The sequence below is a fragment of the Dermacentor andersoni genome, chromosome 3 (genome assembly GCF_023375885.2).
Source record: "Dermacentor andersoni chromosome 3, qqDerAnde1_hic_scaffold, whole genome shotgun sequence".
Taxonomy (NCBI): Eukaryota; Metazoa; Arthropoda; class Arachnida; order Ixodida; family Ixodidae; genus Dermacentor; species Dermacentor andersoni.
In genome coordinates, this window is record NC_092816.1 from 153092282 (window position 1) to 153380639 (window position 288358).

Sequence of the window (288358 nt, forward strand, 5' to 3'; positions counted from 1 at the left end):
TTGATCCTTAGTGATGGAATTAAGCCTGCGGTAGTCGACGCAAGGACGAGGTTCCTTGCCCGGTACCTCAACTAAAATCAAAGGGGAGGTTTAATCACTCTCACCCGCTTCAATAACACCGAGCTGTAGCATTTTCTTTACCTCCGCCTCCATAATATCGCTCTGGCGGGGTGACACCCGGTACGCCTTGGATCGTACTGGCTCTGGGGAGGTAAGTTCTATGTCATGAGTAAGGACAGAAGTCCTACCAGGCCTCTCAGAGAACAGACCTTGAAACTCTTGTAAGAGCTGGTGTAGTTCGGTTTTCTGCTCAGGCGACAGCGATGCTTTACTTATTAAGTCACTAATGACTTGATCGGTGTCTTTCCTGTTCGTCACTGAGCCTAGTCCCGGAAGCTCGACCGGAAGCTCTTCTAACTTTCCCGCATCGGGAATTTCCTCTCCAGTATCTGGTGCCTTTAACGCTACAGGCTCAATTTTATCCCGTTCGGGCGTGCTCTGAATACCAGCTTGCTGCGCCTCTGACCCTTTTTCATCGTTCAACAACGTCGGCCCCGCAACTACCGCCTTTGCAGCGAGCTCCCGAACCTTCGATCTGGTTAAGGCCTGAACGCTAGCCTCACCAAACAAAAGCCCCTTCTCGCGCAGGAGGTGATCGGACCTGTTCGAAAATAGGTACGGGTACTGGGGGGGCAGCATAGATGACACTGCGGCCTCCGTCTCAAGTGCTCCGAAAGGTCCTTCAATAAGCACTTTTGCTACCGGCAGACACACGCTATGAGCTTCCACTGCTTGCTTGATCCATGCGCACTCGCCCGTGAACATATCGGGTTCTACGTAAGAGGGGTGAACTACATCCATTGTAGCTGCGGAATCGCGAAGCACTCGGCACTCTTTCCCGTTCACGAGGAGGTCTCGCATGTAAGGCTCGAGAAGCTTCATGTTCTCGTCAGTGCTGCATAAAGACAAAAACACGACTTTTGTTTTTGTTTCTGGACACTGCGCCGAAAAGTGACCCGGCTTCTGGCACGTATAACAAACGCGCGTTTGCCTCGTCTCGAACCGCTTTCTGCGTTCGGCTTCGGTTGCCGCCGTCTCCGTACGTTCGGTCGGACTGCTTTCACTCGCATCCGCACTACGTGTATCCCCCTTTGCTCTCATGGGTGTGAACTTCGGCCTCTCAAACTTGGAGCCAAATTCACCCTTTTGACCGTCCTTAGCTCCGCGAGCCCGACGCGTCACAAACTCCTCGGCTAACTCAGCGGCTCTAGCCACCGTACTAACGTCTGGCCTATCCAAGACCCAGTACTGCACGTTCTCAGGTAACCGACTATAAAACTGTTCTAGCCCGAAACACTGCAGAACTTTCTCGTGGTCACCAAACGCTTTCTCTTCTTTGAGCCACTCCTGCATGTTTGACATAAGCCTGTAGGCAAACTCTGTATATGACTCACTTTTGCCTTTCTCATTTTCCCGAAACTTCCGACGGAACGCCTCCGCTGACAGCCTGTACTTTTTTAGCAGACTCGATTTCACTTTGTCGAAATCCTCTGCCTCCTCTCTCTCCAAGCGAGCGACTACGTCGGCCGCCTCGCCGTGTAGCAAAGTGAGCAAGCGCTGTGGCCACGTTTCCCGAGAGAACCCCTGCTTCTCGCACGTTCGCTCAAAGTTAACCAGGAACAAACCAATGTCCTCTCCAAGCTTAAACGGCCGCATCAGGTCAGTCATTTTGAACAATACTCGTTCTCCTGCGCCGTGTGCCTGACTTCCATTACGAGCGCGTTCCATCTCTAACTCGAGACGCTTCATTTCCAAAGCGTGTTCGCGCTCTTCTTTTTCTTTCTGTTCTTTTCGTTCACGCTCATCTTTCTCTTTCTGTTCTTTAAGTTCACGCTCATCTTTCTCTTTCTGTTCTTTAAGTTCACGCTCCTGTCTTTTTGCCGTCTCCCTCTCCTCAATTGTCTCAAGGCATTCCGACAGCTCGTCATCCTCAGCTTCTAACTCAAGAATAGCCCTTAGCAGTTCTGGTTTTCTGAGTTTGTCTGAGACATCCAGACCCAACTCTCTCGCAAGCTCCAGCAATTTCGGTTTGCGCAACGACTTCAAATCCATGGCTGCTCTGAATGCTGCTTTCTCTACTGCCTACTATTGTCTTGCCGCAAACTAACCCGGCAGCAACGACAACCACAATTACCAGCTCTGTTTCTGACACTAACAAAAGCCTGGCAAAACTCAGAAGAAGAAAGTCCCGCACTCACCAAACCTCGCACCCAAGACTTCAGCGCAGTCGTTCCGCTGCAGGCAACCAGTCCTCACACAGGGCTCGTTGCACTGCTCCCGGATGGTCGTTGAGCTGCTCAGCATACAGTCAACCGCATCTCTTCGCTGCTGGCCTCCGTTGTCGCGATCTCACCGCTGGCAACCAGTTGTTGGGGTCTCGGTGCTGACGCCCGTTATTGCCAATGGGTCGCAAGCCCCAAGGGTAGCGTTGGCCTGGCGGCCTGGGGCACTGGAAGCATCCGAAGGTCCCGGCAAAGGAAGAGAAGACTGGTAACAGAACAACTTGTTTATTCTAACATAGCAAAAGAGCGGCCGGTCAGGTCGACCGAAGTGGAGAGACGGGAGAGCACGTAACTCAACAGTACAAATCGGAGCCTCTCTCCCGGCGTCCGGGGGCAGCTGCTCTTATACTCTCGGCGTCGCGGGTCAGAAGGAAGGTCACGGGAAGAGCCCACGCGACGGCGGAGCATGAGCCCACGACGGCGCGCACGGTCGAGCCGAGAGACATGGTGAGCCGAGTGTAGTGACGCATCGCCAACCCGCCGACGGACAAACCTGCTGGCTCCTCACTTGGGGAGCTCCGCTCCCCGGCTGCCGCGCTTTGACAAGCGTGGGCACACACACACACACGAAGACACGTGGCACTGAAACACGCCTGGACACGCTTGGCGGGGAGGCGTTGCGGCGGCGTCGCACGGGCCAAAATGTCCGCCGCTTTGAACGAAGCCCCGGCGTCCGTTGCATCCGCGCCGGCATTACCGCGCGTTGTAGGCGAAATGTAACAACCCGTATGGATTTGTTAGAAGTCGCTAAGTCCGTTTCTCTTGCCGGACGCCGAGAAACGACTACGGAATGTTAGGCATATACAGCTTTCGCTGTAAAAAATTTAGTCCCAATCCACTCTGTGAAGGTGCATGACCAGCGAAACTGTGTATGTGGGCCATTTAATGGCGAACTGTTCATTGCCGTGCGTCAAACGCCGTATGCATATAAATGGAAGGCGAGGTGCAACTAGTCTCTCTTCCCCGATATTGAGCCTCGGAAGATGATGACGCACCGAGGGGAATACATACCCATTGTTGCAAAACGCGGCACCACACCTTTTACTAACGAACCCCGGCACACAGAACAGAGACGCACGTCATCGCTCTCCGAGGGCAAACATTGCTTCACCGTAGCCGAGGCGATCGTGCGTTGGTCGACGTCCCGCAGTGCAGTAATGGTTGTGAGGTACCTAAAAAACAAAAAGCAGTCCCACACAACACAGGCCACGCAATATTGTTTTCCCACAACCTCCGTCTGAAACCTGGCCGTTGCTCCGGTGAAAGATTCCAAGTTTGCGGGATAAAATTATGGAGTTTAACGTGCCAAAACCACTTTGTCACAATGAGGCACGCCGTAGTGGAGGACTTCGGAAATTTCGGCCACCTGGGGTTCCTTAACGTGCACCTAAATCTAGTTTGCGGGACTGGGGCCGCATGGACAGCTTGCATTTCTTTCCGACTTGAGGTCCTGGCGTGCAGCACCTTTACGGGACTGCCACCACGGAGGAGCGGAAGGAAAGGAAAGATGTGCAACCGCTTGCAACACCGACAAAGATAGGGCGGTAGAAATAACGCGGGTCGAAGTGTAATATCTGTTCTTGTGAGCTCCATATTTGACACGAGTTGTATTCGGACCTAACATATTAAACTAATTTTTTTCAACTTGGCGGAGTACTTCAGGTTCGGCAAACGTATGGGGAGAAATTCTCGATCTACTTCGGCTCGATAGACGCACGCAATGTTTTCCAGAACCCATCCATATAAGCTTCCCTGTAAAGCGGCGTCGCAGGCATGCCTTCACATTTCACAAGCATCACCCGGAAACTTCTGTGCGCGCGCTGTGGTGCGAAACTCACAGCGCGCTGGACCATTTACCCTAAGTCTCGGGTACAGACAAACTGCGGTCGAGGTTCTCATCCTCACTGAAGCGCCAGAACACGGGGCCTGGGAAACTAAGACAGATGTTTTCAGGAACGTCTATTTGCACAAATGAACTTATCGTCCCTTTCTGAAGCCCCTATTTACCAACTGGTATTGTGGGTGCCCTTAAATTGTCAACATGTTCCCTGTGACTTTGTTGACCACTGAGTCACGGCTTTGATTGCTTCTATGGCACAGCCCTCATGCGCGTCTTCCTTTCCTTGTTGTACCGATATCTTGGCGAAAAACAAGCACAAATAGTAACTCCGTATTGCGTCCGGTTGGACTTGATATAAACAAGCTATAAATATGCAGTTATTTTGCGGTCCACAAGCGATCCACAGTGTATTTGCTAAAAAATTATGCCCAGAGAGCGAGTACAAAATTGTTACCGGCGCTTCAAGCCTGCTTGCATTTGGCAGACGTCAGGACTGCCCTGCCTGCTATGCTCAAGATGAAGCGCTGGTCAAAGCTTGAATGCGCCGTCCCCTGCTTGACCATGGCGCTATTACATACAAAAAGCACCCAATGCGATATCAGCATGCTAGAACATAATACTAAGTATATGACTCGTAACTGTAGTGGCAGCATGAATTGAAGTGAAGGTAAGGCTAATAAAAACGAGCTGTTTTGTTAGGGTTCATCTGTTTAAATCATGCCATCGGATAACTTCCTTTATGTTTATTAATAAACTCAAACGTCTTAGAGAATGCAACACCAATTTTTGGTATCCGGTATGTTTCAAACCACTTTCGCTGGCCGATCCCGCAGTTTTGCACAGACGCGCCAATGAAATTACATCATTTCATGGTTTGGCCTCAGCTATTATTTCGCACATTTAACACTAATTTCTGAGAAAACGGGATAAAAGGCCTGCGCGGTGGGTGTTTTTTTTTTTTTTTTACGACATTTGCTTGTGGGCTGCATTCTAAAACTTCTGAGCAATTATATTCACAAGAATTTAACAACTTGTATGAGCAACTTTAGTGAAAGGATGGAGTGGCAATAGAACACGCATATACCACTCGTAATATAAGCAGCAAGGCGTGGCACATAGCATAAATATACCTAAATGAATGCGAAACCTTACTTGACGACCACGGCATGAATTCGCTTGGACTGTCCGTATACGTATTTGACATCGCAACAAAATCCTGCAAATTAATGCAAACAAATGAAATTACACTGCATCTAGATGCGACCGCCGACTTTTTCGCTCTAAGAATGTAGCGACTGACCCGATTTCCAAAAATGCTGGCGAGAATGTGTGAATACTTCTTTTAATAACGAAAAAATAAGCGAATTATGCTGCCTAATCAGAAAGCTGATCCGGACAACTGAAAATGTTAAGCTTCTTGCATTTAATGCTTGTGTAAGAAACAAGCGTCAATACGGTTCCATTCTGCGGAACCCACGTATTAAAAAAGTATCATTATGCTGATTGCTATAGAAAAGGAGTGGTTCATGTTTAGTAAGTACGAAAGAGAGGACTTACTGTCTCATTTATTGAAAAGGAAAAGCACCCAGGCGCTAGAAGTTAGTAGTCCTCTTGAATAAATTTAAAGCAAAAACACCTGAATGTTTCAAACCTCTTCTGAATAGACGAACTCTTCAGACCCACAGTTGCTCCTTGCCTCAGTATTAGAGCGCAGCTCCTAGGTGCCGAAAGACGTTCATTTGAGGGATCGCCAGTCGCTTTTGCGCAGGCGCCAGTAAGAGCGGGCGCGAGAGACGAAGCGTGGGGGCTCGTGCTCCTCGAAGATGTGACTCTGCCTAAGCACTACGGAGGAGGTTTCTTAGCGCGTTTAGTATGCGTCTGTCCCTAGGCGTGCCGGCATTGCGGAGGGGGGTCGATTTTGTTTACGCTCGAGCGCTGGCTGCCGGCACAGTAAAATAGGTGAAGCAGCGGGCACTGACGCCTCATTCGGCGACAGCTGTGTCCGACACACTATCGCGCACCTGCGGCGCTCGTACTAAGCCACTCATAGCTGATCATAGTTTTCTAGCGCCTTACGGCGATGTACAGTCGTAAAATTTATGAGCGTGAACACGGGAAAGCGTGCCGAACTGTACAATCAGCGCAGTCTAGCGCTCGCTGGCAGTAATTTCGCGAACGATATATTCGCGGCTAAGGCTGTTAGATTAGCGGATGCACTCCCTGCCACCAATGCGGTCTGTTGTCCCTTCTAGACCCGCAATCTGCTGCGTTAGCTATCTGCAACACGTGGTGATAACAGGTCAAGAAAGGCGCACTGATATGAACCCTACATGCCGAGCGCGTAACGATAAGAATACTGACGTGCTGTCCAACTCTGGAGTTTTTGTGCTTTTGTTTACAGCGCAGCTCTTATGCGCCCGTCCTTTGGTTTAACCGCGCCGCCGTCGGCGTTCCCGGTGTAACCGAGCGAAAGGGCCCGTGCAGCTAAAAACGGCCGAAAGAAGAGCCCTGCGTCGCTCGCTGGTTGAGACGTTTGTGATTGGTTGAATTTCTTGATCATAAAATAAAACACACATGCTTTGATAACGCTGATACAGTTTTGCGTATAAAAACATTCCTTGAGCGGTTTTCTTTCACTTCATCGGGAGCCACACCATGGCGCGTGTACCCGACGAAGAGCGACGGCACATCATTGACCTAGCGTTGAAAGAATACAGCCAACGGTCTATTGCGGCCATGACCGGCCGACCGCTCAAGACTGTCAACAGAATATGTCAAGCCTATAAGACAGAAGGAAGAATCGGCGATGCTCCACACCGGCGCCGACCAAGAGCAACGACGGAAGAGGAGGATCAATTGATCATTGCGGCTGTGGCAGACGATCCTTTTCAGACAGCGAATGAAATCATGGAAAATACCGGAGTCAATGCCCACCCAGCCACTGTGCGGAACCGGCTGAAAGAAGCGGGCTTGCACAGTCGCGTCGCCGCACAGAAGCCCTTCCTCAACAGTACGCACAAGACCAAGCGACTCCAGTTTGCAGAACAACACGCGTCCTGGACGTCTGAGGAGTGGAAAAGAGTAATATTTACAGATGAATCCACCTTTTGTACCAAACAAGCCCAAAGGAAGAGAGTCTGGCGGCTAGAAAACGAGATGTGATGCTTGCATTTGTATGTTATTTCCCGCTGAGTAGTCTCAATAGAATTATCCTAAATGTAGGAGGAGGAAGAGGAGAAAAGCTTCACGCAATCAATGACTTCTTAATTAACGATGTCGACTGCAGCTCGAAATTGAAATCTTCGGCTGCAAATGCTAGAATGAGTTTAGTGTTCGCCAGTCTCATTCAAGAAGCTTTATATCCTCTTTGCACATTTGTGCTTATTGTCCGTGCGCGCACTCTTTATTTGCAGGCACCATCCGACCAATATTCAAAGCATAGCCGCAAGCGGCCGCACAACAGTAAATACCTGGGGAGCCCTCTCGCATCTCGGACTGGGACCGCTGGTCCGTATCGAGGGCCACTTGACATCCGCCCGTTACAGCGAACTTCTAAAGGACGTTATGCTGCCTTACGCTCGCCAAGGACCCTTTCCCAACGGCAGTTTCATCTTTCATCAGGACCTTTTCCCCTATACACACGTCTCGCCGTGTCAAGGAGCTGCTGGAAGACGAAAGTGTAGAGGTCCTGCAGTGGGCTCCAAAAAGTCCTGACCTGAATATTGTAGAGAATGTTTGGGGGCGGATGAAGCAACGCTTGGTGCGGCGTCCACTTCAAAGTACGAATGCTGACGGCCTTTGGCAAGCGGTGCAAGAAGAATGGGAGCGGCTCCGTGAAGATGCCGCATTTGTTGCCTCCCTCTACTCTTCTTTACCGAAGAGGATGGCTGATGTCATTCGCCTAAAAGGCTGTGCTACTCGCTACTAGAAGCAGGCGAAAATGTTCACAGTTACCTTAAGTGCAGGATGCTTTCCACAGTTCTCACTGTAGTGCGAGTAGCAGTTGATTTTTGCTAAATTCTTCTTTCTCCTCCACTCTCAATAAAATGATTCTCCTAACTGCAAACTGTGCAGTGCTTGTGTTTTGTCTTTGACATATATGCACGCAAACTAGTCAGTAGTGTTTTACTTGAAAACATATCTGTATATATAAAATATATTCACACATAAGAGAACGAAAAACGTGAGCGTCTTTGCAGACTTAGCTTATGGTCAATTTTTCACACAACTGAGGCCACTACAATGCGAAATATTGAGAGAAGCAGCAATGGCATTCCTCGAGATGTCAAAACGTATCTTTAGTTGTAGTAGTGCATGACTGTTGAAGGCGCCACCTCGATGAAACCACTGGTAAAGGTTATTTTAAAACGTAATTTTATTATTTTCTTTTCGCACCCGGAAAGTCGATCTGCAATTATAAGGTATACCGTACTCCACTGTTGAGAATATCTGAGCGGCGATGAAGTGGTAATAACATCAAAATGACCATATGCATAGATTTCCTTGCCATTGGTTACAAATTCGCACGCCCAAGATCCAGGCACTCCTTTTGGAAAGGAACACATGTTGCTTTAGCGGCTGGGAACCCATATCAGATTATCGCTTTGCGCATGCATGGGAAAGTGACAGCCGCTTAGTGCCCGCGCCTTTGTTATTAGTTATCCGTTATCGCTGTGCGAAGTAGACAGTGAGCGGGAGCTGGCTGGGAGTGCATCTGCTGATCTAACAGCCTTAGCCGCGAATATCTCGTTCGCGAAGTTACTGCCAGCGTGCGCTAGACTGCGCTGATTGTACAGTTCGGCATGCTTTCCCGTGTTCACGCTCATAAATTTTACGACTGTACCTTGAAAATAAAAAAATCATCATAATTGTTTCCGTGGTTGTAGTAGGGCCCGTAGTAGAGCCCGGGCCGCACATATTGAACATCTTAGCAACCGCGGTAAAACGCAAGTGGTTGAAAGGTTGCCTGTGACGCTCGACGCCCCTGCAACCGCTGTGAGAATGCGTTGCGCTACCCTAACGTTAACATAAGCAAACGTGGCTGAGACGAAAAGACACTAATACTCACGGCGTAGCCGCTGCGAAAATACGCCGCGCCACCCTAACGCCTTTTACGCTAACCTAGCCTAGCATAACGTTAACCTAACCTAATGTGCCCGAGGGGCAAGGACAAAAATCCGCACGGCGTAACCGCTGTGAGAATGGGCATCGCTATTCTAACGCCTTTTACTAGCTTTAATGTAATCTAACGTAACATAACCTAACCTACCTAAACCTAAGCTAACGTAACATAACGTGGGTGACACACAAAGTCAATAATTCTCGTGGCCTGGCTTCAAGCGGTGCTATTCAACTGCGGTTCCTAAGACGATGTGCGTTTATTTCACTCAAAAGGGATCACTCAAAAATGCTCCTGAAAAGTCGCGGACAGCAACATACGAAAAGCCTGCCAAGAGCGAAAATACTGCATCAGGAGAGCAGGCCGGGCCTCTACTATGACCCCTACTGCTCCCCGGAAAAATCAGTGATGTTTTCTTTCTTTCTTTAAGGTAGAGCCCCGAAATGGGCAACAAAGGTTTAATCCGGGATTAATGACTCAGCACCAGCGCCGCAGGCGCTAGAAAGTTTATCCGACGACCATCCGACACAGCGATCAGCAAATGAGGCGTCCGTGCGCACTGCCTCACCGCGTGAGCAGCCAGCGACGGGGCGTAAACAAAGTCGACCCCACTCCGAAATGCCGGCGCGTCTAGGGGACAAAGGCATACAACAGGCGCTAACAAACCTCTTCCGTAGTGCCTAGGCAGAGTCATATATTCAAGGAGCAAAAGCCCCCAAATTCTCTCCCTTGCGCCCACACTTACTCGTGCTGCGCACAAATGGCTCGCGGTCCCTCAAATGAACGTCTCGACTATGTGCCCCTTCCTGCGGCGCGCGTCCGCGTGTCCCGTGCGAGAGGGTACATTCTAAAAATGTTTACACCCTTTGGGGCTATCTTGTCCCCAAGCAGTAATCGTCATGTGCCTTGCTTGCGTTTCCTCTCTTCAGTCTCAGAAAAGTTTACACCCTTTGGAGTGCCCCCTCTGCCACACAATAATAATCGTCATCTGCCTTGACGCGTTTCCTTTCTTTAACGCAGCGAGCCCGGTACTTTCCAGTAACGAACGGCATGCGCGTTATCAGCATGATAGCATTCCCTACAGGAAAGTAGCAGGCGCGGCGATTTCTATAAAGGAAACCCATCAAGGCAAATGACGATTATCGTTGTGTGGCAGAAGGGGCACTCCAAAGGGTGTAAACTGTTCTTAGGGTGCACTCTAAAAAACGTTTACACCCTTTTCGCTGTATATCCGCCACAAATTAATAATCGCCATCTGCCTTGCTTGCGTTTGCTTTCTTGAAAACGCCGCCCCCGCTACTTTCCTCTCGGGAATGCTATCTCATGCTGATAACGCGCATGCCTTTCGTTACTGGGAAGTACCGGGCTCGGAGCGTTAAAGAAATGAAATGCGGACAAGACTGATGGCGTTTATCGTTGTGTGGCAAGACACGACTCAAAGGGTGTAAAATATTGTTAGAGTGTTGGAAGTACCGGGTTTGCACACTTAAAGAAAGGAAATGCGGGCAAGGTAGATGACGACTATCGTTTGGGAACAATGTGCAACCCAAAGGGTGTAAACTTTCTTTAGAGTGTACTATAACTGTCAAGTGACCCGATGGCGCCTCGCTGCCTAAAGCGTTTTGCGGTGACCGTAGCGGCGGCGCTTCAGTCATTAACTACTGACGGCGCACTGCGCCGCGCGCAAAAAGTGCTATGCGCTTCCGCCGGCACCTGGCGCTCTTTTTGATGCAATTGGGTAATTGGGGTTTAATGGCGGGAAAGGGACTAATGCCGTGCTACGCAAGTCGCAGCATAGTACGAAATCCAATGTTAGGGCAGCAAAAGATGCTTTACATTAAAATCGATGTAAATACGCATTTTTATCTAAATACTCGTACAAGTCCCTGAATGGCAGCAGCGGGTCATCTCTCTATATTAAGGCAAGGTGTAAAGGCATACGCAAGTTATACACATTGTGTAAATGTTTGCGCCTCTGTGTTTTAGAGCGTGGACATGCCATAATGTAGTGGTTTACTGAAAGTGACTCATGGCATTTTTCGCAAACGGGTGGGTTTTCTTCTTGAAATAGAAAATTGTGCGTTAGATGTGTGTGCCCAATCATAAGTCGACATAAGATTCCCGCATAGAATCGTTATTGGTGGCTGCATGATCTCCACTCCCCAAGCAGGGGTTTACTTACATGTCACTTGTTATTTATGCACGGGTTTCATTCTTGTTGCCATTGTGGTGCCAAGGCCTTACGAATCACTTGGATAATGTCTTTGTATGGAAGTGTTGTGTGAGTTGTGCTCTTGTGCGCTGACCTAGTCGCGTATCTATCTACTTCTTCATTCCCTAGTAGGCCAACGTGGCTTGGGAGCCAGCCGAATCATATGGTTCTTCCGTCTTTGTTATTTAGGACCATATTTCGGATATCGCCAAGCACGGCTTCAGAGCCGGACTTTAGAGCTCTGAGTGCACTTTACGAATTGGCATGCATAATAGCATTCTACCGCTTGTCGGAGGTAATTTTTTTTTACCTGCCGTCCATATCGCATAAACATCAGCGGTAAGAACTCAAGCAAAATGACTTATCCTAATGCTATTTTCGCAATTTTTCGTTATGGTTCTGATACCCACCTATTCTTGTGTTTTAGAGCCATCAGTGTAAAATTTTGTGTATCTTTATATTTTTCTTGAATAGTTCGGGACGTTTGCATTATGTGTACTTGTGGAGTTTATTTTTTCTTTAGATGTGTTAGTGTCCAATCACATACCTGTGTAAAATTGCACCATGGGGACAATCTTTGTGGCCTTTCAGCGACCTGCAGGACCTATTGAGGAGCATCGTAAGTCTTACAGAATTTCTCGTGTCGTAAGAATTGGGGCCAAATCCTGTTCGCTTTTTTTCTGTAGTGTAAGAGTGAGTTGCATTCGGTGATGGTGTTGTAGCATATGTGCTGCGGTGGTGACTGAATTCTGAGCACGTAGGAGAAAGTGAGTAACACTTGGCGCTGATGTAGGGAAGCCTCATTGCAGTCAACCTATAAACTTGGGACATATGATGTTCCGTAAACACCACTTGCCAGTCGCAGTCCAAGGTAAAGTACTGGATCAAGTCGCCGAATTTAAGACTGTCTGGTTGAGCCATGGACGACGCAGCCGTATCCAGGAGGATACGCACAATAGTCCGGTAAATACCTAAGGGTCACTTTTTGTCAGAACCCCAGTGCTTATGGGATAACACTTCAAGAATATTTAACACTTTATTTGCCTTAATTCTTGTTGTTTTTATATGGGGCAGGAAGCTTAGTACTTGGTCAAAGATTACTCCCTAGAATTTATATTCTTGTTTTACTTGTAGCGCCATATCACTCAATTTTCGAACCGGGTCAAAGTACAATCCTTGTTTTTGCGGGTATAGCATTGTACCAGTTCTTTTAGTAGAAAAGCGAAAGCCAGTTTTCTCAGCCGATTGTATGAGCTTGTTCATTGTGATCTGCAGCTGATTTTCGCATGTTGCTAAATTCGGGCGCGGCATGCTATTTGCAGATCATCGACGTATATGGATTGCACAACAGAGGAGGGATGGCTTTGTTAAGGGAGTTCATTTTTACTATGAAGAGTGTTGTGTTAACTGTGAAACCTTCTGGTACGCCGTTTTCCTGGATAAATATGCACGAGAGCACAGTGCCTAAACAGATTTCGGATGTTCTGTTGTACATGAAATCAGTGAGACAGCTTAGCGTTTCGCCACGGATTCCTAAAGCAGCGAGGTCACGTAAGATTTCGAATCTCCAAGTAGTGTCATACGCTTTTTCTAGATTGAACAACACTGCCAGGCAATGCTGTTTGTGTAACAGTATCTCATGTTCAAGTCGAACAAGGTGGTTAGTAGTTGAACAGCCTTTTTTATACCCGCACCGATGAAACTCAATTGAGTTCTGTATGCCAAGTGATTGTCAATCTCGCATTCACGACACTTTTGTATGATTTAGCCAAACAGCTTCTCATGGAAACGGGTCGGAAGCTGCTTCGGGATGTCGCGGATTTACCAGTTTTGAACGAAAGCACAACTCTTTCGTGTTTTCAATCTTTTGGCATCATTCCAGATTCAAATACTTTATTCAAACTTTTAAAAGAGCAGCTGCGGATGCTTGGGACTTGTGTGCAAGCATGGAATAATGGATCCGGTCAGGACATTCTGCAGTTTTTTTTTGCCAATGCAGAATACCATTTTCTCCTTTTCTGCTGGCAGTTTGTACTTTAAGAACGTGTTTGAATAGTTCGCCGAGCTGGAGACGTTATAGAAGGGCTCCCCAAGTATATTCGCTTGTTCATGTATACGGTGGTCTGATTGCCTGAAGGTGTAAGTACGGGTATCGTGTATGATTAGTAGTCCTCCCTAAACTTCCTGACCTGCTCCCACATCCTATTGGATGGAATGGTGCTATTAGTTTTAGATATGTATTTGTGCCATGTAAATTATTCGGCTTGTACGTATCCCAATATATAGAGCTTTCGCTTTGGCTTGTTAAAAATTCAGAAAGTTGCTATGTGTTGGGTATCTACCTAGGCTTCCCGAGGCCTTATTTCGCAAATTTTTTGCTTCAGTGCATTCATGCGTTCAACAAGGATTCAGCTCTTTACGAACAATGCCAAAAAGTTGAGGAATACCCTCAATTTCGCTTCGACAATTATACACTTAGTAAACATTTAATTTATTTCATATGCTTAGATCTGTCAAAATGAGCTTCTCTAGCGTTGCACTTTCTGTGAAAACAGACCAGTCTACCATTTGCACTTTCTAACGGCGCGATTTATGAAGTATGATGGGTAGCGCTGATGTGAGTTTGATTAAAGCAGATAAATCATCAAGGCCATATGATCGTCCAGTACTTCCAATTTAACATCCGTAAAATATCCGGTTCGCAATATGCTAAATCACGGAAGCTAAAATTACGTGAACTCGGTAAAATAAATGTTGGCGCACCTGATTTTAAAAGACAGATGTTGTTTGTTAAAATAAGATCTTCGATAAGTTGCCCTGTTCGGTCACATTGAAAGCTGCCCCAAAGAATGCAAGGAACATTAAAATCTCCTACTAAAAAAAGCTCCGGTAGCTTGTAAGTCACATTTTCAGATCTCGAGTAGTCAAATGGATATGGGGAGGAATGTACAGTAAACAGATGGTGACACTCTTAAATGATAAAACAGTGACAGCGGCAGCCTCGTACGGAGTATTTAATAGAATGTTCCGTGTGGATGCCGCCTTGGGCACCAGTAGCGACGCCTCCTGATAGACGGCTGGAGTGGTCAGAGTCCTTTCGTACGACATTAAAACCTTTAAAAAAATGTGTATTTTTGGGGCCTAAGTTGATTTCTTAAAGGCAGAATGCTACTGGCGATAATTTGTGATGTCTTTGATGTCACCTAGAATATGGATTACGCCTCTGAAAATCCAGTGTATTATAAAAGCCGTTTTAATGGAATTCAAAATATTTACTTATGTGTGTGAGCTTACAAGTTGTGGGTGAGATGTATAAAAAACTTTATTACTCTCATCAAGGGCGGTAACTGTTCAGGTTACCTGTCCCTTTTTCGGCCCACTTACAAGAAATTCATCCTTGTTGGCGCCCTCCAAGGAGCGAGGATCTTTTGGCGTCAATGTCACCGGGGTTTGCGCGTCGACCTCCGTCGCCTTCTCCGAGGCGCTGGATAATCGAGGGCCGGCTCGGGCCGTGGAGTTCGGTTCAAGTTTGGGCCCTGCGGCACTGCTGTTTGCCGGCGCGTTTTCGATGATGATTTTTGAGCACTGGCTGCAGCCACAAAGGGGACGGATCGAGTTTCTATAGGAATACCGGACGTGGACCCTATAGACTGCTTAAACCAGTGGGGCGCTGCCCTTTGCTGTGCCACACTAGCCTAATTTACTTGAGGCAAGTGCCCTAAATTGTTTTCGATTCATAGAATGAGCTCTTTTCCTTTCAAATTCACAAATTGTGCGGAAGCATTGCAGTTATCGGAAGGATGGGCGCTGACCCTGCACTTCGCACATGTTTCTTTGCCTCTGCATGATTGTGATGCTTGCCCGAATGTCTGGCACTTGAAGCACCGCCTCGGGTTCTGTATGTAGGGACTGACATTGATTTTCAAGTATCGCGCATCAAGTTAAATGGCAGCAGTGCTAGTACAAAATGTCAAGAGCATATGTTTCGTTAGGATCTGTTGGTCATTTCGTCGTAATGGGATTCTTTGTATCATAATTACGTTTTGCTCTTGAAATCCTTCAAGAAGCTATTCGTCACTGAGGTTCAGGAAGTCTTCTTCTGATGTAACTCCCCTGTTTGGGTTGAGTAAGTGATGTCGAGAGATTGTCACTTTAATGTCACTCATACTGGTGAGTTCAGCAAGCTTTTCAAGTTCAACTTTCTTGGTCAGTTCGAGGAGAACGTTCGCTAGCAATTTATAAACAAAGAATGGCGAGAGTTTTCTTACAGCTTTATTGCCTTCACTGTGAAGAACATGGTATTTTGGAAATGTGTCTTTGTTTCGTTTCAAAAAGAACTGGAAAGTTGCTTCGGTGCGACCTCGTTTGAGGCGCCGATCTGAATGTCCGGGAGCACTTCTGGAATCACATGGTTTCAAAATTGGGTGGCGGTGGTAGCCACCTATCCATTGGACTGCGAATATCCTCTGGATATTCCGATTAGATACGAACGTCCAAGTGCTGGTCAGGATATCAAGTGAATAACATGTGGGTAATATCTTCAGGATGTCCTATTTAAGACGTTCTTCCGAAATTCACAGGATTGAACTTATGGAATGTAATCAAATCCCAAAAGTTTAGTCGTATGTATGTGCGAAGGACGTTTTCAACGGGATGTCCCGTACCGGCCATTTGTGGGACGAACACACAATCCGACCCGTACTACGTTATCAGATCGCGGAATGTTAAGTCTCTTCCGCGGCCGCCTTGAGCGAACGCTCTTCCAAGAACACGTCAGCCAGCAACGTCAAGCTGCTGTACTCAGGTTCAAACTTCCAATGCAGAAGATAAAAAAAGATGTTGCAATGAACTACCGAAACTGCACAAGCGTATCGGGAGAAAACGTCACAAAGCGGCAGGCAGAGCACCAGAACAGCTGCGTATTAGCACCTACAGCAAGGCGTAACGGAATCAATCGTTTGCTACGTTCGTGCGCTCTGCGAATATGCCGAGAAAGCCGAGTACTGCAACCTCTTCAACAGTTGCAACCCCTGCCGTAGAACGGAGCAGTGACTGCCTTTACCCATTCTAATCGCCACTGCCTGCTGCATGCGCGCGCACGCCTTGCACTGGTTTGCGCGTAGTCGATCACGCGACTTAACACGTCCTTTTTATTGGATCTCTTCGCCCTTCTCTCTAAGTTCGGAATGCCTGAAGGTTGCAGGTTTGGTGCGCTCGGCGCTCTCACACGCTCAGTTCGCGCGTTTTCTCTGAAAGTGGTGGTTGTGTCATGTGTTCACGAGTTCCAGCGTGAACGTTTCTCAGTTCCAGGTTAACGTTTTCGTCAAGCGCTTTGCAACTCTGTTTCCGCCGCGACTGTACGTCTTAGGCCTATCAAGAGTTACGTTACACATGATGAAGTCAATGTTTTTTTTTATTAGCAACCCTGTAATCATTTCAACTAAAGTGCTATGTCGCCGCGTAATATAATGACGGCCATTGTACATACCCATGGCTTGCGCCGACGCTAAAATGCTTCGGTGATTGACAATCGGTTGTGCTCTGTTTGATCGCATCCGACTGGTTTTCTGTAAATTTCCGAGCTTACTCTGCTCTATATTTTTGCAGAGTGCTGAGGTCCGCCGAAAAGAAATTTCTAAATGCGAAATTTTAGAACCACTGACTGGGTCCATCTAACTGGCATGAGTCCGCGAGAGTTATCACTGTGTCTTTGCTGAACAGCGGCGAATAATATTAAAAAGAATAATAATAATATAAACTTCCCGACACACACTGTCCCAAATAGCCTTGCTTGAGCTTCGTTTTCGTTTTGTTTGCGTAACCGCGATTGCAAGAGCAATCAGTCGTAGAACTCCGTAATGTTGAAATAGCTGAAATTTTGTACGCATTTATATCACAATCGTGGCACATGCTGCACATTATGGCCGGCCACATTGCTCGATTTTAATACGCCTGTCGTGAGGGCTGCTATATTGCTCTTGCCAAAGAGTGCCATGCACATTTCTTGGAATAACGAAACTTTAGGGCAACTTGTTAGACGTCTGCTTACTTACACTGATAGGATGCTAGTATAGTGGCGATATCAAGGGCAGTCTGCTCCTCGGCGGTTTCTGATGAACTAAACGTTTGCGCCAATTGATTCGTTCATTCGCACGTGGTCGTGTCCTTTAGTACGTAGCAGTGAAACACTTTCTGAGTTGTTTGATGCTTTCGCGCGCTCGTTGTGATAACCGTGTTTCTTAAACTTCGGTATGTTCGCTGTTGGCGTTCTGTTTGCGTAACAGAGATTGCCAAAGTAATCTTAAGACTGCGTACGTTCGGAATAATACAACTTTTGTTGGCGTTTGTATAGCGCTCTCAGAATTGTCTGTCCGTGATGGCCGATAGCGCTGCTCAATTTAAACACGCGTGTATTTAATGCTGTTGTTGTTTGCTAACATTGTCGTGCACGTTGTCGTAATAATGAAACAGATGGAAGACTTGTTAAACTTCTGCTTATTTACACGGGAACGGATGCATGCTAGTACGGTGTTAAGGTCAACTTCACCTCCCACCTTTTTAACGACGGAACATGTGCGCAGACTAGCTCGCTCACAACTCACCGCATCTTTTTTAATATGAGAGTTTGTCAGAGTTGACTTTAACACGCTCTCGTAGTGTGTAACCGCGTCGTTTAGGGTTCGTCAACCATTGGTTATTTGTTTGCTTATCGGTCACGATAGCAATCGTAAAAACTACGTAAGGATGGATTAACTGAATTTCCTTTAGTTATTTATTTCAATACTCTGAATGTCACGTAGGGCGTCATAAAGAGGGGCGGCAGTCCATTCAATAAGTGCAAACAGTGGTTTTCAAGGATGATGGAAGAGCTTCTCGCTGTCCATAAAATTATGGAATACGCGTGCATGTTTGTACGTCAGCTTGGGACGTGGAAAACAGATGAAGCTATCTGTATCACGATCGGAGCACTTGCTGCACGTAATGATTAATTGGCCGTCCACACTGCTGAACTTTACCACGCTTGTCGTCACAGCAGGTATACAAGCCATAATATATAGTATATATATATATATATATATATATATATATATATATATATATATATAATGCAGAGGAAGAGAATACGACGTACGTTGAATTAGCACAGTATATTTCACTGACGTTTCGGATGATGGACCAGCCTTTGTCAATGTAATATGTACAGGCCTTTGGGCTTCCTTATGAAACCGCGATACATGGGATAAAGTTCTTGTGCAATAATAACAAGAAAAACAAAATAAAAATAGCGAGACTATTGGCCATAACGATACCTCACACATGGCGCGCAGTACGGAAATTAATCGTTTGTTTACTCAATATTACAATGTACACCTCTTGAAATCAAGAAAAATTTAAAAATAATAAAATAATAAGAAACATGGAGATAACAAGGCACCGCGCGACAGTACATTCACGGTGCAGGTGAAGCGTACTCCTCAGTAGTCGTCATGGCAAGCAGGATGAATGATCAGGGCTTTTATTGGCATGTGTACGGTGGAATACAGTGTCGTGTGCAGACTATGGACGTTATGTGACACAGAATTGACGCAACAGCAAAAAAAAAAAGAGGGAAGGAATAACGGAAGGTTCTTGAAAGAAATCTGCGTCTCATCACATACCTGCGGAGCCACGGCTAAGGTCAAGGATGCTAAGTAAGCACGCTGGCTAGTGTGCATGTGATGTCGTTAAATTACAGATGACATGTTTTTAACTTATAAATTAGGTAAGACTCGCGGACTTCGCTATCATGATGAGAATGAAAGCCTTATTCAAATATAGTGGCACTGAGCTTTTCGAAAGAATGCCGTGGTATGACGATATGTCTTGATAATGGTAGGTTAGGAAGCGTATTAACATGCGATCTGTGGTTATTCCGCGCCTGTCCTGTATGTTTCATGCGTATGCGTTCCAATATCGACCACCAACTAGCCCGCCTCTCCCTTTAAATATGTTATTAAACCAAATTCGAAATCAGCTTCCTGTGTGGCCAACATGCTGTTTTCTGTAGACTGCGCACTCAAGCATGTATACAACATTCGAAGTATCGAAATTGGAAGATCCGCGAAGTTTTAGGCTAAAGTCTGATGGCGTGCTAATCACTATCTCTGTGGTTTGCATATGGACGCACACCTTGCAACGTGCTTTGTTGCGTGGGGCGCAGCCAGACATCTTGTTGTGCTCATTTAATTTTGAGGATATTAACATATCGCGAAGGTCCTTACACAGTCGGTGCACGACGCGAGGTGGTTCACGAAAGATATCGAGATGTTCAATTTGGGAAAGGATATTGTGGTGGCGTTTCAATATAGAAAATACTTTTGGCGCTGATGCGGAGAATGTTAGTACAAGATTGGTAGTGTTACGTTCTACGGTAACCGCTATCCGCTAAAATATCGGCTCTATAAAATTGATCTGCTCAACACATTTACGCTGCTTAGGCACATTTACGCTGAACACATTTACGCTACTGAGACTATAGCTCGTACGTGGTCGTATTGTTTCGTATTAGTAATAGTAAACATGTGTTGATCTTCGTTGACTTCTAAATTTGTGCCACGCGTCCGCTTTCACTGATTAACCCTGTCGCTTGAGTTTTGTCTGCCGTAAGAGTGCTCTTTGCGTAACCTCGATTGCAAGAGCGATCGAAAAATGGCGTATGGTTGAAATAATTAATTATTTGTGGCCATTGTATTGCCATCGCAGCACTTGTCGCCCGTGATGGTTGGATGGCCGTGCTGCTCAGTTTTCCCAGGCGTTTCTGTCAAGCAATGTCGTACACGTTCGCTTCTGGGAATAACAAAACTGCTGGGCGACATCTTGTGAACTGGTGCTTATTTACACTTTCTCGGGTGCATGCTAGTATGATGGTGAGGTCATCTTCACGTGTGAGCTGTCTGTAATGATCGAAACGTTTGCGCTTCGTATTGGACTACTGCTCCAATTTCGCACGTTGTCGTACTTTTGGTAATGTTGTCCCAGCCACGCCGCCCGCATTTCGATGAGTGCGAAATCGGAAGAGACTGGTGTACTTAGGTTTATGTGCACGTTTAGAACGCCAGGTAGTCGAAATTATTCTGGAGTCTCCCACTATGGCGTGCTTTAAAATCATATAATGCTTTTCGCATTTAAAAACCAAACTTTTATTTTTTTTTTTGGTCATGGAGAACGTTTGTCTTTTTTGACTATTAATTAAAAGCCTGTCAGGTGATTTACCATGTCGGTTAAGGTTCGTCTAACATGTGAGTTTTCTCTTCGTAATCGCGATTGCAAGAGTAATCGTACAACCACGGGAATTCCGAATAACGGAACTTTATTGTAGGCGTTTGTATTTTAGTAACAGCGCCACTGACACAGAGCGGTTGACCAACCGTGCTGTTTCACTTTTCTTCTCGCATTTGCTATCACGTGGGCAAGCGTATGTGTGGACATGTGTGCCCGACGCGCTGGACAAGATTACGAGCCTGTTGTATGCCCATATTGTCATTGTATCTTTACTGAAGCTATATAGTCGACATTTGCCTATTTCTTTATTATTGGTATAGAAACTGGGGAATCCCCTGACGAAATTCCTCTGACGCGGACGCGCGCCGCGGTGGGTTCTAGCTTCGCAGGCGTTGTTCCCGCGCAGCTTAGTGTCGAAGGTCGCGTGAACTTGGCTCTCGAAGCGCATTGTAGCTGGGAGCAGCAAGAAGCGATCGCTTGTCGCTGCTGCCCTGCTTCATCACGCCAGCGTTCATACATCGTGTTTACCGTCAGTGAGATGTGTTCATGTTTCGCTTTGCGCACGACACCAGGTTTATTGATATAATAAGGAAGCGATGGTTTGCTGTGGTGATAACACGTACAGCTGCTTAGTTATAGCTGTCTGGTAATTTGCTATCGCAATCACTGTTTCGCTTTTCGGACGAAACTACGAGATTTTTTACTGTTATCGCTATGCTGACGTAGAGAGCACGAGAATTCCTTTTATCATTGTACGGAGTTGAAATCATTACTTCTTTTCTGATAACTCTTAGCTCAGCAAGAATGTATAGAGTCACAAGGAAGCAAAGTTGTCAGAACCAGCAGCTTGCTGTTAAAATTCAAGTTCTTAACATGCACATGGAGGGCTAATGCACAGCTTGCATTAGCCCTCCTACTAACTACTTTTGTGACCCCACCCTTGCAGAGTGCTTTTAAAGTTCTTTTAGTGGCAGAGGTGCATCTGCTAAATATTAGCTCGACTGAAATGGTCTCGTCACTACACGAAACTGTTAATGTTTGCTCTGGTGACCTTTGCCAGATCTTGGATGCTTAGCGCATTTGCTCTATAAATGGATGATAATCCAGCAGCTGTTTGTATCTATATATGACGCCTGAACTAGTTTCAAGTAATTTTTTGAGTGCGTATTGTAGTTGTGAGATATTTAGCATGACTCGTGTTAGTGCCATTTTCATACATATTTCAAACACATTTTTATTGCATACTGTGCCGCCATGATGTGTTCCTACCATCAGCCTGGTGTCACTTTGGATCGACATCATTCTTCGTTGATGATCAGCACAGAAACAGGGCAACAGCAATCTTCTTTCTGAGTACCTGTGATCTTTTCAGAAGTATTTGTATCTGCTGCCATGGAGAACAGCTACGCTCTGCCTCTGATAACTTCCACTGATGCTCTCTGATAGCCGTGAATTTTTAGGATTAACGTGTGTTTGTGTGTGGCCACTGAAGAAAGCCCACACAAATCCTCTGTTAACTTTTGGTACGGGTGAACTCATATAATGCATTCTTTCTGCTATGACTGCTGAAGTGAGCATGCTGCCAGCCATTAGTTAATTGTGTAGTCGCCGAGATATCTGTGACGGCATCAGCAATATTTGCCTGCGCCCACGGAAAGGTAGCATTCAGCTTCTGTTTACTTGCTAGTAGGCCTTCGAGCCTGTGAACACTTATGGTGAAACTGCGTTTGTGATTACCCAAGTACAGCAAGTATCTTGTACCTTCTAGTACCTGTAAACTAGGTTTGGTTTTGTTCTGAAGCAAGTGTCTTGTAACTGCTTCAGTATCTGTCAACTCTCCTGTAATGTTCCTCTCTGCAACTGCTCAAGTGATCTTTTAGTAATTTTATTAATGTCCGCTGTATCAAATCTTTAGTACTTCTACTGCATGAAGCCACTGAAGCAGATCCGCAGAAAGTCTGGAGTAACTTCCTTCATGGATGGACACTTGTGAAGTGTCCAGCAAATATTGCATCTGTGTGACTGCGACCGTTGAAGTGAGCCCCCCCCCAGCTTGCATTAGCCCTCCTACTAACTAATTTTGTAACCCCACCCTTGCAGAGCGCTTTTAAAGTTCTTTTAGTGGCAAAGGTGCATCTGCTAAATATAAGCTCGACTGAAATGATCTCGTCACTACACAAAAGTGTCAATGTTTGCTCTGGTGACATTTGCCAGATCTTGGATGCATAGCGCATTTGCTCTATAAGTGGATGATAATTCAGCAGCTGTTTGTATCTATATATGACGCCTGAACCAGTTTCAAGGAATTTCTTTAATGCGTATTGTAGTTGGACATCTTTAGCATAACTCGTGTTAGTGTGTGTAACTAGAGAACATGGCCTAGGAAAAGGCTCTGGCCAATTATAGTGGCTAACATATCTGAACTGTTCTGCAAATGTTTTATTTATGTTCCTGCGACCACGGATGTAAACGCACAGCAGGCCTCTTGATAACTTCCGTATTGGCCCCTTGCGCATTCTTACATTTTCTTGCTACCCAAAGTGCGTTTGTAAACAGTTTAATATATGCACACTTTTACTAACTATGGTGCGTCATAAATAACTCCTAATGGCTGAGCTTGTGTGATGAAATTATTGAGTTCTATTGATTTGCATTGATGCACTTTACCGAAAACTGCTGAGTGCATTTAAAAGTTGAACTTGTAACCTTCCTGCAACTGTTATGTTGAAATAAATGCTGTAGCTTTATTGAGATTGTCAAGTGATTCAGCAGCCTGGAGGAGTTAGTTCTGCAGCTTCTTTCTTGTTAGCCCCCAAAAGTAGAGCGTATGTATCTTGCATATGTATGTATATGTCTGGATTTATTGCAGTCTAACAAGTAGGTTGTAATGTATTAGCTTACCGTAGCAGGGAATTGTGCGCACAAAGCTTAGCTGCACTGCAGCCTTCTTTAGCATGCTTTGAGATGCGGTGGGCTGTATTCCTGGCCTGTCTCCTGGTCCTTCAGCTTTTGCATGACAAAAATGTTTGGTCGCCTTATTCGACCACTGGGATGGATCTACAAGAGCCAAGCAGAACACAACACCAAGCCATACTTACTTAATAATAGTATGTAAAATTCAGCAGGTCTGCTGCACTGCTAGGGCCCATGAGAAACATATGTTAATTTATAAGTTATAAGGACGTCCAGTGGGTAATCTCAATGCACAACTAAATGTCCCAGAAGCGTCCTACATAGTGATAAAAATGTCCTTAGAACGTACTCGGGATTATGCAATAAAAATATTCCATATTTAAATATCTCGTGGACGTCCGAATTTGCCAATTTGACGTCCATGGGACGTTTCTATGAACGCGAATTCGCGTGCATGGGGCGATCCCATGGGCATTTAAGAATGATCCACAGGATTCTTAGATATGTCCTAGTGAGGTTCGAATGTCCCGCTTCGGATCTATGCTGGACATCTGTAGCACAATGATGGTCCAATGGGTACCACCAAGCTCAACAAGGGGACGCTACAGCTTCTGAGACACCTGCAGAGGCCAACTATACACCGTCACTATAGCCTCATGCATCTAACCAAAACTGAATACATTAAGCACGAGTAACCCTTGCCGCCCGGCAATTCAGAAGTAAGGATAAGTTAGTAGAAAACAGGAAATATGCAAAGTGAGAGAAAAAGAAAAAGATTGAAAGGTTGGACAGGAAAACGTGCCTGCCGATTTCCCCCACTTGGGTCAGTCTGGAGGTGTCTATGTGAAGCATAGGCCAATGAGGTGTGTTCCATCCGCAGGGGGGCTTTAATGTCCGAAGACCTGGCATCGGCTGAAATCTCAGGATCCCCCCTTTGCCCAGAGGGCTAAGCCTCGCGCGTCAACACGCAGGAGCGTCCAGCCCTTATGTGCTAGGGTACATGGTATTACGTCACACCAAAGGTATGTGGGCTTTTTGATGCAGATGACTTTGTGCCTGTCTGTCATTCATGCAGTGCATGCTTTCGTAACACTTGATCAATGATACGTCAAAGCATTGAATGCCATCTTAAACGCCCCCTAGAGATATTGGAAATCATGTCTTGGCTGGATGTCAGGACGATTGCTGGAAGGTATGAAATATATGGAAAAAAATGCCGACTGATCGGTAAAGTGAAGCTTCATAATCTTGGCATCATTATCCGTGCCATCTGAAGTTAGATGTACCTCAAATAGCTGTCGTGCTGTGAACATTTTCATGTCGTAAGAACGTCGGGGAAGGTCGTGGTCCTTTCACAGAGAAAGCGCTGTTTAAAAATGGCTTGTTTTTTGCGTTATGAGGAGGCTCAACAACCTTATAATTTAGGATCTAAAAGCTTTAGGATCCACGGCTATACTTAGAGAGACGGGTTACACATCGCCATTCTTTAGTATGCTCGGGAGAACCACTCGTGCAGTTCGTGTCTCGGAGGTATCGGAGCTAAGTCATCACCTCGATCTTCAGGCGCCTTCTGGCTCGGCTCGCGGACAGATATGAACGTACGTCCTACGGAGGCCGCATTATCGAAGCACAGTAACTAGCGTCTGCTATGATGTACCAGTGCTCAAAGTGAAGCTCACAAACCGCACTGTCTTCAGTGAGCGATTGTCAGGCCAGTGCGAATTCCTCTCCCATTGTCTTCTTTGTATATCGGCAGGGCACCTAAACAGAGCACTTTTTTCGGCATTTTATGACCCATGCATATTTCATCATGCACACTGGCATTCGGCAGCAGTTCAGACGCTTTAAATGCGTTAAATGTGCCAAAACCTCGCAAATACACGCTTTCGCCGGCCACTACATGCGTGCGCCAAGTGGAGACACTCTCGACAGCTTTATGAGTGAGCGACGACAGCGCCGCCACTGCGATCGCCTGTCGGCACGACACGCGGGACTTCCACTGCCCCTTCTAGTACACTGTACCCTTGGTGTCCTCGTCCCAAGTGCCCAAGCAGAGCGAAGTGTGAAAGAGCCAACACGGAGCACGGATGAAGGACGGCGATGGTGAAGAAAGTGGGAGGAGAAAAGCGGACGAGGAAAGTGTAGCAGAACCAGGATGCGGAAAACGGAGGCGAATGGTGCAGCGGCACTATGATGCAAAAGCAGAGGAGGAGGGCATGGCGAAAGCGTGAGAAGAAAAGCGTAGTGCCGCTCAAGACGGACTTTGCAGCGACGATTACTGCAAGATGGAGCCAGAGTAGCGCGCGTCGTGTGTTCACCAATGACACCACTGATACCATATTTTGAAACAAAGCGCTGCGTGAGCGGAGGCCTGTCTGTGGCGGCTGCTGTAAATGGCGCCCAAGCGTCACCTACGCGGTGCCTCAATCTCCCGATTAGCGAGGCAGTCGCGCCGCACTTGGCTCCGTGTGCAACTTGCAGCACGAGACAGAACGTCCGCGGCAGCCAGCATATCGCGAAATGAGAGCACTATAGAGCTGCGCTCAAGTTTCGCATTAGGGAGTATCGTAATCGTTGGTGAGATTTTTTTTGTTTTTTGCAGGAACGAACCGTCAGAAGCAGGTGACTACTTCGTAAGGGCACTGGAGTGCCACTTCTATTATTCTCAGTGCGCTCAGGTTGTGGACCTGTTATTTCATTTGTTGCGAGTGTTTAAGTCACTTGCTATTTTCTTATATAACTTCTAATTTGGGTGGACTCCGGACCTGCAGTATCTTGAAATTAATAAATATATACCGAAACAGTGGGACACAAAAACTTTAAAGATAATAAATGATCTCTATTTTCGAAAGCTTTCCTTTAAAAATGAAGCGAGACAAAGGATGAGAAGCATTCACACAATTAGGACACCAGATGAAACTTCACGCGAATTAATAAATATAAGCAGGGTAATATTTGTCACTGGGCACTAGCACCCTTATTTAAAAACTGCAACATGAATGTGAACGAAGGAGTCACTTTCTAAAGTTTTCAAGCGCGTTCGTATGTTTGCCATGTCTAAAATGCTGGCGCAAATGGAAGACATCTATTCACAAAAAAGACAGGAAACGTAGCCCCCGATATGAAGTAAATTCAATATATCATGCCTCAAGTGTCAGACGCATCCTCCTAATTGAAATTGGCAAAAAGACATCGAGTGAGTTAATATATAACCACCGATGTCACTTGTTTGTACTCTTTCCTACTTTATTACTTTTCAATGCATATGCATTCTAAGGATCCTAGGCAAATATGTCCGTCACGCGAAAAGTGTAACGCCTTTATGTCCACAATAATGCGTTATTTGGCAATACATTCATTAGCTTTATTAGTGTAAATGTAGTTTATTGGCAGTTTGAAAAACGATGAGGCACAAATGAAACTGAAAGACAACTGGATTGATGAGAGCGAATACGCATATGATGATATTTATGCGTGTTCATAGGGATACGTAGGGCTCCATGGAAAACGCATTGGGAAGCCTAAAGTAGAGGTGGGCCAACTGCAATTTTGGGTTTGACCAACTTTAAATTTGGGGTTGGGCCAACTTGACGTATGAGTGTGGGCTAACTTGATATTTGGAGGTGGCCCAACTGAAATTTTGGGGTTGGCCAATTTGAATTTTCAATGTGGGCCAATTTGAAATTCGTCGGTGGCCCAAATCAAAGGGGGGGGGGGGCAACATGTAATTTTGGGATCCAAGTGAAATATAGGGGTGCTGATGAAATTTGGAGGTGGGCCAACTGAACTTTGAGAGTGGGCCAACTCAAAGTTTGGGCATGGGCGAAGTTGAATTTGGAACTTGAAATTTTCGGGCGGCCCAACTGAAATGGGGGGGAGCAACTTCTTATTTAGGGGGCCAAGTGAAAGTTAGGATAGCGCAACTTGAAATTTGGCCATGTTATTTGAAAAGTCGGTGTGGGCAACCTTGAAATTTAGGGGAGGACCACCCTGATATTTGGGGGTCTGTCAACTGAAATTTAGAAATGAGCCCACTTAACATTTGGCCATGTGCTAACTTAAAATTGGAAGTGGACTAACATGAAATTTAGGAGTAGGCCAACCTAAATTTTTGGTTAGGTCCACTTGATACTTGGGAATGGGTGAACTGAACTTAGTGGTATACTTATGCGCACGACTTAGTGGAGTTTCTTGATAATTTTTCTATGTGGACTATGGAGCTAAACCACTGACCTATTCCAGTACCTTATTGAGTATTGGGATATTTTTCATTCTTTAAGTTCTTTGAGGCATTCATGAAATTTTCATCTACGTATGCTAAGTACTTCACGCAAAATTGTCGTGGGGTTCACTACTATGGCCAGTGGTATCGCAAGCTGTGTCATGTATTTCATATAAGCTCCACATCTACGCATGGCGGTGACATCATTCTGGGGCGTGCAAACGAAAGAAAGGTGTGTGACCGGAGTTAGTGTCATGACGCAATAAATGGATGTAACATGTTAATCATGTCACCTAAAAATTACTGCTACAGTAGACGTGCTAACAAAGCACAGCAACAAGTGGCAGAACATTTTCCCTCTAAACACTGTTTACATTGCACGCAGACAAGCAGACCAAACAAACGCTTGACCCTTGCAGTCGCCTCATCTTCACGTCAGATTCCACGCCCCTGGCTAGAGTTCCGGTATGTCTGAGCAAGCATCAGAACATCATCTCTCATCTTTATTACAAGTTCCCCGTGACTGCCATACGTAAATTACAAGCCAAGCGGTGAACTTTGTAGCTTTTTAGGCAAATATCAACAAAGTAAAGCCTTGGTCAAAGATTCTGGTAAATATATTGCAAGTACTCTTAGATCGGGAAAAGTCATTTGGCCCATGTAAGAATGGTGCCTGCGTTACCTACAGAAAATTTGCTGCAGTGCAAGTGTGCTGAGGGACAATCTTATTGTACAAGTGTCGCAGCAAGCGTTTTTATTCGGAACTCTTAAAAGCAGCTTTTGCTTCAGCTCGGATGTCTTTCCAGAGGTCCATGAAAGAAGACTTCTTTTCTGCCTCAAGAATTCGCTTCTCCATTTGCCGTAGGAGTTGAGGGGTAAAGTACTCCTTCCATCCTCCTACCTTGGCCTTTCTCACTAACGCGTATCTATTCTCGTCTCCTTCGTACCCTTCCTTGCAGGTAGCCTTTGTTTGTTTGATCACCTCGTCCCAGTGAGGGTTCGGGCTGCCGTTGAGATTAATCACCACCACACTTCGCATGTAATCTGGCTGTGACCTCTGCAGGAGCACTTGAAGCAGCGTTTCGTCATTTTCGAAAGCACGGCCATACTCCTCTCCCAAAAAATACGCCAGTCTCAACACTACCTCTCGCGTGTTCTTCTTCATCTCTTCATAAGTTACGAAGAACACATTCGGGTGCTGCCTGAGAGCATAACCCGACGCTACGTGTTCGAAGTAGTCTCCGTAACCGAAGTTGCCATTCAGAAAGCTGTCAACGAATTCTGCGAATGTGCCATCATGAAATTGAAAAAGACTCAAGTTGCTCGCCATGTGGTAGAACGAAACGCAGACATCCCATGGATTACGGGCGATGTAAATGTACTTTCCCTCTTCTGTCATTGCGATCTCGTCCAAGGCCAGATGTGTAGAAAATGTTCTCAGTGGCAGAGACGACTTCCAGTCCTTGATGTCCATGTACTCCAGAAAGCGCCATTCTTTACTGAACTCGTCGTGTGTGGTTATTGGTTGTCCTTTCCTCAGGATGAGCTGTGTGATGTACATCAACCAGTGCGTTCCACTCTTCGGAAAAGTAGATTGCACGACGTCTCCTTTCTTCGCTCTGAATTTAAGATTTTCTCTTAACCGGTCTGCATTTATGTTGATACATCTAGGCACTCCGTCTATTATTTGGTGGGCCGGTTGTCGGTGGTCCATTACCTTAAGGTGTCCCTGAAAGCAATAAAATTACTGTGTGATTAGAAATGTTTTTTTGGTGCCTGTTGTTTTTACTTTCACGTCTTTTGTTTCAAACTGTTCATTCTTTACAACTGAACCAAGCACGAAGTTTTCAGCTGTATTATCATAATTTCCTGCTGTGGGCTGTTTGCGACAAGCTACTGTTCTTTCGAACTCAGTGGATTGCACTGTCTTGCGTTGATAAGCAAAGCTGATAGGTGTCCTATAGCTGGTCCGGACAAAAACGAAATAGTAATATTTGGTAGAAACGCTGTAATACGAGTTACCTGCTCTCTTGCAGCGCTGACAGGATCGATCTCTCACAATGCCTGTGTCGCAAATGGTGGTGCATACCTTCTAGTATATTTTCCAATACATCACCTCATTCGAAAACTTGCAGTTTCGCCTGAAAGGCGAAGCATACACAGCTATAGCAAAGTAATAGCCAACTACCCGACGTAAGTTTAGTAGTTTCATCGCTTATATAAAATGCAGTAAACTTTTCTTTCTCATCAAGTAACAAGCATGTTTCATGCACGTACAGGCAAACCTCAACAGATCCAACGTGATGACCGCGAACACTCGCTGTAACAGTGTTGACGTGATGAGTGAGGCAGTGGAAGCAAATACCCTGTGCTGCCTCTCGCTTCAAGCCATCCCTACAATTTTAGATTACGCGACATCCTGCACCAAGCGCGCGGGAAGAGAGCGCACATGAAGACATCGTCCCTAATGGCTAAGCGAAGCTTTGCGCAAGCCGCCATTTACCCAAAATATAGGCTGCACGAGCACCGTAAACGCTCACTCGTGCCATGCATAGCCGCGGTTCGGCTAACGGAACATCTTATCGCTTTTTGACTTTAAGGAATATCACAGTGACGTTGACGACGCCGGTGGCGACAGGGGTGAAAATTCGTTAGGAGTGTCCCTGTTTTCTATCGCAAAAGAAATATAAAAATGACTCGGAGGACACATCCTTTCCAGGTACGATAGTTTTTGCCACTCATTTAGGGTAAAAAAATCCTTCATTCAGTATAGATTACGGTTACTCTTACGAGACATTCGAACCAGCGATAGACACAGGTCGCTGGCTGTCCACAACTTCCTAATAGGCAGGGAATGACACTGTTGCATCCTACCAGTTAGGGCCTTCCTGGTTAGTGAGTGTAAAATGCTAAAAACAGCACCCCCTTGTTCAACAGAAGTCAGTATACATTCCTGCCTGTAATGATCAACAGTTGCAAACTTTGATCGCACAGAAGCTCGCCACTTGCTGGTTTTCATTTCTTCTACTCTCTTCATCACAATACCTATTGTGATGACTGCACTGTTAAAAGTTCTAAAATAAGGAGCTGCGGTGCCCGTTGTCGTTTTGTGGGGCCTATGCGACGAAACTGGAAGAAAAGAAAGCGGCCGTGATATGTGCCTTCTGTCCCACCATTCTCCCCATGCACAATTAAGCCTGAGCATTTCCGACATGCAGGTCCTACGCCTAGCTGATTGCCTCATCACCTTTGAGGATCGAATGGCGAAGGTAAACTGAGCAGCTAGCGAATGACCCGAAGCGGTAGCTTTACGACCGAACACAAAAGAAACCATTTGCGGCCATGGCTTTGAGGCTATTTTGTTCGTTGGTGCTCGCTCACCTGCTGGTGAGCGACCGAGCTCACCTTCGATCAATTTGTGCCCCTTTAGCTCATCGTCAGCTTCCGGGGATCCGTAATTGCGAGTAAGTGCACGATGGCGTATGATGCTGCATTTAGGCTCAAAATTAGTGCGTACGACGTTGAACCCAGCAAGTAAGAAGCCGGTCGTAACTTCGGCGTCGACGACATGTGCGTACGTCGGCAGCTTATGCAAAAAGGGAAGCTCGCCGCAACAAGCAAATCGAAAAAGCGTTGCACGGGAAAAGGCGCAAGTTGCCACATCTCGGAGACGGAAAAGTTACACCAAAAGACCTTGCCCCGTGTAAGCGCCTCCCTTTGGCAAAGTTGCGAATATAAATTGCAGCCTTTACAGGAGTCCATACAGTACACGAGATATGGAAAGCAAGGAAGTTGTGGGAGCACGAATGAATCTTTTCACATGCGCTAACAAGGACATCATTTTCATCCCTGGGCAGTTGGCCTTAGCGCAATCGAGCAGTTTCCCCGATGACCTCCATCCACTGGCGGACAACTGCGTGGCTATAGTGAATATAGTGGAGATCACGGCGACCAACACATGCCGTTAGAACCTGCGATGCTGTGCACAAATGATAACTTTGTCTCTGAAATCAAGAAACTGTGACGATAAGAAAACCCTCACGAAGAAAACAACCTTATAGTCAATTTGTGTAATGCAGATTCCTTGCAGGCAGGTACCAACTATCCGCCGTAAGGGAACGCTACAAAACAGCACGGAAATGAGTTGCGAACTCACGCGTGCTGCTTCGGTTGCAAATTTTTATATATTTTATCATTACTTCTCTATTATTCTTTATGCTACAGCGGTAAGCTAACATCTATTTGCTAAAATTGCAGGCTCCCGACGTAATCTCCGGCGTTTGTAAATTGGTGTTTGCCTTCCTAATCAGTGAGTCCTAATAGTATAAAATAGGTTCCATCATGAGAATCCTGTATCTGTCATTTTGCATTGTGCAAAACAGCGCCACCAATGTAGCCTATTCAAACAAACGCTGCAGATGGCAGGTCCACCCGTTACTGCTCAGGCCAACAATACCTTCAGAAAAATAGAAAGACATCCATATTTTTAAATATATTATCGATGTGATAACACTCAGAACACACAGCTACCTTAATGCGATAACAGATCGAATATTAGGATGGTAGTAATTCAGTAAAAATACATTTACTGCTCACCTTTTTTTTCTTCGTAAGCAGGAATTTTCAAAGCGAATGTCCGCACTGTTCTTCGTCTGCGAAGCGCTCGAAACACGTAATGGGGCCTTCTCTTCGATATTTCATGCAACCGTCATCATCTTTCTATGAAGGATGGCCTAGCTTCAGATAGTTCAGTTGAAGGAAATGAGTCGTGTGAGTGTCCTGTCAGCGGCTGATCAGCAGCTTTATAGCGGACGGCTGCTTAGCTCATGACGTCTATCCTCCAATCGCCAAAGTCACGAGCAATATGATTATCTCTGGGTCAGGCGTTCATAGTGTGCTCTTGTGGGCGATAGTGTGAGAGACTCTTTTGTTCCGGTGCGTCGTCTTAACTTGCCTCGCGATTATTTGGCCGATAAGGTGCTCAAACACACTCGTGTACGTTGTGCGAAATAAATAAAGCAGATGCAGTGATCTGCGTAGCACTTATTTACTTTGACCGCAGGCAGCTCGCACAGCGGGTGCCATCATCGTTGAAGCTGTGACCTGGAAGCATCCTTAATAAATTCGAGAACGCTAGCCTTGTAAGAAGGTGGAAGGCCCTCACTTAGCGACAACAAAGGAAATAAACGTTTTGGTGCACAATAAGCGTAGAATACGATATTATGGCACAGAATATCGCACCATGGACGGCATTCCAAGGAGCGCGATTTTTCCTACTCATGGAGCAGGTTATGCAGAGCAGATTGAATAGTTTCGTGACTGACATCTAGCGCAAGTGCACTGAACGTCTAGAGATAGACGATAATGCTAAACGTAAATGGTCAAAGGGAATTACAGAAACAATTGTTCGAGGGTAGGAGAGCTACAGCAGTACATAAGCAAATGATGAAGATAGTTGAATGGGTGTTCCTCACTGAACTGGTGCAATCCACTCTGAGGGATTGGTACCGTCCGATCAGTACTGGCAACTTGAACACGTGAAATTAAGCGTCACCTGATGTAAATATGGTGCCTATGATATGCACATTACAGAAAATAAGAATATGAATTACAAAAGAAAGACGACAAAGAAAATTTTAACATGCTTCAGAAAAGAAATTGCAGAAGGCCTAACAATGGTTGATTTCCCTAAAACCCAGTTCGGTAGCACCAAAGCAAAGGACCACCGGAGGAAATCCTATCCAGAAAGTTAATTTCTTCGTTTTTGTTGCTGTTGTTGGTGCTCCAAACTACTTCATACGATGAACGCAACATCATCCTCTCGCACGACAGTAGTGCCTCCTTTCGCCCCGGGAATGGATGCAGAGGCGTCACCACCAATTTCCACGTGACAGTGTGGCGTGATAGCGCGCCTTCTTTTACTTGGCTGGGAGCGTTATGTGCAGTGCCTCACACTTTTGTGCAGGAGATTGCTCATTACTTAGCAGGCAGCACTCTCCAGCCTCTATGACATTGAGAACGTGTGCGGGCGAACGAGAAACACTTGAGAGGAGGTACTATTGCTTTTCTGCGGCATCGGCCCTTTATGCGAATGACTGAGCCCGAGTATTCCTGCAGGAGAATAAACCACTTGTCTTCTTAGATTATCAGCCTTTTATAGGTGCGGCCCTTATCCTTTACCATATAAGTGCTCGAATATGGAAATTCCCAAATCGATCCGAATGCAAATATTTCAGAAATGAGGCTTCTGAATATCAAAATTGATATAAAAAAATATTTTTCATTACTAAATAAAATATACACGTGTGCCAGAATACTGTTTTGTAAAGAAAACCACAATAGGTTGTTTACAATTTTTAATACATATTCGCCTATTACCATTCGCAAGTGGACGTCCGGTTATTTCTGCTTTATGTAAGAGACAACTGAATTCACTTATATATGAGACATGAAGAGAATAACGCTAATAAAACAAGGGAACATAACGACTCAGATGCAGGCGGAGCGTCGTGTTCAAGGAGGGAAATCTGTTTCTTCAGCGCCGCACGTTGTTTTAAACAGATGCAAAAATTACGCGACTGGCCAATCAGACACTGCTTTGCCTATATGAGGCAACAAAGTTGTACATAGGCTGCCTGGAAATGAGACACTCTTACTGCATGATTAGAGGTTACTGAGCTGAAGTTACCTGCCGCGTGCTTTCGCTGAACATGTGGCGTGTACGCGCAACAATAGTGGTTCACCTTCTGCGGAATTAGTTGGAAGAGTTCCCATATACACCAGCCGACTCTCCCTGGGCACTGCAATACAGCTTGCTATAACTTCAAATCGAACAGAAACGAGTATTCGACCGTTTAGAATAATGAGATGAGACATTCGCACACAATCTGAGCGTCTACTTGCACCATATTGCCGAGAATCAAGTGATGTGCGGAGTCCCTTGAGAGACTGGACACTCTCACATTATCAGAACAAAGAGTGTGAAAGATTGCAGGCGAACTGCCGGCGGAATGATATATCTCAATTGCTGGAGTTCCTGAGGTCCATGATCCGCAGCGCATAGTAAGCACCGACGGAGAAAGAGATGCCCAAAGCGTTCTTACAAATAAAACTTGATTGGGAAACAAACGTGACACGCATATGTGGTAAGAAAAACAGCATCAGCTAGAAAAAATGCAAGAAAAAAACGGGTATACGCTGGGATGCAGTGACAGAGGGGTACTTGCAACGTCTTGTCCGAGTCGCAGACGGCGTATGATCACTAAGGTAAAGAAATGCCGCAGCCAAACATACAAGTTGCATTTACAGCGTGACATCTATGGGCGCATTAGAATGGTTCTGCAACCGGTTCTCAATTTTTGCGACTGTGATCACTCCCTATGTGCAGCGGCTCCCTTTGTCATCTACGTTCATTGTAGGCGTAGGCCCCCGCACTTGCGGCGCTGGGATCCCGCCGCACACGCAGATGGTTGGGGCTCAGGCGCTTGCGTCAATCTCCTGCGCTTGCGCTCTCTGTGGGCGCGGAAAAGTTGCGCCGTGATCGAAAGGGTTGAGTATCCCTCTGTCTTGCTGCCCGGTTCCCTTCACGCCATTTCTGGACCGTATACGTGTCGAGTGCAAGAGCACCAATGCGAAGCAAGCGTGAACTATCTGCACCAAAAAGTAGATATTTAGGCTTGTGTCAAAGATTGGTGGTAATACATTCGCGCTCCCCGAACAGGAGGGGATGGGGCGACAACAAACCCACCCCGAGTGCATTTACGGATGGCTCGACTGCTGACCGGTGATAAGAGCCAGGCCTGATTGACCGTGAACAAGAGGCATGAAGCGGGAGGCGACGTAAGAACACACGCTCAATTTAATAAACAAAATCAGGCCAGAGACATGGTGAAAAAAAGAATACGCAAACTGAAAGCAAATGTTGGAAAGCCTCGTGGAAAGCGTGCGGGCCACAAACAACACCAACACTGACGCGACGCGCGACACAAAGCACACCACGTGGGAATTTCTAGCACTCACGAAATAATAAGGAAAGTACGCAGCGTACATGAAAAATACACGCCACAATAAACTCGGCAAACACTACACTAACGAGAACATACAAAAATTAACACGCGATGAATACGTAAATGAAAGATGAAACGCGATTAAAAAAAAGGGTCCGGTGGAATGTTCTGAGAGCAGGTTGGGACCCGAGGCTTATCTGTGGCGTGCTTGCCGAGATCCCGATCTGAAGGAGCGTCGGGCTGCTGGTACCTCGCTGCTGAACATCTTGATGGACTTGCACCCTCTGTCGATCTACTGGCGAAGACTTCGGCCTGGGACTTCAAGCCTGCCGACCAGATTTTCAACTGTCTCTCGGCGCACGACCAATCTGCTCCGTCTTGCAATCTACTCTGCCCGCTCGCCGTGGCTAGCCCGTCCCTCGTCATGCTCTGGCGACCCACGTGACCAACCGGTCTGGCGAGCTTAAGAACAATAGGGAGCTTGCTTTCCTACCACAATGTAAGCGGCGCTGCGACCATGTCGAGATGACCACGGGCACGTACTTTGTGACAGCTTGGTAACTCGTGATGATCGCCGGCTTAAGTTCGATGGGTTGTACCTACGATGAAAGACTCAGCTCTGTCAGACCCTAATATTCCCGCTGGGATCCACGAACGTACTGCCGAGCTAGACCAAATTTAGCTCAGAGTGCATCACTCGCGCCGCAACCGATGCATCATCGAGTGAGGGCTTCTTTCCCTCAGACACTGATGTCAAAGTAAGGCGCCGTGAGCAGGACGGCTGCAGAGATACGAAAGATATAAGTGTTTTGTATTTACGTTACACGTGTTTTAGAAAGCGGCCCCCTATACTGACCGAAGTGAAAGACACTTTACACGCACAAAAATAGAACAAAAAACAGTGGAACACCGTTGTGAGGCAGTTAAAGTGAAGATTAGAAATAGAAGTTATGAGCTGTCAAGGACTTATGTGTCTGCCTTGGCCAGAGCGATAGAACGCTGGCTAGCAGATATTCTTTGCAGCCTAAAGAGCCAGGGCGGTTTGGTAAATATTATTATTTGTTTTGAACACATATGTACAATTAACAGGAACGCGAAAGCGAGGACCAGGCTTGCAACTGCCACCGGAAGAGGCACAACGCCTGCCTACTCTTCAGAAGGGAGGTGACAGCAACACAAAATTGAAGATAGGAAGGAGGGGAGGAAACAGGAAAGAGCTTCTGTAATTTCCAGCGTAAATCATGAATAAGTTACCACTCGTCCAGTTCCTCACCGTCATGCATTTCCTTAGGTCCAAGGGCCTACATAATCTTGCCTTTCAAGCAGATAGTGCGAGAATACTATTATTCTACATAGTGGTCACTGATAAGACTACCTGCGACCTTTAATGCCGCTTGATGGTGGACGCGGTTTCCGTTGCACGTGCTCTATTTTTAGTTGGTTCCTAACCCTTATCATCCAGAACCACATCTTGTTGACTTCCCTGCCTTTATATACGCCCTCTCTTTCTCTACATCTCTCTCTGTATCTAGAATAACAAATTCTCGCACTGAATACAAATCAAATATAGCAAACACATTTTGTATGCTATTTGAAATTTCTTATAATGCGGATTTTTGTTAGACGCCTAAGTTAGGATAGCCTCGCTTTTCTCTGCAATAAAAGAAAGAAATGCTTCCATAATGAACGATGCACCAAGAGCATACTTTCAAGCCAATTATCGAGTTTCACATTCAAATGCTCACATTCAAATTCAAGAGCAGTGGGGTGTGTTGCGCCGCATTTGATGGCAATTCAGGAGGAAACGCTGAAATATATAACGGCGCTTGTAAGGAAAAAGCACCATTTGAGAACATTATAATTATAACTGCTCTCCATTACTCTAACGGTGCCTACTGAAATTACAATTACGCAGTTCTGAAAACCAGTCATTCATTGAACGCCAGGATCGCTGTACAAAGTAGGTGAAGCTGACATCACAATTTTGATACACTTGTTTGCTTAGTATCCAGTTACGTAATAAGGTATAGCTTGCCCGATATGCCGATGTAGCGAGTTCCCGTGGTCAGATGTCAATGAAGACAACGAAGTCCAATAAAAGTGGCGAATGATAGACAAATAGACTCATGCGTTGCCCATGGATGATTAAACCACGAAAAAAGATCGAAAACTGTGATGTAGCTAGAATAGATTTGGCCCATGACCTAAAAGCGAAAAAGTCGTGCCCCAACCTTTTTTGTAGGCTGCTGCCATGGGGTTTCAATTCTAGAAATATTTCCAGGAACTCCAACACATGCTAGGCTGGCTATAGCGGCAAACAGAGTGGATGTCGTAAACAGTGAATATTTCGCTTGCTTAGTGCGATTAGCGCTCTTTGCCTGCTTTAAGCGTTTCGAGCTGGCTTGCCTGCCTGCTTTGTCGGTCTGTCTGTTTGTCTGTCGGTGTCTGTCCGTCTGTCTGTCTGTCTGTCTGTGTGTCTGTCTGTCTGTCTGTCTGTCTGTCTGTCTGTCTGTCTGTCTGTCTGTCTGTCTGTCTGTCTGTCTGTCTGTCTGTCTGTCTGTCTGTTCGTCCGTCCGTCCGTCCGTCCGTCTGTTCATCAGGCGAACCAATTGCCTGCTAGGTATGCCACGCTAATCTCGCCTGTAGCAACAGGACCACTACTACCACCATCCCATTACAAAGCATATACCTGTTTTTATTTCGATTATAATTAGGCATAGAAAAAGAAGAAAGCTACATAATAAATAGTTCAGATTGCCTCCAAGGCAAGGTCACAAGTACCCTTGCGATTATCGGTATGGTATGTGATCGCGCTGCAAACGGTTGCAGGTGCGGTTCAAATGCCGCATAGAGACTCAATATCAGCTTCCTAGACAGCCGGTAACGTTTGTAAGAAACGACAACGACACGCCCGCTACCTTCTGCTCAGAGCACAGAAAGCTATAAACGCAGCACTGAAAGAGAAATGCAGCTCTTCTCGAAGGTTCCTTGTTGTGTATAAAGTCTTTCGAATTTTATTAGCAGTTTTCTGTCCTACCATGAATGAATCCAGGAACAGTGCGTTCAACCCCTATATGCCACTAAAGCTGAATCAAGTTGCATATCACTCATGAAGCTGAAGATAAATATAGAAAAAAGGTCCCTAGGGGCAACCACAAATAAGGATGACACAAATGAACAAATACTTTGGGGCCATATAGTCAAATTTTCTTGTCTTTATTCGTATTTTTTACCAACCGATTAATGGCTGATCCACTATGGTGGGTATGCGCCACTAACACTAAGGTCAGCAGCAAAAAAAAAAAAAACATAGCCTAAATAAGGTATCCAAGGTGCACCGTTTAGCTAGATACTTACCTTTGCGCAGTCGACTACTGAAGAAAAAGATATTAGTGATTTCTACATGTTAAAGCTAGATGGCTGACATATTGTCACGGCTACCGACTCAAGGATGGATATTTCACGTTTACATCAGAGGAGACGACAACCAACGCTCTTATGGAACTATGGCTGCAAAGCGAACGCGACGTACGACGACGCCATCATCTAGGATCAATATAGGTGAGAAATAAAGGTGAAAAGGAAAGGCACGGAGGTTAACTCGATATTAGTCTCCGGTTTGCTACTCTACACTGGGGTTGGGGGATAGGGGTTAGAGCACAGAGCGCAAAGGCTTAAAAAATGCACACAGAGAGACACACACACCAAGGGCGTTCCATTCAGATCCGTTCGCAAAGGCCGGTAGATAGTACAGGTGAGAAGTGTAAACTTCAAATAAAGACGATCTTTCTACCATTCATAGCCGCACTGCAGTTACGTGTTCTTCAACGCTGAGCTTGCAAACGCGTTGTGACAGCACCCTAAAGTTCTAAACGAGCAAGCCCAGTGCAAACGAGCTCAGAATACACTTGCAGCATGTGGCAAGAACCAATCTCAAAAGGGCCAGAAGTGTTGGATAACATTCTCTGTAGTTTGGAATACATGGTTTGTGTATTACGAATGTGCATGAGAAAGAATTTGGTGCACGTCTGTGGAACCCGTATTCAACATGCGAAGATGCCTAAGCGGGAATGCAGGAACGTTGTTTAGTCTCCGTAATGTCGAGCATAAAAAGCAGTGCTAGCGGGCATATGAAAATAGTAATTTGCTTTTTTAAAGAGAAATTCTCTTGAGCTGTTTGATAAGGCGCTCATACATGTGCGAAAAGAAAATAAACTTCTGTATTACTTCGAAGAGCGTCGTCGACTATACCTAGCCGACACGAAGCTTAAATTCTGGTCCAGTTTGACGCTAATAATGATTGGAATGACAAGAGTGTCCGAGCAGCAAATACACTTTATATAAGCAAGCTCTGTAAATGACCTTCCGCACACTTTTTTGTACTTCGCTGACAGATGCCAGCAGAGAGGTGAGGGCCGCACACCACGGAACTACAGAGTTTAATATACTCCAGATACTACAATGGAAAGCACGCAATAATGTTATTCCCATTAGTTGCGTTCGTAATAATTCTAAAAAGAACCGCTCAAACGCTTTCAACAATGGGGATAAACACCCACAGATATCATACATAACCCAGTAATGAACAAATTAACAAGAGACCATGTTGCTCAGAAGACAAGCTTCCTATATATTACAGTATTAGTAAAAAATCAAAAATTGTCTGTGCTCGAGTTGTGCAGACATGACTGTCGTTACGAAACTACAGCCGTGCTCTGTCGACATGACCTAGTAAGCAGCAACAAGTAAATGAACAATATGTGTGCACACTATCAAAGGCTCATGTGAACTTATAGACACATCTAATAAAGAAACACTTCCAGTGGTAATGGCTTTAAAATACTTCAAGCCACCCAATCAAGTCAATAGGCAAAACTGAGGTTTTCAGAGAAAACGGTAGCTCTCAATCACATCTCAACGATAAAATACGCTATAAAGGCGTAGACGAGAAATAGAGAAACGACAAACAGGGGCGCTACTCGCAACTAACAGTTTATTTCCAAAGTAATACTATTTCTCTGGAAATAAACTGTTAGTTGCGGTATAGTCCCTGTGTTTGTATAAATATTAAAATAAATATTATTCATTTGGAAATAAACTGCTAGTTGCGAGTAGCGCCCGTGTTTGTGGTTTCTCTCTTTCTCGTCTATGCCTTTTTCGCGCACTTTTCCGTTCAAATGGAACCACACCAACTCGCCCAGGTCTGAGTTTCTCTTAATCACATTGTGAAACTAGCGGAGCATGAAGAATGACTGGCTCGATGGAAAAGTGAGATCCAGCAGTTCAGCTTTGAAGTGTCGCAATGCCAGGAATAGAATCATCGGGACCCTGATGCTCTTCTAGGATTGAATTTGCCAGGAAAGGTAAAACAGGATTGTATAAAGGTGGCAAAGCTTCGGGAAGGCACAGAGGATTAGCAAATAAGTGGCTGAACACACGTGCCTCAAATGAGTGTGCCAATATTTCTCAGACGATATCAAGCTAGGCCTGAATCAGGAAGGCATAATGACTTTTGGAGGACGTGCTGAAAGCTAATTCAGATTCACATGGAAAATTGTGAAAGTGGACGTAACCGGTTGGTCAAAAGTGGCCACTCGTATCAAGTAAACAACACTGTAAACGAAAATAAACCCACCTGGGAGTTTTTAAGAGGTGATGTGCCCTAAAACCTCCCCTCCTCAAATATTTACTCCGATGTATGGGAGCAAAACAGCGCCATTCCCTCGTTTCACTCCGCTGGCTAGCTGCGGGAGTATTAAAGCGACATGACGCGATTTTACTCCGCTCAAAAATCTTGTTCTCCCGTGAAACTCCGACAGGGAGTTTTAAAAAACTCCCCTCCGCCGATACAGGTTGGTCACGTGGCGCTTCCCATGAGGCTGTGCGCCTCGCCAGCGACCGGGCGCGTTCGGCGGAGCGGGCAGTGCTCATGGCTGACGGTTTGTTTACGTGTGTGAAGTGTCGTTCCGTGACAGCGTTTCGTCAATTTGTGTCCCGTATTTTCTCCCAGAAAGTGTTATAGGCATGCCTGAAGCTCACTGTAGCTCAGCTTCAAGTACATTAGCTGTGATCACTTTGCTGACAACGATGATTGCAAGAGCCACGTTTTCAAGTGCGGAAAAAGGCTTAGGTATACCTCGAAGCTGCTCACTGGCTCGTGATGTCGGCTCACGTTCTGGCTGTGTTTTCGTGCTGCGTCACCCTGTCTTGTGTTCTTCAGTGCGTGAAATGCGACTTCTATGTCCTTTTGAGTACATGCTGACAACGTCCAGTGTATAGTGTTTGAAAGGACCGCGTAGAAATGGCAACAGCAGCCACTGTTCGAGCGACGACATCCGTGCTAGTCGCGCATGAATGGCGTAACCCAAGTTCGTTGCGGTGCTGTGTTGCCAGTGAGAAAGACCGGAGTGCAAGCAACTGTTTTTATGTATCTGAACGGATATCCTCACCCGAAGAAAAACGGTAGGATGCATAAGTATGCGTACTGAAAATAAAGCTTCTTATTGAGCGATGTGAATCGAATTGTTATCGCGCATATAGGTTTTGGTCACGTCTTTGCTTCCAATATTGCATTAACATTACGCTCTATCCGAGACACTGATTTAGGCGCATGCCTGCTGGCTCCGAGTTTAGGGATTCACTCGACAGATCAGCGATGTAGCTCCTTTTCGCAACCGAGACAGATTGCTTGGACGCAGAGAAAATAGTACGGTGTATAAAATGTATGACTGCGCATTTTTCGGTGTTACGTCGGCTGCTGCGGGTCAGGCTCACACGTAATAATTTCTTGCTACGCTACCACTATATGGCAAAAATTTAATTTTGCTATGCAGCACATGCACTTACATTTTTCTTGCTTACTGTAACTAACGCACTACGTTTTGGCCGCGAACGCCGGCAGTGTGCGAAGTCGCTTCAGCACTCACAGAATAGCATGATAATTTTGAAAAATTACGCCAATAACTTTTTCTCTCTCACTATTTTGAATTAACAGTTTTGTGTTGATTAAGGTATCCTGTTAATTTCAGAGAGGCAGATCTCGTATGGACGAGCATGTGAGTCGTAATTCTGAAAACAGCACAGCTGCTCCCTAGGCGGTTTCGAGGCACACAGTATCGTGGCTATATATACTGGCACCGTTGCTTCTTGAGTATCGCGTGTACATGGGATGTCTTTCAAATTTCTGCATTGGGCGTTTCTGAAATGTTTATGTATGTCATGATATATGTGCTTTCATTGACTTGTTTCGTCGAATTTGACGCGGTCTCGTGTGCATATTTCGAAATTTGACCAGCAGCCTCTGCATGTAAACATGTTCGCGCAAACTCAGGCGATGCCTCTTTTTATACTCCCTTTGCACCTCGAAAAAACTCTGTCAATCGCAAAGCAAAAAATAAAGAAAAGACAGAAAAAAACACCCATAATTCCACGCAATAATTCCGCTCTTACGGAATAAAAATTCTACTCCGATCATACGGAGCATAATAAACTCCGAACCGGGGGGTCGCTAGAGGACAAGCAGTATACTCCCACCTCGGAGTGATTTCCATTTACAGTGAAGGTAATGAAAACTAAGCTTGATGGTTTCCTTACAATTGGATGCTGAGTGGTACGCGAAGTTCCCCTATCCAGCTGTTATGTGGCCAGGTGGACACAACGTTAGATGATAACTATCGCTGTCCGCAGGCCAATTACCTCAAATTCAATAATTTTTGGTGACTGCAGTAAGCGGGCATGTTTATACGGAAAAGTTAGCAGTTAGAGGCAGTCGTGGTTCTACACAGTTCCACTTCGTAGAATTCTTCTAGCATGCCCATGTTCAGAGATATCCGGCAGCAAATTATAATTTCCGTTCGCATGATTATGCATGCAAGAGAGGGAGGATCGGCGCAAAGCTCCTACCTGTGACGCGGCTGTTGCGTGCGGCGTTTAGTCCGAAAAGGGGGCAGTGGATTACGCAAGGATGATAAGTGTTCCCCTTTGAATCTCGGCAGGCGAAATCAAGGAATGGCTGCGGTGGGACGTACGCAGTACGCATTATCCTATCACGGGCGATAACGGAAGCTCATATTTCGGCACGTTCTTGTAGGAATTGAGATCGCACTGGAACATTATCATGTCAACACGTTATCTTCACTGCCATCTACTAGATTGCTTCAGCCATGGGGGCGCCTCTGGCAGCACAGTAAAAAAAACACCTTAAGATACACTGGCGATGTTATGGTTTCTTCGACGAGGACGAGATATTCTACCGAAAACAACAAAGACGCGGTTCTTGTACTGGTTGAAACGAACAGCAACGCCTGATTAGCGATGCAGCTGCAGGCGACTCGCCACCCAGACCGTCAACTTCCGACTAAACCAACCTTCATAAAAAACTTTCGGCGCTTTCCAGCAACAGGCTCAGTCCCCCAGCACAGACACACCAAGAAGATAATTGTCGATGACGACTTCGAAACTGACCTTGTCGTGCACGTTACATTGATCCCAGAAATCCATATCCGACAATTCGCCTATGAGTGCTGACAGTCGGGACAGTCACAAATGTGGTAAAGCAGGATAGGTTCCACCCATACCTTGTTGGACTTCACCGGTACCTAATTGAAACAGGCATTGAAAAGCGGTTTGACTTTTGCAATTGAATTCTCATGGAACTGATAACGAAGAGGTGTTCCTGTAGAAAGTTTAATTTGGACAGATAAATCTCGGTTTTGCTGGAATGCCACCGTGAATGTTCACAACGGCTATTACTTGTTCCAAGAAAATCCACACTGGCTACAGCAACACAAGCACCAAGTTCGCTGGAGTGTGAAAGCGTGGTTTTGCATCCTCTGGGACAGGTTCATTGGACCTAACTTTTTTTCAGGACATCCTGAACGGAAACAAGTACACGCAAGAAATACTATTATCGACAAGTTCGCCTCCAACCTTCCTCCGAATGACCTGCGCCAAATGTACTTCAAACATGACAGAGCTCCACCACATTTCTCCACCTATGAAAAGAGCTGGTTGGACCATCAATTTTCATGGATTGGGCGCAGAGTAGCGAGGTTTTGGCCACCGCGATCTCTTGACATTTTTCTGTTTGACTTTTTTTTTCTTTTCGGGCTACGTTAAAGATTGAGTTTATGCAACTGAGCCCACTAACGTTAATGCTTGTGTGAGCATCGGCCCAGAAGTAGTGCATGGAGTGATCGAGTAAACGCGAAAGCGGTTTATGCATTGCATTGCTGTGGAAGGAAAGCATTTTGAGCATTTTTCAAGCATTGACATCTTGATAGGTGCCGTGTTTCCATGAAAACTAAGATTTGTGCATAAGCACAGAGACTTTACAATAGAACAAAATATGTGTTAGCACTGCTAAATATGTTCTTGTTGTTGCTGACGATGTTAATAAAAATTTGAATTTTTAAAAATAAGCAGTCAATTTATTTGCGTCACCCAGCCAAGGATAATGTCCGCTCGTTTAGTCGCCGCTACGTATGCACTTTTCCGTGCGGCTTCTCCACTGGCTCAATTATCTCGGCATGGCAGCTGCCGTCATCGTTAGAGGCGGCGCCGTTGTTAGTTTAGACAGAGGTTCCGAGTTCTCCGATTTTCGAATTCGGAAGCCGAGAGTGAAAGGGAACATCTTGCATATATCTACGCTCCTTTTTCAGACTAAACGCCGCACGAAACAACCGCGTCACATATGGAAGATTTACGCCGATCCTGAGTGTTTTCTTCCGTAATCAAGCGATCGGTAATAAAAAATCTGCAGCCGGATATCTCGGAGCACGGGCATTCTAGATGAATTCTGCCACGTGCAACTGAGTAAAATCCCGACTGAAGCTAACTTTAGAGTACAAATATGCCGGAAACTGGACTCACTAAAAAGGTAATTGTTCAGTCTTAGTGAATTGGCCGGCAGACATCGGTAATTATCGTCTCATTTTGTGTCGCCATGGCCGCATAACTTGGCTGCCTAGGTGAACTTAATGTACTTCAAAGCGCCTACTTTTTAAAAAACCGTAAAATCAAATTTCGATCCACCTGCATAAATCAGGTTACAAGTCCAGAGGAAACAATTTCGTCATGCCAGCGTATTCGGAGTTCTCTTTCGAGTGTTTCATCTCGCATTTGGGGAGTCAAAAAAGGTGATGGCGTTAGAGACGCGCATGTTTTTCTTGTGGCAGTCGTTGAATGTACATGGCTTGTGGCGGCAAAGTTTGAAAGCAAAGACGCCAACTTCTTGAACGAGATGTGTTCTGGACGTGAAAGTAGAAATTTCTAACAACGAAACTGTGACCTGAAGTGGCAGGTCTCGCATTTGGGCGGAAGAAAGTGTTATAAAGCTCCGTTAGCTTGCTTCCATATCTATCCAGCAGCCAACTCTTTCACTGAAAGTGTAATACATGTTTTAAAGATGTTCATAGCCTGTTGCCCGAGCTTCTAAAGTTGTTGTAAGTGTTCACTGACGCTCCCACTGCCACACAACATTTGCTCTGTTATACTGCGGAACTAGGATGCAGCCCACGTTATGCAGATTCAAGAATTAGCCCTTGACTGGCAGCCGATAAAGAGCAGGCACTGTTGGCAAAGTTTTATCTCGGAAAACACCGCTATCACATCTGAAACAAGACACGTACCGGTGTATCATAAAGAAAAGCTTCCACAATCTACGTGAGCCAAGGACGCCGGGTAGGATGCCCTGAAATGTCATATTCGTGCGAAAAAGTATGAACGCGAAGTCCGTGTTCTCCAACTAGTAGACTGGCCTTAAGACCGCAAAACAGCTAGAAATTTTGACAACGTATAAGCCAGTACTGAGAGCAAAAACCGAAAAGCTTCATTAAGAAGTGTTCTTCCGTACCATTTCAGCAGGGATGAAAGCAGAAGATTGCGAGGATGTAGATGCCCATGCAAATCAGCAATGTGAGACCAATCGGCGTTGAATATTAAGAAGGAATGAAGGATATCCGCGAATGATGATGATGAAGAACCTCTGTCATGGTTCGTATCCAATAAGGGGGTAGGCCAATTATCGGGCCGCAGGAGGTAGCACCTGAAAATTCTCGTTTAAAAATAGCAAAAAAATTAACACATGACAAAGGAAATATTGGAATAACTAAGAGGCAGACATGAGGCAGAACCAGAAAAGGAAGAAAACATGGTGACTACGTAGCACCAACAAATATCAGCCACGACACTGGAAAACCGTAACGAAGTAATGAATAAATTAAGAAAAAGCAAGATTAAATGAGGATGGAAAGCATGTTTTTCTGTATATATTAAGTCTAAGAAGCGCGACGTGGGCGATTTTCAGTAGTGCACGGGGCCGCATTGTTTACGCTGCGCCATCGTAAACGACGTACTACATAATAGAATGTTATGGGGTTGTGGTTTAGTCGGCCAAGCGAGCTAGCGGGCCAGCGTAGACGCCACAGCGCATGTGTGGTGCGCAGGGGCGGTGAGCGTTTTTACGGAGCGCGTCGCTACCTCACTGATATCCTCTCCCCAGCGGAGCGAGCGCAGCGGACGAGCGCAGCGGACGAGCGTTTTTGCGATGCGAATGGTGACCACTCCACGAACAGCGACATCTCGTCGGCGTCTCTATCCGATGCGGCGCTAACTCACCTGCAGGCGAAAATGTTTTCGAGGTGTGCCAGCGCTGTAGAGTACCTTTGTATCCTGCGAGAGGTTTGAGCAACGAGGCACTTCGGTGACGATTTGAAGTGGGCAACTGCGATAGAAAACCTGAAGCTAGTGCTCGGCAACGAGCTGACGCTTAGTAACCGTAACACAAGCCTTTTGCGACTCGTGGCAAAACAAAGGGATCAGCTTTAATGCTGCGTTCGTACGAGTGAGAGATCGCAGAGCTAAAACTGTTGCTTTCGCGTGGCGCTCCACTACCGTCTCCGCTAGCCCGCTGGCTCGTAATCCCGCTGAGCTACAACTCTCCACTCGCGGACAACTCCGTGTCGCAGTGAAGAGAAAGCTACGGGGCAGGGGCTTCCACACACGTGTTGTTGTGCCAAGTTATCAACGTCGCTGATTATTGCAGCCTTGTACAGACTTGAAGGCGCGTCACACCAGATGCCTCGACAGATGTCATTGACATAGAATTTGCTAAAAAAAGTGCCATGGTGACTCTGTAAAGTGCATGTATTGTTTTAATAAAATATTCTAACCGCAAGTGTACTGAAGAAAAACCTTACTGCTGAATTCCCGTAGCAGCGGCTTTATTCAAAACTCTCAAAACAATTAATCGCTTCAGCTCGGATGTCCTTCCAAAGGTCCATGAAGGAAGACTTCTTTTCTGTCTCAAAAATTCGCTTCTTCATTTGATGAAGGAGGTCAGGTGTAAAGTGCTCCTTCCAACCTCCTACCTTGGCCGTTCTCACTAACGCGTACCTGTTCTCGTCTCCTTCGTACTGTTCCTTGCAGGTAGCCTTTCTTTGAGTAATGAACTCGTCCCACTGAGGGTTTGCGCTGCCGCTCAGGTTTAAAACCACCACGCTTCGCATATAATCGGGCTGTGACCTCTGCAGGAGCTGCTGAAGCAGCATTTCGTCATTGTGGAGAACACGGCCATACTTCTCTCCCAAAAAGTACGCCAGTTTCAACACGATCTCTCGCGTGTTATTCTTCAATTCTTCGTACGTAACGAAGAGCACGTTCGGCTGTTCCCTGAGAGCGTAACCCGATGCTACGTGTTCAAAGTAGTCTCCGTAACCGAAGTTGCCATTCAGGAATGTGCTCACGAACTCTTCGAACGTTCCATACTGGAAATCAAATATACTTAAATTGCTCGTCATGTGGTAGAATGACACGCAAACATCCCACGGATTGCGGGTGACGTAGATGTACTTTCCTTCATCCGTCATATTGGTCTTGTCCGGGGCAAGGTGTGTAGCAAATGTTCTCAGTGGCAGAGACGAGGTCCAGTCCTTGATATCCATGTACTCCACGAAGCGCCATTCTTCGCTGAACTCGTCGTGCGTGGTCATCGGTTGCCCTTCCCTCAGGATGAGCTGTGTGATATACATTAACCAATGCGTTCCACTCTTCGGGAAAGTATATTGCACAAGATCTCCTTTCTTCGCTCTGAATTTCAGGTTTTCTCTTAGCCTGTCTGCATTGATGTTTATGCACCTAGGCACTCCGTCTATTATTTATTGTGCTGGTTGTCGGTGCTCCATTACCTAAAGGTGTCCCTGAAAGCAATAACATCAGTGGGTCACAATGAATGTACTCCGTTTTTTTATTTCTTCCAAAATCTTTGTTTCGATGTAGTCGTCGTTTACAGATAAACGAAGTCCACAAGTTCATAGTATTATTCTTCCGATTTCGAAGTTGAGGGCTGTTTGCAACAAGTCAGTGGTGTTTTAAGCTCACTAGGTGATACTTTCATGCGTTCCTATGCAATGCTTATAGAGATCGTACACTTGTCCTTCGTAAAAAACTAAACAATAATAGTTCGCAGAAACGCTGTCATACCAATTATCCATTTCCTTATAGCGTTGACTGAAATGATCTCTCATAATGGCTGTGTTAGGAATGCCGGAGCATAGCCTCTAGTTTACTTACAATTGCAGGCTCTGGCACAAGAAACCGAAACGAAATTGGCTCGGATATCGCCACGCCAGTTTACATGGCCATAGTTAACGCGAGGCACTTTTATAAACAACTACCTATAGCTAACTGCTACACTTTGGAGGCATTCACATTCGCACTCGTGGTCGGCCGACATAGGTCGCGCGACTGTTGGCAACTCCCGAATACGCTCCCACCAATGAATTCGCACCTTAAGAGTTCGTATTTACGCGGTTGCGCAGTGTAAAAAACAGCGAACATAGGAGCATTGTTTACCTCAAGCATGTAAAAAAAAAATGAGGCACAACCCATCTCACGAGTACTTTGATGCGATTAGCATTCAAGCGATGTAACGAGAATGCACATTGTTAAATCACGCTTAATTCACATCTGCAGTACATATTCATCAGATACTTCGGCTGCTGCGGCTATAGCGGCGTACACAGTACACAGATCAGACTGGCTTCGCTATGCCACTCGCTTGCCAAGGTCGCTCATGAGCATGACGGCATGACGACCGCTCTGTGTGACGACGCAGTGACGATGGAAGGACGAATAATGGATGACATCGAGGGAAAGACATAAATGGTAGGATGACGACAACAAGATGATAGTGAGATGACTATCTCGAAATGACGACGATGGTATAATGACAACCGGAGGGTGAAACTGGTATAACGGCGATGGCAAAACTACCACTACACCATGGCAGGACGGCAAAGGTATGATAACGGATGCATGACAGCGAATGCCTGATAACGACATAACGACGATGATAGCATAAAATGGCGACATAATTTCGATTACTTGAAGGCAGGGTAATTACAATAGAATGACGACGAAATACTGATGTCGATGGAATGGCAAAAGCTGTGTAACGATGATGGCATGACGCTAGTCAGATGCCGTTTCTGGAGTGACGACAAATGTATAACGACATCATTGTGACGATGGCCGATTAACGGCGACCGGATGACGATGTCTGTGTGATAATGATGGCATGACGACGACAGCATGATGAAAGTAGGATGACGAATTTAGCATGACGAGTATGGAATCTACCACCACGTATGAGGATAATGGGACGACGAAGTCGTTTTGATGGCGACGGCAAGAGTGACGGCGTTTTTCAAGTGATACCAATGGTAACACGACCGTGTGACGTCAACGGCATGATGATGACAGAGGATGAAATGACCGCGACTGGCCGACAACAAAGGCATAGAAACAAATCTATGATGACAGCACAATGATGCCTTTGGTACTGCAATTGTATGAGGACACTGACATGAGGATGAACGCATTACGATGATGCTGTGAGGAGAACTGTATGGCGACGACTGTATGGTGGGATGACGAAGCGTAATGACGTAGACATTAGGATAGTCGGATGGCGAAACTGGAGGAACGACAATGGAGCGGAAGCAGTGGCACCAGAACTGTATGATAATGAAAGCATGGCGACTGTACGAGGAATTAATGCATAATTTGCCAAGGTAAGAAGACTCTCGGCATACGTTTTGTTTGTGGATTACTCATTGCTTTCATAGTTAGCAATAATTATAGGGAATACATTCCTCTATGAGAGCACTGTATATGCCTTTTTGCGATAGTTTTAAGCTGTACCATCAAAGTAGCCTATATACGCGTTGTGCGCGCCGATGGACGCGCCACTGGTGGCGGCCTTGCGCATAACATACGGGAGAGGAGCCAGCCCCGCGCCGTAGTTTGCTGTATCGTTGATAGTGCTTCTCTGTCTCATTCATGTTTTCAGAGCAAAATAGGCAACACCCTTCGCATGTGCTGGGTGGGCAAAGCTTCAAAGAACGTCGAAGAAGAATTGTTGCGCGGTGGGGGGCTCAAATACCGGCGAATACGTGCCGGCGATACGGTTCTAATCATTTCTTGAAAGCCTCATCAGTGGGAGCAACGGTAGCAATGGATCGTCGCTTCGGCGGGAAATTTCTTGTTCTCATCCTTTCCTTTGTCGCTTCGGTGTTTTTTTTTTTTTTTCACTCGATCGTAGTTAGTCGCGTAAGCGATGAAGTCCTTCTGCAGTGCAGCATGTGGTTTAAAGGCATTTCGCTAAAGCTCGGAATGCCGTTTGCCGCTTATATTGTTTTCCGATTCTTTACCGCGTTGGGCTAGCTAGGCGACACGACTGCGCGAGTGCATTGTGTTGTATGTTACAGCTGCAGAAATTTGCAAGAACCGAAACTGTTAGTCTTATGTGGCCCGGTAAATCATCACACCAGCTGTCGCGCACTTTATTTTTTTACATCTATTTTATGCGTGGCTTCGCACATGCTTAACTGTTGCTAGTTGCTTCATGCATAAATCTTGTTGATTCGTTTGAGCTGCGAGGTTTTCACCCTGCCTAGTTTCTAAAGAGTATAAATCACGCTGTGTCTTATCGGAATGATACCAAGGAAGTGCTTCTTTAACAGCTTTATTCTTTTCGCCCGAGAGCATCTTAGATATTGTGGTCTTTTGGGAAATGTGTTTAGAAAATAGGTATTTCTGGGCGAGAATTGCTAATAGTTGCTGCGTATGGTATTTTTGTTTCATTTTCGCTGAAAAGTTCACGTCACGTTTGGGAAGTCATCACACCTCGATGCTGTCTGAGCAGACTTAACACAGCGAGTGATTTGTTTGTTTCACAACGTAGTCGCTTCTTGCATGTGAATTTTGTACTCAACTGAATTGTTTCTTATTACGCTTACGCCACAGAGGACTAAACCCGGCCTTGCCGCCAGCGCTCATCTACTTTGACTGGCGCTGCTCTGCCTTTAATTATATCATGTGCCACCTCTCTCTAGTAACATTTAAAAAAAGTACCGAAAAGTGAGTCAGACTTTAGCTTTGTACATTTCCAAGCAGCTCCCTTGGAGAATTTAAAATTGCAAAAACTGCAGCGGGAACGGCGGTTCATTGGCGGTACAGCGCTAACACGCGCTCTTATTAAAGCGTGCGTTTGGTGGCTTCGTTGTCTAGTTTACGCGTTTCCATCAATAAATTCGCAATTACTCTTCTTGAGGCGACTTTGACGGCACTTATTCGGCGATATCCCATGTATTCATCGGCAGAAATATCCCAACGGAATATGCAGACATCGCACCGTGCGGATTTGTTTCATATAAGTCTGCACTAACGACGGGTGCTTATTATTGAGGCACAGAAGCATCATTACGGCAAAGGTAAAATAAAAAAAAAACGATCGAGACATCGCATTAGTCAACAAAATTTATCGGCTAGTTCACATGAGCTGCACTTTATGTAAATTGGGTTCACGGCGTTTGTCTGTGGGACGCACCTGGCACGCATGTGGACCATGTTGTCCCAAACACCGGTAACATCGTCTTCATACCCGCTCCCACAGAGGCCATCCTTGCTGCAAAGGGTTGTCGTCTGCTACTGCTCCCGCGAGTACTGTTGGAAACGCCCGCTAGGTGGCTATCAGTGGCGCCTCTATAGGCGGTGCACGAGATGTATAGGCAAACTTCGAAAATGCGGAGTTTTAATCCTTAGTGAACCGACTAACACTAACTACAATGAAGAAACATAAAGAAATGCGTATTTCTAGACATGTTCTTTATGAAATGACATTCAGATCATGAAGCTAGCTTACCGCGGTAACAGAACCAATATTCTGGTTCTGTTGCACCGACCAAGAACAATGCTAGAAGAGGAATCGAAAAAAAAATTTGCTTATTTCTATATATGCTCTTCTTTGGTTGACATCCTGAATACTAAGCTAGCTTATAGCGCTCATAGAAACAACATTACGAAGAAATGCTTTGCTAGTAATTAAATCGGAATTCTAACTCTTAATCTGATTACTTCTCACCTGACTTCTTTTTCTTCGTACTTCGTAACTTTCGAGACGGAAATGATCCTTGGTTTTCGTCTGCAATGCACGGACCACTCCGATGGACGTGGCCTCATCCAATGTTTGCGTTGAGACTTGAAACCAATTACGTGGCCCCTTTTGTGTTTGGATGGCATAGATTGTAATGCGCACACTTCACTTCAATGATATCATTTGTGCAAGCGTGCTCCCGTCGGCTTATCAGCAAGTTTATAGCTGACGGCTGTTTTCCTGAAGACTTCTTTTCCACAAGCGTCAGTCACGAGGAAATTCATTATCACTGCGTAGGATGTCGCCAGCGTGCTCTCGTAGGCGATTGTGGTACGAGCTCTTTTGTTGCGGTTCGTGAACTCATTTGCTGTGACAGCAGCATGCTATCATAGCTGGCGCCATCATCTCTGACCCCAAAACATGGTAGATAGCTTTAAGAACAGCCCTTAGAGAATCAGCTAAAGCCCTCACTGGCGCTGCGACGACTGTGCGATATTTGATTGTATGAAGACAATGGCGTGGCGACGACGGTATCAAGCGAATGAAATGAAGCTGAATGACAGCGATGAAACCACCACGATGGCAATATGACAGCGAATGCATGACGAAGAGTGTATGACGAGGTTGGCAGGAAAAGAGAGTCATAAGTACTGTTGGATGACGATGGCATGGTTGCGTTGGAATGATATGAATGGAACGGGGACCACGGTTAACAACGACATCCAAACGACAACTGTGTAACGACGGTAGTCTGACATCGTATCTATAACGTAAATCGAATGACGACGATCATGTGACCACGAGAGCATGTTGACGACTGTATGACAACGATGGCCTGGCGATGACAGCGTGATGACCCCGGCGCGATGACGATGCCACATGCCCAACCCAGTAAAATTGTGCCGTTAGGTACATACCCAAAGAACCTCTAGACTGCGATATCTCCGCTCTTCGTGACGGGCCCAGCATTGGGGACGACGCCAATGGCGCAAAACTGAGCTGATAGACTGATATAATGCCTTATTTCTGTTCCCTCCTAATGTGTGCAACAGATTAATTATCTCTTGGAATGGAGTGCTATCGCGTAGCTGGGGCATTCGGCAACTTTCCGGGGAATCAGCCAGACAGCTGTCAGACACGGAAGCCACCTTTAAGGTCAGGGATCTGGCTTCAGACATGATCAAGCTGGCGTCTAAGGAGACGCCACAAGACGCAGTTATTTCCCCTACCATCTTTAACCTCGCCAAGATTGGTCTACGCGAAAGACTCTCTGATATCGACGGTATCAGTCACACCATATACGCAGACGTCGTCACCACCTGGTGCACGGGAGGCAGCGACGGACAGGTAGAGACGACCCTGCAAGAGGCGATTGATGCTGCCGAGCCGTACCTCGAGCCCACGAGCCTTCGGTGCTCGCCGCACCAAAGGCCCGTGTGCACAGAGGCCCCAAACCAAAGGAATGGAAGCCACTCGCCGAATGCGAAATAAAACAGCGCACAAACTATGGAGGCTATATACCGAGGGTGGATGCCATCCGGATTCTCGGCATAATGATGGAGTCGAGTGGCGTTAACAACCAGAAAGTTTTACGACTATCTAAGGAAGCGGTCATTGCCATCAGATTAATGAGAAGAGTCTAATACCGGCAGGAGGGCCTCAGAGAAGATAACCTCGTTAGATTGGTATTTGCGTTCGTGTTGCGCCATTTCACTTGTGCCATTTCACAAGTGGCAAAGATCAGAGCGGGATAAGCTCAGCGGATTAATCACGAAGGCTGTCAAGAGAACCTTCGTCCTCCCCATATACACGCACAGAGAGCGCTTACTTCAAAACTCGGCGCGTATAACACGCACCTTATTTTCTTTTCTTTAGGTTTTGAAAGTCGCACCTAATTCGACATATTTGTCATCGCATTTTACCAGTAAATCCAGGCGACATTGAAACCGAACATCGCGGGAGCGTAGAAAAGGAGGCCTCTCTATCATATAGGAACGAAACACTTCATCACGACAAGAGCGAGGAAGTTGGAAACCAAACGCCTCGGCCAGACGCGGCAGCTACTGATACATCACGTTTTCCCTGGTAAGTATGTGTGGCGGCGTGCCGTGTCAGGATTTGTTGCGGATGCTTTTATTCAAACTTTGCCCCACACTTCTTTATGGGGCGTTGTCGTCTGACGTCCAGCAGGACGCGCTCAATGTGATTATGGCCTCGATTGAGCTCTAAATTTTGATGAACATTGGAAATTAGGTGTAATTTTCACGATATTTGACAGATGGGTGTGCATGAAAATGTCACTCCCTCCAAAATGTGCTATTTAGGCAATTGACCCCAAGGCACTAATAAAAAAGCTTATTGATGGAAGTTTGCTGTTTATTCTTCTGAAGCTGACTTTATTAGCTGAAAAGTTGGTCCGTCTCGCCTTGGAACTCGGCCGCAAGTACGTGATGTTCGGTGTGCACACAGCTTTTTTGTCGATATTGTCTTAAATAAAGAAGCGCCCTGTATATTCATGATTGTATTGCGCTTAGTATCACACTGACGCTGCAACTAAAGAACGAACATAAAAGAAGAAAAAGCCAACGAACGTGGCGCAACCTGCGAACTCCTTTAATACCTTTAAAAATACGCCTATCTTCATGGCGATAGACGGGCAGGGGGGCGTAGGTGTGAAATATAAGATACTAGAAGGTGGCGACATGTGATGGTGCGGTGGGCACCCATTGGCCCTTGCAAACTCGATCTCAGATTCGATGAGCGTGATGGACTTAGTGATTATGCATTTCCCTTTTTCTTTTGCTATCGCAACGGCTTCTCATATTTCACCCTGTCTCTTCGTTTTTGCTGTGCCAACGACTTTGTTGCTGTGTAGCTGCATAGAGCATTTGCAGTGCGCAGCCAAGTTGCTAGGCGCGGTCAGTAGCTGGCCCGTGAACTTGTGCTGCATGTTTCAAACAGTTTAAATGCTCTCCGCGACTAGATAACACCGAAAGACATTGGCACAGCACAAACAACAAAAGAGCCAGAAATATGGTAAGCACTTCGAACAAACATTTAGAGGGCGCTTAAGCTTCGCCTTTAAGAATGGAACGCGATAGCACTCAAATATCTCTATTTTTCACGCTTCCCGGCAACTGCAGCTTATGTAACCGTAATGTTTACTGGGAAACGTTGGCTGCGAACACTATGCACGAAGGGGTGCGTTCTCTTAGAAACGCGGCCTCTTGCTTGGGCCGACCTTCTGTTATTGTTTCGCACGTTTAATAGTTTAGTCTGAGAAGATTTAGCACGAAAGCACGCACGCACTGTTGGTGTTTTGGTTCATTGCATTTGTTTGTGGGCTGTCATTCTCAAAATTCCGGGGAATAACTTTGTAAAGAATGTAGTGCAAGTGTGAACAACTATAGTGATAGAAAAACAACTACAGTGCCGTACAGATGTATAGGGCGATTTCGGTCACAGGACGCCCGGCGTCGAACGCCGACACCGTAATTTCTGCGACGCGGGGCCCTTGACGCTATCACGTCAAAAAAGATAAGCGCGCAGGCACTCCGCCCTTCACGTTTATCGAAGTTGAGGTCAAGTTCGCTTGGGCCAACGGGTGGGGCGGGCAAGTCCGCTGTTCCGACCGACCGCATGATCACATGCCATTATCTTATCATATCTTATGTTGCAGCAAAGCGTTGCCCGCGTTATCCTCTAGTCGGCCTGGAATTTTCGGGGGCTTGTTCTGCGCTCACCCAAGAACAGTACCGCCACCTAGCGGCCACGCCAACTCATACGGACCTCAAACTGGAGATGGAAAATGGCTTCGTCTTTGTGTTTCCGCGTAACAGAATTATGTTTTCTCGTGGCTATAACGTCTGCAGCCTGTGTTTAATTCGTGCTTTACAAGTTTTCTAACGCAATTTACTTTGAGAAATTCAGTTAGTTCAACAAAGCACTTGCGCTTGGTGGAAGACCTAGAAGAATAAAGATATATGGCACTTGCGTGCACGTGCATGCGCGTGTGAGGTATGTGTGCACACAATGTATTTGTTTCACCCCTCCCCCCTTCACTCACAATTTACGAGTATATAAGCATGCAGTACTAAATGAGTTGGTAGGTGTGCCACGTACGTGCTCTTTTTGTTCTTTTGTATTGGTTCTTTAGACCCTCCGTCGATATAATACTAAGCGCAATACAATCATGGACGTCCACTAAACCGACCCGTACATTGCTTTACTAAATATCTTGTAATAATACTTCCTCCTTAATTCGATACAGCAGATTAGGTGGTCTTAAATATTGCTCGAAAGCACACTAGCTTGCATACCTTGGCGACGTAAACAGCCATATTTGAAGGGATGGCCACTTCACTCAGCTTCTTCTTTGCCTTACGAACACATATATATTAAAAATAATAATTTATGTTATTATATTTATTGTATAACATGTATAAGTTTTCCGGTTGCACCCATGTCGCCTGCCTGTCACGTGAAGTCCTAAATCTGCGAAAGCTCACCGCGTGAAAGTTACGTGCACACATTAAACGTTCAATAATATACCGAAAAAAAAGGAATTTTTTTAAATATAGCCGGACACAGACTTGTTCGGAAAGGAACACACATTGTCTGCCTGCTGTCATTCGGACATTGGCTTCTCGGGGCTGCCGTGGACAATTAATTTATTTGCGCATAATAAACAATTTCGCATGGTAGTGTAACGTTGTCAAAAACTTTCGACACATTTACGAGTTTGCTCTGGCAACTGTTCTTCGCTGAGGATCTGTTTTAGCGGCATTTTGCCTTCGGTTGCATCACGCTGCGATTTTGGACGAGCCACCACAAGCTAACCAAGGGGAAGCGTGGTTATTGCAGCTGCTGGCAACACCCTCCTCTTCCGCTTGTCTACTTTCACTGTTCTAACTCGACCCTACCGGAACCCTCACCACTGCTGCATGCTTCTCGCCTCTCGTGAGCCGATTGGGTAAGAAAGGGCTGCCAAGATGTGCAATGCTGTTTCTTTTGAATGCAAACAAAAGTGACCTCCTATAAACGAGGAGCGCGCTTCATTGACTGGTTCAAACAACGCAGTGGGTCACCGCCGGATGGTTGCGCGCGTGGTCACGTAAATTTGACGTGTGAGGATTCTGGAATGAAAACACACTGGAATACGTTTACGTTATAGTGCCCCTTGTCATAATCTTCGTGGCTTGTGGTTCGAAACGTTCCTGCCACTAAAGAACATTTCTTCTCTTACCCTCACGGGTTTTGCGTGGACATTTGTTGCTTTCTTCTGCTAAGGCGGTCCGTATCTCGGCTGATATGCTCATGGATATATACATGTAATGTTGCACAATTCTCCAGTATCGGGCATTGTGCAAACTGGCACCAGATTTGGCGCGAATCAAGTCGACGCCGGGGGGCAAATGATGTAAAGTTAAGCGCGGACATGAGCTACAGCAGAAACACGTCATCCTAATATTGCTATCATTGCTATTTTATTTCTTTATTTTGTTGTGATAGATACTTCGTTGTGATACCGTCGCCATCGTTCCGCTATGTTCATTTTGTCCACCTTCACTGCGTTTTCACTTCGTCGTCATAACACCACCGTCGTTTGTCGTTATCATCCTTTCGTTGTCTTCTTTCCTTGTCATGTAGCCGTCGTCATGTCATCGTCATCACTGTTTCTTCGTCGTACAATAATCGTCATATATTCGTGGTGATGCCGTTGTCGTGATGCTGTCGTGGCCATTCAATTGTCGTTATTCCAGCTTATTGATCTAACTGTTTTCAGGACCCGCATATTCCAGAACATATATAAATTCCACTTCGAACAAACAAATCTTTGACCTCGTTTTAGACTTACGTTTCCGAAAACAAAGATTTTCGCACATCGTGGTATGATAGACGCTCGGAAATGAAAATAGGCGAGAAATGCGTGACATGTACATGACTACTAAACAAAAAAAAGCTCATAGAGTGAAATAACAATAAAAATAAAGCTCAAGAATACGCGAAGGCCGTTTTGTCTACACAAATAAAAAAAACACATACAATACCCACAATACCAAAGTGTAGAAGGGCTGATATGGGCGCATAGAGCTTCTGTTACACTCACTAAGATATTGCACAAAAGTGGACGACCTGTATGACATGGTCATGACAACTAGAGAAAGGGAAAATTCACTGGTAATGGTAAAAACAATAACACGTAAAATACCTAAAACATTGAATAAATGTATAGGATTACTTTATTGACAGCTGTACCAAAAAAAAAACAAGAACTTACCTATGTATACCTGCACAAAAGTATATGAAATGCGTGACATGTTAATTACTACTGAACAAATTAGAAAAGACATGGCAGAACAAAAGTAACATTGTACTGAAATCAGAAATACACATTTTCACATTATTTTGCACCTGGCCACAATTTGCGTAGTGGTGGCAAAGGGGAGCAGAAGGTAGTCAGCTTTTGCAGCAACACATTGAAAAATATTCGCAGAAGCATATTCCTCAATCAAAGACCAGGTTAAATAAAGGAACACGACTTTTCTTTCACCACGAATGCAATGCTTAGCACAAAAATTACGTCACTTAAGGTATACTAAGTCATACCTACTGGGCACTTTTTTGCAATAAACACCACCTGCAAAAAATCTGCATATAGGACACTTGCAATGCTCATGCTTTCCAGAGGAAAAAAGAAAACGTATTTTGCCTACACAGAAGGTTGTCCGCGTGGTTTTACCACCGGCAATTACTCAGTAAATAAATAAACACGAACAGTAATTTTTCAGTTGTTGGTATGTTCGTAGAACGGTGACACACAGAAAAAGCAGTGAGGGCGGAATGAAAAGCTAGGCGAGTTACTGAAGTTGCAGAATGAGACTTGGCACATAAAAACACAAGTCATAGACCAGGTGACAATGAGGAGGAACATCTGTTTGTCAGGTTTCTCTACCGGTAAGAAGGAAGTGTAGCACAATCAAGGCGAAATAACGTCCGAAGACTCGTGGAGCGCACAGATGGACAACGCCGCGTTCACACACATGGGCCTTCTGATGTCCTTAGGTGTGAGCGCTCACCTGTTGTCTTTAGGCACCCGGAAGAACTTTGCAGGGCTTGTTTTTGAGGTATTCGTGCACCACTGCACGACGCGCGCGCGTTGCGAGTCGTGAAACGCTGAAACATCGCGGAGCACAAGCACACAGCCATAGAGAAAGGGTTCACCAAGAGTGGACACTTCCGTAAAGCCCAGCGGCCGAATTGACTGCAGCGCACCAAGCCTCCGACATTAATACCTGAGCAACACTTTCGCTTTCTGGCGTGCGCGTTTTGAATGCTAGCTGGTACGCGTTACGGCGGCTGCGCTCATCGGCGCGTTTTCTTTTTTTCTTTTTGGTTCTACAGCTTAACCGCGTGCAGACTTCGTGCGCAATCGTTGTATTAAGTAAAAATGATTTTGGACAATCTTCACAAGCCTCCATCGAATATGTTCCTCATGCTGTTTCATAAAGAAGACGCAAGACGCCTTGTGAAATAAGGAAATGCTTATTTTGTTCTATGTAAATGCCAGTTGCTGGCTTTTTATACATTCATCCAACGTTGTGGGACCAGGTAAGCAGCAGTAGTTGCCATACGAAGCGCCACCGGGCTACCTCAGCCGAAAAAAGTAAATTGCAAGCATGTGTCATTTTGGTATTAACACATACTGATAATACGTGTAGAGGCGAAACGTGCGAAAGTGGTGAATGGGCGGCACTGCAAACAAAAGTGATTCGCTTTTACATACACGGCGTAGAAAGATCCCGACTCATCCCACACAATACCGTACTTACCACGAAATCATCCGATTTCCAAGCTTTCCCCTCTTTCCGGGCATTAGTACGTACACTTTAAAGGACCCTGGAAACGGTTCGGGCAAATTTTGTACACGCGTAGGCTACAGCTAAAGTAAATCATTCGCACCCCAATTCGTGTGAATCGTCTCATATTACAGAGTTACGGACGACTACGTGTTACCCTCCTCCATAGTTATGCATTTTCTGCTCAACTGATTCGCCGAGAGATCGGGGCCTATAGCTCCGCCTTCATTGGCTCTGCGTGATGACACATCGTGTCGTCTACTTCCGGTTCTGTACGAGCGAGCGCGCGAAGCCTCTCCAACCTCTCCGCCAGCTGCTTGGCAGTCGACGCCAAGCGAGAGCTATCGAAGCAACCAACGTGCGTTGCGAGCATTCTGCAGCAGCGCTGAACGTGTCTGGTATTTCAGTAACTACAGGTGAGCTGGGCGTTTCGACGGATGGCTGGATGCATAATCTCAAGGTGATGAAGCAAATTGAGCGTAGGTGCACGTGAGCGGCCTGATTGGTCTGCACGTTCCAGCCAACCTGTTGGTGCAGATCTTAACCAGTCAAACAATGAGCTAATATTGCTCGAATCAAGTGTATAACATTAAAAACATTTACAAAAACAGCATGTCAACGACTACGCTTCTGCGAAAAATTTACGCCAGTAGCAAAGAAGAATACACTTTGTTACTTCTACTGTGTTTGGTTGAGCTCTATGCCCCCAGGTGGCTGAAATACGAAGAATGCGAAGAAATACGAAGAAATATCATAGGCTGAAATACGAAGAATCAAATCCAACTGGGATGGTCGGGGGCTGCTCTCTTCGGACTCATGATACCTACACACAAAATTCCCATTTCGTACCTATCCCAAATGACAGCGATAACTTCTGTTTACAGAAAAACGATGCTCTTCACGCTGCACTTTCTTTTGTTTCATGTTTAGGAACCGGAGTGAAAGGCAGGAGGATAAAACGCCTTCCCAACATGAAATATTCTGAAGAACAACCATCTGTTATACTGCTACGTGTATTGCTAGGGCTGATAATAGGCATCAGCTTTGAGGCGTTTTCAACGTGCAAAGGTGAAAATCAAGGACCCCTTATTAATTTTGTGGAACTTCTTCTTATACTTCTCATAAATAACTGAGAAATAAGCATTTATGTATGATTGGCTCTTAAGCTGTCCAGCCAATAATGCATAACCAAGTTGCCATCTCTTTCCTAAATGTCAGTTGTCAGATATAGTCAGATATAGCTTGCCTTTAATGCCACATAAGTGTGATGGGGAACAAAAAAGACAATTCCAAAAGTAGCGACATTTGCTACCAGACCGAGCGTAGCGCTCAAAGCACAGCATATCAGCGCAATGCCGTCCGTCGTTGGAATCGCATCTACAGGTCACGGCGTTGCTTCATGAGGCATAAATCAAGGTACATTCTAGCATTCTCTTGCTATAAAATATGCAAAACCATACTGAAAATTCCGTGTACAAGCATGCGCACGTTGCGGCGAACGGGACTTTTGTAACAGCTCTTGAAGAAAAGTTTTCGGGAAAAGATAAACCCGATGTAGTATAGTCGCCTTAAATGACCGAAGGGGCCGCTTATACGGAGCTTCTGCGCCGACATACAAGAAATTGAGGGGCTGAACGTTTTTACGATTACTGGTGTTTAATAAACCAATATTTTTTCCGTCAATGTAGCCGTGCAGTCTTGGGGCTGCTTCCATCATGGGCAACGCGTCGCAGCCAGTATTTAACGTGACTGTCGTATTACCATGCGCGTCGAGCACATGGAAATGATGTCCCAATAACCCTGTATTTTCTTCTTTCGTTTTGAACCTTAGACAGTAGCTGCCGTGGTCGAGTACTAACTTTAGCTTGGTGCTGCTAAGCTAAAGGGCGTGGGATCGAATCCTGGCGCTACAGGCCACATTTAGATGGAGGCGAATTGGAAACAAAAAGGCACGTCTACTATGCATTGGGTGAACGTGATAGGCAGTCGGCGTCAGAGTGTTTTCTTCCGGACTTGTAGACTATCGTGACGTCATATTCTTGCAGTCTGAGGCTCCACCTCGCCAGCCGTCCTGAAGGGTCCTTTAATTTAGCTAGCCAACACAACGTGTGGTGGTCGCTGACGACTTCGAATGGCCTGCCGTACAGGTAAGGGTGGAGTTTTGCTGTAGCCCAAATGATGGCGAGGCTTTCCTTTTCAGCTGTAGTATAATTGCCTTCCGCTTTTGACAGCGACCGGCTAGCACAACATATCACCCGTTCGAGACCGTCTTTCCTCTCGACTAGGACGGCACCGAGACCTAGGGTACTGGCGTCAATGTGGATATCGGTATCGGCGTCCTCGTCGAAGTGCGCAAGTACCGGCAGCGACTGCATGTGTCATTTGAGTTCTTGAAATTCGTCGACCTGCGACATTTCCCACTTGAACACGACATCAGATTTGGTTAGGTGTGTCAGCGGCTCAGCGATGCGTGAAAAGTCCTTGACAAAGCGCCTGTAGTAGGCACACATGCCAAGGAATTTACGCACTGCCTTCTTGTCGATGGGCTGCGGGAACATTGCGATGGCAGCTGTCTTCTGCGGGTCCGGGCGTTCTCCAGATTCGCTGATGGCGTGGCCTAGGAAAAGAAGCTCATCGTAAGCGAAGCGGCGCTTTTCCGGCTTTAGAGTGAGCCCTGATTAATTGATAGCCTCTAATACCAAAGCAAGCCGCCTAAGGTGATCGTCAAATTTTCCGCCGAAGACAACGACATCATCCAAGTAAACAAGGCACTTCTGCTACTTCAGTCCTGCTAATACAGTGTCCATGACGCGCTGATACGTTGCAGGCAGCGAGCACACTCCGAATGGCATGACCTTGAAATCGTAGAGGCCATCTGGCGTGAGGAAGGTGGTCTTTTTTGGGATCTCCCGTGTCGACTTATATTTGCCAGTAGCCAGACTACAGGTCCATCGACGAGAAGTATTTAGCGTTGCAAAGCCGATCAAATGCGTCGTCTATCCGCGGAAGGGGGTATACGTCCTTCTTTGTGATATTGTTCAGTCGACGATAACCGACACAGAAACGTAAGGTTCCGTCCTTTTTCTACACCACGACTATAGGAGATGCCCGCGGGTTTTCGACGGCTGGATGATGTCGTTGCGCAGCATTTCGTCGACCTTTTGCGTAATAGTTCTCGCGTCGAAACTCGGTAAGGGCTCTGGCGGAGTGATCGAGCGAACTCTTCGGTTATTACGCGATGCTTTGTGACTGGTGTTTGTCGGTTGCTCGATGACGTCGAAAAGCAGTCTTCGTATTGTCGGAGAACACTTCTGAGGTGCTGCTGCTTACTGATGGGGAGACTTGGATTTACGTCGAAGTCTGGTTCGGGAACTATGGTAGTCTGGGTAGATGCGGCAGAATCCGAGAGTACAAAGGCATTGCTGGTTTCCACAATTTCCTCAATGTACACTATGGCAACGAGAACGAGAACGATAAGAACAACGATAGCGGCGAGCACACTCGGCGATCGTTGAAAATATGATCAGCGGGTCAAGCGCTTGTCCCTTTATACATCAGTTGTTGAATGTTCCAGAGTAATTACTGGGACCCGCGTGTCTTCCACAAAGTTCTACACTATTTGCGTCGCGCATACATGCAATCATATCACACAATGTTCCGCGACAGACAGTGGGTGGACCGATATATGCAGGCTCGTCCTGCGATGTGCGATAACATTTGTTCGGCGGTGAGACGTGGTCGCCCGGTAAAGATAAACAAGTACAAGTATCAGTATAATTTCCGTTTTTGGCCTCCCTACGCGTGTGTAGAACCTGTAGACATCATCAGAACATCTTGTCTGGCTACTTAGCAAATTTTCACCAACGTTGCATGTTGAGTCGAAGAACACCACACACAGGCCCACAAGACATACGCAGCACCCTTTCTAAACTTGATTGTCATGTTCCACTGTAAAGGGAAATTTTTATGGGAGTGCGCCAAGTCCCGAAAGGAAGAAGGCGACAAAGTGAGCCTTCGATCTGATACTCTGTTCATGAATGGGCAGAAGTATATGTATGACGACGGGGCGAAACAAGTAGTACCGCTGACTTGACCATCCCAAGAAAGCTACGCAGGGCTTTACTTTCTTCTAGTCAACTGCAGAAGTAATAAAAATAAGGTAGATGATTTGAATTCTTTGTTTGAAACAGTCAAGCCAACTGTTATCTTGGCGACTGAGTCGTGGTTAGATGACGACATTGCTGACAACGAAGTATATTCTGACGGTTTCCCTGCCTATAGAAAGGACAGAAATTATCACGGTGGCGGCGTGTTCATTTTAGTAGATAGCAGTCTTTCGTCAAGCACGGTCAACGTTGACGTAGGCGCTTGTGAAGCGGTGTTCTGCAGGCTGATACTGCCTAATAAAGTATTGCTTGTGGGCAGTTTTTACCGGCCACCGGGCTCCCCCGTGAGCGCACTGTTAGAGCTTGCGAAAGTACTTGAAACACTGCAGATAGACACGTTAGTAATCGATGGTGACTTTAACTTGCCTTCCCTCGATTGGCACCAACAGCCTACTATTGTCACCACAGCACATAGCTGTAGTCAAGAAATGAAAAACTTAATCGACCTTTTTGCGCTTCACCAAATGGTGTTGGAACCAACACGTTGAGAAAATATTTTAGATTTAATTCTGACAAATCAACCTCAACTAGTTTTCGCCAGTGTTGTAGTACCTGGTATAAGCGATCACAGCGCTGTGGTGTGCGAGACGTGTATTAGTTAAGTAAAAATAGCAACTGGTCCTAATAGGCGGATTTTCAACCTTAAAAAGGCTAATGTGGCAGAGATTAACGGGGCCTTAGATTTCTACCTAACCGTTTTTGAAACACAAGCTGAAACTTAAAGTGTAGCTCATCTGTGGACATTATTTCAGCAAAAAATGCTAGAACTAAAGCATCAGTTTGTTCCTTCGTGAGTGTTAACCCCGAGGTGCGCTAAAAGTAAACCCTGGTTTAAAAACATTTGTACAGACTAACCCAGAAAAGGCAGAGATGTTATCGCAATTTTGGAGAAGTAGTACAAAAGAGAATAAAGGAAAATTGCAGGATATAACTTGTGAAGTGAAAGTTGCTACTCGTAATGCAAAGGATTGTTATTCCGGCTCTATGCACTTTAGAAGAAACCAAAATCCCAAAGAATTTTGGAAGCATGTTAAAAGAAATGGTAAGAACAAGGTAGTTGTTCCGTCGTTGGTCGTTGTCGGTAACACGGTCGAAGAGAAATCAATTTGCAAGCAATGGGTATGTCTAACTGGGTGTATGCCCTATCCCTGCCAATCTTCCAGTGTGGCTATGTGCTACTGTTACACAGGAACTACAGAAACTTACAACGAAATTACATATGTGTCGTACTACTTTATGCCTACCCCCCTATTTGCCATTCTTAGCTGGACAACCATCACACATTGCGTTGGTCCTCAAGACACAGACACAGTTACAGGAGACATGTGATCCACTACTGTAGCTACCTCTAGAACTAAAGCCGACGCCTTAATTTATTTCCAAGATTAAGCAGCAGATTCAACAACGTTGGATCTGCCTGTTTTTATTTTAATTCGTAAGTCCATATTTCTTTGCGTAACGTCCCATCAAGCATCGCCTGAGCATTTCTCTTGATAAACCAGGGCTACTCAGTATACCTGATCATTTCATGATTCAAAGATAAATGTATTTGCCGTAGGTCCTCACGGATTTCCAACACAACAGCGATAGCGGCTAACACAGTCGGCGTCCGTCGAAATCTGATCTGCCGGTCAAGCGCGTCGGCTGTTATACACGAGCCATCGAATGTTCCAGAGTAATCGCTGGTGCCAGCGTGTCTTCCAGAAAATTGTACCCCATTCGCGGCGAGTACACGTGCAATCGGACTACACAAGGATCGGTGACAACACACAGCGAATAGAGCCATCGATAATATTCCAGAAACATCCGATACATGCAGGCGGGTGCCGCGCTGAGTGGTAACATTTGTTAGACGGTGAAAAGCGCTCGCCCTTAAAAGATAAATAAGTCGACGTATCAATATAAGTACGACTGGTCCTGCCTTACATGCCAGACCGCGTCGCACATCGCCTGAGAATCTCCGTTTGGCTTGCCAAACTTTCGATCACATGCTCGAGCTTGGCATCATCTGACCGTTGTCCAACCCTTGGACATATTTGCTTCACATGGCGCAAAACCGGCATCAGATGACGGGCGGTCATGTGGAGATTACCGGGCACTCAATTGAGCAACTATACCGGATTGCTTCCATGTGCCACACATTGTTGATATCATTTGCATGGTGCTACAATTTTCTGTAAGGTGGACCTCGTGAAGGCATAGTACTAGGCACCAGTGGCAACAAAGGGCGTTCGGAATACCGCGATAGCAACACTATTCGGTCTATTTGTATTTCTTCGAGTGCCATTCGAACTTCACAATTATGGGCATCCAAAATCAAGAAAGGGGCTGACAGATGGAACAGCACACTGTGGTATAAAATTTTTAAACAGGAATAAGGTGCCTCAGGAAGGCTGGCCAACGTTTATATAGGAGGACCTATCTTCGTCAAAGGCGGCCTCGTCATCCTCGGCATGTCAGTTTTAAAGGGTTAGTGCAGTGACGTCACGTGCGTTTGTCGTTGGTGGCGGTGGTTATAAAGTGACAGACTTCAGAGGTAATGAGCTCTGTCGCCTGACGTCTGTGCGCGTCGTTCCCAAGACGAGGGGACAAGAGCGGACGAGTGTGAAGGCGGGCAGAAAAGAAAAGAGAGAAAAGGAGAGAAAAAAACATGGAGGGGGGACACCAAGAGAGAAAAAAGGGGGCAGAAGGAACAAGAAAAACAAGGAAGGGGGGCATGGGAGGGCGTTGGGGAAGCGAGAGCTTAGGGAGCATTCAGAGGTGTCGTCGGCGGCATGTTCTTGTGGCATTAGAAGAGCTGGTTAGGCGGTCAGTGCGCGAGGAACACAACAGGAAAAAAAACCTGAGTTGAAAGCGTGACTTTAGTAGCATAGCAGCAATGCGTCGAGTAATTTTGAACTAGTTAAGACGGCGACAAGGAGTCTGGAATGCAATGTATGACATATCTAGAAGGCAGCGGCATGGTCCTTCAAGGGCCGTTAGCCCCAGTAGCTCAACGTAGGTGTCGTTACGGCACTATACAGAAATGGCGATTCCCTGTGTGGCTCAGGCGCCGAAAAACGTATAATGACGTCTGGGACTTCGGAATGTGCTGGTGAGGGTGTTTCAAAAACATATAATAGAAAACAGACAAAAGAAAGAAATAGGTGGGGGGAACAGAAACCGGAATAACAAATAGGAGGAGACGTGCGCAGAAGCGGGCGGGGTCCGGTGTACATGGGAAAAGGGGGTCGTACAGTGTCTATAAACGTAAAAACATAAAAGAGTATATTAAATTGTGTAATAGGCAGGAAACGTTTTCGAAATGAAGGAATAGGTGAGGTTAAGAATTAGGGTTATCTGGTGGCATAATGTTTTGTGTCTCGGTTGATGACATACGAATTTCAGATTTAGGTTACCGCTTTTAAACATTCTAAGTTGCCACGTACCAAATCAATTCCCGTCGGTTGTAGGCAGTTAAACTTGTGTATGAGGTATGACTCCGTATGTTTCCTTTCACAAGGTGAACGGGAACTTGTTTGTAGTATGGAGAACTTTGCTTTGTCAAATAAATGACCATGTTTATTAAAGTAGCTGGCTACTGCTTAAGGTAAATTGTGTTTTGTGTCCGCGCAGTAAACTTTGAGTCTTGTATGAATCTGTCGTCCAGTCACACCTATGTACTGTTTGCTTCAAGTGGCACATTCTAGACAGTAGACCACGATGCCTGATGTGCAGGTGAAAGCCGAAGTTACCTTGTGTGCGTAATTTGACGCTCTACTTTTTACTGTAGTAGTAGACTGAACACGTTTGCATGTAGAGTGCCTGGCGCGGCCACAGGGACCGGTTCCCAGCTTCTTCACTGTTCTTAATTTGGCAGGCACAAGAATAGCTTTAAAATGGGTGTTGCGTCCGTAAGCTACTCTGGGCGGGTCGGGAAAGATCATATGAAGTTTCTTGTTGCTGGGGAGAATAGGGTAGTATTTACGGAGGATGTTATTTACGTTTGGGAGTGCGTTTGAGAATTTAGAAGTAAGAAGAGGCGTTGTTGTTCTTGTGATACTCGGAAGGGGCGTGAGGACCTCGGCTCGATCAAGTTTGGTTGCAGTGGTGTAGGCTTTTTGAACGTCACTGTTTGGGAGCTTCCTGTTTGATAAGGTTTCTTTAAGATGATCGAGTCTATCTATATACTCTTGGTTCTCAACGCAAATGCGACGTAGTCGTGTGGCTTCGCCTTTAAAGATGCCTTGTTTGCAATGTCTGGGATGGTGGCTAGTATATTGTAGGTACTGTTGTTGGTCGAAAGGTTTCCTATACAGCGTTGTCTTTAGCGCCCCATTGTCAATGTATATTGTTGTGTCCAGAAAATTTATGCGCTCAGTTAAGGATCCTGGTGTGAATTTTAGTAGGTACAGCGCTAGGTTTAGCGGAAGTAGGTACAGCGTGGCGTAGGACTTGCGGATACGACTGACGTTTGCGCGCATGCGCGAGTAAGAGCGGGTGCGTGAGAGGAAATGTGGGGACTTTTCTCCTTGGAATATACGACTCTGCCTAGGCAGTATGGAGGAGTTTCTTGTATGCACTTGTCCTTAGGCGTGCCGGCAGAAATCTCGGAGCGCGGTGCTGCTGAACTGAGCATCACTAGTTGGCGGCTCGACGCAATTATGTTTATTCAATCGTGTTTTATTTTACTAATTAAGGGAACGTGTCATTATTTTGCATTATTGGCGGCGCCTCCAGGACACCAAAGTGGCAACGGGGACATCAAAGCTAGAACCCCGACTGGTCCGTGGGTTGGGGCCCTTAAAGGCCTGCGCTGCCCAAGCCACGGGCCGCCCTGCTTCTAGCTTTGATCCCCCCGCTGCCGCTTGGGCGCCCTGGAGATCCTGCGCCGCCTGCTTTGATATAACCTGAGGTGCTCCCCTGAGGCCTCCGTGTGCCGGCTACATGTGCCCTCCTGGAGCAGCGCTTGTAAAAAGTACAATCTATCATCACAACTAAATAAGCGACCCGCGACTTATACAACACAATTCAGAACCTTGCCCCTTCAGACACAGCGATCACCAAATGGGGCGTCCATGCCCACTGCCTCACCGCGCGGGCAGCCAGCGGCGGAGCGAAAATTCCTTAATGGTTATTGCGCAGTCACTCATGGGCCATGTTATACTTTGTTCTTGCCCATATAGCACAGCCTTACTGGCTGCACTGTCTATCCGAACTTAAATTTGGCAATCTCCACTAAATGACAAAAACTGTTGCAAGCAGCATACACATTGGATTCCAACAAGTTCGCGTGCTATGATCAACAAAAAAGTACCTCATCAAGAATGGGACCGTGCCAAGCATGTATTGAATTCTATGGGAGAATAGTGCAGACGCTTTAGGTTCATGTTATTCCATAGTCAGCAAAGCAGATACACCAGTTAGTTGTGAGCGTCGAGTTGAGCGCCTGCCTTCACTACCGGAACTTGTGAATTCATGGGCTCTTCTTGTAGCAAGTGTGTTACAAGTTTCTCGTAAATACAAGCTAACATGCACATTCAGATTGACACTAAAGTTGCGTTTGAAAGAGGATCTATATGATACGCAGCGAACTGGCCAATATAAAGCAGCTTGCAGTAACACTCAGGAAACAATTTTGTCGGAAAATGTGGACGTTTTCATTTATTTTGCGGTTACCACATCTCTCTTATTAGCCACGCGCATACTACTCATAATTTATGAGCTTAAATACCCCCCTCTACCTTTATCGGCATACCGGATGCTCATTTCGATATGCGAGTTTATTTTTGCAAACTGAAAGTTACATTTCCATAAATCCATGAAATTTATTTCGGCTCAGTGAAACAGGCACTCCTTATCAGGCACCTTACGATAATCTGAATGCCTCGGCTCGCATATCCTTCCAGAGATCCATAAACGATGACACCATCTCTGCCTCACTTATCCTAGCTTCCATGCGTCGGAGCAGCTCTGGCGTGAAGTGTTCTTTCCACCCTCCAACTTTGGCTGTTCGCACTAGAGCGTATTTCGTTTCATCTCCTTCGTAGCCCTGCTTGCATGTTACCTTTTTTCCATGAGGGTTTGGTCTATTGTAAAAGTCAACTACCACGACACTTCGCATACGCTCTGGCTTGGAGCTCTCCAGCACCTTGTGAAGCAATGTTTCGTCTTCTAATAAAGCTCGTCCATAGGGCTCTCCCAGAAAGTGCGCTACCTTGAGAATCACGTCGCGAGTGTCCTTCTTCATTTCTTCGTAAGTCACGAAGAGCACGTTCGGTTGCTGCCTGAGCTTGTAAGCCAACGCCACGTGTTCGAAGTAGTCACCGTACCCAAAGTCCTCGCTGACAAACACGTTAACAAATTCTTCGAACGTGGCATCCTGGTACTCGAATGAGCTGAGGTTGGTCACCATGTGGTACAATGAAACGCACACGTCCCACGGATTGCGGGCAACGTAAATGTACTTTCCTTCTTCGCTGATGGTATCCTCACTCAAGGGCAAGTGCGTGGAAAATGTTCTCACAGCCAGGGATGACTTCCAGCCCTTTATGTCCGCATAGTCAATAAAGCGCAATTCCTTAGCGAACTCTTTGTATGTAGTCATTGGCCCACCGTCTCTCAGAATAAGCTGGACAATGTACAACATCCAATGTGTACCGGCCTTCGGAAATGTTGACTGTACCACATCTCCCTTCTGCGCTCGGAACTTGAGGTTTTCTCGTAGAATCTCTGGCACTACGCCAACGCACCTAGGTACTCCATCTATTACTTGGTGCAGTGGCTTTCGAAGCTCCATTCTGTGTTGTTCGCTGCGAAAGAGGAATGTATAATAAGTAACAAGGCAGTGAATATCAATTTTATACGAAATTTTTAGGTTTAGTTGAGATGTCTGTTTGTGAGAAGTCAAAGAGAAAAAATGTGCTATCCATACGTTTAAAATCACCCAACATGTTCACTGACTGGAAGGCGCGATAAGACAGATCCTTTTACATTTCTGGAGCGGTTATAAAGCTTCACTTTCTACACTATTGTCATGATTGTCATCTTCAACAAACGCTTCTAATCAATCACAGTGTTTGCAGGTGTTCAGTGCGTGATGCTGCAGATCAGCACTTTGAATGCCAAATCTTCCCCGAAGTGTTCCATTATATGTTTCGCTCAATGCCACTCCTACAAGGCTCAAAACAATGTTTGCATGCGCTTTCCGTGAAGCAGCCTACACTACATTAAATGCACTACTGTTTCTCAGTTACGATTCGTTCCTACGTGTTTTACCTGTGGAACGCACTGGCACTTTATGAAACAGGAGCCGCGCTAGTTTAATTAAACTGAATGATCATCTTGGCATTACTCGGCTACTTCGGTCTTGAGACGTGCTAATGACTTGCGTTTTGTGTGGTTTCACATGGGTATTTGACGATGAGCGAGATAATGGCACTGTAGTCTGTCTCGTATACGCAAGAAAAGAGGCAAGACACAACGAACTCTAAGCTCTGAAAGTTGCGGCCCTCTCTAACACAGCTATGCGCTCATATGCCGGAATGCGCCTTAATTTGTAATGGCCGCGATACATTTGTTTGAAGTTTTCTTAGTTTAGTTGTGTTTTAACTACAGTGCAATAAATAAATAGATTGACCATTCGTTAGAACGGGTCTTTCTAGGCGCTAAATTTCTACACCAACATCTTTTTCACCTATCAAGTAGATTTATTGATGGCAGCAACGTTCTATCTGAGGCTGAATATGAACCTCTATGTTGTAGTCGCCTTACATGCCGATTATCGTGACTTGGACCTCACTGCTTTCTTGATGGGGTCGGAATTTTCTATTTTCAAAGAACAAATGTTGACAGTAATTTTCATCACCATCATCATCAGCCTGTTTTATGCCCACCGTAGGATGAAGGTCTCCCTTTCCATCTCCAATGAAACCTCTACTGCGCCAACAGAATTAAACTAGCGCCTGCGAATTTCTTTTTTCGTCACCTCACTCCCTCTTCTGCCGTGCTCGACTGCGTTTCCGTTCTCTAGGCATCCATTCTGTAAGCCTTATGCTCCACCCGGTATCAAACTTACGCACTACATGGAATGCCAAGCATCATTTTTTTGTCTCAATGTTAATTAGTACATCGGCTATTCTCGTTTGTTCTTTGATCCACACCGCTCCCTTCCTGTCTCTTAAGGTTTCGTCCAACATTCTTCGTTCCATCGCTCTTTGCACCGACTTTAGCTTGTTCTCGAGCTTCTCTGTTAGTCTCCAGGTCTTTTCCCCATATTTTAGCGCTGCTAGAATGCACTGATTGTACACCTTCCTTTTCAATGATAATGGTAAGCTTCCAGTCCGGTCCCGACAATGTATGCCATGTGGGCTCCAACGAATTTTATTCTTGTGTAATATTCCTCCTCAAGATGAGGGTCCCCTGTGAGCGATTTAGCCAGGTAAACGTGCTCCTTAACCGACTCTAGATTAAACAATAAAAAAAAAAACACTGAACTACCACGCCCAAATTTTCTGATCGCCTATTGCGAACTGTGCTTTTGTACGTCTCCGTCTTTTGTCGTTTCCCTACTTTTCTTCCACCAATCCTCCAATCGCCTCTTGCTAATGCCTATTGCGAACGTGTTTGCTTTACGACTGCTCCCGCTGAGCCCAAGGGCTTCAAGGAGGCCAGTGGTGTCTAAATCGACCGCTGGGCAGACATCTTACATTCTAATAAAACATGCTCCGTCATTTCCCTAGCTTTACCGCAGCAAGCACATGCTTCTTCTTCCTTCTTATATCTCGGTTTACAGGTGCGTGTTCTAAGGCATCCCGATCTCGCTTCGAAAAGTAATGAGCTTCTCTTTGAGTTATCATAAATGGTTTCTTTCCTGATTTCGTATTTTCCTCTTAAGTAGTTACTCATGGCAGGTTCCTTTTCCATTGCCGCCACCCATGAGATTATTTCAGTCTCTCTGACTTTCCGCTTGACCTTCTTTGTTGCTGTGTTGCCCACCCTACAGGCCGCATACTTGCTGGTAAGCCTTCTAGTTCTTTTCCTGCACTGTGAATCAATGTTTTTCCTGTACAGATACCTGAATGCTCTCCTAGCCCATTTACTTTTTTTCCATATTCCTCAGCCGTTCTTCATACTCAATTTTACTGCGAGCTTTCCTCACTTCAAAATTAGTCCGGCCCATATCACCTTGCACAGCTTCATTTGTAGTCTTCCCGTGAGCGCCCAATGCGAGGCCACCCACTGACCTTTGGTTCCCGTCGAGTCCTGATTGTACCCCTGATTTAAAGCAAACAACCGCATTTCTAAAAGTAAGTCCTGCAACTATTACACCTTTCCACATACCTCGGAGGACCTCGTACCTATTGTATCCCCATAGCGCTCTGTGATTCATTATGGCTGCATTTCTCTTCCCCTTTGCTGTTATGGTTTTTTCCTGTGTTTCCATATATCGGCTTCGTTTATCCATATACCAAGGCATTTATATTCTGTTACCCGAGGTACTTCTTGGCCCTGTATCTCCACTGTCTGTTCACTGTTTTCATTGAATACCATAACACCTGATTTTCTAACACTAAATTTCAAACCTAATTTGTTGCCTTCCTGTCCACAAATAATCGGGACATCGTGATCGGGACAGTGATCGCGACAGTGACCACAGTGATCGGGACATCGATCACTAGCGCCATCTGTCGGCTGAGGCTTCTTTGCGACTGCATCACTGTATGGGAAGCGACTTTCAAAAATGTACTATAGTGCTGTGATTCAAGATTCGCCAGAATCACTTCATATATATAATCTGGGGATCACTTCAGTTTATTTATGTTTCTTTAATAATAATAATAATAATAATAATAATAATAATAATAATAATAATAATAATAATAATATTAATAATAATGATAATAATAATCAGCGTGGCTACGCCCACTGCATGGCAAAGGCATCTCCAACTGACCCGGTCATGTACTAATTATGGCCATGTTGTCCCGTCAAACTTCTTAATTTCATCCGCCCGCCTGACTTTCTCTCGCCCCCTGCTGCGCTTCCATTTTCTGGGAATCCAGTCCGTAACCTTTAAAAACCATTGGTTATCTTCTCCCCTCATTACATATCCTGCCCATGCCCATTTTTTTTTCTTGATTTCTACTAAGATGTCATTAACGCGCGTTTGTTCCCTCACCCAATCTGCTCTTTTCTTATCCCTTAACGTTACACCTGTCATTATTCTTTCCATAGCTCGTTGCGTCGTCCTCAATTTATGTAGAGCCCTTTTCGTAAGTCTCCAGGTTTCTGCCCCGTAGGTGAGTACTGGTAAGACACAGCTGTTATACACTTTTCTTTTGAGGGATAAGGGCGACCTGCTGTTCATAATCTGAGAATTCCTGCCAAACGCATCCCAGCCGATTCTTCTTCTTCTGATTATTTCAGTCTCATGATCCGGATCCGCGGTCACTACCTGCCCTAAGTAGATGTATTCCCTTACCATTTCCAGTGCCTCGCTACCTATCGTAAGCTGCTGCTCTCTTCCGAGACTGTTAAACATTACTTTAGTTTTCTGCAGATTAATTTTTACACCAACCCTTCTGCTTTGCCTCTCCAGGTCAGTGAGCATGCATTGCAATCGGTCCCCTGAGTTACTAAGCAAGGCAGTACCATCAGCGAATCGCAAGTTACTAAGGTACTCTCCATTAACTCTTATCCCCAATTCTTCTCAATGCAGGTCTTTGAATACCTCCTGTAAACAAGCTGTGAATAGTATTGGAGAGATCGTATCTCCCTGCCTGACGCCTTTCTTTATTGGGATTTTGTTGCTTTTTTTATGGAGGACTACAGTGGCCGTGGAGCCGCTATGGATATCTTTCAGTATTTTTACATATGGCTCGTTTGCACCCTGATTCCGTAATGCCTCCATGACTGCTGAGGTTTAGACTCAATCAAACGCTTTCTCGTAATCAATGAAAGCTATATAAGGGTTGGTTATATTCCGCAAATTTTCAATCACCTGATTGACCTTTAAGTACACCAAATATCAACTTTAAAAACAATGAATTGGTAAGATACAATATACAGGCGAGGGTCCCAAAGTCAAAGACTGCAACGGAATCCTCGGTTAATAATAACAATGTAGAGAAGTATCAACGAAGAGCGAGCTAACTCATATAAACGAACACAATCGCGAAAATGCAACGTAGAAATATAAGAACAATGAAAACAAATTGTAGGTATACAAGCCTATATTGTATAAAAAATTGTCAATGCATACAAATGGCAAATGTAGAGTAATGTGGCGTAAACTTACTTACACATATAGAACAGCTTGAGGGCATGACCAAATGTATGAAAAGATGAAGATTTAATGCTGACGGGTAAACCATTCCACAGTTTTATAGCAGCGAATGATGATGTCATTTTTCCATAGTTAGAATGAACCATAGGTAGCAGAAAATTGGAGTTACGTGCAAACCTGGTATCATTGTTATTGATGAGGTGCCTAGAATCAATGAATTGGTATGGGAGCTTTTTATTAAGCAATTTATAAAACATAATTATTAGATGATAGTTGAACAAGTTCGTTACAACAAGGATGTTATTTATACGAAGCAGTGGAGTAGCACTCGTGAAAAACCCACTGTTAGTGATAATGCGTATTGTTTGGTTTTGCAAGCGCTGAACAGACGATATATGACAGTTATATGTGTTTCCCCAGGAAACAATGCCATAATTAATGTGATTCTGAATGAAGGCAAGGTATAATTCTAATAATGCGTCTTTAGAAAAGTATTTTCTTGATTTGATAAATGCTCTAATACCGACGGTACACTTTTGCTTAATGAATGCAATGTATGGAGAAAACTTAAAATTAGAATCTAATTTGATGCCCAAAAATGATGCACAGGCCGAGACGGGGATGTGATGACCATCTAGAGTTATCTCAGGCAAGCCAGGTAGTATTCTTTGGCTAGAACTGAAAATTATGAATTGAGTTTTTGAAGGATTGATAAATAAATGATTGGACGAACACCAAGCAGCAATATGGTCAAGCTCATTGTTTAGTTTAAGGATTAAGGTTGTTAAAGAATTGTCACGCAACGAAGATAGCATTGTCGTCCGCGTATAGTACACAATGCGCCGACTTAAGACAAGTGGGTAAATCATTAACATAAATAGAGAATCATAAGGGACCTAGTATGGAGCCTTTTGGTGCACCTTGGTTAAGAACTTTAGTATAAGAATGAACACCTAAAAAAACTGTTTGTTCTCTATCACGTAGGTAACGTTTTGGAGTTTTAGTACTAGAGCGGTAGTTCCCAGTGCTTCTTGCTTAGTATAAAGTATGTTATGAATAATTGTATGAAAAGCTTTAGTGATGTCCAAAAATACCGAACCAACGAAGTTACCCGTATCATCCGAGTGACGAACTAAGCTAACTTAGTCGACCTGCCTGCGCGAAAACCAAATTGAGAGATTGCAACAAATTAAATTTCTTAAAGTAATTATTCAGACGCTTACAAAATAAATTCTCATCAACTTTAATAATCGATGATAGAATTGAAATAGGACCATAGTTACACACCTCAATTTTATCACCTTTCTTATGTAGAGGAATTATATTTTGTCCTTTTAAGTGAAGCGGGAAAAAAACCACATTTAAGAATATTAATAATTATAATACAAAGTGTATCACAATTAGGCGGTGCAATAAGTTTTAGATGAAATACAGAAATATTATCTAAGCCAGGGCTATTATCTTTCAGAGCTAATACCTTGGAACATACCTCGTCTGCAGTTACGAGAAAGGGAAAAAAGAATGATTGAAGCGATAAATGGGATAAGTAGTAGTCATATGACGACTGCTGTATATATTATAGAAGTAGTCAGCGAAACTATTCGCTATGGTGGAAGAATCAGTATGAGTTTAATTGTTTTAGTTTATTTTATCAGCAGTATTACCGGACTTAGGCAAGTTCATGAACGCATTAAGAAGTTGCCATTGTTCTTGGGATTGTTCTTGTGTTTTGCAAACTCATTTTTGTAATACTGTCGTTTAAGCCTCTTTAGCGAGTTATTCAGGATGTTACGATAATTCTTATAGCGTGCCGCTAAGCGTACCATAAAAGGTTTCTTTTTAGTCTTTTTGTATAGGTTTTCCTTTTTTTCTCATACAAGTCAGTAAACCTCTCGTTACCCAAGGGTTACCGGAAAACATGAAATGTTTCTTGCATCTGGCGGTAATAGTTTTAGCACGAATGGCCTGTAGAAAGATGGAACAAAACTTTCCAAGAGCTTGATCGGGATCGTGCAGGAAGTTGATTAGATACCAATCAGTATTTGTTATAGTGTTAACAAAACTATCTCGGTCAAACTTGGAGGAAACGTAGCAGCGCTCGCACTGAGGTATTTCGGCCTCAAATGAGACCAATATTTGGAAATGGTAAGTGATCTGAGTATCTAGGACGCAAGAGTTTGGAGTTGGCGCGATGTTTGTTAGAGCATGGCCAAAAAGCGTGTTGGTACCATGAGTAGAGCACCTAGTCGGACAGATAATAATTCCAGTCCGAAACCAGCAAGACAGTCTGTATAAGCTTCCACTTCCGTGGTCGACGTCAAGTAAGTTGAAGTTAATATCACCGACATTTAGGACTTGCTTATGTTCAAGAGAAAAGTTTTTCAAAACTATGGAGAGTTTGCCCAGAAAATCTGGAATAGATGAAGGGGAGCGGTATACACAACCGAGCATAAAACTGTTACGAATATGACAATTCAGCTGTAAGTGAGTTTCAATCCATAACTACTAACAGTGATTTACCTGAAGAAAAAGATGAAGCCTACGCTAATATTTAATATGAGGTGAAACAAATATAGCGGAACCACCGTATCGATCCGAAAGACGATGGCAGTATTCTGCTTGATATGAACGAAAACCGTATAAATTGCTATCAGCAATATCAAGCCATGTTTCAGAAACGCAAATAAATAAAAACGAATGATTAAGTGAGTCAGTAAATGCAGTAGTGGTATCATGGTTCTAGCGCAAACTTCGCGCATTGATATGAAGAATAGAAATATTAGCAGATCTAAGAAATGGTTTGACTTCGGCAGCTTATAGAAAAGAAATGATGAAAAGTATTCGGGAACGAGTGTGCAATCAGTCCTCAGTACAGGAAATCTAGCAATAAGTTACGCCTGCGCAAAGATGCGAAAATCAGCCGCGAGGTAATGCGGAATGCTTTTGGTTGATTTACGACCTTTAATTTCGCAATTTTCAGTCCATAAAAACTGCCAACTGTTCTCTTTTTTCAGTGCAAGGGGCTTGCTGAAAAAAAATGTTTGTTGTCGCCCGTGAGGTGTTCGTTAATGTAAATGGGATAATCTCTACTACCAGAAACGCCAATCTGAGAGCATCGCAGACGAGCTTACGACCCTTGCGACGAAATTAATTCTCCTTGTTACGTGTACAAAAACGAACGATGATGTTCCTGTCCGACATCTTGTTTGCCACAGGATGAACTATGTCAATGTCTCCAGAAGAATGTGTGCACTCAATCGCATCGGCAACCTTCTTCAAGATCAGAGAGCATTCCTCTCTTTGTGATGGTGGAATGCGTTTAATGTCGATGTTATTCATTCTGCTTTACAGTTCCATATCTGCGATCCTCTTTGTTAATGCTTTGATTTAGGGAAATGAATGCTTTGTTAGTACTTACCAGTTCATTGAATGTCGCTTTGAATTTCTCGTACTGTTCACTCATGAAACGCGCGCTTTCAGCTAGAAAGCAGGGTTGCCAATTCCCTGATCATGAAACCTTTTCCCAATCATGGCAGCCAGACTGTCGACAAGTGCATAAAGCTTATCGTTAAGCAGCGATTTGAGATGCTCAATTTTTTTATGGAGTTCAGCGTTGGTGGGCATCGCAGAAAACAGACCAAAAACAACAATAGCATAAGATGCTAAGCAACAATAGCATAAGATGCAGTGAAAAGCATCAAACCTAACCTGAAGTCAAAATGTTGAATGGTTATACTGCGTCCTGTTTTGTTGCAGCCGCTGCCGCGATGGTGCTCTATATAGGCTTCTCTAGCCGAGCAACCGCAGGCGCAGTAGGTCCAATGCCAGGGAAGCTGCAGAGTCAGCCTGTTGAGAGGGCGCAGTATACTCTGCTAGGCAGCTGGCAGGATGAGGCCGTCTGCTGCGTCAGACGGAAGGTACGCGGATATGTGCTGCAGTATATGCCAGCAGGAAACACGAGCTGAAGTCAAAATATTGAATGCTTAGACGGCGTCCTGTTTTGTTGCAGCCGCTGCTCACCATACACAAAGCGTTCTTTCTATTGCAATAAGATTCCTCGGTTATAAAACCACTTTTATGTGCCATAGGGAGTGTTGAGAAATTTATAAAAGAGAATGTGCCTTCAACCGCTTTAATAGCTGAAGTTGCGTAATCTCGGTACCTAAGTCTTTGCACCTGAGAAGTTTCGCTTATGTCGGTAAAGTTTCCGAGGATAGACAGGCGCTTTTGCGAAATTGCGCTGCAGTGAACCTGCCGTATAGAGCACCTCCATGTGATAATGGTCTCGGACTCCCAAATAAACATATAATTTGCGCAGTTAAGTGCTAACCATTTTTTTGCAAACCAAAGGCAGTTTTACCTCGCCTATCTATCTATCTATCTATCTATCTATCTATCTATCTATCTATCTATCTATCTATCTATCTATCTATCTATCTATCTATCTATCTATCTATCTATCTATCTATCTATCTATCTATCTATCTATCTATCTATCTATCTTTTGTCTGTCTGTCTGTCTGTCTGTCTGTCTGTCTGTCTGTCTGTCTGTCTGTCTGTCTGTATTGCCGCCTTCATCTTGATGCTCTCCTGGTTCTTTCGTTAACTCTATGCCAAATTAGATTGTGTGGTACAGCGCGAGGCAGGGACCAGGTACGCAAGAAAACGAGGACAAGTGCTTAATGCCTACTGAAATTTTATTTCCTGGTGCAAGGTGTTATATATAAAGAAATTGAGGGAAGATTACATAAAAATATACACCTAAAAACAAACAATACACATGGAAACACAGATGGAATGTAGGTGGAAAATACAGATGGAAGTTTTTTTTTCATCTTTACCAAATCCGGCCTGGTCCTTTAGTCAACAGAACTCTACGTTGTTCCTGATTATATTTGCAATTGCCTTAGTAAATACTTTGTAGGCAACGGAGGGTAAGCTGATCTGTCAATAATTTTTGAAGTCTTTGGCGTGCCCTTTCTTGCGGATTAAGATTATGTTGGCGTTCCTCCAAGATTCTGATATGCTCGAGGTCATGAGGCATTGCGTGTGCAGGGTGGCCAGTTTTCCTAGAACAATTTGCCCATCATCCTACAACAAATCTGCTGTTACCAGATCCTACCCAGCTGCCTTCCCCCTTTGCATAGCTGCCAAGGCTTTCTTTACTTCTCCCGGCGTTACTTGTGAGATTTAAAACTCCTCTAGACTATTCTCTTCCATGATCGTTGTGGGTACCACTGGTACAGTATAAATCTCTGTAGAACTCCTCAGCCACTTGAACTACCTCAACCACATTAGTAATGATATTGCTACGGAACAGTGTTTCCAATGACGAAGAGGCGAGTATTGAGAAGACGACGACGACAATTAGAGACTAGCGCGGGTTGTTGCCTCTTGGCCAAGTGCGGCGTATTCCCTTTTAAATATACTTGCAGATAGCTTTTCGTCTGCGTCTTCCTACGTAAGATATCTGGTGGAGGTGGACTTTTTCTGTACCTTGTCACGGAGCTTCGCAGCGGATGGTACGTCGAGCCGTCCTTGATGGCTCCCGGCGACGACCACTCTGCTAGTGGGACCCTGCTATAATGCTCGCTAACGTAGTCTTTTACCACGGTGGCACACCTCGAGTTTGGTTTGCCACCGAGGTAAAAGACTACGTTGGCGAACATGACAATAGGGTCCCACCGGTTATTGCGGCTGACATGTTCGTACAGGCTGATCCAGTCATCGACGTCTTCGCCATCTTGGCCCGAGAATACACCAGGATCACGGGTAGCGGGGAAAGTGATGTAGGCCGTCGAAGTGGCAGCATGTGTCGCAGTTTGGTTTTTGAGAACGCAGAGCTTGCTGTCATTCAACTCGGGCGATCGTCGCTTTTTTTCGCTGTTCCTTCGCCTTCTACCCGTGCGCGAGAAGAGGCTCTCTCGCAGAACAAGATGGTTTTCTCGTCGCCCGGAGAGCGTCCGCCGCACGTTCGCCACCGTCGCCACGCAAGCTTGAGCCTCGTGACACTCGGCCCCGCGTCCCTCGACGAGCTCCGGGCAAAGGAGGACTTGGAAATCCGTGCCACTGAGTGGCTTAGTCAACGGGCCACCTCCATCGATCTGCCTGTGTCCCCCCCCCCCCCCCCCCCCCAGTCTGCGGATACCCCAGAAGACGCCACGAAGCCGGCAGCCCCCGAGGTAGCCTCGGAGCCCCCCGAGGACGGTTCCCCAGCACATGAGGAGCCCCATGCTTCAATCCCGCTCCCTCCCTCTGACGACGAGGACATGGACCTGTCCAGTTCCCGAAAACGCGAAGCTTTGCACCCGCCGCGATTTACCTAGAATATAGGCTGCACGGGCCCTGTACACGCTCAGTCGCGCCATGCATAGCCGCGATTCGTTTAGCGGAACATCACGGCGACGTTGATGACGCCGTTGGCGACGTGGACGAAAATTCGTTTGTAGTGTTCCTGTTTTCTATCGCAATAAAAATAGAAAAATGACTCGGAGGACACAGCCTTTCATGCCACGATAGTTTTCGCGACTCGTTTAAGGTAAGAAAAAAACACCTTCATTAAGTATAGATGACAGTTATTCTTACGAGGTATTCGAACCCACGATAGACAGAGGTCGCAGGCCGTCCACAACTTCCGAGTACGGAGTGCATGACAATGTTGCACCTTATGAGTTCGGGTCTTCCTGGCTACTGAGTGTAAAATGCTAAAAACCACACCGTCTTGTTTACTTGAAGTAGGTATACATTTCAGCCTGTACTTGGTGAAGAGTTGGCAAGTTCTATTGCACAAAAGCTCGCCACTTGCTGGCTTTCATTTCTTTTATTCTCGGCATCTCAGTACCTATTCTGATGACTGCACTGTTAAAATGCCTAAAAAGAGGAGCTGTGGTGCCCGTTGTCGTTTTGTGGTGCCTATGCCACAAAATTAGAAGAAAGCGGCAATGGTATGTGCCTTCTGTCCCACCATTCTCCCCATGCACAATTAAGCCTGAGCATTTCCGACATGCTGATACTACGCGTAGCTCATTGTCTCATCACCTTTGAGGATCGAGTGACGAAGCTAAATTGAGCAGCGAGCGAATGACCCGAAACGGTAGCTTTACGACCAAACAAAAAGCAACCTATTGCGGCCATGTCTTTCAATCTAATTGCTTAGTTGGTGCTAGCTCACGCACTGGTGTGAATACTAAGTTATAATTACATGTATTTTTGAGTAACGGCCACACCCGTCTGCTGTCCACACCAAAACTTGGTAGCGCAAAATTAGAAATAAAGAAATTCAACGATTTCGATACTACCCAATGCGAAATTTGGGCGCAGTTACTTAGGATTTCTGAATTCCACCGGTTGCGTAGCTCATTGTTCAGAAAGGAAGCGTGGACACGGGAACGCATTCTCTAGCTACGGCGCCGCAGTCGGTTTGAAGCACACGCCAGCACTTTGTTTTCATGTGTAGTATCAGTTGAGGCGTTCGCCACGTGCCTTCGTAATGACGTCATTGGCACCGCGTGGCGGCGTACGCTACTATGGCGCCGTCTCGTAGCGGGTCGCCGCCATAGAGCACGTCTCGTGTAAAACCCCTCCATCCACGCGTCGACGCAGCTTTTGCTAAGTAGCGCCAACCTTTGTTGCGCGCCGCTGTTCCCTGATTCGTCGCTCATACCAGTTGCGCTTCCACAATTTCCGCTTCCGGGGTTTCCGTTTCCGGTCATTCCGTTTCCGGAATTTCCGGTTCCTGAATTTTCGCTTGTACGCTCGCACCTCTATGCAGAAGTGACGTCACTTCCGACTAAATGAGAAGCTGGGGCTACGCAAGTTCCGCTTGAGGCCAGAAGCTGAGCGGGTGAGCGTGGAGGATGAGGGTAGCTTGGCGGTACTTGACCTGGTCGGCGAAAACGTGTATGGAGGGGCTTTAGTCTCGTGTAGCACTCCTCGCCCTACTCTCCAACTCCGCGCGCGAAAAAAAGCTGAGGAGGAGGCTACAGGCCATAAGAGCGGAGGAGAATGGTAGGGCGAAAGCGTGAGAAGAAAAAAATTGACCGATGACTACTATATTCCCTAAGGCGAAATTTGGGGGTAGCGCTGTACGTATTTTCATTTTGCGATGTATTGGCTGGCGCCAATAATCTCTCTTGTGTGGCACGCTGCGGACGGAGCGAAGTCCGGTGCGACTGCTTCGCTAATCAGAAGGTCGCGAGAGAGAGCGCGTCGACGAGCCGTGGGCGAGATTCATAGCAGACGAGCTCTCAACCCTGCGTCCAGCCTATCGCTTATTAGGAACGACGGCGCTTCCTTCCGTGTGCCACCGCCAATTATGCTGATGCACTGTGAAGCCGGTGCCTAGAGCCCCAGCCGCTCACTTCGCCATGGTCCGCGCGCACGGTCCTTTCACACGAACCGCGATTGAGAGCGCCGCAATACGATAATGTTGCGTGAACGCAGCCACGTGGTCTTATCAAAAATTTTGCTTGCTTTCTTTCAACGCTGAAAAATATCGCCACAGAGCATTTCTGTTGCGACAAAAAAATGGATTGGTCGTTTCTGAATCCCCTCTACAACGCAACGAAATGCGCCTGGCCCTAAAGTGATTATTAAAAATCTTGCGCAATTCATCTTCCTTAATGAACTAATTAAACGGAATATAAGGATACTCTGAGGAGTGCCACATGATGGCAACCCATATGCCGTTGGTTTCATTAAACTGCGGCTAGCAACTTTATTTTTAAAGTACTTGGCACTGGTTACGTGACATATCCTGTATAGTATGGTCGGACGCGCTTACCGCAAACCATCGATGAGCAGGCAACGCGCGCTACTCTAGCGCCATCTCGTAGCCATCAACGCAATAGAGCGGCACTACGCTTTTCTTCTCAGGCTATCGCCATACCTTGCCTCTCCACTTTCACCTCATGCTGTCACTGTAGCCTCCTCCTCCGCTTTTCTGATCGTGCTCTCTTCTCTTTTCATCCGCCGCTGCACTCCGCTTTCGCTCTTTCTACCATCGCTCTGCTCGTTTGCTCGCTTACGACGCCCATGCCGAGGCACGGCGACGCTCAACGCAGCAACGGGCTCTGCTGCGCTTTAAAAATCGCAGTACCGCTCTGCGGCGACGATGGCTACGAGATGGCGCAAGAGCAGCGCGCCTCCTTTGTTCACCGATGGCATGTGGCGAGCGCGTCCGACGATACTGTATATGTAACCACAGCGCTACATTAGCGAAGGTCTGTTTGTGGCGGCTGCTGTGAATCGCGCCCACACGTCCCCCACGCGCTGTCTCTCGCGCCCACTCGATTAGCAAAGCAGCACTTGGCTCCGTCCGCAGCGTACCGCGGAAGAGAGATTCTCGGCGCCAGCCAATATATCACGAAATGAAAACATGTACAGAGGTGCCCCTAATTTTCGTAATTAGTATCGTAATTGTCGCTATTTTTTTATTTGTGCATTTAGGTTGAGCTCCTTTCGCTCACCTTCGTTCAATTTGTGCCCCTTTCGCTCATCTGTCAGCTTCCGGGAATCAGCAATTGCGAGTAAGTGCCTGATGGCATACGTCACTAGATTTACGCTCAAAATTATTGCGTACGACGTGGAACTCCGCAAGTAAGCAGCCGGTTGTAACTTGGCGTCGACGACATGTGCGTACGTCGGCGGCTTATGCAGTAAAGGGAGCTCGCCGCAACAAACAAATCGAAAAAGCGTTCCATGGGATAAAGCGCACGTTCCCAAAACTCGGATATGGAAAAGTTGCACCAATAGGGCTCGTCCCGTGAAAGTGCTGCCCTTTGGCAAAGTGGCGAAAATAAATTGCGGGCTTTACCGAAGTCCATACAGTATACGATATATATAGAGCAAGGAACTTGTGGGAGCACGAATAAAAATTTTTACATCCGCCAACAAGGACATCATTGTCCTCCCTCGGCAGTTGGCACTAGCGCACTGAAGCAGTTTCCCCAATGAGCTCCATCTACTGGCGAGCAACCGCTAGGTTATTGTGGAGATCCGGGTGACCAACACATGTCGTTAGAACCGGCGATGCTGGGCACAAATGATAACTTTGCCTCTGAAGTCAAGCAACTGTGACGATAGGAAAAGCACTCACGAAAAAAACAACCTTATAGACAAGTGTGTGTAATGCAGATTCCTTGCAGGCAGGCACCAACTATCGGCCGTTAGGGAACGCTACAAAACAGCACAGAAGTGAGTTGCGAACTCACGCGTGCCTTTTCGGTTAAACATTTCTACATATTTCATTATTACTTCTATATTCCTCTTTAAGCTGTAGCGGTAAGGTAATATCTATTGACTAAAATTGCAGGCTCTCGACGTAGTCTCCGTCATTTGTTGATTGGTGTTTGCCTTCCTAGTCCTAATAGTAGAAAATAAGTTCCATTATGAGAGTACTGTATCTGTCGTTTTGCCATAGTGCAATGCAGCGCCACCAAAGTAGCCATTTTAAACAAACGCTGCAGATGGCACGTCCATCTCTTAGTGCACAGTCCAACAGTAACTTCAAAAAAATAGAAAGAAATGGGTATTTTGGAGATATTCTGGATGAGATAACATTGAAAACACGTAGCTAGCTTAATGCGATAACAGAAGGAATATTACCATGGTAGTAATTCAGTAAAAATTTGAGTTACGGCTTACCTTTTTTTTTTGTCTTCGTGAGCAGGTATTTTCAAAGCAAACGTCGGCCCGGTTCTTCGTCTGTGAAGAGCTGGAAACTCCTAGGAGCGTAACGTAATGTGGCCTTCGATACTTCAAGCAAACGTCGTCATCGGTCTGTGAAGGATGGCCTAGCTTGAGACACTTTAGTTCAAGGAAATTAGTCGTGTGAGTGTCCTGCCAGTGGCTGATCAGCAGCTTTATAGCGGACGGCTGCTTAGCTCATGACCTCCTTCCTCCTAGTGCCGTAGTCACAAGCAATATGATTATCACTGTGTCGGGCGTGTAGAGTGGGCTCTTGTGGGCGACAGTGTGACAGGCTTTTTTGTTCCGGTATGTTGCCTTAACTTGCCTCGTGTTTACTTGGCCGATAAGGTTCTCAAACAGACTCATGTACGTAGTGCGAAGTAAGTAAAGCAGATTCAGTGACCTAGCTGCGTAGGACTCATTTACTTTGACCGCAGGCAGCTCTCGCAGCGGGCGCCGTCATTGTTGCTGCTGTGGCCTATAAACACGCTTAATAACTTCGAGGAAGTTAGCCCTGTAAGAAGGATGTAAGACCCTCACTTAGCGAGAACAAAGGAAATAAATAATTTGGTGCAGAATAAGCGTAGAATGCGATGATATAATACAGAAGATCGCACCATGGACGACATCCCAAGCAGCGCGGTTTTCCGACCCATAGAGCAAGTTATGCAGACCAGATTGAATGGTCTCGTGACTGACATCTAAGGCAAATGCACTGAACGTCTAGATTTAGTTAGTCGATAACGCTAAACGCAAACCGTCAAATGAAATTAGAGAAACATTTGTTCAAGGGTAGGAGAGCAGCAGCAGGACATAAGGAAATGATGAAGTTCGCTGGTTGGCTGTTCCTCACTGAACTGGTGCATTCCACTCGCAGAGACCGGTCATGAATCGGCTTGAGCAACGGTTCATAAAATATTACTCATCTTGAGGATTATATATCCAATTGATACTGGCAACTGGAACATAGGAAATTAAGCGTCACCTGATATAAATGTGGTGTCTATAGTAAGTGCCCTTTACAGAAAACAGTAATGTGAATTACAAAAGAAAGACGGCACAAAAAATTTTAACATGTAATTCTTGTTCCTTCACAGAAGAAATTTTAAAAGGCATCACAATCGTTCATTTCCCTAAAACCCAGTTCGGCAGCACTGAAGCAAAAGACCATCGGAGGAAGTCCTCTCCAGAACGATATATTCTTCTTTTTTGTTGCTGTTGTTCCTGCTGTAAAATTTCTTTATACAATGAACGCAACATCATCCTATTTCACGACAGTAGTGCCTCCTTTGGCCTCGAAAATGGGGGGATGCGGAGGCGTCACCACCAATTTCCATGTAGTAGTGTGGCATGATAGCATGCCTTCTTTAACTTTGCTGGTTACGTGCACTCCCTCCCAGTTTCGTGCAGGAGATTGTTCATCGCATCGTAGGCAGCACTATTGCGCCTCTCTCGCATTCGAGAACTTGTGCGGGAGAGTGAGAAATACTTGAGAGGAGGTACCATTGCTTTTATTCGGAAGAATGGGCACTTTATGAGAATGACGGAGCCCCAGTGTGCCTGCCTGAGAATTAATCACTTGTCTTCTTAGATTATCAGCATTTAATCAGTGCTGCCGTTACAGTTTCCCATATGAATGTTCTAATATGGAAATTTCCAAGTCTATCTGAATGCAAATATTTCAGAAATACGCCTTCTGAATACCAAAGTTCATATCAAACAATATATTTCATTACTAAATAAAGGAACGCGTGCCAGAAGACCTTTTTAAAGCTTGATTACAATTTTTCATACATATTCGGGTATTACCGTTCGTAAGTGGACGTCCAGTCATTTCTGCACCATGTAAAAGACAACTGGATTCATTTATTTATGAGGCATGACGAGAATGACAATAATAAAACAAGGCAACAGAACGACTCGGATGCAGGCCGAGCGTTGTGTTCAAGGAGAGAAGCCTGATTCTACAGCGCCGGACATTGCTTTAAACAGATGCAAAACTTATGTGACTGGGCAATCATACACTGCTTTGCCTGTATGAGGCAACATATCTTTACGAAGGCTGCCTGTAAGTGAGACACTCATACTACATGATTAGAAATTACGGAGCTGGAGTTACCTGCCGTGTGCACTGGCTCTACAACTGGTGCGTAAGCGCAGCAATAACGGTTCACCTTTGGCAGAATTAGTGCGAACAAGTCTCATTTGCACTGCCCTCTTCCTCTCATTTGACACTGCAGTACAGCTTGTTTTAACTTCCAATCCAACAGAAAGGAGTATTCGACCATTTTGAATAAGGAGATGAGACATTCGCACACAATATGCAAGTCTACCTGCGCCATATTGCCGAGAAGCAAGTGACGTGTGGAGTCCCTTCAGAGACTGGACACTCTCACATTATCAGAACAAAGAGTGCTCTGTCAATGATTTCAGGCGAACTGCCCGCAGAATGCTATACCTCAAGTTCTGAAGTTCCTGAGGTCCATGATGGGCAGCGAGTAGTAAACGGTTACGGAGAAGGATAAAGATCAAAAACGCTGTCTTAGAAATGATGTTTGACAGGGATATAAAGGTGACATACATATGTGGTCACAACAGCATAAATAAGAAAACAAATACAATATAAAAAACGGGTAGGCTGGGGCGCAGCGACAGAGGGGTACTTGAAACCTCTTGTCCGAGTCGCAGACGGTATATGAGCACTCTGGTAAAGAAATGGCGCAACCAAGTATACAAGTTATATTTACAGCGTTACATTTATAGGTAAATTAGAATGGTTATGCAACCAGTTCCCAATTTTTGCGATCGTGATCGCAAAATCGTGATTGCGACCGATCGTGATTGCGACCGTATGCGCAACAGCTTCATTTGTGCCTACGTTCATTGTGGCCTTAGACCCCCGTATTCGTGGCACTGGGATCCCGCCGCGCGCGCAGATAGCTGGGGTCGGGCATTTGCATCAATATTGGTCACGCGACAGAAAATAAATAAATAAAAATGTATAGGGCCCCCGACTTTAAGGGGGCAGCCATCAGCTGCAACGTGAGCTGGGCGCAGAGAACAATCACACCCCGACAACCAATTCTGGCAGTGCATCAGACGTTGCGGCTATGCGGCGTCAGTCATACTAAAGCCGATGGTAAAAGCTTGGAGAGGCTGCGAGCTAAAAGGGACGTGCATGCAAGAGCAGACGTCTCGACACCAGGCGCCCTTTTCACTAGCTGGCACTGGTCCACGTTTTTTAACCGAAGCCATCCTTCATTTTATTTGTCCTCAACTGCACATCGCCGACAAAAAAAACACATCGAGTTTTTGTCCCTTCACAGCACGGCGGTACGATGGCCTGCGGCGGTACGCTGCTGCGCGACAGCGCTACGTTATGGCTAAATATTGAGCTACTGGCGATCCACGCGCCCCTTCGTTCCGACCATCAGCAGCAGAGCAGCCGAATGTCGCACTAAAAATTTATCAAGCATAACAAGCACGAATGCGAGAGAGAGGGTGCGGAGGAGAAGTTTGACGTCACTCGGGGTACTCGTAGTGAGCGCTCGAAGCGCGATAGCAGCGCTGGCCCTCTAGCCGCTCCGGCCGCCTTCGCCGCGGTACGCTTTAATCTGTCCGCGAATTTACTTTTCCCAGCTTTCTCTCTTTGCACGTCGACGTGTTCTCCGGCATGTGACTTGACTTGTTTGAAATTAATAAGGCTTTCGCGGTTGGACAATTTCGAAGTTATCTCCAGGCTTTATTTTGATTTTCTCGTGCTTTCCGACATTCGTCGTTCCACCATGGGATGCGGCATTTACTTGCCTGTCCGTTAGTTTGCTTGATACATTTAGTTGCAGCGTCAATAATAAAGCCTGTTAGATATGCCACCGCGTCGTCAAGAGTAAAACTAGCAATGTTATATCTGTCTAAATACGTCACCTCTCGGTACAGTTCGCAGTTGGCTGAGTACACGTTCCATCGCGAAAAATGTGGCGAGCATCTATACGGTTTCGTTATTGTTAAAATAATAAGAAACTGGTCGCTCCTAAAGGGTTTCTTCAGAGCGATCCATTGAAGATACGGGATTAGTGTACTTAATACTATACTTAAGTCTATGGACGAGTACGTGTTATGTGGCACACTGTAGTACGCTGGTTCTTTCTTATTAATTATACATGCTCCCGAGGACAAGAGAAAGTTTTCAATCAACCGACCTCTCCTGTCGCATGGTGAGTGTCCCCACATCGTGTTATGAGCGTTAAAATCTCCCACGAGTATCTAAGGCTCGGAAAGCTGATCAATGAGGTTATAAAAGTCTGTTCTTTTGAGATGTTGGTTCGGCGGTATATAAATGGAACACAGAGTTACCAGCTTATTAAACAGAATGGCCCGAATTGACACTGCGTCAAGAGGTGTCTGAAGGGCGACGTGTCGGAAAGCTGCCGCCTTGTCGGCTACTATTGCTACCCCGCCGGAGGCATTAGCCGCGTCACAGTATTTTCGAAAGATGGTGTAATTTCGAAGAAAATTTGTGTTGGTAGGTTTCAGATGTGTCTCTTGAACACACAGTAACTTGGGATTGTGTTTGTGTAGTAGTTCGCTATTGTCGTCGAGGTTATGAAGAAGACCTCTAACATTTTATTGTAGTATTTGTGTCTCCATTATGGTAAATGTGTTGGGTTCTGTGTGTTCAAGACATTCAGATTAGTTCACAGGCCCTTTGGAGGCGCCGTGACGCGAGTTTTGTCTTTTTTTGGAGTGATCTCGAGAGCCTCGCCGCTCCTTAGGCGCTGGTGGCGCCGTCTTGCTGGTTGTTTTGTTCATCGCCTTTTGCGAGGCGCTAGACACGCGCTCTTCTGGGCGCTTTGTTGGACGAGAAGTTCTTGGAACGTTGGATGAGACCTTTGAGGCCACCTGTCCGGAGGTGGATGTCCCCTTTTGCTGGGGTGGCGGAGCAGCGCTAGCTGTAACCGCCACGGGGGCAGATGGCGGAACTGCTGCCGACTCACTGCTTGTGGGTCGGACAGCCGCCGGTAGCCGTAGTGTCGCTGGCCCCTGACGCATCACATCGGCAAAGATGTTCTTGGGCACGTATGAAACGCGCCTGCGTGCCTCCTTGAAACATATTTTCTCTTTTACTTTAATTGTCACAATTTCCTTTTCTTTTTTCCGGGATGGGCACGACCACGAGTACGCGGCGTGCTCCCCATCACAGCTTACACAGTGGAGAGTGTTCTCGCAAGATTCGGAGGTGTGTTCATGGACACTCCATTTCGCACAAGCTTCGCGGCCTCGGCCGCTCTGCGAACTGTGACCGTAACGGTGGCATTTGAAATATCGGAGAGGATTTGGCACCTATGGCCTAACACAGAGCTTGATGTACTAGGCCTCGATTGACTCGGGCAGGGCACTTGAACCAAAGGTGATTATTTGGTGCTCGGTTTGGATTTCTATGTCATCCCGCTTCACCTTAATCCTTCTTACAATGATCACATTTTGCTCACTGAAGCTCTCCAGAAGTTCTGCTTCAGTTAGCTCCAACAGATCATCATCTGAAGCCGCGCAACGTGGCGTTTCATAGTGCGGTGCGGGGTTACAATTACTTGAGTTTCACCAAGTAACACTAGTTTCGGCAGTTTCTCGTATTGCTTCATAATCGCGGAGCTCCAGGAGGAGATCACTGCTTGCGATCCTCGTCGCCTTATAACCGGAACCAATAACATCAGTCAAAGACTTTGATACAAGGAACGGTGAAATGGTGCGCACTAGTTTGTCGGGTTTTTCCGAGTAAACTATATGGAAACGTGGGAAGATGTGGACTTGGCGTCCGGTAAACTGAGACATCTTCGGTGCGCCCTCGTTTCTGAGGGCAATCAGGGAGTTTAGGAAAAGCATTTTCCATAAGTATTGATGGGGTCTTCGGCAGCGATGCCAACCACCCACCATAGAGCCCAACAGGGGGACGTGACAAAGGTTTTTTCAAGAGGAGCCCTGCCTACGCCAGCCGTTCAACGCTGCTATAATGAAATACAGCAAGCATAACCAAGACTAACTAGCCGCAAAAGGTTAAGCCTTGCCGCCGGGAAACTAGGGATCGATAAAAAATGAAGAGAAGGCAGGAAAGATGAAAAAAGCGAGAGAGAAAGATGAAGATCGGAGAGGAAGACAGGAAAAGGAGACTGCCGAATTCCCCCAGGTGGGTCAGCCTGGAGGTGCCGTCTAAGTGAAGCAGAGGCCAAAGAGGTCTGTTACCTCCGCCGGGGGGCCTTAACGGTCCAAACGCCCGGCATCGGCTCAACCCCCCGGATCCCCCTTTCCCCGGACACGGCTGCGCCGTGCACGGCTATACGCGGGAGGGTCCAACCCTCGTGTGCTCGGGTACGTGGTGTCGCAACACACCAAATGCCTGCTGACGCAGGCGCCCCTGCGGGCATGGATCAATTATTAAGGGGTAACTATTACTTGTGAGTGGCGACAATTTGTCAAGCCACCAGCTTGGTGGTTTCCGCGAATGCTTCTCGCCGGCCACATTTCCCGCTTTGGATGGCTTCGAAAGGAGAGATAAATGAAAAGTGACATGAACGAGACTTCATAATCAGGACAAAGCAAATGCATGCACGTCATGTTCAGCTAACAAAGCAGGATCTAAGTTTTTCGAATGCATATGGTATCACGGGTGAAAGCTGTCTGAGCTCACTTGACCCATTTAATTTAACCAAAGGCTTGCCACCAGATGTAATGCATGGTCTATTTGAAGGCATCATTCCATTTGTCATGAAGCATGTTAGACACGGGATCTCAAATCGTGTTTTCCCACTAGAGCAGTTGAATAACAATCTTGCTACGTTTGCTTTTCAAGGAGCAGATAAAAAGTCCAGGAGATCCCCTTTGTCGCGGCAGGCAGTATTTGGAACCTCAGTCATAAAAGGTTCCGCGGTTGCGAAGTTGTTTCTTTCACTTCTTTTCTTGTTTTCGGTGGCACTGTCCAAAACGGAATTCTACATATGAGGTGTACCTCATGTTGCGCACCGCAGTGGACATAGTTCTTGCGCCACAAGTGCGCCGCAGTGCAGGCGCATATTTGAAAGTCCCGATAGATTATTTCTACGATGCATTTAGAGGAACATTTCCGGATGTAAACATAATTCCATAAATGGGCTACCTAATTCTCTACCTGAGGCTACTTATGCGTGGCCCCCTTTCTAAAATGTTATGTATGCGTTTCGAAGCTAAGCATCAATTTTCTAAATCACTTGCGAATTTTTAACTTCAAGAACATATGCTCAACACTAAGTCACCGGCGTCAGATGCACTTGATGTATGCCTTAGCTCAGTCCCAAGGTGTATATGTCACTGTAGGGAGCAAGAGCATTGGCCCAAGGTCACTACATGACATTTAATGGATAGCCTAAAGGCTCTGTGGCTGCTTACTACAAACATGCACTCTGTAGCTTCAGTTACTCTCACTGAAAGTGAAGTCAGTGTGAACCGCGTGCTACCTATGTTTATACCAAATGATGGCCTCCCATAAATTGCTGAAGTAACACTGATTGCAATATGTGGCTCAGAATTGTTTGTTCTTCCAACATTTCTCAACACAAAATACTGTGATAACCACATTCATGCTTTTTTGTAGAACGGACGACTCGCAGTGTTGCAATTGAGAACACTGCACACTATGGACAGTTTTTGGCCTCTTGTACGTGTAGAAACAAGAAACAGTTGCTGTGTCAGTCCTCGTTTTGCCTTCTTCGGTCACTCAGATGACTAACATACGGTATACATTGATAATAGCCAAACTGATTTTCTTTAAGGATAAGCAGCAAGTCATTGCATCTGCTTCAAAACTGAAGGGATCTAGATATTCTCTCGGCGAAGATTTTTCCCTGGCTACATGACTGCCAAGGAAAATACTGATAAACGTTGCTAAAGCACAAAAAAAACATCTAAACTCTCGATTGGCAGGATGCGCATGTACGGCAAACTTATATACGCGACCGTGTCACAAAAGCTGTTGTTTTATCGGAAAGATAAAAAGAAATACATGCGCATGAAAGCACCACGAGAAGCCCACACCACCTTTGATCCCTGCTTTTCTGATACCATTTGCTGACATTCGAAGCATAATGCCCAAGCTCGACGCTATCTGCTCTTTCCTAGAAGACGATGATTCAGACATCCTCGTGCTCACAGAAACTTGGTTGTACCCTGCAATCGCAAGTAATAAGATTCTTGATAATAGTGAACGCTATAACATACTGTATATCGCGAAGGTTGCACCGACAAAACAACGACAAAAAGCGTCGGTGTACTTCGTGTAAAACAAACGCTCACTTCGTACGTGCTAAGTCGTGACAAATATGTCTGCAGCAATAAAATAGCCTCGTTACCATCTTGATCACCCCCTTAACATATCACAGAGTATGTTCCAACTCTTATGACAGCTGTCTGACTAAGTAAAACATTGTTCTTTATTCTCACTTTGAGCAAGTAGACAGAGTGCAAGGGGCGACAGATGGATGTCTTGTCGGCCACTCCAGGATGCAGATAAGGCCAATTGTACCGGGTGCCAAAGGTGTTTGAGGACTTAATGAGGACTTCAGAAATAGCATCAATGTTTGAGACAAAATTTGGTATACTCATTCCAAATATAAATACATCTTGTTTTTGCTGCTTTTATTATAAGTCTGTTAATAAAACCATCTTCAGCCTTATTTATTCAGTGAATTCAGTTTTGATAATGTCGATATACAAGCATCAGACAGTGCGTATTGAATTTGGCTAGTTTTTCTGCATTAGCAGGCATTAGCAAGATTTTCTAGTTGTGTTGCTGCTTTTTGGTCTTCCTCTCAGTAACGCCCGCCATAGATATTGGCACACAAGTTTAGATATTTGGTACCAGGACGCCGTATGGAGAGTGACAAGATCACTGAAGCTCACAACCAGGCGTTCTTGGGTGGCGCAGGCACTGTGGGCGAGAACCAATTCATAACTTAGAAGTGGTGCTTCCTAAGGTTATGCAAAGGAACGTAGATTTTTTTTTATTCTGCCACTTCAAACTCATTGTCAGCCACCGTAACCATCAGGGTTCTCACTCATCACGATCGCCCTCTGAAACAGAAATTCCAACGTGTGAATGACATCTGACGACTGGGAGCGTATAAGTGTCCTCTTCACAGATGATAATTGGCCACGAACTCTTCCTCACTCAAAAAAAGAAAACCTTTCGGGACATTCAAGAAGGGGGGATCAATAAGTCGACGTGGTCGGCGTGCAAGACTACTAGGGTAATATACTGCTTCATCTCCAGAGTCCAGGTGTCACAATAAAGCTTATGCCCTGAAATAAATGTGCTACATAAATGATCGACCGTGTGGTACAGATGATGTTAAGCGCGTATACAGAAGGGGAATGTTAATGTCTATGGTGATTGACAGCCATGTCCTGAATACCTCGCATACAAGGTATTTGAAATACCTGTTAAAATTATGTGTTCCTAATCTAAATGCAGCATGCAGACAAAGATGTACTAAAGGAATGTTCCGAATTGAGCGACACAAACGATAAACCCCTATCATAAAACAAATATCTTTTACAATATATCAAACTATTATGTTAATACAAATTTGTACGATAAATTTTCACTAGAGTAGAACTGTGTTCTTGGGTATAGGGAATACAGTAACTTCTAGAAAATATTTAATGATACAACATGTATTTGTCCTCTATAGAAAAAATGAAATTAGTTGTTGGAACGTATGCAGCTGCTAATTTCGCGTTTGTGCTGTGGGGTCCTCTTCCTGGGGGTATTCTGTAAGTGTCCACGTAGTGAATATGTCCATTTCATCTGCTGCTTAAGTTCTGATTCGCTGGGCTGGGCAATGCATCGGATTGAGACAGGCGCCGCCAGCCAATCTGTACTTCAGCAGCAGACGCAACGGCCAGATCCACTAGGCAGACACTTGCAAGATGACCCCCCGTGCCTGCTGTGAGCTGTTCTGAGAAGCAATACACCTGTGACAACAAGCTTGAGGCACTTTTCTTTTCTTTGATGATATATTTTGCAACAACGAAATAAACACGCATGTGTAATTATAGCCGACATAGCCGCGTTTACATACTACGTGCTGTCATTAAGGCGATTAGCACCCTTGGCGTACTTTATGCACTTTTCGGGGTCTGACTCAGTCTATGTCTCAAGCATTTTCCCGCCAACATGGGTCACTGAACATTCTATGGTCTAATGTTACAGCATGTGGCTGCTATGCTGAGGAAATTCGATGCGAAACCATCCTGAGAGCCTACCTGGGTTATACGTATGTGCTCCTCTTCACTGAACTTCTTTCACTGCAACTTGGGTCACTTGGTATGTGCTGCTCTTCAATGAACCTCTTTTGCAGCCAACTTTCGTCACGAAGTGCTACTCTTCAATGTAGGGCTTTTACAACAAGTTTGGTCACTGGGTACATACCAATGTTCAATGAAAAAAACAATCTTATAAATGTTCTGTAGTGCAGGGCAGAAGTGAACCTGCATTGTGTTTACATTCAGACAGTCTTGCGTGAATATATTATAAAGCAGAAGCCATGCACGGATTTTGTGGCAGCACTGCAAGATGGTGCAGCGTGTCCAGAGGGAAGCGCGAGAGAGGGGCCCGGCTGCATGCACACCTCATACATGACATGCTTCTGCATTGGAGAACAATGCGTGTCGCTACAATGCTTCAATACTAATTGCATTAATATCGACCGTAATCGTAAGATTGGTTGTAAAGCAAGTTTTACCACTTCCTCGTTATTGAATTTGGTGCTCAAGGTCAATACTAGCGTCCACGTGAAAAATTTTAAATATACGTTTAGCCTACGATAGCAAATGTATTTCAAAATGCTGGAAGCGCTAGTTTTGCATAACAACGTGACGGAGATTGTTGATGTGCTTTGGGCTCTCAATACACTTCAAACACTTTCCACGGTGCCTAACCGTCTCCCGCCAACTTGGCTCACTGGGTATGTGGCACTGTCTATGGCTCGGCTGGAATCGAACCCGCGTTAGCTTTGTTCAGACGAGCTTGTATGAATATATATATATATATATATATATATATATTTTAAATATACGTTAGCGTTATATATATATATATATATATATATATATATATATATATTTGGCATAGCCAATGTATACGACACTACTTTGTGTTTTCTTGGCAACTGACATTTCTGGCAACCTGCTGAGCTTTAAAAGACTTCAGTTTGGCCCAGTTGGTGTTTACTGCATATCATATTGACCAATAGCCTGTCGTCATTTTGTGTTCTCTACCCCTGCCGTCGTCTTTATTAGTTGCTGAGCATCAGCGAGGGCTATCTGTCCGACAGAACTTGCGAGAGAAAGAGAGAGAGAATAAGATTTAGTCGGCAACATTCTGTCCCCACCATGCACGCAAGAGACTGGTATACTCTAAGGTAGTGTGCCGTTAAGGGTACCCAGTGGGCGAGTTGGTCGTAGGTGATAACGGCGGTATTACGTAGCGTGCGAATACAGGAAAAAGGGCAGTGTAAAGAGCGCCCTTTACTCTTCTCTGTCCTTTTCCCTACATTCGCATTCTACGCAATACCGCCGTTGTGATGTGCTAAGTTCCTGCCTTCGAACTGTAAAAATTAACTCTTTGAATATTGTCATAAGATGTGCAAAGCATTATTCTGTATGTGTGAAAAATGTGTAAATTGCAATAAAATGATTGAATTATGCTATCTATGAGGCACAAGTATGGCTTGGCCTAAATAAACTGTCTAATTGGGCGATTCTAAATGTGAATCCATTTCTCAAAAAATACCCAGATTTTCTTCTCCAACAATAGGTATGTCGCGGGATTTCATTATTGACCTCAACGAAAAATAACTATCCTGTAAAGTCTCAAAATATATATTTTTTTCATTTTACGTCCTTACTAAACAAGAGTGAATTTATTTCCCTTCTTTCCAGTAAAAAAGAAAATCTTTCGCAAGTAAACTAAAAAATGAGTGCCCAGTTGTCGCGGCTCACATGAGTATGTTTAGAAAAAGTAAAAGTGATGAAAAAATCTGTGAAGAAAACATAATGTTCGTGGTTACTGCACTTTCATTCATACTGCAACAAAATATGCACTTTGATAAATCAGGATAAAAGTAAAGCCACTACAAGACTTAACCCGAACAATGAAAGCTGATGTAAACAACTCTAACAAAAGTTGGCTGTAAGAAATAAATATTCAATTGCGCTGAGTTACTGCTGCACCACAGACGCGCATAACTGATGATGCCAGGATACTGCGTGTTGTTTTTCCAGAGTTCCACAATATGTTTCCATGTGCTTGGTGGCCCCTTGAGCATAGGTGGCTCTTCCAAATCTGCAGCTGCTGACATAGTCAGCCATACCTATTTCCATTTCTTCACAGCTTTCAATTTACAGAAAATGTCCACATCGAGCTGCAGTGTGTAAGTTTACAATCTATCTCCCGCTTTTCTTGTCTGGAAGTCGATCTACCTAGCGATCTTGAATGAGGTCATCTTTTAGAGAACCACAGTCACATCTTCTTGCAAGCCCCCTTCTCTTGTGGAGGTTGGTAATAAGTTTGTCTATGCATTTTTCTACCAGTTGACTGACTTTAAATTGGTGCTCTCAGATATGACATTAGTGCAGAGAATAAGGTAGTCTGGAAACTTGGCCCTTTGCAATGCTGTAGTTGTGCAGCGATGTGTCCAGGAGTTTCAAAGATGTGAAAGCATTTGCCATTTTACCCCATGTTATAGACAATAGTGCTGAATCGTGTTGCCCTGTTGTGCAGGTAAAGGCCACAAATCAGTTGGCAGCAATCCCACTTTGCAATACTCCGTCTCTGTACTCTATTGAATCTGCTTGCTTTGGTTGTGAAAGTGCAGCTTTACCAGCAACGCATAGTCAAATACATGAATAAACTGCCTACGGTAATGCGTTAGTGCCGCTGCCAGTTCCGATATGGCCAATTCTTTCTCACTGACCATAGAGAATTGCTCTAGCTAATGATTATGGAGGTTGGTTAATTTTATTTACTAGACCAAATGGCCAGTGCTCTCATGTTACGTAAGTGAGGTAACCAATAGATCATGTGGCAACAGGATAATTATTTATTCCGGTTTGAGAATTCGCAATTTCGAAAATGGCTCTGGCTTCACATAGTGGTTCAAGAGCACCAGTGCTCATGTTATTGTGTAGGTAAAAACAAGAGACCGGTTGGCAGAACTCTCACTTTACAATACACTGTTTCTAGTTTTGCTAGCGACCTGCATTCCTCTGCTCGCACGTCCTCATATGACAGCCTTAGAAAGTGACCCTACCACCCGTTGAGACTGTGAAACTACACAAAGTGCGCACGCAGCTGTGGATTCCAACTTCTCATTCATATATATTTTTATGAATTCGCTCTTCACTAGTTCTTTCGGGAAAAAGCTCCCCACTTATTTCAGCATAGTGTACAGTTTTATTTACTCAAGAAACTGGACACAGATTTTCAGTGGCCGATAACATCCTTGGTTTCTTTCATAGAGTTTTGCTAAGGTTTCACAGATAGTGGGACAACAATGTGGAGGAATTAGGACAAGAAGTTAATGCTAGGGATTTTCTCTACATTAGCTCATATTGTGCCCTGCACAGGTTCAGAATGTCCCAAGAAAAATTGATTTTGTGTCACTGAAGCCAGGATTCTGGGAAAAAAAATTGAATGAAAGCTCTCTTAAGTTCATGAATTCTCAATCCCTACATTGTTTGGTGTTTTAGTAAAGTGTATCGTTAGAGTATCGTTGTGTATCAGTTAAACACTTCTTTTGTACCTTATAAAATGTTACATAAATGTATTTTACAACCAACCTTGTCATTCTCACTTGGTTATGAAATCTCATGTAAGCTGGGCACCAGGGTGCAACACGACAGTCTATCTTTGTGCCATGACTGGAGCAGCATGGCTAAAGTAGGAGCCTAGATGCAACAGTCAATTCTTGAACTTGTTGGAGAGCTAATGGGGAAACATTTTTCACCTTCGAAGCAGGGTTGCACTCTTCTACCATTCCCAAACGTGACAGCAGACTTAGCAAGTTGACCAAAGTTTAACCTCGTGATGTATGTACTGGGAGACAAATAATGAAGCCAAGGAAATAGAGGAAAAGCTAGAATAACTTATGTTATCACTATTAAAAGCGTCTGAGGCTTTTTCAAGGATGCGCAGAATCGCTTTTGTTATGGCTGACAAAAAGCTTCTGCGACTTGCGGAAAGGATGCGGAACCTACTTTCGCAGCAGCACAGGTAATCTGTCTGACGGCAGGGAGGAAGCCAAAATTTCGCGGTGCTATCCAACTGCTGTGATTATAAATGCATTGTAATCATATGTCACACACTATCAGTCACGTATGAAGGGAATCTGCTGTCACAGTCCTGGATTAATGCATGCATTCCTCCTCTCATGAGTATTCCTTTGAAACTATGTGTGTGCACTGGAACAAAATTCTAATGAAACATATTTGTTGTATGTTTACATGCACTAAGATCCACTGGGAGTCATCTTTGAGATAGTACCAACTTTTCGTGCTGATCTGCTCTCAGCTTGCCTGATACATTCCTGCACCATGAATTACCCTACACGAGCCCGTCTGTGCTGTATGGCAATTCCTATTTTACATCAGCCTATTTTTATGTACACAGCAGGACGATGGCTTCAGTGTGAAATCTCTAATTACCCCTGTCCTGCGCCGACTGATTCCAACATGCGCTGGCAAATTTCTCAATTTAGTCCCACCACCTAGTTTCCTGCACTTGTAGACTGTGCTTCCCATCTCTTAGCACCCGTTCTGTCACTCTAATGGTCGACCAGTAATCCAATCGTAAGTAAGTAAGTGCTTTAGTTCCCATATACCACATACAATCGAATATGGACAGGTCTTGAAGAAAAAAGCTGCGTGAGCAGCTTGACTAAGTCCTAACTTGACTAACTTGAGAGCTTGACTAATCCATCCTACGCATTGCATGGCGTGCCCAGCTCTATTTTCCCCTTAATTTCAATTAGAATATCGGCTATCTCAGCTTGCTGTCTTCTCCACGCCGCTCTCTGCCTGTCTCTCAGCGTTACGCTTAACATTTTTTCCCATCGCTCTTTGCACAATCGTTAACTTCTTGGCGAGTTTCTTTGTTAAACTCCAAATTTATGAAGCATACCTTAGCACAGGTAGAATTCTTCTCAAACGTAGTGGTAAGCGCACAGTCAGTATCTTGTAATGCCTATCTTATCTTATCTTAGAGTATCTTGTAACACATTTTATTCTGTAAATTTGATTCTCATAATCAGGGTCCTCTGAGTAATTGCTCTGGATAAACGTACTGCTTTAGAGACCCTAGAGGCTGACTGGCGATCCCTTTGCCTTGTTTCCTTGCCAGGCTACTAAACATTATATTTGTCTTTTGCATAATAATCTTCAACCCCACTCTTGCACTTTCGCGAACCGAAAGTTGCTGAGATATTCGCCGTTGATCCTAACATCTTAGCATTCCCTGTTTAATAGCTTGAATACTTCTTTGAAGCATAGAGCCTTGAAGAGTTTGTGTCTCCTTGCCTGACCCTTTATTGATATAAACTTTCTACGAGGAACTTTTGAAAGTAAGTTTCGTCATTTGTTTTCAAATGGAACCTTTATTGCCAAAAAATACATCATGGCATCATGAACAATACACCTTGCAATATTTGTCCGTATGGGCAGGCCCAACATTGATACATTTGTCGAAGTGCGTAATCAGTTTCAAGAAATAACTCTGGTAAAACTCGCTTGCCTTCGATGAAAGGGCTGAGACATGAAGTCTTACACCATACACGATATGTAGGCGTTCATGGTTGGCCGATACACTAGTCACACGTGCCCATTCATGACTTATAATAACACGCGCTTCCAGTTGCGAACACGTTATGAGCACACGACTGTCTGCCATTGTGATTTGTATTCGAATCACATCGGTCATGTTGCTCTGCTGCTATTGTGTCTTCATCGGTGCTCTGCACATGCGCCATTCCTCCACCGCTGACGCTCCTTCCATCGTTGAACCAGCAAAGGGCCTGGATTTTAATCGAAATTGTCTGTTTAACCTGGTGTGCCAACTTCTTGAAAAAAAATGACGAATCTTACTTTCAGAACATCCCTCGCAGATTTATTGTGGAGAACCAAATTAGCTGTCGAATCTCTGTAGATATTCGCCAAGATATTCACGTATTGATCCTGTGTTTCTCGATTACGTAATGTCTTTATGACTGCTAGTATTTGTACTGAATCAAATGCCTCTTAATAATGTTTGAAAGCTATATGGAGTGGTTGATTGCACTCTGAAATTTTGTTGATTACGTGATGAATGACATTTTATGTGATGTGTTGTACAATACTCGTTCCTTAAGCCAGCTTGTTTTTTTGTTTCACTGAAGTCAAGTGTTGGCTTTATTCTATTGGAAGTTATCTTGGTGAATATTTTATACAAAACTGAAAGCGAGATAATGGGTCTTTAATTTTTCAGCTCTTTGTCTCCTTTCTTGTGGATTAATATGTTGTTGACATTCTTCCAGCTTTCTTGAAATCATGAAATATATTTGGCATTGAATGTAAAGAGTCCCAAGTTTTTAAAGCATAGTATCTCCTCTACAATTGAATAAATCGACTGATATTCCATCTTCCTGAATGGAATAGGAGCCCGCGTCTTGTCTCGCAAGGCTATCTAACTTTATCCCTAATTACAGAAGGAGCCTCTGTATCCTGCTAATTACTACTACGAATGAAGGTAGCGTGCCTGCTATGGGTGCTGTACAGGTCAGTATAGAATTCCTCTGCTGCTTTTACTATATCTCAGAATTTGCTGATGATATTACCTTGCTTAAATTTCAGTGCATACACCGTGGCTTGTCCTATGCCAAGTTTTCTTCTGACTATTTCACGCTGTGTCCATCTTTTTACTGCTTCCTCAGTCTTTCTCAAGTTATTCCTGTTGGTTACTCCTTAAGTCCCAGAGCGCCACAGGTAATGCGCGGCTGTAAGCTTGACCAGGTCTAATTAATGCTGCCAACAGCCTCTCAGTCTCACAATGTCAAAAGAAGCCCTTGCGGATGAACGAGATGCTTCAAAATGAAACATGGGAATTATTCATACAAAGGGCTTGCGCAATGAGACGGGGCTTTTGCCAACACGTTCCTTTGTATTGCTATGTGGCAAGGATCTCTGAGATTTCGTCTGGCCGAGTCCTTTCATGGCAAGAAGCTTTCGTGAAACGTTGGTCACTTGACACTAAGAATTTTTATCATTTTATTTGGTACTTGGAAAAATAATGGTGCTAAGACGAGGCAGCTCTCATTTATGTGGATCACGTATACATCACGAATTATTCAATAACCTGAAACTGCAATATTTGTTAAGTACCTGTTCCGTACCAGTTCTTGGGCTGACTAGTTTATTTTTTTTTCAGTGCATGTTTCTCACTCAGCGAAAAAGAAAAAAAAACTTCGAAATCCGTCTGCAGTAGAGTAGTGTCGACAAGAAAAGACTAATTCGCCAGTAGGAACACATTCATGTTTTACAGCGCAAATACATGCTCCTGTCAGCCATGATTATTTTTACTTTTTAAATCCTATGGTGGCCTTGATGGCACAATGACAACATGCAAGTCTACTCTTGCTCGTGAGGACAACGCTCAGGAAGATACTCTTCGACTAAAGCATCTTCATTTACCGCGCTTCTGGATGCACACACAGTGAACTCAATCTTACGGCAGCAGGTTTTGAGAATTAAGAGCAAATTAAGGACTCCTTCCCTGTCGGCAGATAGTTTCTTCTAGGCTAGTTGAGTCACTAAGTGCAGGGAAACACACGGGGAAGGCGGAAGATATAAATTCAAGACCATGAGCAAAACGAGAACAAGATAAAAGCGCGAGGCAACACTTCGACAAGTGGACTTTTTCAAGGTGACATATGCTTTCCTCGGCACAGCATATATAGGTAGGACTTTCGAAAGCGAGTGGGGATAAGGCGGGTGTGCAAGGCAACTATGGAGGGTGTGTTAGCGGCGTGCGCGTTGAATTGAAATGAAAGGTGTGCTATTCAACGTTGGTGGAGACTGTGAGGTAGCGTCGTGTGTCAGCCAGTTGACGTGTGACGGTAGGTACCTTTTCTTCGTGGAAGGGCCAGGACGACGCGGGGGGGGGGGGGGGGGGCATTATCTGCTTTGCTGCAGGTCAGCGAACTATCGTCTCTCTGCAAGACAGAATAAAAGAAGGGGGATATAATCGTGCTCGTGGAGAAAATAAAATAAAATGGAATAAATATACAAAGAAAAGAACAAATCAAAGGGAGAAAAAAACACTAACAACCCAATGAAAAAGAGCTAAGTGCTTTGCCTATAGTTTAAGATCTAACATAGCGAATGGATTCTGAAACAGCCTCTGAAACGTTTAAGCCTTTCTGTTGCAATGTCATGAACTTATGGAATAGGTACAATTCTCTGTATTTGCTCTCTCGCAGAACTGAAATTTTATTGTAGGATGTAGAGTTTAAGCTCATCAAAGTTATGACCTGGTTGGTTGTAATGCTCGGCGAAGGCTTTCGGAAGCTTTTTAGCTGTGTCCGCACGATGTCCGCTTACCTGCCTCTCATTCCCTGTCTGGATCACCGATATATTATTTCTTATGGAAGGAACATACAAGCATATAAATTACATAGGAACAAGTGCAAGCTAGTTTTCACTTCGTGTGTATAGCTATTTGCGGTGATATTAATTTTATTATCAATACGAAAGTGCCTTCAGGTTTGGCAGCTAGGGCGAGAACATGCTTCAATTACGGGGGAGTGATGACATCCTTCAGATATGGTCGGTTTGCCCATATCTCCAAGCGAACTCGACTCCCACCAATGATCTTGGGTTGTAGTGATTTATTTACCTCCCTCTTAATTACCCGTTTCCATATTTAACTTTGCCTTCATTAACACCCCACATCATGCTGATTCGGCTTCTCCGGTTCGTCTTCACGCCTTCTTATAAAGGAGTTGAAGGACTAATTTACCCTAAATACACCAAACCTCGTTGGTTCGACGAGGTGGACGTTTCGACGTTCTATAAATTTGGCGCCATAATGCGAGACATCAAATTTTTTTACTCATAAGCGATCTGAGGCTTTTGCCTTAATAAGTTTTTGAGATCACTGGCCATACTTGTTTTTCACGCGTTAATCCCTCGAACTTTGGCATCAGATCTTCATCGAAGTCAATGGTCTTATAGACGGCACACATTCATGCCTGAAGAGGCACAGCCGGACATCCTTAAGAATTTTTTGCATGCATAGTAGCACTGGGGACGCTTGGTGCGTTTTCCGAACGCCGACAACTTCTTCGACTTCAACTGGAGTTTGAATCGTCTTTTTATTTCTCCCAACCGAAAGTGGACCATCACAAAACCGCAGTGCGTTGAGCCCGAACCCCTGCCGAACCCGGATATATTTCGGTTCAAAATCCTGGTCGTCACCAAGAAAGCAGATAGTTATCGAACAGTCTACTGGCTTGAAAAACCTTTAGCCCCAAACGCTTCGCGTAGACGCTAGTGAGCGTTAGAGTGTGGTAATATTAAGGCTTCGCTCTTTGCTTACCATGAAATTTTCGAACGCAATAATGAAGCGACAACAATCATTTGCGATGACGTAAAATTCTTCACACGTAAGGAATCGCAATGAACCTTGCACAACTTGTCAGAGGGAAAAGCAAGCACGAGCCCACTACAAGCAGGTTCAAGTGTCATGAAGTGAAGTATATTACAACAGCGCTGTCATTTTTTAATTCATAATGGAAGTGATGTCTGCCAAATTCTCTTCTGTAAAGTCCTGCAGTAATAGCCCAGTACCACATTTCAGAGTTCTTCCTTTCGTGCACATATTTAGGAATTTTCAAGAACGCTAACACACACATGATAATCATCGTCACAACTATTTCAAGGGGCCATTGCTTCTGCCCGATTATTTACAAACAACGTTCGCTGGTACTGCCCCATTGATGTGCAGTTAGAGACATTCCTACAGAACTAGTGGCGCAGGTGTACGTCACCATGCCGAAATATCCAATAGCTTCACGGGGTCTCCAAAGAAGCAAGGTGCAAATCTGGGCTAGTCGCTTGGACATGATTAGAGTAACAGCGCCCCTAGATATTGGCAAAATAAATAGCCGCGTTCCTTGCTTTCTGTTGTCGAAGTTCTGTCCTTCCAAACGTTAGTTGATTTCTTACGAAGGCATTTGTATGTTCACACATCGAAGGGTAAATTTGCGACGCGAAATATAAAGGTGCAGTCGAGTGGGCGTAGCACTGTCAAGGAGAAAGCGGCACAAAATACAGGACATATATAGCTGACTGTGCTGTGTATTGCATTGCCTTGTTTCGTCCGTGATTGGTCAACGCAAATTTTAGTTCGCTTACGAAAAAGCTAATTCAAGCGCCTCTTTCCTGATGTCTGCCCACAAATCCATAAACGAAGCTTTCTCTCCTTCCGCCTTAATTTTCGCCTCGAAGCGTTGAAGCTGGTCAGGCTTGAAGTAGTTCTTCCAATCGCCAATTTGAGCATTCCTCACAATGCTGTACTTTCTGCAGTCCCCACCGTAACCGTCCTTACAGGTCATGTTATTTCTAGTCATCATACCCTCCCACTCCTTGCTGCGCAAGTTCATCACAATGACACTCTTCATTTGGCTGGGTGAAGACAGTTCCAGGATCCGGGCTAGCAAGCCATTTTCACCGTCCTCTATAATCTTGACATGGCGATCGCCAAGAAAGCGTGCCAGTTTTAGTACGGTGTCGCGGGGCTCCCTTTTCAGCTGCTCGTAAGTGAGGAAGAGTACGTTGGCCCTGTCTCTGAGAGCGTATCCCTTGGCTACGTGGTCAACATAGGAGCCGTATCCAAAGTCCTTGTTCAAGAAGTACTCAAAGAACTCGTCGAACGTGCCGTCCTCGAAATGGTAGACGCTGAGGTTGGTGACCATGTGAAACAGAGACACACACACGTCCCAAGGATTTCTGGCCACGTACACATACCTGCCGAAAGAAATAAAGAAATAAAAGATAGTAGTACATCGATGAGTATCAGAAACTTCACTGACGCTCATTCATGCAGACTGAATCACACAAAAAAAACTCGTGAAGAGTGAAACCGCTTTCGGAGTAACATCAGTAAAGCGATAGAAGCCGCTTAACTTATAAGAAGTCGGGGGAAAGAAGTGGTGTTCTAGCTTTTCCCGAAAGAAAGTCAGTAAAAAATTGGTAAGGTGAAGGTTTAACTAAGAAATAACATCGAAAACTAGAGGTTTACTAAAACCCACAAGGTGAAGGATGCATCACGAAACTGTAAAATTTCAACCTGCGTAAAGGGGCAGTAAGGTACGAAAGGCTTTGGTTAGGGTAAAGGTATGTCCGACGTATTATAACTTCAACTTTCCTTGCAGGCGCGTTAGGCGGCATTATTTTTTTATATGAAGCACGTCAACGAGCATGCCGTTTGTTTCGGCATGCTTCATGCAGCCACAGTTCCTAAACCACGTGGAGCAGCTAATTACGGCTTTCCCTTGTATTAACGCTCTCTCTCAACTTGTGTTGTGGTGGAGCGCGCCAAGGTTAACGCAGCCGATCAGCTTAAATGATTGGTACAAATACGTCCGTATTTCAGCTGTTCGTACATTTCCCCAATTACGAACATGCCGATGTGGAAGATGTGTTTCACAAATTAATAGAAACTTTAACTATCTAAAGTATCAAAGTGAACCTCCTCACCTAACTGCCAGCTCGGCTGACCAGCCTTCGTGTCACCTTCATTTTTCGTTCGCGAACATGCGCGGGTGACCTTGTCGTGCCGCGTTGTTTTGATGCCCTTTTCAGGAGGCCTGTGGTTTATTCATCACATTTTGCGGACTACTAACAATGCAAGAACTTCGAAATTGGTAGCGCGTGTATACGGCGTCGTATCACACGTTCAGCTTCCGCAGCACACGTTAAAAAAAACACACTTGGCCTCCTTTGTTTGTGCGGAGTTATGCTTTGATGCAGCTTCATCTATTAAAAGCAGTGAATACTGCATTGTGAAATAGTGTATAATACTGGGTTTAGCGCAAACATGAGTCAAAATCTAAACGTGCAGTAACCCATTTTAATTTCAATGAGTGACAGCGCGTGTGAGGACTCGCTTTTCTTTCAAAATAGACGTTTAAAAGTCGGTGTAGGTATTGAGTACATCACACATAAAATATTAGAATAATATGATAATATGCACATACAGCGCGCAAGAATTGGCCTTCAGAAAACTCAAAAGCCCGATCCTGAACTTAGCGCGGTAAAAAAGCGGGCCTACCCGAAAGTACTGCTGGGCAAAAATATGGGTCGCCCTCGTAGGTATGTGTCGTCTAAATATCTTGGCTGATACCAAAAAGGTTACCGTCAAGACAAATAAGCAGTTCAGCTTTCCTTCCACTCCCCCCACGTGAGGGGTGACGCGATAGAGTGCCGTGCACAGTGACTCCATCCAATTCTCGCCCCCAACTCGCTCAGGACGACATTGTCTCTGATCAACTTCAAATTAAGGTTGAATAGACTTTCACATTTTTTATACTTTCACGAAATCTTTAACACATTTCTGGAAGAAGTTCTTCCAGCGCCGGACATATTCCATACGCCTTGTCCGGTCCTATTGTCATACTTTAAAAATGTACTTTAGAAGGGTCCTAAGGGGATGTAATTCATGCTGCTTCATGCATTCAAGTGAAATTTTGAAGTCTTTACATAATTTAGGTATCAAGGTGTTCGTTACGGGTGTTGCCGATGTATGTTTTCTTCCTTGCCATATCACAACTCCACATTCGATAACCTTCCGTTGCCGAATTTTCACAGCGCAGTACCAAGGCGCCCGTTCCTGTGGTGAGCGTCGACGTCGGTCTCGGCGTAACCGAGCTAACGAGCACAACAGCGAAGGCTTAACGAGCGAACGCGTAGCGGCATACGAAATAGTACGCGAGCCGCGAATGGCGGACACTAATGGCGGAAAACGGTTTTATGAGGATCCGCCTGACAGCTCGACGCGTACTCGTATCTGGTTTCAGCAGGACCTTTAATTTCTTACTATGGTGTGCCCACGCCAGCTCTCGCTTGCGCTTGTTACTTGGTACCCTTCATGCTTGTTTCGTTTGTCATGGTTAGCCAATTTTTTGTAATCGGAGTGTATGCGCGAAGCGAATTGTGTAGTACTTTCCGGAAGCCAAATGGCACCAGCGATTAGACTGGAACCATTCGACAAATCATGTATAAAAGCCGATGACCTTGACCCGCAGATAAGATTTCCCACAATTTACCGACTCTGCTACACGTCTGTCTCAAGTTTTTTCCCTAAATGTATTGCGAAATAAAAATAAGTATAGAGCTGCACTCAAATTTCGCATTAGGAAATTAAATAATAGTCGGTGAATTTTTTTAATCACTTTAGAAAGGCGCGTGTGCTTCTGGGAACAAAATACTTTGTTTTTTCAACTTCATACTTGGACCCTACCTCTGAAGACGCAACAGAAGGCTAAGGAAATATTCGTTCCCTGGGACACATATTTCAGGTTTCGTCTCTTTGAATAGTGTTTAAGTTTGCCTGGTCATTACCTTATGATGTCTTTAGAGCAAGTGCTTAAGGTTTCTCTCCCTGTACTAACAAAAAAAAAACGAATCTTTTTCCATCATTTGCATACTGAAACCTTGATTGAGAACCCATGTTTACAGCTGCGCATATGGTACAACCAAAAAGATTCTTTTTTCCATCACTCGACTGCCGAGTCTGTGACAAGCCTTAGCCAACTGGCCATTTTCGTAGACTGTTCGGATGCTGTATATTTATGGGATATCTTGCAGGAAACATTGGAAAAGGAATCACCCGTCACAGCCAATGACATAAGATTGCTTGCTGTAGAAAATGATAACGATGTAGCAATATAGTAAGAGAGAGATACATAATTTATTTGAAAGAAGTGAGAGATACTTGACATGAAAACTGTTTACAGCGCAAACACATGCAACCACAAAGTATAAGGGACAGGACAGAAGCGCTTGTGTCCTGTCCCTTATACTTTGTGGTTGCATGTGTTTGCGCTGTAAACAGTTTTCATGTCAAGTATGCACCAACTCGCCCAGAAAGAAGTTTTAATGAAGTGAGAGATATCGGCCTGATATCCCGTTAATACACAGAAAGGGCTTTCCGTTTAAAGCTTTACGGACATTTTACTGTATTAATACAGTGGCTACGCTGTTTTACACGAAACAGACAGAATTCCGTATTTTTGTTATGCGAACATCCGTATTATTGCCAGGAAAACTATACACGCTGTCTGGGGGGGGGGGGGGGGGAAGGAGGGGGGATGAGCGCTTGTACTTTGTACTTTGTAATGCGTACGCAAACTGTACGCATTATGAAGATACGTACGAAATGTGAGAGTTAGCCTTCTACGAAAAGCTGCAGTAACAGATCGTATAAATATATATATACGCATCCTCTATTCACGTCGCGCTTTGCGCGCATACAGACCTTGTAACGCTCATCATATGCGCAAACATATGCGTGTGCTTGAAATGCTCTCAAATTAAGCGTTTCGTAGTTAATAATGCACCATATATGTTTAAGTGAACGAATAGCCGTGGGCATACTTGCCTATAGGCAGGTTGCGCACGTAGTTCCCGCGCCTACTAGGGCGCCCCTCGCGGCGGCGAGCGCGGAACCGGCAGGATACGACCGGCTCGCTTGCGTTCGGAAAGCCTCTATGTGCGCTGTTTCGCGCGTAGCTGTTGCCTTTTCTGAGCAATGCCGAAGTGCAGCCCGAGCTGTTGAGTAGTGGGCTGCAACAGCACGTACACCAACTCACGAGGAACAAGGTTTTACAGGTTTACAAGCCGACCATATGAACCAGAGCGGCGTCAACACTGGATAGCGCTCGTCCGACGGCATAAGCTGTTTTATGTTCCGGCGTTATGCCAAGTGCGTTATAACGCTGAATTCTTTGCTTTTACAGCAATGATGGCAGCAACGGGACACCTGCAGTCAGTGGCGTAGCTAGGTCGTCTGGCACCCGGGGCCCATAGGTCTTCTGTCCCCCCCCCTCCCCCGGGTTTATTCGAGGAAGGCGAGGATATCAACAATTTCCGCGTGTCTCCAGACGTATATGACACCCCCACCCCCACTGGCCCCTTGCACCCGGAGCCCACGCCCCCCCCCCCTCCCCCCCTTGCTACGTCACTGCCTGCAGTCCGTACCGGGATATGCAGCAAACAAAGTAGTTTGTTCCCACACTATACCGCAGTAAAACTGTGGAACTCTTTCCCAATCCTCTCCCATTCAAACAGCGCTAGGGCTTGCTGAGAGATTTAAGGAGGGGTTGCAACCGGCTGAGCTGGCATACACCCTTCTGCGCCCAGCATATCAACGAAGGGGCAGATGAGATCACCAAAATTTTTGACAACGTGGTTTATTGGAACCTCCTTCGCACGCACTGAAAAATCGCAACATAAAAGTATCGCACTTCCAGTAACTTGGGCGAAAATATTTTCCCAGCATAGTCTAACAACTGGTAAGTTCATCCCCTTTTTTGTGTTTGGGGAGAGCAACGTTAGAATACCTCTGGTAGGTCTTACGAGTCGTTCGTACGCCCCACGTTCTTGGATGAGATGTTTTGGATTCGTATTTGCCGTCCTGTATGTACAGGGAAACTACCGCGGCGTCCTTGCACTTCCCAGCGATACCAGCATGGCAATCGCAGCTCCCCGCTAGGATTTGTCTGCTGTCGCCGATCTTCAAGAATTAATGTCGCCTATAATTTCATGCGTCAACACCATAGATAACGAAGTAACTTAAGCTGAGCTTCACGCATCTCGCTGGTGCATTATTTTTCGTTTGCGGAATAAACCTAGCAGTCACTTCCGGTCAGTGCGATTTCAGCACTTCGCTCACGCCGTAGACGTGCCCCACTTCAAATAGACGACTTCCTTTCTCTAAATTCTTTTCCCTAAAAAAGCTATGAAGATCTTGTAATTCCCGAAACCCGGTTAAAATTAATATCGGCACGCTGTTTCGCGCCATCGCTGCCGTTTGACAGGACGCCAAACACGCAGCGCGGGCTGCTGACGCCGTGAGTAATCCTACCACATTCGCGCAACTATTCGTCAGATGGCGCTAGGGGTCGGAAAGACAGGGTGCCGCCTAGCACTTGCAACGTGCCCCAGGCTCTCAGGTGCTGGTGCACCGGGAAAGGCATCGCTGCTCTACGCCAAAAATTGTGCGCACTAGAAATCAGTACCGAAACGCAAGGAATGGTATAATGACTGTAACTGCGTTTACACTTAGCAACAAATTGCCTCGAAGGGAACTGGCGGCCTGTAGATCAAATAGCAACGGCCGGAGGAAATTTTTGAATGCGGGAAGCAATTAACCGAAGAGTAAAAGGGCTTCGCAGAACTATAATTTAGTTGGTTTAACTCAGTCCCACAAGATTACCAGAATATCTCGTCTCTGTCAGTAACCGTCCATTCATTGACAAACAACGATTAGGCATAATCTTCCTTGTTCTTGTGCTGTCAATTGTTGCGGTAAGATGTAATCACAAACATTTGGCGCTTCACCTTGAAACAAGACCGTTGTGGACGCACGTTCTTGTACGGCAAAATAAAGATCGCGAGCATGCGCCGATATGTGTAGAAATTACGGGAAGGTGACTCACGATGAAGGACCTAGTACCGTGGCAGTATTGCGTGTATTATAAAGCAGATTTATTGGGGTTCGTAGCGACCGCCGGTCCTGGGATGCACCGAGCAGTTCCCGAGCTCGAGCCACTGCTGCGCGCTTGATGCTGCCGATGCTGCTGACTTTGTGCGCACGTTCGTCATCTTCCTTACAATGACCGCGCGGAAATAAAGGATCCATCCTGGCGACTTAGTTTTCTGGAAGGACGGTAGAATGGTGATACGGCTTGAGACGCTGAACGTGAACGACTTCGCGGTTACGACGTCGCATGTCGGACGGCGGCGCTAGCGGCTCAATCAGGTAATTCACGGGTGATGTTCTCTCGAGAACGCGGTATGGCCCGTCGTACTTCGGAAGGAGTTTGGAAGCGAGCCCAGGCGTGCGGTGTGGCACTAACAACCAGACGAGAGCGCCCGGGAGAAAAGTGGGAGTCGACTTCCGGGCATCGTGAACGGCTTTTTGACGGTTCTGGTCGTCCGAGGTGAATCGGCGGGCCAGCTGGCGACATTCCTCGGCGTGTCTGGCGGCTTCCGAGATCGGCAGGCATTCAGATGGGTCAGGCCGGTAGGGTAGAATGGTGTCAATTGTGTGCGAAGGATGACGGCCGTAAAGAAGGTAAAAGGGTTAGAATCCGGTAGTGGCCTGAGTCGCGGTGTTGTAGGCGTAGGTGACAAACGGAAGAACTAGGTCCCACTTAAAGTGGTCAGGTGAGACATACATGGTGAGCATGTCACGAAGAGTTCGATTAAAGCGTTCCGTGGTACCGTTAGTCTGTGGGTGATAAGCAGTGCATTTACGATGAACAATGGCGCATTCAGCAAGCAGTCGTTCGATGACTTTAGATAAGAAGGCGCGGCCTCTGTCGCTTAAAAGTTCACGTGGACCTCCGTGACGCAGGAGAAAACGACGAAGTATGAAATTGGCGACCTCCTGCGCTGTAGCATTCGGTAGAGCAGCAGTCTCCGCATAACAGGTTAAGTGGTCTACCGCAACGATTATCCACCTGTTGCCGATAGGAGTCAACGGAAGTGGCCCCTAGAGATCTATGCCCACGCGATCAAAGGGTCGGGATGGGCATTGTCAGTGGCGTAGCAACAGGGGGGGCCGGGGGGCCGTGGGCCCCGGGTGCAAGGGGCCAGAGAGGGGGGGGGTGTCATATACGTCTGAAGACACCCCTCTTTCCGCCGGCTACACCCGGGGAGGGGGGTGACAGAAGACCTAGGGCCCCGGGTGCCAGACGACCTAGCTACGCCACTGGGCATTGTAAAGGCTGGAGTTCACCGGCGGAGTTGTGCGGTGGCGCTTTGCGGCGTTGGCATTCATGACTAGAGCGGACGAACTTTCGAACGAAATTGTACATTCCCCGCCAGTAATGGCGGTGTCGAAGTCTTTTGTAGGTCTTGAAGACTCCCGCGTGGCCACACTGAGGGTCGACGTGGAACGAGGAGCAGAGCTCTGATCACAAGATTCTCGGAATGACGAGTAACCAGGTGTGTCCCTCTGGGGCATAGTTGCGTCGGTATAGTAGCTGGTCGCGAATCGCAAAACGAGGAACTTGGCGCCGAAGCGTACGTGACGCCGGAACTTTCGACGTATCCGAGAGAAGGTCTAGCAGAGATGCAGTCCAGGGATCATTACGCTGTGCAGCAGCGATAGTGTCAACGTCCAGAGAGGATAATGTACAATCGCAGGCGGAGTGGTCACTGGCCTTCGGGGGAAGCGGCGATCGGGATAGCGCGTCAGCATCTGAGTGCTTTCGCCCGGAACGGTGAACCACGTGGATGTCATATTCATAGATTCGCAATGGCCAGCGGGCAAGTCGGCCCGATGGATCTTTGAGCATCGACAGCCAACATAGTGCGTGGTGGTCGGTCACTACGTCAAACGATCGGCCGTATAAATATGGGCGAAACTTGCCAAGCGCCCAAACAATGGCCAAACACCCCTTTTCTGTAACGCTGTAATTCGTCCCCGCCTTGGTTAACGTGCGACTCGCGTATGCGACGACGTATTCTGTGTGGCCAGGTTGACGCTGCGCCAACACAGCGCCATGGCCTAGCCTACACCGCTTGCATCGGTATGGATTTCGGTTGGTGCTTGAGCGTCAAAATGGCGAAGAATGGGTGGCGTCGTGATAAGGCGTCGTCACACGCTGGAGACCATGATGAGAGTTCTCTAGCGCCACCAAGGAGCTGCGTGAGAGGCGATATAATTGACGAAAAATTTCGAACGAATCGCCGGAAGTAAGAGCAGAGGCCGATAAAACTGCGTAGCTCTTTCATACTGGTAGGTTTTGGGAACGCAGTAACAGCACGTAGTTTCTCGGGATCCGGGCGAATGCCCTCCTTTGACACGACATGGCCTAAAATTGTGAGCTGACGAACAGCAAATTGACACTTCTTCAGGTTAAGTTGCAACCCGGCGTTCGTCAAGCAAGTGAGTACGTGCGCGAGGCGGAGCAGGTGCGTTGCGAAATCAGGGGCGAGCACCACAATGTCGTCAAGATAGCAAAGACAGATTTCCCATTTGAGGCCACGCAGAACATTATCCACCATTCTGTCGAACGTAGCAGGTCCGAAAGGCATCACGGTGAATTCATACAAGCCGTCTGGTGTAACAAAAGCAGTTTTTGGGCGATCGGCCTCTGCCATCGGAACCTGCCAATATCCTGATCGCAAATCCAGCGAAGAAAAGAACTCGGCTCCCTGCAAACAGTCCAGAGCATCATCAATGCGTGGAAAGGGGTAGACGTTCTTCAGCGTGATCTTGTTCAACCGTCGAAAATCAACACAGAAGCGTATGAAACCGTCTTTTTTGTGATGAGGACCACGGGAGAGGCCCATGTGCTTTGGGAAGGTTGAATGACGCCTCGACGGAGCATGTCATCGACCTGGTCTGCAATGACGCGACGTTCCGTAGCGGACACGCGATGTCGCAGCGGTGAGTGAGAGCCAATGTCGATGTAATGCTCGACCGTCGATGCACGGCCAAGAGATGTTTGCGCAACGTCGAAAGAATGGCGGAAGTGCTGAAGGACTGCGAGAAGTTGAGATCTCTGCGAGTGCGTCAGATCTTCGTCGATGAATGGGCTGAACACACAAGTCCATGTTGAGTCGGGTACGGAGAGGGCACTCAGTTCATGGTCGGCAGTAGAAGGCACTTCGTTGAGGACGGAGACCATTCGTGTTGAATCGACCGACTCGACGTAACCAAGGCATTCGCGGCGGAACAGTGATAGCGGCGACGAAAGATGATTGGAAATGGGCATCGTGCTGACACCAGCGGCAAGGTCAAGAGCTGCAAAGGGCAAAGGAAGCGCTTTTCTGGTAACAAAGTGATGAGAGGGCATGAAGAAGACCGTCCCGTCAGATATGGTACTACAGAAGACTGGTACGAATGCTGAAGAGCACGAGGGAATACAGGTGTCTTCTTTCACGAGAATTTTAGCGGCAGGATGAGCATCGACGGAGGCCAGGTCACCAAAGTGGAAAAGTTCAATCTCAGCCCGAGCGCAATTGATGATGGCATTGTGGCGTGAGAGAAAATCCCATTCTAGAATAACGGCGTGGGAGCACGATGAAAGAACTATGAATTCAAGTATGTACAAAACGTCCTGTGTGGTCACACGGGCAGTACAACCAGCGGTAGGGCAAATGGGTTGAGCACTCGCCGTTCGTAGCGACAATCCAGACAGAGACGTCGTCACTTTACGAAGCGAACGGCAAAACTTGGCATCCATAACTGAAATAGCGGCACCGGTATCGACGAGGACGACTGTGGCGACATTATGATAAACACATCAATCACATTGGAAGGTAAAGGAGGAGGACTTCGGCATGTCGACACTTGCGCAGTTCTTGCCTCAGGAACTGCGTCGTCTAGTTTCCCTCTTCGTTAGAGACGGGTCGTCGACGCATAGGGGAAAGCGATCGGCGACGTGGAGAGGGTGATCGGAGGCGTTCGAAGCGAGGACGGCGATCAGTCTGGGAGCGAGCTGGTGAGGGGTCGAAGGGTCCGTAAGGCGCATTTGAATCAGGCGGCACATAGGGCGCTCGGCGATCGTCATCGAACGCCTGCGATTGGCGGCGGCAGAACCTTGCGACATGAGCAGGACATCTACATGCGAAGCATATAGGGCGATTGTCCGGTGAACGCCACTGGTTAGCGATGGCAGTGGTGTTCCATTGGTTGGGAGGGGGAGGGAGGGTGGTGCACAGGCTGCTGGAAGCGACGCACGGGCACAGTGCGAGGGGCCATTGCAGAAACTGTGGCATAAGTGACTGGTGTAGTCACGACATCCTGCTGGTGAACAGCCGGCAGCGCTTCTGTGACCTCTTCGTGGATCACGTTACGGAGATGAGACGGTAAAGTGCTAGCAGACTCCTGAGTGACGGACACCAGAGACAGTTGTCGTGCGACTTCTTCGCGGACGAAGTCCTTGATTTGGGTTATCAGGGAGCCTTGTTCTGGGCCGGTGGTGAGGCTGCAGACTGACGCCGCATTTGGTGTGGGATGTCGCCTTGTCAGAGCCCGCTGCTTACGTAATTCATCATAGTTCTGGCACAAGCTGATGACGTCGCCAACAGTGCGCGGGTCCTTGGCCAGAAGCATCTGGAACACGTCATCATCGATTCCCTTCATGACGTGCTTGATCTTTTCCGCTTCCGTCATGGCAGCGTTCACACGCCTGCACAAATCTAGCACGTCTTCTATATAGCTGGTGAAAGTCTCACCCGTGTCCTGTGCGCGTGTACGCAAACCCTGCTCGGCTCGTAGTTTCCTGACGGCGGGTCGGTCAAATACTTCCGTAATCGACGTCTTGAACGCCGACCACGTTCGGATATCCTTCTCATGATTTCTGAACCAGAGACTGGCCACGCCCGCGAGGTAGAATGATACGTAAGCCAGTTTGTCCGAGTCATTCCATTTGTTGTGAACGCTCACCCGTTCGTAGGACTACAGCCACTCTTCAACCTCGTTGTCGTCGGTTCCGCTGAAGATAGGAGGCTCCCGCTGGCGAACGGTGCCAGCGCATGGGGCGGGTGGCGATGGAAGAGTCTGCTGGTCGGCGTCCGGCATGGCGGAGGGTAGCGTCCGAGAACGGAGTTCCAGGATGGTAGAATGGAACGTTACCCCGCACGGCTCCACCACTTATAAAGGAGATTTATTGGGGTTCGTAGCGACCGCCGGCCCTGTGATGCACCGAGCAGTTCCCGAGCTCGAGCCTCTGCTGCGCGCTTGATGCTGCCGATGCTGCTGACTCTGTGCGCACGTTCGTCATCTTCCTAACAGTACTGTCAAAAAGAAAACAAAAACAAAAAGGAAAGGAAGAACGCCTTGGGCCCGGTTCGCGTGACGATTCAAGCTTTTGACCCAGCATGCAACATCATTTGTTCGATGTGCTTTATCCATATATATATATACCCTTTAATTACATGTGCCAACCAGCCCAAATTAGCCCTATACAAGAGGTTATTGACGCGTCGAAGTGCACTGCGTTGCAGTGCATTGGAGCACTGGAGTTTGCTATTCGCAGAAGCAAACCGTCTGGTTGACCTCTCTGCCTTTCTTCTTCTTGCATTCTCTATCTCTTTGTATAATATGCACTACCTTGTGGGAGAGAAAGCGTTCTCCTCTTTCACAATTCAAATAATTGTCAAGTAATTATTTTACTGTTCCAGCACCTAGAGCACAAATACAAAAACGATTCTGTTTTGTTCATTGCGCTGACAGAGTGTGCCACCAGGGGGCAGTGCGCGCTACGCTTCTGATCTAAAGAACGGTAGAGAAAGCAGCACATGTGTAGTCAGCCTAGTCAGCGGGATTTTACCGTTTCATGCTGCGAAAATGTTTAGTTTACCGTAAATATGTCTTGATTTGTACTCAAGAGTGGAGCGAGGCCCCAAGGAAAAAATATTGACGCATCGGGAGCGAAGAACCAAAGCGGCGGATGGTTACGCTGCTTGAGTCTCGGCATGTTCGAATTGGCAATGTTCCCAATGTGTCGCTGTGTGGTGTACGCTTGTGTTCTCGTGAAGTACGGTCATAGCGCGTGTATATTTGTGCTGAATGTGTTTCACTTTGTCTACAAAACTCCGCACGCTGCGGCATCGAAGGAGTTGTCCTGTGTTCGAGTTTACGTATGCGCTTGGACACGCGATAGCCTGCTCTCAACGGACGTTCCAACAGTCTACGCGTCCTCGTAACTTGCTCATGAGGTAAGCCCATTTTGTTTTTGTTTGGTTTGCATAACGTAGGTGTTAAAAGGATGCGTGGTAAGCCGGCGTCGCGAGCAGAAATATTGTTTCAAAAGGCGACTAAGCAGCGTCTTAAGGCAAGAAATGACGCAGGAATGGACCACCTATCTTTTTAGATCGGTTTCAGTGGTTGCGCAATCGGCTCGATGGCGTTCGCCTTTTTCCATGTGACACTTCTAACCTCTTGTCCACTTGCGTTAAAAGCGTAGAATAAAACTGCATTCAGTTGCGCACTTGTATTGACGCTTGTACCGGCTTGATAGCATACTGTATCCGATACGGCAAGGACTTCTGTTAGAATATGGAACTAAACGTTCGAGATAATAGCAGCGGCTCACTACATGGTGGTCGTTACTTTCTTTCTTGTATGCAGGCTTTTATTGTAGCGGCTAAAAGAAGAAGTCATTCGCTCTGGCTGCTCTGCTCTATTTCCTTGGTGCAACTGCTTACAGTGCAGCAAGACGTTTTGTTTCGAATGATGTCAGGGCGGTCAAGGCTTTCGTGTCAGTAAGCAAGCTCTAAATGGTAAATCACTTAAAAAAAATTCTGTGTACAAGAGAAGCGAATGCAAATGTTTCAGTTGATTACAAATATTTCCGTTGTATTGCTAAAGCCTGCAAGTGCATATGCATGGAAATCAGATTGTATTGATATTTAGCAGGAACAAGGTAACTTATATTTACTAATTATTCGTTTCATTTTACTGAAAGACTAGTTGCTGTTGCGCTGCTGGAGCTGATAAGGGGTCTGCTTCCTGCAATGGGTCCACCTTTCTCAAGTTGTCGCAGTATTGGTGCTCTCACAATGGATTTTGTCCTCAGCTTTTTCCTACCTGAATCATGACCATCTACCTAGCTGTGTAGGTTATCACTGTTAGTGACGTTGGATTGCTGGTGGACAAGCACCCCTTCATTATTGCAACACATATGACGGAGCGCTGCTGTGGCAGTATGCGAAGGTGGTAATAAGTAAGCCAAAATAGGTTCTCTGAGTTAATATTTTACTATATTGATGTCATTCGATTGTGGTAAAGCGGACAAAAATGCTAAACAAGGAGAAGTAATTTTTACTTGCACTTCGTAGGCTGTGCAAGCAAGTGAATTAAGCTGTTACACATAAAATGGGACAATTGTAGATGTGTTATACAATTTTGCAGATCAGAACAGCTTTAGAGTCAAGTAATATACCACTGTAAGCTCTTTATAAAGCATGCAGCAAGGTTCAGCGTTGTAGGAGACTGGCATCAACAGAGGTCTATTTACTGTGAAGTTCAAATGAGGTGTTCCTGTTAGGGTGACTATGCAAAATTTATGCTTCAGTTCTAATCTTCTATGAGGCAGACATAGATAGGAAAATTGATTTCTTTTCAACAATGGCAGAAATGCATTGGTAATACTTGTATACATAGACATTGCATGCCTATTGTTTAACCAATGGTGCCCCTGCATGTTTAAATTACCAGGCCTCTGACTGAATAATGTCGTCTTTTGTTAAAAACGAGAAGAAAGGAAGTTAACCGAGGGGCCCGATTTTTATTAGTCATATAATAAGAAGCCAACCAACAGTGACACCAAGGACAACATAGGGGAAAAGCTTGTTTTAATGAATGAACTAAAGAAACGATAAATTAATGGAAATGAATGTGGATGAAAAACAACTTGCCGCAGGTGGGGAATGATCCCACAAGCTTCGCATTACGCGTGCGATGTTCTACCGACTGAGCTACCGCGGCGCCGTTTCCCCATCCACTTTTTTGGGTATTTATGTTTCCCAGTAGAACTCTGGGAGTGTTAGCCAGCGCCTCCACTCAGAAAGTGTGGCAGCAAATGTGGAACATCCTTTCTGCCGGAGGCGTCACGTGAGTGTGATCTTTTTTTGTTGAAGGCAACTGGTCAATAAACCCGCACATGCTACCTCAAGGCATCAATGTTGCCGCATTCGAGATTCTCGTTATGTAATAAACGATAAAAAAGGAAATTAACCGAGAGCCCCGATTTTTATTAGTCATCTCATAAGAAGCCAACAAACACTGATAGCAAGGACAACATTGAGGATATCAATTGTGCCTGATAAATGAATAAAACAAACGATAAATTAATGGAAATGAAAGTGGATGAAAAAATAACTTGCTGCAGGAGGGGAGCGATCCCACAACCTTCGCATTACGTCATGTGTGAAGCCTGAGGGGAGTGGCCATGCTGTTAAAAACGTTTTCAGTGTTTTTGAAAAGTATTGAATACGTCTCAATTTCATTCATGTGTTGCCGGTAGATGGTCGCCTGCAATTCCTAGATATATGTATCAGTACAAATATTAGTTCTATTTGTTGGATTTACTACCCTAGGAGTAAGAAGCCCTTGCTTCACTACCGTTCTGACCACTCCAAGCTTGTAAAGAGAGGTATGGCTGTTAACTGCCTGAAAGCTACTCTGGTAAAGTCTTGTGTGCACCAGGTTTCCTGCGGCGTTCAGTAAAAAGCCAGCTGCTTTGGCAGGGCAGTCACTAAGAGCCTTATAAAACAGGTAAAAAAACATACACTCGCACTCTCTCTCACTGTGTTTGTTCGTGGCGTCCATATGATCGGGTGCAACCCGCAATACCGAAATGAAACGTTCTTGTAACATTTTTTAATGGTAAATTGAGATAACTTTAAAGCAACAGTCAAACAGAAAGGAGGCCGAGCACCGCGGGGTCGAAGCAAAAACGGAGAGGACGCGAACGCGCTCGCGGACGCTACATTGATTTCGACGGTGCGACGCCCGATGTGCCACGGCGAAAGTACAAGTGCTACACATGAAAAGAATTGACGCAGCGAACATGCACAGTGAGCACCACGACGCGAAGCACAACCGGAAAGGGCGAGAACGTGGCGGTTCTCTTCACCTCCAGGCGCCTTCCGTTTCTGGCGATCGCGACCCCGAGGCTTCAAACATATTTTCAGCGATTTCGCAGAAGGGCCCTCCAGGCTTACGCGTAAGAGGAGTAGCTAATCGTGTGCGCTCTGCCGCATCTTCTTCACCGCTATTAAATTGATTACAGACTTTACAATAAATTTTAGTGAGCGAAAAAAGAATGGGACGAATCTGACAAAGATGAAGTGCACTTTCCAGGTTGTGTGGGTGGAACGACTATCAGGTGCGGGCTTATATGTCACAACGGTCTATATCTTCATCTACAACCACGATGGGAGAATTTTCACACAGTGGTTGCAACGCGTTTGCGCCTCGAGTCGATAATCATCCCCGTAAACTGGAATGCACAATGAAGTGCAAGACCTTTTCCGATTATTGTACCGTATCAAGTAAGAAACTGAAATTCAAGGACATCATAGGCGGTCTGTACAGAAATTTATGGGGTTGCTGGGATCTGGATTCCTGGCCACTGTTGCCTCGCAAATTATACATGTTGAAGCCTTCTAGTGCACGTCCGGCAAGCAGAGGCGTCGAAAGAGAGCTTGGAAGAACTATACGCGCCACGTTAGCGTAGAGGTATGCAGGGGGCAGTAACAATGCGTAATTAGCACACAGAAGCCGAAACGAGACCCACAGGCTATCATTCAAACTGCGCGCGCCTTAAACCGGAAGCGCAAGTGTGGCTTTACTTGAAGGATAAGGCAATTTATGGCCTTCTAGCACAGGGAAGACTAAGAAAAAGACGTCGAAACGAATCTTGGAGTGAGAAAGAGGCAACAAGTAAATGTATAGGTATGTACACGGCAGATTGCCGAGATGACCCAGATGAATGGATTCCGGAGATAGTGCAGTCATAAAATTGGGCTACTTCTTAAGCTAGTGCAGTCTAAACAAACGACATGGTATTCCAATGCGCCCCAAAATACCTTTAGTTTTTTTTCGATCTCCACCGCGGTTGAGTAACCTTATTTTATTGATTACTGTATACAAAAAGATGTTTGTAGCGGTAAGCGGCGCTTGCTCGTCACCTTCTCTCCGATCATAACTGTGCTTATAAACGTGGCCAACGAGAACCAATGGTACAAAAAATACAGTGGCATTCCACAGAATCGGAACGTCCCACTTGATAGGTGCTTGATTAGACAAGTACAAGAGCCAAGAAGTAAAGAAGCCGGCAATGAATGGAGAAAAGAGTAAGAGGAATAAAATATATGATCAAAGCGTGCAGTTAGCCAGGAGAGTTGAGCAACAGAGCAATGAAAGAATTACCAAAAAAAATTGGAGTCGCCTACAGAGGAGTCGGCAACAGAAACACCTAGATCTTTAAGTGAACAAAACGGAACCAGAGCGAGAAGCATTAAGCGACACAACAGTGTAGAAGGAAAAAGGAAACGAAGACTTTTCAGTAAAAATTAGAGAAAGCTTCGCTTACCGCGTCTTTCTACCTATCTGTAGGATCCGCCCAATTTTTTCAGTGTCTAGCGAAAAAAAAAGTCAATACGGACGCATACAGAAGGCAATACTATACACTTACAGGTCGATTGCTCGTGTGCATTGCCTTATGTCTGTCACTGTCTCAATTACTTTGTAATAAACAGTAGAAAAACATTTTCAATAACTGCTCATAAGCGCTGCTCGTTAACTTCGATGGTCTTGAGTTCTTTATTGCTGGAGCCTAAGTCGAATGCTCGAATGTTTCTTTCATTCCACCTCAATAGGTCACCTCAGCGTAGTGAAGCTCCTACAACGGATCGGCATAGCCACTGAGCAACATTGTCCTGCGCATTATATGAACATGCTCACTTGGCTTCGTTGCTCATGAACTCTGGTTGTGGTTGGAGATGGGTGACGAAGCATCGCAACGCCAGCGCTGGTCTCCAGTCGTCGACGCCAACGTACTCCATCGGGCGGGTGTTCCTGGTGAACTGGTCGTAATTCTCCACGCCTTCTCCTTCGTTCAGAATGAGTTGGATGATGTACTGCACCCAGTGTGTCCCGCTTTTTGGAAACGACCACTGCACCAGATCTCCCTTGGAGGCTTTGAAATTCAGCGCTTTCCTCACCAAGACCGGGTCGACATTTGGACATCTGGGTAGGCCATCTACTATTTGGTAGAAGGGTCCTCGTTGCTCCATTGAACCTAAAATTGTTTTAAATGGCTTTATTTGTGCAGGAGACAATACAATATAACGCGAGTTCTAGACCTGTTGAGGAAAATAAAATGAGACAATAGATTTGCTCTACCTAGGAAATAACGTCTGGAAATAATGCAGCATTACCACGTCGCCCACGTTGCAGTTAATTTTTTTTTAAGAACTGATAGTCCAAGTTCACGCGATTTTTTGTATTAGTTGCATTAAAAACTTCAGTTGCATATAATTCTACTGCATAATATAAAACGTTCGCATTACTCAGGCATTAAAAACATTTCCCGCATGTAAGCGTTTCGAGCACACAAAGGGACCGACAACCGCCGAGAACGTGGCGTCTTATAAAGGTGGAAATGAAAAAGACTGATTTAATAAGGCGAAAGCCTGAAGGGACTCATACACCAGAAAGTCTGGAAAATGCGGCGTGCGGTAAAAAAAGTCATCAGAGCTCGCCTCGCAGAGACTCGCGCTCGTGCCACTGCTCGCCCGTTCGTCTCTGTTGTCTTCCACAGATTGCTCCGATGCGGATCAGGTAATTTGGATAGGGTCAATTCAGCCACTCAAACCCATGACGTTTGGTGCAAGTCGCACACTCGATCTTTGTTGGAAGTCGAATCCATGACCTTTGGTGTTAATTAGGGTGAAGTTAATTAAGACACGTTTAATTTGGCTGCATAAATTAGGGCACTCGAATCCGCGACATTTGGCGGGAGAAAAGAAGTAGTAAGAAGCAACCGCGCATTCGAATGAGATCTCAAATAATTTAATGAATGTCGCTCGAGCGCGCAGGCTTTCGCCTACACCCTCTTTGGTGTATGCTAAAGGAACTGTCAATTTATTATGATTGATTCAATCGTTCCACTGAATTGGAGTGATTACAATTTTAAATTCACTCAAAATGTCGCTCAATACGGCATGTCGGGACGCTTTGCGTGGGAACTTTGTATTATACAGCTGGATTCCTAGTCAGATCAGAGATCAGAGATAACTCTGATAATATCGTAGTTATTACGTGCACCAAAATATTGACTTGAAAATTTAGTTTACAGGCGTTTGCGCTTTACTCTGTGCGTATCGCCATATGAGTAAATTCACGCTTCAGCCCCAACCACTGGCACGCGTCGGCAAGCTTCGGCACGCGCCGAAGCTTCAAAAGCGTCGGTCGGGAACAGGGCGAAGCGTGACGACGCACAGCGATTATGTCGACTGCCCTTGCTAGAAGTTCGCCGACGCGAGGCGAAGCTTCGCCAGCTTGCCCGAAAGAGAGGCTACGACGCGTCGCCGGCGTCAACCAATCGGAGGCTACGAAGCCTGCGGCTGCTGTGCCTATGATGGCCGCCCATGCGAAGACGCCGACACCAACGATCGTCCGAGTTCGTTGGACGCACGACGCGCTTACAGTGTTGCTGAAAGACAGTAATGTAACAGTAGGCCGACAACGACACGACCGGTGGCCGTGGGTTGTGGCAGTGCGACCTGGATACAAACCGACTTCGGACGACGCCGAGAAATCCAACCAACTCACTGGGTTCCGCCGGTCTCAGTGCGATCGTCTGCTAAAACTTCCAACCAAATTACGATTGCCGCAGCGTCTGTGCTATGTGTAGGTGTACTTTCTTGTTCTCAAAACGAATGGTAACATGCTTCCGAACTCTGAAGACTGGATAATAAGCACTCGACTAGCGCCAATGTTGTTCACGTTACACGTAGGCCTAGCGCGTCCTTCAAGTTCGTAACTGGCGAGTGAAGGAGCCCAGCTGAGAAACTCAAAGGAAATGAATTTTAAGTTCCGTTTGGCGCTGCGGTGATTTAAAATATGGCACTCCTGTCTTCGTGCGATGTGGTGAATGAACCGTGTGGAGCATCAGGTGGTCAACCGCAGCGTGTTTCCTGTGGTCTCGGGTGACTCAAGTTTAACGGGCGAGCTGTGCGCTGTTTCCTGTGGCAAAGATAACTTTCCAAAGCGAAAGACACCAGTAGTCGAACAATGGGAAGTATGTGTACATCATCAGCCATGCCGTCCGCTTGAGCTAACAGGGCGGTCTTCTATTCGGCATGTGAATCCAGTTCAGTACAAGTTCACTGTACTCCTTCACTCACTGCTATCAAGTGCACGCGCCTTTTGGGCTATTTGGGGATAAATCGCTCGTGTAACACTCAAGAATACTGATGCAATGAAGGATCCGTGACACAGCTCAGTCAAGTTTGAGCCTTTGTGTCCTTATACTTGAGCACTGCAAAAAGAAATCTGTTTGCAACGTGTGCACCGTGCGCAGTACATAGCAGGACTTCCCTCATGCAAGACTTATGCATGTAGCAGCGTATACCTGTTTCAGAAGCAGCAAGTGCTTAGTCAATGGAACTGTAACAGATTTTTATGTCACTTTTGTATGGAAAGTGCAGATCGTGTGAGTGCTTTGTGAGGTAGGTGAAAAGGTGCCATCAATGCTTTCTGCAGTCGGTATTTTTAACTGCCCAAATCTCTTCAGCTTCTACTAAAATATTCCTTCCTCCGATATTATAAACTGTAGTCAGAAAAAAACATCAACTTAAAACCAAGTTCCTAATGCATCTTCGAAGAATGTGTTTGATTAACAAGTTAACACATTCACTGCAACATTATCCCGATGTAAAACATACGTGCTTCAAATAAATACATTCCGTAAAGGTGAACGACTGGGCCTACAATAACAAACTTTGTAGTAGCACTGCAACAAGTGCTTCCATACGTATCAGCCACAAAAAGACAGCTGCGTGCCTAACCTACTTCCTCGGAGACACCTCTATAAGGACTGTTCAGGCCCTTCCCATTCTGTGTGTGACATTCAGCTCTTCCCTCATTTTTACCGCATTTGTCAACAGCCCTGTATCTAAGCATCGGCACATTCTTGGGTTTGTGTCCCCTGTCTCCCTTCCCTGATGACCTGAGGTTTTCAGTGCAACTGCACTTCTATCATTCTACCACGGCTTGAGTACTGCTCATCAGTATAGTCCCCGTACGAAACTCGCGTCAGTGACAAACTTGAGCTTGTTCAGCGCCGGACAACACGCACCCTCTACTCCCGTCTTTTTGGCCGTCGCAAGCTCATGCCAGCCTGCCAGGATTGCTTCAAAACCCTCAGGTGGCACAGCCTGCAATACCAGCGCAACATTGCTCTAGTCTGTCTATTCTGCAGGGTGCTTGACGTCAATCTGGACAGCACTAATCTTTCTTCAGTTCGTCAGAACAAGTGGTCAGCACAGCCTGAGCCCCATCACGCGCTTATGGCCCGACATCAAAACTCCCTTGAGTATATCTGGAATACAGAGCTTTCTCTCAACCCCCTGGCAATTTGGACTCCTCTTCCTTGCGACAGGACTGAATTGGCACTCCTACGTATTGTGCAGCCATGGACTGTGCGCGTGTGGGCCGTGCTCTGTGATTGAGCAAGTCTGTGTGTGTGCGCGTACACGTGGAAGGGAAGGCAGTGTCTTCTCCACCCTGCAAGTTGCTGCTTATATGGCTGGTTATCAGACGCTCTATCGTACAGGAGTCAGCCTTTCTTTAGTCTGCAGGGCTATGTTACCACTAAGATTCTTATATTTATTATTATTAGAATCATCACTGCGACCACATTGATTGTGTTGAAGATAGCGTGACACAAAATCCGAAATATTTCTGGAGGTTCGTGCGCTCTCACTCTTCTAAAATAGTGAAGTATGTCTTGATCGAAATGACAATGTTGTCTCGAACACTGCTGATGCCTTTGCTGAAATTTATATTTGCTGTATGGCGCGAAATATGCTTCAAGTAACCTTTCTTCTCAATCTGGCATGGTCTTGACGCTATCAGTCAATGAAAACCTGGTTTTCAAGTGTATGAAGTGCCTCAAATATATCCTTTCTTGTGGTGCTCATGGCATTTCTTCCGCAGTGCTTAAGACGTATAGAAGAAGCACACTTGTTCTCTGTTCTCACAAGCACCTTCAATAGTTCCCTAAAGTCTAGTACATTTTCTAGCACTCGGAATGTAGCATGGACATTGCCCGTGCACAAATCGGGTGCTATAGGTGCAGTTACTAACTGCCAGCCTATATCTATCCTCTGTAGTGTGTCAAGAGTGTTTGCATTGCTATTGCATTCCTTGCTTTCTGTTAGTGCTACGAGCATTTTAATAAATGAACAGCATGGCTTTGTGTGTCGACGACTTAAAACTTTTTGAGACTGTCAGCAGTGTTCACCACTGCATCGACCTCAAAAAAGACATTTTTTTTACTCTCATTCTGGTGCAGAAACAATAAGGTACTCTTAAATGCTTCCAATACTATGACATTAAGTTGTATGTGGAAAACACAGCATGTGAAATTTTCGTGCACCCTACGTGATGCTCCACTGCCCAGGGTTGATGAAAAGAAAGATCTTGGTGTGTGCCTCGTGAAATTGCTAAGCTTCTCGTCACACAGATACATTCAATGGCGGACAGGCCGCCATTGGAATATGAACCTGGCAACGTTTAACGCTAGAACGTTATCTAGTGAGACGAGTCTAGCAGTGCTATTGGAGGAATTAGAGGGCAGTAAATGGGATATAATAGGGCTCAGTGAAGTTAGGAGGACAAAAGAAGCATATACAGTGCTAAAAAGCGGGCACGTCCTGTGCTACCGGGGCTTAGCTGAGAGACGAGAACTAGGAGTCGGATTCCTGATTAATAAGAACATAGCTGGTAACATACAGGAATTTTATAGCATTAACGAGAGGGTGGCATGTCTTGTTGTGAAACTTAATAAGAGGTACAAAATGAAGGTTGTACAGGTCTACGCCCCTACATCTAGTCATGATGACCAGGAAGTCGAAAGCTTCTATGAAGACGTGGAATCGGCGATGGGTAAAGTCAAAACAAAATACAGTATACTTATGGGCGATTTCAATGCCAGGGTAGGCAAGAAGCAGGCCGGAGACAAGTCACTGGGGGAATATGGCATAGGCTCTAGGAATAGCAGAGGAGAGTTATTAGTAGAGTTTGCAGAACAGAATAATATGCGGATAATGAATACCTTTTTCCGCAAGCGGGTTAGCCGAAAGTGGACGTGGAGGAGCCCGAATGGTGAGACTAGAAATGAAATCGACTTCATACTCTGCGCGAACCCTGGCATCATACAAGATGTAGACGTGCTCGGCAAGGTGCGCTGCAGTGACCATAGGATGGTAAGAACTCGAATTAGCCTTGACTTGAGGAGGGAACGGAAGAAACTGGTACATAAGAAGCCAATCAATGAGTTAGCGGTAAGAGGGAAACTAGAGCAATTCCAGATCAAGCTACAGAACAGGTATTCGGCTTTAACCCAGGAAGAGGACCATAGTGTTGAAGCAATAAACGACAATATTATGGACATCATTAAGGAGTGCGCAATAGAAGTCGGTGCTAACGCCGTTAAACAGGAAACCAGTAAGCTATCGCAGGAGACGAAAGATCTGATCAAGAAACGCGAATGTATGAAAGCCTCTAACCCTACAGATAGAATAGAGCTGGCAGAACTTTCTAAGTTAATCAACAAGCGTAAGACAGCGGACATAAGGAACTATAATATGGATAGAATTGAACAGGCTCTCAGGAACGGAGGAAGCCTAAAAGCAGTGAAGAAGAAACTAGGAATAGGCAAGAATCAGATGTGTGCGTTAAGAGACAAAGCCGGCAATATCGTTACTAATATGGATGAGATAGTTAAAGTGGCTGAAGAGTTTTATAGAGATTTATACAGTACCAGTAACACCCACGGCGATAAGGTGAGAGAGAATAGGCTAGAGGAACTTGAAATCCCACAAGTAACACCGGAAGAGGTAAAGAATGCTTTGGGAGCTATGCAAAGGCGGAAGGCACCTGGGGAGGATCTGGTAACAGCAGATTTGTTGAAGGATGGTGGGAACACTGTCCTAGAAAGACTGGCCGCCCTATATACACAATGCCTCATGACCTCGAACGTACCGGAATCTTGGAAGAACACTAACATAATCCTAATCCATAAGAAAGGGGACACCAAAGACTTGAAAAATTATAGACCGATCAGCTTACTGTCCGTTGCCTACAAAGTATTTACTAAGGTAATCGCAAATAGAATCAGGAATACCTTAGACTTCTTTCAACCAAAGGACCAGGCAGGATTCCTTAAAGGCTACTCAACAATAGACCATATTCACGCTATCAATCAGGTGATAGAGAAATGTGCGGAATATAACCAACCCTTATATATAGCCTTCATTGATTACGAAAAAGCAATTGATTCAGTCGAAACCTCAGCAGTCATGAAGGCACTACGGAATCAGAGTGTAGATGAGCCATATGTAAAGATACTGGAAGATATCTATAGCGGTTCCACAGCCACCGTAATCCTCCACACAGAAAGCAACAAAATCCCAATAAAGAAAGGCGTCAGACAGGGAGATACGATATCTCCAATGCTATTCACAGCATGTTTACAGGAGGTATTCAGAGACCTGGAGTGGGAACAATTGGGGATAAAAGTTGATGGAGAATACCTTAGCAACTTGCGTTTCGCTGATGATATTGCCTTGCTTAGTAACTCATGCTCGCTGCATGCTCACTGCATGCTCAATGCATGCTCACTGACCTGGAGAGGCAAAGCAGAAGGGTGGGTCTGAAAATAAATCTACAGAAAACTAAAGTAATGTTTAACAGTCTCGGAAGAGAACAGCAGTTTACGATAGGTAGCGAGGCACTGGAAGTGGTAAGGGACTAGTACCAACATGTCAAGTTTGTCGTTATGGACATTAATGAAATTGCGTACCATCAGAAAATATAAGCTTGAGAACCGGAGGGTTTTAATAGGTGTCTTTCGCTTCCTTTTTCAAGTCATACATTACAGCGCTTATTCGAATATATATATATATATATATATTGTAGTGGGTAACATGCATGTGGCGCTGTGCGGACTGCCACCGCTGCGGCGCGAGACCCGAGCTCGGGCTGCTGATGCGAACAGCTAGGACTCGCGATCAAGAGCCACTTGCGATCCCGCATACGAGCTGCAATAAACCCCCTTTCATTTGGTGGAGCTGCGGGGTAGACCTCGGAAACTGGAACTCCGAAGCCGGACGCTACCGACTGCTACGACCATGCCTGACGAAACCACCCAGGAAGATGCAACACAGCCTCCGGCGGTCATCGTTTCCGGTGTGTCGCGCCAGCGTGATCCTGCCATCTTTAGCGGCACCGATGGCCATGACGTGGAGGATTGGTTGTCCTCTTATGAACGGGTGAGCCAGCATAACAAGTGGGACGACGTCACCAAGTTGCACAACGTGCTGTTTTACTTAACCGGCGTCGCGAACCTCTGGTTCCGAAACCACGAACACGATTTCGCCACATGGAGCACATTCAAAACAAGTTTCGCAGAAGTGTTCGGGCGCCCCGCTGTGCGCAAGCTTCGCGCAGAACAACGCCTACGTGGGCGTGCGCAACATCACGGTGAAACTTTCACAAGTTACATCGAAGATGTTATTGACCTGTGTAAGCGCGTGAATCCGTCAATGTCAGAACAGGACAAGATAAAACACATTATGAAAGGCATTGATGAGGACGCCTTTCAGATGTGGTTAGCGAAGGATCCGCGTACCGTGGCCGAAGTTATCAATTTGTGCCAAAGTTTTGACGAGCTACGGAAACAACGCATCTTAGCTCGGCGCCCACCGCCTACGGAAGATTCGTTAGCCGCATTAATTATTGGCGACAACCACACAACTTTGCTGACGCAAATAAAAGAATTTGTGCGCGAGGAGGTCGCACGACAGCTCTCGATTTTGCCGACCACGGAGAAGCCTTCTCAATGTTTGGCTCCAGCGCTCCGACAGATAATTCAAGAGCAAGTGACCGAAGCTCTTCCACCTTCGTGTCAGCCGGCTCCCGTGGCCGCGCCTCTGACGTATGCTGAAGCCGTTGCACGGGCGCCTCGTCTACAGGGATTCTCTCCTCCGCCTTCAGCGCCTCGCCCGCCGGTGTTCTCTCCTCCGCCTTCGCCTCGCCAGCCGGTGGATCCCTTTTTCAGTGCACAGCAGCGGGGGCCACATCCTTGGCGCACTGCTGACAACCGCCCAATATGCTATGCCTGCGGTACCCCGGGTCATGTTGTGCGCTTCTGCCGCCGGCGCTTGCCGGCCTTCGTGGGCACCCCGCGACGACCCAGCTCCGACTTCCGACCTTTCCGTATGCCTCAGCGACCACCACCGGAAGTCTACGCTGCTGATGACATACCGGCACCGCAGTCACACTCTACGGCACTCGTCGCTCGCCTTCCCCTCGTCGGCGCTCACTCTCACCCATGCGTCGTAGACCCAGTGCCAGTACTACTGAGGCGGAAAACTGATTTCCGCAGTTCCTGAGGCACGAACTGCGTCATCGTCGGAACATCAAAGTCCTCGTTTTCCCCCCGCTAACGTTATTGAAGTGTCCGTTGATGGCATCAAATGCCTTGCGCTCGTCGATACAGGTGCTGCTGTATCCGTGATTAGTGAGAAGCTTTGTCGTGCATTGCGGAAAGTGACCATGAAACCTTCGGTTCCATTGCTTAGAACAGCCAGTGCACAACAAGTTCAGCCAGTCGCTATGTGCACTGCCAGGGTGCTGATTCGAGACATATTGTATTCCATTGATTTCTTTGTGCTAACTTGTTGCTCCCACGATGTCATTCTCGGTTGGGATTTTCTGTCGCGCCATCATGCCGTCATTGACTGTGCACGTGCTGAGGTTCAGTTCTCCGTTCTGTGCGATTTGCCATGTCACGACTTTCAAGTTCAGGATCTTAGCAGGATCTGTGTAGCTTCGGATACTGACCTTCCTCCTCACAGTGCTGTATTTGTCCCTCTTTCATGTGCATCGCTTGCCGAAGCGACGGTCATGTTTACACCCGCTGCCGTCTTCACTCGCCGCCAACCTATATTGTTGCCTTTCGCCCTCCTCACGGTTCACCATGGTGCTGCAGAAATACTGATTTCAAACCCAAATTCATACACTTTGGCTTTGCACTGTGGCGAGACTATTGGTACCGTCGAGTCTGTCGACGCTGACGCTATTGTGCATTTCCCTATGGCCGACGACGTAGATACTGCCAACGTAGCAGCACTGACACCCCATGTGCCATCTAACCGAGTACCACCGGATGTTTTTTGTCGCTCCATTGCGGATGACCTCGAGCCGACACAACGTGAGCGACTAATTACTCTTTTAAATGATTTTCACGCCTCTTTTGATTGGAACCAAGCATCATTAGGCCGCACAAGTACCGTCTCTCACCACATTGATACGGGACATCACGCACCATTACGCCAGCGTCCGTACCGCGTGTCATCCTCCGAGCGTCGTGTCATCGCCGAGCAAGTTGAAGACATGCTTGACCGTGGTGTTATCAAGCCATCCTGCAGCCCTTGGTCATCGCCCGTAGTACTCATTAAGAAAAAAGATGGCTCGATTCGTTTCTGTGTGGACTATCGACGCCTCAACAAGATTACACGAAAAGATGTCTATCCTCTACCGCGCATAGATGACGGCATGGATTGTCTACATGGTGCTGAATTCTTTTCTTCTTTGGACTTGCGATCGGGCTATTGGCAAGTGCCAGTGGATGAATCCGACCGCTGGAAAACAGCTTTCATTACGCCTGATGGCCTGTATGAGTTTACAGTAATGCCATTCGGCCTCTGCAATGCGCCCGCGACATTCGAAAGAATGATGGACAATATTCTGCGAGGCCTCAAATGGAAGACGTGCCTGTGTTATTTAGACGACGTGGTAGTTTTCTCCCCTGATTTCACCACTCACCTCTCTCGTCTACGCGAAGTCCTTATTTGCCTTGCCACCGCCGGCCTTCAACTTAACTTGAACAAGTGCCGCTTCGGCGCCCGCCAGCTGACCATACTTGGCCATGTCGTTTCCAAAGACGGCGTCCTTCCCGACCCTGACAAACTTCGCGCTGTCGCCGAATTTCCGCGGCCGACTACACTGAAAGAGCTCCGAAGTTTTATCGGCCTTGCTCTTATTTTCGACGCTTTGTGCGCAATTTTGCCTGCATCATCGCTCCCCTGACGAAGCTCCTGGCTGGCCCCGGTGACCTTCGCCATTGGACTCCGGCATGTGACCAAGCCTTCACCACTTTGCGTCGTCTGCTTACCTCACCGCCTGTTCTACGCCACTATGACCCGACTGCACCGACCGAAGTTCATACGGACGCCAGTGGCGTTGGTCTTGGAGCCGTCCTTGCGCAACGCAAGCCTGGCTTTCCGGAATATGTGGTTGCGTATGCGAGTCGTGCCCTCACGAAGGCAGAAGCCAATTATTCTGTCACAGAGAAAGAATGCTTGGCTATAGTTTGGGCGTTAAACAAATTTCGCCCTTACTTGTATGGCCATCCGTTCGATGTTGTGACAGACCACCACGCGCTCTGCTGGCTTGCGTCACTGAAAGACCCGTCAGGCCGTCTTGGACGTTGGGCTCTTCGGCTCCAAGAATTTGACATTCGCGTCATCTATCGATCCGGGCGCCAACATTCTGATGCCGATGCACTCTCCCGATCGCCCATGCGATCCGCCGAAACGCCACCCTCACCCATAGAGTGCCCGGTTGCTACTCTTGCTGTTACCGACATGCCGTCTGAACAGAGGAAAGATCCGTGGATTGTGTCTCTCGTTGACATTCTTCACAGTTCTTCGACGGCTACATGCCCTCGAGCCCTTCGTCGCCAAGCCACCCATTTCGTGCTACGGGACGCCATCTTGTACCGCCGAAACTATCAGCCGGACGGTCGCAAATGGCTGCTAGTCATCCCTCGCCATTTGCGCTCCGACATATGCACGTATTTCCACGCCGACCCACAACAAGCTCATGCTGGCGTCCTGAAAACCTACGAGCGGCTCCGCCAGCGCTACTACTGGCGCGGCATGTATTCTTATGTCCGCAAATACATTCGGTCATGTGTAGCCTGTCAGCGACGCAAGACATCTCCTCATACGACAGGCCCTCTGCAACCTTTACCGTGTCTTGCACGTCCTTTTGATCGGATTGGCATTGACCTTTATGGGCCTCTTCCATCCACTGCTAAAGGAAATCGTTGGATAATTGTCGCAGTAGACCACCTCACAAGATATGCCGAAACTGCTGCACTTGCTTCGGCTGCTGCTCGCGACGTCGCCGCATTCATGTTACGGCATTTCATCTTACGGCATGGCGCACCGCGAGAACTGCTCAGCGATCGAGGCCGTGTCTTCTTGTCCGAAGTTATTAATGAGCTACTCGCCGCTTGCCGCACTATTCACCGCACCACTACGGCGTATCACCCACAGGCTAACGGTCTAACGGAACGGTTCAACCGCACTCTTGGTGACATGCTCACCATGTATGTTGCGTCTGATCATTCCAATTGGGACGATGTCCTCCCTTTTGTGACGTACGCGTATAACACCGCCGTTCAGGCTACCACAGGCTTCTCCCCATTTTTCCTTCTTTATGGACGTGAACCATCCACTACCCTCGACACCATGCTACCATATCATCCGGATGCCTCCGAATTCACCCCTCTTTCCGAAGTTGCTCGCCATGCTGAAGAGTGCCGCCAACTGGCTCGCTCGTTCACGTCGGATACCCAAGGAATCCACAAAGATCGCCACGACAACGGGCAGCCCACACAGTCCTTCGCCGTGGACTCTCACGTCTGGCTTCAGCTGCCCTTCCAATCTCCAGGCCTTAGCCCAAAGCTTGCTCCGAAATATCAGGGTCCGTACCGGATCGTCGCGTGTACATCGCCGGTGAATTATGTGGTCGAACCGGTGACGCCATCTTCGGACAAACGCCGCCGTGGCCACGAGACGGTTCACATCAGCCGCCTGAAGCCGTACCACGACCCCCTTATCGTGTCATCACCTTAGGTCGCCAGGATGGCTCCTCTTCACCGCGGGGGCAATTGTAGTGGGTAACATGCATGTGGCGCTGTGCGGACTGCCACCGCTGCGGCGCGAGACCCGAGCTCGGGCTGCTGATGCGAACAGCTAGGACTCGCGATCAAGAGCCACTTGCGATCCCGCATACGAGCTGCAATAAACCCCCTTTCAATATATATATATATATATATATATATATATATATATATATATATATATATATATATATATATAATATATAAATATGCAAACCAGTAATTTTCAAGGTTTATTCACTTTGTCACCACCGAAAATACAAGTTTATTGTTTTCAGCCTGCTATAATGTTTTCACTGAGAAGGACATTGAATTTGCTGGGTGAGGCACGCAATCTTTGCTGTGGCATATTATTTTATTGCAGAACGTTGAATACAATAGCCAACCATTATTAAAACTCAGAAGAAACTAATAGCACAATGCATACAGGTGCATAGTATATTATTGCACTTTCTTAATTCATGCATTTTTTTAAAATCTCACAAACGCTACTGCACTGAAATAATATAGTAGTACAATTTTGTGCTACAATAATAATCAAATAAATAAATGTTTATTATAGTGCCCAGGAAAAAATACAGAGCCTTCGTACTGGTGCACCTATGAGCAATACGCGAGACAAAATGTACAGAAAACATGAACGTGGTAGACAAAAGGAATGCTAGATAGATAAACAAGTGGGGAAAAAAATAAAACGAGCAAGCGTAAAAGGGACGTAATCACACATTATTAACCACTGACACACAAAACAGAGGAAATGAACTCTGAAGTATGTCAATACACGTACAGTTATTATGTGTTTTGGAGTCGAGTCATATATAGCACAGTCTTGCAGCAAGGTCAGGCAAAGAATGTGAAATGCTGCCTGGTATACTTTTGCGGCACGAACAATTGCATATGATCAAAAAGCTTTGGAAAATGTATAATGTCATGGTCGACCTTATGCAGGAACAAAATTTCTGATTAATTAAGTCTCGAATCTAGAGTTGCGAGTTCAGGTATATTTGAGAAGGCTCAAGCGTGGTCGCCAGAGTGGGAAAAGTGGTGCTTGAAGATAGATGTCAATTTATTCTGGACGTGTTCAATGAGGCCAGAATTATATTTGCACGTTGCACCCCATCCTACAGAGGCATACTCTAGTAGTGGAAGGCACACAGCAGAATGCAAATTCAGGAACACCAGTGAATGGAAATCATGAAATATACGGCCTGCAATTCCAAGAGGGTGAAGGGCATGAATGTATCTGTGTGAAGAGAAGCTTAGCATTTTCACGAAGTACACACCAAGATCTTTCTTTTCATCAACCCTGGGCAGTGGAGCATCACGTAGGGTGCACGAAAATTTCACATGCTGTGTTTTCCACATACAACTTAATGTCATAGTATTGGAAGCATTTCATCATCATCATCGTCAGCCTAGTTACGCCCACTGCAGGGCAAAGGCCTCTGCCATACTTCTCCAGCTACCCCGGTCATGTACTAATTGTGGCCATGTTGTCCCTGCAAACTTCTTAATCTCATCCGCCCACCTAACTTTCTGCCTCCCCCTACTACGCTTCCCTTCCCTGGAATCCAGTCCGTAACCCTTAATGACCATCGGTTATCGTCCCTCCTCATTACATGTCCGGCCCACGCCCATTTCTTTTTCTTGATTTCAACTAAGATGTCATTTACACGCGTTTGTTCCCTCACCCAATCTGCTCTTTTCTTATCCCTTAACGTTACACCTATCATTCTTCTTTCCATAGCTCGTTGCGTCGTCCTCGATTTCAGCAGAACCCTTTTCGTAAGCCTCCAGGATTCTGCCCCGTAGGTGAGTACTGGTAAGACACAGCTGTTATACACTTTCCTCTTGAGGGATAGTGGCAACTTGCTGTTCATGATTTGAGAATGCCTGCCAAACGCACCCCAGCCCATTCTTATTCTTCTGGTTATTTCAGTCTCATGATGCGGGTCCGTGGTCACTGCCTGCCCTAAGTAGATGAGAACATGGCCTTTAACTTGTGAACAATGTTTTAGCAATACACTCAATGTGAAGGAATCCCAAAGTGGTGTTGATCACAACTACCTAGAATAATAAATGAGGTGTTCCATGGGCAAGATTTCAGAGAATCAAGAATTGGGAGGGGACAAGCTACGAATTACGTAAACTTTAGCGATTCTAGATTTTTTTGTGAATGCTACAGGTGTCTCAATTATATTTTGCTGATTTTCTCATAACCCACTCTTTTACGTTTCTTTCATGCACCAACAAGCATAGTTACATTGACACGGATGCTTTATCTGTATCTGGTGGCCGTATATCACCGGCTAAATAATGTTAAACGTTATGGCTCGGCGCAGGATGCGCCTGCACGTAGCGGAAGATTCGCAAATGTTACCGATGGTTCTGTCAGTTGTCTGTTGTGGAGGAACCTTTTATAATCTGCCTGAGTACGCAACACGAATTGTGTGGTAGTTACTGGAAGGCGCGCTGGCACCAGCGAATACGCTGGAACTTTCGACGACTGATGTACGAAAACCGACTCGCTTGACCTGCAGAAAAGATTTTCGACGATCGCCGACTTTGCTCGCTGCTATCGTTGCGATTTCGTCTGCATCAGTTTTTACCCTCACTACTACGGGACAATATTTCTAACAGGGTTTTTGAGTGATACTTTACACGCCTAATTCTTACATAGTTGGTTGTGCGGTGAGCTACCAAAAATGAATTGGTACAACAGCTTTTGATATGATATGGCATCGTCGTGCAGGTGTTTGCAAAGCGATCTTGTTGGCAGATGACGCGCGAACGCTGATGTCGATATTTTGTGCACTATAGTTACTTCAACGATAACAAGAAACTGTTGCGACAGGCATACATCCAGTAATCAAACATGTTTTTGATATCTAAATGCGCGTACAGATCACTAACTCATTTTTTCAAGCTTACTTTACAGCACGCTGCTTTACGTCGGCCTTTGACAGATAAAGACAAAATAGTCCAGCAACAGGGCGCCGCAGCCGAGGAGCGCGGCCCATGTAGAGCTCGTGTCCAGTTGTTGCTTGCCCTCTTCCTCCGACCAACGCGAAACAAAGCGTTCGCTTCTCGGCGCGTGCCGAAGTTTGCCGACGTGTGCCAGTGGTTGGGCCTTTACACTCTCAAAAACAAAGATACTTCCGGGCACTCTCGTTGAGAGAGTATCAGCTTGTCCCGTATTTCACTCTTTTCGAGAGTAGATCGACCCTCTTTGAGAGAGAGTAGGGCAACTCCTCCTGACAGAGTTTTGTTACTCCACCGCAAGGGAGTGCTAGTACTCTTTCGCGGAGTACTAATGCTCTCGCCACAGGGAGTGCTGGTACTCTTCCACAGAGTGCTAATACTCTCGCCACAGGTCTAATTGTACTCCTCCAGACCGAGTTCTTCTACTCCACCAAACCCAGTACTTCTACTCCTCCTAGCTGAGTATTTTTACTCCCCCAAACAGAGTGTTTGTACTCCTTCAGAACAGAGTGCTAGTACTCTTCCAAATAGTGTGAAAGCACGATGTAGATCAATGGTCACATTTTAAGGGATTCGCAATACTTACATGTGTGGAGTATTTGATTCCTTTATAAGTAGCTACTGCATGTATGCTTCGTGATTGCAATTTAATCTGTAGTCGCCGAGCTACTCTCTTGATAGGTCGAAATCTTTATTGATCAGTCACAATACAAAGTGAATAATAATTTAAGAACCATACTGGCAAACACATAAAATAAGAATAAACGATGCCCATGAAATGTAGAACACATCTTGTAATAAAACATAAGTATATTTTGTAAAGTTTCATCAGTATTACAGTGTAGAAATATCCTTTAATTTCAATTGGCTCCTTTTCAAAAATAAAGTATAGAATTGAAAGTTAAACATAGAACAAGCGTGCGCAGACTCACAAAATAATGACACTACGATCGAATAGAAATATGTGCCACATTACTGGCCAGAAAATGCATTTCAGTCACAAAACGCGTGCACTTATATGGCACAGGTTACCAGCTCAGCTGCTATGCTTGGGGCTGGTTATGTAGATAAATTGTGCAAGAAACTTTCTTGTGTGCCATATTCTAAGACAGCAGCTCATTTGATAACGTCCTGTGCAGCGTATGCATGTTTCTGACTGAGAGTACAGTGCATTGAGAAATGTGTTGTATATTCTCATGTAAGGCCGCAGGTGCAGCTACTTTTGCTTATATTTCACATAAAGTTATTTATGTATGGGCCGCATCTCATTGTTTCTAAGTATGTCTTGTCGTGGTTCTGCAGAAATATCCTGCCCGGTCTCAAACCGGTACAGAGGGGTATTATATTTCCTATTCTCTTGGCATCCTCACAAAAGTAGTTTCCTGGTGCTGTTGGAATTAATCCGTTACAATTTCGCACAAATAAATAAAATTATCTTTACAACACTATCTAGCGTGTAGCAAATGAGTGTAACAGTGCAAGGAGCATTGGCACTAAAATCTTGCGCATCAAATTTCTTGTCATATATGGTAGCATTTCATTCCCATTACGGTAAGAATGCTATACTTCTGAGGAGCAGCTTGCATAATTACATGATCAATTATTATGACTCGCTGAATATGCAATCTAACTGAAGTATAGCATGGCTTCACATGTGGACCAAAAATCAGATGTGATGAATATGATGAATCAAAGGTGACAAACGCATAAGTACAGGCAGGGAAGTGCGCGAAAAAGACAAACAAAGAAGCAAAATAAACTGAGGATGGCACCATCCTGCTTCAAATATCCCTTCCATGCACGTGGATTTTGCATGCGACTATGCATATACTTGCACAATGAACCAACTACCTGAAACCAAAGCTTTTTTCCTATTGAAGTGGCTAAGTTGCGCTAAAAAAATTATCGCGCTTACAGAATCTTCGTTTCAAAACAAGTACATATGTGTCTAGGTAGAATAATACATCACCTCACTGTGCACTCTATCTTAAGTCCAGAAGAATTATGTCTACAGAAGCCATGAAACTAAGGGGCTTTTACTTAACACTATATGTTCACATCCGCCAATTGATGAACAAGTGTTCTGCTCAGATGCTCTGTTCTTTGCATTGAACGCATCTCTACCTCCACTAGCATACTTCGTTGGCAAGTAGATTGAAGAAACCACAATTTTATATTTTTAAAATAATTGTCAATTCCAAGTGACTCTCTGGCTTCTAACACGTAAGGTGTGCACCACGGTGTACACAGTTAAAGGCTTTAATTGCTTCTTGCTTTCGCTTTGGGAAGCACGAGCGGTTCTAATGAACTGGTTTCGTGAGCATGCACGTAAACGATAATGACTTCCTAAACATGGGATTCTCTTCCCCCAAAGCTTCCCCTTTCTGGAACCTAAAAGAAAGCCATAATTGTAAAATTAGGTGTAAAAAATAGATAAAAAGGAAGACATGAAAATCTGCCTGCTTCATGTCAGCATTTACAATACAGAATCACAGTGGCTTCTATTTGCGCCCTTGCATTCACATGCTGTTAAATGTAAGCTATTAAAGCTGTTAAATTTATGTAAGCACCTAACCAAGCATGAGCTTTTGCTTTTTACAGTGAACACAGGCACCGTGCTCATTGCAAGTATGTATCATGTCACTAAGCAAATATGCAATTTCATTGTACTACCATTTTTTTTTATCACGTGGATATATCTGTTGAGAGGCGAGACAGAAAGCGGTCACTTCTCACAACTAATCTGCTTTTTTAAAACACATTTCTAACTTTAGAAAGACACTTGCTGCTATGTGTTTGTCTCCAGAGAGCATATTTCATTTTCACTTTCCCGTCAGAGACATTACATAAATATACCATGTTAAGATGCCTGCCTAGAGCACGTGAGAATTCCCATCTTGGTGTGACATACTGTATTTTGATTTTGTTGACAAATACTCAAACGGTACACCCAATATACCCATATTTTAGTTTTCTTGTCCAACCTGCATGATAATGTATTTTGATTATTTGGCGCGCGCTGCTCTGCACTACGTGAAGTCGGGCTGGGCTGAAACTTTGAATTCCTTGTGTCCTTTCAGCTGTTTTGTTGCGTTATATAGGCGGGTGCCTGAAAAATATCGTCCGCAATAGTCAACACGAGGACATGGTGTAAAACAACATCAAGACGGTCATGGCCATGACACTAAAAGAAAGTCTAAGCTTTTAGACTTCCTACTGAAATGCATGCGAAACATCTAAATGAGTGCAACAGTCAACTGCTGAACTAACTTCAAGTCTTAGATTTAAACAAAAAAGAAATGCCCGACAGTTCATCCTCATTCGGCACCAATGTTAAAATGCTCCTCCCCTACAGCTCGAATAGAACTGGCAGAACTTTCGAAGTTAATCAACAAGCGTGAGACAGCTGACATAAGGAAGTATAATATGGATAGAATTGAACATGCCCTCAGGAACGGAGGAAGCCTAAAAGCAATGAAGAAGAAACTAGGAATTGGCAAGAATCAGATGTATGCATTAAGAGACAAAGACGGCATTATCATTACTGATATGGATCAGATAGTTCAAGTGGCTGAGGAGTTCTGTAGAGATTTATACAGTACCAGTGGCACCCACGACAATAATGGAAGAGAGAATAGTCTACAGGAATTCGAAATCCCACAGGTAACCCCGGAAGAAGTAAAGAAAGCCTTGGGAGGAACACCTTAGACTTCCGTCAACCAAAGGACCAGGCAGGATTCCGTAAAGGCTACTCAACAATAGACCATATTCACACTATCAATCAGGTGATAGAAAAATGTGCGGAATGTAACCAATCTTTATATATTGCGTTCATTGATTACGAGAAAGCGTTTGATTCAGTCGAAACCTCAACAGTCATGGAGGCATTGCGGAATCAGGGTGTAGACGAGCCGTATGTAAAAATACTGAAATATCTATAGCGGCTCCACAACCACTGTAGTCCTCCATAAAGAAAGCAACGAAATTCCAATAAAAAAGGCGTCAGGCAGGGAGATACGATCTCTCCGATGCTATTCACAGCGTGTTTACAGGAGGTATTCAGAGACCTGGATTGGGAAGAATTGGGGATAAGAGTTAATGGAGAATACCTTAGTAACTTGCGATTCGCTGATGATATTGCCTTGCTTAGTAACTCAGGGGACCAACTGCAATGCATGCTCACTGACCTGGAGAGGCAAAGCCGAAGGGTGGGTCTAAAAATTAATCTGCAGAAAACTAAAGTAATCTTTAACAGTCTCAGAAGGGAACAGCAGTTTGCAATGGGTAGTGAGGCACTGGAAGTGGTAAGGGAATACACCTACTTAGGTCAGGTAGTGACTGCGGATCCGGATCATGAGACTGAAATAATCAGAAGAATAAGAATGGGCTGGGGTGCGTTTGGCGGGCATTCTCAGATCATGAACAGCAGGTTGCCATTATCCCTCAAAAGAAAAGTTTATAACAGCTGTGTCTTACCAGTACTCACATACAGGGCAGAAACCTGGAGGCTTACGAAAAGGGTTCTATTTAAATTGAGGACGACGCAACGGGCTATGGAAAGAAGAATGATAGGTGTAACGTTAAGAGATAAGAAAACAGCAGTTTGGGTGAGGGAACAAACGCGAGGTAATGATATCTTAGTTGAAATCAAGAAAAAGAAATGGGCATGGGCAGAACACGTAATGAGGAGGGAAGATAACCGATGGTCATTAAGGGTTACGGAATAGATTCCAAGCGAAGGTAAGCGCAGCAGAGGGCGGCAGAAAGTTAGGTGGGCGGGTGAGATTAAGAAGTTTGCAGGGACAACATGGCCACAATTAGTACATGACCGGGGTAGTTGGAGAACTATGGGAGAGGCCTTTGGACTGCAGTGGGCATAACCAGGCTGATGATGATGATGAATAAATAGAATATTGGTCATTGTCAGATGTCACAGGTCTGTCATTAGTCTGGTGTGTCGCAAACACCACTTGTGACACATCCGAAGCATGTGCCCGGTGTGGCCCCCGCACCATCTCTGGTTGTGCCAGTGCTCAAGCCATAATTTGAAGATATCTGCAAGCATGATGTTCCGTAGCGATGAAAATATGGTCCTCCACTTCATTGGATATGACTGGATGGGCCTATAAGAAAGGACAACAAGGCTTGTTATGGCAAGCTTACCCACATTTCTGTAATAACAAGAAACTTCACTGCCCCTACATCTAAGCTTACTAAAAGGCATGAACTTATCTTCATTTAAGAGGTGCGCAATGGAGTTCATTTTTGACAGACTCGACTACTGCTGCAGTTTGAAATCCAGCATTTTACATTCTTGTAGGAATGTTAAAGTGGCAGTTAGACTGCAGTAATTAGTTTATTAGACCAACTATTTGTTTTATGTTCGACAGCCGACTCGTAACACGGAATTAAAGCCACATTTTATTTTGATACGTTATTTCTCCACAAAAATATTAAAGCAATGAACACGTTTTGATCTGCCATGCAGTAGCAAGATGCACACATTACGCTTGTAACCTTCAGAGAAAGGGTGATTTAGCTGTTCATATGACATAACTCTGAAACGCCAACTCATATTAGCAAATGCACATGCATGTCCAAAACAATTAGCGTATGGGAAGCGCCCCTGCAATTGTAATTCCACGCAGCAGCCGTTACATTCAATGCCGATGCATAACTCACTGCTTGACAACTCAGCGAGTTCATAGACATAAGCACCATTTCAGATTCACACCGTGCTCGAAAACCGCAACAGGAGACATAAACTCAGACATATAATCACATCACTTCAATACATAAGCAAAAACAGTCCGTCTTAGGGCTAAAACACATGAGAGCGATTTAGTGCGCGATGGCGACGAGCGACAGCTTCCAGCGACAAAACGGGGCGTCGCTTGAACAGATCACTCGCTTCTGGAAATCTAGAAATCGTTGCTCATCTCCCGGAAGTCCCATGAGCGACTAGCCAATAGCGCGAAGCCGGAACTGGATGTACATCGCTCAAATGCTACCGATTGTAGCGTGGAACGACCAAACGTTTGAATTTTTATACGTGCAAGAATAGGAACCTACTGCAAGACCTTCGAAATATTTTATGCAACTTTTTACAGTAAAATACATTAACTTAGATTAATAAAGCACGCTTCACGCTAGTTTCGACGCGTGTTTACAGTCCTCCTACCGGCAAGACCGGGGAGGCGTCGCTGAAAATTTTCGCTCGCACGAAGTACGACTTGTAGGCGAGTAGCGAACGCGACAGTCATCTCCATCTCCGCTTGTAGCTGTCGCGCGCAAGATCGCTTATATGGGGTTTATACATTATTCAGCATAAAACATGTATTCCTCATGCATTTTCAGTAAGTTCAAGATAACGCGCCCAAGTGACCCCTTGCAGCATGCAACTGAATGCCTGCGACAAAGTTTCGAACTAGCACTGGTGCTGCACGAAACATCAGCGGTCGCAGATTACCCATGAGCAAGACAGCATCAAGCGCGCGGCTTGTTTTTAACCAAAGCATGCCGCCAGCAAAATGACGCTTTCTGTTATGTGACTCCTTATTTCAACAGCATTCCGTACACAGTAGACTGCGAAACTGAGTGAATTCAAACACATACAACGCACGCTAAGCAGGCTCCGCGTAGGCTCGGAATCATGAATTGGTGAACAAACAATTTTAAGCGTCCTCTCGTCTCACGTCTTATGGAACATACTATGGTTCTGGCAGCGTCTGCAATTTTCAAAGCTCTTGCGGATAGCGGCAAGTGATAAAATCACATGCAGTTATCGCGACGACTGGCTTTTTCGATTAACATCGAGAGAAACAGCGTGCTTGCCTAGTCCGTTGTCAATTGCGTCGGCTAAGCGACGACTTCCTGGCGATAGCATGTCATATACGCAGAAGGTCCCCCTAATTAGAATTCACTTACCGTGGAAGATTTTTTGTATATCCAACGAATGACGGACGACTGTCGTGTTTTCGCGGTGACGTGAGGTGGCTGACACACGATCTCCCTTGGGTGGCCTTCGTTGCTGCTCGCTGGACGGATCACCTTTCTCCGGTGCTGTGTTGTTCCGCGTTGTTGAGCGCGCGCGAGGTGGAGCAACTCCGAGTGAAAAAGTAGAGCGCTCGCTACGCGTTTTTTTAAACTCTGGCGGCCTGTTCTCTCAGAAGCGAAACGGTGTGTTTTTTGCTCAGCGTGTGTGAGTGATTAAACGCCATGTTGGGGGCCAGCCCTCCTGCAGTTGAAGCCTCCTACAGTTGAAGTTTTGTCCTATAGTGCCGAAAGAGTAGAACGGGCATTATACACACCCTTTGAAGGGCAGAGTGAAAATCACATTTCACTCTCTCCTTGGTGACGGAGTGAGAAATGCATTTCACTCCACTCGACATTTTTAGAGAGTAAAACAACGCTTTGAAGAGTAAATCGGCCGCTTCACTCATGCGATGCCCTCCCTAGTTTTTAGAATGTAAAGGCGGTGCTGCCTGAGCGGCAACTAGTGGAATGGCAGAAACGTGGCGACCCTCACTGCATAAGGAAGAACACTTAGTTGCTTCACATGCTAGCTCGTATGGATGTAAATCCTCATCGGGCATTCGAACTAAAATTCTTCGCTTGCGCACAGGTTTTCGAAAGATGACATGCTTTGAAACGGCCGCACGCCGTCTTTCACATGCACTTTTAAAGTACGTTTCACTGTAGTAAAACCATAGCTTTGCCTTCGAAATCGAAGTTTGCCTTGGCTAAAAAAAGGTCGAGCTGACTTCTATATGACATAAGCAGTTGGACTGCAAACGATCAAACAAGTAGCCAATTTTCCATACATAATTTAACAGTCCAGAAAGCATGAACCGCATCAATATCGGCTTGAATAACAAGAACTATTACTTACGGCTAAGACCATACTTGCCTGATTCCAACAAATCCTCGCTAACAATCGCTACTCCTCTCACCTTTCACAGTTGTCAGCTTAGAGATGCACAAACTCAATCGTGACTTCTGACCAGAAAATGCCCACGAGAAATGTGCAACGTTCTCCGAGTAGACAACGCAGTATTGGACGCTCTGAGCGGTAAGTCTTCCAATGCACTATAAGAATCGGCACCGTAAATATTGGTTGTCGGTCTTTTTAAAGAGGCCACGACACACACTTTTCGAGCACAATTTATGCATTAAATGTTAAACGGTGCGCATCGCACAGTGGGCTGGTAAAATTTGAACGCCTTCTGCATAGTGGAGAATTGTAATATAATGTGTTATGTCGCAGTTAAACTGTACAGTAGTCTGGCACCACTAAGTCGAGAGAAAATCTAATCGAAGTAACAGCATCCCATCACGAAGCTCGTGCTTTTGTGCAGTGCAAGTGCCGGAATCGATGGTAGGAGCCGGAAACACATCATGTTCGCCATGCATTGTTTCTATTTCCCATGTACAGCCGCAAGCAATAGTTTAGGCACCAGAGGTGCACTGATTCTTTTTTTTCCGCACATTGAGCATTCTGGTGCCGTGGTGTCCAAACACTTGCTCATGACTGTACGTCTCGGCGGTGATTCGGAGGTAGTTTCTGCTGGCGTTCTCTACTTTGCGCCAGCTTTATCGCAGTAGTGATGGAATTGCAGCTACGATGAAATGGCGCCGCCCTTGCTGCAGCGTTGGGCTCCAGAGCGCGCGGAGCAAGGCGTCTGATGTGGTCAAGAACTGTCTCCAAGCAGACGACACGGCGCTGGCTACCGCACTTCCTGGCGTAACAGAAGTCATGCCAAAATGGCATTGCTTGTGGGTGGGAGGGGCTTAGTGGCGTCTATTTCTTACTAACATTTCGATTTAACAGTGTGCTTCGAGACGAGTTCGTTGTGTGAATAAATACATTGCCCCTCTAGGGGGGGGGGGGGGGGGGGAGGATGCTCTCAGTTACTATAACAAACAGAATAATTGGACGACCATTTCATGGGCCCCTCAGAACAAATATCACGTTGAGGCTGTTGAGTGTGCTCCCGCAGGATTTTTTGTGCGGTGCTAAAGCTTTCTTTCTTTTTGTCTTCTTTTTTAGCGGTACATATACAGCTACGCCTAAAATTCACTTGTGAGGCAGAGCTCGTGTCATGCAGTTCCTTCTTTGTCTCTCGTGTTCGCGCTGTATTTTGTAAGTATTCCAACTAACCCAATTAGCAGTCTTGATAATGAACTATATAGCAGTAGAAAGTACACATCAACTATTGAAGACCTATGCCACAGTTTCAAGCAAGCGAGCTTTGGAGTACTGGAGATTACACTTCGCTTTTTCTTCGATTCGGACTTGGCTTAACAATAATGACCATTTACATATGGGTGGACTTGGCTTAACAATAATGGTAATTTACATATGCACACTCTTAAGCACGATTAGGCCACTATAGCGCGCTTTATAGTTGGACTTGTTCATTAATAACAAAAAGAAACGTTAACCAGTGCCTTAAAAATGCAAGAGAATGAGCTTGCATGAGCTCCGCCACAGATCTGTAATGACCTTGATTCACCTTGGAGTTCTGACTTCGGCGTTGTGTAACAGGCTTCTCATAAGGCTACAGCCGTGGTTGATGCATGATGAACGCCCTTATTAATTACTGCGACATGGTTATGACAACTGAATTTCTTATTAAAATAAGAATATTGCTTTCGTCAAAACCGCAAACAAGAGCGCACCTCTAGCGCTACGTGTTGGCGATGGCGCGTCTCTGTCTTAGTGCACGCGCTCCTTCCAACCAAATCACTTGAGTCACCAAGCCACTGTCCGACATCATTTTTTTTCCTAGCAGCGGGACACCCGCCGAAGGCTGCCTTCACAGTGTGTCATCAAGTCGGTCGCGCACCTAGCGGCCGGGATCACGAAGCGACCGTGCTTGCGAGGAAAACGTGTATTTTCAGTTCATAACGAGACACACAAGGAAGGCGGTACGCTAGGCATCTTTCGAGATGAAGATGAAGAGCCCATTTAGACCCCTCTGATTGGGAGAGCACATAGGTTCACCTCGGCATGTGTGTACTCGTGTGAGGCGTGTTGCTAGATCTGAACAAGAGCAAAAAGCGTCGGAAGCTACGCCAAATGGCTAAAACCCCATTTGAAACGTCATGTGGTGTAAGAAATTCAAAGGCCCACCCACGCTTGTGATTGTATGCTCTACCGCGGAATATTAGTTAGTGTCACGTTTCCGGATACAACTTTGGCGTGCCCAGCAGTCGTCTCTATGAATATATGCCAAGAATGCACGAGCAGTATAGTAAAACCGAGAAAAAAGGCTGCAAAAGGGGTGTTAGGGTGCGATTAATAAATACACATTCACTTACTTATAAGAAGGATAGAAATCCTTCGGAAACATTCTGGATAGCGATGTCTGGCACACTGGAATGGCTAAATAAGTCATTTCCTGCAAATTTTGTGTTTAGCATCCACAATATAAACAGTAATCTAAGCGCTACAGTAAACTGTGAAAAAAAGAACCTATATAACGCTTTTAGCACTTTAAGTCGAACTAACAGGTTCACTGTCAAATTTTGTTACCACGTGTAATAACATAACCACGTAAGATACGAGGCAACAGAATAAATGACGATACTGGTACGAACAAACCGGCAGTTTCCATTCAGTCAGTAATACGGCTCTACAGCGCTACTGAAATCAATAAATAACTGGAAAATAATAGTGCACACTTAGCATTTGTTGGCCAGGGGAGAACTGTTTTTTGAAACACCAAGCTCTCAGACCATATGCTTGTTCGTGCCAATATCAGTCAGTACAATGGCGTATCGCGACGAGAACACCCTACAGCGAGATGGCATGTTCGCTCTTTTGCATGATTATATTTACGCTATGCATTTTCGGCTCCCTCCATTTTAAGGAAGATGTTTCCTTGTCGGTGATCTCGAGCCATATTCGTTGAATAAGGGTGTCAGAGTTTGTTGATGAGGACTGTTTTCCTTAATAAGCGGATCAGTATGGTAAAGGTCGAAATTTTTGCAAGCTAAGGTTCCTCATGATCCGGACAAACATCTAGCGAACAAGTGATCGTTACGTCACCCATGTATTAATAGCAATTTTCAACGCTTCATCACTGAGGAAATTCTTCGTAACCTTGTCACACACTTCCTGTGAAAAATACAAAGGCCTTAGGAAATTTGCACCGAAAATAAGCTAAAAAACCGTTCACCTGTGCGTTTTCGAAGCATAACAGTCGGCCAAACGGGTACTTGTGTTCTATCTCAGCGTCTCGTCCAACTGGGTCCGTTGCACTGTTTGCTGCAGTCCCGCTCGCCGATACGAGTGCGTGATGTCAGTGAAGTGGCTTGGACGCGTTCCAGACGTATAGCCTTCACCTTTTTTCGTCCCTACGACGAATGTAAGAGGCAAACCAACCGTTTGGTTCAGCCGCGTAATCTTTCTACGCATTGTTGCAATCGCTTTTCCACAAGCACATTTGTTTTATGCTCTCTCGCTGTCAGTTGTGAAACATCGGCTTTTTTTTTTTCGCCTGATGGCGCACGTAACACTTGAGCTTCGGAAAGCCACGGCGGCCACGGCCTCGTATCGATGGGGCTGCAATGCGAAATCGCCCGTGTACTTAGATTTAGGCGGAAGGTAAAAAACACCTTGGATTCCAGTTTCTCGTTAAGTCCTTCAAAATGGCATGCTTCATGTAAAACATCATAATTTATTTGTTTTAGCTTTGGAGAAGACGCGCGGCTATAAACTCTCGTAGGCTACCGATGGCATCAAAGCTCCAAGATTTGAGGCCCTCGCTATGAATGAACAAGATGGAGAGAAATCGGGGAGCTCGACCTTTGCCAATAACGATCAGGTAAAGTAAACAGACGATGAAGATAAGGAAAGCATAGGGGTAACTAAGTGTGGTTGAAATAGAAAGGTGGAAAATAATGACGAAAAGAAACAAGTAAAGTGGGCAAAAATATACCTTTGGGATCCGAACCCATAGCCTCGACATTACGCGTCAATTGCGCTACGTGTTGTACTATGGCGACAGCCATCAATTCGGCTACTGTCTTGATTGTTCACGTGCACTAGATCTAGCCCTGTGAGTGCTATCGAATGTCACTCACACCTATGGCTGGTGGGTGAATTTGCGACTGATCCACTGACGAAATTTGCTATTACTGAGTTCCGTAAATTAGTTACCATTTTCAAGCAATGACTTCAATTATCGCGGGTTAAATGCTGGCAGTAAGATGAAAACAAAGACCTACTTATTTCAAGTTGATACATGGTATTTTCCTGGCAGTGTTGCAGCCAACAACTTTGCGTACAAAAGTTAATCAAACTGAGACAGCTTTTACAAGGAGGAAGGTACGATAGGGAACGCATCTCATACGGTGGACTAGAACTTCTATAATTCGAATGGCGATAAAAACGTAAACAGAAGAACATGTTCACAGCTAGGTCTTCAATATACTTTACTTGAAAAGAAGTTCATACACACCCCGGGAAATAAAGGAAGTGTGAGGCTCTCGTCGAGAGTGGCAAGATAACAGGGGAAAAATCTAGAGTATCCGATGTTCTCGAATAGATGTACTCACAGCCTTGGCAAATTCAGTCTAGAAGTTCTGAGAAATGAATGTCCCCGCCTGGCGACAACTTCAAAAGCTAGTACATCCTATCTGCCATCTCTCTGAGTGTGAGTTGACTGTGAAAACAAGCCTGTGCTTCATTTTTATAGGGGATCATCTGGCTAACGAACAACATGCCTAACCCAACAACCGAATAGATAAGTTGGAATATGTTGTTCAGCAGCAGGCAGCGAAGCTAGTCGAGTACGAAATTGAAATAGGCGTAACAATCTGTTGATGCTCAGAATTGCGGAAGTTAGCGATGAAACGGAAACCAAACTGAAAGAAGACGTCCTTGAAGGTATGTTTCAGAAAACCGTCGGAGTTTCTGTCAAGACAACTGAGAGAATACACCGCATTTGTATTATTTTTTATTATCGTGAAAAACAGGGCGTTCTAAGGGGGGTGGGGAATAAACTTTTATTGTAGAACCAGCACTTTATCATGGCCGGGCCTAAGCGTCCGATGAGGGAATGTCGAGGGCTTGCCTCGCCGTCGCCTCACGGGTGTGCTGGGTCGCCCAGGTTTAGTCGTCGAGGGCGGAGCTCCGCAGAGCCTCATGTAACCTCGAAGAGAGGGTGGTGGTGTTAATATGTGTGTACTGTGCTGGACACTCCCAACAGCATATGCGGAAGCGTAGCCGGGTGAATGCCAGAGCACCGGCAGTTGGGGGCAGTGTAAATGTGTAGGAATGTAAGGTGGAGGCGGGCGGGCGATGGGTACGGGTTTGTAGCAGACTCAGGGCGGTAGCCTGCACCCAGCTGAACGTGGGGTGATGTGGGTGGAAGGTTCGGCGAATGAGGTAAAAGCCCTTAACGAGATCGTTATAAGTGGTCAGATTGTCCCTGGTGTCCAACTCGTCTCCAGTGACTCTGGCGCGGTTGACTAGGTCTCGCGCAATGGAATGGGTGACCCCGTTGAGATTGGAGAGGTGTGGGGGGACAGTGTTCTAAGAAACTTTTCTAAATAGAAGCGCAGCAACATTCGTATCAGCTAAGACTATGCTGAAGAGAGAGAGGAAGCAAGCAGAAAATTAATGAAAAGCGCCGCATCGGCTGGGTAAAAAGGCACCAATGTTCAGCTTTTATACGATAAACCTGGAATAAACGACAAAACATACACTTGGGACCTAAGCCTCAATAAGTGCATACCGTGTGGTCTAGAACAAGAATGATTAGGTAAAGGAAAGCAGAAAAAGCCTGGCAGGGCGACCGGATTGATCACACAAACCAGTCACACACTCTACTGGTAACAGCAAGATGCTCACCCGCGTCACAGCTACGTTTCCCTGTTCTCAGTGCCTCAGCTTTAACAAGACTACTAATCTACAATTCCTGCCTCTTTCACAGAACCCTCAAGTGGTGTTGATAACAAAAACTGTAGTATGCTTAATGCTGTAATGTTTCCTCCTGCATGTAAAATGTAAAGAAAGAACCATGACTGGCGCGGCGATGAAGTGTGTATCATATAAAAAAACTCTGGGCACGCGGCCTTAGTTAAAACAGACACCGCCGAAAGTTTAGTGCAAGATTACTTTTCGAAATATAGCTTATCTTGCAGGTACAATGTATGGGCCACCCTCGACTTCCCCTCATTTCTAGAAGGATTGAGCACATTCTTGAGTACCCATGTCAATAGGAACTCACGGCTCATTATGGCCGGAGACTTCCATCTATCACTTATAAACCTCGACCACGGCTGCGTTCCAATGTCAAGTGCCGATAAATTATCAAATATAATCTTTTTTTCTTTATTCTATACCAAGTCGTTTGTCAAGACACAAGAATAACGTCTACATCACGATGATTTTCAACCCGCCGTGGCTGCTCAGTGGCTATGGTGTTGGGCTGCTGAGCACGAGGTCGCGGGATCAAATCCCGTCCGCGGCGGCCGCATTTCGATGGGGGCGAAATGCGAAAACACCCGTGTACTTAGGTTTAGGTGCACGTTAAAGAACCAAAGTGGTCGAAATTTCCGGAGTCCTCCACTACGGTGTGCCTCATAACGAGAAAGTGGTTTTGGCACGTTATTAAACCCCATAATTATTACGACAATTTTTAGACCAGGTGTTCCTATGCAGTAGTATAGAACAATTATTCAATTGCAATAGAGGGTGACATATCTGATCACAATATCATTGTAGTGAGTACAGCCGTTAGCATGGCGCTTCGCACTAACGGCGATAAAACACGCGTCGATGACAATACAATTCCTGATTTTCGAATTCTCGCTTGACGATCTTGAGCGTCAACAAAAAAGCAGCAGACGGGCCGTGGAATGAACTCTAGTTTCCGTAAATTACTGCGTGGAGCGATTTGTGCCATCAGGTAGAAAAAAAATCACTGTAACATCTTCCTTGAATTAATTACCCCATTATTCACATGAAGAGAAAGCTAAAGCCGCCTGCGCAAAAAGAAAAGCCCCGGATGAAATATCCACGTATAGCACTGACTTAAGGCGTACTCCGACGCCATCTACGAAACAGTTCTTGGGCCACACACTGGCTGGCTTCTTAAAATGTTCCCCACAAGACTTCTGGAGCTATTTCAGCAACAGAAAATATAACATTCAGGAAATAATAACCGGGACTCACACTTTTACAAAGACAACAAACATTTCCGAAGATTTCAATTGTTTTCTGAAGTCTCTGTTTCGCAGCGACGCCAACACGAAGCTAGACGAACCCTAAAGTACATATGATACGCAATCCAATACAACAACTGGTAGTCAGTTCAATTACTCCTGAATTTAGAGCAAAAAGAGAAATGTCGAGTGGGCGCGACGATATTGGTCCTGAATTTTTAAGCGCTATGTGGAATTGATGTCCTATTATCAAAAAATAATCTTCGAAAACCCACTGCATACGCAGTCTTTGCCATAGGACTGCCGCAGTGACATTGTTATACCTAGATTCAAAGGCGACGATCGCACATTCGCAGATAGTTAGCATCCTATTACACTCAAATGTATATGTTGTAATCTCATTAGGCACATCATCGCCAAACATATGTAACATTTTTCTATAAGGAGATCATTTATTTTACTGACGTCAGCATCAATCCCGAGTTGGGCCGTCGAAAATTACACAACTAATCGAAACAGTTCATGACTTCGCCGCAGCCATGGATGCCCAAAATAGATTGACGTCATTTGTATAGATTTTGTAAAACCATTTAATAAAGTGTATCATGATAAGCTCACCTATAAACTTTGACAAATACGCATCGACGAAAGCCTAGTGGTGTGGATAAAAAATATTTAGCCCACCTTAAGAAGAGAGTGTGTTTGAACAGGAGTTAATACTGTCAACTTCCAGTACCTCCAGGTGTTCGTCAGGGTTGATTGTTGGGTCCGCTCTTGTACCCGATATATATGTTTAGGAGGATGTTGGGAGTATAGAACGAGTGTATTCACAATATGTGTACAAGATGAGTCAGAGTAGTCAAGATGGCTGACCACCAAGAACACACAGCAGCCAGCTCCCCGTCTCGCGATCGTCTTCTTCCTCTCTTCTTTCATCCTTCCGTAACAAGACCCCCGGGTATTGAAGCGCCGTCTCGGCGCATGGTAGGCGAAGAATTGCGAGCGAAGTATGGCTTCAGACTCGAAACGTGCACGACGTCAAGAGGCGTCGGACTTGATGCATCAAGCTGTAGCGGCGAAATCTCGTATTTACGTCGTTAACTTGACGTAGGACTTTATAAGGCCCTGTGTACCGAGAGAGAAGCCTCTAGCAGACGCCAACCCGATGACAGTGCGACCAAAGAAGCACCGAAGCACCTGGCGTGAACTTAACGTCGCGATGGCACCGGTCATAACGCTATTTTTGTGCATGCTGTGAGGCTAATAAACGAGATCGGGCGACTTGACATGCCATGTGAGCGCGATCGATGACTTCACCAGCGCACTCAGTTGCAACACGTGGCACAGAAGGGAGGATGATGTCTAACGGTAATGTGGGGTCGCCACCATACACAATCTTAAAGAGTGAATATCCTGCGGTGTCATGTTGGGACGAGTTATATGCGAACGTCACGTAGGCCAGCGTGGCGTCCCAGTCACGGTGATCGTTGGAGATGTACATCGACAGTATCTCTGTGATTGTTCGGTTGTGACATTCCGTAAGACCGTTCGTTTATGGATGGTAAAGATGGACAACTTGTGCTTAAGGCACACGAGTGGAGGAGGTCGTCGACAACTCGAGAAAAGAACAAGCGGCCGCGGTCTGTAGATAACTGCCGAGGTGCACCGCGGTGGAGAATGATGCCGTGGAGGAAAAAATCGGCGACGTCTGTTGCGTAACCTGTCGGCAACGCCTTTGTTATCACTTAGCGTGTCGAGTAATGAGTAGCGATGGCGATCCACTTATTCACTCTAGTCGTCGTCGGAAAAGGGCTAAGCAAGTCACGGCCCAAACGAAAGAACGCTTCATAGGGAACTTCAATTAGATGGAGTCGCCCGATGGAGGGGCGGCTCGTTCCGGCGCTGACACAATTCGCAAGTTGCGACATAACAATGCACAGAGCTGTAGAGACCCGGCCAGAAGAAGCGATGTGGTACGCGGTCGTACGTACGCAAAACTCCAAGGTGTCCCGCCGTCGGTGCATCGTGAAGTTCTTCGAGAACGACGGATCGCAGATGACGAGGGAGGACAAGGAGCAACTCAGGGCCGTGAGGGTTGATATTGCGGTGGTAGAGGATGCCATCGTGCAGCTCAACAATGCGGCACGTGCCGTTTGTGATGCCAGATTGCACTCCGGCGGTGATGGACTGTAAGAAAGCGTCGCGCTGTTGTTCGGCGCGCCTGTCGGTCGTGTAACTCAAAGCCATCACGCAGGTCACCGGATCATGCGCAGCAGGATCGGTAGGATCCAAGGGGTGACGAGAGAGGCAGTCAGCGTCCTTGTGCAGACGTTCAGACTTATAGTTCACAATAAATGACTATTCCTGGAGCCGCAAAACGCAGCGACCAAGCCGTCGTGTTGGGTCCCGGAGGGAAACAGCCAGCAGAGTGCGTGGTGGTCTGCAACGACTGAAAACATGCGACCGTACAAATATGGCCGGAACTTGGCGACAGCCCAAACTGAAGCCAAGCACTTGCGCTCCATGATGGAGTAATTTTTCTCTGCAGGCGAAAGCAGGCGGCTGGCGTAAGCTATCACGCAATCGGTACCATTCTCTTGTTGCGGGAGTACAGCGCCGATGCCATGGCCGCTTGCGTCAGTGTGGACTTCGGTCGGTGCAGATGGATCAACGTGGGCAAGTGTGGGAGGGGTGGTCAGAAACCCGATGAGAACGGCGAATGGGTGGGCCTGATCCGGGCCTCATGAGAGTCGCGTGTCCTCCTTTATAATTTCTGTCAAATACCCAGCAACGTCGGCCAAGTTTTTGACGAAATGGCCAAAGTAAGAACACAGGCCGACGAAGCAGCGCACGACAGAAGCAGAACGTGGCACAGGGAAATTGCGTACGGCGCGAACTTTTTCCGGATCTGGTTGGACACCGGATGCGTCAACGAGGTGTTCCAACACGGTAATCTGACGGCGCCCGAATTGACACTTCGTGGAGTTCAGTTGGAGGCGGCTTTTCGGAAGACCTCAAGAATGGCAGCGAATCGCGTAAGGTGGTTGCCGAACGTAGGAGAAAAAAGCAATGTCGTCAAGGTAACAAAGACAGGTGGTCCATTTGTAGTCTCGCAGAAGAGAGTCCATCATACGTTCCAGTGTCGCAGTAGCATTGCATAGGCCAAAGGGCATGACATTGAACTGATATAAGCCATCCGGCGTGATCGCGGTCAATGTCATCAACTGAAATATGCCAGCAGCCGGATCGAAGATTGATGGACGAGAAGTATTTAGCTCCGTGCAAGCTGTCCAAGGCGTCATCGAAGCGTAGTAGTGAACAGACGGCTTTTCGCGTGATCTTGCTTAAGTGGCAATAATCGACGCAAGAACGCCAGGTACCATCCTTCTTTTTCACAAGGATGACTGGCGGAGCCCAAGGCCTGGTTGATGGATCGATGACCACATTGCGGAGCATTTTGTCCACTTCTGATTCGTTGACTAGACGTTCAGCATGCGATACACGATAGAGGCGCCGGCGAATAGGATTCGTGTCTCCCGTGTTTATACGGTGATGAACAACAGATTCTTGGCCTAAAGGCCTGTCGCCGAAATCAAAGATGTCACGGTACGATTCGAGGAGGAGATGTATGTACGTGGACTGTGCAGTGGTGAGGTGAGGTGCAATCATCTTCGCGACGTCATCTGTTAGTGAACCAGAGCTGTGGATGCAATTGGCGCTAAGAAACCACTTTCGGCATTATGACTTTCAATGTCAAATTCGAAGTATTAGAAACGCTGGCCAAGAACATGAGGCCGGAAGCACTTGAGGGCACAGGCTGAAATTAAGAAGCGGAAGAACGATGCTGTATTAGTCATCGTCACGATCGTATGCGGAAGAGCAATGTTCCGGTTGAAAAGTACGTCGATTATGTGGTGAAGGACACATTCACCGTCAGTAATCTGTGGCTGTAAGGTCAAAGCGACGTATGTGATTGCCTCAGGTGACAGACGCCGCACATCTTGAAGCGAGCACAAGTGAGGAGGGGCGGTGCTCGGAACATCGGCGAATTGAGGCAGTTCAAACTCAAGAACGCCGGTTGCGCAATCGATGAGAGTGGCATGATTGTATACAAATTCCTATCCAAGCATAATTTTGTGAGGGCAGTTGTCGATCACAGCAAAGAGAACAGAAGTAGGGCGGGAGGCTACACTTCAACGCACAGTACACGTTCCAAGAACAACCAGCACGCCACCATCGGCCACACGAAGCACTCTGGCAGCTACGAGGGTGTGGACATTCTTTAAATGTCTACGTAGGCTAGCACTAATCATAGATACGTGGACTCCATTGTCGCCGAGTGATTGAACAGGTACGCCTTCTATTTTAAGGTCAATTACACTTCTTGTGGGCACAGACAAAGGATTTGCTGCAGTAGTAGGCAATGCAGCACGACCTCCGAGGGCTGCATTTTTTAGTTTTCCGAAAGGGTGTGGCTAAAGGACACAGGGGACGAAAGGTGGCGTGGCTGCTGCGAATGGGAAGATGGGCGACATGTTTGCGGTGAACGAGACTGGTGTCCAGGCGGCAATGGTGAGCGACTGTACACCGTGTTCCTAGCAGAGTTGTCCGCGCTGTAAGACTCGGCTGTGGGCCAAAGATTCCGTGCATTTACATTAAAACGGCTCAAGTTGGTCGGCGTGCGACGTGTTGAGGGTCATGAGTTGTGACAGTATCGGGCAACATGACCAATGCGGCGACAGGTGAAACATGTCGGCTGGTCGTCTGCAGTTGTCCGCTCAGTCGGGTTGCCATAACGCGGAGAGAAGCGTCGGGGTGAAGCGAAAATTGTAGAAGGGCGTTCGTTGGCTCTAGGGTTGGCGACAGCACAGACAGAATGTAGGCCAACGTTTTCAAGTTCCTGGCGAACGATGACTTGTACGAGGGGAACTGAAAAAGGGGTAGCATCAGGGCTACGCGAACAGAAAGCTGTGGGCGCCATCGCATCCAGTTGACGCCGAACGATTTGCACCACGTCCTCTGATGGTGACGCGTGCTGCTGCGTGGCCTGATCTTCACACGTCCACATTGCGGCAGTATTGGGAAGTCTGGCGAATGGTTGCAAGACGCGTAGGCTTTTGGCCTGCTCGAATTGTTGGCACTTTTTAATGACAGCATCAACCGTAGAGTAGCTTTTGCACATGAACAGATTAAAGGCGTCGTCAGCAATGCCCTTAAGCACGTTCCCGACCTTATTAGCTTCTGTCATGTCCTGAGCAGCTTTACGGCAAGGAGGAAGGAAGGAAAAGTGGAGAAGGAAAGGCAGGAAGGTTCACCAATTTAGCTCAACTGGTTTGCTACGCTACACATGGGAGCGGGATGGAGGGATGATGAAAGATGAGGAGGAGAGAGAGAGAGAGCACATAACACAGCACATACATCGTCAGTTACAGTCCGTCATTCGTGCGTGGTACGCGGCCTCACTGTCCGTCTCTTTCAAAAACCCAAGTAGTCCCTTCGTCGCCTTCAGCTGCGATGACTTCTGTCGGCGATATGTGAAAATCATTTCAACTGACAATAGTCTATTGTCAAGCTGCGCTAGAACGGACGCCAGGGACTGTCTCTGAACATTATATTCAGGACAGTCGCACATAATGTATTCCAGCGTCTCCTCGCAAAGGCAGGCAGTGCAGAGAGCGCTGTCGGCCATTCCAATGAGAAATGAGTGAGATTTCGTAAATGCCACCCCTAGCCATAAGCGATAAAGCAGAGTGGCCTCCCGTTGGCGGAGTACAGCTGGCATGCAGAGATCCATCAAAGATGGCAGGTGGTATTGACAATTGCTCCGGTTGGTCTGGCAGATTGGTGTGCACCATAGAGACGACAAAGTGCTAGCACGTCCTGGATGTACGAGACATAGGATTTTGTGGGGAATTGGGCACGGGAGGTTAGTTCCTTCTTTGCGGCAATTTTGCGGCCGGCTGGTTTGCCCAACAACTCTGTCAACTTCTCTTTGCATTGGTCCCCATTGGTTAGCTCCTCTTCGTGGTTTTTGTACTACACCTTTGGCGTGACTCTTAGGTAGAACAACAGGTTAGCTAGCATATGCTTAGGGTCCTGTCTGGTGATTTCGCTCACGCGTTCGCACCCACTCACCCACTCCTCAACGTTGGCGCCATAGGCCCCGCAGAAAGTTCCAGGAACCTTGGGTTGAGCAATCACAACCGAAGGTGAGAGCGACGCAGCTCGCGATGGTGACGTTGGAGGCGGCAACGACGTTGATCCCGCGTGCTTACCGTCATTCATGGCGCGGAAGGTGATGCGACGTCCACTACGGCGCTCCGTTTCCAGCGGTGGTACCTCGCACCTCCCACCAATATGTTCCGGGGATGTTGTAAGTATAGAAAGGCTCTGTTTACAATATATGTACAAGATGAGTCAGAGTAATCAAGGTGGCTCACCACCAACAACATGCAGCGGGCAGCGTCTCGCGATCCTCTTCTTCGTCTCTCTTCTTTCATTCTTCCACAACAATATCAATGATATCCTTAGTGTGGTTGAATCTCCAGCATACCATTAAAGCTTGTTTCTCTCTTAGTGTAGTTGAACAACCGGTAAAGCAGAAGCTTCTCCCGGAAGTATAATTTATTCTACCTTAGCCAACGTACAGGATCAACTCAGAATTAGCCATTGTCTAGGGAATTTCTCTCAGCGGTGCTATCTTTGGGGCATGGAAATCAACTAGAGTAACTCCGTATTTACGCATATCACAAAAGAAAGTAAACATTGCGCGCTTTCACAATTGGTGGTAATTTATTTATTCATACTAGTCAATTTAATTATTTAGGCATTACAATAATGCATACTTTGACATGGCAATCACATGAAGAAAATGAGCGCTCGAAAACGAATCAGGCTACGCGGGATATAACGATGATCGCTTATAAGACTATCATTAGGCCGTTAGTAGAAACGTTGACAATCACTTGAGCACACGCTGAAGAGGATAAATGCTAAAACCTGCACGCTCACGAGACATTCATTACATTACTTGACATTTACATTACAATTCGTTGTTACTTCGTACTGCTTGCTTGCTCCCCGGAGTTCCTGGTTTCAAGAGCCTTAATTGACTATATCTTAACAGAGTTCATCTGCCATGAAAGGCAGTGGGATTGAGTGCCGTAATTACCTTTATCTTAATTAGGTGTGTCTAAATAACTTCACCTTAATTAACACCAAATATAGTTGGTTTGGCTCTTGAACGTCACAATGTCATTGGGTTCCAACTTGGAGATATTGCCGATTCGCCCAAATCTCGATGTTGGGTCATGGGTTGAAGTGCCTTAATTAACCTCTCCTTATTAAAACCAAAGCTCATGAATTAGACTTCCACCAAAGATCGAGGGTGCCACTCCCACCAAAGGTCCTACATTCCGCACTCGACCTTCACGACGGGAATTCGAATTCAACTTGGAGATATGGCCAGATCGCGCGTATATCGAAGTGGGTTCGACTCCCACCATAGGTGGAGTGCTCAGCTCCCACCAATGGTTGCGTGCTGGAGTGCTTTAATAAACTCTATCTTTATTAACTGTGCCTTAATTCGCCTTAATTCGCCTTAATTAACACTTAAAGCACAGTGGGTTCGACTTTTGACCTTCACAATGTATATTGGCACGCACTAGTTACGCTAGAGGTCGAGGAAGAAGAAGTGTGCGTGGTAGCTGCTGCAAACACGACCTGTAAACGGCTGTTCGCTTAGAACTGACTGACTGGCTTTTCCTCTCGTGACAAACTGGTGGAGGCGCTGGGTACGCATCCATCGTATGCCTACGGGTCCTGAACCAGAAGCTACCGACGCCAGTACCTCGGGGACGGCAGAAATCTATCGAAGCAGCTGTCGCCTCCAAGGTCTTCCACCGCAATACAGTCCCTTGGCAAGCTCCGTGAGGAAGATGTCAACAACTACCGCAAGCCAAACCGAGGTGATCCCAAATGCTCCCGTACCACGCATTCTCAACGTGCTTCGCACGCCTAACCCGTTCCATGGCGACGCCTTTGAGGACGTTGAAGACTGGTTGGACCATTTCGACCGGGTCGCCGCCTTTAACGACTGGGACGATCGCCGTAAGTTGAAGAACGTCTACTTTTCCCTGTTAGACGCGGCGAGAGTATGGTACGAGAACCACGAAGCCTCATTTACCAGCTGGCAGGAGTTTTACCGACTGCTATGCGAAGCCTTCTGCACTCCCGAAAGGACAGAAAAAGCCGAACAGGCACTGTCTTCGAGGTTCCAAATGCCAAACGAAACCGTCGCCATGTTCGTCGAAGACATGACGCGATTGTTCCGTCGGGCCGACCCACGAATGCCAGAAGACAAGAAGGTGCGTCTGTTAATGCGAGGCGTAAAGGAACAGCTTTTCGCGGGCCTCGTGCGTAATCCTCCTACAACAGCCTCTCAGTTCGTTCGTGAGGCAACAGTCATGGAACGTATGCTTCGGCAGCGGCTCTCGCAGTATGGACGCCAGACCACCATGACTGCTGCATGCTCTCTCGTACCTGCAAATGATGACAGGGAGTCACTTACCGAGCTAATACGACAAATTGTTCGAGAAGAACTGCAGAATTCCTATGCATCGGCTCCGACACCTCCCAGTGCCGCGGTTCTTACGGATGTCATTCGAGAAGAAATCGGCAAAGTGGTTCATCCCTCGCCACCAACACGACCCGAACCTCCCACGTTCTCGTACGCGGATGCTCTTCGGGCTTGCGCGCCGTCGACGGGCCGTTTTTCGCAGCCGCCTGCTGGGATTTCTCGACGCTCTCCAAGTCCGATCCACCGCACGAATCCGCAAGCACCCTTTCATCCTGGTCCGCGCAAATCTACAGTATGGCGCGCCCCCGACAACAGTCCGTTGTGCTATCACTGCGGGGAGGCTGGTCACATGTATCGCGATTGCCAGTACCGACGGATTGGTCTGCGGGGATACCATCCGGACGCCCGTTGCCCGCGCTATGGCGAACGCCCGCACGAAATCGAGAAATACTTAGAAAGTAACCGGCTTCCTCCTGCCCAACAGCGAAGACAGTCACGGTCGCCTTCACCTCGTCGGTACGCGTCACCGAACCGTGCTCGACCCGCCTTTGATTCCGCTGGAGTCAACGGTGGAAGCCCGCGCCGGGGAAACTGAAAACGGCGACCTCCGGGGGTGAGGCCGCTGTCATGCGAACCGTCAAATATCCTCCGCCGACGCCATCCCCTCGCGACGTACCACTGACGCCTTCATTCGCAACTGCAAAAAAAACTTCTGCTGCTATTACTGCTTCAATCGACGGCTATCCAGTAACTGCACTTGTTGATACGGGAGCTGACTACTCGGTTATGAGTGCCTCACTGGTGACTCGGCTACGCAAGGTGCTGACAGCGTGGGACGGCCCACATCTGATTACGGCCGGAGGACACCTCGTGTCACCCATTGGACGATGCACCGCCAGACTTGCAATTTCTACTTCGACTTTCGTAGCGTCTTTCCTTGTGCTGCCCAAGTGTTCTCGGCTAGTTATACTGGGCATGGATTTTCTCCAGGAATATGGGGCGATCATTAACCTTCGTGACTTGTTCGTGACTTTTTCTAACTATGTTTCTTCGGATTCGAATGTGGCGGATGAACATCACCACGCGGCTTTACGCGTGGTCGATGACTGCGTGACGTTACCGCCTCGAAGTAGCATCTTCGTCCTCGTTGAATGCCCCCAAGAACAACTAGGAATAGGCATCGCCGAAGGTAACCTCGCCATGTTGCTGGATCGCGAAGTGGGCGTCGCACGAGGTCTCGTAGAGCTCCAACATAGGCAAACCACGATTCTAGTTACGAACTTCAGTGGCGAATACAAACACTTTGCGAGGCATACCACCATGGCCTACTTTGAAACGGTGGCCGAGTCCAACGCCTGTGCTTCGGTAACGACAATCTCGATTCCGGAACCCAGCGATGTGGACTTGACCAGTCACATCAACGTCAACCCACAGCTCGACCAAAACGAGAAGGAGGGGCTCCTTACTCTGCTATCGTCATTTAGCGACTATTTCGCCACCACGTCGAAGGTCAAACAGACTCCTTTAATCAAACACAGAATCATCACTGAACCGACCGTCCAACCTGTTCGCCAACACGCTTATCGCGTGTCGCAAAGAGAACAGGATGCTATTCGTCATCAAGTGAAACAAATGCTCGACGATGATGTCATTCAACCATCGACAAGTCCTTGGGCTTCACCTGTTGTATTAGTTAAAAAGAAAGACGGTTCACTAAGATTCTGTGTCGATTATCGCAAACTGAACAAGGTCACGAAAAAGGACGTTTACCCACTTCCTCGAATTGACGACTCCTTGGATCGCCTGCGACATGCCCGTTACTTTTCTTCAATGGATCTACGTAGTGGGTACTGGCAAATTGAAGTTGACGAACGGGACCAGGAAAAAACGGCGTTTATAACACCCGACGGTCTCTATCAATTTAAGGTCCTCCCTTTGGATTGTGTTCCGCTCCGGCCACATTTCAACGCATGATGGACACAGTTTTATCTGACCTCAAGTGGAACTCGTGTTTAGTCTACTTAGACGATGTAGTTGTTTTTTCCACCACGTTTGAACAACACATCCAGCGGCTTGATGCGGTTCTTCAAGCTATCCGCACCGCCGGCCTCTCCCTGAAGCCCGAAAAATGTCACTTTGGCTACGAGGAGCGCAAATTTCTAGGTCATATTGTCAGCAGCACCGGTGTGCGCCCTGACCCTGACAAAGCCCTGGCAGTTGCTCTGTTCCCAATACCGAAGACAAAACACGATGTCCGCCGATTTTTAGGGCTTTGCGCGTATTACCGCCGTTTTGTACCCAATTTTTGTGAAATTGCCGAACCTTTGCAACGACTCATCAAGAACGACGTCACATTTGTTTGGGGCCCAGCACAATCCGACGCCTTCCACGACCTTCAGCGACGTCTACAGACACCACCGATACTTGGTCACTTTGACACCGAGGCAGACACAGAAGTGCATACTGATGCTAGTAACGTTGGTATCGGAGCGACACTCGTACAGTTTCAAGCGGGTGTTGAGCGCGTTATTGCGTATGCCAGCCGAACCTTGTCCGCTGCTGAAAAAAACTACTCAGCAACTGAAAAAGAATGTCTGGCAGTCATATGGGCTATCCAGAAGTTCCGCCCATACCTGTACGGACGCCCCTTCCGTGTCGTCAGCGACCACCACTCTCTCTGCTGGCTGGCGAATCTCAAAGATCCTTCAGGCCGTCTCGCAAGATGGAGCCTTCGGTTGCAGGAATTTGATGTGACCATCGTCTATAAGTCTGGCCAGAAACACACTGACGCCGACTGTCTTTCCCGCGCCCCCGTCGAACCCGCACCACTAGATACTGACGACGATTCTGGTTTTCTTTGTACTCTCCCGTCTTTAAACCTTGCTCAACAGCAACGCCAAGATTCCGAGCTCCAGCCCTTGATTGAATACCTTGAAGGAAGCCGCGCACAACCCCCACGGCTGTTCGCGCGTCACTTGTCCTCTTTCTGCCTACGTGGCGACATCCTATACAAGCGGAACTTTCACCCTACGGCAGCCGTTTTCCTGCTCGTTGTTCCCGCTACTCTCCGCGACGACGTTCTACGTGCATGCCATGACGAACCAACGTCCGGGCATCTTGGTTTCACGCGTACTCTCGCGAGGATCAAGCAGAAGTACTATTGGCGAAAACTCACAAAAACCGTGAAGCAGTACGTCAGAAGTTGTCGAGATTGCCAGCGCCGCAAAGTTCCACCACTAAAACCAGCCGGTCTGCTTCAGCCTGTCCGACCTCCTTGCTCACCTTTTGAACAAGTCGGGATGGATTTACTCGGCCCATTTCCCAAGTCTTCGGCTGATAACCGCTGGATCGTCGTCGCCACCGATTACCTCACTCGATACTGCGAAACACAAGCCGTTCAGCGAGCTACTGCTTCAGATGTTGCTAACTTCTTTATCAAAAATATCGTCCTTCGACATGGTGCTCCCGCTGTCGTCATCACAGACCGTGGTACGGCCTTCACTGCCCAGTTGGTCCGAGATATTCTGCAGCTGAGCGGAACAACGCACCGTACGGCAACTACGTATCACCCGCAGACTAACGGTTTAACAGAGCGTCTCAACAAAACGATTGCGGATGTGCTTTCCATGTATGTTGCCACGGATCATAAAAATTGGGACGAACTGCTCCCGTATGTGACATTCGCGTACAACACTGCCACAAGAAACCACCAGGTTTCCTCCTTTTCGTCTGGTCTACGGACGCGACGTCACCACTATGCTCGACGTGATGCTCCTACCAACTTCGTCTCAACCTACCGCACCAGATACAGACGCCTTTGTTCAGCGTGCCGAAGCGGCGCGGCACCTTGCGCGGCAACGAATTCTATCCCGACAAAGTCAAGATGCTCGTCGATACAACATATGCCATCGAGACGTCACGTACAACCCGGGAGATCTTGTATGGGTTTGGACCCCTATACGTCAACGAGGCCGGTCAGAAAAATTATTGCGCCGATACTTTGGACCCTACATAGTTTTGCGTCGTCTAAGTCCTGTCAACTACGCAGTTATTCCAGCCGACACTTCGCACCACTCCCGTAGACCACGTTCCTCTGACATTGTTCATGTTACCAGGATGAAGCCTTACCATTCGCGCTGACTCTCATCCACAAACTTTGTGATGCGGCCCCTGTCGTCTCGTCCGTTGTCTTTCTCATTTCTTTTATTTTTTCCTTGGGGCATTTCACATCTCCCCAACTTTATTTATTTAGTTATTTTTTTTTGGAGGGAGGGGTAATGGCACGCACTAGTTACGCTAGAGGCCGAGGAAGAAGAAGTGTGCGTGGTAGCTGCTGCAAACACGACCTGTAAACGGCTGTTCGCTTAGAACTGACTGACTGGCTTTTCCTCTCGTGACAATATCCAACTTGGCAGTATGACCGATTTGCCTATATTTCCAAGTAGATTCAACTTCCACCAACGGTCATAGGTTCGAGTGCCTTAATTACCTCTATATTTAACTGTGCCTTAATTAACTTTGCCTTAACACCGCAGATAGTGCTGCTGCTTCTTCGCCTAGGATTCACGCTTCATGATAAAGGAATTTATGACCCAATTCGCCCTAATTAACACTAAAAGTCGTGGCTTCGACTCCTAAAGATCGAGGGTTCAAATCCCACGAAAGGTCGTGGCCTTAACTTCTCCTTAATTAACGCTGCAGGTCGCGGGTTTAATTTCCACTAAAGGTGGTGGGTTCGACCCCCTATGAATTACGGCCGCTATATTCTCCCTAAATAACACCCCAAGTCGTGGGTTCGACTCCTACCAAATGTCGAGGGTTCCACCCCCTGTGAATTACGGTGGCTGATTTCGCCCTAAATAACACCCCAGCTCGTGGGTTCAACTACTACCAAATGTCAAGGGTTCAACCTCCTATGAATTTCGGGGGCATAGTTTACTCTTATTAAAGCCCCAGGTCGTGGATTCGAGTCCTAACAAATGTCGAGGGTTCAAGCGTCTATGAATTTCGGGGGCATAGTTCACTCTTATTAACACCCCAGGTCGTGGATTCGAGTCCTAACAAATGTCGAGGGTTCAAGCGTCTATGAATTTCGGTCGCATAGTTCACCCTTATTAACACCACAGGTCGTGGGTTCGACTCCCATACAGGTGAAGGATTCGACCCCCTATGATATTTGGTGCCATAACGCCGGACATCGGATTTTCGACCCATGAGCCATCTAAGGCTTTCGCCTTAATATGCATCGGTCGTTTGGTGCCCTAACTAGGAAGAAATAAAATTAAGTTGAGGATATATTCAAGGGCTCGCTATGCGCGTCATATACTTCAAGTATCGTCGCTCAACGTCACCAAAATTCAGCGACGATTACCATGCTCCCTAATGGGAAATTTGAGCGTAGCTGTATACATGTTTTCATATTGCGATATGTTCGCTGACCCGGACAATCTGTCTCGTGCGGCACAATTCAATGGAGCTAAGTGCGGCACGACTGCCTCGCTAATCGGGATATCGCGAATGGAAGTTCGTGGGTGACGCGTGGGCGTGATTTACAGCAGCCGGCGAAAACCTCCTCTCATACCGCCGACGCGCGGTGATCCCGTAGCCATCATCGAAGAAACGCCCCTCGTGCGCGGCACTACGCTTTTCTTGTCACGTTTTCGCCATACAACGCCAAAGCGGAGGAGGAGGTCCACATCGGCGTCGGCGTCGCCGATGCCCGCCGGAGGAACGGGAGCCGAAAGACCGCCCCACATTGAGCGATTTACCAGGCTCTTCTGGCGTTGTGTCGCTCAGCCTCGACGCTAAGCGTGGAATACTGAACAGACATTAGGAGAGGCATTCTGCAGCTAGTGGAAATGTATGTTTCGTCTGCTGCTGAAATGTTGATTGGGCGTGGTGCCACGCTGCCGCAGAAGCGCAGCCCAGCGCAGCTGATCATAACTTCAACAGCAGTCGTAATGGACACGTCGACTCGGTGGACTTTTACAGAATACCTCCCTAATGCCCCTAAATAATATAAAGGTAGCGCCATCTTCTCTGTTCTCCTCCTGTGCGCCCGTGGCTCGCCCTACGCGGAGCCGACGTAGGAGACGCTCTCCGAATCAAATGCTGTCGCTGCGTGTAGCTCGCGGTTTTGAGACCTTATATTGATCGGATTTTTTTAATGTTATATCGTGATTGGCTGCCCAAACATCAAGACAGGACGTTTGAATGTCGTTGGGCTTGGTTGGCTCGATTCGTTCTACTTATTCGCGCTGCCTCGTTCGTTTCAGCGCCCATGAAGCGGCGAGAACACAGTGTTTCAGTAGCGTCTCAGCAACGCCGCACTCGACCACTTTCGCAGATCGCTTTTCAGGATACGGGCCAGCGTTTCTCCCTTCAACGCTAACGCCGAGAGCACAAAGCGCGAAGCTATATCAGCAGTCGGAACTCTGTTTGTCAGCATCGGAGATAGCTTTCATGGTACGGTCGCCGCACCGCCATTGCTTCGTAACCCAAGCTAATACACTGGAAAAGGTTTTTTTCCCCCTACATTGAGGCCAAACAAAGACAACGCCACAAGGCTATGACTCACTTGGCCACAGAAGTTGCAAATAAACGCAGCGCGAACATGACGCACTTAGGAAGGCGAAAAATAACGAAACCGCATGTAACTAGTAGAAGCATATCAGAAAAATTGTGATGAGCGAGGAAACGCTCGCATACCTCACAACGCCGGGACAATTGCGCTGGATTGAAATCAGCCCGGGTGATTCTTTGAAGCCAGACCTTGCTCAGCGCTGCGGCTCGCTTCGCAAATAGAATCCGGCAGAGTCGTTTGCCGTCAGTTTCACGCGTGCTGCAACCGAAGGCACAGCAACACGGTGCCGCAAACACAGATGTACGCTACAAAAGCACGAAGGAGGCACGAAACCTAGCGTCTGAGTACGTCACTAGCAATATATGACACCGCTATGCTGGCGGAAACAAAAACAAGCTAGCAAAAAATATGCACATGCCACGCACTGTCGGAGTCGCTGTAGGCGAAGCTTTGTTTGCTGTTTGCATTCATTGACGTTATTTGGCGGTGATATATTGACGGCCTACTACTGCCGTGACGGGATGTGAAAGGTTACCTTTCCTGCAGCGGCGCAGCCAGGGGAAGAGGCTTATGCGTCTTCAGCCCCCCTCCCCCCCCCCCCCGAAATATTTTTGTGCTGTCCTGCGCCGCCGCCCAAAACAACCCCCGGAGCCGGAAATCATGCTGGGTTTTGTCCAGAATGTACTTTTCACGCTCGAAAAGACATTTCAGCGAGAACATTGAGAAATCGCGCTCGATTTCGCGGCAACGCCCGCGCACCGGGAGTCACATGACCACGAAGTTTCAAGGGCGTTTTGATGGCTAGCGGGCTCGACGCGGCACCTTGCGAAGGCCGCGGAATCTACGGAGCGCATGGATTTCAAGTCTTAAATGAATGAATTATGGGGTTTTACGTGCCAAAACCACTTTCCGATTATGAGGCACGCCGTACAGAAAAATAAATACAGTTCCCGCCGGGATCGAACCCCGGCCCGCTGCCTGGGAGTCTGCCGATCTACAGCTGAGCCACGCCAGTGCCTTTTTTCATTCTTACGTGGAAAACAAAACTGAAGGCCTATTGCCGAGCGGACACAGCTACACAATAAAAACTCCGGCAAACACACACATGTGTCGAACAAGTCCGTCCTGTCTGGCGGAAGTTCCTGCGCAGCGTACACACTTCTGACATGAGTATTTTCTGGCATTCCGCAGCAAAAAAAAAAAATAATGCCCTATAAACGCGTCCTAGAGCGCGAAGAGACACGCGATTCCACCGCGTAGGCGCCGAGTAGCGTGAATGCGCGCACATTTTGTATTGCAGCTTTATAACATTACACCAGGCAGAAGGCCTGGAATCAGACGCACAGGAAGTGGTACAAGGACGGTGTGCTGTCTGTTGCACACTTAGGGTAAAACTCGGAACTCATTGCATCGGCGATGCGGCGCAACTCGAGCAGGCGCAGACGCTCGAGAGGTGTAGTCGTGATCTGCGTCGTCTGCTATGGCGGTGCGTGGTGGCCGCATTATCGGGAAACGTGCTAATGTCAGGGGCAGTGTGCCAATTTGATCATTACTGCGAGAACTGAGCTGATATTCTTCACTAAACGTTGTGCGATGCCAAACTCTGAGCTTCATTGGCGATAACGGAGTTCCACAAACTTCTTTTGACAGCATGCTTCGTTTGTTCTTTCGAAAGGCCGGGGTACTGAGTGTGCGCGCTGATATTTCTTCACTGTTGGGGCTAATGTAATACACAGTGACAAGACGCATCAAGATGTGCGCGCTACGTGCTCAGTCTTTGACTCCAAAGGAAAACAAAGCACTCAAAATGATAACTACGATGGTAAAACACGATGAAAGAAACGAATACGAATAAAGGAATGTTTTAGCTTAAGACAATCAGCTGGAAGTACTTAATAATAATAATTATGGGGTTTTACGTGCCAAAACCACTTTCTGATTATGAGGCACGCCGTAGTGGAGGGCTCCGGAAATTTCGACCACCTGGGGTTCTTTAACGTGCACCTAAATCTAAGTACACGGGTGTTTTCGCATTTCACCCCCATCGAAATGCGGCCGCCGTTGCCGGGATTCGATCCCGCGACCTCGTGCTCAGCAGCCCAACACCATAGCCACTGAGCAACCACGGCGGGTCAAGTCTTAAACATTATGGATGTAAAGTTCTGATAAACTTTTGATGCGAAACGTGTATTGACATTTCGAAGGTCGTGTTTTAGATTTTCAACTCTGGAACTTTGTGGGTTTATTGTTGTTATAAGCATTTGCCAATGGCTAAACGTATGCCTATGGTTCTCTGTGGATCAAGCGTCTCACGTTTTCTTCAATATTCCTTCGGTAGCCACATTAAGTGCCCAAAGTAGGCATTCGATTATCGCCAAGATGCTTTCCTTGCGTTTCTTTTCATTTCCGTGCCCCCGCCTCACAATAGAAGAAAGACATTGCTGTGGCGCAGCAAATTGTCGCATGGTGAAAGTTCAATCTTGTTACTTCTTCTTTCGCGAAAAGTAATGGGCCACGCGATACTTCAGTTGCCGAATACCCTTATTATATTATTTCCAAAGCAATTAAATGGACTCTCCAGGCACATTCCTGCCGTCGCTGTCGTCCTCATTTCCTAGGTATACATTGTGGCGCAAAATACATTTATTGAAAAGGGACAGAAGAACGGAGGACAGTGAAGCTCCAAACTACCAATTGTTTAATGACAGCATGAAAAAAAGTATAGAAGAAAATACAACTTTCGCTACTGCGCAAGTGCGCTCCTGTTCTGCTCCTGCTCTTTCGCTCCTGTGTCAGTACAGCATGGTCATGATCACATACTTTGGATAAGGCACATTTCTGCGGAATATAATACGATAGATGTATCGCTGACATAATCATACCCTTTCTTTTTTAATATGAAACACTTCCAACAACTCTCTTGCAGTTTGGTCATTACTTTTGACAAGAATCAATACTTGTTCAAAGCATGGTGTAGAACGACAGGTTTTACAGTGCGCAAGAAGATGCGCCTTGAAACACTTACCGATACTACTAGCGTGCTCCCTCAGTCTGTCATTATTACAACGTCCCGTTTGTCCAACGTATGACTTGCTGCAATCTAGGGGTATCTCGTACAACACCCCTTCAACACAGTACTTCAACAGCACGTACAGTACATCAACTCTGTTGGAGGGGTGGTGTATCCCTAGATACCCCTAGATTGTTGTGTTCATATAGGAGGTTGTGGCCAAGTGCTGCACCAGGGTGGCCAATCCTCCTCTGGTGAGGGAGTGCGTTGCCGGTTCTGGTCACCGGGATCAGGCCACACTCCGGGCCTGTTTATGCAATTTTATCAACACGCGGATTTTTTTTTTATCCGGTGGAAAATTGCGCGGCACCGGGATTCGAACCACGGACCTCTTGCACGCGAGGCGGGTGTTCTACCTCTACGCCACGGCTGCTCTTCGGTGATGATATTGCCTTGCTTAGTAACTCAGGGGACCAACTGCAATGCATTCTCACTGACCTGGAGAGGCAAAGCCGAAGGGTGGGTCTAAAAATTAATCTGCAGAAAACTAAAGTAATGTTTAACAGTCTCGGAAGGGAACAGCAGTTTACAATAGGTAGTGAGGCACTGGAAGTGGTAAGGGAATACATCTACTTAGGACAGGTAGTGACTGCGGATCCGGATCATGAGACTGAAATAATCAGAAGAATAAGAATGGGCTGGGGTGCGTTTGGCAGGCATTCTCAGATCATGAACAGCAGGTTGCCATTATCCCTCAAGAGAAAAGTTTATAACAGCTGTGTCTTATCAGTACTCACGTACGGGGCAGAAACCTGGAGGCTTACGAAAAGGGTTCTACTTAAATTGAGGACGACGCAATGAGCTATGGAAAGAAGAATGATTGGTATAACGTTAAGGGATAAGAAAAGAGCAGATTGGGTGAGGGAACAAACGCGAGTTAATGATATCTTAGTTGAAATCAAGAAAAAGAAATGGGCATGGGCAGGACACGTAATGAGGAGGGAAGATAACCGATGGTCATTAAGAGTTACGGAATGGATTCCAAGGGAAGGAAAGCGTAGCAGAGGGCGGCAGAAAGTTAGGTGCGCGGATGAGATTAAGAAGTTTGCAGGGACAACATGGCCACAATTAGTACATGACCGGGGTAGTTGGAGAAGTATGGGAGAGGCCTTTGCCCTGCAGTGGGCATAACCAGGCTGATGATGGTGATGATGATGACCCCTTGATTGCGGCAAGTCATACGTCGGACAAACGGGACGTTGTAATAATGACAGACTGAGGAAGCGCGCTAATAGTATCGGTAAGTGTGACAAGGCGCATCTTCCTGCGCGCTGTAAAGAATGTCGTAGAGCGCCATTCTTTGAACAAGTATCGATTCTTGTCAAAAGTGGGGACCAAACTGCAAGGGAGTTGTTGGAAGCGTTTTATATTAAAAAAGAAAGGGTATGATTGTGTCAGCGATACATCTATCGTATTATATTCCGCAGAAATGTGCTTTATCCAAAGTATGTTATCATGACCATGCTCTTCTTTCACACTTTGACTCCCTGCTCATGAGCGGAAGTTGTCTTTTCCTCTATACGTTTTTTCAGGCTGTCATTAAACAGTTGGTAGTTTGGCGCTTCACTGTCTTCCTTTCTTCTGTCCCTTTTCAGGAAATATATTTTGCGCCACAACGTATACATAGGAAATCTAAGCACCAACTCGCCCAAGAAGTCCTTTTGGAATGTCGTCCTCATGTTCTGTATAGATTGCAAGACCGATAACATCGTGACCGCGCACCGCATGCTGTACGTGCGAGTGAAAGCTTAAGGGGGCGGGGGTGGCATGGGTGAGCCGACGATGGTGGCTCAGTCTTGTGTGCGAAAAGGAGAAAAGTGGAGAGGAAGTACGCCGCCTCCCGTGCGCGCGATACATCAGGGGGAGTGGAGGGAGGGGGGTGCTGTGATCTTTGCATCTCTGATTTCGGAACATGTTGATTTGCCTTGTTTGATGCATTATATACAGTGACTTTTTCTTGGATACATAGATTATTTGGATACTTATACAAATATTTAAATATCTTGTTGCGAAGTTTTCGGTATGCGTGCAGTGAACTCTGTTTCGAGCGACTCTTTCGCCCTTTATCAAGCTGTATTTTACATCTGCATATTTCATTCTATCTTCTAATTCCAAATGTGCCAGGATGAGTCACATAAGAATGAACTAACTTACTCCACGCAACAGTGGCTCGGTTCATTATGTGCGAGACATGTGCGTGGCACAATCATCTCTCATTTACAAAAGTGACATGCAGGTGTGAGGATCAAGGTTATTTAATGCTCTAGTACACTGGGTTGAACGTGGTTTCGTGGCATAATGGACACTCCAAAAGCTTAACAGCGTGGTGCCACGATGTTTTTGACAGCTGAAGATGTTTCCCAAAAAGTAAATTAGTGGCTGTATGGCTGCCGTGTGCGCTGAAGATTCGATTTCACTGGCCGCGGTGTAGCGTTGGAGAAAATGGTTCAAAGGACTTGAACGTTGCATAGACGACCCAAGACCGGGCCAAAGCCACCGTGCAATCACCCCATCAGAATTGCGAAAGCTCCTTAGGGAGGATAAGCGTCGATGAATTGGCAGGGCGTGTGAACATCTGTCACGGTTCGGGTCAAACCATAACTCATGAACACCTTGGTTATCGGCTTTTGTGTACACAATGGATGCCCGAGATTTTGAACCACCGCCAGAAGACGGAGAGGTTCGGCCCTGCTTTGACACATCTAATTCGGTATTACAATGAGAGTGACGACTTTTTGTCTGCAATTGTGACCAGGTACGAATGAGTGTGCCACAACTACGAGCCTGAAACACGAGGGCAAAGCTTACAGTGGGAATGTCAGAATTCACCACCCTAAAGAAAAGCAAAGGCCGTCATTTCCGCCGGAAAGTGTTCTTGACTTTTTTTCGGCTGTCAGCGGCCATTATTGATGAAATTTGCTAGAACAGGAGAGACTATCAATCGTTTCTGGTATTGTAGAACATTTGATCGGCTGACTGTCCCAATCACGAACACACGACGTGGAAAATTGAGGAATGGGGTCATCTTGCTCCACGACAATGCCCGTCCCTACGTCGCTAATGTGGTTAACACAACACTGCCAAAGCTCAAGCGGGAAACGCTGTAACATCCGCAAATACAGCCCAGACCTGTCGCCTAGTGACTTCCGCATTTGGAGCATTAAAAAAAACAGCTCAAGGGAACCAGATTGGTGTCGGGCCATGACGTGAAAGAGCCAGTTACAGACTTATTAAAGCATCAATCCAACAGTTTTATGAGACGGGGATCACGGGATTGGTTAGTCAGTGGGATAAATGTCTAAATGCTAATGGATACTACCTTTAAATAAAGCACGCCATTAGTCATATTGCTACACGCGTGTGGTATTTGATTGTTTGAACGAGGCGCGTGGGCGTCATCACTCGAGAATGGATGAGTAAGCACTAACTGGGGCTCGCGCTGTGAATCTGACCGGTTAGCGCTGCAATCGCTGTTGTAAATATAGCCTGTAAATAGTTGCTCGTATTACGTCTGACTGACTCGTCCTTCGCGTAACATCTTGGTGGAGGTTGAACGTTCCCCGTCCTCGCCACGGAGCTGCGAAGCGGCCGCACCGTCGTCTTCTCAGCCATAGCTTCCGATGGAACCACCCCGTCGCCGCCTGCACCTGCAGCGCCAACCACAACGTACGTTACGGTTCCTAGACTGGGACATTCCTGTCCTGATCCTGGGACATTCCCCGCCCAAAATTACGTTGACGTCCATGACTGGCTCAGCATGTATGAGCGTGTTAGCCAAAGCCACCACTGGGACCCTATCATCACGCTTGCAAATGCGATGTTTTATTTGGACGGGACACCACGTGTCTGGTTTCGCACCCATGAGATTGAACTTTCCAGCTGGGATATTTTCAATGAGCGGCTTCGCGACCTCTTTGGCAACGCGTCAGGTCGCCAACGGGCCGCGCGAAAGGAGCTTGCCACCCGTGCCCAGTCGTCGACCGAATCGTATGTCTTCTACATACAGGAAGTGCTCGCGCTTTGCTGGAAAGTCGACGAGCACATGGCCGAGGTTGACAAGGTGGGCTATATTCTAAAAGGCATCGCGGACGACGCCTTCAAGTTGCTCGTCTATAACGACTTTTCTACCGTCGATGCCATCGTCAAATAATACCGCCGCTTCGAGGTATCCAAAAGCCGCCACGTCGTCCCACAGTTTTCCCGGCCCCCCAACACCCCTGCCGCGTCCTCTTGCTCCGCTCTTACCGCCACGTGACCATTCGAAGAGAAAGTCACACGTAACGTTCGCCGTGAGATTCAAACGGCGAGTCCGGCCCCCCTCCATCCACGACCACCTGACGCTACCTTTGACCAAGCGGCCCCCACTATTTGTTTTATTCAAGCAGTTGTGCGCCAAGAAATTGCAAACATTGGCATCCCTACCACCTGCTCTGTCTCCCTACCTGATTCGGCGCTAATTCCCGTGACCACAACCTGTAATGACCAGTATTTCGCTCCCAGACCTGCTCAATCCTGCTCAGTGGCGAACCCCAGACGACAAACCATCCTCCTTCCACTCCCACCGCATTGGTCATGTATCCCGGCACTGCCGCACCACCTGGATGCCGCCATACCGGAGCTCATTCCCTGCTCCTCGCCCATACGCCAATGCTCGCCGTTATTCACCTCGCCGTCTGTATCCTACTTATGATGCCCCTGACAGCCGCTCCTCCGTGCAATCCCCGTCGCTTCAACGCTGTCGGTCCCTGCCACCCCAGCCTCGCCGCTTTTCCTTGCCAAACTGACGGACGGAAAACTAGGCCAGGCAGCTCTTGGAGGTGGCGCTGTATCACGTTTGTCCTGTCCAAATCCTCCGATGACGCTCCTTACCAATACGAACCTAATTGTAGTAGACGTAGATGGTGTTCCGTTGACGGCATTAATTGATACTGGAGCTCAATTGCACCTAATGAGCGCTAACCTATGTCGTCGCCTCAAAAATGTTCTTACGCCTGCCATTACTCAAGCAGTACGCGTCGCGAATGGCGCCACTGTTGCCGTCAGGGGTATGTGCACTGCTCGCATAGGAACTGCTGGCCGCCAAGTTCCAGTCCTGCTCACCGTGCTGAAGCAGTTGCCCTCACAAATTAATCTTCGGGCTCGACTTCCTGACGACGCATTCTGCCCTCACCCACAGTGCCACCGGTACGCGGTGCCTCAAGCTTCCTCTTCTTACAGACGTTCGCCCCAAACAACCGACCACCCTCTGCACTACAGCGTTCGTTCGCTTACCTCCAAAAGCTCTAACCTTCGTCGAATTGGCCTCAACGGCAACCGTGCCTGATGGCGACTATGTCGTCGCACCTATTCGTGATGTCCACCTGGCGCGTGAGATCTCTGTGCCACACTTCGCCGTAACCCTTGGCGCTATTCGGATATGTCTCCCCTTTATCAATTTTGGCTTGACGAAGCAACTGTTACCTGAAGGAATAGCGGTGGCCACACTCCGGTCAGTGACACACGACCGCGTCACTGCTTTTGCAGCCGATGCGTCTCCAGATCCTCCTGATTACCCGCAGGATGTCTTGAACCTCGACGGCCCATGACGTCCCATGGTCGCTCCTGACCTCGCATTTGACCAAGCAGCTGCCCTACATCGCCTTTTCCTTTCCTACCGCGACATATTTGAGGCTGACAATCGACCACTTGGTCAGACGTCCCTTGTTAAGCATCGGATAAGCACTGGCGATGCTGTTCCCATCCACCGCCGACCGTATCGCGTGTCTACAGCAGAGCGGCAAGTTATTCAGCCGGAAGTAAACAAGATGCTCGCCACAGGCCTCGTCGAGTCCTTGGGCGTCGCCCGTCGGGCTCGTCAAAAAGAAAAATGGCACGTGGCGTTTCTGCGTTCATTACGACCACCTAAACAGAATTACTAAAATGGACGTTTACTCTTTACCACGAATCGACGACACTCTTGATTGTCTTCACGGTGCCAAATACTTTTCGTCCCGTTTAACCATTATTGTTTATCCATTATTGTATGTTTGTGTTCTCTTTATTGTGGACAGCACCATTTCTGTTGGGGGTACAGACCGCGTCATGCCGAATTCATTTGGCTTTTTGTCTGTACTCCTGTGATCTGTACATGTATAGATGCAAAATAAACTGGAAATGAAAAAAAAATGAAATTGACCTTCGATCTGGTTATTGGCAAATTTCTGTCAATGAGCAAGACTAAAAAAAGACCGCTTTCCTCACTCCAGATGGGCTTTGGAAATTCAAGGTTATGCCGTTCGGTTTATGCAATGCCCCGCCACGTTCGAAAGGATTATCGACTCTCTTCTTCAAGGTTTCAAATGGCCAACTTGCCTTTGTTACCTCGAGAACGTCCTTGTGTTCTCTCCTACATTTAAGGCCCACCTTGAGCGCGTCGCAGCTATCCTTGACGTCTTCCGCGAGGCTGGGCTCCAATTAAACTCATCGAAGTGCCACATCGGCTAGGCCATCTCGTCGATGCTTCCGGGGTACAACCCGACCCGGAGAAGGTTCGAGCAGTAACGGCTTTTCCTCTACCTCAGTCTGTCAAAGGCGTCCGAAGTTTTGTGGGGCACTGTTCTTATTTCCGACGGTTCGTGAAAGATTTCGCAGCAGTCGCTCGACCACTCAATGAACTTCTGAAAAAAAACGTGCCTTACGAGGGGTCTCCCTCAGGCTGCCGCATTTTCACGCCTTATCACGATTATCACCTATCCACCAGTCTTGGGCCTATTTGACCCGCCCGCACCTACAGAGGTCCGAAAAGATGCTAGTGGTTATGGGATCGGCGCCATCTTATCGCAACGCCCACACGGACACGACCGCGTTATAGCCTACGCTAGCCGGCTCCTGGATACTTCAGAGCGCCACTATTCGATTACCGAGCGCGAATATCTTGCTCTCGTTTGGGCTGTTTCAAAGTTCCGCCCATATATATATGGCAAACCCTTCTCAATAATCACAGACCATCATGCGCGCTTTTGGCTGTCGTCGCTCAAGGATCCTACTGGCCGACTCGGTTGTTGGGCCCTCCGAATACAAGGATACCCCTACACATGACTTACAAATCGGAACGCCAACACCTGGACGCAAATTGCCTCTCTCGCTACCCAGTCGAAGACGCGACCTCTACGTCTGATACTGACAGCGACGCCCTGTGTTCTCTCTGTTTTTCCACTGCTACATGCCGCTGACGAGCAGCGCCGTGACCCGTCCTTGCGTATTATCATTCACCGCCTGGAATCATCACTTGCTGAGAGCTCCCTTCGCTTATTCACACTTCAATATGACGTACTCTACCGCAACAACGTTCACTCCGACTACCCTGCATTACTCCTTGTGATCCCTAAACACCTTCGCTCTGCTGTTCTCCACGAACTTCACGACCTCCCTACTGCGGGTAACCTGTTGTGTCACGTACCTACGACCAGATCCGCCGACGTTTCTCTTGGCCAGGGCTTGCTCGCTCCGTTCGAAGATACGTAGCTGCGTGTGAGAAATGCCAGCGACGCGAGACACCATCGACGCTCCCTGCTGGGTATCTTCAACTACTCGACATCTCGCGGAACCATTCTTTCGGGTTGGTTTGGGCTTAATTGGCCGTTTTCCTCTTTCTACATCTGGAAACAGGTGGATCGCTGCGGCCACGGATTACGCCACGCGCTACGCCCTCACCCGATCGCTTCCTACAAGCTGCGCCACAGATGTCGCCGATTTCCTTCTACGCGACGTGATTTTATTGCATGGACCTGCGCGACAACTTCTTACACCGTGGCCAGACATTCCTATCAAAGATTATCGCTGACATCCTGCAGTCCTGTGCCACGAGGCACAAGCTATCCACATCATACCATCCGCAAACAAATGGCCTCACGGAGCGTCTCAATCGCACTCTCACAGACATGCTCGCGAAATATGTCTCTTCAGACCACAATAACTGGGAGCTCGCTCTGCCGTTTGTCACATTTGCTTATATTTACTCAGGCCAAGACACAGCCGGTTATTCCCTATTTTTCGTTCTCTTTGGCGGAGAACCAGCACTGCCCCTCGACGCAACCATCCCTGCTCACGCGGCACCGACCAGTGAATATGCACTTGACGCCATCGCCCGCTGTGCCCACGCAAGGGAAATTGCCCGTGACCGCCTTCTGAAGTCCCAAGAGATTAAAAGGCGTTTTTACTACCGGCAACACCGAGACGTTCACTTCCCGCCTGGTTCTTTGGCGCTTCTATGGACTCCGTCGCGTCAGCTCGACCTGTTAGAAAAACTGATGTCTCGTTACACAGGCCTATGCCGAGTGCTTCGTGCGGTGACTCTCCTCACCTAAGATATCGCCCCTGACGCCCCATCTGCTTCCCAGTCCAGTGATATCGTGCACGTTACACGACTGAAGCTATATCACCCTCCCAGTGATGACATTTAGACGCTCGGGGACGTCGCTTCTGCCCCCGGGGGATTATGCTACACGCCTGCGGTATTTGACTGTCTTAACGAGGCGCGTGGGCACCATCACTCGAGAAAAAAGGAGGAAAAACGAACTGGGCTCGCGCTGTGAATCTGACCGGTCAGCGCCGCAAAAGTTGTAAATGTAACCTTTAAGTAGTTGCTCGTCTTACTGACTCGTCCTTCGTCTAACAATATATTCGCATTGGCTCACTTTCATTTAACTCACTCTCGCATATTTTGTAGACTCCTCCTTTCTTTATGTGCTCTCTGTTGTGACTAATTTCGGTGCAATTACTCCCAATACACTACCGATGACAGCTGCTGCTGCTCAAGACATTCTAACAAAGAACAACGTCATTGAGATTTTCCCCTGGTCGTTGCATATGTATAAAAATGTAAACAAGGTTCTTCAATGATAGAGAGAGAGATGCAAGTGAGGGCAAGGTAGGGAGGTTAACAAATTTTCATTAAAATATTTGTCCTCAACATGCTCATTTCATGGCCTTTACATTTTTCTTATAAGCGGCATGTACTGCTTTGCTGGTTTCAAACTGATATAGTTCTAAAGTTCGTTTGATATTTTCTTCGCGTATTAAATAGACGGAAAACATGGAAGCATTCATATAAATTATTTTGAGCACACTTTTTGAGAAATACGAGTATATTCTTTTACAAAAAATACATATTTTATTTGTCTTGACGGAGCGTAGAGTTCAAGAATTCGTTTGAAGCATCTTTTGCAATGGCAATGAAATTATTAATGTATTTGATCCCTCGACGAACTCTATAAGGAGGAGGCCGACCCGCCACCTTCGCCCCCCGAACGAAATTTCTGGCTATGCCACTGCTTGCCTGCTCGGCTTGGCTTGTGTTTGTTGTTCTTGTTCCGCTCAGCGCTTTATGCGAGCCTTCGTCTCATCGGCACTAAGTGCACGCTTCGGCGCCATTCTGGGTTGTAGCGTTGTAGCTCACAAATCTGCCTGCTCTCTCTCTCCCTATTCCCTCTGTACCGTTCGGCCGACCTCCTCCCTCTACTGCCGTTGCTGTTGCGGGTGAGCACGGAGACAAGCGCGGCAGCTCCTGCACAGCATTTGTGGGAGTGACGCGTAGTTAGGCATCAAGAGGGCGTTCTGCAGATGCGACGCGGCGTAAATCTTGACAATAGTTTTTCTGGTCGTCTTTCCTTTGTGCCACACCCCTGTCATGTACTAACGCGATAGTGTCGCAGAAAATCTGGTGCCGAAGCTGCGGGCGCCGCTTGGCAAGTAATCAGTCTGAAACACAACCGCGCAGACAAGCCACGTGGCGCATACCTTGTCTTAGATACTTTACAAGGTTATTCCTCTGAATTTTGAGAATAAAAAACGTCATGAAACCAACTGCCAGCTCAAAAACAGATGTCATGATACAAAACACCGACAGCGCATGCTTTTCATGTTTTTGTGGCGCGGCCACGTCTCGACTACGTCCCGATGCGGCCGGCGTTAGTGGCGTGCGTCTCAACTACGTCCTGACGTGGCCGGCATTAGTGACGAGCAGCAGCAGCAGCAGCAGCAGCAGCAGCAGCAGCGGCGGCAGCGGCGGCAGCGGCGGCGGCGGCAGCGGCGGTGGCGGTAGCAGCAGCGGCGGCGGCGGTGGCAGCAGCAGCAGCAGCAGCAGCAGCAGCAGCAGCAGCAGCAGCCAAAGGAAGTGGCAAAGAAAGCTTATTCAAAAGAGCGCGTGACGGCGCTCGGCCAATCGGAGAGCCTAGCGTCCAGGGAAAGGGAAGGAGAGGAGGACGGCGGCAATCTTCAAAGGATGGCGCTACTTTTGTTTTAAAGGGAAGCTTTCGTTGCTGCTTCCTTCATCGGCTCTCCGCTGCTGCTACAGGTGCTTTTCTACATAGAGGGTGCGGGAGCCTTCAGACACGGACATTGAAAAATCTATGGGAGCGTAGAAATCCGAGTACACCTAAGGACCTCTTAAGAGCTGCGAATGCGATAGCCTTAATGTCCATCTGAACACCGCTGAGTGGTGCTTCGCGTTTAGCGCCACGAGTAATGTATCATAGAGGTGCACGCTGCCCGAGCCCGCAAGCAGCAGCTGCCTGCGACTCCAGCGCCACATACCCCGACTTCCAGCGTGACGAGAAACCGAGCAAGTGGCAGCGTCCACCAAGGCCGGCAGGCGCATGCAGCAGCTGAGCCCAGTGCAGTTCTGCGAGAGAAATGCGGTCCGCACACCAGCTTCCAACAGTGACTCGCCGGCACGCGAACGCGCGCCTATCGCGACTGCATCGACGACGACAACCCAGCTCGCCCCGCGGCGTCGAACCGTGCATCTGCTCCAACGTGGCGCGCTGGTGACGTGGCGTCGCGGCGATACCCTCTCCCTTCACACAGGCCCTGGCGCGCCATCGCAGCAGCCACGAGCAACGACAGAATGCACAGATAGCGCGAGCCCCAAGGGCAACGAGAGAAAGTGCACGCGCTGTGCGGTCGGCCTCGTCCGTACTGCACCGCCGAGGCGCACTCAGTGGGAAAGGAAGGAAAAAGTGGAGAAGGAAGGCAGGGAGGTTAACCAGTTTAGCCTAACCGGTTTGCTACCCTACACATGGGAGCGGGATGGGGGGGATGAAAGATGGGGAGAAGAGATAGAGGGCACATAACACGGCACACACATCGTTGGTTACAGTCTGTCACTCTTGTGCGGTACGTGACATCACTGTCACAGCCGCTTGTCCAAGCCCGTATCCTTCATAAACCGAAGTAGTCCCTTCGTCGCCTTCAGCTGCGATGTCTTCAGTCGGCGATATGTGAAAATGGTTGCAACTGACAATGGTCTATTGTCAAGGTGCGCTAGAACGGACGCCATGGACTGTCTCTGAACATTATATTCAGGACAGTCGCACAGAATGTGTTCCAGCGTCTCCTCGCAAAGACAGGCATTGCAGAGAGCGTTGTCGGCCATTCCAATGCGAAACGAGTAAGATTTCGTGAAGGCCACCCCTAGCCATAAGCGATAAAGCAGGGTGGCCTCACTTCGGCGGAGTCCAATTGGCATACACAGATGCATCAAGGAGGGCAGGTCGTGTTGATGATTGCTGCGGTTGGTCTGGCAGCTTGGTGTGCACCATATAGAGAGCGTGATCTCCCGTGCAAGCACTTGAAGTCTGCTGGCTGCGTCGGACCGTGAAAGTGGTTTGGCCTCTTCCTGTGTGCCTTCAAGAGCTGTCCGAGCGGCTGTATCGGCGTCTTCATTTCCGATGACGCCGCAGTGACTTGGCAGCCACTGAAACGTCACGTGATGTCCTTTCTCATGTGATGTATGGAGTAGGCATCTAATATCGAATACGAGCTGTTCGAATGGCCCGCGACGCAGAGCTGATAGTACAGATTGTAGGGCTGCCTTTGAGTCGCTGAAAATTGACCATTGTCGAGGTGGTTCCCGATTGACAAAACAAAGTGCAGCTCGAAGAGCTGCTAGTTCCGCAGATGTAGATGTCGTTGGGTGGTCAGTCCTAAATCTGATGGTAATACCTCTTTCTGGGACGACTACAGCACCGGACGAACACTGGATGTTTGTGGAACCGTCAGTATAGATATGTGCACTGTCTGCGTACCTCTCGTGCAGAAGAAGCAGAGACAGTTGTTTCAGCACAGGCGACGACAGCTCAGACTTTTTCCCGATTCCTGGTACGCTGAGATGGACTGTGGGGCTGACAAGGCACCAAGGGGGTATCGATGGTTTAGATGCAGCGGTGAAGCCCGAGGGAAGTTTGTCGTTGTACTTGACGATAGTTTTTGAGAATGATGCTTGGTGCCTGTCTGAAGGTAGTGTTGCAAGGTGGTGATAGGGGGCCCGTGCCAAATGTCTGATATGCGTTCTCAGGGTTTCCACCGTGATGTGAGTCTGCATTGGATGGTCCTGAGCAATCGCAATAGTTGCCTCAGTTGACGTGCATCTCGGCAAACCAAGACAAACTCTGAGTGCTTGAGCTTGCGCTGCTTGCAGAACACGAATATTTGTCTTGCAGGTGTTGTTCAGTACAGGTAGACTGTATCTTAAAAAACCGAGAAAGAGAGCTCTGTAGAGTCTCAGCATTGAGTCTACTGACATCCCCCACGTCTTTCCTGTCAGGTATTTAAACAACTGGGAGGTTGCTGTTAGGCCTCGTTTCATGTAAGCCACGTGCGGGCTCCAACAGAGGTCTCGGTCGATAATTACGCCAAGAAATCTGTAGGTTCTGACATAGGAAATGGTCCGCCCATTGATTGAGATGACATAAGGCGTCATTGGTTTGCGAGTAAACGCCACAAGGGCGCATTTTTCTGGCGATATGCTGAGACCTTGTTCACACAAGTAGCTCGCTGTCAAAGTAGCCGCTCTCTGAAGCCGTGCACGTATCCGAGGACGTGTGACTGCCGAAGTCCAGATACAGATGTCGTCTGCGTATCCTGAAATATTGGTGGTAGTTGGCAAGTGTTCAGCAAGCCCAATAAGAGCGAGGTTGAATAGCGTCGGGCTGAGAGCACCGCCTTGAGGAACGCCCTTGCTGGTATAGCGTCGCGTAGTTGGGCCATCGTCAATTAATACATAGAATGATCTTGCAGATAGGTAACTTGCAACCATAAAAATACTCGACCACCTAGGCCAACCGTCACAAGAGCGTCGAGAATAGCCTCATGTAATACGTTATCGTATGCCCCTTTCACATCTAAGAATAAAGCTGAAGATAAACGTTTACGGGACCTTTCGTGCTGGACATATGAAACGAGATCAACTACATTGTCGATGGAAGAGCGGTCACGTCGGAAACCAGCCATGGAACTCGGATAAATCTTGTAGTGTTCAAGGTACCATTCCAGGCGGCCAAGGATCATCCGTTCCATTATCTTTCCTACACAGCTGGCCAACGCTATCGGGCGGTAAGAGGTGAGCTCTAGCGGGGATTTGCCCTGCTTCAAGATTGGCACCAGGCGGCTCACTTTCCATTCGTCAGGAACATTTCCCTCCTGCCATGAGGTGTTGTGGAGACTCAATAGTGCTATCCGTGCGGATTCTCCGAAATAGCACAAGGCTCGGTATGATATACCATCTGGACCCGGAGATGATGAGCGCCTGCAGAGAGCTAGTGCCGCCTCGAGCTCCTCCATTGTAAAAGGAAGGTCCATGCGGCAATCTCGGGCTGGAGGATCTGGACGTGTCGCTTGGTCTGCCATTCGCGCACAAAAGTCTTCTGCGACATCGATGTCTTGCCGCCCTTGGAAAAGCGCGAGCGCCTTGAATGGAAAACGCTGTTCCGGAAGGCAACGCACACCTTGCACCGTTTTCCAAATGTGAGACAGCGGCTTGCGGGGGTCGAGTGTCTGGCAAAACGTTGCCCAACGTTCCGACGCTAATCTATCCATTCGACGCTGAATCTTCTTTTGTATCCTCCTAGCTGCCCTAAGGTCATGGATTGATCTTGTACGCCGATATCGACGTTCCGCCCGGCGACGAAGTGCGCGAAGTCGCTCTAATTCTATGTCGAAGTCGTTTCGCGTGTGAGAGATCGTCAGTATGCGAGTGGCGTTCCGCATCGTATTTTTAATTGTTTGTTCTAACCCAGAGGGTAGGCCCTCGCTGCAGGCATCTTCCATATCAGATTTGAAGTTGGCCCATTGAATCGTCCGAATGGTATTCCGTGGGCCAGATCTAGACGACAAGCCTTTGATGTTCAGATAGGTGGGAATGTGATCACTCCCATGTGTCTCAATATCTGGAAACCACTTCACATATCTGGCGAGAGAGTTGGAGACAAAAGCAAGGTCGAGGCAGCTGCCGTATGTCACGCCTCGAAGAAAGGTGGGGCTACCATCGTTCAAGAGAGTAAGGCCATAGTTGTAGGCGATGCTTGATAATCTTCGTCCTCTTGCATTTGTCTTTGTACTTCCCCATGCTGGATGGTGTGCATTGAAATCTCCTATGATGACCCATGGGGCGGGGCAAACACTCAAGATATCCGCTAATCTTTTAGTGTCGAAATTGTTGGAAGGCGATATATACACGCCTATGAGAGTAAACAAGAGTTTGTTCTTTTTAACTGTGACGCATATATACTGATTGTCGTCGTGGGGCGCAATCGGCTGCAAAACATAGGTGAGTTCCCGACGAACAAAAATGATGATTTTGCTGCATGCACTATTTGTTGATGACATGAAACATTCGTACCCTGACAGTCTGATTGGTTTCGACAAGTTGGGCTCACAAATCACGATGAGTGGAAACACATTGGTGTACGCATACTGACGGAAATCTGAAATTCGTGATTTTAGCCCTCTGGGGTTCCACTGCATGACGGACGCTGCCTTGACCTCTTTTCGGAAGGATGGGGTATGGGTAGCCATCTTTCTAGTTGAGGGATTCAAGCACTGGGCTTAAGGCGTCCAGCACTTTAAGTGCGCTTCGAGCAGACGGTGTCCCCATCTCAACTAAAATCGTTCGGATGGCCTCCATGAGGGAACGTAACACCGAGATGACTTGATCTGTTTTAGGTGAATCATCAATGGCCGGAGAAGGCTCCGGTGGCGCCGTGACCTTCTGAGGTTCCTTAGCAAGGGAGCGGCTCGGTAGCGTAGGCCATTCCTCTAAAGAAAGAGTCTTATCTGATGCCCTCGTGGAAGGGGTGGGCCCTTTCGCGTCGCGACTAGGTGGTACCGTAGTGGAGCGGGTACTATCGCTTCGCTCATGCGCCTTCTTTGAAGACGTACGACGGTGCCGACGTCGACGCCGACGCCGGACTACTTCGGCTGCCTCCCTGTGGGCCGAATTGTCTCTGGCCATTTGCTTCAGAACCGCGCGCTCCCTCTTGATGCGGGGACAGTCTTTCGACGAGGCTGCGTGAGGGCCGCTACAGTTGGCGCACTTCAGAACTGTGGCACCGCAGGTCACTTCTGCATGAGGTTCAGCGCAACGGGGACACAGAAGCGAGTTGGGACACACGCCCTTTACGTGTCCTAGCCTGAAGCACTGATGGCATTGAAGCGGCTTCTGGATGAATGGTCGAACTGGATGTCGAAAATGTCCGACTTTAACGTGGGAGGGTATGCAATCCCCCTTGAAGATTACTTTTACGCAGCGCGTATTCCCAAGACGGCGCACTTGCGTAATGATCGTGCCCTCGTTTGCCGGCTTGATGAGGCTAGGTAAATCTTCATTGGGAATGGCAATGTCAATGTCGTAAATTACACCGGCTATCGATGTGTCGTCGATCGGGATGAAGGGGCGCATTTTGATTCCGCCAAGCTCCGTGATTTCTTGAAGTGTTCCAAGCGCACTCGCGTTGTGCACGTCTATGGCGAGTATATTCTTGCGTGGGTTTATTCTGATGTCTTTAATTTGATCCGGCACCGCACGTTCCAGAAAAATGGAGAGGGCTTGCCTGTTCAGCAACCGTAGGTTGCTTGACGGTTCTTCCGGCATAAAGATGATGACGTGTGGCCAGCGCGCAGGCCTTGACTTCATAGTCGTAGTGCTCGCAGGAGGTGACGGCGCTGTGTTGGCGATCTTTCTCTTCGCCCTCTTACTCCGGACGGGTATGAAGCCGTCGTCGGAGGAGTCGTCTTCCGACATAGAGTACAGCTCGGTGTCCTCGGTGTCGCTGGGGGAGCCAACTCGCTTCCTTGCGGTTGACAGACGTGATGACTTCTGGCCAGGCGGGCCTGTGGCATGCTCCGCGTCCATGGTCGCAAGACGGGGAGGTGAGGCACCCCGAAAGGCAAAGAGTTCACCAAAAATGCAGAGAGCACAGAAACAAGCGTTCTGTCAAGAAGACACTTCGTCGTCTTCCTCACTCAGCGGGAATTTAAGTGCCGCTTCTCTAATAAAGGCGCCAGGTCTTTCGCTCAATGGGCCATTTGATGCATTCAATAAATGAGTAAAATAAATAAATAAATAAAATATATAGTGACTGCTCCCGTCAGCGGCTGTATAAGCAATGCGACAAGTACGACGTGCCTTAGGCACTGAATGTTGAAGGTCATAAAATTTCCGAGCCCTCCAATAGACGGACAAGCAACGACGCAATAGGAATGGGTCACACCCAGCCTATGAAAACTTCTGATGTCAAGTGCCGTCTAATTACGAGCAAGGTTGCCAACCGCCTCAACTGCCTGTATCACTGGTTACCGTCACTATTTTACCGCACCGCTCTTATATAGTCAATGAGCCCCATTGCGTGGATATGCAAAGAGGGTTTCTGTTGTGCCTCAGGTATAGAATAAAACCCTCGATAGCGAAAGGCCATGCTTGAAGTGATGTGGCGCCTTGTCGCTTTTTTTTTCTGGTGTTGGCTAGTAACAAAAGCATTAATTTTTCGACTCTCGGTTACGACCACACCAGCCGCTTACGTATCGTCGGCGTGAACGAACAGTGTCTCGCTTTCATTTAGTGATGCTGCAAATTCATGTGGCATTTCTTCCCGCAAGGTTGCATTGACATCACCTCGTATTGAACAAAAAAAGCTATTGTTGGAAAAACTTACTTAAGACAAAAATTCTGCAGTCTTACATGAGTCGCCAATGGGGAGGGCGCGGGTAGTCGGGCTCACGTTTCTATTTTACGAAATAAAAACGTAACCAGGTTACTTTTATTCTATATTCTTGGTTTGGCATTTTTACTGCTGCGAACTTAGGCATTATAGGATGAAGAAAATTTGTTCACGTGGACATATCGAGAATATGGACGACGTTGATTGCAGTATTATTACGCACTCTGAAGATGCTCGCTAGAGAGAGCAAACTCAAGTCTCTCGTAGCAATTGGTGATTGTTCAATAGTGTCGATAAAATAACTTACATCCAGTCTTACAAGGTTTGTATAGTGCTACATTCTCACGTTGCTAATGTTGCTTTAGATTTATTAACTTATGATTACATAAGAAATTCTCGCAAGAAAAATGGCAGCCATCTCTGCACAACTCCACAGTGTTTTATGATTTAAAGAATGCCTTGAGGTGCAATGAATTCTTGCAACAACATTGCAATTCGCAAACACTGATAAAGCAACCGCTCGAATAAGGTAGGAAAAAATCTTATTTATTAATACTCCCCATCTCCTTTTTAGTGCGAAGAGGTTGTCATACGTTTGCGTAAGAAGCGTTATCTTACATGAATCGGATTTCCCGACTCAGATACCAGGGAAGCCGAAGAACGCTTTGGCTCGGCGCGCACTGATATTATATTGATAATACTCTTAAAATATATAGCAAGAGGAAAATGAATCAGACGTCCGAAAGGCTCACGAAAAAATGTTCTCATATATTAAAAAAATTTACTTCTGTAAGAGTACGAAAAGGACGGGCCAAAGAAAAACGACACATGAAAAGCACCGAAGTTTTGTCCCGTCGTTTTTTCGTACCATCGATTAGCGCTTGTCCAAGAGTTTCAATTTATTGACAAGCTCAATGTTCAAGTCATCTCCAATGAAAAAAATTCAGAAGGGTAAAGGGCAGATTGGCAATGTTATAAATCATCAATCTAGAATAATTTCCGTTAGCTATAACATGTCATTATTAAGAAATTATAACAAGCTATTTGGAGCGTTACACATGAAAGCAAGCTGGAAATGTTTGCCTTGCAAACTCATGCGACTACACGTCTAATATTTATTGCATGCTTATACTTTGGCAACGCATTTACTGTTAACGTATCAGTAAGATATCATTTTTATTGTTTACTTATTATTTATTAACTTGCCCTTAACACGGACTTTGTCCAGCACTGTTTCTTCTTTTACAAATGCAGGTCGTCGAATTTATATCTTTAATTTTAAACAAGTTAGAGCACCTCGGTGCTTAAGGTACAGGTTAGGTCTAAGGCATCACATCAAGTAAATATTTACCCGCTCAATCAGAAAGCCTTATACGTATAATATTTGATATAAATATTCACAATTGATGTATCGCATACAGAACTCGCCTGCAGTAAACCGAATGTTTAGGTACGAGGGACTGTCAGTAAGCGTTAAACTTCCATGAGCAGCCTGTGACAACAGGCATACTACGTTGTCAAATGAAATCAAATCAAATGAGGTTTATTTTTTCATAAAGAAATGGAGGGAGGCCTGAACAAAATTTACTAGTTCAGATGACAGAGGTTCAGGCCCCCGTTTACATGAGAGACAGCAGTAATGACGAGAGGAAAAAAGCACTTAGTAATTGGGTCGCCATTATTATACAAGTGTGATACAAATACAGGTATGAGTAACTCAATTGGGTGCAAAAGAGAATATAAAACATGTAACAATCTAAATCAATGTACTTTCATAGAACTACACAAAATATAGTCACTTAGATACGAGATGTCCTTCAGTTCCATAACAAAAAAGCACGTCAAGTTTTTTTATGTGCCTTTTCTAGTTCAATCTCGTTCTCAAGCATATAAATCAGGAGAACAGCGATAGTGTGTCGAAGCTTCTGCTTATAATAAGATATACAGGAATACGGCACGCTCCAAATACCTGCATGACGTGTAGTGCAAGTGCGTGTCTTCGATGTTGATTGAGCAATACAATCTAGCATGTTGTCGGGTGGTAATATTTTGTTTTTATTTTATTGCCAGCGTATATGCGTAAAGTCTGCAAACGCGGTTCAGGTTAAAAATCTTTAAAATAGGTTTAGTATGCGCTTGGACGCACTCGCCAGGTGTTTGTCGGGGTGCTTTCTTTTGAAGCGTGTGAAGACTGTTCATGTTTGTTACTGCTGTTTTACCCCAAACAAGCACGCTATAATTCAAGTGAGAGGCAAACAGTGCATAGTAGATAGACAATTTCATACTAGACTGCAGGAATAAGTGGAATTTTGCCAATAAACTGACGGCTTTTGATACGCGAATAATTATGTAGTTGATGTCGGTATCCCAGTAGATATTTTTTATTCAGCAGTGATCTCGCAAACTTCGCAAATGTATCCTTTATAGTCTGTCGTCGTAGCTGTCTGAGGCAAAGCGAAAGCCGTTTAACACTCATCTGCTGCGAACGAAATGAAGTCTACAACAGTAACGCCACATTCAGCTACAAGCCGACGACCGAAACAGCTACCGTGTGGTCACGCCATCTGCGTAAACCGCGCAACGTCGATAGCGTTAATTCTGAATTATAGCGTCTGTACGGCAAGCGCTATGGGTCGCTTACGCTCTGTGGATCTCGAACGCGCTATTCCACTAAGCACGCTAAACTAAATCAGTGTACTGTGGGTAGTTCTTGTTCTCGATGTTAAGAAAGCAAATTCGGGTGCCAGCGCTAGCCCGCTTTAGTTAAACTTGAGCCAACCAGATAATCACAGTCGGAAACAAATTTCCCGCATAAGGAATTATTCGATTGATTAAATTATGGGGTTTTACGTGCCAAAACCACGATTTGACTGTGAGGCACGCCATAGGGGGGCGACTCCGGAAATTTGGACCACCTGGGATTCTTTAATGTACACCTAAATCTAAGTAAACGGGTGTTACCGCATTTCAACCCCATTGAACGGTGCCCGCCGCGGTCGGGAAATCCCGCGACCTCTTGCTTAGCAGCCGCAAGTATTATTCGATTAATAGGAACGTTACTCGATATATCGTCGAGCCTTAGTTATGTGTGTGGTTTTCGCTCCCGTTTACAGCTGTAGTGACCAGTGGCGTAGCCAGAAATATCGTCCCGGGGGCTGACGTTGCAGTCGGCCTCCGCCTTATAGATTTTATCGAGGGATGAATATGAATTTATCGAGGATACGTGAATAATAACAACATTGCCAGTAACAAAGATGCTGCAAAAAAGTAAAATATGTATTTTTCATTAAAGAATATACTCGTATGTCCCAAAATTATGGACGAAATCACTGATATCCATACTTATATATTTTCTGTCTATTTATTATGTAAATATAATATCACACGAACTTTATAACTATATCAGTTTGAAACCAGTAAACAGTGCAGGCCGCTGATATGAAAAATGCAAAGGCTATGAAATGAACAAGTTGAGGACAAATATTTTAATGAAACTTTGTCCTTCAAGAACATTGTTTACAGTTTTGTACATATGATGCGGCCAGGGAAAAATCTCAATGACGCTGTCCTTTGTTCTAATATATTGCGCCGGACCAGCTGTCCCCGGTCGCGTATTGCGAGTAATTGCACCAGAATTATGGTCGCAACAGAAAGCACATATAAAAAGCAGGAGTTCTGCAAAATATACGAGGTCGAGTCAAGTGAAAGTGAGCCAATGCGAATATATAACAAATGGCCAGTACTACATTAAAAAGTAGTCTCCATGAGCATTTAGACATCTGTCCCACTGATTTACGAGTCGCGTGATTCCCGTGTCATAAAACTCCGTGGGTTCCTCCTGCAAAAATTCTGTAACTGACTCTTTCACGTCATCGTCCGACACAAATCTGGTTCCCTTTAGGTGTTTCCTCAAATGTCCCAAAATGTGGAAGTCCCAAGGTTACAGGTCTGGACTGTATGGCGGATGTTGCAGCGTTTCGCTCTTGAACTTTGCCAGTTTATGTTAACCACATCAGCGACGTGGGGAAGGGCATTGTCGTAGAGCAAGATGACCTCATTCCTAAATTTTCCACGTCGTTTGTTTTTGATAGCGACACGCAGCCGATCCGGCCTTTCAAAATATTGGACACGATTGATAGTCTCTCCTGGTTTAGCAAATTCGAGCAGTAATGGCGCCTGACGATCGGAAAAAAAGTCAGCAACACGTTTCCGGCGGAAATCACGGCCTTTGCTTTCTTTGGGAGCGGCGAATTGTAATGTTGCCACTGTAAGCTTTGCCGTCGTGCTTCAGGCTCGTAGTAGTGGCACCATGATTCGTTGCCGGTCACACTTGCTGACAAGAAGTCGTCATCCTCATTGTGACACCCGACCACATGAGTCAAAGCAGCGCCGAACTTCTCTGTGTTCTGGCGGTGGTTCGAAATGTTGGGCATCCCTTGCGCGCACAAGAGTCGATAACCGAGATGTTAGTAAGTCATGGTGTGGACCAAACCGGTGACTGATGTACACACACTCTGCCAGCTCATCTATGCTTATCGTCCGTTATTGTCTAATCAGCTCATCAACCTTGGCAACTGTGTTGGGGGCGATTGCACGGTGGCTTTGGCCTTGTCTTGGATCATCTTTGCAACTTTTTAGCTCCTTCTTTGAACAATCTTTCTTAACGTTTCACAGTGGAACATGAAATGCAATGTTCAACGTACGCGGCAGCCATACAGCGACAAATTTCTTTTTGGGAAACAGCTTCAAATGTCAAATCCTCACGACAGCACGCTGTGCAACTTTTGGCGTGTCTATTATGTCACGCAACCATGTCACGCAACCACACGCAACCGTGTGAATGAGAGCATTAAAAGCCTTTATCATCCTACCTGCGTGTCACTTTTGTAAATGAGAGGTGCCCCTGCGCTACGCGCATGCCTCGCGCACAAACAACCGGACCATTATTGCATGGAGTAATTTAGCTCGTTTTCATTTGACTCGTCCTCGTACATTAGAAATTAGGAGGTACAATGGAATATACAAATGTGATGATACAGCTTGATAATGGGCAAAAGGGTATCTCTGGAAGCAGAGTTCACTGCACGTGTACAAAATATTTCGCAACAAGATATTTAAGTATACGTATAAGTAACCAGTTAATCTCAGGTATTTAAGAAAAAGTCACTGTATATGATGCGTCAAACAAGGCAAATAAACATGTTCCGAAATCAAAGATACAAAGATCACAGAACCCCCCCCCCCCCTACACTCCCCTTGAGGTATCGCGCGCGACAGGAGGCGGCGCGTTTCCTCCCCACTTTTCTCCCTTGCACACACAAGACTGAGCCACCATCGTCAGCTTACCCATGTCACCCCTCTTTTTTCCTAGCATTCACTAGCACATACAGCGCGCGGTGTGCGGTCACGATGTTATCGCCCTTCGACTTTATACGGAACATGAGGGCGACGGCGATGGCAGGAAAGCGCCTATAGTTTCCATATAGTTGCTACCGCAATAATATAATAAGAGCATCCGGCAACTCAAGCGTCCCGTGGCCCATTACTTCCCGCAAAAGAATAAGGAATAAAATCGAACTATCACCATGCGACAATTTGCGGCACCACAACAATGTTTTCTTTTTTCCCTTTTGTGCGGGCGGGGGCACGGGAATAAAAAGCGCAAAGGAAAGCATGTTGGACACAATCGCATGCCTACTTTGGGCCCTTAATGTGGCTACCGAAGGAATATCGAAGAAAACGTGAGTCGCTTGGCCTACACAGATCTATACGCATACACTCTAAGAACAGTGTACACCCTTTGGAGTGCCCCTTCTGCCACACAACAATAATCGTCATCTGCCTTGATGCGTTTCCTTTCTTTCTGTTCTTAGAGTGTACAGTCAGGTATTCTACACGGGCGAGACAAAATTTTCCGGAGAAGTTATGCTCAAGCGAACGCGTTGCAAGCCATCGAGTCCCTGCAGTGATGGCGGCGAGCGACCATTGTTTCTTTTTCTTGTCTGCTAGCCAGAAAACGTCCAATACTCTGCCAGGCGAAAATCCACTCGGACAGAGAAAACGAACGCGCATCGAAGTGCTCTGCGCGGTCGTCGGGGCCACACGGGAAAAGCGCATGCGCTCTGGCTTACTCTGGCAACCGGCGGGTAGCGAGAACAAAACAATTGAAGAGGCTTGACATGTCACGTGCCTAGGTGACAAGGCGTCAAAGATAGGCATGCGCCGTAATAGCGGCACAAGCGTTATCACCCTTTCGTTGTGCTTAAAAGCACTGGCATTCAATTTGGCGCGCGCTTTCATTCCTGTAACATGGAACCGGGCAGTTCGCCCGCCGCTGTGAACTTGATGACTAAATAAAGCCGTATTGTTTTTCGCTTCACTGTTGCGCTGTACTTGCGTCAGACATGACAAGGCTCAATGTTTCCTCGCGAATTAAAGTCAAAGTAGAAAAATAAATAAGAACAGACTTACCTTTTCTGGCTTTAGTGTCTTGACGTGAATGCCTTGGCGCAGGTCAAAAAAAAATTATTCTTTTCTGTGACATAATGGCAAAAAATGAAAGCCACAATACTTCATATCATCTGACCTCGCTGCGTGTTTTGTCAACTAGTCTGATAGTGTGTTCGTATGGCTTGTCCAGTTGTATGGTCCGATGTACGACATTAAAAAAAATCGATCGACCTTTGGCGTCAAATGTTTAAAACATTAAACTTCCAAAGTCGCGAAATTTAACATCTAAATAAAGCACGACTTTGGAAATGTCAATGCACCTTCGCGTCAAAAGTTTATGAGAGCTTTATACCCATAAAGATTCGAAATTGAAATTAATGCGCTCCGTAGATTCCGCGGCCTCCGCGAGGTGCTGCCACGCTCGCCATCAATGCGCCCTTGAAATTTTGCTCGGATGGGGTTCCTTGCGTTATGTGATTCCCCAAGCATGTGTGCTGCCGCGAAATCCAGCCCGATTTCGCAATAATCGCGCTGAAATGTCTGTTCGAGCGTACAAATGACATTCTAGACAAAATACATCATGATTTACGGCACCGGGAGCTGATTTGGTCAGCGGTGAATGACAGCACGGAAAAATTTGGGGAGGGGGGCGGGTCGAAGCCCCATAAGCGCCCCCCCCCCCGGTTACGCCCCTGGTAGTGAACGAGCAGGAAGCAACGGCTTCAAATTACTACCCAAGACTGTCGTGTGTCTTACATTGCCCTTCCAAGAACAGTGATATTAGACCGTTCCTTTAAGAGTATGTCATTTCAAATATTTATGCTGCCTCTTTATGTCGTCGTCATCATCATCATCATCATCAGCCTGGTTACGCCCACTGCAGGGCAAAGGCCTCTCCCATACTTCTCCAACTACCCCGGTCATGTACTAATTGTGGCCATGTTGTCCCTGCAAACTTCTTAATCTCATCGGCCCACCTAACTTTCTGCCTTCCTCTGCTACGCTTCCGTCCCTTGGAATCCATTCCGTAACTCTTAATGACCATCGGTTATCTTCCCTCCTCATTACATGTCATGCCCATGTCCATTTCTTTTTCTTGATTTCAGCAAATATATCATTAACTCGAGTTTGTTCCCTCTCCCAATCTGCTCTTTTCTTATCCCTTTCCATAGGTCGTTGCGTCGTCCTCAATTTAAGTTGAACCCTTTTCGTAAGCCTCCAGGTTTCTGCCCCGTACGTGAGTACTGGTAAGACACAGCTGTTATAAACTTTTCTCTTGAGGGATGACGGCAACCTGCTGTTCATGATCTGAAAATGCCTGCCAAATGCACCCCAGCCCATTCTTATTCTTCTGATTATTTCAGTCTCATGATCCGGATCCGCAGTCACTACCTGGCCTGTTTATGTAGTTTACTATTATTCAGAGAATGTTCTCGAAAAGAAATATGCCTTTTAGCATTACTTACTTGCTTTGCACTCCCTCATTTTCGTTGCCTGACGTCGCTTGCGTCATGCGTTGCTTACAATTTCTAAGACACCATCAGTATTCTGAAGCTTAATGATCCTCTAAAGACGGTAGATGAGCAGGGTTGACAACTGAACTCACTGGTGTGAGTACGTGTTGAAGCAGTTCTCGAGAGTTCCCGCTGAGTAATCATAATGCAGGCGAGGGAACGAACCTGCCATGCCCTTCCATAATCTTAAGGTTCATTGGCTACGTGATTACGTACAGCACGGCAAACTATATCATTCAAGCCGTCTGTCTATCCCGCATGTACCTTGGCGTTGCTCTCAGGGGGCCTGCGATGTGCCGCGGATGCCTGTCTGCCCCACAATAATACAGGTCTAAGGTTTATTTTCAATGGGCATTCATTTAAACGGCCTTCAAGAATGAGTCGTTGGTTCAGTGGTGATGCAAGAGAGAGAGGCAGTTTTTTCATTCGTGGGAAACATAGACAATATTTATACACTGAAAAACGACGGTAATGAAAAAATGCGACCTATATTGAGAGCAAAGAAGTTGGCGAAGAGCAGCTAAAAGATACTTGAGGGAGCAAACACATTAGCTATGCCGCGGTTTGCCAACTGCAGTTGTTTCATAACGCGACAAGGTTTCGCTTCGACCGAGCTAACCGGTCCCATAGCTGAACGCTGTTTCTGCCACTCACGCCTTGCATGGGTATCGTCATAGCGACGCAAATTTGAAGGCTGCGTTGATGTGCTTGAGGGAAAAAACGGTGCTAAAAACACGAGGACTAAAAAAAACAACATGCACCACAGACAGCGCCTGTCTGTCCTACATGATCTTCTTTTAGTCCTCGTGTTTTACAGCGAAAGCTGTATATGACTAACCTTCCGTAGTGTTTTCGGCGTTTCTAACAAACCCATACGGGTCCAGTGCGATGGCGCAGATCACAACACGAAACATACTAGAACGCTTGCCATGAAGAATAGCGTGATGTCAAGCTTATCGCAGTATGTAAGCAGGAGAGGTATGGGCGCTAAAAACAGCCGTGTTATTGATGGGCGGAAACGTATAGTTCCTACACCCGAAGAAGAACATGCGCATTAGGAGCTCTGGAGAGAACCGCAACGATAATGTTAACGACGGCTGCGCGAAACGGCCACCGACGAAGAATTTTCCCGCGATGCTGAACGAAAACGACAATCGCGGGCCCAGGCACTTCCGAACGAGCAACGACGCCAGACTCGCAACGCAAAAAAAATGACAATCATTTCACTCGGTGAAGATGGAATTGCAGCGGAAGCACTTTGCTTTTTGGTTTGAGTGTTTTAACTGTCGTCAGCTTTCGCTGCCATTCCACCTTCACAGAGTGGAATGATAGTCATTTTTAGCGCTGGTTTTCTTCAAGTATGCTACACCAACTCGCCCGCATCAAGCTCCTTCTGCGTTGATGTCCCCTTCGCTCGAAGCTCAGTCGTGCGAAGGGTACATCGAGGGATTTGTACTGCATAGGGATCCTTTAAGTACCAGACCGGCGCTGTTGTGTTCATATAGGAGGACAGGCCGCCATTGGAATATAAACCTGGCAACGTTTAACGCTAGAACGTTATCTAGTGAGGCGAGTCTAGCAGGGCTGTTGGAGGAATTAGAGGGCAGTAAATGGGATATAATAGGGCTCAGTGAAGTTAGGAGGTCAAACGAAGAATATGCAGTGCTAAAAAGCGGGCACGTCCTGTGCTACCGGGGCTTAGCGGAGAGACGAGAACTAGGAGTTCGATTCCTGATTAATAAGAATACAGCTGGTGACATACAGGAATTCTATAGCATTAACGAGAGGGCGGCAGGTATTGTAGTGAGGTTTAATAAGAGGTACAAAATGAAGGTTGTACAAGTCTACGCCCCTACATCCAGTCATGATGACCAGGAAATCGAAAGCTTCTATGAAGACGTGGAATCGGTGATGGGTAGCGTCAAAACAAAATACACTGTACTGATGGGCGATTCAATGCCATGGTAGGCAAGAAGCAGGCTGGAGACAAGGCAGTGGGGGAATATGGCATAGGCACTAGGAATAGCAGGGGAGAGTTATTAGTAGAGTTTGCGGAACAGAATAACATGCGGATAATGAATACCTTCTTCCGCAAGCGGACATGGAGGAGCCCGAACGGCGAGACTAGAAATGAACTAGACTTCATACTCTGCGCTAACCCTGGCATCATACAAGATGTGGACGTGCTCAGCAAGGTGCGCTGCAGTGACCATAGGATGGTAAGAACTCGAATTAGCTTAGACCTGAGGAGGGAGCGGAAGCAACTGGTACATAAGAAGTCGATCAATGAGTTAGCGGTAAGATGGAAAATAGAGGAATTACAGATCAAGCTACAGAACAGGTATTCGGCTTTAACTCAGGAAGAGGACCTTAGTGTTGAAACAATGAACGACAACATTATGGGCATCATTAAGGAGTCTGCAATAGAATTCGGTGGTAACTCCGTTAGACAGGATACCAGTAAGCTATCGCAGGATACGAAAGATCTGATTAAGAAATGCCAATGTATGAAAGCCTCTAACCCTACAGCTTGAATAGAACTGGCAGAACATTCGAAGTTAATCAACAAGCGTAAGACAGCTGACATAAGGAAGTATAATACGGATAGAATTGAACGTGCTCTCAGGAACGGAGGAAGCCTAAAAGCAGTGAAGAAGAAACTAGGAATTGGCAAGAATCAGGTGTATGCGTTAAGAGACAAAGCCAGCAATATCATAACTAATATGGATGAGATAGTTCAAGTGTCTGAGGAGTTCTATAGAGATTTTTACAGTACCAGTGGCACCCACGACGATAATGGAAGAGAGAATAGTCTAGAGGAATTCGAAATCCCACAGGTAACACCGGAAGAAGTAAAGAAAGCCTTGGGAGCTATGCAAAGGGGGAAGGCAGCTGGGGAGGATCAGGTAACAGCAGATTTGTTGAAGGATGGTGGGCAGATTGTTCTAGAGAAACTGGCCACCCTATATACGCAATGCCTCTTGACTTCGAGCGCACCAGAATCTTGGAAAAGTGCTAACATAATCCTAATCCATAAGAAAGGGGACGCCAACGACATGAAAAATTATAGACCGATCAGTTTACTGTCCGTTGCCTACAAACTATTTACTAAGGTAATTGAATATAGAATCAGGAACACCTTATATTTCCGTCAACCAAAGGACCAGGCAGGATTACGTAAAGGCTACTCAACAATAGACCATATTCACAATATTAATCAGGGGATAGAAAAATGTGCGCAATATAACCAACCTTTATATATAGCTTTCGTTGATTACGAGAAAGCGTTTGATTCAGTCGAAACCTCAGCAGTCATGCAGTCATTGCGGAATCACGGTGTAGACGAGCCGTATGTAAAAATACTGAAAGATATATAGCGGCTCCACAGCCACCGTAGTGCTCTATAAACAAATGCAACAAAATCCCAATAAAGAAAGGCGTCAGGCAGGGAGATACGATCTCTCTGATGCTATTCACAGCGTGTTTACAGGAGGTATTCAGAGACCTGGATTGGGAAGAATTGGGGATAAGAGTTAATGGAGAATACCTTAGTAACTTGCGATTCGCTGATGATATTGCCTTGCTTAGTAACTCAGGGGACCAACTGCAATGCATGCTCACTGACCTGGAGAGGCAAAGCCGAAAGGTGGGTCTAAAAATTAATCTGCAGAAAACTAAAGTAATGTTTAACAGTCTCGGAAGGGAACAGCAGTTTACAATAGGTAGTGAGGCACTGGAAGTGGTAAGGGAATACATCTACTTAGGTCAGGTAGTGACTGCGGATCGGGATCATGAGACTGCATTAATCAGAAGAATAAGAATGGGCTGGGGTGCGTTTGGCAGGCATTCTCAGATCATGAACAGCAGGTTGACATTATCCCTCAAGAGAAAAGTTTATAACAGCTGTGTCTTACCAGTACTCACGTACGGGGAAGAAACCTGGAGGCTTACGAAAATGGTTCTATTTAAATTGAAGACGACGCAGAAAAATGATAGGTGTAACGTTAAGGGATAAAAAAAGAGCAGATTGGGTGAGGGAACAAACGCGAGTTAATGATATCTTAGTTGAAATCAAGAAAAAGAAATGGGCATGGGCAGGACACATAATGAGGAGGGAAGATAACCGATGGTCATTAAAAGTTAAAGAATGGATTCCAAGGGAAGGAAAGCGTAGCAGAGGGCGGCAGAAAGTTAGGTGGGCGGATGAGAATTAGAAGTTCGCAGGGACAACATGGCCACAATTAGTACATGACCGGGGTAGTTGGAGAAGTATGGGAGAGGCCTTCGCCCTGCAGTGGGTATAACCAGGCTGATGATGATGATGATGATGATGATGATGATGATGAACCGGCGCTGTTCTGCTGTCGCTAACTTATCACGACAACAACGAACGCTCCACTGCTGTAAAGCTGTATATCTTTTTTCTCTACTGCAGTACGTTTTTTTTTTCGTGTGTTTTACCACACATCTTATACGGAGGGGAGCGGAACCCAGAGGACTAGAGCGGTCCTTCAGGCAGAGACCCGTCACGCAGGGTTGGGGTGGGGATGGGGGCAGGGTTAGGTATAGGTCACTTTATTGGCTACCATCCAATAAATAATAACGTATCTTTGTTTTACGTGTCAGCGAGAAGTTGACTTATTGTAAAATATTGTTACGGGGCTGGCCAATGCAGCAATATACATTTGTACGTTGTACTGAAAATCATCTTCATGACCCGGCGGAGCATACGCAGTGCGGTCTCGTTTAGCACGTACTGTAAATACCGCTTCCCGTTCGAATCACCCTGCGGAGAGCCGATAGGCACAACTGTGTATGCGCAAGTGATTTCACCCGCCGCGGTTGCTCAGTGGCTATGGTGTTAGGCTGCTGAGCACGAGGTCGCGGAATCGAATCCCGGCCACGGCGGCCGCATTTCGATGGGGGCGAAATGCGAAAACACCCGTGTACTTAGATTTAGGTGCACGTTAAAGAACCCCAGGTGGTCGAAATTTCCGGAGTCCTCCACGACGGCGTGCCTCATAATCAGAAAGTGGTTTTGGCACGTAAAACCCCATAATTAAATTATTAATTAAGTGATTTCAACTCGTCTCACGCTACTCCTGCGCCGGCAAAATGAGGAATATGTGATAAAGCCGACATACCACACGCATTTGAGACAAGCCTAGCTCTAGTACCCTTCTGCCACGATAGGAGCTGTGCCGTTATACTTTGACAAGCGTTCAAACTATTAGTTGCAGAGTAAATTGCGTGACTACTTGGTTCGGTGGATGAGGTTTCCACACATGAATACAGTAGCTTTCGTTAGTAATAACAGCATACCTTACAGTGTGAATAAAGCTTGTCCAGCAAAGCGACCGTTTACTAACTGCGCGAGCGTCCTAAGCAGTGGTATGTGCTGGATTACAGATATATTTATTTTATATGGCGACTGGTCCAAGTATACGGAATCAACGTTTATAGATCTATAAACGTTGAGCGGCGCGACTATGCGAGGTCGTATTGCGGCGTTAGCCAGTTTTCTCTTTCTTAAACGAGAAAGAGGATGATAACGGAATTTTTTTTTCGGTTGTGTTGGTTCCTTTCTCTGCGACGCACTCACTCGTATTACGGAAATTTTGTCCTCCAAAAGGCCATATACTACGGCTTTACAGGGCAAAAAAGGCAATGTCGAAGCACATAGCTTAAACAATGTATCATGCTGGTTCACCAACCGCAGTGATCTCTGTGTTGAGCAGCGCTATGGGCCTCACGCAGGAGGCTAGCATTCACATATAGTGATTTCAACAATACTACACTTGAAATGCTTGAGAACGATGCTGGTGTATCACAAATGTTTGAAAGCGCCTGCCACTTAGATTTCTCGGGGCTGCTTTACGTTGGCATTACACGAGCATGCGCTCTTATGTATTATATTTTAGTCCCTACGCCAAGCGATCACATAGTGAGCACATTTAGCATTTTATGCTGGTAATACAGAGACACCAGTTCTCTTTGTGGAATTAAAACCGATATAGGAAAAATAATTCTCAACACATACAGACCCCGCGGCTGAAATCACGTTGAAGTATCTCTGTGGGGCGCAAACATGTGGCACGCAATTTAGCTACCGATGCACCGAAAGGCTTCCCTGACGACCTTATGTGAACGGACATTGCGTAAGTTTCACAAATACGATCTAAAACATCTCGCAATCTTTCCGGAGCACGCGACAGCAGTACTTTCAAGCAGCGTCGCGCCAGGTCGCACAAGCGAGACAGGAGGAAAGGCTCGCCGCGCATTCATTCTTGCTCTCCCGGTGAAAAGGTCTATACATCTCCTATCCACAGGTATCATTGATGGGTGCCTCACGTGAGTAGACTCGTCTCCGTGGGAATTTCAAGCTTAGTTATCAATCCCTGGTCAGGCAGTGGCGCATCTTCAATTGAGGTCGAACAGCCCCAAGGCCTCAGACGACACGGGATACTTCGAAAAGAACAGAACGCTCTAGCATTCCGCAAAAGCCTTTCATCCAGGGCCCGGGAACCGCTGATGCCTGCTTCCGTGCCTGAGACGTCGTTCTCCTTCCCGCCATGCCGCCGCCTGCTGTCTTCTCCTGCAAGCAGCGCTTCACTGCAGCCTTGTCATGCCACGTCACCCTGTTTGCGCACTCGCTTCGCACTCGTGGCCCAATCGTAGACGGAAACACTTTCAGAGCACCTTCTGGTCACTACTAATTAGATCGCTCATGCAACTACGTGGCCCAATTGCGAAATGACTTGCAGGACTACATCGTCGTCGCTGTCGCCGACTTGTGCTCGAGCCTTGTTGGGCGTAAGCCAGTGTTCGTGCGCTTCATGCAGACATCTTTCTCTTTGTTTTCTGAGCACATCACAGCGTTTTAATGCGCTCGCATTCTTTGTCTAATTAGTTCACTTTCCGGGGGCTATTTATGTTTTTATGTTTCCATCTAACCGCTTTCCCACCTGCCTGGGTGAATGGGTAGTCTCTAGTCGAAAAGATAGTGCATCGGGCTGCTGTGCTGAAGGAACTGGTTCCAAACCACCCATTAGACCAACTTAGGTCACTGAGTATGCGACGATGTCTACATACGTGCCGCTCTTCAACGAACCTGTTTCACCTCGACATCGGTCACTGTAGACACAGGATCGCGTGGGTATCAACGTTCGAAGAAACCGTGCGACGCGGAATTGGAGTAATGGGTATGTGCCACTCGGTCTGTGCTCGTCCCCAGCGAACTTATTCGACGCAAACTTCGGTCACTGGGTATAAGCCTGCAGTTGCGTAGCAATCTGCAATGAATGTCTGTGACGCCATCGTGTGAAACCTGGTATGTACCCCTCGGAAAGTGCCGCTCTACCACGGTGAAAAAATTTCTTAAATTTCTACGCTGCTGTGTGGAATCTAGACTACGTCAAAATAGGTTCCTCAAGGACACCAAACCAGTGTGTTAGCAGACAGCTCCACAAATGCAATGGGTATGTTCCGCTTTCCAATGAAAGCCTTTCATGCCAGCACTTTAATGAGCTGTGCCATGGATGCAGAGTGTATGTGCCGCTCTTCAGTGCACCTTTCGCCAACTTGTGGTTACTGAGTATGTGCCGCTGAGTGTGCGGCAATCGATGGAAAAATTCTCAGCTTTCACACGCGCCAACGTGCCAGATTCCTCGACTCTGTGACCCGGCGCGGAATTTTCGACACAGGTAATAGATGGCATGCATTGCCATGCATTACGGAGACCACGCGCAGGCTTCACGGCGGCGGCGATAGGTGTCTTTAGGAAAGCGCAAATGTGGAGTCGCGGTGCAGTACGGGCCTCATACATACCTCGTGTCGACGACGGCGATGCGATAATTCTGTCGCTATACTGATTCAAGGCGGTCGCACTATCGTTGACAGTCATCGTGAGATGGTTGGGCCGCAATTTGTCTACTGTACACGCGCACTCATTTCACAACAGTTACCGTCGGCATTCCTACTGAAGGTCGATAAACAAAGGCAGCTGTAGAATTCCTTAAAATATTTATACGCAATACTGATACTGTTATTAAGCTATGAGCGTGCGAAGATGCTGCTGAAAGTCAACTAATAGAATAGGAGATCAGAGGACGCCCATTACCTCATAATAAAAGCAAATTTGGTTGTAGCTTTTCTTTTGTCATGAAAGTGCGGAAAGTGATGAAAGGAATGGTATGGAGCATCTGCTTAAGAATGTTTGGTGCGTGCAGACCACTTGATTTGTCTTGAAGAGACGTTCGCACAGCATTGGACAGATGGTAAGGGCGATCATTATTAGCTAGACTTGGCACACGACACATCGCTACGGCAAGTTCGGGGTGTGATCATTACACGGGAAATTAAGAAAAATCGAATTTTGACGACAAAATTTAGGGGTGCGATCAATACGCGAGTGCGATCAGTATGCGAGTAAATACGGTAATAGGCTGTTTTTGGTTTTGCGCACTCAATGTTAAGGGATGCAAATGGTGACATACAACAGAATGCAAAAATGATTAAGGAATACAAGCAGGGTGTGGGGCTTTTTAGGCAGATGCGTGCATGTGCTATTTATAAAACTACCCATGCATGGTATGCCTGAACGCATTTTCCAACACTTTGGTAGAATACAGTGACACCCACTTATTAAGGGGAAATAGTCCTCGAAACAACTTCTTTTATATATTTGTACTAGAGATTTGAATACACTGTCATTCATAAAGTGTTTTATTAGATTTGAATTGTCATTGATATTTGTGTAGCTGCTGTTTTTTAGTTATGTCCTACACAGTGGCAAAATATTTTTGTGGGCACTTTCTTGTGTATAAAATTTTCACAAATAGCTTCATGCTGTATTTATTTAGCTAGTTGTATACTGGAAACTGCTGATACCTATCCAAACGGCTTGTACATTTACTGCAACTAGTCTAAAAATATTAGGGCACTTTAAATAATTTTATAGATCGCAATTTCATTTAGATATCAGCATTCTTCATATATTGAAGAGCATGCATGCCGAATTTCGTTAGTATATATAGGATAATTATAAGTGCTCCAGGTTATTCTCATGCTATTGTGAGAAAAAATTATTGAACTATATTCAATATTTTTTTTCACACTAGCATGAGAAGTATGCAAGATTACTAGGCAGGCCTCTCTGCCTGCCTAATAATCTTGCATACTTCTAGCAATTCTACATGCTGTTTGAATAGATATCGGCACTTTGCAATCTACAAAGAGCTGAGTTAGCTACAGCACACTGCTTTTTGTGAAAATTTAGTTCACAAGAAAGTGCCCGCAAAGATCACTGTATTTTTCCATTGTGTAGGATATCACTCAAAAAGCAGATAAACAAATACTAATGACACATATGAAACCTGCATGAAGAAATCTACAGTTAGCTCTCTTTTCAAACCTCTAGTAAAAATAATAAAACTATTTCGAGTAATATTCAATCAGCAAAACGTGCCCCTTGCCATTGCGACCTACAACATAGCGTCGCAATGTTGAAGGCAAGTCCTCTTGTCGAAGCGACTCTGGCTGTCTTCCCCGGGGCTGCTGTTAAACACTGAATTTTCCTGCATTTGCCAGAAGTGCAATACTAAAACATCTGTGAATGTGCAATTGGTATTGGCACACCAACAGAAAAAAAAGAACAGTTCTGTGAAATGAGGAATCGACTATAACTTTGTTCGACATTTATATTTTGACTCCATATTTTTTGTGTTTTGTACTGAGTGTTTCAGCAGTGAGTGCCGCTTAAAATTGAACATCACTGCTTCATGACAACGCGACAATTTTTGCTAACAGAAAATTATAGCAGTGGCAAGCATTATAATTACAGTACTCAATAACGTGTAGTTTGTAAGAACTCAGACTAGCACCAGTTCTGAGATACACAACCCAAAACACCAATGATCAAATTGGTTTCTCTTCCACGCAGAATTGTCCCACAAGCCTTACAAAATATTTTGTGGCAAAGTATTATCAGAAACAGCAAAGCATGTTCCACCAAATATGGCGACAAATTTTTTAGACCTGTCAGTCTGAGGGCTCCTAAAAACTAACAATACCTTCAGCACTGACTAGTCTCAATAATGGGATGTCAGCCATTTTGCTGAAATTAATAAAAGTTCAATTATTGTGATCTTTTTTAAGAAGACATTTCCAATTATGATGTAGTTCTAATCTCTGTCACTTTTGTAAATATTTTCCAAATATTTTTTCACACTACAATTTTTGGTAATAGAGGTATTCATTGTACAAAGAGCTAGTACATGGCATTTAATAATAAACGCACTGGTCATTGTAGACTTTTTTGTCTTTAGCATTTGTTCTGTTGCACAGCTGTTTCTTGAAATCTGAAATGGTGTACCCGCCTCCTCATGTTAGCAATAAACACGGAAATCTGTCAATATCTTTTGTTTAAAATGCAGCTGATCAATCCGATAGTTAGGCTATTTGCTAATTATAAATTATAACGGTAATAGTGCAGGACCATAAAACATTGATACTGACTCACAACTGTGCCTAGCTACATCCACGCAGCTGTGCCATACAATGTGCATGTGTACAGAAGAGCCAAATTCCCAGAGGGAAAGTAACAGTAATTCATTGTTTATTATCTTGTACAAGCAAATTAGGCGCTAGGTGTAATTTATGCTCAGGAAATACATAAATCAGTCATGTGAGGCATCTTACTATAGGTTGCATGTTCGAAGTTCTTGTAACCTTGCTTGTTTTTATTTTGTTTCCTTTGTGAGCATGAGTGACTTGGTTGCCTTGGCACATAATCTCAAGACTGTTTCTTCATCACTGCGAATCACGAAATTTAATTTACACATAAAATTCCCAGGTACTAATTTGGTAGACTTCGAGGTTATTTCTCTTATCTTTTATATGTTTATCTACCAAGTAGATTTGTCGTTCATTAAAACACATCCACGCAATGCACAGTGAGCACCCAAACTATAGTTATCTGTTCTTGCTTTCTACCCTGCTTTGGTGTTTTCTAAACCTAGCATTGGTGCAATGGCATGTCTGCACCTGCAGAAAAGTAGCAAAGTGGCTGAAGTTAAAGGTCAACAAAATAATTAGGATACAAAGCAAAAATATAACTTCGCAATTGCCCCCATATCCAGAGTTTTGCTTAGAATTTAAAAAAAAAATGACATCCTGCTATGGTGTGAGAGTTGCTTTGGGCACCAAGGGCATCTAGCACGTAGCACCTGTGCCAGAGTACACAACAAAGCAAAAAAATCACTCCAGATTGGAGCGCCAGTGGAAAGTTAAGCATAGATGTTTTATTTCACGCACCATTAATGTGGCTTATTATCTGCTCATGTTGGGTGGGAACGAATACATTGGAAAGACAATCCTTTGGACCAATGTTACCTTAGCGGGACACCAGAGAAAGTTAGAAATCAAGAACAAGTATTCACACTTGGTTGCCCACAGTGTATTATCTGGATGTGTTTCTCTCTACAAAAGACTACTGTGGTAGATAATCATAATGACAAACACAAAATAGCTAAAAGAGGTATGTTTCAGTCATCCGTCCGTGACCTCCAGTGTTTATAGAAACACTTCTTTCTGTATATGTGCCAAGCTGTAGGGAGGCTTTACGTAACTCAGTCATGCTTACTAAGTTAAAGATTGTAATAAGGAAAATCACAAGAACATTGTATAAGTGATTTGTAACTGTGCCACCTAATGTAAGTTATTCATGTATGTGCTCATAGATTACAGCCAGTGCATAATGTGCTCGTACAGGATGACTTGTGCTGAGTAAAAGAAGCCTTCCTCACATCTTCCTCTTTGTCTCTTTTGAATCTTCGTGCACTATGTGTATTTTTACAGCTGCGTGCGTGCAGCTGGGTATAGTTTGTTTATCTGTTCTGCTTCCTCCCTTGTCCTCATCATAATGCGCTATCTTTGCCGTAACAAAATACAGTTACCTGGGCTGCTTATTTTGTCAACGTGTTTGTTTTATGGAAAGTTTTGTATTAGTGGGTATTTCTACCTGTGAAATTGTCTGTGTCAGCTATTATACTTAGTCTTGCAAAAGTATGTTTCTCAACATTAATGATCACTATAAGTGTTGCCGTATTTATTTTGGTAATATTGTCAGTTATGAAGTTTTTATACACTCTTGCATGCTGTATGACAGAATAAAATTGATGCACAACTTTTTGATGTTGCGTTTTTTTAGATCAATTTTCAACTCACGCTAACACGCACAAATTGTGTGCTAAAGAGTGCCAACAAGAGTACCATAAGGTAAGACACCTGTTTTTACTGTTATATTGAATTATCAATTGTCAACCAGTTGTTTTCAGCAAGCATAGTGTAATGCATATATTACGTAATCTAGGTTGAAATAATGTTTTTATTGCACTTCATCATCTTGGTCTCCTTTGTACAAAAGTGCAGCCTTTCTTATTGGTTATGCGAAGCTTACTTGCTTAGAATCTTAAGCCGTAAGTTAAGTCCTTTAGAAGAGTGAAATAGGCTTAACTTATAAACCTTCTGACATATTATGAGACTTGTGCGGTGGTGAATTCAACTTCTACATGAGTTACATAATATTTTGGAGTCTCATTATGATTCTGAGTGGCATTACGGTGTCATACATATGCAGCTGCAGGATATATATTGGATATTTATTTAAGACTGTTTTGCTTGGTTGGCTATTGATTCAAGTTTAATAGTAATGAGAACTATCTTGCTTTCATAGTGATTCTTTGCTGACTGATATATTTGAATTTTCCAGAAGACAATAACAAAGATTGGTGAACTATTTTTTCTTGCTAATCTGCCATGTGCTTTTTGGCAAGTTTACTATGGATTCTTTGTTATCCTATGTTGTCTTTTCACAGTAGTCTTCTTGACAACTAGCCGTAGTCGTGTGTACTTACAGCAAGAGTTATTGACACACATTGAAAAGCGGCTCGACACTACCATCCAAGAGTGAAACGACTTATATGGATTAGTTATTTTACTCTATTTGCAAGAGTCCTGCACCACGCACTAAGGGTAACTTGACACACACTGCTGGAGTCATCAGACTCATCTAGAATAGTTACCTGAATCCTTCTTGCAGTGGTCATGTGACACTTTATCTTGAGTCATTTCACTCATCTAGAATAGATAACGGACTCCCTCAGCACTAGTCTTGTAACCCATTTGAGAGGGTTAGGCGACTACTACGACAGAGTATGCATTACTGTTGTGTGCGGAGTCACTTAACCACCTAGTATCGAGCACAGATAGTCTCGGGACTCTCTGCTAAAAGAGAGTTCGGGTGTCTCCTGCAAAGTGTGTAGTATATAGGACGAGTTCAGACTCTTCGAAAAGAATAAGGGATACTCTTTTTTTTCTTAGTGTGAATGCCTGGCAGCAGTGACGGTGGAAATGTATGCAATAGTAGTTAGGAGCTGAAAACACCAACTTGCAGCAAACGGCAGACAAGCGCTCAACGTTGCAGTAGGTACGTCATCGCCTCTCCCAAGTGAAGTGAAATGCCGCGGACAACACTTTTTGTAGCTTTTGATACTGTGACGTTGTTGCCGATGCGGTAGTTGATTGGCTCAGCCGAGAGTCGCGCCTGCAGATATGAGGGGATCCTCACCGCACCCGCAACGCCAGGCGCACGCTTCTAGGAGCACTGGCCTCAGCACTGAGGCGTGACTGAACTCGATGCTCTGCGTACGATTTTTGTGTTCTACCTTCAGTTCTCGGATCTCGGAGAAGATATTGCCGAGATTGAGAAAAAAAAAATATGCAGTTCCCACCGGAATCCAACCCGGACCCGGTACGTAAGAGTCAGATCCTCTACCACAGAGCCACGCCAGCGCATTTTTTTGTTTCTTTCATGGTATTTATTACAGTAGAATTCAGCCCCACATTTAACACTTCTGAATAGTTAGAGAACGGAGGGCAAAATGAAAGTCCCACACAGAAAAGACAGCGTTGATTCTGTGTGTAGAAACGTTGGTTTCACTTTAGAGGGGTGGTAAGGATAAGCACCTCACCAAGATAGGGTACCAGTCAGGTTGTATATCGAGTGCATCATAAACATGTTTTAGGTGTAGTGTCATTTGGATAAAACGTACCCTTGTAGGTACCACCGTTCCGGCGTTTTGGTCCATCATTCGCGTTTTCCAGAAACTGCATTCCCAAGAGCAAAAGCATATCGAAAGGTGCAATATTATCAGAGGTCGGCAGCCGCTATCGCACAGTATGAGAGTTAATTTCAATGTCTTTTTCGTTAATGCACTGGAGGGCATCCCAAAATAGGGTGGCGTCGGTGCAGCTAATAAAACAATGTTCAATTGTCTCTGGCACATCACAAAGGCGACAGTTAACAGAAGAGACAAAAATACCTTTTTTCTTTAGCCATGTTTTTACCGGGATGGTTTCACTATGAAGTTCGTAAAAGAATGTTTTGCAGCAAAGGGATACATAAATTTTGCGAACACGCTTTAGTACATTGTGGCCTGGCCATTTATTGTATAGTGATCGGTAGAATGGAGGCGGAAATAGCATGGACAGTAAATCTTTGTATAACGTTTTACGCGATGCAGAGTACAATATTCAGTGGGAAAGCGAACTTTCAGGAAACGAACGGCCAAGTAAACTTCTTGCATGAGCCCCCACAAGCATAAACGCGAAGATAACTTTGAAGAAACAACTAACTCGTGTAACGCATTAACAAGTGCCGCTTGCATGAATGACCGAATTATGGGATGCGAAGTATCGCGAAAAAAGGAGAAACGACAGACTATTTGCCGTACATAAAGATGTACTAAGCCCAGCCTACTTTCACTAACAGGCCTAAAAATATTGTCTCGCCTCGTGGGCTCAAAAGCTGAACACCATACGAAGGTTGCAAAGATTCGGTGAGAACGTTGGGTGTATAACCTGGCAGAATGAACAACTTGTAATGCATAGTATATTTGTGTTGCCCAGAACATATAGGAGGCTTCGGCATTCCCGAAAATAGAAAGTCGTTGTGGAATGAATTTCTCGGCGTAACTTTGCAGGGCCGAAACCCGTTCTTTCGAATAGTGTGCGCTTAATTTATATGCGTCTAGTGGCACGCCGAGATACTTTGGCGGGATATCAGTCCAATTAACGCCTACAAACTGTTCTCTTGTATAGCACTATGAGCCAAACCATAAGCCTAAACTTTTCAAGGAGTTCATTCGTGCTCCTGATACGCTGCCAAATTCTATTGTCGATACTGCCTTTTCAACACTGGCCTTATCGGTGCAGGAGAACGCTACATCATCTGCATAAGCTAAGACTTTTACTTCATTACCCAGTATATTGAAGCCATGGATGTACCTAGACTCAATTACGCTTAAGCATAGCGGTTCCAGGTAAAGGACGTATAGCAGTGGGGACATCGGGCATCCTTGTTTTACTGATGAGCAAATAGAAATGGGTTCGGAGATAGGGCCATTAATAACTAAACAAATAGTACAACAGGTGTAGCGAAGCCGAACGCCTTTAAGCACATTAAAAAAATTAAATTATGGGTTTTTACGTGCCAAAACCACTTTCTGATCATGAGGCACGCCGTAGTGGGGGACTCCGGAAATTTCGACCACCTGGGGTTCTTTAACGTGTACCTAAGTCTAAGTACACGGGTCTTTTCGCATTTCGCCCCCATCGAAATGCGGCCGCCGTGGCCGGGATTCGATCCCGCGACCTCGTGCTCAGCAGCCTAACACCATAGCAAGTGAGCAACCACGGCGGGTTTTAAGCACATTGGAGCCACTATTGGCATGCTCCAGACGAGAAAATAAATAGGAGTGACTGAGACGATCAAAAGCTTTAGCAAGGTCTACCCGGAGCATTGCAAGCTGCTCAGTGTAACCATAACAGTATTGAATAAGTGTACGGGCGATATGTATGTTGGTTTGAATGGATCGGCCCCTAATTCCAAACGTGAGATGGGAATCAGTTAGAATTGACATCGCAAATTGCTATCTATTAGATAAAGCTCTTGCGAAAAAAATTGCAATCCACGCTTGAAAATGTGACTGGACAGTAGCTTTCAACAGAACGCAGTTTCTCTTTATCTGAAATATTGTGAAATAACACTGTGTGGGTTTTGCAAAAAGATTTCAGAAGGGCGACCACCTCTAATCTTGCAATAAAAATGTCCTATAATATTTTACTGATAATTGATTTGAAAGCTTTGTAAAGTTCACTTGAAAGTCCACCAGGACCGGATGTTTTCGACAAAAGCCGCTGATCAATAGCTAGCTGAATTTGTTATATCTTAGGGCTACCACTGATGAATGCACAATCATCATCGTGTAGTGGTTTTATAAGAGAGACAACACTCTCTGAGACTTTTGCATCGTGATCATCTGGAGGAGCTCTAAACAACACAGTGTAGTAAGTTTTGAACTGAGTAATTATGTCATTCGTATTTGTTAGAAGACTGCATACGCAGTATATTTCCGGAAAAGCTTGGAAAGTAGCGTGACATCACTGGTCAAATAAAGCTTGACGTGCTGGGTGCTCAGACGGCAGAGCACGCCTATTTCGAGATTGAATTCGTGCACCTCTGTAACACAGTGCATCACACTTTTGTAACTCACATTTAATATTTTTATTGTCAACAATGTAAGTGCGTGACATTTCGCAATCCATCTGATAAAGGCTACATAGGCTCTTAAGAGGCATGTTTTCTTCATTACTTCTATAGAATAATTTCACCGATCCAATTTCTGTAGCCACTGTGCGAAGTTTAGAGTTCCCAAGCAGCAGATAACGGCAAGTCAGTAGAAAGTCAATTTGTGAGGGCCATGCCCGCGCGATTAATAAATTCCTGATCATTTGGGAGCTCCGAGTTAAGCTTCCAGTGTACCCACGCCAGCGCTTGCCAGCATTCCGCGGAAAAATGCCAAGTAAACGCGTCATAGCGCGCGCAGAGAGACGCGACAGCACATGCACGCTGCGTGGCGTCCATGCATGCAGATTTTGCATTGGAGTTGCATAATATTGCGCCAGATAGAATACCATGTAACACATGCACAGGCAGCGGTACAAGGCATTTACACAACGTTTAGGAAAGAAAAAGAAATTTAAAGCGATGTATACAAGAATGCTAAAATATTTATTATGTACCAGATTAAGTCAAGCTCGCCAGGTGACTACGTCGCCGCTGCGTTTAAATGACGATGCCCATAAATCGTCATCATCATCATATTGTGCCACTTGCCGTGCGATGTTAAATGTGCGCCGCAAAGCGTCTGTACCTGCGCCCTTTGCATTGCAGTTGCATAATCTTAAAGCAGGTAGCACGCCTAGTGGCATTTGCATAGGTATCATTACACCGTATAAAGGGAAGACTTGAGGAAGGCAAAGAATAATGTGGAATGTGTACATGTTGATGTAATGAAAAACATGTACGGTATACCTGATCTAATCGAAACAGGCGAGGTGACTGTTTTACACCGTCGCGCTTCAAAGGGAATGCCATTAAATCGTCGCCATCATCATTACCATCGCGCAGCGTCTACACCTGTGCCCTTTGCATTGCGGTTGCATATTATAAAAACAATTGGCACGCCATGTGGCCTTTGCATAGGTAGCGGCACAAAGTCGATAGGGACGTCTTGAGGAAGGCAAGGAAGAATATGGAAGGTGTACATTTTGATGTAATGATATACATGTGGGTCATGCCAGATCTCATTCAAACAGGCTAGGTGACTGTTTTCCACCGTCGCACTTCAAAGGGAATGTCATTAACTCCTCACCATCATCAGTAACATCGCACAGGACGCAGGTTCGAATCGTGGACTCGGCGGCCGCGTTTCGATGGGAGCGAAATGCGAAAGCCCCCATGATCTTAGATTTAGATGCACGTTAAACAACGCCAGTTTGTCCGAATTTCCGCAGTCCACCACTACGGCGAGCCTAATAATCAGATTGTGGTTTGGTACGTACAGTCCCATGCTTCTGCCGACACTTCTGCCCGACGGCGTCTCTCGTAGACGCTGCGCGACAATGAGATAGCTTTTGCTCGGGCCTCCTATCTAAACGAATGAAAATTGAGAAACTGTTTTTCTCGGCAACCACAGCACCAAATGTGATTAGAGCTGCGAATTTCTAAGCTTCATGCTTCTATATTTTGAAGCTTATCAATTTTTGAAAATTATTTTTGGGACATCCAGAATTCATCCGAACTTCAACTTCCAACATTCACTAGAGCTTAACGCGCTCTTTCGTATGCGACAAATTTCAATACAATTGGTCCATTGATTATTTCGGGAAAGTGTTTGTGCGTTTTACATGTATTTGAAAACGCGACATCTAAATCAGGCCCCAGCTAAAGCTGCCCCGAAGTGCGCCCGAGATTTATCCCAGCCCGTTGACTCAGCAGCATAACGACAACGAAAAAAAAAGAAAGAGAAAAGAAGAAAAAGGAGAAAAGAAGAAAGAACGATGACCCTCTCGGCAAGTGTCTGAAAAGCCCCGAATCAATCACCACTGGCGTTGTCTCGTCTCGACTAAACGTTCTTTGGATTACAAGTAATTTGCAGCCGACGACCGATCCCTCTTTATCAAGAACACTGATAACGACGGCAGGAAGAACTTTGTGGTGAGATTCAAGCTGCAGGGATAGCTTTTGATTCTTTTAGTTTTTGTTTCGTTTACGCCATCACTACGTCACTGCGGGACGCTTGAAAAGTTCAAGGTGACTACGCAACGTGGATGTGCACTGCCACAAACGAAACCCTGATGTATAGGAAAGATGGCTACTCCCATTTCGGAGGCGATACCAATAACCCATAATTATCATCGGCATCAACTGAAACGTACAGTGTCACGACTCAAGGCATGTGACACGCGCACCACGTAGTCTGAATGCCTGTGTTTACTCTTCTTTGCGTGTTATGGCGCCTCCTCGCAAGGTAGGAATCGATTCTGAAGGAGTGAATCGTAGAGCTACGCGCGCGGCAGAAACCAGGCAGCGTGGGGCTCACCAGACCGCTGTGCAGAAAGCAGGAGAAGCCGCAGCTTGGCGTTGACGGCGAGCGGGCCGCTAATGGTATCAGGTAATAAAATCTAACCCTCAGCACGCCTATTGTGTACCTGCCGTGGTTGCTCAGTGGCTATGCAGTTGGGCTCCTGAGCACGACGTCGCGGGATCGAATCACGGCCAGGGCAGCTGCATTTCGATGGGGGCGAAATGCGAAAACACCCGTGTACTAAGATTTAGGTGCATGTTAAAGAACCCCAGGTGGTCCAAATTTCCGGAGTGCCCTACTAAGGCGTGCCTCATATTCAGAAAGTGGTTTCGGCACGTAGAACTCCGAAGAAAAAATCGCCTCTAGTTTATTGTTATATGTGCATTCATTCTTGGTTTACCATCGCAAGGACGTTACCTCATGGGTGGCCGAAAATGAAGGAATCACGTAGTCAAACCGCCGGTGCCTTCTTCCATTTGTCGATCCAACCAGGGAACCATCGCAAACAAGGTGCAGAAAAATATATTCCCCTTTAACGTCTTCGAAAGTAATCAAATTCAACGGTAGATAGACGGATATTGTCTGAAAGAGAAGGCACGCCCTCGACGCGCCCCAAAAAAGGCATGGCAAGCGGCCGGCGCCCAGTGAGTATATAGATAGCGAGAAAGTCGTGGTACTGTGATATTCGTATATGGAGTTGGTAATAATAAGTGGCACTACTGCGTGAGATTACCCAGTCTTCTGTATTAGAGACAAGGAAGGGGCATGCACAGTGTCCGCTCGTGTTGAAATACGCGGCTTTATCTCGACGTTTTATTGCCTGCTGCTTTCGTACGTCCCGCGCTATCTTTGTTGAATGACTGCCGTTGAGCGAAGTCAGGCGAGCGAGAACCCAGCGTATGCTGTGCAGCGCCTTTTACAGCGCACACTGTTATGGGTTCGTTGCAATAGCGGTTTCGGTTGACGACGATGTCCGCCGCCGCTGCCTCCGCCACAGGTGTCCGGTGATCATGGCAGCTATCGCCGGAAATGAGAGAAAAATAAGTACAGTTCCCGCCGGGATCGAACCCCGGCCCGCTGCCTGGGAGTCAGCCGCTCTACAGCTGAGCCACGCCAGTGCCTTTTTTTCTATTCTTACGTGGAAAACAAAACTGAAGGCCTATTACAGAGAGGACACAGCTACACAATAAAAACTCCGGCAAACCAACACATGTGTCTCGACAAGTGCGTCCTGCCTGGCGGAAGTTCCTGCGCAGCGTACACACTTCTGATATAAGTATTTTTTTGCATTCCGCGGCAAAAAAAAAGATGCCCTATAAACGCGTGCGAAGAGACACGCGATTCCACCACGTAGGCGCCGAATAGCGTGAATGCGCACACATTTTGTATTGCAGCTTGATAACATTACACCAGGTAGAAGGCCTGGAATCAGACGCACGGAAAGTGGTACAAGGACGGTGTTTCACACTTAGGGTAAAACTCGGAACACATTGCATCGTCGATGCGGCGCAACTCGAGCAGGCGCAGACGCTCGAGAGGTGTAGTCGTGATCTGCGTCGTCTGCTATGGCGGCGCGTGGTGGCCGCATTATCGGGAAGCGTGCTGATGTCAGAAGCAGTGCGCCAATGTGACCATTACTGCGAGAACTGAGCTGATATTCTTTACTAAACGTTGTGCGACTCCAAACTCTGAGCTTCATTGGCGATAACAGAGTTCCACAAACTTCTTTTGACAGCATGCTTCGTTTGTTCTTTCGAAATGCCGGGGTACTGAGTGTGCGCGCTGATATTTCTGCACTGTTGGTGCTACCGTAATACACAGCGACAAGACGAATCAAGATGTGCGCGCTACGTGCTCCGTCTTTGACTCCAAAGGAAAACAAAGCACTCAAAATGATAACTACGATGGTAAAACACGATGAAATAAATGAATACGAATAAAGGAATGTTTTAGCTTAAGACAATCAGCTGGAAGTACTTCTTCTCCACAGTCACTCAGTACACCAGACAAACCCTGCCCGCCTGCGGGGAATTAGGCGTGTCATGCTCCGAACTTAGCATCTCATCATGTCCCCAGCAGCAGCGATTACAGCGCCCATCCTGGAAGGCAGTGAATTGTAGAGTGCTTTAGTCAGCCATGTGTTCATTCGCAGCACGTCTCATTCGCTGACGATGGTGGACCAAAGCCCATCCTCGGGCGACTGATAGAGAGGATGGTTCGCAAGCGATACTTTCAATGAGCCCCAGGCATTTTATGTGACGATGACGCGCGGAGGTTGGGGAGGCCACTCCAGGATAGCGACGGCGAGCTCTTCAAGCATTTCTTGCAACACACTAGCAGTGTGGATCAGCGACCTGTCGTGTTGGAATGTACAGTCACCTTCCGAGAACGGGCCGTGAAGAACGTATGGAATCAGTACGTCGCCTGTGATTGCCCTGCACCTTTCAGCGATGAACTTACCTTCGAGGCGTATCAGTGGGCGTCCCACAACGCTTAGTCCGATTTCCTTAGTCCTTTTTTCGTCCAATTATGTTACTCATACCTGTATTAGTATCGCACTTGTATAATAAATGCGAAAGAATTGTATTACTAAGTGTGTTTTTTCCCCAGGTCATCACTGCTGTCATGTAAACGGGGGCCTTAACGTTTGTCATCTGAGCTAGTTGTTACTTTTCTGGAGGCCTCCCTCCATTTCCTTGTGGAAAAATCAACCTCATTTGATTTTAGTTTGTTTGACAACGTAGTATGCCTACTGTCACAGGCTGATCGCGGAAATATAACGCTTATTGACATTACGTTTTCGCTAAATATTCGCAGTTTACTTCACGCGATTTCACTAATGCGATACTACGATTGTGAATGTTTATATCAATAACTATACGTATAAAGCTTTCTGAGTGAGCAGGTAAATATTCATTCGATGTCATCCCTTACACCTAACCTGTACCTTAAGCACCGAGCAATCGGTTCAAAATTATGAAAATAAATTCAAAGACACGCCACTGTAAAAAAAAAACAATGCTCGACAAAGTCACTGTTAAGTCCAAGTTAATGAATAATGTGTAAACTATAATAATGTTATATTCCTGATAAGTTAACACTAAGAGCGTTGCCGAAGTAAAAGCACCCTAGAAATATTAGATGTGTAGTCGCACGAGCGTGGAATGAAAAAATGTCCAGCTAGGTTTCACGTGTAACGCTCCAAATAGCTGATTATAAATTATTAATAATGACATTATATAGCTTACGGATATTATTCTTGATTGATGATTTATAACATTGCCATACTGCCATTTACAGCTTTCGAATTTTTGATTCGATATGACCTGAACATTGAGCTTGTCAATAATTTGAAACCCTTGGACGAGCGCTAATCGATGGGATGTAAAGACGACGGGAGAACACATGGGTGCAGTTCATGTGTTCATTTGCTTTGCTCCCTCCTTTAGTACTCTTCAAGAAGTGTGAATTTTAAATATTTGAGAACATCTTTTTCAAGGGCCTATCTGATGTCTGATTAATTTTCCTGTTGCTGTACATTTTAAGAGTATTATCGAAATAATATCGGTGGGCGCCAAGCCACAGCGTTCTTCGGCTTCCCTGGTGTCTGAGCCAGTAAATCCGGTTCCATCTAAAGATAATACTTCTTACGCAAGTGTATGACAATTTCTGCGCACTTGAAAGCAGATGGGCAGCATTATTCAAGGCACATTTTTTTCCTACCTTATACAAGTGGTTGCTTCAATGTGTTGGCGGATGGTAATGTTGTTTCAGGGATTCATTTCAACTCTGGGCATCCTTTAGGTCATAAAACTGTGTTGTGCAGAGATGGGCGCCATATCTCTTGCGAGAGTTTCTTATGTAATCATAAATGAATAAACCTAAAGCAAGATTGGCAAGAATGTAGTGCTACGCGAACCTCGTAAAACATGATATATATTATCTTATTGGCACTTTTGAACAATCACCATTATTACGAGATGCTTGAGTTTGCACTCTCTAGCGAGCATCTTGAGAGTGCGTAATAATACTGCAATAGACGTCGTCTCATATTGTCAATATGTTCACGAAAACAGATTTTCTTCGTCTTATAATGCATAAGTTCCCAGCAGTAAAAATGCCAAACCTAGAATGTAGGATAAACGTTGCCTTGTTACGTTTTTATTTCGTGAAAGAGAAACGTGAGTGAATTACACGCGCCTTCGCCATTGGCGACTCCTGAAATATGGCAGAATTTTTGTCTGAAGGTTATTTTTCCAACAATATTTTTTTTTTGTAATCTGAGGTGATGTCCACGCAATCGTGCGGGAACACAATGCCATATGAAGTTACAGCAACACTAAAGAAAAGCGACACACAGTTCTTTCACGCCGAGGATATGCAAGCGGCTGGTGCGGTCATATGCGAGAGTCGAAAAAATATTGCTTTTATTACTAGCATACGACAGAAAACCTGACAAGTCGCCACGTCACTTCAAGCACAGCCTTTCGCTGTCGAGGGTTTTGTCTTCCACCTGAGGCACAACAACCGTGGGCACAACGGAAGCCCTCTTTACATATCCACGCAGAGGGGTATATAAGACCGGTCCGACAAAATAGTGAGGGTAACCAGTGATATAGGCAGTTGAGGGGGTTGGTGATCTTGCTCATATTTAGAGGGCACTTAGCATAAGGGTTTTCGTAAGCTCGCTGTGACATATTTCTAATGCGGCGTTGCCCGTCCGTCCATTAGAGAGCCCGGCAGCTTTATGCCATTCAACCTTCAGTTCCTAAAGCACGTCGTACTTGTCGTTTTGCTTACACGGCCGCTGAGGAGAGCAATGACTAGGGGAACAATCCCAGCCGTTTAGCTGTGTCCGCGCGATGTCCGCTTCATCTGGCGTTTACTGTCCTCTTTCACTTATATATTGTTTCTTGCAGAAGAAAAATTCAAGCATATAAATAACATCAGGACATGTATAAGTGAAGCTAGATCTGACTTCATGTGCATAACTATCTGTAGTGCTTCTAATTTTAATGCCACTTTGAAGCTGGGGCGACAATATGCGTTTATCATGGGGGAATGCTGTTGGCTAACTTTTGCGTGCACTAATATGTCTTTACAGTTCCTTTTGCGGCAATAGGTAACACTAGGTACACCGGGAACGCTTTTCTCAGACGCTCGTTACTTGATAATATTGGGTGGTATATTCGTAGGATGTTTATGTTTGGGAGTGCATTATAATATTTTGTTATAAAGGCTGGCGGTCTGTGAGATTCTGGTGTAGACTGTTTGTTCACCAATTCTGACTGTCTCTCCAATCTTGACGCGACATCACAAGCTCTATCGAGAGCAACTTGGGGATAGTTCCTTTCTGCTAGCGTTCTTTTAGGGTCATTTAGGTCGTAGATATAATCGTGGTCGCTGCAGATTCTTGTTATTCGTTTTGCTTGTCCGAAAAAATTCCTTGTTTGCAGTGCCGTGGCTGATGACTCTTTTAGTTTAAATATTGCTGGCTATCTGTAGGCTTCCGGTAAAGAGTCGTTCTCAGCTTTTCATTTTCTATGTAGAAGTTTTCTATTAGGAAGTTTATCTGACTAGGAGAGCGGTGAGCAGTAAATTTAATACTCGGGCGAAAGTGATTAAGTAGGTTAGCGCGCTTGTACCGTGTTCCCATTTTATAAATATATCGTCAATGTAACGAAGATAGTCGTGGGGTTTCAAATGGTAGGATTTCAACAGGTCTGCTTCAAGCTGTCCCACGAAAATGTTCGCAGACGTGGGAGCGAATGGTGTCCCCATGCTAGTGCTGAAAGTTTGCAGGTAGTGAATAGAACTGAATTCGCAGTAGTTGAGCGCGAGAACTAACCTAAGGAGCGACAGGTAAACTTCAGGAGTGTGCACTTGGGCATTGATTGCGAGGGGTTTAGAAACGGCTTCCGTTCCTTCACTCATGGATATGTTGGGGTAAAGGGCTGAAACATCCAAAGTGACTGGAATAGCACAGTCGGAAAGGATTTGTATGGCGTTGATGACGTCGATAATTCGAAGGAAGTGTGGCGTGTCTTCAAGAAAAGATGGGAGGGTGGTGGGGATGTTTGACATTCGCTGATTCAAGAATTTAGATAGTGACTCAGTAGGTGTGTTGTTATTAGACCCAATAGGCCGACCTGGGATTTCTGCTGTAAATATTTCTTCGACCGGAACTTTATGTATATTAGGAAGAAGATAAAAGCCCCCTACTTTTTTGTTCTTGGGCATCATGAAGCGATATTTAGATTTCGTGATTAGTTCCCTGGACAGAAGTTCCACTATTGTGTTTTTCACACTATTGCTGTAATCTGAAGTTGGGTTAGAGTCGAGTTTTCTTTAATGGGTGTGGTTCCTCAGTTGTTTGGAGGCCTCATTCTTGTACTTTCCTACAGACCAGATTACAATACTGCCAGCTTTGTCTGCTGGTTTTATTACAATACCATTCCTTTTCGCAAGTTCTTTAAGGGTTTGGTGTTGAGCGGGGGAAAAATTCTTGTGTTTCAGTCAATGCCGTCTGACTCTAGAATTTCCTTTGATATCAGCTTTATGTATAAATCAAGGTCTGGGTACTGTTCGGTTTCCGATGTCCACGTGCTAGGTGGTCTAAGAGAGTCTTTATCTTGTTTACCTACATCTGTCCTATCGAAAAAGAACTCATTGATGCGCATGCGTCTTGAAAACTCTGTTATATCTTTGTGAAGTTTGTATTCGTTTACTGGATTGGTCGTCGGAAAAAAAAAGAACATTAGAACACGTTTCAAGGGATCAATTTCCTCGGGGCTTAGACTCTTGGATATGCATACTACATTGCTGCAGTGGTCTGGAGTCTCGCATGTAGGACTATCCGTGGAGATACGTGCTGCAGGGGTTACATTAGTTTCATCGGGTGGATGTGCAGCTCTAATATCTTTGTGCTGGTATTTATCTAGTAATTTTTCTTCCCTAGTTTGGACGAATATTTCAAGCTCTCTTTTTTTCGGTTCAGATAAATTTATGCTGTCGAGTTGATCAACAATTATCATAAGTTGTTCATTGCAGTGTTCTTCGAGAATATCAATACGAGAGAGCGATGCATTTTCTAGGATGGCATTCCACTTCAGTTATAACCTGGAGGATAAAGAACAGAGGGCACAATCTAACATTAATTCTGAGACAGTTTCGGATTTTTCTCTGTTTAATGCAGGTAGTGTAAGCTTTGAGGTGAAATGTATAATTTGTTTGGCAGCGAGTTTGCGGGATTGGAGGAAAGGGCGAGATTTGTTGTTGCCTTTGCTATCCTTTGTCGATGGTAGCCATTTCTGTATAGTTCGGGCAGACCTCCGGGGCGAAATATCTCCAGACGCTGTCTTTTTACGCTTACTTTTCTTGTCGAGGCCTGCACCGATGTCTGTCTGTGTATCTGTCTGTGTATCGGTCTGCTTATTAGTGCATGTAGGTGTTTGCGTGAAGGCTTCACGAGTGGTTGTAGGCTTCCGTATGAGCGGGTGTTATAAAGGTGGTGTTGGTTCCGCGTCCACCGTCTGTGTAGATGCTTCTTGGGTTTTTGCTTTGGTGGAACGTGCGCGCGAGCTGAAATTGAAAATTTCAGGCATGTGTTTCTGTGTTGAAGCTAACTTGAACGCAGGATTTATCGGTGTTGTTGCTTGCGTTGATTTAAAAGAGTTCCTGAGCCTACACTTGATCTTGTTAGCCATTAACTTGAGGCCATAAAAATAGCAATGTAGTCCATCTCGGGCGAGCAGAATGTAAGGGTCCCGGTGTATTTCAGCGTGGCGGATGGCATCGACGTTTCGGTGTTTGTTTCCAATGTCCAGAAGAAAATCGTTGAGTTTACGTGTCCCTAGTACGTGAGCTAGGAGTATCTCTGATTGTTGAGTATGTGGCCTGTGCTTGTTCGAGATCCTCGGAAGTACTGTTGTCAGGGTGATCTCTGCATTTGGTCTATTGGTGTGCAAATTCGTTATGAGCGTTTTCATGGCCTTAACTGTGTTGTCACCGGTGTCGTGGTTAAGGTTATTAGCCCCGCAGCGAATGACAAAATGTGTGATGTGCTCTGGTCCTGCGGCATCGAGGTCTCGGATAGCGAGTGTTGTGGTGCCGCTCTTAAAGCTAATGTGTGGTGAGTGTTGGCCTGGTGGGAAGTGTTCGCGCATGTACTTGCAGTGACTGTCTTCAATTAGTGCTACGTATGAGAAGGAAAGCATATGTCGCCTTGAAGAAGACAAGTACACTTGTCGAAACATTGGCTCCTGCTTTCACCTTGTTCTCGTTTTGCTCATAGTACCTTTGGCGCACTTGATGCACTTTTCCGGGTCGGACTGTGTGTCTATGTCCCAAGCGTCTTCCCGCCAAAATGGGACACTGGGTAGTCCATGGTCTAATGCTTAGAGCATGTGGCTGCTGTGCTGAAGAAATTTGATGCGAAACCAACTACCGAGCCTACTTGGGTTATAGGTATATGCTCCTCTTCATTGAACTTCTTTCACTGCAACTTGGGTCACTGTGTATGTGCTGCTCTTCAATGAACATCTTTTGCAGCCAACTTTGGTTACTAAGTGCCACTCTTCAATGAACTGCTTTGGCAACAACTTTGGTCACTGGGTGCTTGCTATGGTTGAATGAAAAAACAATCTTATAAAATATCTATACTGCAAGGCAGAATTGAACCCGCATTGTATACATTCAGACAGTCTTGCGTGAAGTTATAATAAAGCACACGCCATTCGCACATTTACGGTCGCACTGCAATATCGTGCAGCGTGTCGAGGGGGAAGCGCGAGACAGAGGCCCGGCTGCATGCACACCTCATACATGACATGCTTCTGCATTGGAGAACATTGTCTGCGGCTACAATGCTTCAATGCTACTTGCATTAAATAGACTGTAATCGTAACTTTGGTTATAAAGCATTTTTACCACTCCCTCGTCATTGAATTTTGTGCTCGAGGGCAATACAAGCATCCATGGCGCATTTAGTCTACCATGGCAAATATATTTTGTAAACGCTGGTAACACTAGTTTTGTGTAACGACGTGATGGCGATTGTTAATGTTATTTGTACTGTCAATACACTTCAAGCACTTTCCGCTGTGTCTACCGTTTTCCCGGCAACTTGGCTCACTGGGTTGTCCATGGTAGAATTGGTGAAGCCTTAGGCTGTTGTGTTGAGGGGTCACAGTTCTAAACCAAATGTCACAGAAACATGAAGGAAGGTATACTCTAAGGTGGTGTGCTGTATTATGGCATCAGATTGATCGAGTTGGTCGGAGGCGATAACGACTGTATTACGTAGCGCGCGAATACAGGAAAAAGGGCACTGTAAAGAGCCCTCTTTACTCTTCTTTCCTTTTCCCTACATTCGCATGCTACGCGACACCGCCGTTGCGATGTCCTGAGTTCCTGCCTTCGAAATGTAAAAATGAAATGTACACAGTCTCACTGGGTATGTGATACTGTGTACGGCTCGGCTGGAATGAAACCCTCGTTATCTATAATCAGACAAGCTTGTCTGAATATATATATTCACAAATGCGCCTATCATGGACTTCACGGTGGCACTCTTAGATATAGCAGTGTATCCACTGTGAAGCGCGACAAAGGAGCCTGGCTGCATACATACGTCTCACACATGACGCAATACAGCGGTGGCACCACAGTGCGCCGTTGCATTGCTTCTGTGCTACTCAAACTAACATTAACTTGCATTATGGAATAGCTTCCACGTGATTTTTCTTCTTATCAGTATTTTTGGCAAAGCCAATTTGTACGAACTACTTTGTGATTTCTGGGGAATGGACATTTATATCAATCTGCTGAGCTTATGGCAATTGCCGAGTTCAGTTTGGACAAGTTGGTGTTTACTGCATATCTTATTGACCTCTGCCGTGTAGTCGTTATGTGTTCTCTTCCCCTGCCATCGTCTTGATTACACATTGATTTTCAGGGAGGGCTATCTGTCCGAGAGGACTTGCGAGAGAGAGGGAATAAGCTTTAGTTGGCAACATTCTATCCCAACCATGCACGTAGGAGGCCGGTATTCTCTAAGGTGGTGTATGGTATGGTGTCAGATTGGGCGAGTTGGTCGGAGGCGATAACGACGGTAATACGTAGCGCACGAATCCAGGAAAAAGGGCAGTATAAAGAGCCCTCTTTACTCTTCTCTTTCCTTTTCCCTACATTCGCATGCTACGCGACACCGCCATTGCGATGTCCTGAGTTCCTGCCTTCGAAATGTAAAAATGAACTCTGAATACTGTCATAAGATGCGCAAAGCCTTATTCTGGATGTGTGAACAATGTGCAAATTGGATTAAAGCTATCGAATTCTGCTATCTGTGATCCACAAGTATGGCTTGGTCTAACTAAACTGTGTAAGTGGGCGGATGAAAATGTGAACTGATTTCTCAAAGAAGTATCCAGATTCCCTTCTCCAACCATAGGTATGTCGAGGAATCCCAGTATTGACCTCAATGAAAAAGAACTATCCTGTAAACCCTCAAAATATTTTTCTTCTTCATGTTCTTATTAAACAAGAGCGAATTGATCTGCGTTCTTTGCAGTAAAAAAAAGCAATCTTTTGCAAGCAAAATAAAAACAATGAGTGCCCAGTTGTCGCGGCTATCATGACTATTTTTAGAGCAGGTAAAAATGTTGAAAAAATCTGTGACGATAACGTAATGTTCGTGGATACTGCACTTTCATTCACACTGAAACAATATATGCACTTTGGTAAATGAGGATAAAAGTAAAGCCACTTGAAGGCTTAACAAGAACAACAAAGGCCGATGTAAACAACTTTAACAAAAGTTGGCTGTAAGCAATAAATATAGAATTGGCTAGCCTATTGCTGCACGATAGGCACGCATGACTGATGATGCCAGGATACTGCATGTTGACTTTCCAGAGTTCACAATATGTTGCGATGTGCTTGGTGCCCCCTTGAGCATAGGTGACATAGTCAGCGATAACTCTTTCCGTTTCTTCATAGCTTCCAAGTTCCTGAAAATGTTCGCAACGGGCTGCAGTGTGTAAGTTTACAATCTACCTGCCGCTTTTCTTGTCTAGAAGTCCAACTACCTGTGGGCGACTGATTCGGGAAAAGGAAAACCTCCGACGTACCACACGAGCTCTAATACCTCCGTGTGGGTCAGACCTCCCTGGTGGGTTAACACACCGAGAGGAGGTTACGTTAAGGAGGCTACGTGTCGGGGTCGTGCTCACCCCGTCTGTGACCACTCTCTAGCCACAACAGTACCATGGTCCTTACGGCTCATCGTGACCATTTTATAACACAGAAATCCAAAATGTGACAGTGACACACCTACTATGGACGTGCCCTGGGCTTCATCTAATCCGTCTCCGCCACCTTCGGGCAACAGGCCTTCGGCCTGGCCGCCCACCCAACCTTGAAGGTTGGATTCATGGACCACATCTTCGTTCCCTCCTAGATTTTTTGCATGAGTCGAATCTGTTCGTGTACTTTTAACATCGTTTGTATTATGCCAAGGGCAAGCTTTCGAATTAAAACAAAGTCCAACTACCAAGCGATCCTCAATGAGGTCATCGTTTAGAGAACCACATTCACATCTTCTTGCAAGGCCACCTCCTCTTGTGCAGGTCGGTAATAAATTACTCTATGCTTTCTTTCTACCGATTCACCGACAGTTAAAATTGGTCCTTTCCGATATGACATTAGTACAGAGAATAAAGTAGTCTGAAAAGTTGCCCTTTGCAATGCTGTAGTTATTCAGCGATGTGTCCAGGAGTTTCAAAGATGGGAAAGCACTTGCCTTTTTACCCCATGTCATAGAAAACAGCGGTGAATTGTGTTGCCCTGTTGTGCAGGTAAAGGCCAGAAATCAGTTGGTAGCGCTCCCACTTAGCAATACACCATCTCTGTACTGTAATGTTCCTGCTTCGTATTGTTCGAAAGTGCTGCTTTTCCGGCAACTCATAGTAAAATACATGAAGAAATCGCCTACAGGAATGCGTTAGTCCCGCTGCCAGTTCCGATATGGCACATTCGTTGTCACTGATCATGGTGCATTGCTCTAGCTCATAATTATCGACGCTGGATGTTTTCACTTACGAAACCTAATGAGCACTACTCCCATGTCACGTAAGTGAGGTAACCAATAGATCGTGTGGCTACAGGACAATTATTTATTGCGCTTTGAGGATTCTCAAGTCCGAAAGTGGCTCTCACTTCAGTCAGTGGTTTAACAGCACCAGTGCTCATTGTTAGCAACCATGTTATTGTGTAAGTAAAAGCCAGAGACCAGTTGGCAGCACCCGCACTTTACAATACACTGTTTCTAGTTTCACTAGTGACTTACACTCCGCTGCTCGCATGTCCTCATATGACAGCCTGAACCAATGACCATACCACCTGTTAAGAATGTGAAACTACACAAAGTGCGCAAACACCTGTCAATTCCAGCTTATGATTAGTATATTCGTATGAAAGCAAGAACAGTGAACAAGAAGGTTAGTCAACTATCGTCTGTGTGCAAGAGAGAATAAACGAAGCGGTGTATAATCGTGCTCGTGTAAAGAAAATAAAATGGAATAAATATATGAACAAGAGAACAAATCAAAGGGAGAAAATAAAACAAGACAATAAGCAGCCCAATGAAATATAGCTCAGTGCTATTGCCTATAGTGTAAAATCTAGCCTAGCGAATGGATTCGGAAGCTCCCTTCGAAACGATTAGGCATTGTGATTGCAAGGTCATGAACTTATTGAATAAGTATAATTCTCTGTATTTACTATCTCTTGCAGAACGGAAATTTGATTGTAGGATGTAGAGTTTAACTTCATAAAAGTTATGACCTGGTTGGTTGTAATGCTCGGCGAAGGCTTTGGGAAGCTTCTTAGCTGTCTCCGTACGATGGCCGTTTACCCTGCCGTTCATTCCTTGTCCCGGTCACCGTTATATTATTTCTTACAGAAGGGACATTCAAGCATATAAATTACATAAGAACTAGTACAAGCTAGTTTTCACTTCATGTGTATAGCTATTTGCGGTGATTTTAATTTTAGTATCGCTATTAAGGTGACTTGAGGTTTTGTAGCTTGGGCGAGAACATGCTTTTATTACGAGGGTATAATGACATCAGTCACATATGGTCGGTTTGCCGATATCTCTAAGTGGGCTCGACTCTCACCAAAGATCGTGGGGCCTAGTGATTTAATTACCTCCCTCCTAATCAATGGTTTCCTTATTTGCCTTTGTCTTCACTAACACCTCACATCGTGCTGACTCTGCTTCTCCGCTTCGGCTTCACGCCTACTTATAAAGTAACTGAGGGACTAATTTACCCTAACTATAACGAAGCATCTGGGTTTGACTCCAACCAAAGGTCGAAGGTTTGACGTTCTGTAAATTTTGGTGCCATACCGCTGTACATAGAATTTTTAGACTCATAACCAATCTAAGGCTTTCGCCTTAATAATTTTTTAGACCCCTGACCACACTAGTTTTTCACGCGTTAATCTTTCGAACTTTGCCATCAGTTCTTCATCGAAGGCAACGGTCTTATAAACAGCACACATTCATGCCTGAAGAGGCAGAACCGAACATCCCTAAAAATTTCCCGCATGCATGGGAGCACTGGAAACGCTTGGTGTATTTTCCGAACGCCGACAACATCCTTGGACATCAATTGGAGTTTGAATCGTCTTTTTATTTCTCCCAACCGAAACTCAACCGTCAAAAAACCGGAGTGCGTTGAGCCCGAACCCCAGCCGAACCCGGATATTTTTCGGCACAATATCCTCCACGTGACCAAGGCAAGAGCGCACAAAGAAAGCAGATAGTTATCCAACAGTCTAGTATGGTATGCAAAACTTTAATGAAGACCTGCAGATCGCAAGTCTTCAGGAATCGGGCCACTCCCACGTGGGAACCGGAAGACCGAGCCTCTCGGCCGCATCGTGGGCCTGCTGGACAGCCCAGAGTTGGACAGCCAGAAGAGGGCTGCGGAAAACCGCCTGCAATCTGGCCGAGCTGTTATCGATGATAGAACTTGACCGGGCACAGCTCCAGAGCGTATGGTCTAACGTGGCTATTTCTCCACAATTGTGGCAGGTAGCATTGGTGTAAGTATCTGGATAGATTTTATGTAAGAGCGACGGATTGGGATACGTGTTCATTTGTAGTAGACGCAGCGTTAATGCCTGAGCTCATTTGAGCTGCGGATGAGGAACAAAGTAGGTTCTACGGCTCGGATAGTAGTGTTTAGTAATCTCGTTGTAGGTGTAGGACGTGTCCCTGTTCTCTGGGGAGTCGGCTTCCGATTGCTCGAGGGTAGCGCGGTGGGCAAGTTCACGCGCAGTTCCGGGAGCCGACTCGTTGAGGTTGGGAGGAGCACCCTTTATCTGACCCTGATGTGCGGGAAACCAATAAATGGAGTGGTGCGTGATTGCCTTGCCCCAAGAAGTCTGAAAGCGTTGCCTTTTTCAAATGCTCTGACTGCAGATCTTTATTCACTATAGATGACATCCCATGAGCTATCCACCAGGGCTAGTGCAATAGCCATTTGTTGAGCTATTTCGGAGTCCCTCGTCTGAACCGAGGCAGCATTGGTGATTCCTTGCCGACCATCCACAGTGACGATAGTGAACGCCCGCCGTCCCTTACAAGAAGCGGCATGCACAAAGCTGACCTGTCGCTGATCACTCTGAATTTGCCTAATGAGGTTGGCCGCCCTTGCCGTCCTTCTACCATGATTATGATCGGGGTTCATGTTCCTATGTATGGGCGCGACCGTAATGTTCTCACGAATCGACGGAGGAACGTCAGAAGACTCCTCCGCTACTCTATTGGGGTGATATCCGAGTTCCTGCAAGATGGATCTCCCTGTCTTCGTTGTAGTGAGGCGAGTTATCTGTGCGCGCTCCTCGGCCTCTGCAATCTTTTCGAGAGTATTATCAATGCCAAGGGGCATTAAGCGCTCTGTACAAGTGTGTACGGGTAATCTACGAACCCGCTTAGTAATCTTCCTAAGCTCTGCGTTCAACTTCTACCGCTCTGCCCGTTTCCATCGATGCATGGATGCCACGTATGTAAAGTAGCACAGAACGAAAGCACGCATTAGTCAAATGAGGTTTTCGTCCTTGAGTCCATGATGTCGATTTGATGCCCTCCGAACTAAACAAACAGCACTTTCAGCTTTAGCAATTAGCTTGCGTATAGTCTTGCCATTCTTACCCCTGACTCAACGGTCATGCCCAAGACATTTATTGAATCGACTCTGCGTATGCGACAGCCGTTTCTTGTATATAAGTTAATGTCTCTGTCTTCTAACGATGTCCACCCCTTGAGACTTGGACCGCGTTTCTTGGGACTATACAGTAAGTGTTCCGAATTCAAGGGGGAGCATCTGAGACCGGTGGGTTCGAAATAGGTTTCGATAGTGTCTATGGCCTCCTGTAAGGCTCCCTCAGCCAGACCATCATCAGCATACATAGTGTGTTTGATGCCTTCAATCTCATGACGCTTTCTGCTTACGTCGACCATGGCTATATTGACTAAACAGGAGGAAATGACTGACCCCTGTGGGTTGCCCCTCTCGCCAAGTTCCAGCAGTTGTGATTCGAGATCGGTCACCCGAAGAGTAGCCTTCCTCCGAGAGGAACGATCTAACATATCCGTAAAATCTCTCACCAAGATTGAGCCGAGATATCGAGGCTAGGATATACGAATGCAGAACATTGTCGAAGGCCTTCTCAAGATCAAGTTCCAAAACGGCCCGAGTGTCGCGAGAGTCGTTGCTTAATCAGTTTCATGTTATCCTGCGTGGATAGGCCTGGTTTGAATCCTATCATACTATGGGGGTAAATGTTGTTATTCTCCAGAAACCTGGAGAGTTGATTCAGGATCGCGTGCTCCGCTAACTTCCCCACGCAAGATGCAAGCGAGACGGGCCTCAAGTTGTCAACGCTTGGTGTTTTCGCAGGTTTGGGCATGAGTACTGTGAAAGCAGTCTTACAAGGTAATGGGACGATTCCGTTCCTCCAAATTTCAATAATTTCCTCGGTGAGGTATGCGATTGATTTGTCATCCAGATTTCGCAACGCCTTGTTGGAGACGCCATCCGGCCCTGATGCGGATCTACCATTGAGTCCATGTAGAACCCTGCGAACCTCCTTAACGCCAAACTCCACGTCCAGGTAGGAATTGGCCTGGTCCTGGTTATCGAGATGTACAGGAGAATGCCCAGAGCCGAATGGGAAATATTTTTCAGCAAGCGTGCGGATTAGTTCATCCTCACAGATCATTCGTGCGGCCTCATGTATGGTTCTACCAATGACATGCCTCTGATTAGACTTAGTGTTGCTCTGGTTAAACAGATGCCGAAGCAAACTCCAAGTTTTACCATTGCGCATGTGGCCGTCTATGGAATTGCAAACCTCGTCCCACTGCTCCTTAGAGAGGGTTACACAATGTTTCTCAATGTGTTTGTTAATCTCAGATATCTTTTTGCGTAGCCTACGATTAAATCGTTGACACTTCAATTTGTTGAGAATGGACTGTTTGGTCTCTAAAAGATGGGCTAACCTGCTGTCTGTTTTCTCAACAGGAAGGTTGGTGCAGACCTTAGAGGTTGCACGCCGAACATCCTCTTGGACCTGAACCATCCATTGCTCTATGGTAGGTCAGGAATCTGAGGGAGGCCTCTCCTCTCGAAGCTTGCGGAATTTATCCCAGTCCGTGTACGAGAATTCGCGCTGTTTTTTACTCATGTTAGGAAGCTGCGCCTCACAAACATAGTGGTCACTACCAAGGGTCTCAGCCAAGTTATTCCATTTGGCCTCAGTCAAGTTCTTGAAAAAGATGAGATCAGGGGTAGAGTCTCTGCACGTGGATGTCCCGATTCGGGTTGGAAAGTAAGGGTCCGCGAGCCAGAAGGCCCTGGTCGGCCGTGCCCGAGCCGCGGCTACAGCCAATGGGTTCCTGTAATGAGGTGCCCACCTAGTCTGTATAAGGAACGGCCCCTTAAGGACTGCTCCACACGCTCCCTGTAAATACTTCAAACAATAAAGTTTTTCAGTCAGTCAGTGATCTTCGTCAGGTCTTCAACCCTAAACGCTTCACGTAGACGCTAGTGAGCACTAGAGAGTGCGACAAAATTAAGGCTTCGCTCTTTGCTGTCCATGAAATATTCGAACGCGATTATAATAAAGTGACAACAATACCTTCCGATGACGTATGATTCTTCACACGTAAGGAATCCCAATGATTGTTGCAGAGTTTGTGAGAGGAGAAAGCGCGAGCCCATACAAGCAAGTTCATGTGTCATGAAATGAAGTTTATTAAAACAGTGCTGTCATCTTAATTTGATAATGGAAGTGGTGTCTGTCAAATCTTCTTCTGTAAAATCCTGCATTAATTGCCTAGTGCCTCACTTCACAGTTCTTCCTTTCTTTCACTTATTTAGACATTTCAAGAACGCTAACGCACACACGATCATCATCGTCACAACTATCTCAAGGGGTAATTGCTTCTGTCCGTTTATTTACGACCAACGTTCATTGGTACTGCCCTATTGCTGCGTTCTTAGAGACGTTCCTGCAGAGCTCGCGGCGCAGGTGTACGTCGCCATACGGAAATATTCATTGGCTTCACGGGATCCATAAAGAAGCAAGGTGCAAATTTGGGCTAGACGCTTGCACATGAACAGTAACAGCGCCGATAGATCTTGGCAAAATAAATAGCCGGGTTCATTGCTTTCCGTTGTCAATGTTCTGACTTTCGAAACGTTAGTTGGTTTATTACGAAGGAATTTGTATGCTTACACATCAGAGTCTAAACTTGCGACGCGAAATCTAAGGGTGCAGCCGAGTTTGTGTAGCTCTGTCAAGGATAAAACGGCACAATACACAGAAAACAGAGCGGCATCTTCTGTGTATTGCATTGCCCTGTTTCTTCCGGGATTGGACAACGCCAGTTTTTGTTCGCTTACGAGCAAGCCACTTCAAGCGCCTCCTTCCTAATGTCTGCCCACAAATTCATAAACGAAGCTTTCTCCCCTTCCGCCCTAATCTTCGCCTCGAAGCGCTGAAGTTGGTCAGGCTTGAAGTAATTCTTCCAATCGCCAATTTGAGCGTTCCTCACAATGCCATACTTTTTGCAATCCCCACCGTAACCGTCCTTACAGGTCATGTTATTTCTAGTCATCATAACTTCCCACTCCTTGCTAAGCAAGTTCATCACAATGACACTTTTCATACTGCTGGGTGAAGACAGTTCCACGATTCGGTCTAGCAAGCCGTTTTCATCGTCTTCTATTATCCTGCCATGGCAATCGCCAAGAAAGCGTGCCAGTTTTAGCACGGTGTCGCGGGGCTCTCTTTTCAGCTCCTCGTAAGTGAGGAAGAGTACGTTGGCCCTGTCTCTGAGAGCGTATCCAGTGGCTACGTGGTCAAAATAGGAGCCATAGCCCAAGTCCTTGTTCAAGAAGTGCTCAAAGAACTCGTCGAAAGTGCCGTCCTCGAAACGGTAGATGCTGAGGTTGGTGACCATGTGAAACATAGACACACACACGTCCCAAGGATTTCTTGCCACGTACACATACCTGCAGAAAGAAATAAACAAAAAGATAGTAACACATCGCTGATTATCAGAAACTTTGCTAAGGCTCATTCATGTAGACTGAAACACACAAAAAATCTCGCGATGAGTTAAGCCGCTTTCGGAGTAATATCAGTAAAGGGATAGAAGCCGTTTAACGTAGAGGAAGTCAGGAGAAAGAAACGGTGTTCTCGCTTTTCCCGATAGGAACAGTCGGTAAAACATTAGTAAGGTTAAGATTAGACCAAGAAATAACTTCGGAAACTATAGGGTTTACTATAACCCACAAAGTGGAGGAAGTTTCACGAAATTGTAAAATTTCAGCCTGCATAAAAGCAGCAGTAAGGTAGGAAACAAAGCATTTGGTAAAGGTAAGTCCGACGTATTATGACTCCAACTTTCTTTACAGGCTCGTTAAGCGGCACTATTTTTATACATGAAGGACGTATAGCGCATGCCAACTGTTGCGGCATGTTTCATGCTGCCACAGGTCGTAAAGCACGTGGAGCAGCTAAATACGCTCTTCCCTAGCATCAACGCTCTCTCCCTCTCTCTCTCTGTTGCGGTGGAGCGCGCCTGAGGGAACGCAACTGATTCGCTTAAATGATTGCGTGAAATGTTTCCGTGTTTCAGCCGTTCACAGATTTGACAATTGCGAAAATGTCGAAGAGGAAGATGTGTTTCACAAATTAAAAGAAACTATTTATTTAAACTAGCAAAGTGGAACTGTTCACCTAACTGCTAGCTCGGCTGACCGACCTTCGTGTCACCTTCACTTTTCGTTAACGAACATGCGCGGGTTACCATGTGGTACCGGGTTTTTTTGACGCTCTTTCCAGTAGGCTGTGGTTAATCATCAAACTTTGCAGACTACTAACAATGCAAAAACTATTACGCCATTCTATCAAACGTTTAGCTTCTGCAGACGTTTAAAAAACACACTTGGCCTCTTTTTTGCGGAGTTATACTTTGATGCAGCTTCACCTACTAAAAGCAGTTAATACTGTATTGTGTAGTAGTGTGTAGCACTGGGTATAGCGCAAGCGTGAGTCAAAAGCTAAACGTGCACTAACGCATATCAATTTCAATGAGTGCCAGTGCTTGTGAGGACCTGCGTTTCTTACGAAATAGACGTTTAAATGTGGCTGTAGGTATTCAGTACATTACACATATAATATTTGAATAATATGCACGTACCGCGCGCAAGAATTCGTCTCCGGGAAAACTGAAAGCCTGAAAAACTGAAAACTGAACACAGCGTGGGGTAAAAAGCGGGCCTACCTGAAGGTTAGAACGACCAAAAGTTGAGCTAGTTGGTAAGGATTTATTATGCGAGAACGCTCAGCAGTACCTTTGCTTAGCGGGTCCTGGGCAGTTTCGTCCCCGATAGCACATTCTCCAAACAATGAATGTGCTCTATAAGACAAAATATGGGAAGCACCTATACTTTAATGGATATAGTACAGATTTAGCATACAGAGTCTTTCGTTATCTGAATACGGGAAGCACCTGTAGTTTAACGGTTATAGTACCTATTCAGCATACAGAGTCTTCCGTTTTGTGCATACGAAAGCACTGATATTTTGGATTATGGTCTCATTTCTATGGCTGTCCGCTCTACGTAAATGACTGTTCTTTATTTATGGAAAAGCGTTCGGTCGAATAATACGAGCGTATTTGCCGTAATATCAGGAAAACTTCTTTTACAGTGTAGCTGTTTTTGTACTCCCAATATTACCCACAATCTGTAAGATTTTCAGGTTACTACCGCTTGATTTTTCTTGATTTCGGCGTCTCTGAATGCAAATTATTGTGCCCTTTACGTAGATTCTCATCTGGCCTGTTATTTACAACTTATTTATAACACCTATAGAACCACTTTTAGACGTTCCTTCCTATAAAAGCATGCGCTTAGCTGCGCTCATACTGATTGCCATCCACATAAGCCACTGCACTTCTTCGAGCAGAATCAAACCTTGCATATTTGATGACGCTAAAGTATCCGTGTATGATGGACAGCTCCATACGTATTGCAACCACTGGACTCTGGAGGTAGCGTTAGGCTTCGTGGTTAGCGGTTTCGCTTAAGCGCTTCCTTCTTAAGGATACACCGTATCTGTAAGAAGCTCAACTATTTTCCTTAGACATGTCCAGAAATATGTATTCGAGAATTCGTTGGACATGTGTTTAATAAATGCACGCATGTACATTCGACGCATGTATAGACACTTCAAGAAAATTGACCGGAACAGCCGAATAGACAAGAGCACACAGCGCTTTCACGTCATGCTCATTGTCACTTTTACCTCGCTCAATTCCATATGTAATTACTTGCCTCTTTGATAGCGGCTTTTATGTTCTGAAACCTGACTCAATAAACGGAACGTAATGGTCATTGTTCCGTCTTACCTATTTGGTAGTCAGACCTTTCGGCGCCAAGTCGCACTTGTAAAAGCAACTAGCACGACTGTGCAATCTAGCAAACCTATACGGTTACGCCAGAGAGAGTGCTTCTCCGGAGTTATAAAGAGAAAAATCATTCAAACTGTATTAAACAATTACTCTTAAAGAATAACAAAAAGTCCTATTTGGCGGTCAGAAGAAGCTAGGTTAGACAGAAAACAGGCAAGAACGAAAGGCTGGTGACGATGCCAGCTTGAATTTACCATATCAGCCAACACCATCAAGTCACAAATTTAGACGGCTTCTGCTAAGCCTTAGGTAATTACTAATCGGCGAAAAAATGGATAACATTGTGTTATTATGGATTGAAAGATTTAACAGGCAAAGTCTCAGTAACTTTTTACGAGCTATTGTCGACCTAAGGTGAGAAAAGTACTTTGAAATTCGGGACGTCATACTGGCGTGCATGCGTATGGGTTTCGGCGTTACCTTCATTTGTCATTCTAATAATGAACACCATTAATTTCTTTATTTACATTTCCGAAAACAGAATTCTAAAATCATGTTTAAAAGAATAAATTCGTTTAGTGCATCTCCTCATTCTCCCATTAAAGAAATATCATTACTTGCAGAAAGCCAAAGGGTGCCGAGATCGATACATAAACCAGAAACAATTTTTTTTCGACGACAAACCTTTTTTTCTCAGGATCATGTGTCGATTTATTTTCTAGCCATTGCTACTTTCGTGTGGATGGCAACTTATTTCCTTTATACCTGCATAATATGTGACACTCTATGAGTCTTTATGACGGCCGGTATTCGTGCTTTTCTTATTTGGACGAATGACCCAGTGATGTACTCATATGTGTTTGACCACTGATTTAAAGTTTATCTTAATTCACCACAAAAAATATAGTTACAGTGACGTTTCACTTCGGGAACGAGGGTTTCGCGCAAATGTATGGACAACACGAACAAGCGCAGCGAGAGGATGATGGTGATGATAGAAGAGGCGCTATTCCTCTTCCCAGTCGCACTCTCTTTGTCTCGCTCGCTGTGCTTGTTCGCGCCGTCCGTACGTTTGAGCGCAACCCGCGTTTCCGAATAGAAGGGACACTAACACACGTATCACTATTCCGCCAGATAGCCAGAGCCTCAATAATCTCTCGCACGTCTTTAACTTTGTGCTTCTCAAGAACCCGGCAGGATCCACCCGACCGGCGCACAGCTGCATTCCTAACCGTGAGCTGACAGATGACCGTATTGATTATTTTTCACGTTTAGGCTATGTTCCCGTAATCGGTCATTAAGACATCTCCCTGTCTGTCCGATGTATTTTTCCCACAGGACAGCGGAAGCTCATATACAACAGCTTCTACGCAACCCACTGGTTCTTTTCGATGATTCGTGGAGCATCCGGCAGCTGGCTTACGTACGGGTTCGTTATTCGACATATTTTTGCCAACTTTTCTGGTGATGAAAACATCACTTTTGTGTCCACCCGGCTAGTCATATTCTTAAGATTATGTGCCGTTCTATGCAGGTAGGGCACTATCGCTACCTTCATTCTGCGTTCCGTCCATTGATTTGCCGCGTGCCGAATTGTGCTTTCTGACCGGCACCTTTTTAGCAGCCCCTCTACGACCGAAACTTGCACTGATTCCGGAAACCCTGCGAGTCTAAACAAACCACGCGGTATTCTAATGCGCCCCAGAAGACCAATATTTTTTTCGGTCTCAACCTCGATTGAGTCGTCTTATTTTATTTATTACTGTATATAAAAGGATGTTCGTGGCTGCAAGTGGCGCTGGCTCTTGACCTTCTCTGAGATCATAACAATGCTTATAAACGTGGTCAACGAGAACCAACGGCTAGATAAAATACAGTGACATCCCACAGAATCGGAACGTCCCACTTGACAGGTGCCTGATTAGACAAGTACAACAAGAGACAAGAAGTAAAGAAGACGACAATGAATGGAGAAAAAAGGAAAAAGAATAAAACATATGACCAAAGCGTGCATTGAACCAGGAGAGTTGGGCAACAGAGCAGTAAAAGAATTACCCCCCAAAAATTGGAGTCGACTGCAGAGAAGTCGGCAACAGAAGTAGCCAGATCTTTAAGTAAGTGAACAAATAACCAAAGCGAGAAGAATTTAGCAACACAGCAGTGAAGAAGGAGAAGGGAAACGAAGACATTTCAGCAAAAATAAAAGAAAGCCTCCCTTATCGCATATTTCGACATATCTGTAGGGTCCACCCAATTTTTTCAATGTCTAGCGAAAAAAACACTACACAGACGCATGCAAAAGGCAATTCTCTACACTTACACGTCGATCGCTCATGTGTATTGCCTTATGCCTCTCTTTGTTTCAATTATTTTAAACTGAACAGTAGAAAAACAGATTCATTAACTGCTGATAAGCGGCGCTCGTTAACCTCGATGGTCTTGAGTTCTTTATTGCTGGAGCCTAAGTCGAATGCTCGAAAGTTTCTTGCATTCCACCTCGATAGCTCCCCTCAGTGTAGTGAAGGTTCTACAATGGATCGGCATAGCCACTGAGCAACATTGTCCTGCGCATTATATGAACATGCTCACTTGGCATCGTCGCACAGGAACTCTGGTTGTGGTGGGAGATGTGTGATGAAGCATCGCAACGGCAACGCTGGTCTCCAGTCGTCGACGCCAACGTACTCCATCATCCGGGTGTTCCTGGTGAACTGGTCGTAATTCTCCACGCCTTCTCCTTCGCCCAGAATGAGTTGTATGATGTACTGCACCCAGTGTGTCCCGCTTTTTGGAAACGACCACTGCACCAGATCTCCCTTGGAGGCCTTGAAATTCAGGGCTTTCTTCAGCAAGAGCGGGTCGACATTTGGACATCTGGGCACGCCATCTATTATTTGGTAGAAGGGCCCTTTTTGCTCCATTGAACCTAAAATTGTTTGAAATTGTTTTATTTGTGGAGAAGGCAATACAAAATAACGCAAGTTCTGGCATTGTTGAGGAAAATAATATCAAACAATAGATTTTCTCTACCTAGGAAACGACCATCTCGATATAAAACAGCATTACCAAGTCGCCCGAGCAGCAGTTTTATCTCTGCGACTCATAGCCCCATTTCCCGCGATTATTTTATTAGTTTCATTAAAATGTTCAATTGCATTTACTTCAACTGCACATTACAAAACGTTCGCATTACTCAGGCGTTCAAAACGTTTCCCGCATGTAAGCACTTCGAGCACACAAAGGGACAGACAACCGCCGAGAACGTGACATCTTATTCAGGTGAAACTGAAAGCACTATGATTTATTGAGGCGAAAGCCTGAAGTGACTCATACACCCGAAGGTCTGGAAAATGCGGTGTGCGTTAAAGAAAGTCATGTGACCTCGCGTCGCACAGACCTGCGCTCGTGCCACTGCTCGCGCGTTCGTCCTCGTTGTATTCCACAGATGGCTCCGATGCGGATCAGTTAATTAGCCACTCGAACCAACGACCTTGAGTGCGAGCAGCACCATCGATCTTTGTTGGGAGTCCAATCCACGACCTTTGGTTAATTAAAACACGTTTAATTAAAGTAGCTTAATTGAAGGCACTCGAGCCCACAACATTTGGCGGGAGAAAAGAAGTAATCAGAAGCAACAGGGCATTCGAATGAGATCTCATGTAATTTATTGAATGTCTCTTCCGCGCGCAGACTTTCGCCTTCACCCTCTTTGGCTTATGCTAAAGTGACTATCAAGTAATTGTGATTGATTCAATCATTCCATTCAATTGGATTGATTACAATTTTAAACTGGCTCAAAGTGTAGCTCAAAACGGCATGTTGTGAGGCTTTTCGTTGGAACGTGGTATTATATAGCTGGATTCCTAGTACGTGATCAGCGATTGCTGCACGTATGTCAGCTGTTATTACGTGCACCAAAATATTGACTTGAAAATGACAGTTAAAAATGGTATACAAGTGTTTGTGCTTTACTCTGTGCGTATGAGTAAATTCACGCTTAAGCCCCAACCCCTGGCACGGGTCGGCAAGCTTCGGCACGCGCCGAAACGTCAAAAGCGTCTGTCGGGAACAGGACAAAGCATGACGACGCGCAGCGATTATCTCGATTGCCCATGCTAGAAGTTCGTCGACGCAAGGCGAAGCTTCGCTGGTGTGCACCAATGAGAGGCTACGACGCGTCGCCGGCGTCAACCAATCGGAGGCTGCGAAGCCTCCGGCTGCTATGCATACGATGGCCGCCCATGCGATGACGCCGACACCAACGTTCGTCCGAGTTCTTTGAACGCACGACGCGCGCGACAGTGCGACTCATCCAGCAACTAAATTTCCTATGAACGACTTCCCTAAGTTAGTCACAATTTTCAAGCGATGACATCACTTATCGCGGGGCAAATGCTGGCAGTAAAAAGAAAACAAAGAGCTACTTATTTGAAGTTGATAGATGGGGTTTTCCTGGCAAAGTGTTACAGCCAATAATCTTTATTGAGTAAAAAAGTGAGTCACACTCAGACAACTTTTATGAGGAGAAAGATACGAAAGGAAAACATCTCAGATGGCAGGCAAGAATACTTATTCACAACTAGGTCTTGAAAACGATTTACTTGAAAAGCACTTGTTGCGCACCCCGGGGAATAAAGAAAGATTTATGCTCTCGCCGACAGTGGCAAGACAAGAAAAAATATTGCATCGGAGGTTTGCGAAAGGATGTACTCACAGCCTTGGCAAATTCAGTCTAGAAGTTCTCAGAAATGAATGTCCCTGCCTTGCGCCAACTTCAAAAGACAGTACATTCGGGCTATCTGTCTGAACGTCTCTCTGATAGGCCATGATCTCTGATAGGCCATGATCTGTCTAACGAACAACATTCCTAAACCAACACTGCTTTGTTAGCAGGTCAGTCCACTAACTAATGTAGGTACATGCCGACGCGATGATCGGTTTCTGTTAGTTCTACCGTGCCCTCAAACGTGTTTTGCAATTTCGTCGAACTTTTGGTTTATGTTTCTATTATTGCTTGTGTCTAATAACATTAAACAAAACCCTGGGCCGAAAGTTAAGGAACTGTTACAGGTCATTATCGAGAATCAAACGGCACATGACCGCAAGATGGATGGCATAAGGAAAGAACATTCTGCGGTTAGTATTAAAACTAAATAAACTAGTACTAACACTACATGTTGCCAGTGAGGTTTGAAGAAATGAGCAACCGAACAGATAAGTTGGAATATGTTGTTCAACATATTCTGGTATGTACATAAACTGGCAGCGAAGCTAGTCGAGTATGAAAGTAAAAGTAGGCGTAACAATCTCTTGGTGTTCGGAATTGAGGAAGTTAGCCATGAAACGGAAACCACACTGCAAGAAGAGCTCCTTGATGGTATCTTCGGAGTTTGAGTCAACACGATTGAGAGAATGCGCCGCATTCGTAAAGCGAAACCGGATAAGCCACGACTCATATTTAGGATTTTTTTATTCCCGTGAAAAGGACCATGTTCTAAGAAACTTTTTCAAATAGAAGTGCATGAACAATCGTAACAGCCAAGACTATGCTAAAGAAAGAGTGGGAGCAAGCAGTATATTATTGGAAAGCGCAGCATCGGGCGGGTCAAAAAGCACCAAAATTCAGCTTATATACAATACACTTGGAATAAACGAGAAAACATACACTTGTGACATAAGCCTTAATAAGCGGATACCGTGTGGTCTTAAGCAAGAACGATTAGGTAAAGGAAAGCAGAAAAAGCCTTACAGGGCGACCCGTTAACATCACACACTGTGATGTTAACGCCAAGATCATCACCTGCGTCATGGCTACGTTACTCTGTTCTCTATGCGCGCAGCTTTAGTAACACCACTAATCTGGAATCTCAGTTTCCTTCACAGAACCCTGAAGTGGTCTTAATTACAGAAACGTAGTTTCACTGTAGCATGAAAAATGATGTAATCATTGCCCATCGATGTAAAATCTTTAAAAAGGACTGTGATTGGCGTGGCCATGGAGTGTGTATCATAGTAAAACATTCTGGTCATGCGGGCTTAGTTGAAAGTGACCTCCCCGAAACAGTTTAGTTCAGGATCAGTTTTCAAAATATCTTGTAGGTAAAATGCGTCGGACACCCCAGATTTCTTTATGGATTGAGCACATTCTTGCGTACCCATGTCAATACGAACACTCGGCTAACTATGGCCGGAGGCTTCAATCTCACCTGTAAACAACCTCTTCCAAGTCGTTTATCAATCAAGTCGTTTATCCCAAGTCGTTTAACAACCAAGTCGTTTATCAAGACACAAGAATAACGTCTACATCTCGATCATTTTTTTACCTAGTGTTCCTACCCAGTAATATAGAAAAGTTATTCAGTTACAATAGAGGATGATATATCTGATCACAAAATAGTAGTAGTTGGTACAGCAGTTAGCACTGTGCCTAGCACTAACGCTTTGTTGCGGTAATAATAAAAGACGTGCCGATGACAACTCAATTCATAATTTATTAATTCTCGCTTGACGATCTTGAGCACCAAAAAAAAAGCAGCACATGGGCCCTGGAATGAATTCTAGGCTTCAGTAAATCACTGTGTGGTCCGATTTCTTCCATCTTGTAGAAAACAATCAATACAACTGCTTTCTTGAAATAACCGCGTCATTATTTACGTGAAGACAAAGCTAAAGCGCCTGCGCAAAAAGAAAAGCCCTCGATGAATTATCCAGACTTCGCATTGATTTAAGGCGTACTCCGACGCAATCTACGAAACTGTTCTCCGACCAGACACTGACCAGCTTTTTAAAATGTTCCCCATAAAAATTATAGAGCTATTTCAGAGACAAAAAAATATAACATTCAGGAAATAATACACGAGACTGATATTTTGCAACGACAGCAGACATTTCCAAACGTTTTAATTGTTTTCCTTTAATACCTGTTTCCTAGCGATACTAACACGAAGCTAGACGAATACAAAGAGTACATAATAGGTAATCCAATGGAAGAGCTAATATTCCCTGGAAAGAGAGCATTTAAATTACTCCCTGAATTTAGAGCATAAAAGAAAGATCGAGTGTGCCCGAAGAGATTGGTCCGGAATTTTTGAAGTGTTATGCCGAATAGATGTCCTATTATGAAAACATAATCTTTAAAAACCTACTGCATACGCAGTCTTTGCTCTAGGACTGGCGCAGCGGCGTTGTTACACCGGTATTATAAGACCACGATCGCACGTTTGCAGGTAGTTACCTTCCTATTTCACTCAAATGCGTATGTTGTGAACTCATTGAACACATCATCACAAAATATATGCAAAATTTTTCTTGAAGACGATAATTTATTTTACTCATGTCAGCATGGATTCCGAGTTGGGTCGTCGACGGTTAGGCAACTAATGGAAACAGTTACTGAGTTCACGGCAGTCATGGATGCCCAGAGAGACATTGACGTCATTTGTGCATATTTTGCGAAACCATTTAATAAATTGGCTCGTGACATTCTCACCTATCAACTTCTAAATATTAACGCCGATGAAAGCCTACTGGCTTGGGTAAAAAATATTTAGCAGGTAATCGAGTATACTTGGAGTACCCCCAGCCGTTCATCGGTGTTCAGTGTTGAGTCCGCTCGTCTTCCTCATATATCAATGGTATTCCAAGTGTAGTTGAATCTGCAGCAAATGACTGAAGCTTGTTTCTCTCTTAGTTTCACTTGTTTCAATATAGCAGTGTAACCTCCTGAGATATAACAAAGAGAGATTTGTACAACCAGACGGTGTGAGGCTCTCTTTGCAATTCCACATGACACTGGTAAATCACAAATTTTCATGTCCACAGCCTAATAAATTAAACATTTCTTACTGCTGAAAGCTATGCGGATTCTTGAGGCATCCCTACATCCCGCAGGAACCTGCTGCACTGCTGGAAGCCCGACAGCACGACGATAAAGCACCCGACCTGTGTGCTTTCACAAAGGTGCGTACGAAACTGGCGCCAATTTTCGAGTTGTAGAATACATTTGTGTTATACGCAATCATTTTACTGTATTGCCATTTTCAGGATTTCTAGTGGCTGATCACGAATTTTATGTTTTGGTGAAGTTCCCTCAGTTTAATGAACTTACCTACAGTAGCCTCCTCTGTGGTAAGTGTATTTGGGGGCTTGGGTAATTATGCCTGATATACTCCATACATACTCTATATTAATGTGGCCAAATTGCCTTTTGAAGAACCACGAATTGAGATTTCGTGCTGTGAATAATGTGCTCTAGCGTCTCTACAAAAATGTGTTCCACGACTTAATGACATGGTTTAGGCAAAATTGCCTTAAGCAATGCTTTCGCACAAAAGTTGCATCATGAAGAGTTTCACGGAATCCTGTCTGGTCGGTATGAAAAATAACAAAGAAAGACATAGACCAACGAAATACTAACATTAAAGGCAATACATTTCGACTTCTATATGAAAGCTTCTTTCACAATGGGGAAAAAAGTAGAAGTGCATATTTAAGTAGGTTTTAGCATAAGAGGGGGAGGGTTCCTTGATTTAAGATGAGCGTGTGTCCTGTTGATTGCATTTCTATGGAATGCGGATACAGGTATGAATTCCAATTTCTTTCCTGGCCGATAGCGCTAGAGTTCATACGGTCGCTATTGTGATTAGTCGTTGCTGCATGCTGTGCCAAAGCATTTGATGCCACTCTTTTCTTATCAACATCGTTCTGATGTTGGCATAGCCATTGTTTAAAGTTGCCCATCACACAAATGTATATAGCATTCACATACATATGTTATGTTTCAATATCAGAATTCATGTCAGTAAAATTTTTGATATGGTTTGTTACTGGGATGGTTGTCTCGTTCGTTTAGCATGATTTGTCACTGAGATTGCTCGCTTGTTTAGCTTCTTGTCGGGTTCTTATGGATTTGATTTTGTGCACAACGAGACGTTATAAACACACCTTGCATATACATGAAAGAAAGGTTTACAACAAAGATAACATGTATGCATGGGCACATATATGTGTCAATAAGATACTCTAGCCTGATTTCTGCCTACAGAAAAAGAAGTTATGCCTCCTCGAGGGCATGGCTTCTTGCACTAATGAACTTCCAAGCCAAGTTTTCTCTAATCGCTATTTCGATATCTAAATGCTTATGTGGCCTGTACAAACCGCTTCCATCAATTTCTCATTGGGATGAGCTGTCTAAAGTTTATTTTGAGCAATAATTGCAGCAATTACCTCATTTCACCTGTCTTCTAATCAATATAAAATTGTATGCTTCTACCTTGACAAACATTTTATGAAATTAGTTTGTTGAGGCCCTACACACAGGCCTTTTTAAATCAAAGGTATCAGTAACTATTAAAGACTATGCTAACAATCAAAATGGCGCTTCTGTGTGTGGTTTATTCACTTTGTCAGACCAAATCTTTACACCCAAGTGCATTCAGGAAATTGATAAATGCATGTTTGCAAGGGGAAATTAGACAATTGTATTCGAATACAATTGCATCTTGTTTGATAGTTCTCGTGCACTTATGCGTCATTAATCGAGCACAGCTTGACCCTTGGCCCAATACTCATTCAGGCTTGAAGTTCTCAATGTCTGCTAATCGCTAGAACAGCACTAGATCTCACTCTGTGTCAACGGGTGGCACGCCTTTGCTTAGGTCTAGGCAGATGCAAGTCTTTCTTTTGCTTTGAAGTTCCCAGTACTTTCTAGTCTTAGGTGAAAGTGCACAGCTCAGCACCGTGCGTGCATGGTATACGTAAGGCTGCTTTGTTATTTAAACCGAACCACCAAGAAGCAGCTACTGCCGTTTTTGCAAACCTTACCTTATTTCCTAACCATTCCTTGATCAAAAGTATATAAAATGAATCTGGGTCCCTATAACGTAAAACTATTCTAATATATTTTTATTCCAGTGTCCTGACGCCAAATTTGTGTAACCGCCGACGCAAGCACTAGGCGGTCACCCGCAGGGTTGTCTCAACAGCCCAATCAAACGCTCTCCTCGTTCATAGCAGGTCACTTTTATTTGCTTGAAAAACGAATAACATTGCCGACACTAAGCGGCCTGTGTTATCTATATGGCTGAGAAGAGGTGAGGAGTACGTTCAAGTGGAAAGAAATTCGATAGGGCCGAGCCACTGCACTGAAAGTCGATAACCGGATGAACAGGGTGGTGCCGGTGTCTGCGATTGGTACGCTTTCCCTTACTTAGCATGCGGTGGCCGGTCTAAAATCGCGGTGGCATGCAACGGAAGCTTAAGAATGACGCTAAAACGGATCCTCAGCAAACAAGAATTGGCTGAATGAGGACGTAAACGTGCCGAAAGTGCTCGAAAACGTTACACGGCCATGCAAGAAGTTTTATTATACGCAAAGGAATCCATGCTCTCCGGCAGGTGCGAGTACCGAGCGCCTGAGCGATCAGCGGCAGCCATCTTTTATTCCTTTCGGAATAGGGCAGCCTGCGGATGTTGAGAAGAAAATTCAGTTTTGTTCGGCATATTAATGAGTCTTTAATGCGGTCACGTCCCTTTGACGCGGTCAGTTTATGCGCTTTTGTGACGTCGCGTGACAGACAGGTGAAGTGAGTGCAGCCCAAAAACGTTCGACCAATAGCCGGGGGCTAATGGTGATAAGGCGTCCAATCACAAATAACTCTTCGTTCTTTTTTCGGTCAAATCATGCATAATCCGTGTACACACGTGGTATCAAATGGGGAGCTATCGCGGTTTTTGTGAGAGACAGGTGAAGTGGGGGGGGGGGGGGGGTCCAAATAAAATTTCTGACCAATCGCGGAGGGCTGATTACAGAATTGGAATAGAGAAGTTTGCAATAGTTTTAAGTTATAGCACCCCGGTGCTTGTTCTATTGCTTCCGAGCTAAACATCGGTGACGGTGTATATCTTGAAAAGGGCCTGCTGAAGAGGCTTCGCCTAGATGCTAACAATTCAGGCTTGCAGTTCGCGGGGGGCCTCCTTAAAGCTCCTTTTACAAAAGAAGAGGTTGAAGAGAGGTCCTTCTTTGGGCGGCCGTCATATGCCTTCCACAGAAGGATCCGTTGGATTCCAAGAAGGTCAACGCCATACACGGTACGTGTGTGACAAAGAAGCAACCTAATATTACAACGAAGGCGCCAAATAAAACAACTGACAAAGGAAGGAGACACGAGACAACCACGTAGGGCACTTACGTGGTTGTCTCGCGTCTCCTTCTTTCGTCCGTTGTTTTATTTGGCACCTTCGTTGTAATCTTGTATAACCAACTCGTCCACGAGCACGTGCTCAGTGACTTCATCTTAATATTCCTTGCGCAATTTTCAACAAACCTCTTTTCATGGCAATTTCCGTGCTACATTAGGATAGTGCGTTCTTTCCTGCTAAAATAGGTATTAACCTGATTACAATAGCATAATATAATACAAGCTTTGCAAACGTAACTAGAAAATTGTCATTAATGTTGGCATATGTATTTTTGTGATAGAGGCCCTGGTCTTATGAATGCACTGATATTACAATATCCTGTCTTGTGGAAAGCTAACATGTTTAGTAACACGCTCACTTTGACAATGTCTGCCTGCACAGGAAAGGCGCTTTACAATCATGCTGTAGAACGTCCACAATGCCTGTTCAACTGCTTGCATGTTGCTTGTATCATTTCTTCGTGCTTAAGTGCCACATGTAAGTCAACTTGTAAGTCAACTATGTGCCTGTGTCCAAGCAAAGCTGCAACACAGTTTCGACAGGCACCTTGTCTTTCCTAATTTAATTCACACATGAAAATTCCATGCACTGGTCATGGTACGGACATGGAAGTTCATTAAACTGAAGTTGATTTAGACCTTTGGTAGATGACAATTGGTATGATAGAGCTTATGTGCCGTGCATCTGTTGATGTTACGCACATCCATCACGCTCCCATCTGTAATGCACTAATTCAGCCATTTTATGAATTTTAGAAGGAGTTCGCAGAAAACAGGTGGAGATGTTTAGAGCTTACCGGGTCGAAAACTTGTGTCTTGCGCACTTCCTTTTTCAGAAACAGATGCATGGTGTGTTGCAATGTCCCAGTAGTAAAAGCAATATATTGCCTTTTTTTTTCTTCTCTGGACTACAAAACGCAAGATTTCAGCGTACTTCCAGGGCATCTCAAGAACTCGTTTGTCCTCATTACTGGCACGGCGATATTACATGGATGTGTTCAAGCAGACATGTAAACCTGTTTTCTTGTGTTGCATGCCACACCTAGCCACTTGGCGACGTGTGAAACTTGCCTTTTTTTTAGTGCCTGCTTCTATGAGGGAAACAATTCCTGTACGTAGTCACAATATACCTTAGAATGGCCAGCATTCTAAAGCTTTTGACAAATATCCAGCTAACTTATGGTGCGTTATTATGGAAATTAAGTAGCTATCTTTAAACCTTACACGCTATTCACTAACTGATTACTGCAGTCAGTTGAATGGTATATCTTTATGAAAACGGCAACAAATATACGTTAAACAGAACATCATTATAGTGCTCTGTGAAGTCCGACAAATTCTTGGAGAGTTGCAAACAGGTTTTTAGGAAGTACGTAAAAATTTTATTCAGGCAATAATCAAATGTTCGTAAATGCTTGCAATATATCTGTGGGCAATAGTTGACAGGATGTTACTAGCACCTTTATACATCCTAACAACTTGGTAGTAACATTCTCTCAACTATCTATCTGTAGCGAATAGTCGACAGGATGATACTATCAAGTTGTTAGCAAGTATAAAGGTGGGTAATAAATAGTCGCTTCACAGATGGCACATTCTACCGACAAAAAATAATAAGCAGTCCGTAAGAATTATATCGACATTTAATATCTATATTTCCAATGCAATATAGGTGGTTAATAGTCGGTAGGATGTTACTAGGAAGTTGTTACGATGTTTAAACATGGTTTATTGAATGTCGATGGGTTCTAGTAATATTCGTGTAAAGACGGTTTATTCAATGTTACTAAAATTTTCGCAAGGGTTTTCGATTGATTAGAACCTCAGGCGGCTGTGCTGAGGGAACTGGGTTCCAAACCAGCCATTGGACTAACTTGGGTCTCTGAGAATGTGGCACTGTCTACATACTTGTCGCTCTTCAGCGAACCTGTTTCACGCCGACATGGGCCATTGTAGCCACGGGATCGCGTAGGTACCAATGTTCGAAGAAAGTGTGTGACCCTGAATTGAAGTAATGGGTATGCCCCACTCGGTCTGTGCTGGTCTCCAATGAACTTCTTCGCCTAAAGCTTGGGTCACTGCGTATGGGGCAGTAGGTGCGTACCATTCTTCAATGAATATCTTCGACGCCAACTTGTGCAACTTGGTATCTGCCACTGGGGATGTGCCACTCTGCCATAGCGAAAAAATCCCTTAAATTTCTTCGATGCTGTGTGGAATCTAGCATACGTCAAAATAGGTTCCTCAAGGAGACCAAACCGGCGTGTTAGCAGGCAGCGCCACAAATGCAATGGGTATGCTCCGCTTTCCAATGAAAGCATTCCATGCCAACACATTAAGAAGCTGTGCCCTGAATGTGGTGTGTATGTGCCGCTCTTCAATGCACCTTTCGCCAACTTGGGGCTACTGAGTATGTGCCGCTGAGTGTACGGCAATTGATGGAAGAATTCGTGGCGTTCACAAGCACCAGCGCCCCAGATTCCTCGTCTCTGTGACCCCGCGCAGAATTTTCGATACTGGTAATAGATGGCGCAACGTACGCAGAAAGAAGCGAGAAAGAGGATCCCACTTTCCGGCTGTCGCGTACCTCAGCGTTCGCACGCACCGGCGCCATGCATTGCGGAGGCCACGCGCAGGCTTCACGGCGGCGGCGCTAGATGTCGTTAGGAAAGCGCAAAATTGAAGTCCCTGTGCAGTACGGGCCTCATAAATACCTCGTTTTAACGATGGCGATATGTTCTGTCGCTATACTGATTCAAGGATATCGCACTATCGTTGACAGTCATCGTGAGATGGTTCTGCAGCAATCTGTTTACTGTACACGCGAACTCATTTCACAACATTTACCGTCGGCACTCCTGCTGAAGGTCGCTAAACAAAGGCAGCTGTAGAATTCTTTAAAATAGTTATACCCAATCCTGGTACTGCTATTATGGTATGAGCGTGCAACGATGCTGCTGAAAGTCAGCGCCTAGAATAGGATATCAGAGGACGCCCATTACCTCATCCCATGTGTTTTGAAGCTTCTAAAATGCAGGATCCAGCGAGGTGGGGCCAGACGCCAATTGCAGGCACTTTGTTTCTAAATGTTTTTACGCAAATAACTCACACAGAATTAACCACAAGTTTTCTGATCCATCGTGTCAACACTTACAATAGCCTACGTTACATCCTTGTACGGTTCCAGCGCAAAAATTAAATCGACTTCCTGAAGCACAATATTCCATGTGCCACACAAATGAAGCACGTTAAAGGTAATATATATCTAGCAGCACGCCGCAGACATCGCAGACTGTGTACGTAGCGTTATTATTTGATTGCGCGTCATTCTTTGAAATGTGCAAAGAAGAAAGCTGAGTTACATATCCCTGTTCACAGTGTCAGCGATAAGCATAACGACTACGAATATTTGAGTAATTTGAGCAATTATTATGCACATGTGATTTTCTAGTTGCAGCCACGTCTACTTACCTTCGTAGACCTGTCGAAAGTGCCCCAAATGTATGTGGCGGTAAAGAGTGGTATGTCACTGTTTCCCATTCACGGATGCCTAAAGGTGCCGCAGCTGGCGTTCAACAATGCTTCAGCATCGAAATGGGCACACTGCGGCCACGCATTGTCGGCACCTGCCTCTGTGAGCGCCTAGTGTCGCGTTTCCAAGAACATGGCGCCTCATACTGAATCGTTGGAACCATATTTACTCATTGCAAACAAGGGCGACAAAACGTCGCGCTGGCTGGCCTACATACGCAGCCGAAGCTTCGGCGGAAGTGAAACAGGCGTACTGCTTTCATGCGTGCTTGAACGAATACTGCCATGCTCCATACGCAGATGTCCCTGCACAGCCAACTGACAATTATAAATTGTTCAGTTGTGCGCCCAAGCAAGCACGTACGGTTTCCGCCGCTTTCGTGCGTACTTAGACCCGCGCTAAAGTCAACACAGCAGTACTGCGGCCGATGCGCCGCCACTGCGTGTTTCCCGATAGAGGGGCCGCACCTGCCGCCGAGTGAAGGCTTAGCATGAACAGACGGAGCTTGCGAGGGCTTGCGGATTATAATGCTAATATTTATTAAAGTGATCTTGAGCAACGTTCTATATCACGTGGTTTTAAATTCCACATGAATTCCATAAGCGTGATCTAAAGCTTTGTATGTCATGAAATGGGTCCATGATATCATTTTACTACGTTTCTTAGAGACGGTAGTAAAATGATGTAATACAGTGCATTTTACTCCAGCATGCGAGAGTAATTATCGAGTAAAAGGGAGTTTTCAAAACTCATGAACGAAGAAAACAGAATCCCGACTAACTGTTGCTCACAGTGGACGGACGCGTACTTGCGAATCGTTTCTAATAGCCTTTTCAAATAGGGAGGATACATTGCAACTGCGACCTCGCAGGCAACAGGAAAGGTGTTCGCTACGGCAAATGCAACAATAATGGCGGGAAAATGGTTATTGTAGAATTTGAAACACAATAACATTATAAATTGAGGTGTCATATAACCCTATGAAGCAAACAAGTAGTGAAGATTGAGGAATCACAGGGAAAAACGATTACTACACTTATTAGGGAAAACGAGGGCGTCAAATTTGGCAGCCTTGGCATTACGACGCGGTATAAAAGCGTTGAGTGACCAGGGGTACAATTCACAAAGCAAGCTTGCGAACAAACTTTGGTTAAAGAAAAATCTTACAAAAATAGCTCATTCAAAGAGCTATACACAGTTCGTAAGATAAATAATTACGATGCCCAGCGCCTCGAAGGCGAGCACTGTACTCGACAAAAAGCATGAATGTTGTGGAAGCAGAGCTGCAACAAAGCACGTCAACTCGTACGTTTAGTAGCAAACTTGAACAGTTAACATTAATTAACGGGGTTTTACGTGCAAAAACCACTTTCTCATTATGAGGCACGGCGTAGTGGTGGACTCCGGAAATTTCGACCATCTGGGGATGCTTAACCTGCACCTAAATCTCAGTGCACTGGTGCTTTCGCCCCCATGGAAACGCGGCCGCCGTGGCCGGGTTACGAACCCTCGCACTCCGTGCTCAGCGGCCCAACGCTATAGCCACTGAGCAACCACGGCGGCTAAACTTGAACGGTTGTTGCAGCTGCCGATGTGAGGAGGAAATTCCACAATAGGGAAGGAGCAATATTACGAGCATAATTATGTCGATCTCGGTCGCTCAAGTCCTCGCTGGTAAGCGATAGAACGGCTTGCTGCGGCAAATGGGCCTGGAGCTACAGACTCAAACCGCGGATAGCGCATGTTTTGACCTTTTCGCGCGGCGTGATCAGCCATTTCCAAGTTCTTTCAGCAGTTTTAGCGGATAATTGTATAGGACACGCGCTGCTGTGGAATTCAGTAACGTTCCTGCACTGCTGAGAGCTTCTGCTTGTTTTCTGAAAGGTTGTGTTCCTCTATGTGCGCAGTATTCTGTTTTTCATACTCGTCATGAAACTCTTACGGATTAGTAGCACATAACAGGGGGCTGTTCCTCGAAGAAAACCATCAAAATTGTGATTGGTGGTTCTTGAGCACTTCCATAAATTTACAGCGTAAGCTCTTATGGGCTTACTTCAATAGTCGCTTCGGTTGGCGATGGTGCCGGCGGCCGCCGCCGGTGTCCGGTAAGTTTCAACCTCAACGTCACCTTCAACTTCAACTTTAATGATTCGTCTATTATACACTACAAACGTCCTCCTGGGCTAAAAGCTGCCATAAACAGCTTGAGTGGACCCAAGAGACGTCGTTGTACATGGCAGGGCGGTAACAGATGTGCATTGTAACATCAAACAATTCAGAAGCAGTTCAACCCTCACAAGAACAACTGTAACATTTTAAATATAAGCCTATTGACAGGATAATTGTATTGCGATGCAGAAACAGAGAACATTCAAACATATCTGATAAGATTACCAAAAAGAATAAAGGGCACCACACAATTAGCATCGTTCTACATGAAATAGATATGTTTACATATGAACAAAACACATCGTCATTTCCCTGCGAGAATAAATTAGTAGTGTCAGCATAATTATTAAGAACTTTTGGTAAATTGTGTTTATAGATTGTAATTTGTATTCAGTCCGAAAACGTGGTACATACAAGCGATTAGGGTTTCTGAGATGTACTGGCCTTTTATGACGCTGCAAGGCCGCTATGGATGTAAGCCAATTCCTTAACTCTTCTTTTGCGAAATAAAACATATGTAAAACGCGATATTCGTGATAGTGGTCTCCTCATATAACATGGTATTTCTCTGACAAAATTTTTGTCCCCGATAGGGGATTGGTACTGGCAGTGTGCCGGAGGAGCGCCTTTTGTAATGTAATAATTTTATTCAGGTTTGTTTGCGTTGCGGTCCCCCATACCAAACTACAATAATTAAATTGGGAGGTAAACAATGCATAATAAATTTGTAGCTTGGATTTTACGGGCATGAGAGCTGTACAGCGCGTTGATTAAGTTGATTAAAATGTGCATCCAAATTTAGATGACAGGAAAATGTTATATAAATTATTTTATGTTCGTCAACTAGCTCGATAATTTTTATCTAAATGAGTGTTCCAGTATAAAATTTTTATTTCTTGCTCTAAAAAGAACAGCCTTCGTCTTAGGATTAGACTATTCCTGATTCAATTTAACTGTGATCACTCAGACAGACTACGCAGCAGTGCATTACACCTCATAATTATTTTCGTCGCATCCTTTTCAGTAAATACTAAAGTGCTATCACCTGCATATGCAAAGAAATCGAGTGTAGCATCAATATTTACTAAGTCGTTAACGTATAACTTAAAAAATAGTGGGCCGAACGCACTCCCTTGTGGCACCCGCTTTTAATTGAAAAGAAAGAAGATCAGACATTATCGATACATACACACTGAGCCCTATTTTTCAAGTATGACTTATCAAGGCAAGGGGACTGCCGCAAACTCCATACATAGAAAGTTTAGATATAAGAATGTCATGATTGAGGCAATCAAATGCCTTGCTGAAGTCAATGAATATCCAGAGGGCGAAATTCCCAGCGTGTCTAGCTTACACAATACATTATTTGAAGGATAAAAGAGCTGTCTCTGTAGATCTTCGCTTTCTTAAGCCGAATTGCGAATTTGTTATAACGTCATGTTTGTTTAGAAATTTTGTTAGGCGTGTAGATATTATTTTTTTTTCTTGTGCTTTGGAAAAAATGGTAGTACAGATATTCGCCGCTAATTGAAGACTTTATTTATATCACCGTGTTTAATAACGCCGATATTCTAGCTCGTTTCATATTATCTGGGAATGTAGCCAACTCTATTGCTAAACCGAATATGTGAACGAACGCACGAGTGAAGGGCAACTATTCCATACCGTATTTGATTGGATTGATTAGTAACTTAATGATATCTGATGATTTGCTGTTATTTAAATTTATTATTGTTGTAAACACCTCATGTTCATTTGTTGGTTCCATAGATATAGTATTAGCGATACTATTATTCAGTGAATAAACTACTCGGGGGTCATGGCTGTACGCTATGTCTGCGTTCACAAAATGAGTATTAAAGTTGTCAGCCAGCGCTTTACCGCAAAGATCCCAATTATCATCAGTTTCGATTTGGGTACTTTGCTTTTAGTTTCACAACCAAAGGCGCTATTTATTACTTTCCAAACAACACCCGAACGCTTCTTGTTAATTTCAGAAAATATACGTTGATAGTAATGTATCTTTTTTGCTTGCCTTAGTATTTTATTCAATGTATTTCTTTCTCTCTTGAATTCCTTAAGTTTAATTTCTGATCTCGAGTGCAGGAACGTATGGTAAAGCCGGTTTTTGCTTTTTATCAACTTCACGTGCTCCTTCGTGATCTAATGTTTTCGTATCTTTTTTGAACGACTGACGTGTGTGAATGGAAAATGCGCATTGTAGCTGCGCACAAAAGCTTCAAGAAATTCGTTATATGCTTCGTTTACGTTCTTTTTTCTTAACACGAAATTCCACTCGTGCGCGATTACAGCCTGACTAAAGAAATCTAGTGCGTCAAGGAAATGTGTTGATAAGCAAGTAATTTGTTGTTTTGTTTGTTACTCTTAGAATACACCACAAAAACCGGAGAATAATCACTAATATCACAAGACATTGTGCCCGTAGTACATCCAGGTGTATGAATAATTGTAATGAGAAGGTCGAGGGGAGAGGAAGTGGAAGGAGTAACCACGGTTGGTGTAGTAATCAGAATAGTAGAGAGAGAAAAAATAATCCAGAGAAAGGCAGGGAGATTAACAAGAGGTAGTTCCGGTTGGCTACCCTGCGCAGGGGGAAGGGTTAAGGGGGATAAAAAGAGAAACAGAGTGGAAGGGGGGAAATATAAAGAAAGGGAGACAAGCATGAACAAAGCGCATATACTGCAGAGCGGTAGGGGGCGGCATTCTTAAAGTCTGTCGTGAAGCCCCATGGAATCAGAATAGTAAATCCAGACGAAAGTAGTAGGCTCATTACATCGTGTACATACTTATTATCCTCCAAAATGTTTATGTTTAAATCACCTCCACAGACAAAATGAACATTTTCAACTAAGCCTAATTCCAAAAGTTTAATAAACAGACAAAAAAATTCTCGATACTGCCATTCGGAGGGCGCTATATTACTGAGAATACCCTGCTGGTGTTTTTGACACTTAGTATTTCGTAGTCATGACTAATGAATGACAATTCTAGCACCATTTCATAATCACAACTATTTTTAGCATAAAGGGCGACACCGCCGCCTCGCCAAGTCTGACGATTCATGTAAAATGAGGTATAGACTTCCAATTGAACAACCTCGCAGCTACTTTGAAAGCAAATTTCAGATGCCATTATGACGTTAAACTGGAAGGAAGATTAATTGAGAAAACAAGCAATGCTGTATCGTCTGCCAACAGCGGAACAGGAACTGAAATGCAAGCAAGAGGTATGTGTAGTATCTGGCAGCTGAACATATTGCGGTAATACAACAACAAGATATTTCACTTGAACAGAAGGCTCAGGAATGTAACACGAAATTTAGCATACCTTAGAAAGATCTTCGCCATGCTCTATTCTTATGGTTAGTGTGTCATCAGACTGCCTCGCGAAAACCTTGCCATTGTACGACCAGACGGATTTCCAGTCATGATCACGTTTTCTCCCGATAGCAATTCCAAGCAGCCGCTTTAGTGTAGGGCACAGGTGCTCGTTCACATATATCTTCTGGGAGCTATCAATACCAATGCCTCTGTTGACAAGACGTGCTATCCTTGCCGTCTTCAGCGGAGCGTCGGGCTTCGTTCGCGAGTTAAGCTCTACAATGATGTTCAATTTTTCGGGATCTCGAGTTGCAATACGATGACATACTTCAATGTCAGTGTCTATAATTTCTTCTTTGATGGCCTCCCCAATTTTTTCAACAATGTTAGGCACACTTTCATCGTCAGACCTAACAACGCTTTGTATCTCAAGATTCTTGCTTCGTGAGTACTGTACTGAGCGCACAAACTTCTTTTCAAGCTCTAGAGTGCTGAATTCAAGGGCATGGCATTTTTCTTGAAATACTCTATTTTTATTGTCTAGTTTTTGTCTTGTGGATTATTCAGCTCTTAATTTTGCCTTCAGTTCTTCAACTGAGGCGTGACCGAACTCGATGCTGTGAGCACAATTTTTCTGTTCTACCTTCAGATCTTGGATCTCATTGTGCATATCCCTTTTCATTGTCTCGCAACACTGCCTTAGTTGATCTTTAAACACTTGCCTTAGCTGAACAAGATCAGGTTTTATTTCATCTTTCAGTTTAGCCATTTCTTTGGTCATGCTTTATCAACGGAAACAATCCGCGACACAGAGGAGATATATCAGCGATGTAGAAAACCAATGCCTGGCAGCAGTGATGCGGGAACTGTATGCAATAGTAGTTAGGAGCTGAAAATACAAACCTGCAGCGAAAGGCAGACAGCGCTCAGGGTTGCAGTAGGTACGTCGTCGCCGCTCCCAGGTGAAGTGAATTGCCGCGGAACACCCGTTTTTGTAGCTTTTGATGATGTAACATTGTTGCCGATGCTCTAGTTGATTGGCTCAGCTGACAATCGTGCCTGCAGGTACCAGCGAATCCTCGCCGCACACACCGTCACGCCAGGTGCACGGTTCTAGGAGCACTGGCGTCGACACTGAGGCGTGACCGACCTCAATGATTTTGAGTACAATATCTGTGTTCTACCTTCGGTTTTCGGATCTCGCAGAAGGTATTCCCGAAATTGAGAAAGAAAATATCCAGTTGCTGCCAGAATTGAACCCGGCCTTGCTACGTGAAAGTCTGATCAAGTTCAAGTTAAAGTTCAAGTTAATTTATTTACAACACACATGGACTTGCACATAAGTACTTGGAACGAGGGAAAAAAAGCTGCATTAAAAACAGCTTGACTGGCCCCACGTCCCCTGTTCACTAAGGCAGCATGGCAATAAAAGAAAAATACATTTCAACGTCAGTTACTAATGAGAAAACATGATATGCATAGAAGACATATTTTACAAAAAGTGAAATTTAACTGAACATTGTAATGAAGCAGACGCGCCCCTGTGTATGTGCCGTCTGAAGAGGAAGACGAAAGGCCGTGCCGTGATCGCGAGCGAGCCCCGTGCTACAGACAGCCCTTGCAGTGCATTAATTCACCAAGCGTTCCACAACGTTGTGAGCGACAATAAACCTCGTCGCATTTGGTGGAGGTTGCTAAGATCTTTCGCCTCGTCCTCGAGCTCCGTACTCGAACCCTGCCAAAAAGATCGCATTGCACCATGCCTGATCCCGCCACCTCATTGCCTGCACCACCGGCTGTCACTGTCATCTGCACCAGCGTCCCTCGTCAACGTGACCCACCCATTTTCAGTGGGACCGCCGAACACGACGTTGAAGACTGGGTGTCGTCGTACGAACGTGTAAGTGACCATAACAAATGGGATCACCAGTTTAAGCATACCCACGTGCCTTTCTACCTAGCCGACGTAGCCAAACTTTGGTTCTTCAACCACGAATCAGACTTTACCAGCTGGCCCGCGTTTAAAACTCTGTTCGCGGAAGTGTTTGATCGCCCAGTTGTGCGTAAGCTACGCGCTGAACAGCGTCTACGCCAGCGCGACGAGGTTTATTGTCGTTCACAACGTTGTGGAACTCTAGCTAAATCAAGGCACTGCAAGGGCTGTCCGTAGCGCGGGGCTCGCTCGCGATCACGGCTCGGCCTTCCTCTTCAGACGGCACATACACAGGGGCGCGTCTGCTTCATTACAACATATTTACCACAGCATGCTTAAAACGGAAGTGTTAGAGAGTGTGCGAACGTTTTCATAAGAAATTTTGAATTTATTTAATGTCTTCGGCAAACAATAACTTAATGTTTGAAAGCCATAATTTGTACGCGGCCGTGGCACATACCATTTTTCCGAGTGTCTGTTTAGGCGCGAAGAAGGATTTAGTTGCAAGTTAGCTACACTGTGTATATAACTGCGATTTCTTACGATATGAGATCTAAAGGAAACTAATAAACTGTATTAATATAGCACGTTTATTTAAGTTACATTAAATTTAACGAATAGTTTTGAAGTATGTGCATTAGGTAGTAAGTTTGCAACAGAACGTAGGGCCTTTTTTGTAGGGTAACAATATTGTTACAAGCACGGGGAAAAGGGGTTTATTTAGGTGTGCGAGAGCTGGAACGGCAGGCTACGAAGAACAGGAATGGCCGCTGCACAGTCTTCGTTTTTCTCTTCTCCTCTCTTCTAGATCCCCGCGTCCCTTTTACGCGCTTGGACGTAACAATATTATTTATGGATTGCTGCGTTCCTTTACCCCAAATTAAGTTACAATAGCGTAGATGTGATGAGAAGAGTGCCTTAAATATCTAAAGCTTTTCAGGAACTGGCAATACACGCTGACATTTTCTCAGTACGCCCAAGACCTTGGAAAGTTTGTTTTGTAAATGTTCCGAATGGTGATCCCATTTCGTATATTCGTGGTAAATTACACCTAGAGATCTCACTGTAGAAAAAATTCAATTTTATTATTATTCAACATGAGATTGCAAGAATGAGAGAGATCATTCTTACAGTCTGAAGCTGCCAAAGAGCCACGCCAGTGGTTTTTTATCGTTTTTTCATGGTATTTATTGCAGTAGCATTCAACCCCACATTCAACAGTTCTGCATAGTTCACAATGAAAGCCACACAGAGAAAAGGCGTCGTTCATACTGTGGGTAGAAACGTTGGTTTCGCTTTAGAAGGGTGGTAAGGATAAGCACCTCACCAAAATAGGGTACCAGTCAGGTTGTGTATCGAGTGCATCATAAGCACGTTTTAGGTGTGATGTCATTTGGATAAAATGTACCCTACAGGTACCACCTTTTCGGCGTTTCGGTCCATCATTGGCGTTTTTCACAAGCTGTGCATTCCCATGAGAAAAAAACATATCGAAAGGTGCACTATTCTCAGAGGTTGGCAGCACATAGTGCACAGTATGAGCGTTAAGTTCAAAGTCTTTTTTTGTAGTCCATTGGCGGGCATCCCAAAATAGGATGGTGTCGGTGCAACTAATAAAACAATGTTCAATTGTCTCTGGCACATCACAAAGGCGACAAGCGAAGAGACAAAAATACCCTTTTTCTTTAGCTATGTTTTTACCGGGATGGTTTCACTATGAAGTTTATCAAAGAATGTTTAGCAGCAAGGGAATAAATACATTTTGCGAACATGCTTTAGTAAATCGTGGCCGGGCCATTTACTGTATATTGATCGGCGAAATAGAGGCGGAAATAGTATGGACAGTAAATCTTTGCATAACGTTATACACGATACGGAGTACAAGTATTCAATGAAAAACCGAACTTTCAGGAAACGAACCTGGGCTTCTTTAACAAGGTAACACATTAACAAGTGCCACTTGCATGAAGGACCGAATATAGGATGCGAAGTATCGTGAAAAAAGAAGAAACGAGACACAATTTGTCATACATAAAGATGTACTAAGCCCAGCCCAACTTCACTAACAGGCCTAAAAATATTGTCTCGCCTCATGGGCTCAAAAGTTGTAGGCCTTACGAAGGTTGCAAACATGCAGTGAAAGCGCTGAATGTATAGCCTGGCACAATGAACAACTTGGACATAACCATGAACGTTCACCAACTAGCCCTCTTCATTGCTTTACTAAATGAACAACTTGGAATACATAGCAAATTTTTGTTGCCAAGAACTTACTGCAGGCTTCGGATTTCCCAAAAACTGAAAGTCGTAGTGGAACGAATGTCTGGCCGTACCTTTGCAGGGCAGAAACCCGTTCTTTCCAATAGTGTGCGTTAATTTATATGCGTCTAGCGGCACGCCAAGATACTTTGGTGGGACATCATTCCATTAACGCCTGCGAACTGTTCTGGTATATGGCACCATGAGCCAAACCATAGGCCTAAACTTTTCGAAGAGTTCATTCGTGCTCCCGATACGCTACCAAATTCCTCTTTTGTCGATACTACCTTTTCAACAATGGTCTTATCCGTGCAGAAGAACGGCACATAATCTGCATAAGCTAAGACTTTTACTTCATTACCCAGTATATTGAAGCCATATGATCGGGGTGCATGTTCCTAGGTATTGGCGCGACCGTGATGTTCTCACGAATCGACGGAGGAACGTCAGAGAACTCCTCCGCTACTCTATCGGGGTGATATCCGAGTTCCTGCAAGATGGATCTCCCTGCCTTCGTTGTTGTGAGGCGAGTTAGCTGTGCACGAAGGTCAGCTTTGTGGATGCCGCTTCTTGTAAGGGACGTCGGGCGTTCACCATCGTCACTGTTGATGGTCGGCAAGGAATCACCAATGCTGCCTCGGTTCGGACGAGGGACTCCGAAATAGCAGAACAAATGGCTATTGCACTAGCCCTGCTGGATAGCTCACGGGATGTCATCTATAGTGATTCAAGATCTGCAGTCAGAGCATTTGAAAAAGGCACCGTTTCCAAACAGGCCCGCAGCCCTCTTCTGGCTGACCAACTCTGGGCTGTCCAGCAGGCCCACGATGCGGCCGAAAGGCTCGGCCTTCCGGTTCCCACGTGGGAGCGGCCCGCTTCGTGAAGACTCATGATCTGCAGGACTTCTTTAAAGTTTCACCATACTATACCATGGATGTAACTAGACTCAATTACGCTTAAGCATAGCGGTTCTAGGTAAAGGGCGAATAGTAGTGGGGACATCGAGCATCCTTGTTTAACGGATGACTACATTGATAAGGGCTCGGAGAGATGGCCATTAACCCATTAAAAAGCAGCGTGGTCACGTTAGTCCGCACAGTGGATTTCAATTAATTAAGATTGACAAAACGGCACCAAAATCGCCTTTGACGTGCCGTTTGACAGATTAGAGTTCCCTTTATGGATAGCAAGTGGCAGCAGCTGTCAGTCGTTTTGTGGGAGCCCCTCGCAAAGACGGCAATAAGTGTTCCTCTGTGAGTAGCGTTGCCATGCATCGCTCCAAGGGGTAAGTGTGTTTTTTTTTCACTACTTGTTTAAGCAATAATCAGATAGATATCCTTACCTCCGTATTGCTCTTTGAATATGTGACCTTCGATGAGCATTTGTGAAAGATTAATGTTTGATTTATCCATGAACGAACGTGTTATCTTTCGCGTTGCCATATGGCCACGCTGGGCATTTAGGCTACCTTTTTTATTTTTTTAAGTGCATTCTCATCTCTTGCGCGTTTCCTGGCGCGTTCTCGCAATGGTTATTCCTTATTTTATTGTCTGAATAGGTTGATGTTGGAAGAAATAGCGAAGATAGTCGTAGAGGAAGATGACGACGTGTCAGTGATTTATATCGAGCCGCTGAAGACTCGGGTGGGCTCATTGACAATCTAAGCAGGTGGCAGCTATGAGCCGGCGCTGAAACGCGGAAAGCCTATCCGCTTAAAGTATGGTGCCTAAATGCCAAGAACAGATACTTTGTAAGCTTCAAAGTGTATGAAGGCAAGCAGGGGATCCCGGAACATCTTAAAAAAATGAAAATTACTTCGGAAAAGCAGCGGCGCCACTTCAAATGTTGGAAGAACTCGCAGCAGAGATGCACGACCTTCCTTTATTTTTCTAGTTTTATCATTTATTCACAAGCATGCAGCTACTCAGGCATCTCAAGGCACAGGGCTACGAAGGCACGGGCACAGTGAAGCAGAGCCGTGTTCCCAAAGAGTGCCCTATCGCTTGACCAGAATTCGTCAAGCGCCAACCTCGCGGGCACGAAGATACCGTGCTGAGCGACAATGGGATAATTCCTGTCGGCTGGATGGACAATTCTGTAGTAACGATGGTAAGCTCCATTCACGGCGTAGAGCCAATGTCATCTGCAGACAGGTACTCTCGTGTTGAGAAGCGAATCAAGGTGGCCCGCCCAAACACTGTTGCTCAGTACAAGTTTTATAGGAGGTACGGACCAGATGGATGCAAATGTAGGCGCCTACCCGTGAAAAAATTATTGAGAAGGCATTGAAATATCGTTGTTCAATGTTGATTTTAATATTCAGGAATTATTGACAGTTTGTTGGAGAATTGTTGGGTTGAGTGTTGAGGGCTCTTGAATATTGGGCACTGAAATTTAGTTGAAACTCCATTGGGTATATCAATGTTGAATAATTAAGTTACCATTGAAAGTCAATTTTGCTTAGACGGCCCGTGGTGTTCGTTTTGTTGAATGGTTGTTGGGTTACCATTAATTCTTTGTTGAACTGACGTAGTGGTTCTGTTTACCTGTTGTTGAATTATTATTGTTACAGCACTGAAAAGTACGTTGTGGCCCAGTTGAGATAGCATTGAGATTACAGAAGTCGTCATTGAAATATGACTGACGTTTCGTTGGGCTAGTGGCTAGTGGCTTCATATATTGAAATTGCTTTGCTGTTCACACTTGCATGCCCCGGTGCCTGCTCATAACTTTCCCAAACACAAACAAAAGCAAAGGAGGGACTGATCAATTTGAAGTACCTGTATTTACGCTAAAGAAGCGTCCACATGAAACATTATTACAGTACATAAGGCACCACTACATCGAACCTGGAGACATAGGCTAGTACCTACAGCACTCTAGCGGTGCAAATAGGGACATCTGAAAAAACCTATACATATGAATTCAATCAAAACGATGATTGTCGTCTTCACTTCCGACTTAAGGCAAAGCGACTCAAAACGCAGGGCTTAAGCATACCCTCGTAACAACCAACTTTGAAAACATAAACACTTGAAGATGCTTGCGTCAATATCTTGCGTGAATACACAAGACATCTCAATACTTACATTAAGATGTTTCGCCCACTATCACGTCACAGGAAGAGATACGGTTGACTGTGAGAAGGCAAAATAACAGACTTGAAACAAATGACTTCACGTAAATATATACAAGCTTTAGCACACGTCTTTCACCGCGATTAAAAGTTAATGAAGTACAAGAGGAGACTTGCGTGAGCTTTTTGTCTTCGAGATATGTATATTTTCATGTTGCCCAATTATTTTATAAAATAATATCACTCAACTTAGCTATTAAGTGACAAGACATCATTTAGAAAGTTGTCGGGCATGGTTAACACTTGAATCATGTTTCTGACGAGCCAGGTTTGCTTTCTTCAGAAATAAACTTGTAAAACTATTGTTTATTGAATGCAGCTTATCTCCCTAGCACAATTCAAGAACATACAGTACACCATTTGGTTATGTTACTTTGGGGTACAGAAGAGTTTGTTGGTGGCCTTTCCTCAATTTAGTGAGCTCATTTTTAGGTAATTTTTCTGGACTTGCACAAAGCTAATCAGACCACTTTTTGGAGCCTTTTTCCCTATACCTAGCAACTAAGTGGTACCTCAGTCAATGAAGAGATAAGGCAAGGCTAATACCTTGAACGATAAGAGAAAAAATTATTTAGCACAGAAAATTGGTAGTAAGACACGGCTAACACAATTCGAAACAGCCAAATAAATGGTCAGCTGCACTTGCAGTATCAAGTACCCCAGAAATAGTCATAAAGGATGAGAAAAGGTCCCAATGACTGGACAGCCAGATTGGTGAGACAGTGAAAAACGCAAATAAATTCGCATACGAAATACCAATGACCTCAATTGCGCAGGTAAAATGTTATTAAAATGCTACCAGAAGTTTATTTCACAAAATACATAAAGCTTGCATAAAAATTGGAACAAAGCAGTAACAAAGACGGAGGGAAATAGTGCACCCGTGTTGAAAAAATTACAAGTGACATACATGCATATTTAAGCTCACGACAATGTTTTCTCCAATATATACAGAAAGAACACATGCACTTCCCGCATAAAAAGGGTTCCTGTGCCTGGAGAATGCAGCACAGTACAAAGCAGCGTCATGTGAACCGAAAAGTAGAGCTTAGAATGTTTAAAAACTATGATTGCTTGCATACCTACAAACAGGCATGTGACATGTCATGCCTTAAATGGATGAAATTCATAAATATTACACACAAAGGAAGTTACCTATCACTCTTATTGTCTTCCTCAGGGGACTCCTTGAAGTTGAACTAGAAAATGTACATCAGTGTTAAAAACAAAGAGAACACCCTATAGCGTTGTTCCTGAAATAAGCACCGCATATAACTTAATGTATCAATTCTATGGACACTTCGCCAATTCGGTGTACATTTATATTTGACAACCACCCAAATAGAGACGAGACGGATGAATTAAGGTAGGAACACAAATGAACGCTGACTCAACTAGAAGTTTATCCGTGAAGACAAAGATTTTAAACACACTGGCCAACTTCACAAAGAAAAAGCCATGGATGCGCTGCAGAAACAGCCCAGCACAAGAAAGAAGGACCGTAAGACGTCCGGTAGAATAAACGTGTGCGTCAAACTTTAACAAAAACATGAGAACTGAAACGTTTGTCCTGTAACTGATATTAACTAGTACTGCAGCAACTCTTTCCCACTAAAGGTCACAGAAATCTTGCTTATGAATTTTTCTTCGTGATCAATAAATAATGCTTGCATAAGTCCTCTTGTGTTCTGGTCTTTGTGATGAAACAATCGTTCTTTCTGCTCTATACCGCAACACCAGAGGAGTTCCAGAAGCAATATTTATTGATCGCAAACGAAACAAATGCATAACCAAGTTATTTATTGCCCTTAGTGGGAAAAGTAGCAGTTCTCAAGAATATTTCTCGTTGGGTAATATCGCTTATCGGACAAATCTTTCGCTTTTTCGAAAGATTTGTCCGATAGTTCTCGTTTTTCACGCACGTTTATTCTACATGATATGGCTTTTTCATATTTTTTCTTGTCGCACGTGGCTGTTTCTACCACGCATGCATGACTTTTTACGTTTGTCAAGTTTACCAGTGCCTTTCATACCTCTGTCATCAAAAGTAGACTGTTAATTGAGCTTGCGCTTGTGTGTGCTCCATCCTATTTCGTAGTCCGCTTCTGTTCTTGCTGCTGTTTACAGTACGCACGTATCACTTGGTTGGGCTGGTAAACATTCTCACAAACAAAAGTAAATGCCTCCCCTCAAAAGGTAGCCCATCCTTTACTACTAAACGCCAGAGCAGATCGAAAGTAAGCCTTCGCAGCGTCCATGCGGCAGCTAGTACACCAGAGCAGCACAAAAAATAGTTGGAAAATCCCACTTGATGGAGAGTGGCAACAGAGATGCGAGCTTGCTAGTGAATCAGCCACATATCAACGGTTGTCTCTTACACGACGCCAAGGTGCTCTTGACGTAGAACACTTTAGCACCTGTGAGAAGGGAATGCGGACAGAAAATGAGATTACGCGGATTAAGAATCTGCCACACACTGCACATAACTACGCACGAAATAGAAGTACAGACTATACTAGCAAGTAAAAATTTGCGACTCTTTACGAGTGCCGTCGAGAAAAGGAAGAAATGGGTTGCTACGGTAAATGTTTGGTAAAGCACGCACAGCGATGTTTCACAGCGGGGAAAAATACTCCCGGCTCTCTCGCAGAACCAAAGACCACGCGACAGTGCATAGCCAATACCAAGCAGATATCGAATCTTCAGATAGAAGTCCAGCAGAAGGAATTACCTAAACATACGCCGAGAGCGATGCGAGTCTGAGCGTGCCTGTACGAGTGAGAACATGTACCGCGTCTTTGAAGCTAGCCGCTCCGGCGTGGCTCCGATCATCCCACGCGAGTTGTGTGCAGAACGTCGCGTACACGCCCTTGCGCGTTTTGCGCGGTAGCGTCTGCGCAGTGAGCTAGCTTCCTGCACGCGTCATTCTTCGCCGCGGAAACGGTGCTCGAGTGCGACGCTTAGCTCGAGGCGACAACGCGCCGATCGGCGCTCCTTTCGCTTCTGCAAGCAACGTATACATTCGGATCGGTCCAACTCAAAGAGGCAGCAGAGAACGGTGGCATGTTTCGGTTATCGCCTAATAAAATTGTACAGTACGCCATCAACGGCAACCCGCCGCGCTAGATAAAGATGCTTATTGCGGTAGTTTTGGCGGCGATAGGCGATAAGGCGAGCCCGTCGGCGGCTGTGTTCTTTGCCGACGTCTTCACCACACCTCCGTTCATTTGCGCTGCGTACGCGTGTACAGTCGCCGCGCGGAAGCTGCGACTTATCGGTTGGCCGTCCTCCGCAAATACCAAAGAGGCGAAATATATTTTGCGGTGCGCAGCATCATTAGCCGCAACCTAAATCGAGGAGCGCTTAACCGCTACGGCACAAAAGGTGATCACACTAACCGTATGGTATACGATGAGCCACTACGGATTAAAAAAAAAATAATTCTGATTTCCTACGTGCCAAACCAACGATCTGATTATGAGGCAGGTCGTAGTTGGGGGCTCCGTATTAATTTTGACTTCCTGGAATTTTTTACCTGCATGCAATGCACAATGCACGAGCGTTTTTGCATTCCGCTCCTTTGGAATGCGGCCGCTGCAGGGATCGTATCCACGACCTCGAGCCCCAAATTGCCACGGCAGCCGCCATAGTTACGAAATGCGTAAGCGTGAAGTCCAACACTGCCTTCCGATAGATAGATAGATAGATAGATAGATAGATAGATAGATAGATAGATAGATAGATAGATAGATAGATAGATAGATAGATAGATAGATAGATAGATAGATAGATAGATAGATAGATAGTACTTTTATTCGTATGAATTCTCGTACACCAAAATCAGGAGTTTGACTTAGTAGTTCTGCGGAAACCCGCAAGGTGGAGAGAAGTACTGAATCAGGCCTTCCAAAGCCTCACCAAGGGCTTGAGTGGCAGCGCCTGGCAGACAGCGAACATTAGCAAAACAAAGGAAAAATAGAAATGTTGCAACGAACTCGACAAAAAAAATTAACAACTCAGAGAGACAGATATAGAGACATAACCATTACAGCATCAGAAGGGATGACAGCAATGCGAAATTAAGACAGTAACACTCGATTAAATCATTATGGGACAGGAAGCAACGCGGAGACAAACCGCAAAATTTTTTTCAGGGTGTATTTTGTTCTCATGCGGAATACACTAGGTGGCCTACTATTGAAACAGGCAGGTACGTAGTATTGACGTGTGCGCTTTCCGTACCGGGTTGAGGAGCGAGGAATGCAGTAACGGTATTTTGGTCTTAAATCACGTGCAGGAACATATGTAATGGTGAACTGACTGTACCAGAAATGTTTAAGTACGATAGTTTCTGTTAATAACGCCTTAATATTTGGAAGCTTTAATCTTCTAAAGATATCAATGTTATTACCAATGGGCAGGTCGTAGGCAGTATTCTTTAAAAGTAAAAGTAGTAGCGAATTCATCCTGCACTGCCAGCGAACCGTGCAGTGACCATAAACAGTGATTTCGTATCTAAGCGCACTATAGGCTAGAGCGTGTGTAACACATTTACGGAGAGAAAAAGGCACAAAATATCTAATATTATACAGGACACAGGACACAGCACGAAATCTTTGACAAACAAAAGAAAGGTGCGAGTTCCAAGAGAGATCACTGTCGAAGATCAGGCCAAGATATTTGACCGAATGCGCATATTTTACTAGTACACAGTTAGAATGAGAACAGGAGGAAGTATGCAAATAAACAGGATGACTCAGCTCAAATTTGACCCGCCGTGGTTGCTCAGTGGCTATGGTGTTAGGCTGCTGAGCACGAGGTCGCGGGATCGAATCCCGGCCACGGCGGCCGCATTTCGATGGAGGCAAAATGCGAAAACACCCGTGTACTTAGATTTAGGTGCACGTTAAAGAACCCCAGGTGGTCGAAATTTCCGGAGTCCTCCACTACGGTGTGCCTCATAATCAGAAAGTGGTTTTGGCACGTAAAACCCCATAATTAAAATTATTATTATTAGCTCAAATTTTTTAAAGGGTTAGGAAAACATATAAGTTGCGTTTTAGAAGTATTACATTGATAAGGTTAGACTTAAACCAGTCCATGGCTTTAATAGCTGCCATCTGTAATGCTGTAACAGCATCAGTGTATTTTTTTGTGCGCGCAACAATGACAGTGTCGTCAGCATACTGGAACAATGAAACAGGCAGGTTGTTAGCAAGATCATTAACGTATAGATTGAATAACAAAGGACTGAATATAGAACCTTGCGGGACTACGGAAGTAATTGTCGTGAAATCGCTATGGAATCTTGAAATCGACACATATTGGCGCCTGTCTTGTAAAAAGTTAGTAAGTAAATGTAGAAACGAACCTCGAAATGCCAATGTAGAAAGTTTATCGAGCAGAAGAACGTGGCAGATGCTATCGAAGGCCTTGCTTACGTCAAGAAAAAGACAGCATACGACTTCATTCTTATCAAAAGCTCAATTTAGTATGTCAGAGAATTCTTCAAGAAGATCTGTTGTTTCTTTTCCTGGTATGAAGCCATACTGGCAAGGTGATAGAACATCGTGCGTATTCAAAAAATTCGTCATGGTAAGTAGTAGATGCTTTTCAAAAATTTGGCCACTGCATGGCAGAATAGAGATAGGTCGGTACTTACTCATGTTTCTGGAGCCACTCTTATAGAAAGGTAGAACTTTAGCAGTTTTCATTGAAGCCGGTATTATACCCCTGGAAATGATACTATTAAGGATAACTGGTAGGACACCTTTAATTGCTTTCTAATCTGTCCGTGAGTTTCCTTTCTCTGCTCGTCACCGTCGCTGTTACGTAAAATATGCTGGAGATGCTTCGGCGCTCGTGTACCAAATCACCCCCCCCCCCTCCCCCCCGCAAAACAGCTTCGCACCGAACCATCCAGAGCCTCAGGCTACAAAGCTGTCCGGAGCACGGTCTTCTACTTCAGGCGACAAAGGAAATCGTGGCCAAGTGAAAATCTTTAATAGAAACCCCAGCGTCCTCCATCGTTCTGCAACAGCCCGGGGAGCCCGGACCTTGCGTGGATTATGGTTTGAAGACCCGGAAAACTGGCTGGAAAGATAGGAAAGGGTCATTGTATTCAACAAATGGAACTCCAACGACAAGCTACGCCATGTTTACTCCTGATTGTAAGCCGCGACGACATGGTTTGAGAATCATGAGCTCACCCGCACAAAATCAGGGCGGACTCGGGTAATTTTCAGTGCCCGCCGAAATGCATTGGTGTTCTAGTCACTTTTGTGCTTCAATGCATAAAGTAGTGGTTTCATAAAAAAGTAACTGGAACGCCAATGCCGTCGGGCACTGAAATTAATATCTCGGAACTGCTGCTGTGCAGAGAATTTGTTCCAAGCGGATACGCTGTGCGAACTCAGGTGTTATAATTCGTAAAATGAAATATGCGGCACAAAGTACCCCATTAAAAAGGTAAAGATTTAATGACTAATTATTCAATTGAACATTTTGATTCTCATAGAAGTAATGGCCTCGTCATCGAGTAATTTAAATGAAGGGTTGGAATTGTGTTATCTGCCATAGGCAATCTTTAAAAAGCTTGGTTCCGCTAAAAAAAGAAACGCCTTGTATACAAGCCCATGCAGCTACCCTCTTCATTAAAGTGCTAATATAAAAAAATCATTCACTGAACATGCATATGTGTCTTAATGCTTCTAAAAAATCATTAACCACGCAGAACCAGTGGCGATGTCTATGCGGCCGAAGAACAAGCGCAAGAGAAAAGAAGTAATAGGAAGTAACAACGTATTCGAACGAGATCATCGAAGTATTGCAATGAATTCCTAGTGAGCGGGCAGGCTTTTGCATTTATCCTCTTTTTCCTATGCTACAGTGACAGTAAACTTTAATGAAAGACCACAAATCTATAAACTTATATCTGCCAATATGCACGAAGCTGACCGCGAGTTCTTAGAATAATCGTTTTCGTTGATTACGTCTTTACTGGCAATTTGAAAGACCTGCCACTCATGAAACAGTTCTGCGTTCTGTATGCATATTACAAAGTTGTTTCTGTGCATAAATTTCTATCCGAGTACAGCGGTAACGCTGTGTGTGTGTGAACCGCCACGGTGGCTAACGGGGATGGTATCGCGCTGCTAAGCACGAGGTCGCGGATTCCAATCTCTGCCGCGGCGTCCGCATTTCGATGGGGGCGAAATAGGAAGGCGCCCTTGTTCCATGCATTGAGTTAAAGATCTCCTGGCTGTCAAAGTTATTCCGGAGCCCCCAAGTACAGCGTGCGTCATAATCAAATCGTGCTTTTGACACGTAAGCCCCCAGACTGCAATTCGGCTTAGTGTGTGCGTGTTGTGTGTATGTCCTAACGTCGTCTCGTACATTTATTTATCAGAGCTGCTTTTATAAATGGGATAAATTTCCTACTTCCATGTAAAGATTTTCTTAAACGATGTCTGCTCCCAAGTAAGATATTTTTTGTTCTGCTTCAAAGCTCACTTTAATCTGCTTCACAAAAAAAAAACTGTTTTTAAACGGTCTGAATCACTCTCACCACGATACCTGCCCTGGCTTGTGGTTGTAGAAACGCCGCTTAGCGTCTGGTCAAACCGGATCACAGCGGCCTATAGAGAGTCCGTAATAGGGAAACATAAGTAAAGAACAACTAACGTAACTTTGTTTCATTATTCATTGTTCTGCGGCTTCCAAGAAAGCATCTGCCTTCAACCCCAGCCCTGCGCGTCAGGCCTGGTGGTTTAAGATAGATAGAGAACAACTACTGGAGAAGTGTAGGGGATAATTGTTTGAAGCGTTTGAAGCAGTCGAGCCTGTATTATGTCAGTTTAGGTCTCTATTGTGAATATTCCACCATTTTCTTCGAGGCGTTACGTAGGCGCGACGCGCACAAAATGACGTTGATGGCCCGTTTTGCTTCCGTAACGTGACGCAAGCTTGACGTTATGTCTAAGAAGCAGAAATGAAGGCACTCAAGCTAACGTTCTTTATAAAGCAGGACAGTTTTCCTCCTCATTAAAGGTAAAACAGCAATCTCCAAGAGCACGATAATTGTGCCAAAAAGACTTCCTTCTTCCGTGATCTGTGCGTATAAGCCGTCGTCTGCTTTATTATTAACCTATATCAAAAACTATTTAATTTAACGTAGAAAACAAAGGTAAAAATACAGATACTGTCAGATTTTATCAAAAAAGGAGGGGGTGTACGTAAACAAACGAACGACGCTTCTGTTTTGTCGAAAAGGGAGGAAACCTGCGTTAGAAAGGCGAAAAAGACGTGTCTATCATCCGTATTTCCAGAAACGCAGAGATTCTAGAGATTCTGTAATTTGTGACAGACACAGAAAGAGGAAAACTACAACTACACATGCCTCTTCGAGGTGACGACAATACATTAGTAATAAAAATCGGATAATAACGAGCGCTTGAGGTGGGACACCCATCACCACCCGCACTGACTAGCTAGCACTCATTAGCTGTCCAGCCCTTACGCAAGGTTGGGTTTTGGAAACAGAGCGCCACTTCACTTGGTTCGCTGCTCCTGTGCTCGTCTAGTTGTCCGATTTTCGCCAGCTCTATGTGACCCGTATTATGCCATATGTGTCGTTGCTGGACTTCTGGCTTCAAATGAGGTAGCGTTATTATACTACTTTCATCAATGCTCTTATGCACCGTAGCCGCAAGCCACACGCGAAAGCCCTAAAGATCCATAATGTTGCAAGTCGTACGCTGGAGCCCTATAAGGAATTTCGTTATCAAGGGCAGACAAAGAGTCCATGCGTTCGACATTTTCAGTGCTCAAGGGACATATATAGACGAAGTCAAAAGCAGCAGTAGCAAACGAATGTGGTAACAACTGTTGTTTGGCAGTGTACACACTGACAACTCTCTTGATCGGCCTGTGTTGCTTGAAGCTGGGACTTCAACCTCATTTTTTTCGCCCACACAAAAACGTGATCTTTTCTGCTTGGGTTTCGTGCGTATGTCGTGTTTCCTGGTTACTACAGTTGCATATTACGAACAAAATTTACTTGCAGTAGTAGAGTGCCTCAGAGTGAAAGACACGTGGTCTACATTAGTATACTTGTGAGAATTTTGTGTCCCTTCACAGCATTACACGTATGTGTTGCAGTGAAGCCGTTATGGAATGTATGCAAGACCGTTACTCCACAGCCTTCATATGCAGCGTCGTGTAAGCCGCGCAGTCCAAGCACTTCAAATTAACTTATTTTTACCTATGGTATGGCCTCTGCAAAGCACGCGAAGAAGCAGTGGGAAGGCGCTATGTTTTTCAGTCACGCTATGCGAGTCCGGGGTTTATTTGTTAAATATCGGTGTCACTTGGTCGCGATCGGGCCCCATCCGGAATGAATTTCTTGATTGTGATCGACAACAATTGCTGCTACACAGTCCAACAATCCGACACCAGTTTGGGTGAGCTCAAGCACACCAGTTGTCGCAAGTGAACCCAAAGTACTTATCAAATTTGTATAAAATTGTAAAATAAAACTCCTTTTCTTTCTTCTAAAATATATATTGCTTTTGCCCTTTTGAATAAGGAAGTCTGCTGATGGGCTCCATCTCTCAGAACTGCATGGTCGTCAATCTATGCCCCGATCAGGTCTGGTAGTGATGCACGGATCGCGAATTTTCTGTATTTGGATGAAGCTCTATCTAGATTGGTCCCTACCACGATCGAAAGGGGCCATGTTGTACTGGTATTGCAGTTAAAAGTATACTTCAGCACGTGCTGATATTTTTATCTAATGTACAAACTATTAGAGGTTTCTGTTCCGACTTACGCGATTCTTTGCGGATGCTCCTTTTGTGCCAAGCATTCAGGTTCGATAATACACCCGACTCGGTACCATTGTGTAGCTGATTCCCTTCACATATATTCTGTATTCAAATGTAATCTTCTTATTCATACCTTCACATCAGTTTAAGCGTAATGTTCCATTTATTAATGCGTTTGGTGAGATCAGGTAATACTCAGATTTGATGGAATTTGCAGGAAATGAAAGAAAAGTAACATTATCTGACGTGCACACATACAATCGCAAATGATCTAATGGTGTGCATTCCGTTATAGTATAATTGGAATAAAGCTGTATTGTTCAGTGGTTGTGAAAAAAAAAGTGGACACATGGAAGAGCATGCATTATGAGAAATGTTTGCTTGAGGTTTATCGCAGATGTAGCAACAATAAAGAATGGCTGCTTGCCGTATTTGTGCCCATAGTTTTTCATCGCAGGTGGACTACTTCGAGCACTACCATTATCACAGCAGTGTGCTGGCTGGTCCACTGTGTCCTAGCGAGCCATGCTGTGCTTTGTTTAAAAAGTATGAAAGCCTGCGAACAGACATCAGACATCACAGGTCACAACGCAACGAACAGGATGATTCTGCATTTATCTGCTTTCTGCCTTCATGCGGGGCAAGCGCGTCCACTCGCGCGAAGTTCATCTGCCATGCTGCTGCACATCCGGATGTGTCCTGTGTCATTTTGTGGGGTGTTCCAGTGTTTTGAGGTCAGCTGGATTATTGAAGGCACATTTGTCAACGTAACGTCGTGACACTACGGCAAGACAGCTGTCACAAGTTCCAGATTCTGACTATGAAGTTGGTCTAGCTACTCCGCATGGAGAACATAGTCACGTCGCGATTGTTGATGTTGCGGACACCTGTGAAACAAACTCTAGTGGTGGAGCAATTTGTTGCACGACGATTTTACTGCCAATTTCGCACTTTTTCTTTTAAATCTTGGATGTCGGCATCATGTGCCAACAAGCACAGTACAATACGTTGTTAAACAGCTGCAGAAACTGTTAATACATGAAGTTATTACAAAACCATATAAATATATGAGGTTGCCAAGGCACCGTCCGCTGATAGACTTCCTTCAGTAGGTTTCGAACTTTGTAAAGATGCCTATGAAGGTGCACCTGCCATTCTGATACATTTGTACTCCTGTCATACATATTATAAAACGACTTTCGTTAGGTGCCACCAGTGGAAATCAATCTACTCATGAACAAGCAAACTGCTGTGTCTACTTACCACTGTGTACCCATTGAGCATGTCGTAAATTTCCTTGTCTCTCGCTTTCCTAGTAATCAGCAAAGCCCATCAGGAGACTGATCAGGAGACTCGCGCTACTTGCAGCCTACATGACAACTGGAAGTTTGCATCTGCGTTGCAGATCATGCGTTGAAACCTTGTAATTGGTCATCCTTTGCTGAAAGAAGGACGTGAACGAATGTGGCCTTGACAGAGTTCTGCAGCCTATGACTAGAGATTTACTTCTACTTTAAACTGAAGGTTTACTTACTAACGGGTAGAATCACTTTGTGCGTAAAGATTTCATTGCGGGGATACTCTGGGTAGCCACATGTTTGACGGTTTCTCTCACAATTTTAGTACGTGAACGTACTTCTGCCGCTTCTGCCTACTAACGCGTTTCGTATTTGACCAGATCCTTGATGTAGCAGCCTAAAGGCGAACCCTAGATAACTACGTATAGAAGCTTTAACATGTTGTGAACATTGGAGGACATTACTGCGGCATACTGACGAACTGTTCCTTTTATGTAGTGAAGCATTTTCATGTGTGGCGTTCTTGTTTTACGCTGTGTATTGGGCACGATCTTTTTGAAGGTGCGCTTTTGCATGATGTGCCGTTATACACTCGGTACTTTGTCACTGAAAACGGCTGGTTCACATATGAATATCTTAACAAGAGGATTTATACCATGAAATACAGTGTTCATGACTTGCGAAATAAGCCAGCCGAAATGCCTAGCGAAGGTTACACACTTAGAGGACATTCATCGCGGAATCGGACACTAACATGACTGCTTCGTGTACTTGTAGGTATGAAAGTAGTCAACACAAGCGACCCGGTCTCGGAACTATTTCTCAAGATCGGGGTGACGACTGATCTCATGGCACCTACTATAACTCCTGCTCAAGTAGCATACTTGAACGTTTTGACTAAAGACCACATAGCGTCCTGAAGCCGCATTTTTTTTCCACTAACAAAGTGTGGGCAAAGCCTCTTGATATGTTGCATTAGTCGGCTAAGTCGCTTGTTTCGAGCACTTCGTCATGCCTGGACCACGAGATTCGAAGTAAGGCACCAGTATTTTAAACAGTGCATGCGAAAGGGGTTGCAGTTTGGGCGAGTTGGTATTTCAGGACTTTGAGCGGTCACCCTGTTCTCCATTGCTTTTCATTACCCGTTCCACTTTCCTTTCTTCCTCATTCTGAGCTGCGCTACAAACCTAAAAAAGTGCATGCGAAGTATGAGAAACTTTAAAAAAAGTTTACAGACACCAAACGAGCAGCGTGAGCTGTATCCGTAATTCCTGGCAGCACTAGGTTTATTTCACATTCCTGCAGAGTACCCGGATGTGAGCCAGAATCAGGAGTCAACTGTTTTAAACAATTTGAGGCATGTTCAAATACATCACAACGGTGTTCTAAAGAAAGCTACTGCCGATGGGTGTTTGTATGCGGTGAAGAACTACATTCTTATTTGAGGAACATGGTCTGATGCAATTTTTGGATTATTAATTGCCAAGGTTAAAGCCGGCTTTTGGTGGTGTGTGTTCAAGCCACTCTCGCTCTAGCTTTCTCTATGTGTGAATTAGGAAATGCATTTTGTGAATCAGTGCTAGGCTCCCCTTTCATTTACTGGAGAGGACGCGATACCAGACTTATTTAATTGGTCAAGCCCCTGTGATAAGGCCAAGTATTTCTTTTCCAGAACAGCTCTCAGTTTTAAACCAAGCCCGGCACTTTGAGGCCTTTTCAGGATAAATGTTGCCGTCAATTGCTATATTAAATTGTAATCCACTATTGTTTCGTGATGCTTGGTCACTCTCCTTCAATGCAACGTTGACTTTTCTGGATTTTCTAAAGCCTTGCTGCAGCATTTTCAGGCATCAAGATTATGAATTAGTTACTCGATGACAATTGTTTCAATGCAAGTTATTATGATGTGATTGCAGTTTTTTTAAATGACTATTGCTTCCATGTTGTAACATAGTTGTGGGTTAAGTTGTGTACCCTTAGGTAAGTTTAAAGCATGTAAATGTCAATGCACTGAGGCTAGAGAGACGGTTTGCTTCTCTACTTTTCATAAAGATGAAGCTGTTTCATAATGCAAGCATTACATAAGCTTTGGAAGCCTGAATGGTTGTCTGCAAGAGATTGAAGACTGGTTGCCTTCGATGTATCGCAACATGTTTTTCACCAACATGCAGACACGAAGATCTACATGTTTAAAATAATTTGTGGACATGGGTTTGATCAGGCATGAAAAGTGCGTAGCCCAGTTATTTTATATGTGGGACTTAGATTGCACAACTGGTGGGGCATCTGTCACGAAGCATCCCTATTGTGCCTACTTTTAGCTTGCTTTTAAGCTTTCACGTACTAAGCATCATTCTGCAAATGTTTTTCGTGTACGCAGTCAGTGCTGACTTACATTTGCACTGCATATCTCACAAGCGCCGACAGAAACCACCGAATACTGGAAAATTTATATTCTCTATAAACTTGTGAATACTCACTGATCTTTCTCAGTTTTTTAAGCTTGAGTCCAAAAGAGCGGAATGTGTGTGCATATAGCAAGCGCCACTATTTCGACCTTATTTTAATATTTGCTATGCGAAAACGAGGGTGTATAATTTTTAAAGAACCATCGTGAATGAAATGTTTTATTTTATAGGATTCTGAAAAGGCGTCTTGCCAGGTCATAGCAAATTATGGTTATACGCTCTATATTCTTAGGTGCCCTCTAGGGAGCGTTCTACCGCAAGCATTTTTCTAATTGGTTCATTAATAGCCTAGATATAAATATTTCAGTGCCGCGAACCCGTTTCTTTATATCGCGAGCACCACCGCCAACCTAACACTCTCACCACTTACCCCCGCCTAGCCTCCACAAGCGAAATTCTTTCCCTGCCTTCTCCCATACAGATGCCACAGGATCGCATGATGCATAAGGCAAGGACGTCGCCTTCTTTGTTCTTTCTCGCTTCTCTTCTTTTCTTTTTTTTTTTTTTTTTTGCTCCGCGGCGCCCTTCTGCTGACGATCTCTCGCGCGAGCTGTTGCGTTTGTTTTGTTTGTTGCAGCGTACGGTTTTGCGCGCTGTGCACTAGAATACCTCACTAAAGGTATAAGTCAGTGCTACAGGAACACTGAGGCGGACACAAGCAGATCACAAAGCATGATTGCACGCTGAAACACGGTAGAAAATGGCATAGTTTTCCTGTCTGCCTGTGCGACTGCACGACATGGGAATACGCAGACGAAAGTACGTACATTACTGATGTTGCCTTGAATAAATAAGTCTTAGATTAACGTGCCGCCATGAGGTACGTTAAAGCACTACCATGTACGAAGGCGCACTTGTGCAATATGTGTCGACTCTCCCGCCAGTAGCGCAGTTCTCGCAAGAAGGCCAAACGGCGTTTGGTTTGAAACCTAAGCTTTTTCCGCGGCGCGCAGGGATGTAATACTTAGCAGACACAATGGTTAAAGCGCATTGTATGCACTGCGCTTCTCAGCTCAATATGGCCAAATTTGGTGAGGAGCCCTTGAAAGTGCAAGGGCCCTAAAAGAGCAGGAACGATGCATTCATACTAGGACAATTAAGAAGTGTTTTCTTGATTGGTGCACCGCCTTGGTTTACGTGGATCAGTAAAATTAAGCTACTACGGCTGAAGTTGCTCAACAATTATATAATTTGAATCAAAACGTTACCATAGTGTACCGACGGAAAATAAGGCTCTTTGGATGTCTTGTGTGTCATTACTCTTGTGCTTCTTAACTTTTCTCGCTAGCATTCATTCAGCCTTAAGCATTTATTATGAGTTTGCTGAAAGTTGGCAAATGCTTTATCTTTTTTGTTTGTTTTGCATGTTGCTTGTTATCTGGGTAATATTAGTTGGCATGTAGAACTGCCTACTTGATTGAAACAGGGGTGTGACAGCTGTGGTACTTGCATCATTTGATACAAGTGTGAATTTCTCTATCCTGTGTCAAAAGGAGAAAGTTCCCCTAAATTAGGCCATGCTACAATTAAAATATATTTGCTAACGGCTGCCTTAAAGGACATGTCTTTAATACAAGGGACGGAGAAAGGCGGGTTGTTCCTCTTGCATACATTCTGGGAAAACATTAGACTGCAATTGCTCTGCCGAAAGGTACGGCAACTACGTAGTGGTGATCCGATAGGTTTAATATGACTCTCTGACAGCAAAACACTGCCAGACAAAGTCACAATTTACTGTGGTAGAAATATCATCATAGACGATTTATGTGTTGTTGTGCTTGATCGCCTACATCTTTCATTCGGCACGCTGCAACGCTACGCGTCGCACAGTATCATTTTTCAGGCAGAGGTCGCAAGGCACAGCAAAACAGCTTGATTTGGGAATTTCTTTGGAGCACTTGAGCTCTGCCCTGCAAGTGCGCACATACTGGTCAATAGCCTACAGCATATGCCATACTGTAGTACTTGAATTGGATTGGAAAAACTTTATTAAATGTCCTGCACGACGCACGTGAGCGCGCAGTGGGCGTCTCCCACCCACTGCGCGCTGATGTGCGTAGTCCGAAAGAATGTACCGTATTTTTTCGGACTACAGTCTTCCCCTGATGTAGATACCACAGGGGCCATTTAGGGTCTAAATTAATGTTTTTTTAGATAATCCGCCCCTTCTGTATAGTCCGTAGAAACGAACCTGTACAGAGTAGAGAAACCAAGGTTTTGTAGATGACCATTAAGAGTCTGCGTAGTTGTCAACTGGTAATAGGCATAGTTGTGAGTGAGAGAACCTATCAAACTTAGTCTCAACAGGGCTGTCGGAACAAAACATGTCGAGCATGTCAGATTCAAAGTCCGCCTCGTGAATGTATTTATTTTTTCCAGAATCAATGTCTTCATCACCTCCAGTTCTCTACCCGAGTTCCATGAAACCTTTAACATTTCCTTAAAATGGGGCGGCATCCTGCGAGTAAGCGGCCAACGAACAGGGCGAGTCAAAAACATCTCTTTTGATTTCGCACTGGCTTTGCAAGTGCTAGTCCTACTGAAAAGCAGCACCCTGCATGGTGTTCCTAAATCAATGACGACACGCCAGCAGATGGGCGGCTGCACTTTCCGTGCTACGTATTCAGGGCTACTAGTATTAAAAATCTTATTAACTACAATGGACGCATAGCATCTGTGCATGCAAGAACTGCAGGTGCTAGGTTGCTACAGCAATTGCGCCACAGTGGTTGTTGAACATTGCTGATATCGCGAAGTATGTGCACTGGCGATGCAGTACTGATGTGAGATAGTTTTGGTTAGCTCTATTGCACAAGGGCTATGCATAGAAGAAAGGCATAAGATTGTTACAGTGTGCTTGCAAATGAGCTGTAAATTCACATGTCTTTGAGTTGAGGCGCATAAAATTCTTGCATGCAGTTCATAAATGCTAACACTAATATGCTGGATGTAGGATGAGTTTTTGCTGCCACATGAGCTCTAAGATCTTTATTCACCCAAATTTAACTTTTGTCGTTGCCATACTGTACCAAAATGAAAATTTGCCGAAGGTTAATTGCTGACACATATTTCTGCATGAAAGATTGCTAACATACATGTTTTGGCTGTCCCACTCCTGATGGAATCTCAACTTGTGCAAGAACAGTGTTTGGCTTGATTTAGCACACTTGTCAGAGTTCAGTTGCTTCATGAGAACGAAGCTTGCTTTCCCTCGCTGTATTTATTCCGTTTTTTGTTGTTTTGTTTAGCTTGCCGTATATTCAGATTCAAATGCATTCTGATGTAGTGCTATTATTAGTTGGTGTATTTTTGCCATTCATATATGTATATATAGGTGCAACCTTACTTTTCTAATGATAAAAGCAGGCAAGTTGACCTATTGTGCGCAACACGTTCGTGGAAATGCTGGAAACAAATTTTTTTGTTGTTTTTTAGCTTTCCACTAAGTCTACTGTGACACTTTATACAGTAAACACAGTAGATGCCCGATTGCATGAATCATTCAAGCAGAAGTGTTTAATCACATACTGCATCAAGATAACAGCAATGGTTCTAATAAAACTGTGGAATGCTGACCACACCATCAAAAGGTGGCTCAGGCTAGCTCTTTGGAAGAGGCGCTCGCGCAGGCAAAATAAAAGGGCATCTGCAATTGAAGAAATGCAAAAGTAAAGCACAAATATTATTTCACAAAGCACAACCTTCCTTTGAGGTACTTTGTCATTTATGTTAAAGGAGACCAAGCAGCACTAGGGTTGAGTTGGAAGTCAGCGCTTTGTTCCTTTATCTGGCCGGCTCGGCTTATTTCTTCCTTTGTATGTTGCGCTGTACCAGTTCCAGAAAGCAGCACTGAGTGACGAAGACATAAAAACAGAGTAACAGAACTTGTCAACTGAAGTTTATTTATGGAAAACGGCAATCGATTTTTGTGAATAGATTTCAACTAGTAGTTGTTATCGTTGTCATAGCTGTCACCTTGTCATCGCGTTCCTTTCATAAGAGTTTTGCGCGCCTGCTTCCCTTTATTATTTCACCAAGATAGAACTAGATGAATTAGTGTAAGGAAGCTCTTGCTAGCTGTCTTCAGATGTCCAAAGAATTGTTTTTATTCTTAAGGAAGAAAATTTCACTCACCATTCTAATTCACTTTGTTAAGTTGGTGCCATTGCTATGGGGGATTCTGGAATTGCCATGGTCTGAAAAGCTGGTCGGCGACTTACACTATGTTCTTTTTTAGAGCGCAGCTCTTTGGCGTCCGTTCCTGGGTTTCGCGTCGTCGTCGGCGTTGTCGTCGGCCTCGTAACCAGCTCCGCCCCCCTTTCATCCCCCCAGCGCTAGCAGCGACCGACTGATACCGCTGGATGCCGCTGACGCCGCTAGAGAGTCAAGATAACGTGACTGCATAGAACACCGTCGCCGCCATGCAGAAAGAGGAGGAAAGGGTCCCCCCCCCCCTGTTCTTGTGTGGCGGATAGGGTGCTCTTCAGTTGCCGACGCGCCGGTTATTTCACGTAGGCCCCGGCACGTCGACGAATACGTGACCACCTTCCCACGGCTAGACCTGGTTCTTAGCGCTGCGGAAGCGAGGGTATCATATTGTTTGTGTCGGCATCGGCGGCGTTGTCCCTGAAACCAACTCCGCAGCTGGGGTTGACTCACTATCGGCGTCAGCGGCATCAGTCAGTCGCTGCTATCTCTTCCCTCCTCCCTTTATCCTGTTGTCCGCTTGCTGCGCGCGCTTCTGCCCCCATCGTTTGCCGCTGGGTGTACACGCCGCCCCCCTCCCCCCTCTTCCTGCGAGTCTCCGTTTGTCAAAGCGCCGGCTCGAACTTAATTCCTTTCTTCGCTCCTCCTCCAATGCAACCCCTGTGCGGTGGCAATCAGAGAGCCAGATCGGTGGCGGCGGATCTGTATATGTGCACCGCCCGAGCCGAAATTGCCGCTGCCGTTCGCCACTGCGAAATTATCTGCCAGTTCTTTCTGAGCCATGAGCGAGACGACCGATGGAAGTCCTCCGTCTGCCGCTGCTGCTGCTGCTGCTAAACGGGCTGCCAGAGCAGAGGCCCAGCGCCGTCGCCGTCAGAATCCAGAGGTGCGTGCCGCCGAAGCAGAAGCTTACCGTCGCCGCCGTCGAGATGATCCAGGAGTACGCGTCGCCGAAGCAGAGGCTAAGCGCCGCCGCCGAGAAGACCCTGCCGTTCGCGCCGCCGAAGCGGAGGCTCATCGCCGCCGTCGAGAGCAACCAGCAGTAAGCGAGGCTGAAGCAGAAGCTCATCGCCGCCGCCGAGAAGACCCTGCAGTTCGCGCCGCCGAAGCGGAGGCTCATCGCCGCCGTCGAGAGCAACCAGCAGTAAGCGAGGCTGAAGCAGAAGCTCATCGCCGTCGCAGAGAAGACTCTACCGTTCGCGCGGCCGAGGCCGAGGCCAAACGCAAACAAAGGCTCGCAAACGGTGAAACAGCTTATTTGCTGCGCTCAAATTTCGCATTAGGAAGTAACGTAATCGTCTGTAATTTTTTATGTTTCCTTGTCTGCATAATTTGAAAAACACAGGTACTCGTACAGTGAGGTTAAAATGTAAGCAAATTTAAAATGATGCAAACATCGCCGTCGTATGCTTGGATTCTTCGTTAGGAACACAAGTTTGGTTTACACGTTTTGCACATGTGCAGCCTTATTAATTAAATTGGTATTGGCTCACTAAATGTTCCCGAAATTCGCGATAATCAATCTGTATCAATTAAGACACAATGTAGTCTATTTTACCGTTAAAATTACCTTAACTCGAAAGCAGATACGGTTGAAATCCATGGTGACGCGATACGCTGGCGCGTGAACTTCAAGGTAGCATCGCCACCTGCGTTCTTTCGCGTTTACGGCTCATCAGGCCTCTTGTTGCAAGAGCGTGACCTTTTTTGTATTCAGAAGGACGACTTTTAAGAGAGGTAAAATCATTCTTTTTTTCATCATCATCAGTCTACTATGTCCCCTGCAGGGCGAAAGTCGCTCCCGGTGATCTCCAAGTACATCTGCCCTGCGTTAGCTGATTGCAAGTTGAGCCTCCAAATTTGTTAATTTTCTGCCGTTCTCGACTGAACTATCCTTACTTTGGCACCCATTCAGTAACTCTAATGCTCCACTAGTTATCTGCCCTATCTTATGACTCGAAGTCAGAAAGACTCCACGAATGGATACGACAAATTCAGACGGAATTCCGTGCGACAACGAAAAGCATCGACACGTCACCAGAGTACTCCGATGTCGACAAACAGCTATTACACCTTTGGGAGGCTCGCCATAGCGTGCAAAACAGGTGGAAAAAGCAGAAACACAATCACAAGCTCAGGCAGCGGATAGCCGCCATAAGAGCCCAGCCGGGAAGTTACGCTACCGAACTAACTTGAAACAATTGGACGAACCAATGCAATAAAGTGCAGGGTACATTGGGCACCGTCTAAACGTGCGTACTGCTTAGAAATTTCTTCGACCCCTATCAAACCCAACCAATAAGCAGCCAAACCCTTCAGAAAATTTTGAGGCAGACACCTGGGGATAACCAGGCCATAATAGAACAGCTAAAAGACACATATGTACAGGCCCCACACCAGCTTACATAGAATATCCGTATGCGGAGCCTTCGAAATTAGACAATGACATCAACAACAGTAAGTTAGAACGGCACTGCATCGAATAGTCGGCAACAACGCCAGGGAGCAGACGGCATACAGTAAGGGCTTTAAGAACCTCGACGACAGATCGATAAATGAACTAATGGATTACTTTCAATACCACTGGCTAGAGGGCATGCTGCCGCAAGAATGACGGCACGCCGATATTACAATGATGCCAAAACCAGGCGTGCAGCCATCTCTAACTGAGACCGCTCTCGCTAACATTCTCCATAGAAAAGTTATTCGAAAACGTCGTCCTGGCTGTTTCAACCGTGCATAGAAGAGCATGCCTTATTGCGGCACACAATGTGCGGTTTCCGACCGGAGCTATCCACTCAAGACGTGCTGCTCCAAATTAAGAAAGAGATAATTGACCGAATCAGCACCCAACTAACGAAAGCCATCCTTTCATTAGGCCTCAAAGGTGCGTTTGATCTCATATTCACCAATCTACCGGCAACGAAATGTGGCAGATGGCTATGTAATTACGCCGGGGCATTTCTAAAAGATTGCACTGCAACAATAGGTATAAGACATATACTTTCGCACTCATGCGGGAAAAGGCACGCCACAGGCGTCAGTCCTCTCCCCCGTGCCAGTTAACGTAGCTATGAGATGACTACCTCCACTACTGCATGTCATACCGGATAATTAGGCATGCGCTTTATGCTGATGACATCACTATCCGGGCCGCCAGTGCCTGAGATAGTGTAATAGAGGGTGCAGTAGAAGCAACAGTGGATGTCACCAAGCATTACGCGCGAGCAGGAGGACTTACGTGCTTAGCTCAAAAATTAGAACTGCTTATAGTAAAAAAAAAAACTCCAAAGGAAACATCACCTACCGCTTGACAACACGGTGACTATCGACTGTGAACCAGTCAATGAGGTAAACAAATATGGTTAATGGGACTCCACATCCAAGCCAACGCGAATGCGACATATACCCGGACGCTGTAGAAAAAAACAAACAATTTAAAATCTGGTAGTCCACATGAACTGTAGGGTCACCCACCACCGTCGCGGCATAAAAGAATCCGACGTCATGTGCATCAAGCACGCGTTAATTGTAAGCCGTATTACCTTTCACGCACCTTACCGCCGACTCACCCAAATAAACAAACAAACCAGCTAGACATCCGCTTAAGCACCGTGGGGCGAACGGTGACAGGCCTTCATATACACCTCGACATTCAAAATATTGGCGTATTAGTTCTGTGGAAACCCGCAAGGTGGAGAGCAGTAATTAATTAGGGAAAAATGAGACACCCACCCATTCGTAGTAATTGCTACAAAGGAAACCTATACCGGTTCTTCGAAAGAAAAGCCTCGCAATTCTTTTCGAATTATTGGCCGACCTAAACCGAACCCATTTGGTGTGTGCGCCAAGTGTGTTCGCCTCACAACTTAAGAAATATTCACCCTGGTCCGTAACGCGAACCCGGGACCACGGCCTTCCCGGTGCAGCCGCTGCACCATCTGAACTAACCAGGCGGCTATCAGATGGCAATGCGAAGTATTATGACGGTATTATCAGCCACAATACGGTCCGACAACTGCACGAAAGCGGAAGAATGTGCTATAGCTCTCGCCATCAGCCTTCAGCCCCCAAGTAAGATAATGTATATTATTTTAAGTTGCCAGCAAACATGTTGAAAGTACGCACAAGGCCGGATTTTCCCGATGGCTTGCTACACAAGAGCCAACATATCTCACTAGTTCACCTAGTTTGGACACCCGGACATGCGTCTCTCCCTGGCAATGAGCACGTCCATGCGACAGCCCGAGGCCTCACCCTCTGGGCGCCAGTAGAAGGCCAG

The 288358-nt window shown here is 45.6% G+C and overlaps 3 protein-coding genes and 1 long non-coding RNA gene across 6 annotated transcripts; all 4 read right to left on the reverse strand.

The window, feature by feature from the left end:
- Positions 1 to 28648: 28648 nt before the first annotated feature.
- Positions 28649 to 32499, reverse strand: LOC126524606 (uncharacterized). Its single transcript, XR_011893479.1, has 2 exons — positions 29932 to 32499; positions 28649 to 29638 (listed from the first exon to the last, which is right to left on the reverse strand). It is a non-coding gene; the product is annotated as an uncharacterized lncRNA (long non-coding RNA).
- Positions 32500 to 48136: 15637 nt separating this feature from the next.
- LOC129382889 (3-beta-hydroxysteroid sulfotransferase-like) lies at positions 48137 to 48904 on the reverse strand. The gene has a single exon (XM_055067121.1). It carries the CDS (start codon positions 48902 to 48904, stop codon positions 48137 to 48139), a length of 768 nt encoding a protein of 255 aa, XP_054923096.1.
- A 22318-nt stretch (positions 48905 to 71222) lies between these two features.
- Positions 71223 to 72152, reverse strand: LOC126524250 (3-beta-hydroxysteroid sulfotransferase-like). The gene has a single exon (XM_050172580.2). It carries the CDS (start codon positions 72150 to 72152, stop codon positions 71223 to 71225), a length of 930 nt encoding a protein of 309 aa, XP_050028537.2.
- Positions 72153 to 102986: 30834 nt separating this feature from the next.
- On the reverse strand, positions 102987 to 241695 carry LOC126524611 (sulfotransferase 1C2-like). Of its 3 annotated transcripts, XM_050172912.3 has the most exons (3): positions 151564 to 151682; positions 125098 to 125434; positions 102987 to 108410 (listed from the first exon to the last, which is right to left on the reverse strand). In XM_050172912.3, exons 1-3 carry the CDS (start codon positions 151580 to 151582, stop codon positions 107795 to 107797), a joined length of 972 nt encoding a protein of 323 aa, XP_050028869.2. In that variant the 5' UTR covers positions 151583 to 151682; the 3' UTR covers positions 102987 to 107794. The 3 variants fall into 3 exon arrangements, with proteins under 3 accessions (XP_050028869.2, XP_054923364.1, XP_050028867.1); XM_055067389.2 differs by lacking the exons at positions 125098 to 125434; positions 151564 to 151682 and adding an exon at positions 241302 to 241651; XM_050172910.2 differs by lacking the exons at positions 102987 to 108410; positions 125098 to 125434; positions 151564 to 151682 and adding exons at positions 235024 to 236304; positions 241302 to 241695.
- Between the last annotated feature and the right edge of the window lie 46663 nt (positions 241696 to 288358).

Bases quoted from the DNA above. Each gene is read 5' to 3' on its own strand.
- LOC129382889 (XM_055067121.1), bottom strand. From the start codon at position 48,904: ATGACCACGCACGACGAGTTCAGCGAAGAATGGCGCTTCGTGGAGTAC.
- LOC126524250 (XM_050172580.2), bottom strand. From the start codon at position 72,152: ATGGAGCTTCGAAAGCCACTGCACCAAGTAATAGATGGAGTACCTAGG.
- LOC126524611 (XM_050172912.3), bottom strand. The intron at 108,411-125,097 runs GTGAGCATGTTC...TTCTTTCGGCAG, and splicing joins TTCATGAGCAACGAAGCCAA to GTATGTGTACGTGGCCAGAA.